The sequence below is a fragment of the Hyalella azteca genome, unplaced genomic scaffold (assembly GCF_000764305.2).
Source record: "Hyalella azteca isolate HAZT.00-mixed unplaced genomic scaffold, Hazt_2.0.2 contig13501, whole genome shotgun sequence".
Taxonomy (NCBI): domain Eukaryota; kingdom Metazoa; phylum Arthropoda; class Malacostraca; order Amphipoda; family Hyalellidae; genus Hyalella; species Hyalella azteca.
The window spans coordinates 1-261,056 of record NW_025943421.1 but is presented as its reverse complement, the minus strand read 5'-3'; the positions used below and the strand labels follow the sequence as shown (position 1 = coordinate 261,056).

Below are 261,056 nucleotides of genomic sequence, written 5' to 3'. Positions count from 1 at the left end.
CACATATGAGTCGACCGATGACCTGGTAAGGAATTCCATAGAATTTCTCTAATTAGCGATACCAAGTATTTTGAAATTGCGAACGTGATTTAAAAAAATTTGTGCTTGTAGATTTAATCACTTGATTGCGAATTTTTAGTTTGCCTAATTGAAATTTCAGGTTTCGTTTACGTTTTCAATATCGATATGGTGAATTTTCTTGGCGTTTTCTTTGCTTTTAAATTCCTTGTAAATTTCAGGTTCGACAATCGACATGTGTTCATTATTTTACCAAAGGCGATGCTAAAATATCTTTATGCCGTCGGCACTTATAAACCAAAGATAAACACTAAGTTTTTTCCTCCTTGCGATTTCAATTTCGACGTATTTTGTAACTTCAAATACGCAGATGAAAGAATAAGCTCAGGAATAAACTGTTAATGAGCACAAAGCACATTTCATTTGCTAATTCTAAAGTACGTAAATATGCACTGGCCAGTGTAAAGAATCACAACTACAGGGACAATCAGAATAACGACAAGAATTAACGATCGAGAGCCACAACAAACTAAACCAAATATAAGTCATCGATTGCACAAACTTAAGCAGACAACACAGAAACTTGTAGAGAAGAAAATTTGTCAGTTTTTCACTAGTGTTGGTAATCATGTACGTAGTACTTTATAGCCTACATAATAATGCTTGAAAATGCCTTTAATTAGAGAATTTTCTTTGTAAAGAGTCCTAAAGAATTGTGAATTTTTACAATATTCAGCGAAAATTCAATGTGAAAAGTTTAAAACATTTCTATGAAAAGAAAGAACTTTGTAATTGAATTAGACAGTCAACATCGATATTTCAGATATGCCATCACATAAAATAAGGTATCGGAAATATTAACACATTTCCCATAGATCCCACATATTATATTATTTTATCCATGAATCTTTCTTTCAGTAATCGCGCCACATGCCATCAAATGCTAGTCTAGAATCGCGTACAGTAAAAAAAAAATCGGCAGATGGAGGATGTCGGTGCAGTTCATGATCATTGTCTGTCATTATCGGATTTCATTATTGGAGTTATGAGGCTCATATTTACTCATAATGGTCGCTTGTCGCAATCAGACACGCAGAACGTGTTAGATGGCGAGGATTATTGACCGTACGCAATTGACCTCTCATGATGTCAGGCGTAGATGTGTTTGATTAAACCACATTAGGTACACGTCAATAAAAACATTATATCTTGAAAATAACAGCATTTAAATAGCTGCAGAAACTATGGATGATTGAATTTATATTTTCATGATAAGTTTTAGAACATAGTAAAGAGATTTGAGCTCAGGTGAAAGAAGATATTAGTATGCAAAAACATTTTGTCGCCAAGAATTGTTGAAATGAGCATCTATAAGCGGACGACTGCTACGGTTTACGAAGCAAGCGTGACAGCTTGCCTCCATGATCACAGTCCAATTGTAAATACCTGCACAAAATGAAGCATAAAATAAAATAAAGTCGAATAGAAGATTGTACTAAAAATATCGTGTTTAACACGGCAATTCACGTCGTCAACGTGCATCAGGTCTTTTTGAATGAACGTATTTTGTCAGACAAGCTTTATCAGAAAGTTGGGAAGTTCTCACAAAACGAACCCAAATTCTTGTTTGCAATAATTATTTGCATGCAACAATGGCGCTTGGTGCGTGGGTTGCCATGCGTTTTTGACATAATTATTTGTAAAGAAAAGATCGAATGTAAAATTAAATTAAATGTTAATTATTATAGCCGATTTATTTACTGTTCAGTCAGGATAGAAATTTTGTACGCGCTCTCAAATTTAAAAAATTAATAAATATAAAGCACTTCAATTCCGCACCAAATTAAACCAACTGTTTGCTTTAAACTTTCAATTCTGAATATTTAAAGCTCTATTCCTTCTCCTGTCATATTATAATATTAAAACTATCAGTCTATGTTTAAACAAATATACTGAACTTCTTCAGAAATCAAGACAGCTTTGGTTGTTGGGAACTAATAACCATGGTGTCCCCATTCAACTTAGACATTTCGAATTAACGCAATGTTTTCAGCAAAGAAAGATAGTACGGCAATCAAGTACAGGTAGCAATAGCACAGCGCGTCTCAGGAGGCTGAAGTTGGCGGATGGCGAGCAGACGAGCAGGTGCGGGAAAAGCCCAGACAAAACTCTTCTTGAGCACAAACTGACGCAATGCCGCTTTAAAATGGTAAAAAAACTCGAAATGTGATACAAACACATGTTGCGGCTCCAATATATTATTTGGGAAGAACTAATTAAAGTACTGCTCCAATACCTTTATTTATTCCTTTATTTATTCCTTTATTTATTTATTTATTATTTATTTATTTATGTACTATATTAGTTAGGAAGAGCCTAAAATTATGAATGTAACCAAAAATTATTGTTAGAAGTTTTTTAATTGTTTAAAGAGAGCAGCGATATGAATAACTGTATACAAAGATCGTCAAAATTAGAAGACTTAACTGACATATTTGATAAAAAACTGAAATCAAGTAAATTTTTCAGCAAGCATTAAATTTTATTGCAGACAAAAATTTAAGAAATTATTATCTAGCTTTCATGATGGAGCTAATTTATATAAAATTTGCAAAAATTCAGCATAAATTGTAGCGAATCGTAATCTCAATCGAAATATAATTTCTCAAACACACTTCAATAGTGTTGGACTGCATGAGGCGATAAGAAAACGGCAAAGCAAACTAAATTACCGTATGCAAAGAATATTATAGCGTCTAAACTCAGTAAACTGCGAACAAAAAATTCATCTGGGAATGTTTATAACGAGCCCCAGAAGGGAATCCACTAGCATCAAACGATGGTTATTTTAGGCTCAAGTATTGCAGCCAGACTTGAAGGATAGATCATTGCAGCACGACCAGGCGGTAGACCACTCACTTTACGCAATTGTTTGGCCCGTGGATTTCTTTCATGGCATGGACCTTGGGCATAGAGAACTTACGCAAGCAAGGAAAGCCTATTACGAAGTTCTAACACGCATTGTACAAATGCGAGAAAAATGTCAAAATTATGAATGAGTTTTTGTCATTTTTTAACATCATGAACGATGACGGTATTAGAAAAAAAACAAATTTGCTTGATGAAGCTTTATGTACCTAACGCGGTTGATGAGCATGATGTTCTACAGAACACATAAAGTAACTATGATATTTAAAAAGGAGTGCAAAATTTACTTGCGTACTCTTTTAATCCCAAATCGAAGGCATTTTCCTTGGTCCCAGCATAGGAGGGCCATGTTTCGAAATTCAAGTCGGCAAGAAGTATAAAGTCTATGCACAAACCATTTCTCGCATATGACATTGTTATATCGAAGTCGGTTTTGAAGGCTGGTTGAGACCGTACTCGTCTCGAATTGATCACTACCAAGAACGTGGAATGAATATTATGAACATAACATTCAACGTAAAGAAACATTTTACTAACAAATTTGGAGACTAATCCATCGAAACTCAGTTCTGCACGCATTTTTAGTTACTATATTCGACAAGGTCGTCATATATATAGTCGAGTTTGAACGTGAAGGACTCAGGACTCGTTACTACTTTCGAGTTTGGGACAGTAGATGAAAAAAGGCGGGCTCGTAATGAAATCTCATTTCAACCATTACTCGTGATGAAATCTCAATGGCGCCATTACAGGTATCAGTAACATTATAAAAACATCTAAAATGAATCTGAGTATTAACACAATTAACACACCAGAAAAACTAATATTTACTCTTGTTCCTTGCAAATAATGAGTCATTAGTCCAAGAAAATTAATACCAGGCATCAGCCTTGCAGATTCTACGAGCTCTCAACAAAAATAAGTCGCAACGGTAGTCAAGGTGAGCAATCAACTCGCTTATTCAGCGACAACGATCGAACACTGAGGGCACTGTCAAGCAGGTCGATGTTAGGGCAAAACCTCTAAGCGCGGCACAAGTTCATCTTCCAAAGGTCGACCTAAACCAATGTTGATCACAACTTAGAACTAATTCTTCAACTTGTGTCAGCTTCAACACAGTCTAAGCAAAATGCATGACATGGCGTTACTCTGGACAGGTAATCACTGCTGTTCGAGAATCCCGTTACCTCAAATCATGTAAATAGTTTTAAAATTAAAGTAATATTGGCGAGGGAAAGACCCGATTAAACCCACATTAATTTAATACAGAATTTCGAATCAACTCTCGTTTTGAAGCTTGAAGGAAAGTTATTTTTTCACTTTTGTACAAAATAAAATTTGAGTCATTTGAAATGTCCCTAAATCAATTCCTAAATTTATTACATTCCCCCTCAAACCTTTTGTAATGCCTCATGATTTTTCCAGTGAAAATTTACGAAATAGGTAATCTCACGCCAGACGATAGATATTGTGGATAGGCTCTCCCAATCCAGCACGCCCCTGATACATTTCCGGCGTCAGGCTTCAAATAAACACACAAACAAACTACCAAAAATCTAAAATCAATCTACCAAGATCTAACGGAAAAACTATCCAAATATGAAATTTTGGATTGTAACAGTTACTAAGACCTATATACATGTACCTCGCAAATTGCAGAACACAATTTGTGCATCGATACTAATTATATTTCGAAATTGTTTCCAGATCGAAATGATGCCATTTTTTTAGGAAAACCAATTTTCTTTCTTACCTTAAATTTCCGACTATTTAACATTAGAGAAATTAAGAGATTCGACGTGCTGTTGAAAACACCCTGTAAAAGAGTGGACGTTTAACACATGTTGGACCGTATTATTAAAATTACTTGCGTTGCTTCAAAATTTTGACTCCAAATTATACACCGTCTATATAGCAGCAATAATGCAAAGAACTTTACTGCGATAATAATGAGACTGCAATAGCATCAGGAACAAAAAATACTTCAGAATTTTACATTGCAGTTTCAGCACATACCATTGCTGCAACTTTGGTTTGTATAGCATGAAAATGATATAAGTGAGGACTAGCGCAAAAATTTACATGTGTGACTGCTTACATTTAAGAGAACATTTCAAAAACCCTTATTGCGTCCATAGCGCCTGCAGGTAATTTTCAGATAACAACGTGGATTGCTCATAAATAAGTAATTACAAGACACAATTTAATGGTGAATTGGGTGGCAGTGCCAGATGGTTAAAAATACGAGTGATAATCTTAAAAAAATACAAGTATTCCTGCCTTGTCATTTGCTTCATTTTTAAGACAGTTCTGGTAGATAAATCGTTCGTTATATATCCATAAATAACAATGTTCGATGCTTCCTTTATTATGTAAACTCTAATTACGCTATCAAAGAATCAAAGCCAGATAATAGTTACCAACCAGCGCTCTTGTTTTAATAGCGGCGGTTGCGTGTTAAAGAAGACAAGATGTCGATACATGATGACTTTTTACTGCGCTAACCCGCGGTGCCTTATATATATAAACTTATCACATAAATCACTCTTAGAAGCAGACTGGTCATCCCATTTTATCAGCCAACATGTCTGGAATCAGTAATTTTTTCATTAGCAAAGTTAACTTCCTATGGAATTAACAAAGTAGCCAGACAAATAATTCGTTGAATAGGAATTGAATTCTTAATTTCGGTGCGTTTCCGCCAGCGGCACGCCATACTATATGTACATAAATGAATATGGAATATTAATTTCAACTTCGATGAATTTAATACATATGCAGTAAGTAATTACTAATAGTGATGCGATGCATTAAGACTGATGCAGTAAGGTACAGTGATGTTATAAGACGTGATGCGTTTATAGTACTGATGTCAGTAAGATGTTATGTGATTGATGGATCGATCGGTACGTTTCTAGCAATGACAATCCTGACGATTTCTTTTACGAAAACGGGAAAACCATTCAAAGCTGCAGTTAGACATAATCAATGTATTAAAAGCAGAACAAATTTCCTAATAGAACCAGTGGTTAACATACGATCAAAACTCTTAAATCAAATGTGGAAAATTAACTAATTCATCGGAAGCTACAATGTAATACAAATCAGCGTCCAGTGCTATAGGTTAACTGCTGAGGCATATCCTGCCAGCTACGTTATCCTTGCTACCATATCTGTATCCGCCTCACACAATCCCCGCTTATGTAAGACGCGCTTGTTTCTCACGAGTCAATTCGTTCAACTTAACGAGACAGCTCTTCAAACAGCGAGGCAATTTTTCCTAAGTTGTTCACGCTCTTCTGGGCGTGGATGGAAGAGGCAGAGAAAATTCGCACGTGTACGGATTCGCATCGCGTTATGACGCGATGTTAGAGAAAATATAGCAAATATCTAATCCAAGTAAAAACCAGAGACAGCGAGGATGTATCAACACGATTTATTCAGAATTCACATAATGACTAAGTTATACAAATTTCAGGCTCATAACGTAATTATAGCAGATAATGCATAAGCGCATATATAAACGATACATTTCATCACGAATCCACTTCTCATCCGCACTAATGAATTATTGATATTGTTAAATGTCATTACTAATGAAATGCCGTAGTCTCTGATGTCCAAAAAAAAATCGCAGTTACCTTCAGTATGACTAGGTCGTCATTAAATTATTTGTGTGGAATTCAAATCATAAGTATTCCATTTTTAAACGCAAAATTTATAAATACGTTTCATAATGAAAAACCTATTCGAAAACCACATGCACAATTGATGAACCACCTCTGATAACACAATAGCCAATAAGGTCGTGAATCCTTTTAGCGGTGAACGTCGCGAATAACCCAACACACTCTCCTCTAGCCCCATTATTTTCCGCACAGCGTGGCTCACGAGTGACAGGATTGTAACAAATCTGATATTTCACTTTAGCGCGACGCGGCACCTGCGCGTCAAGAGCAGCACGAGCGCCACACCCTCCTCCCACGCCAGCTGGTGCATCACTGATTAGTATCGGGGCACTGAGGCCCAGGCTCGCCGGTGTGAGGCGCACAGTTCAGTGGCACCGCCGCTTTGGGGCGCTGAGGCACCAGTAACCTTCAGTAAACAGTGAGGCACATACGGCGACGTGTAGCACAAGCTTATAAATACCAAAACATATAAATACAGTATACGTTCACTCAGCTTAGGTAAACTCAGCTGTATATTCAAAACGATTAACTATTTCTTCATGTGATGCATGAGTGAGACACGTGCTGCCACGTGAATTGGATGAGTGCCATGGGACGGACGTTAAGCCTTGCATCAACTTCTTGTCAAGGATAGAGATGCATCTTACACGGGCATTGCGGGTGAGAAAATATATAAAAAAAATGTTTTTATGGTCAAAGCAAGATAAAAAAATGGCTAAGAACCTTGAAATTTGAGAATTATTACAGAGTAAAGAGCGGAATTCAAATCACACATTTACATGAATCACAGGAGTATTCAACAGTGAAATTTTGGCAACCTTTCCTGCTATGTAGTTCAGTTCAAATACAATGCCCTCCAAAAATGTTGAACGCAAAGCACCATCTCATTTATTAGATACACTTATTCATTGCAAGTGTCAATTCAAATACATTCAAACAAAATCATCGCAGTGGTGCCAACCCTTGCTCAAACCTATTCATTGTTGTCTCAACAACAACATTTTATCCTGCAGAAGAGTTTCCCACAATACAGGCTGATGACTGCGAAGGCTAAATTCCTTGATTAAATATTAAAAATCTCATTCAGACTTGCGTGCCAGTAAATATTTGTGCATATACCAAATAGTTGAGTCTTAGTACATCGAAATCGAAAATATAAAAATTTAAGCTATGTATCTATTTAACTTTCACATAAATGGTGGGTCACTGCAAGGCAGAATCTAAAAAAAAATTGTGGAAGTTAAGAAACTAACTATTAAAGAATTATTCTTGTATCCGATACTTCTTCCTTGGTATCCTTAGTATTTATTTCGGACGTAGCAGTCCCAGGCCACGATGGATCGCCGCCTCTCGACGCGATGTTAGGAAAATATGGCGAATATCTAACCCAAGTAAAAATCAGAGACAGTGAGGATGTACCAACACCTTCTTGCTTGACTTGGATCAATATATTCATGGAGGTAGGAGATATGTGTTAAAAATTTACCGTCAAATATAAACAAGCGGAATGTGTGTGTGAAAGAAAAGTAAAAATGCAGAGGCACAGTCTAGAAATAGGCGGGCCGAAGTTGACGTTTGTGTGACAGACGAGCAGCTGTCGCTGGGTAACCGCCATGCACTACTAATGAATGCACCGCTGCCGTCAATGCTGAAGCATTTCAGTGATCAAACTCATGTCAATGTCACTACCTTCGCCATAACATTTCCGTCACCGACCTTCAAGAAAAAAAAGATCTATTTGTTTAACTTTCTAGCGCGATTGAAAGAGCTTCTTAGTTATTATTTGGCTATTGAACTTTATAAATCATAATTCTGACCTGTGTTATACGGTTTTAGTTATTGACGAGCTGCGAGTTCAGTGCAGTAAAAAGAAATGTAAATAAGAATTAGGCCATATACATTTCAGCACAAGTTTTTGAAAGTCAAATGCATATATGGTGAAAAAATGTATGTAGGAAATGCACCTTAGTATATAGCTATAAGGGCGGCGACTTGTCCTTGTCGGTAGGTGACTTTCATGCTAGTTTGAAGGGAATGAAATACGAGTGAAATCCAGCTGAGAAATAATTCATTGAGTTACTTTATAGAAAGCTTTCATAATTAGTAACGGCGCACTGGAAAATTGCAGGACTTGCTTTTTTAACATAGGAGTCGTAAGGAAATTTGATTCTCACTAAAAATCATACCGAGGTTAAATGTGTCTTGAAGAATTGAAACGATGAAAATGTATAAAACAATTTAAACGATGAAAATAGATAAAATGACGAGTAAAATTGATATTGCAAAAATGTAACGTAGTCCAATAAAGTTTACATCTGCACGTACGTACTATAGGGAAGTTCAGAACAAGATTTAGTAGCTAATGAGACAAGGTAGCTTATTTGGCGCAAACGAAGCATCCGCACCCAGCGGATAATTAGATAAATTTTTCTTCAGCTGATGAACTCCTGCAGGGACGAGCTCCGAGAGACTAAGCCACTTTTATTCCCCATGGTGTGTATAGTGGCGTCTCTTTACCCGCATGTTGAGGCGCGAGCCATGCAATAATTAGGCGTTAGGAGGGAGCTGCAAGCTATGAGCAGAAATATAAACATTCGCAGAGGAAAATTAAAATTGAGTATCTTCGGCATATTTTAGGGGTAAAGAAAAAAAACTTTAAATTTTTACCTAAACTTCATTGTTTGATATGCTACCCCTCCTATGTTTACATTTAAAATTCTGAAAAATCACCGGGCAAATTTTACTGCCTGCATCAAAAGGACTCATCCATATGGAATGCAAATGATTTTTGAATCAACATTCATGAACTCCAGCTAAAATTTTCGATTATTTGGGCCTGTTATTTTGTTTCGGAACTCATTTGATTACCGGATTCCGATAAAAATTGTATTTTGCAGATGATAAGCAACACAAGATACTTCCACCCTAGCTTGCCACGTTTATGACGGAGGTAAACAAGGGTGCGCTGAGCTGTATATATAGGACGGTCCCAGCACAGAGCCGTGATGTAATCGCGCAAGCCTAGGATGATGTAAAACTGAAGATTGTCCAAAAAAATTAACACAATAGTTGCTTTTTGGTGACAAAACAAGAGTTGTGAAATATAAAGATGACAATTTTTCAACCTTCAGAGCGACAGACATTAATACTTATTGTTGGACGGAGCATAAAATCGGCCATGATCATGATCTGGTGTTTTATGAAAATTTATTAGTGATATAATTATTATTGGAATATTAGTACTATAACTATTATTGGAGTATTAGTGTAATTATTATTGGAATATTAGTGTTATAATTATTATTAGAATATTAGTGCTTTAATTATTATTGTAATATTAGCGCAATTATTATTAATGAAATGCTCACTGCAAAAAGTACGGTACTAAAGTTATCGTTAGGTGATATGTATAATTAATTGTACAAAAATTAAGCTGAAATAAACTAATGCTTTATTTCAACAAAAATAAAAGAGTATTTTTTCGCGATATTTATTTTCCATCATCTTAATTCATCAGGTAATTAAGTAAAGGCACTAATCTAATTTTGAACCGATTGCCATGCGTGGGATAACTCGATTTAAAAAATCGACACAATTTGAAAACATAATACTTTATCTTTCAGCTGTACAAATTTTTGTTGCAGCTACATTAATTTAGATATAAAACAGCAATTGTAGGATTTTCCTGAGAATTGAAGGAAAATCTAGCTATCTCTGGTCGCTTATCATTTCAGATGAAACCTGCAGTCTTCATGTTCATCGAAGTACCAAGACAAACTAATATCATGTTATCAGCTCTTTATGAAACGCACCCAATGCAAGGGAAAAAAGTTGTATTACGCTAGCAGCGGTCTACCGCAAGCGAAGGAGAGACATGAAGGCGGCATAAGTGGCTCTTCACCTGAGAATTTATCGAAAGACTTCAGAAAGATTACGACTAAATTGGACAGTTAACTTCCATATATTAGGTGCCAATAAAAACTTGAAATGACTCATAAAACTTTCTTTTAATAAAATTTGCAATGCTCTTCCTTACCAGCGCCAAGGAGGCGTGTACGTAGCACAGAAATAGCGACCAAGTGGCCTCCGCTTCGACCAGATTACGTGTATAAGCAACAGCAAGGTGTGAGGGAGATCACAAATATCAACGCTAACTGAAATCTATATTAAGTAAATTCAGCCGATATTGGATTTTTTTATATATTTTACTTGCAGGTGTTGATAGAAATGAATTCACAAAATTGAACGCATGAGAATCTTAATAAAAATAGCACCAAACATTTTGCCTGAAGTAAATTATTAGACGGTTGGTCCATCCAAGTAATATCACGAGTTGTCTTTCCCACTCGACAGAATTAAATATAATTCATATTTTATCAAATATCTACATAAACAATATACACATATTGGGCACTATTGATGAATACATTTAATATGTCATTTTCGGTAAAGTATACTTGGAGATTGCCACGCTTCCGTTCCATATTACCGACGAGAGTAAACGACGTGGACGACTTGGCTTGATTCCATCAACACATCGCCAACTCATGCATTCAGTAAATCGGCGCCATTAAAAAGAGAGTTGTCGAAAAAATTGGCGAAAAAATTTTTTTAGGCAATGATTTCGTACATGAAGTGCATTCAGAGACTATATATCGAGGTCACTTACACCTAGTCATTAGATAATCTGGAACTGATCGACGTTTGCTAGGACTCGCCTAAACTTATTATATGATGGTCGTAAATTGAAGAAAGAATTGAGTCCCGTGTGGACATTTACCTTTTGAGTATTTTTCATGAATGCAATTCATGTTGAACCTATGTTGTTTCAGGCAACTAATTTTTTTTTTGCTACGAAAAATAATGCTACATGCATAGAGTAAGAGCAAATATAGTTATAAAAAATATGCTGATGTTCACCTTACTAAGCCACTAATTTATTGAGTCAATGTTTTAGGAAGTTGAGATAGATAGTCAACCAAAAGTTGGATATGTCGCCCTCGATTCAAAATATCAACATAACAGTTTACAAATAGAATCACCTGTACAGCAAGATCGATATATCAATATTAATATGCACAATATTAATACTGACGAGTTCTACTTAATACATCAGGATTCAATAATGAAGCATATTTTGTATATGTTAATATTCGTCTACCCATGATAGACGAATATTAACATATTCAAACTGCACATATGCGGGACGAATGACGGACGAATTAACTGCACAACTGCACATATGCGGGACGAATGACGGACGAATTAACTGCACAACTGCACATATGCGGGACGAATGATGGCGAGGGCTGTAAGCAGATGCATGGAAGAACAGCGATAGATTTCAGCTTAAATAGAAATATTATCAAAAGTTTGACTAAATATATACTGCCTCAATTGTAATTGGCAGGAATAGAAGATTGCAAGAAATCGAGCAGAAAATATCCCTACTTGATGAAGGATCTACATCTTCATTACTATTCTTATTCCTGAAATCCATATCAAAAATCCATGTATATAATGCATTAATTTTGTTCCCGTAAAGCGTGCGGGGTATACTTCGGCTCAGCTCAAATTGTAATTTCAATACGAAAATTTCGGATTGTTAATGCTCCTCGCGATAACACGAAAAATAATAGACTATTTTATTGGACGTTGAAAGTAACTTCAAGGCTGGTAGATAAATCAATTGCGTTCCGTGATATCGCACCTCGAAGTGAGTGTTATGGGCTTAACACACAGAACAAATTAGTAAATCATATTGCCCAAATAACGTCGCACACTTAGCTTTGATACGCTCTTATCCTGTTCAAGCTAGGTGAGGATGACTCATACAAGCGCAACAATCAAATGCATCGCTCGTCGGACAAATTTTCAAAGGTTAAACTCTGACTTGTATCTTAATCAGCTACGCTCAAGTCCCCGCCATGGAAATGAACATATTCACAGCAAACGCTGAGACGCTACATCGGAAAAGAACAAAGATTGCGATAAGACCGATAGTAAGTAGAATTTCTGGCGTAAAATGATGCCTCTTATCTTTAGCCAACTTATCATGAAGTGATACCTGGGTAATGAAGCGCGCCGTTTCAAGTTATTTAAACTAGAAATGATCGCATCCGAATAAATATTATCAATATAGATTGACATATTCATGTTGATAGGAACTCGAGTTTGTATCACTATTCGCCAACAATAAATTTGTTTGCCTCTCTAAAGACAAGCCTAAGTCTTGCTGAATAGTTCTATTGAACTGCTTTACTGTTACTAATTTATTATTTTGAAAAAGAAACCAATAAATCTTTCCAATTTAATACGAATATATAATGAGTACGACGGGGGCTTCAAACAGTTAGTGGAAAATGAACATAAATTAAAATTATATTATCAATGCACCAGAACAATCGTGTACTAACGTTTTATACCGTGTTCTCATATGAACCCTTAAATTAATGTTATAAATGGAGGTCTCTGTTTTAGAAGCAACAACCGTTCATGCAGCATGGCATCTGTCGAAATAGAGGCCAGGTCGAACATCAAATTCATGGTGAAGCTTGAGTGGGAGAATATCCAAATCATTGACTCTATGGAATAAGTTTACTGTGACTGTGCCTCAAATAAATCAGCAACCTACACATGGATCAGTTGTTTCAGAAGCGAAAGAAATGAGAGCAAAGATGACCCTCGAAGAGGCCGGCCATGCACATCAGTTTGTGAGGAAAACATTGATGCTGTTCGTGATCTCATTGAATAAGATAGACGAATTTAACACCGAATCAGTAGCCAGAGACACACCATATATATCCATGGGTTCCGCCAACACAATTCTGACGGACAGCTTGCGTCTTATCAATCTCTCGGCTCGATGGGTTTGAAGGTTGTTACGCACAGAGATTTTGTGAAAATTTAGCAAGAAAATCGCTAAAACGCTCTGCAAGCAGCGTCGGCGCGTTCTCTTCCCCCACGGCGCTCGGCAAACTATAGGGCTGTGCTGCGTGAATTTCGTCGGCAAATAATTCGACACCCACCTCATAGACACGATTCAGCTCAATCGGACTTATTTTCATTTCCAAAACATAAAAATTCATTGAGAATTACCAGTTTTTCATCAGTTGAAGCAGTAAAAAGTGCTGCCATAACATGGTTTAATTGACTCATTTTTACACAGATAGACTTATAGCTCGGATTAGTGTTTTCAGATAAGTATTGGCCTAGATAGAGAATACGTTGAAAAATAAACCTTCTGACTTAGACCGTTTTTGAAACTTTTTTTCGCCAACTTTTTGAAGCCCTTGTATAAGCACATTGTTTGCACAAAAATTTCATCCCTAATCAAGCACTTTGTTTTCTATCTTCACAAACAAGAGAAACGTAGGATCAAAGGTGCACGTCGTACAATAATGCACAAAAGAAAATATTTGGGATATACATGAAAGCTAGCGAGACGGGAAGCAGTGCAGATTCTAAACATCCATTGTTAATTACAAAATAACCAGAGCGGCCCTATGGGCTACCGTGTTCTGATACAAGAATGGCTTGCTCACGGTCGATTTCCTTCAGCGTAACGAAAACAATCGCAGTCGTCGCAGTCTGGTTAATTCTTAGAGAAACTTTCGTCTTGTGCGAGTTATAATGGAGAGGAGAAACGTGAGTGGCCTTGAAATATGTCAGCCTGGTCTATTGACCGATCATTACAGGTCAGCTCACAATGAAGCCAGTAAATTGCTGGACCAAAGAACCACACACGTAAATTTTATTTTACCATTCAAGCTTTTCCAAAGGATCAGAAGAACAATGCCTACGTGAGCATTTTACACTGGCGTAACATTAAAGAAATTACTCCTATTACATACGTTCTAGTCATGCATATTGTACAAAACGTTGTAAATCAACAAATTATTATTTTAAACTCAATTAAAATTTTGAGCATAGTGTTTAGATGGTCAAGATTGTGGAACCTAGCACTGTAGTGCGTATATAGGACGAAGTGTAAAGAGACCGTGAGAGCGAGTTTGTTGACATTGAACGCTGCTAAACTTACCGAGTGGAAGATGGGGCATAGGCAAAACTGTAGGCGACGGCAACGTACAGGGTGATTCACTGAAACTTCCTATTTTTTATTTCGCGCCAAGTAGCCAGATGTTGTAGGAAAATGGCAAAGAGTATTCCATATGAAAGGCAAGGTCTTAAGAGTTTTGTGTCCCGCCTAGTTAGTTGCAACTATGCATTGGACAAATGAGCAGCGTACGTATGCTGTCGAGGCGTTCTTTACTAATTGCCGTTCCATTATCGTTACTAAACGAGCATTCCGTACTCGGTTACCTATACGCCCTTCAGGTGGGGTTCTCGTTATACGCCCTTCAAGTGGATTGTTACGTGGGTGTTACGATTTAGAAAAAGTGGAAGTGTGAATGCAAGAGGGTCTGAAGGTCAGCGGATTGCCACAACACCCGAAAACGTAGAGAGAAATAGAGAGGCGTTTCTGCGTTCTTTCGTTCAGTACGTAAATACGCTATACTATTCTGGGGATTTCGAATAGTAGTGTGTAGTGTGGTACGAACACTAAACAAAGAACTACAATTTCATCCCTACAAATTGTTTGTGGCACAAGAACTCAGCAAAGGCGATTTTCTTGCTCACCGAAATGCGTGTGAAGCATTTCTTGAGAACTTGCCTCACGATGCAGTCGTTTTATTTAGTGATGAGGCTCACTTCCACATTTCCGGCCGCGTAAACAAGCAAAACGTGCGTTATTGGAGTGGGTTCGAACTCGAACACAAACGCAAAACATGGGTTTATGGGCTTATCTTAAATCAATTGTTTGCAGTTACTATCCAAGGACCCTACCTCATTTGAAGAATAACATACGCCAAGCCATCGCCAACATACCCGTCAATATGCTTCAACGAGTTCAAAAATCGACAAACTGAATGCATTGAAAATGAGAGACGTCGTTTGTCCGATGTCATTTTTATAACGAAGTGATGTAGAAATTCAGGTAATATCTTTTTCAAAAAAAATTACATTGCAGCGAAATTTTTACTAGTTCTTCTTTTGTTTAGCTATTAAATCAGGAAGTTTCCGCGAATCACTTTGTATACAATTAATTTTTTGGCCGTTTTCGATGAATATCACGTTTTCTATCAATTTTTTCGAAAAATTCATAGGGGCAAAATGTTACTTTTTTACATTTTACGTGTGTATGTGAAGTTTCACGATGATCGGATAATAACTATAGAAGTTTTTACGGAGGGGAGCCGGTCCCCTTAACGCGATATTTGTGTGCAACCAACATCAACACTACAGCTGCGTCAGCCGTGACTCAGCTGCGCGACTACACAAGAAACAACAAGACATGTCAATAACATCAGTAAGGTAACGAACACCACCAATTCAGAGTACGATCTTTAAAAACTTTACTTCGATGTCGACAGTGAGTTATCTTTAAGAGCGTCGAGATAAAATGTCAAGAAGAAGACAGAACGAATACTTAAAGGTTGGTACCTGGACTTAAAGTCTTCTATGCAGGGCTACATACGTGGATACGTGGAATGTACGGCTACATACGCGGAATATGCGGCTAGCTGTCACTACGGCTCGAAGCGTTCGTGACAGATACGGTCGGGCACATGTGGCAGCAGTCAGACCACTCGACGAGATCGGAATACGGATCAAAGTTTTTCGATAAAATAGTGAAGATTAAATATGTATTAGAGAATTTAATTGTGAAGTGATATGATCAACTATTTACTTCAAAATTAGGATTAATATTCAAAGAGATATGTAAATCTAGTTTTAATTCTATTTACGTGTTAATGATGTTTACCATCAATTTACTTCCTGTTAGAATAGCTCATGATTATTACCCAGCACAATTTCCAACGTAAGTAGTGTTTAATTTTGTTCCTAGTGTACTTTAGTCACGGTGATAAATTCATAGAGAGCCATAGCTTAAACGCGCCTATTGACCGTTTCGAGCCACATAACCTGCGTTATTTAATGGTTGTTTTGTTGCACTGGAAGTGCAGAAGAATTCTAAGTAAAGAGATGAAAGAAGAAAATGACATATCCGACATATCCGAAAATGACATATTAATAAAATCCGACATATTCTAATAATAAATGAGTAAATTCATAGAAATTAACTGAAATTAATGGATAATTGGTATCCTAAAAGTCAATAAATGAAATTAGAGTAGCTAAAACTAATCAAATGACCAGAACGAAGAAAGCACTATTTGAACGTTGATTTTCATTAGTCAAATTATTTCTCTCAGACATGATATATTAATCTCACGTCAGCACAATCTTATATAACCGACCACTCTAAGTTTGGAATTGATTTAACTTACAGTGAATGCAAAATTATTGCATAAAGCCTAAACATCTTGTTAACTGAACGCACGCAACATTAACGTTTTGCAAATAAGTGCTAACAGGAAATGTGTAATACAACATCATTTGGCTTGCTTTAAAGCTATGTTTTGCAAACCAATTTTCTTTCAAGGTTATACGCTACAAATTCACAACACGGATTCTGTAATAGAACAAAGAATGTGGCATGAAGATTAAGAAAAATCGCCTATTCACTAGGAAAGCAAAATTGTCGGAGATACGTAACGGACTTACACATCAAATGCAAATGCTTTGATAATATGTACGAGTCCCAACACTCAAGTTAAAATAATAGCAGCAAGAAAAGCACCATGCGCATTAAAAAGAATAGTTTTGAACCAAAAGTACAAGAATGAACAGTTCTGAATAATAAGTAATCGTCACTGGACGATGAACACTGGAAAACTGCATGTGGTATATTGAATCCGAAATTGAGGACATTTTGATTGTAGATTGGTTCTGCAGAATGATAGAGGAATGTTATGTGCAAATTATCTCAGCAATTATAACACTGACTTGCACAAAAAAATACGGTGCATTTAATAGGATGAGAGGAGGAAAAAATGTACACCTCTGAAGTAAATCTTAGTAAAAACTACTCGGAAATTAAATTAGAATGATGAAAGTTTTTCTACCATGAACCATCACTTCCATAACAGCCAGTTCATTCAAAAAGCCTGAAATGCTTTTATAAAAATTATTATCGATATTTAAGTAAATGGAGAAACGTTCCATCAGAATTGTTATACTGGGCATACTAAATCGATATACGGTACTAAAGTAAAGCCTGACATTAATATTCATGATTGCTTTTGGTGGTAAAACCCGTAACCGACCCTAACTAAACGAGAGCGGACTTGAGTGCACCATACATAACTTTTCCAATTCTAATTAAGAGCTCAGTTTAGTACGTTTTAATTATGGAGTTACAGTTTGAGCCCAAGCTGTACGTAAAAACATCGTTGTTCAGTATGCAATGCATGGCAGTAGCACCAAACTCAAACAAATGAGCTTTACTCGTAAAATTTTTGTCGGTACTCGGAAGAGTCACTGCACGATCTTGGACATAGATTTATCAGCGCTGCTAATGTAATCCATCTGCAATATTTGAATAGTATGGAAATAAGCTCGTCTGCATAAATCACAGCTTAAAATATTTCCGAAACGATACAAACCTCAAGAATCACAATAATTGTATATAAATATCAAAACGTTGTTTGTTTCAAACGCTTACGTATACTTTGAAAACTGCTGCTTTAATATTATGTTTTTAATCTTTTAAAAACGAGAAATCAGAGCACGAGATAACAGGAGAAAAAGTAACGCTTAATTATAGGGAATCTAAAGAATCTAAGCTAATTATATTGGAATCTTTATTAACGTGCAAACTACAAAAAAATTAATCGACATGCGACAAATGCATGGCGATCAAGCGATTTTAAATTTACCGTCCGTTGAAAAGATTTGATCAAAAGGCCAGTCTAGTCAAGAAAAGTACAAGAATCGGCGACTGGCCTATCCTGACCTATTCTTCAATGCCGAAGATACTATACTATACTATACTAATACTGTAACCCTACTCCTGAATTTACTCGAGTTAGTGCAGTCATTTAATATCAATTTAAGGGTTCGAGCCGCTCCATATACACGCAGAGCAATTTCTTCACTTTTTGACCAATTGCAATCTTGGGATTTTCGGCCCAAATTCACACCTAGCGTAATTTTCTAACTTCAACTATATGCGCTGCAGTCTGCAGGTGAGTCAAAATTATTGTTTACTTCCCTTTATCTCGGAAAGAAACTGTTCCATCTTTCGAACTGTTGGCATAGCTAGTTTGTATCAAGGTACCGGTATAGTTGTTGTATCTTGGGTTGCAATAAAGAATCTACCCGATCTTACTTCGCAATCCCGGTTTTCGAACGAATTCAACTTATCTAACTCCAACAGATCTTAATATAACAATTAGTCACTAGTCCAGGCAACAAAACCGATTAACACTAATTTGTTTCCACTAATGAATCCTTTGATTACTTCAGTTTCTGAGGTACCCCACAAGTTAAACATCGAATTCATTGTCGTCATCAGATTCTCCAATAATGTCATCATGAAAATTTATTCTAAATCGCAAGAAGAGCTCCTGGCGGTATACTTGCTAGGAAACTCGAAAATATATAATCCATAAAGAAATTATTGGACGGCCAAAAAACTGAAAAACTGAAACTATAATCTGACTGAAAATATGTAGATCTTGCAAACTCCAAAAATGCAAACTAATAAAATCTCACAGTAGTCTAGGCGAACAACTAATGTAGCTTTGCCGACTAGACAAGCCTTCTATGGACTCGATAACAACATACACTATAATCATTCAATAGCAACCGTCGTAAGTAGTCGTTCAGCATTCTATTATAGCTAGCCATTGCTTTGTGGGCAGAAAATTACGGCAATCTTTTGTCGTCTCCACTATTTGACCTATAGCTTTCCTATTTATGTCACTTGCTAAAAGAATCCCGGATAATCTCAAAAATAATAATAATCCAATAGGAGCAGCAACTTTGACATTTTAGTTATATACTAATAAAATTGTTCAAGTATCCACACAAAATTGATGAAGTATAATTGCCTAAGTGTTGTTCCGGCTTTCGCTCTGATCGAAGTCCCATCTGAATATCTATGTCACAGTGAGGTAGGAAAAGTTCATAAAGTTTTAATGAAGCTGCGGCAAAGTTTGAGGAGGTTCACGAGTAAATTTACTCTTTACCAAAACAGGTAAGGATATCGAGTTTTCTTTCCGAGTTTTAATCATGCATAAATAACAATACACAACTTAAGCACTTGAAAGTAATTAAAATTTAAGGGCAGTTAATTTACGAATATAATAGCCAGATAGCAGTAATTGTGCTACCAAAAAATTGATTTAAGGCCTGACTAACAATAATGAACTCGGGAAATTTTTGAACAGGCAGCCTAGGAAATAATCGTCTCTAAAAAACATTCCGGCATTGTTACTTCAATAAATTAATAATTGAACACTGCCTCATCCATCAAGCTGACCTTGACACCACGCATGACAAAGAAAGGTAATGCATCATAATTGACGTACATTAGTCATTAACGATCGGCAAATAGCGACCAAAAGGTTTCAGTTACAATCCAAGGTAAAGATTGCAGCAGTACATGCTAGCCAGCACGCGCCTGCAGCCATAGCTTTTAGCGTTGGTTACAGCAGCGGCTGCACTGTGGTAATTCCAAGAGCGAGATCGATGTTGTCTGCTTGACCTCAAACAGCAACAAGAATGAGTGACCTCATCAATACGGATAACATTGATTCGTCACAGCAGCCAGCATTCCTGCTCTCTTAGGCAATATTGCACTAGTTTGTCAACAAAGCATCTCGGGTTTCCATGACAGTGCTTTAGGCTACTCGAGAAATGATGTAAGTTGTTGGAAAAAAGACTGGTATTCTGGATAATAACTGATCACCGGCCGGCTTGGATTTCCATCAACGTACAAATTACAAAAAAAATTAATCGACATGCGACAAATGCATGACAATCAAAGTATTGCAGACGGTTCAACCAAACAGCTTTTCCAAACGCGTTGTCGACGAACTTCCATTCCGAAAGTACGAATAAAAGTTTTCATAATTGGTAAAAATTTTACATTTCTACGAGACTCCAACAGCCGAAACGCTAGCAGAATGCTTTTCTTGACAGTTCTATTTGAAGTTTTCGAAGTTTCATTTCTAGAGCGGAATGTGAGAATGAGATAGCGATATTCCGTTACTTCTATGCAACGGATATAGTAACCGGGGATGATCAGGCGAGTAGCGGGATAACCTGGTATTTTTTGTCGTATGGTAAGTGCGATAATATTTTTAATGTTCCATTTGCAATTAAATCATATATTTAAAGTTTTACTTTAATTACCTGGAAGGTTGAGTTATTTTTAGGTGAAAAAATTGCCAATCAATAATAACTAAATGTCATTACGAAAAATTTTTTGAAAATCATGACACCTAAACTGAGTAAAAATTTACCTCGATGCGCAAAAAAAATATTTTAATGTTCAACATACGTGGGACCATCGACGGATAGACGTGTTCAAATCTACTTAAAACTAAAACAATCGTAAATCAACTCACCTGGTTCAACAGAAGATAAAAAATTAACAAATGACTTGAAAGAGTAAATATTATCTGATGAAGAAAAGGTAGGTGAAGCCTAATTAAAATCCATAAGTCATTTTGAGTTCAAATATCATGACATTTGATCATTTTGCTATTATAGGTATGAAGTTAAACAGAAGCTGCAGTGGATCATGAGAACAGTCTGCCCTCAGACCTAAAATTAAGACTAATAAAATTAGAATAAATAACCTAATTGCTCAGCCTTCATAGCGGCCATAAGCACTCGTAAGAGACTGTGTTAGCCAAACTCTCGGCAAAAGCCAATACGGTTAATTAAGTTAGTAGAACATATAAATAAATAGAAATTACCTGCGATGTCGTATGTTCAAGTTGTTCTTGTAGATCAAACCGCTGTTGTTGCTGTTGTTTCAGATCGTTCCGCTGCAGTTCCAGCCGTCGTTGATGTTCTTCTAGGTATCGCTGCTGCTGTTCTTGTTGTTCATAATGTTGATGTTGAACATCTTCGTTGAAAATGTTCCCTAGATGGCGAGGAGAAAGCACCACCTCCGCCATTGCGTATTATTTTCCTTTCCAAGGCGATGTGCTTGCGCATTAATTCGCTAGCTGTCTTACACCAGCTCGATTAAACTACAGATCTTGCACAATCAGAATTCATATCACAGCTCAGTCAACACTGCATGCTGCAGGACTCGACACGAATACAAACAATCCGGAATGTTTATAAAAAATGAAAATGTCTTGAATGGCGACTTCACGTCTGAATGGCGACTTCACGTCTACATCCGTTGGATTCTCTAAGAAAACTCAATATAAATCAAATTACACACCATTTATCACTTAAATTACTGATATTACAAACACAATCATCTAATAAAAGACATTCAGAACAGGGTTTAAAGAATAATCTGCAAGGAGATGAGTGATGAGCATAATTAATTATTTCGATCAATGAAGAGACACATTAATTCTAAGGCCAATATAATCTTGCAGTGGATCGTAACTCGTTAAGTGACGACACCGACACGAGCCAATCGAAAACTCTTGCTTCACAAATGCAGCACGCGAATAATGAGACATGCGTGCGTGATCAGCAATTTGGCAGAGCAGAAAAGAAGAGCCACGAAATTAATTACTTATTTGATATTCCCAGCAGAGTAACTATTGAATAGAAATAATGGCAGTATTGTATAAGAAAAAACAAATAACACGATAATTTCTGTTATTTGATTTGAAAGGCAAACTCGTTTCAACTCATTCGATATTAGGTACCAGCTGGTACCTACGATATTAGATACCAGCGGCCAACATATTACTGGCTGTGGACGCATTTGGCCGCCTATTAAGCGGTCAACATATTACTGGCTGTGGACGCGTTTGGCCTCCTATTAAGCGGCCAACATATTACTGGCCGTGGACGCGTTTGGCCGCCTATTAAGCGGCCAATACATATTACTGGCCGTGGACGCATTTTGGCCGCCTATTAAGCGACCAACATATTACTGGCCGTGGACGCATTTTGGCCGCCTATTAAGCGGCCAATATTTACATTTTGCTGAAGGATATTTTCGCCATAACCTCCTCCACGACGCAGGAGGCGTGGGGGCGGACCCCTGCTGTGGTCTGCCTTTAAGACCTTTGCACAGACCATGTGCAGACCATGTACAGACGGTAAGTAGACCATGTGCAGACCATTTACAGACTATGTGCAAACTTGAGCAGACCATGTGCAGACCATGTGCAGACCATGTGCAGACCATGAGCAGACCATGTGCAGACCATGTGCAGACCATGTGCAAATCATGGGCAGACCATGTGCAGACCATGTGCAGACCATTTGCAAATCATGTGCAGACCATGTGCAGACGGTAAGTAGACCATGTGCAGATCATGCGCAAATCATGGGCAGATCATGTGCAGACCATGTGCAGACCATGAGCAGACCATGTGCAGACCATGCGCAGACCATGTACAGGCTATGTGCAGACTGTGAGTGGACCATGTGCAGACCATGTGCAGACCATGTTAAGGTCATGTGCTAACCTGCGTAGACCAGGCATAGACCATTTATTAGACTTGTACGCCCCCTCATCAGACATCGTATGCCTCAGACCCCCTAGTCCCCAGCACACCTCATCAGACCCCGCACCTCAGACCCCCTAGACCCAGCACGCCTTATCAGACCCCGCACCTCAGACCCCCTAAACCCCAGCACGCCTCATCANAAAAAATGCACTATTGCGCTCGCCATGTCCGTCTGTCTGTCCGTCCGTCTGTCCGTGACTTCACGTTTTCGTCGACGAGAAAATGCGCTCTCTGTCACTCGCTGCAGTGAGTACTGAGTTATATTTTTTATGACTTTTATGTTCTTTTGCAAATAGTTTACGAGGTGACCAGCATCGGATAAATAATCTTATATTTAATCTCCAAATTTACAACAGAATTTTACTCAGCGAATCCTCTTATTATAGAAAATATAAATTTCAATACATTATATTATAAAGGATATATAAATATATTGCCCAACATTCAGCTAACTTAAAATAAATGTACAACGTATAATTATTTCTGCGTAGGCGGGTAAGATTAATATGTCATTTTTTTAATGTTGGGTTTGATATTTTATAAATTACATAGGTATTACCTTTGCTAGGAATTTTGATATTTTAAAATTAATTTAAATATGAATCGAGACTCATTTCCGTTATTTAAATGATCATCTAAACTTGCTAGTTAAGTCATGTAAATATTGAAGGAGCATCAGTAGCATGATCAAATTTATTACAAACACAATATAAAATATACATTTAAACTTAGAATACTGTTCATCGCTATACAACAGCTAGATACACGAGTCATGAATATTCGATTTATAACTTAGAATATTTCAATATCCTTTTTGTTTACATTTAATTAATTTCGGCCAAAACTGAAAGTATGGAAAACCATTTAGGTGTGAGGGTTAATTCTTCAAGTTTTGGAGCATTGCTTCTACATTTGGAGTTCAACCTGATAGGATCAACTCCATCCAATAGATAGTTCCTCCACGTTATGCTCCATCCAATTGATAGTACCTCCACGTTATGCTCCATCCAATTGATAGTTCCTCCATGTTATGCTCCATCCAACTGATATTTCCTCCATGTTATGCTCCATCCAACTGATATTTCCTCCATGTTATGCTCCATCGTATGGAGCGCATCTGTGGTCGCCATCATCGTCACTCCTCCAGAATAATGTGATCATGCAACAGAAGCAAGTAGAAAATATCACAAACATTTGTTAACATTGATTTACTTATTAATTTTATTTCATTTTTGAGATGGATTTAAAAGTCTTAAAAAAATCATACGGAATTTATGCGCCGCGCGGGTTGACTTAATCTTGATTTTTCTTTTCAACGTAAATTCTTCCAAAAATCCTAAACGATGAGAAGTGTTGAATCCATCAGTTTCTTCCGCCTCAGTTTCAACAGCCACGGCAGCAGTCTTGGCAGTTGCACGCAAATTCAAGGCCAGTGCATTGATTATAACAAGGTGAGCCGGATCTTGATTAGAACACGAAGCCAGGGCATTGATTATAACAAGGTACAGTGGAGCCTGATTGCAACCCAAAACCCGGACATTGGCTGTAGCAAGGCAGCCTAGGACATGATTATAACCCGCGGACAGGGCGTTGATTGGGGCAAAGTGGACCAGGCATTGATTATAACCCGAGGGCAAATTTTCGATAATAAGGAGGTATATCGGAACTTGATTATATTTCGGAGGCAGGAACTTGATCATAATCAGGTGGAATGGACCTTGATTATATCTCGGAGGCAGGAACTTGATCATAATCAGGTGGGATGGACCTTGATTATATCTCGGAGGCAGGAACTTGATCATAATCAGGTGGAATGGACCTTGATTATATCTCGGGTGCAGGATCTTGATCATAACTTAGTGGACGTGACCACAGTTAAGGCTAATCAGATTATACAGTAGCAGTTATATCTTGATTTCCAGTTCGTGGTGAAGAATAATCTGGTAGTGGTGAAGTCACTGGTGAAGAGTGACTGGTAGGTGAAGGTCCCTCTTATTTAGGACTTTGTTCAAAAATCTTTTGTACATGTGAAGGTTTGACGCCTTTCTTAGAGTGATTTCGCGTCGAGGGCTTCTTGTAAGGTCCATATTTTTTAGGAAAAATCTTCTTTTCGTTTTAAGGTTTGACGCCTTTCTTAGAGTGAATTTGCTTCGAGGGCTTTTTGTAAAGTCCATCTTTTTTAGGAAAAATCTTCTGTTCCATTTAAGGTTTGGCGCTTTTCTCAGGGTGATTTCGAGTCGAGGGCTTTTTGTAAGGTCCGTATTTTCTAGGAAAAAGCTTCTTTTCATTTTAAGGTTTGGTACCTTTCTTAGAGGGATTTCGCGTGGAGGGCTTCTTGTAAGGTCCATATTTCTTAGGAAAAACCTTCTTTTCGTTTTAAGGTTTGACGCCTTTCTTAGAGTGAATTTGCCTCGAGGGCTTTTTGTAAAGTCCATCTTTTTTAGAAAAAATATTCTGTTCCTTTTAAGGTTTGGCGCCTTTCTCAGGGTGATTTCGCGTCGAGGGCTTTTTGTAAGGTCCATATTTTTTAGGAAAAATCTTCTTTTCATTTTAAGGTTTGACGCCTTTCTTAGAGTGAATTTGCCTCGAGGGCTTTTTGTAAAGTCCTTTTTTTTTAGGAAAAATATTCTGTTCATTTTAAGGTTTGGCGCCTTTCTTAGAGGGACTTCGCATCGTGGGCTTTTTGTAAGGTCCATATTTTTTAGGAATCATTTCTTCATTTGAATGTTCGGCCTTGAGGTCATCATCAAACAGGTCAGTAACCTCAACTGAAGTTTTCCATAGAAATGAAGCGTAGTGGTCACTGCCGTCACTCTCATTTGTGTAAGAAGATTCTTTGCAAACTTCATCATCAGATTGAGACGCCTCAGTTTCACTCTCGTACTCTGAGCTGGACGATTCTTCTTCACTCTCGTACTCTGAGCTGGACGATTCTTTTCTCCAGCAAGCAACTCGTAATTTGGTGACGACTGACCACGAAAATCCCACCACTAAACAGTTTTTTTTCTCCTCATGCAGCAGTCGGCATCTCACTTGCCACGAACAATGAATTTCGCGGAGAACACTTCATTTCCTATGTACAATATTTTTAATCGTTGATTCAACTCAGACTTTATATACCATTACTAGCAATGCGTTCGTAAGGGGAATCCTGGATACGCTTCCACGAGTATCCTTGATAAAAAAATTCAGATTTCTTGGAAAACCACGGATACATTTTCGTGAAAATCAGGTTAGCCGAGACCGTGCGGTTCTGATAATTCTTACAGCGTTGAAATCCCAATTCCGTCATCTGCATTGTTCCAAATGAGGTAAATAATAAAAAGCTTGTAAATTATGATAAAATAAAGACATTTCATTATAACCATTTTCATTCTTCAAATCAATGTTTTAGGTAGAAGATAAGAATTTCATATATTCTATTCAAAATTAGAAGAACTATTTTGTGGCTTTTAAATAAAATTTATGGCTCCCAATTTGCAAAATCAAATATCAATTTTTAATTTGATCCGTTAAGGTTTAACAATATTAAAATGAACTCCCAAAATTCCTGAAATGAATCAGGAATGAATTTTCAGGTCCAGGCAATATCCCGACACGATAAGTATCCTGGATACGCGCCTCAACAGCCCCTATATATTTGCGGTGCACGGCTTCAAACACACACATGGAAACCTAAAAAATTCAAAAATATTATTATGGAAAAAATGCACTATAGTGCTCGTCATGTCCGTCCGTCTGTCTGTCCGTCCGTGACTTCGCGTTTTCGTCTACGAGAAAATGTGCTCTCTGTCACTCACTACCGTGAGTACTGAGTTACATTTTTTGTCCTTTCCGCGACTGCTGTGAATTCTGGTATTTACGTTACGTTAAATCTAAAGCCAGCCGAGTTCTCTTTTATGGTAGCGATCAATCAATAACATTTAATAGTAGTTATTAATTTATGTTATTTCAATCCAACTCATAAGAAACAAGCTCGGTTGAAAATAGGTACCTACCTACGCTCGGGTCTTGTCAAGCTCCGGTAAGTAAGCGAGTCTCTAAACGAGTACTAAAGCGTTGGTTCTTTAAACTTTTTCCACTAAATTTGACATGCAACAATGAGCATGATACCACTTTAACTACATCATATTATTGATATATATAACAAAGTTCAAACACTCACACCTCCATCACCTCGAAAAATTGCTAATTTAACCACTGATTATGAACTACTAATTACTGATATTACAAACACAATCATCTAATAAAAAGATATTCAGAACACGGTTTAAAGAATTATCTGCAAGAAGATGAGTGATGAGCATAATTAGTTATTTCGATCAATGAAGAGACACGTTAATATAATTCTAAGGCCAATATAATCTTGCAGTGGAGTACGTAGCTCGTTAAGTGACGACACCGACACGAGCCAATCGAAGCCTCTTGCTTCACAAGTGAGGCACGAGAACAATGAGAAAAGCGTGCGTGATCAGCAATTTGGCAGAGCAGAAGTGATGAGCCACTAAATTAATTACATATTTGGTATTCGTAGCAGTGCACACAAACTCGTCAAAAAATAACAATCGTAATTTTTGTCCTTTCCACGTCTGCTGTGAACTCTGGTATTTATACGTTACGTTAATTCTATAAAGCCAGTCAAGTTCTCTTTTATGGTGGCGATCAATAATTCTACTAACATTTAATAGTAGAGAGATTGCAATTTTGATAAATCTCATAATTAAGTTATTTCAATCCACTCATAATAAACACGCTCCGTTGAAAATAGGTACGCTCGGGTTTTTTCACGCTTAAGTTAGTCTCAATAATAGAACGTTGGTTCTCTAACATTTCCCCTGGTCACCCAATTTGACGTGCAACAATGAGCATGATACCACATTCACTACATCATATTATTGATATATATAACAAAGTTCAAACACTCACACCTCCATCACCTCGAAAAATTGCTAATTTAACCACTGATTATGAACTACCCTACTGTAGGCAGGCTTCGCACACCAGAGATATGCAGGACCGGCCGGCGTTGCACGCTGCGGCCAGCAGGCATCTAAGTTCGCTGTTTTGCCGGATGTGCGAGAGTGTTGTGTATGCTAACAAGATAACATGCCTCGAGTAAACCAGACTAGAACAGTAATATCTAATTCATTCTAAAACAATATTCTAATCTGGGTTTTTTCATCTACGATCGCTCGAAGCCTCAGTCACAAAATATTGCTGACGTAAAAATGCCCCAGTTCTAAATTTTGGGTTCGAGCGTTATCTTTAATGAGACGACGTGGTCATAACTATATAATAACAATGATGTACTATTTAATGAACGGATATCATAAAAAAGCAACTCAATTTATTTGTTACGACATATAATGGCACTCGATAACATCTATCGAAGTCCGGCTACCGGTGTTGAAATACGGAAATGCTTCACATAAATATTATCTAAAATCTAAACACTTAACTTTGAATGTGCTGCGACGAGGAAATCAGATGAATAATTCAATAAAGACCCACCATTCAGTCATATGACGTTAAAACAGCGCTCTATACGAGTTAATTTCGTTTAAACAGCGTTTTTTCAACGTCATATTCCAGCTGGGCTGCAGTTAATTGAGAGCAAAATCGAAGTGGATCGTTTTGACCGTTCGTTACACGAACACACGGCATGCGGGCTTCTCTTGCTTCGTCAAGAACACGACGAATAAGGTTTATGCTCGTCAAGAACACGACGACTGAAGTTCATGCAGGTGACCTACTACATTATGAAGATGCTTCTTCGTGACCACCATCGTGTACCAACAAAAGCTTGGTAAAGTTTTGATTGACGAAGGTTAATTGCATCACACGCAGCAGCGGCGCGTTGCCGAGCAAACAACACATTCCGAGGTAGTCGACCTTACGACGTTACGAGAAGATGTTTGATAACATCTTACTTCTGTTGTGGACTTCCATGCGAGGTTTTCTTTTAGTGTTAGACGCTAAGAAAACGAGTTCAAGGTGAAACAGTAACGCCTGTTACACCTTGATTGTGAGCACTGTTAGATTTTTGAGCACTTATTATTTTGAGCATCCTTATTGAGCACTGTTAGAGTTTTTTTAAGATAGGTAGCCTTTTTAATTATTGATGGGTTTCAAACGTTCAAAATAAAAATTTTGCTCATTGCCCTTCAAATATTTAAACCATTTATATGAGAAAAATAGAAACGAAAACATTTTACTAGAAAAATAAGTCAATATAATCATACACAATTATTATCAATTATTCAAGGAAAACATCAGCAGGCAAGATGTACGTAAAAAACGCGTTCATGAAGACAAAGTTGAGCGAATAGGGGAAGCCAGGGAGAAGAAAAAAAGTTGTTCAGCGAGCAGAAGAAGAGAGGAGGCGTCGCCAGTAAAAACTGCAAGGAAACGCATCTCAAAATTTATTGAGGAGCGAGTTCAGTTGAAGGACATCCAGCATCCTGCGAGTGTTGAGTTAACGCGTAACACTGTAGACAAGATGTGGAAAATTACGACGTAAGCAAAGCATATATACAGATTGCGTATGCATGATGACAATTCGTAAATCCTTTTATCAGTGAGCAAGGCTGAACGGGGAGGAACAGTTGACAAATTTTGACCATACAAATGATACAATCGATATCAGACTCGAAGCGGAGGAAAAAACGTCGAGAAATCTGACAGAAGTGATCATGACTTTAGATCATTAGCGCTTTGCGCTGATACATGAACAATACGACATTCTACCTATTAGAAGAAAATCAAAACGGGGACAACACTTAACAATTCTGTATCCCCAAAAATAACTGGGAGAGAAGAAGCATAGCATCAAATACCGATACCATCAAACATATAAAATTCAATTAAGTAAATAATTAGTACAATAACAAATTTATAGATTATTCCCCAGATTTTAAACGTTAGGTTGCAGGTCTGTAGAATCTTCGGGAGATTTGCCTTACATGTACACAAGCTGCGATCGTTAGGAAGCGTCATGAGAGGAGAAATGAAATAAAATTGGGTAATGTAACGCAGCTGTCTTCGATCAGATTTCGTTTCGAATCCAGCATAAAACTTGGATTTTATTTAACCTAAGCATAAATATCTCGATACATTAATGTTATTTTTAATCTAACGAAATTTTCGGACAGACAGAAATAGAATATTTACTTTAACGCTGAATAGCGAAAAAGCTACCATGCCCAAAAAAGGTTGGGCAGTAAGTCCAGCAGCTATCTCAATCAATGGTCAGTTATGGAAAGATCGGGTTCCAAAGGCCGGATCCCTTGTGAATCAAGTCACGAAAAATTCATGAATCGGCAACAGGCCATGGGCCTATTTCTTCAGTATACCGACACTTCAATTCTATTCTATTCTAGAACAGTTGGACATGAACTTCCTTCACAGCTTGCGCACCTCAAGGCGAGTATATATTACCGCCTTTGCCAAACTCGCCTTCGTCACGCTTACTCTCAGTTCCGATATCCAGCCTTCGTAAAGATGATGTCACACATGGCTGCTTCGTTCTAATGGACTATGTATTTGCTTGTCATCGTGTGATAACTTCCTGATCCTTGAGGAGTTGAAATAATTCATACTGCAACAAATTTGAATGTAATATGCCGGTCCCCTTATGTGCTGGAAGAGAATCAAGCAACAAGTTTCAATCGATCCTCTCATTTCTTCACACTTTACAGGACATGTAAATATTCATGACAACCAATTAAATTCCAAAAGCATTCGCTTGAATTTTTTCTCTGTAATTAAAACAAGTTAACTATTGTCCGAACACGAAATTAAAGAAATAATATATTCATCGGGTTATTATCTCATCCAATTCTAGTTAATTTTCGAGATTATAATTCCTTTTACGGCTGCTATCGTACAAAATCACGTAACAATTCATTAGCTAACAGAGAATATTTTAAGGTATTTATATTTTACATGCAGGAAACTACTCATAGAGACGCTAAACTGGGCAGCATCTCAGGCTGCGTAGACAGCATTGCAAAATTAATTTATTGTTATTGTCTATACTACAGTCATTACTGCCGAATAAAAAATACCTACGGTGATGAGGACAGAATAAAAGAAGCATACCCTTTTTCAAAAAAATATAAGTCAGTACTCACTGCAGGAGTGACAGAGAGCGCATTTCCTCGTCGACGAAAACGTGAAGTCACGGACGGACGGACAGACAGACGGACGGACATGGTGAGCACAATAGTGCATTTGTTCCATAAATGATAAAATGCGCTAAAAAAATTGATGCTCACCTACGGCAAACATTTAAAACATCAATGAGATGGGAGAGCAAGCACCGTAATGTTAAGCGTTTTATTCCACAATATCGTCTCATGATGAGACCATGACCTCCATCGCAATGAAAATAAGCTGTAATCATGCAAGGTCCAGCGAAGAAGCCAGCTCCCATATTTAGCACGTCATACAAACGTGGCTTCGTTCCGCGTAGCTACTTCCGCAAAGAACGAACTAGGACGACATATGGTTAGCCCAGCCGGCACCATCATTGCACGAGTTCCATTAGTTGACTTTTTTTAGCGGATTTCCTGCATACCGGTACTAATAATAATCCTCCATATTTTAAGCTTTTTCAAAATTTAAATAAAACACGTTAGAAGATTTTTAAGGAAAGACACAACTTAAGAGGAATGAGAATGTGAAACATCGTTCAACTTGCAATGGCATAAACACGTGCATTGAAATGCAGAAAGATGATGTTCCTTCCTTGTGTGCAGTAAAGGCCACGTCAGTAAATAACTTAAGCAATATAAACTCTCCCTTTGTTGGGCGCGGCGACGCACGCCTCATTCCTTACAGGATCCGTATAAGAACCTCGACAAGAACCTGTCCATACCGCCGGGCCTGATTAGGTCGGCGGCTTCTCTGGTGCAACTGCAGCCGGCAATGCCTAAGGGATTAAACCAACAGTTAACTAAATTTATTTGTTTTGAAAATGCACTCGATGCTAATTGACTCAAAAAATGGTCGTACAAGATATAGTAAAGTTTTGGTAAAGGTTGCAATCGAATTATTTGGCTTGGTCAACTTTGAAACAATTGTCGGAAACGTGCAACTTCCCGGCAAACATCCTGCTAACCACACCATTTCCGGTGCACTATTGATGCCCACCGGTCATGTGCATGTACAAAAGTAAGCAATTCTAACTAAATCCTTCGTTTCCATAAATCAAGACCGTGAGAAGTAACAGTGTTCGACGCGTTAGTTTGCTATTCCTTATTTGCGACACAACTTTGCGCACAACAGCTTAACTAAGCTTTTTTTTACGGTGACTCGACAGAAAGCGGAAAACAATTCCAGATTTAGATGAAACCTCACTCGACCTACGATCGTCAACTGAGTTTAAAGCCAAGTTCAAAGAAGTTTGCAGTTCAAAGTTTAGAAGTTCCTCGGACGTATAAGCATAAATTAAAACAATTAAAATCAACTACAATTGTTTCATTAATATGGGTAGAAATATTTCAAGCCTATAAGTAGTAATTAAATCCGAGTTGCGAAAAATCGCGATTTAAAAAAAAATCTCCAGGAAGAAAAAAAATTAATAAGAAAGTCGAATGAAAGTACTAGCATCTCAAAATATGTTCTTTGTTGGTACAATCAAGACCACCGACCTTAAATTCTCAGGTCAAAGTAGTTTATTATAGTTAAAGACGCAGCAAGAAAAATATCACTTCGCTATATAAATTCGTACGGGTACAAATGACTATTATATTAGGCTATTATATTATATATTTGGTGACAATTACACGACTCTTCCGAAAAATAATCTTAATAATTTTGAAATTTATTTTTAATTATTTTTGATATAATTTCATAAATTTATTAAATAATTATTATAGTTGAACTGTTGTGTAACTTTCAACGCTCTAACAAAATTGCTGCAATGGCAAATCTCAGTGAGATTAGGCACACGGTAAAAAAAATCTGGATTAAACTCTAATTTTTACCGATTTAAAAATTAGAATTGGAGATAAATTTCCGAATATTCAGCAAAACCCCACACAGTGTTCAACAAAGAATCAATTTTCTAAGAGTTATGATTTCTTGCACGCGCAGTTGCGTTCAACCAGGCATTTTGTGGTCAAAGGCTATATATATAGGGGGAGTCGCGCTCCTGAACCTCAAGGTCTCGAAGGCACACGATGAAGCGTCACTTCAAGGGCAACATTTTGAAGCATACATTTTGAAGCAACATACATTTTGAAGCAACATACATTTTGAAGTAACATACACTTTGAAGCAACATACATTTTGAAGCAACATACATACATTTTGAAGCAACATTTGAAGCTTCACGATGAAGCGTCACTTCAAGGGCAACATTTTGGAGACTCGTGAACAGCGACTTTACAATATCTAGACAGAGCATTAGCAATAACCCGCCCGGCAAATGACGTTTAAACAATTGCTAATTTCGACGTGAATTTGATGTTTAATTAATGTTTATCCAACGTGAGAAGCACGGTGGGAAGGGATGCCCGGCGCAGAGGTCACTCAAAGGCAGACCGAAGTCCTGGCAAGTCGGCGACGTCGTCTCGCGCGCAGGTTAAAGCAATAATTCTCGGCACAACAATAAAAATATGGAAGCGATGATCCGTTTTTAGGCTTTATTTTGTGCCAAACGTTTACATAAAGGGTATCAAGTACGCTGGAATGTGTGCACAGCATAGGGCGATTGTTTGTTCAACTACGTATATGCTATGTTATAGGCGATTTGCTTGTTTAAATCTAATGTGGACTGTAGTTTTATGCATGTTGAAAATGTTCTTAAAACTTATTAATCAATGAGTATCCCCGAAAATCCTTCACCTTTGATGAATGGTTCGAAATAGATCAATGACATATATAGACGTCTAATGATTTTTGAGTGGGATATAACCATTTAATTCAACACTTTTATCGTAGGAGTTATTGATGGAATTTCAAGCAAAATCCGTATTATCGGATACAAAATCCTCTCTAAAATGTTCGAAGAATAATGTTCCGTTTTAAGAATATTAACATAACATATCCTACAAAGGAAATATAACTATAACATAATAACTCGAAAATAAGAGAGTTTCTAAGGGACAGGGCGAACATACACCGTTATCAGAAAGGAAACCTACGATGTAAATAATTAAAAGAGTATTAGCCTGCTAAACTGATCATCCTGCTTTCGGGCTTCACTACACAACCGACAGGTGACCGATGCAGAGAAAGCAAGAGAGATTCCAGCTCTCTGGGCCGACGTAAGCATCAAAGAAGCGCAGGGTTTCCCTATGACTTGGCGATTGCATCACTGCCCGGAATATCGCAGGGCCCGGCTGCAGGGGCTTTAAGTCGTGCGCGGGTGTGAGAGACGCGAGCCAAAACTCGTAGCCAGGATGAGGTTCGCTGGTGTCTGGTGAAGTGTCATACTTCCTGAATAATGCGGGCGATTACGGGACGCTGTTTTCTTAAAGTTGAAACGCTGTTGCTGGCGTCTGACCCTGAATAATGCGGGCGATTACGGGACGCTATTTTCTTAAAGTTGAAAGATAGATACACTGCTGGCGTCTGACCCTGAATAATGCGGGCGATTACGGGGCGCTGTTTTCTTAAAGGTGAAATAAAGATACACTACTAGCGTCTGAAAATGAACCCGTAAACTTGTAGAATTAATATACACTGGAATATAATTGAACACTGAGGAGTTGGCTATTCTAGTGAAATAATATCTAAACAGCTAAGACGTAATATTAGGGGTTAATTACAACTATTTAAAATACTTCTCTTTGACTTCACTTCTTGTTGTCTGCTACAAATTTTGTAATCGATATTTAACACAGTTATAATTGTCCAATCGATCTGGAATTTTGCACAATTGCGTACAGTTGAAGACAATACTTGAATCAAGTGACAGCATAAATAATTTAAAAATCGAGAAAAAATCTTTTAAACATAATTTTTTCAATATTTACAAATAAGAAATTCATTGTACATGTGTAACATCGGAGACAATGGCCTCCTTGGAAGTGTTGTCTTTAAAAATTAATTTATAAACGCATACGTATTATTTTATAGTAGACTCACAAGAAAATTCACTGCTAAATCGTACTGAGTGCGAGTTCATCAATCAACAGGACACCCAGTGTCATTTTGATATTATTTTCGTCCGTTTTCGAAGTAAATATGATCTCGGGCTGTTAGAATGCAGCCTTGAGAGTATGAAATCTTACTCTTCATCGATATCATTGGAATGGTTGATTAACTTCGATCTTCATTTCACGCCATCTCCAATAAAAAAAAAAAACAACTAGCATCGGTACAGAGTAGACACACGAGATTATTTCTCGTTACAGATCCACGTGAGATCCAAACCAGCTAAGAACAGTTTTAACTGCTGAGAAGAGCGCGTGAGAAGTAAGACTACATTCCCAACGTTGTGATGCGTGAGCCCGCAAAACTTTACTTCACTTCCCTGAAGAAGATATGAGAGGCCACGACCGCCACGTACGATCTAGATTCCAATATGTGGCGTAAACAACATACGGGGAAGTAAACAACTCATTCACAATGGTCAACGAAGGGCGAATGCTTACTGCTTAGTGCTTAGCCATCATATGTAGGAAACTAATCTTACACAAAACGGAATTCAAACCTAATTAACGATGATGAGTACAGTATAGTAAAAATTCAGCTCGTTTCTTTGAGTCAGCCAGGGAAATTTCCTTTTCTCAAGATTCGAGTTAAAAAACAAAATTTCATTCAACCAATTCCAAGTCTGAAAATTAATCAAATGCATTTCTTAGAGAATTGAATTGTAGTATGAGGTTGTTTTCATTTTCGGTACCTAGTAAATTTGCATGATAGGCAATCATAAGCTTCCTATTTAGAAGCTACAAGTCTAAGCCTGTAAGGTTTACAAAAAACCTACAAAGAAAAACATACACGAACAAAAATTACTTGTGTAAATATGAATTGAACAAAAATTTTGTTTCCTTCATTCTAAGCAGTTAAAGCTAGAAACGAAAATGTGACATTCAAATTTGTCTGACGTTCTAAAGCAAATTTCATCTTTTGCAAATCATACGGTTCAATTTAAGCAAGTATATATAGATGAATGTTCTTTCATTTAAAGCCATCAATCGCGCATCAAAAACAAAACTTGATTCGTTAATTGTAATTGCTTGAAAGAGCGCAGGTGCCGCAAGACTGGTTAGGTCAACAAGGATATAACTGTTCACTATTCATCCCACGCTGCTGGAAGTTAAGTTAATACAACGAACTAAGAACAATGACATCCGACTGTGTACCTCATCGACCTTAAGTCGTTCCGATAAAATGGTAATAATCCCTTACGTGACGATGCATAAAATTACGAGAGTGAGGAGGTTTGATGATGAAGTACAGAATGCATAAATTGCAACGACATGACAAATATTTCAGCAGCATGTTATCGCTACTATTACATAGTTTTTTTATTTTGCAGGGATATCGCAACAGTTAAAGTGATTCCATATAATCGCGCAAGTTCACTGGGAGGAAAAGGTAAGAAAAGTTCAATAAATTCCGTATATATTCACTAAAAAATAAAAATGTTTCGGATACAAGCTCAATCATTACAATCTGTTCCGCGAAAGGCTCGAAATGAAAATATGGTGAATTTAATTAGTGTTTCATCTTTTTATCTGATTTTAAATTCATGGTTCAATTCAGCTTACGCTTGACATGAGGCATTTGAAGAAGATCATAGCAACATCGCTGCTGTTCATCTATAAAATTTGCTAGGTTGGCGTCACCGATAATAAAGAGGCGGCCCTCCAGCGCGGCCTGGGACTGCTACGTCCGGAACACATATACTTGGGACTTAAGGATAATATGGAGTAAACTTCTCATTGGAGATCAAATTCTGAGCTTTACGTCGGTATACTATATTGAGGAAAATATTAATGAACATCAATGTTCATTGTAGAAGTTTAAAATTTCACAAATAAGGATCAAACAATGATGTACTTTGCAACATGGCCGTTGAAATTTGATTCCTCTTGTTACTAAGCCAGAAATGGATATACTTTTTTTGGGAGGAGGAGGGGCACAAACAATTTTTTCTTCGTAAAATATTCAGGTAATGAAATTTATTTTGCTAAAAAATAACCAAAGGTTACCGTTAGTAGATAAATGGTTTAGAGTTTGAGACTGTAACCATCAACAAATCAGCCAAAGCTAAAGAATTTCTCCTACAAATTCAGGAATTATACTAGAATTTTTCCTAAATATCTTTTGCAACACAGAATAAAAAACGAAAAGCGAGATTATTGGAGGACCCGAGAACACACTTACTCATTTTAAGTTGCGTACCTTACCACAAAATATACATCTATATATCTATACACACTGAAGCAACCCTTCAATCCGTAGCAAAGCATCAACATTCTTGGACATACAGTGATTTAGTAAAACTCTTATACTTGTATGATCGAAAACCTTCAGCTTTTTTAACAATATACAACAAAATTTGATGCAAAAATATGGTGAAAACGCATTTTTTACAAGTAAAAACATCTAAATTCATCGAAGAACGACTCAAGACCTATCAAAAAATGAATAATTCTTATTTATACATAGATTTCAATCATTTGAAACATGAATGAACTTGTTTGAAACACGAATGAATAATACAAGCGTATAATTAAAAACGTACTTTTGGTGCTGATATGACCATGCAGCAATACCAAAACCACACGGAGTCACCACGCAAGAGTTGAATACAATACGTCGTCGCTTGATGCGAACGCACGACAAGCGAGCAAGACACACAGCACCATTTGAACGAGCACGAAAGCAAAGCGATGTCGACCACAAGTAAGCCAGGCAATAGTTTGGCCTTCTTTGTAGCTCACGCTCGCACGTCGAGGAAACTCCAGACTCGACAAGGCCTCTGGGAACGTACGCCTGCTTCTCTCTTCTTTCTCTGACATTGAGACTCCATGCACGACGTAGAGGCCAACCAAGCTCAGCGCCACAACATAGAAGACAATAAAGCGCTGCGCTATCTTGCATACAAATCCGCATTATACGCCTTTGTTATCCTAATCCGAAAAACCCAAACCACTTTTTCCAAGAGGTTAAAAGAAAATTTTGCAAGCCACAGATCACGAAATGTACAATGAAACTGCGTTTAGGCTACAATGAGAAGTAATGATTCAAGAGTCAGGCACTCACGGCGCATGAGAGAATGGAGCCTCAAATATTCAGCTGCCTCTTGCACCAAGCAAGCTTAGCCTGGCAAATGAAAATTAATACCAGATCTAAAGGAAATCTGTGGTGTATTGTTAGTGATTTCAGTGGTATGCTAACAATTAAGGAAAAATAAACTATTGTATTAAATAAAATAATAATTAAAATTAAATATAATTAAATAATATAATAATCAAATATGAGTTAAATGACCTCCGTTTATATTCATCAGGAGGAAAAGTATTATAAGCTTTTTTCAGAAGGTCTCGGTGGCGGAAAAGGCTGAGGGTCAGTGAAGCACTAAACGTCTGTAAACAAACTCCACGCGTACGAGGCGCACACACCGTGACGACGGTAGATAGGATCAGAGACGTGAAGACGATAAGTCAACCTAAGCAAGTAAGTTTACGGCGTCATGCAGATAGACAAACGATAAAGGAATGACATATAAGGAAATAATATAATTATCGTTAACTAACTTAAAATGAACAAATGAACGGAAATAAACAAAACACGGATACTATCAACTACTATTTTATCATCAACAAAATGCTTTTGCATCTTCAGTATAGTATAGATGCAGTAACCCACGTTCAATCGTTGTTTAAAAAAAGATCATAGTCCGTGAACAGTTATACCACTCCGATTAGAAAGTTGAACAACGATAGGCTTGTTTAAAAGTGACCGTTCCAGAACTCACGCACCGAGACTAGACGCATGAAGTATTTCATGATCACATCGCCTCCTCCATTCTCGTGCGCTTCTGTTAACCTAACAGTGGCTTTTAAGATCACGCCTGCGTGAGCCAGCACGCTCTGACGCTCACGACCGCTCATGTAATGAAGTTTCGACATAGAATGTCTCGTGAGGCTAAAAGAATTATATGTAACTAACTATACACGCTATAAACAATTTACGTTATAAACAATTTACGCTATAAACGATATACGCAAGAAACTGTATACGCTATTAACTATGGTACGCTATAAACTATAAACGCAAGAAACTGTATACGCTGTAAATTACCTATATATGTAGGCTATAAACTATAACGTAAAATAAGTTTGGTTCTTTAGAAAAATGAAATTAAATGCTATCAATAGTTATTCGAATTCGACGTCAAATAAGACTTTAGAATGTTAGATAAACGAGTTAGGTATCTAGCAAAAGACTATCGATTTAAATGGTATTGAAAATTGGGTTTTGAGCCGCAATATAAAAGCTAAGTAGCTACACGATTTCAATAACAGTAGAATATTTAGCCTAAATGAATACGTGATTTAGAACTTTTCATAATTCGTAAAATTTTGAGTCATTTTGATTTTGTGTCTTAAAGCTGACAATTCTAGAAACTCGTTCTTAACCGTGCATGAAATGGATTTTTACACGGTCATATATCCCAACTTTTATTCAGAGGTGACAATCGGAAACAATTCTGATCGAAATCGAAGACTTGTATACATTGGATTCATTATCAACCATTCAATATTCGCAACAAACGAATATTTTACTGACCCAAATCACCTCTGATACTCGTTGTGACCTTGGAAAGTGATCAAGGTGCTGTAATTAACCCCAAACAGTTAGTGTAATTTTCGATGTCACCACTGAATGACAGCTCGCGTATACAACGAGCACTCAATCGTGCAGCATCGCATAATTATCTTTAATCGAAGGTAATTTGTGACCTTTTTGATTGGCATACGGGCCTGTGAAATCTGTCATTGTCATATGAAAGAGCTCCCGATAGGATACATTGTGTTCCACAATCACTCGTTAATTGTGTTCCACAGCTGTATCGGGACTTGTAAAACGTAGTGCCAACTGGAGTAAAGGCACTTACACCAGCCGGTCAGACTAAAGACTATCTTCAGAATGTATCGGAATTATGCTTATTTGATGTAAAAATATTGACATGAAAGACTTTAAAAATCTACGAAAGTAAACGCATTTTTTAATCACGAAAGTAATGCAAAAATAGGTACTTTCCCCTTACGTATCTGGATAATTTTGAAAATTCCAAAAATCATAAAAAAATACAATTTGCAGTAAAAATTCAGAAAATGTTGTCGTCTTAATCTATGGACCAGTAATTTAATACTAATTATCATTATTAAATAATGAGTTTAAGGTGCAGAATAAAAATTTACAGAAAAAATTATTCCCAGTTTTCACCTTCGTTTCATATTGTATTCTTGTACGTTCTACAATAAAATCTTCAACAGCACGAGTTAATCTAACGAGTAGCTATACGCCACTCATGACACTCCTCCAGCGATTGTTGACTGAGCTTCAGCCAGGCCCACAGGCCCGGTGCAATCAATACCATCTTATTATCGAGACCAACTTATCGCCACGATCAGTACACAAGCTTGACCCAAAATCGTAAAAGCCGCACAATAAATCGCTCACCCAAGATCCCATCATCCAGATTCCACGCATGAAACTATGCGAAACCACGTACGTTCATTGACTTGCCTAATGAGGTTATTTAACTTATAATACAACCTGTTTTTTGTCTAGAAAATGAGCGAGTATTAAATTACTTAATTGTATCAAATTAATTACCTAACAAGGAAAGTCGTCTTTATTTTTCAATAACTATTTCACGGATAAATTGTAATTTATTTTCTGCATGAAATTGATTTGATACAACGAACAAAATAGAACCGATTGATTTTAGTTTGCATTGGATTTATAATAATCATGTACCGATTCCATCAGTCGAACATCAAATAGCTTATTACGGCTTGAGCGTGATCATGCAGCCGTAAGGTGATTGATAGTTTACTGCAAAATTATTATCACTAAACCAGCCAGTGATTACTCAATTGAATTACTCAAAGTTCTGGGCAGGCCTTACTGGACACGTAATTTTTATTCATTTTTGACCATCTGAATACAGTAAGCACACTGTACAGACAGATCACTGTATAGTTCGAGATATGTAGTTCAAAATGATACGCATGTTTTAAACCTCACGACACATTTGTTGTGAAAATCTCAAATGCATGTAGAACATTTCGAGACTTGATATTAAAGCACGAAGCTATTGACATTAAAAACAGTGAGTGGGATTGAAATTCAAGAATAGTATTCGGGATACGTACCTGCAATGCTGGAGAATTTTGATCACATTTTCCGGCTAACGTGGCACTATCGATCGTAACTTTGAGGAATCCGACTGGGATGTGGAAACGTGTCCCGACTTGAGCGATATAACAAAAAATAATTGCAGGGGCAAATGATAGCAGCATCAGCAATCGTCGTTAACATCAATTTCATGGACACGCATAGTATAGCAAATAATTAACACGGTTTAATTAAGAATGGATTTTTCATGTTACTTAATCGCCGTTTGCCGACATGAAGCAATGATGAAGTGTTGAACGTACTTGAATTCTTACTTCCTAGTTTTTTACTGGCTCGAGTTTTAGCATAAAAAGTTCAGTCTGTTTATTGACGGAACTAAATGAAATGGCCTAATAAAAAATGAATCCAATTAAGTACACTCTTCAGAAATAATATTTTTTGTGTTTAAAGGCGTGTATGACGGCAGAAATACTTAGGATGAGCAATAAGAAAACGCGCAACAATAAAAAACATGTAACAAGTGCCTTACAATTCTTCTTCATCGCTCGTACAAAGAGGCACAAGTTCACTTAACACAAGAAAGTATGAAGTGTACCAATCTTCCTCTTGTGTCAGGGATAAATAGCGTTCTATGCTCAGTTTTCTTGGTTAGGCTAACATTTTGTTTGACAGCTAATCACTCATGACCAACATGTTAGTTTTACGTTGAACTGAGCCAGATATTGTCTTTCAAAACAAATTATCTTTCAAAAAATTGTGTAACAGCCTCCCCGATTACATCGTTGGCGCTCCAAGTATGAACGCTTTCAAGAACAGACTAGATAAAGCTATGGAAAAATATATGTTCAGACTTGAAGTTGAAATGCCTAGCACCATATCGAATACGGTGGAAGTCTAGTAGCTATTTCAAACTATCGTCAGTCCTGAAAAGATCCGGTCAAATGACACAATTTTAGATCTTCTGTGAAGAAGGCACGAAAAGTAAAAGAATCGGCGATAGGCCACATCAGGCCTATCACTTCAGCACCGACATCGCTATGTTATGTTATGAAGGATCTTATTCAAATTATAACACGGAAGTAACGTTTTTTTTAAAGAGCTAATGGGTGTGATTTAGGGTCAATCTTACAGTACGATTTGTTGCTTGTCAATCGTCAAAATTGTTGTAGGGCTAATTACAATTATAGAGATTTTATTGCGCAACACTCGAACAATACTTAGAAGAGGCAATGCTTCGTATCGGAAAAACCTAACGCTAAATCGTTTCGTGGCAGATAAAAACATGATTGTAAGGCTATGGAGACATGGTCTTTGAAATAATGGGTCACCTAAATCGTTAAGCGGCATCTGATTGCAGGACCGAAAGGGCTTTTAACTGGTCAATCATCTATCCGACTTCGGCTAAACGATCAAACGGCTTGATCAAACCTTTGAGTCAATCTATTGACTCAAACGTTACTGAATGGGTAGAAATCCAATTGACGCCTAGAGGAGGCTTGATGGTGATTGATAGAAAGTTTAGTTGCTTGAATAATTTATTACTGGAAAGATACAAACATTTTTAGGAAGAGGGAGGCCAAATCTTACTCAAAACTATATTGCTCACTACCAAAATCAACAAATCAGCTAAAAAAACGACCACTAGGAAAGGAACAACAATTGTGAACCGTTACCATTTCTGACGAGAGGAAGGTTTTGATCAAAACATTGGAGGCCTGATTGAAATTGATTGAAGCGCGCTTGATCGTTTGGAGATTTATTGAATAAAAACCTATTTCAATTCTTCTTTCAACGTCATTTCGACTCCATTTTCCTTTTCACGATTCCCATGCTCCCGATACGTAACAATTTCCTATATAAACCATGTTAGCTTGTGAGAGGGAACGTTTTTTTCGATCCTAGAAGTAACATGAAACCTGAATACTGCAGTAAAATTAAAATAAATTAGCCTATAATTGAACTGGTACGACGCAACTCTCAGCCGTTGCAGCGGCGAACAAAGTTTGAGAGCGTACCACCTGAGACCTCAACGCGAGGCAAGTAACTATCTTAACACAGCGGAGGTAGACACACGCAAAATGATTTATTGAGCAAGAAATTTACGTTACAGTCCAAAGCCGCTCGGGTAAAAGATGATGCTTCAGTGTGCTAGATGAAATAAAACGCAATACAAATCAGAACATGTATACATTGTGCAGCTTGATGAACATAAATCGAAATATTAAATCCCAAAATTTTATCTCCATTGTTAAAGGCTTTGATAAATGATAAATGAAAAAATAGATAAAAATAAATTTCCCATTTCCCTAGATATTTTAAAATAAATTTTCATTGATGCAAGATCCACCGTAATGGACCATAGAAGCTCATGCGAAAATCACTCAAATGGAACGCTAAGATACTTGCTTACACATTCGTTGTAAAATAAGCCAATAAATAACGTTTTTTTTTTCAAGTAGTTCGTGAACGAAAATACTCGTGTGCTTGAGGATGACTAGAATGACGGACGCGTCGTACGCAGTTCGTGAACGAAAATACTAGTGTACGTGACTACGTGAGAATGACTAGATTGACTGACACGTCTCTACGCAGTTCGTGAACAGCAATATTCCTGTGCGTGAGGATGACTAGAATGGCGAGACCTGAAAGTGCTGCCGGCTTTCTCATTGCGTACGAATTCTCTCATGACCATGGAAGCAGAAAGAGCGAGTCGTGATCGAACGCATACCGCTGAGCCACGCTATATCAAGTGGATGGATCATGGATTCTCTTAGGTAAGGTGTTTTACGTGCATTGATAAGCTTAACCACGGTATTATTGCCACATTGATTCGCTTAGCCACAATATTATAGATGCATTAACTCGTTCACTCTAAATTTCATGATTTCATTAGCTTAGTCTCGATAATTTAGAGGTATTGATTCGCTTATCAACAATATTTTAGCTACATTGATTCGCCTAACAGCGGTATTTTCGGTGCATTGATTCTCGTGGCCGCGATAGTTTAGCTGCATTGATTCGATTAACCATGGTATTTTTGGTGCAATGATTCGCTTTGGCACGATATCTCAGGCTCGTTAATAAGTTGGATGAGCAGGGTTATTTTCCAGCAGTTAAGCTAAAACAGGCATGAGTTAAGAGAGTTAAAACAGGCATGAGTTAAGAGAGTTAAAACAGGCATGAGTTAAGGGAGTTAAAACAGGCAGGAGTTAAGGGAGTTAAAACAGGCAGGAGTTAAGGGAGTTAAACTGGCTGGAGTTAAACTAGCAGGAGTTGAGCTGAAACTGGTCAGCAGTTAAGCTGAAACAGGCAAGACAATTTTGAATTCAATCGCTCAAATAATGATTAAACTTCAAATTTATATTATCCCATGTCAGTAGGAGATGTTCGCGGCTTGTCGCAATTGTTTGTTCACAGAATAATTATGAATTAAATACAAATTTAAAAATAGTTCAGCGCCACGAAAAAAAATTACCGGTACCATGAATCGGTGCTACATTAGAGTTGAAAATATTTAACAGTGCCGCGTAATGTTGAATCGAAGAACATTTTCCACAACTGCAATTAATAGAATAGACCAGTTACCATTCAATTATGAATTGACTAAAATTTAATCTAGCATATTAATGTTTTTTTTTTGGTTCGATTTCTCTGGGTGGGAAAACTCGAATACTACAATGGATTTAAAGGCATTGAGACTTTTTCAAGATTGGGTTTCATCGATGCATTTGGTTTAAAGATGTAAATATAAGACACCGTCAAACTTATCGAGGTTTATTATTAGAAATATGACACTCCTAAATCGCGCCAATCGCGTTTTGTGATGTCTGTTTTAAATTCATTAAATTTAAACCCGATTAACATGCTCCGATGTACCGTGTCCGTGGACTGTATTAGTGTATAGACTATAGACTATAGAGTGCGTAGCTACGTCTGCTTACCTCTAGTAGAAACACTTCGGAAAGAAAGCCGTACCCACATAATAGGTTTAAAAACACGCATTAAATTCATGCTGCACAAATTTTTGTGTCAACTTGTCTGAAACCATCAAATTCCATACATACATGAGAATACTTATAACGGTAATTCTGCTCCGGTTGTACAGTTACTTCGACTATGGTAGCAATAAACCCAGGCGTTCAGATTCGAAAACGTCTTGCATTCTATGATATCCACGGCACTAATCTCCTATTCTACACTCGCCACAGTAAGCTCATGTTTATCTTAATCATAAAGCTTCCTTCGAAACTGATGAAAATGTTTAATAATAAAACTTTCGATATTCCCGAGTAGTTGGACAACACGATTTCACTTGGAGCTCGGACACTCAACCACTCACACTGACAGCTAATGCAGCACTGCCAAAAACTTGCGGGATGAGTCCTCTAGTCCGGACTTGGACTTACCCGCTGAGGAACCATGAGCTGCATGCGAGACAACCTGGAAAGATAAGGGACAAGCCATGGCATGAACGCCAGTGTTTAGCATCACCAATTTATTATTGCAGAGTACTGACAAATTAAATTAAAATTATCCTCATATTCAGTATGACTTGATATCAAACAGGAGTATCAAAAAAGTTATCGTGGATGGTACCATGGTTGAATTAATACTGTATTATTAATTCAACCATGGATGGTACACTTTCAACCAAAAATTATCATTTCGAGATAGTCAATAAATTATTTAGATTATGATATGTTTAATGCGATAACTTTTGAGCGCTGGCGTGAAGTTATGCCATCTCGCATAAAGTTATCGAATTAAGCCTATTTATTCATTTGAAATGTTTTTTACTCAGCGTATGTAAATTTAATATGCCGTATCGGGCATATCGGGTATAAACACAATGTGCATAAATGAGTAGAAGATATTCCGTTGCCGTTGCGTAATCATCAGGAATATATGTATAACTATTTTCTTCCCTCAAAGAAATTTAACCACATGAGATGAAAAAAGTTTGTGCGTCCATCGACCCGTAAGCGTAAAATAGCTGTCTACCCCATTAGGAAAACATGGCAGGTTCTAGGTGCCAGATGGTATCAGCCTCTATCAGGTGGATAGCCGTTGGCCAGCAGCCGGTTCGAGGCGGCAAAAGTTTAAACGCTTCTCTCTCCACAGTGAAAGAGTAGAATTCGTAAGAGAAAGGAAAGCCTACGTTAATAAACGACCAAATGAGTTTCGTTTGGATGCAAAGATTGTGTTTCCATATCGCATCAGTAACTCGCAATCATTATAAATGTTGTAATCTTTAATCTGTTAACAAAACGAGCATGGAACTAGGTAGAATACTGCTCATTGAACACTGTGCATTTTTTTATCTTGACTTTGAACATCAGCAATATTATCGACGAAATAAGTCAAATAAGTGATCCATGAGCTATATAATCACCTTATAAAAGTAAAAAGACTATTAACGATGAAATTCCGTCTTTCTTTCTTCTTGGTCTTGTGGTTACCCTACTGACTATATAAATATAATGCGGTTCCCCGTTGTTAATATTAGCCGAAAATGTGAACTGAACAAATGTCGCATTCAATGCAAATTCAACGCGAAATCGAAAACAGCCAAGTAAGCCACAAAATTCTTTCAAGGCTTTCAATTTCAATAAATTGTTCATCAATATCTTTTTGTATATTTATGTGCTCTCAAATTGTGACAGTTAATTCATAATTGTCAAATTTCATGCGGACCAAATTGCATGCTTTGGCCTTGCAACATAAACTTGTAACCCATAGAAAGTTTTCTATAGGATCTATTTTCTTTGGTAACATAACTGTAGACTAAACTAAAATACTCATAGAATGTACTCTGTGTAATCATTTGTTCAACAACCTCTACGTAGTGCCCAAGTATTTACGCGGGTTAATCCCGCTAATTGATCTCATTGACTTTTTATTGAGGTAATCAAAATTCTAACAAGAAAATTGTTGATAAGATCATGTCCTTCCAATTGTTTTAAACAGGTAATTTACGAAAGAGCCATTAATTATTATACAGCCGTTTCCTTTCATAACAAGTGTGTATAAACTTTTGAAGCTGCGAGAAGAACAATGCACATCATGAACAGATATTAAGGATAATTTTTAAGAGCTGAATAAATACAAATACCAAACAAAATAATTTTTGGTAATTCCTAAATGTAGTTGAACCCCCTAAATCACTTGGATGAAAGACAGCAAGAGCACTACTTCAAAGTATTTCTTCAGAAAAACTTTATTAGTTTATACGGATTCGGGAAAAACATCCTTATCAGCAGTGGGGAAGAGATGAAAACTATAAATAATTCTATAATGATTCGACCGGCTTCTCCTGTTATCGACTTAACCATAGTCCATTTACAATTATCACTAATCGACATCAATTATTTTTTACTCCGTTGCAAGGAATTTTTTAAAATAGATTCAATTTAAGCAATACTTTTACCACAATATAAATTAATGAAAATAAATTCTTGCCATTAATAAATTACGTGTTATTGAAGGATGCTGGTCGAGTTTTTCTTGTGTATTTAGAGTCTGTTTTCGACAGCGCTGTAGCACTGTGTAATAGTGAAAAACATTTGAAGAAACTCTCTCCGACCTCGACAGTGACTTAGTTCTCCTTTACTTCCGCAAGCTCAAAGTTTTCTACAAGCTTATCTATATTCAGTGGTAGAGTCACAAAAAATAACCTAATTTCCTCCTACTGTTTGAGAGGCGCCTTAGTTTAATGNTTTTATACTTACGGAGAAGTAAGATAACTCTATCAACAAAATTAACTCAAAGTGAAGCCATGTAAAATAAAAAATCGTGCATGTTCTGCCACTCCCTCGTTCCAAAAATGTTGGTATATGCGAAAAACAGGAGCTCTTCTTAGCCTCAAAGTACAACTTTTTCTTCAGTTGCTTTAATAGTGCTCAGTGCAAAGACGTTCAATAATTTTTGAATTGATTTAGGAAATTTTATTCAATTTAAATTGACAATAAAATTTGAAGTTTTTGCAGATTTGGGTTCAAGTTGAAGCCAATCACCGGAATTGATAAGCCTCTTTTCTAATTGAAGTTTAAATGTGAAGACAATTTAGCGCAGTTAGTCATTTATGGAAAAAAATGCGCTATTGTGCTCGTCATGTCCGTCTGTCTGTCCGTGTCCGTGACATCACGTTTTCGTCGATGAGAAAATTCGCTGTCATTCACTGCAGTGAGTTCTGAAATATATATATTTTTAATGTATGCTAATTCATAGCTCATCATTCCGTCTGTTTGTCTCGCGCACCATTGTTAGTGTTTAACGAGGCAAAGGGTGTCTCGTTTTAATTAAACACAGACAAAGAATGATACGTTGATATTTTCATTCTTTGTCTGTATTTAATTAAAACGAGACACCCTTTGCCTCGTTAAACACTAACAATGGTGCGCGAGACAAACAGACCGAATGATGAGCTTTGAATTAGCATAAATTAAAAATATATATATCTCAGTACTCACTGAGATATACTCACTGCAGTACTATACTGCAACTTCTGTAGTGCTCTCTGGACTTAAGAAGGGAATCTACAAGAAGTTTGGAGGATAAGTCGATATAATCTCCGTAACCTTCCTGGTGTTCCTTGTCTGGTTTGCCTTGAATTTGTAACGTTCAGCTGCAGTGAGTTCGACCCGTTAGATCAACGCTTCCAAAACTTTTTCTCAATGTAACCAGTTTGAAATGCGTATAGGCTACAAGTCACAAATAATGTCATCATTGGCATATATGAGCGAAAAAATGTTAATCCTTCAATTACTAATTAAATTTTTGCAACACTATGCCTCGAGACGAGAATGAACGACGCTCGTCTGACTATTGCTACCCACAGTGCAGCCCTGAGCTGCCCAGGCGATGGATGGTGTGAGATGTCGCTGCGTTCGTGATGTGAGAGTTGCTGTTGATGTAGCTGTTGCAGTTGTATTGAGTCTATGGAACTTGTCTCTGAATTCGGAGAAAGAAGATGTGCTTGATATTTCGTTCGAATAAAAAGCTATCTATCCTATAACGCAATAAGGAACGACGAGAGTATTTAATAATATGGACTGTTTTTTGTAAATATACAATGGGTGCCGGAAACAATGCTGAGCCTACTAATTCAGAGTCCCCCTGGTCTCCAGTAAATTTGGTATGTATCATGATAAACATTTTATAGAATGCGATTAAATTAAACTGAAGAATTTATCATGTCAGTAAGGAATTTCTCTTAATTAACTACAATTAAACCTGCGCATATCACCATCTTACTGCGTACTGATTGAAAAATCAGACCTCGGATGCCAAAGTAATACTCTACAGAGACTTCATTCGTTAAGTCCTAACTTATCTTTAATTTATATATTAATAATATTTGAGGTTAAATTTTGTACATAGATGTTAATAGTATTATGGCTTTTGAATTTCTCTTAATAGAATAATATTCGGTTCTAAGCATAAGGGTGAATAGTGCTATGTGTAAGAATTCATTCCTTGAACAGATAACGAATCGACAGCGCGAAGTCGTCTTGTGTTTTTAAGTTATTTTCGCGGAAGATTGTGTGGGTAAAACCCAACCTATGGCAGGAAAAACTAGTGTAACTTGCGCGCGCACTGCGGTAGCCGAGGATAACGTCCTAATTCCTTTTGGAATGAAAAATTAAATGAATGAAATATTACTCAGTTAACTAATGACGCTCAGTTAACTAGTTTGTAAGCATTGATTATTACATATTTGACTAATAAATTTTCTTCTAAATTAGACCTTTAATCTAGATAACTGGATAATGCGCACATAGTGATGAATATATATTTTTTTGCAAAGCCAGAACCACGTCGAACAACAGGCAGGATTAAAATTGTTGAGCCAATTAAATAAACTTGAGTTTATAAGAGGAGACGAAAATGTATATTTCGCGAAGATTGTCGTGTAAATATTCTCAATCAAGCTAGGTCTTACGGTTTTTGCCAACGTCTTGCTATTTTGGAAGCAGGAACGCAAAAAAAATCAAACTGTGAGTGTTTGAAAAATAAACAACATAAAAAATAAAACAACACAAAAATTTCGACATGTATTTGTATTGCTTACCCGTATCAAAATATTTTAAAGCTATTCTTTGTGTTCTAGGAAGTATAAACAGGCGTAATTGCTTTCATTGTCAGACCAAGGAGATGAGATTTGCGATACGAAGGGGTATGAATATCTTATGTCATATTTACGTTATGGCAACCATGAGTATTAATCACTTTCTTAAAAATTTAGAACTTGACGCTGAATGTCATTATTTTGTCTGGCCGTGCTCATCGAATGTAAGATCTCAGTTGACGAGGTTGACGAGACGTTTCCTATTTAATTTTAGAAGAAAATATTTCATTCTATTAACTGAAAATCGAATCCATTCAACTTCTATATTAAAAAAGTTTTAATCGAATCTTTTAGCCTGTGCGATTCCCAAACCACAAACGTGGAAGGTTCGGATGGCTGAGCTTCAGACCCGACTGCTTGCAGTGGGCCAACAACCCGCTCTGTCTTCTGATTGTTCTCTCGCTTGCATCCATCATACTTGGTACGTAAATAACTAGAGTTAACTTCTAACTAGAACAATGGTTTCCAAAATTTATTAATATTTAAAAAATCATCTTGGCCCTTCTACGAAAGCTGCTAATATTCATTTCGATGAAAGTGTTGTTTATCATAATTACAAATCGGCTCGCAATAATTTATTAACTAACCGTACGCTAGTGTAATTTATCCCACTTTGGGTATCACTGGTCTCATGGTTATTACGTCATTTGACTAGTTTAGATTTCCTAGTTTTATAAGATGATTTCTATTCTAGCTGTTAGAATTTTCAAAGATCAGCTACCGTCAAGATCAAGAGCGACCACGATCACCGCCGTAACGGTGATCGTGCCCCAGGGTGTTACTTGTCAGCTCCTTATTTAATTCATGAGGTTCTCTCAAGAATTAAATTTCTTTTAGTTTCGTAGGTAGAATATAAGAATTTCAGTTATTAGAAAAGCATTTTTTAAGGATACGTTCATATATTCAGGTATGGTGCACATGGGCTTCGTAAACGTCACACTCTCGACCATCGAAAAGCGATATCACCTGAAATCTGGTGACACTGGTGAGTGGCACCTTCTGATGAAAGATATTTCCTAATATATGTCATGTTCTTGTCAGTTACTTCGTGCATTGAATATTATTAACGACCGTGCTTTGGAAATACTGAATTAAGAGGCTGCTCTCGTGGTGTGCTAGCACTCAAAAAATCACTCAGAAACAAAAAGTTTTTATTATCGATTGTTTTAATATGCAGCATATGCGTTTCTTTCAATCGTTTTTATTTTAAACTAAAAGGAAGATAAACTGTACGTGAATAAAATAATTTTAAATTTGCAGATGAACTTTTTGATTGAAAATGAATTCCTAATTTTTCGAATGTAGTTATCAATGAATATTGTTGAATAATAATAATGTTTTATTGCAAACATTCCAAAGACTTTTCATGTATTTCAATAACATATAAAAAAAATTACAGTCCAAATATACGCTTTTAACACGTGCAAAAAATGAACTGTTTCACATTTTTTGTCACAAATATGGGTACAGTACAATGCAAAATCGTATTTTGCTTTGATAATTATTTCTTCGATGATAATATTCATTCAATGAATATTCATTCAATAATATTCAATTTAATATAATAATATTCAATATATAATAATATTCAATATATAATAATATTCAATATAAATAATATATTCAATAATATTCATTCAATGAATAGGTATTAACCGTGACAAGTAGATGAATAAAATTAATATATAATTATACAGAAAACTTTCAAGTTAGAGCAAGAATTAGAAATTCTGGGATTTAATCAAAATAATGTCGTCTGATACTCTCTTGTTTTTTTTTTTCAGCACAAAAAATTCAAGTAGGTCTCTTAACTTCATAATGAACTATATATAGCAGCCTCATAATGAGAGTATGAGAATAGGTCTCTCATCTTCATAATGAACTAGCAGCGTCATAATGAGAGTAGGTCTCTCATCTTCATTATGAACTAGCAGCCTCATAAAGAGAGTAGGTCTCTCATCTTCATAATAAAACAGCAGCGTCATAATGAGAAAATTTGTAGATATGTGCAGTTACTAGAACGAGTCCAGTAGATGAAAGAAAATACTTTCTGCCGTAGATCGGCGGACTCGGTTTGAAAAATACATTTACTTGAAGAAATTTCGTCAAAAAGATCATGATGAAATATTATTTTTCTTAATTTTCATGTCTATTGAGTGTTCACGGCTCTCAATTTCTAATTTTGAGCATACAAATTAATGAGAGTACGTTAGATTTTACTGCTTAGTAGCAATAGAGTCAAACTTTCAAAGCTTAGTAGATTATCCATGTTTACAAATGAATTTCCCTGCAGATGTAATCGTCGTACTAGCTGTAATCATACGATTAAGGGGTAAATTAGATAAAATTGTCCAGGAGCAACCAAGATCAACACCAAAGCTAAGTAGATCATCCAAGTTTATCAGTGAATATCCCTGCAGATGTCATCGTCGTACTAGTTGTAATCATACGAGGAAGGGGTACATTGCATATGATTGTCCAGGAGCAACCAAGTACAACTTCCAAAGCTAAGTAGATCATCCAAGTTAATCAGTAAATTTCCCTGCAGGTGTAATCGCCGGGACCTTCAACGTAGCATTCTGCGTGATGTGTCTCCCCATCGCCTACCTCGCCTCGAGGCCGGGGGCGTCCCGGTCTCGATGGATCGGCGGCGGGATGGTCATGGTGGCCGCGGGGTCTCTGGTGTACGCAACACCACATTTTTTCGGACCCACATACGATGTCAGGGGCCTCGTCAATAGCAACAGTACACGCAGTCTTTGTGCCTCTGAGGTTTGAAAATTAAAGTTATTAGTATTAGTGCAAATGAAATTATTATTTCAGAAACATCAGTCTGCTGTCTGAAGGCGACTAAAGTTAAACACTGCGATCTGCGGCTGTGTTAATATGAGACTATAAATTTGTCGTAAAGAAATAAAAATAACTGTGGGTAAGGAAAGAAATTTTTTCGTATTTAAATTCCTAGAAAACGTATTACTATAAAGCGGCTGTTACTTCAGCACCAACACTATTTGAAGCCCAGTCCAAGCATAGCAGTAGATAGTCCCGTTCCGTAAAAACTGTTCACTGATCGGAAAATAAACTGTGTTAGAAGTAATTTTTTCCGTAATAACTGTCGCAATCTTTAGTGGCTCCTAACGATCAATAGTCTAAGATTGAATTGGTTATATTCCTAATGTCTGGTATTTTTCTTATTCTGGTATTTGCGGCACTTTCAACCGAAGCGCAGAGTGTTGGGAAGGATTTATCAACTTGAATTTCTTCCCATTCCACAGAACATTATTCTGAGTGAGCCAATAATCCCGCCTGACTGGAGCTTCAGTGTTTTCTACGTGTTCCTGGTCGCCCAAGTCCTGATGGGCACAGGATGCGTTCCCTTGGTCGTGCTGGGGGTGGCTTTCATCGACTCGTCGGTGTCGAGACGTCGCTCGTCTCTCTTCATCGGTGAGTTCCATCATCGTCTCTATCGACTTGTCAGAGTCGAGACGTCGCTCATCTCTCTTCATCGGTGAGTTCCATCATCGTCTCTATAGACTTGTCGGGGTCGAGACGTCGCTCGTCTCTCTTCATCGGTGAGTTCCTTCGTCGGTATCGAGGTGTCGCTAGTTACTCTTCATCGATTCCCACCAAATCGTTGATCCAATTTTGCTGTTTATGACGACTCGATTATCACGTCAATATACAATTGATTTTCATAATTAGCTTCAATTAACCCTCAACTCACTGCTGTAATCTCCGTGCTCTTAAATTTTACCATTCGACTAGCCTGCAGCCGTGGTGCACGACTTCTTCAATAAGATTTTTACAGCATTGCACCAATACTGCCAGTCAACTGGCTTTTTTAACTGTTCTAAAAACTGTCTCAAAATTTATTTAAATGTAAAAATTTATCCTGCAGGAATATTTGGGGCCATGATTGTGACGGGTGCGGCTATCGGGTTCGCTTTGGGCAGCTTTCTGCTCACCTACTACATCGACTGGCCATCGGCTGATCTCGAAGTGTAGGTGCCGTAGGCTGTTTTCGCGATTTTTATGAGAAAACAGACCTCTGTTCTTATTATAAATGCTATCATCGTCTTTAATGGTATTTGAAAAAGATGAAAACCTTATTGCTGGCGCTCGCAAAATATCGTGATTATATCAAAATTTTTAATAGCCATGCAACCATTTGTATTGTTTTTAAATGTATTTTCATAACCAAATGTAATGAGCGTCATTGTCTTGGGTGATAAAAATTTTATTATAGAATTAGACACCTTCTAGTCGTGTTTAACATTATTTTATTTTCATTCCCGTTTTATCGTCTATCACAATAATTAACAGTTTCTTCCAGTTAAACTAATATCTGAGTTCATGTCCTTTAAATTTCAATGTAGTCTATTTAATGTGGCCAGAATTGGCTTGACGCCTGCCAACGACCTCTGGCTGGGCTGCTGGTGGCTGGGCTTCTTAATCACGGCCGTGGCCTCTGCTGTGATTGCAGGGCCTCTTCTGGCCTTCCCAGCCAACATTCAGAGTAAGATCTCAATTTTTATTTCGTTTGTTACGAAAAAATAAATAATACATTTTTCTGTCATTTGTAACGAAAAAATAATAATAAAAAATAAATAATTTCCGTGTAGTTATTAGTAATTTATAATTTGTGCAGTTCAAATTGGTTTTCACTTCCAACAAGTGAATATTCTTTGTATAAATCGTGTATGATAATTTAAGCACATTTGTGAAATTCGTGAGCTACTGGACAACTTGAATAGAGTAAACTAAGGCTTCACTAATATCAGGTGATTTATTGTATCCTTAGTACACAATTCAAACGCTTAATGAGTGCATATAAAGTGGAGCATTCCACTCTCGTGTTGTGTTCTGACTCTGCCGCTTTCGATTCGAAAGAAAATACTAAAAATTTGTCTGTGAATAAGTTTAGCTTTAAGCTCCCCTTGAACAATGGATTATACTAATCCCCTTAAGATTTTATTCGTATTTAATCTATAGCAATATCCAATTGATATTTATCGCTCTCCGGGATAATGAAAAATTTTTCACAATTCTAAAATAACCGTAAAATGCCATAATGGAACTAACTCATTTTTAATTGCATCTGAATTTTTTTCAGAGAGCAAGAAAGACATTATAGCCGATGGTCCAAAGTTACCGTCGTGCATTGACGACAGTCCGCCTAAGATGAGTGACATTCTCGGCAACGTCACCTTCATGAGCCTCGCTATTGGGGAAATATCCCCGAGCATGCTAGGGGCCGGCCTCGGTGCGTTTCTGCCCAAAGTTGTCGAGAGTCAATTCAGTTTATCGGCTAGCACGGCTGCGCTCCTTGTCGGTGAGTGTGTTTTGTTTTCAGCTGATTATTCTTCTTCTTCTTTGATTTATTTGGGAATGATTTTAGCTATCCGGTTTCAATATAGTTTGAAACTAGATAGGGTAGGTAATTGTTTCATTACTGAACATCAATTTACGTGTGGGTTAGTGTTGATAATTAATGGCTTTGAGGAACAAATCGCTCCAACAAATGAGGCATTTGTCAAGAGTATTTCTAAATTCATTTTATTTCATTAAAAAAGGTTTAGAGAGAATGATGGTTTTGTCATAAATTTTGTAGCTTAATACGTACCTTGTCAACCGCTCATCATTTTGAATGCAAGATTAACGCTGTCAGAGAATAAGCATAATATCTTTGAGTATTTGAAAAAGCACTGAGCATCTATTGTTAAATATATACCAGACGTCCATCAATTCGACAATTATAATTCACTATGATTATCGGTTATAAAGTTAGTTCCTGATATGAAGACCAGAATTGGTTTTTTACTCTTCTAGTATTTTCTTTTATGTATTGACAGATGAATAAAAAACTTCATCGATTAATCGATATTTAGTATAAATTTGTACATGAACTTATGTTATGTGAAATAATCCTTCTGCCTTAACTCATTACTTATACATATTTTCCTTGGAACTCTAACCTGAATCATTTGTTAGAAATAATTCAATATGAAGTTTGGGAACAGGCGTGACAGGCGTACCGTCAGGGCTGCTGGGGTGTGTGTTCGGGGGCTGGACACTGAAGAAGCTTAACGTGAAAATAATAATTTAAATAATTATTACTTAAATAATTCAGTTGAACTTTACTTACTTAAACAATTCAGTATGCATTTTGGGAACAGGCGTGACAGGCGTGCCGTCAGGGCTGCTGGGGTGTGTGTTCGGGGGCTGGATACTGAAGAAGCTTAACGTGAACACCCACCAGACACTTCAGATCTGCTTCTGGGGCTCAGCGGTGCTGGTCTTGTCCAGCTTCTCCTTCCTCATCTATTGCCCCAACGCACCGTTTGCTGGTGTCACTGAGCCTTACTTCCAAGAGTGAGGAACACTTTAATGTTCACCTATTTTACTTTTGCATGGAATTCGAAGCGCTTTATTTGTCAGATTTCATATTTTTAAATGTCGAGTGATTCAGTTTTTTAACAAATTCGGATATGCAGGGGTTGATTAAAAATAACTAAGCACAACGAGATAGCTTTTCGTTTTTGAATGGAAAATTTCTTTTTTGTGTTGCAGTGAGAATTGGTACAAGTTTCCTATCGATAGTACTCAGTTATAATCAGTAAATATTGTGCAATCAAATGTTTGTACAGTAGCACAGATACCCTAACCTGAGAGTGTATCTGAGTATCACAAATTTTGACGAGCAAATGTTACTGTTTTCTATATTTTACATACATAATACATTCCATTGCTGATGAAAAAGTTGTCCGTAGGTGAACAGCTTAATCACCACCCATTGTTTAATGCATTATGCTCCAGTAAAGCTCATTCACTTTAAATGACTGGGTTGAAAAAATACGTCAATATACATTTTGAAAAGTAAGAAAATTGTCTTACATATTTGAGTTATGCAGAATTTTAAAGCTTAGGATTTAATCCTTATATCAACGTCTTTAGGATTTACGTTGATACATATATCTTATATATATATATATTTAAGTTGATATATCTTCTTGGCGTTTAGAAACTTGAGCGACAACTTATGGACTCTGACGTCATCGTGCAACAGCGCTTGCGGTTGCCAGAGCGTCGCCTACAACCCCGTGTGTGGCTCCGACAACCTCGTCTACTACTCGCCCTGCCACGCTGGCTGCTCACTGGCCCATGGAGCCATTAACTCCCACCAAAAAGTAAGACAAAACACAAGTTATAATTTTTAATAATTTAAAATGCCGTTAAAACGTCTAACGCTGTTCAAAATTTTTACCCTAGATCAGAAAAATGCTGAAAGAATGGCAAACAAAGGTTTGAACATGGGTTACCTATATATGAAATGATTTTTCCTTGCATCAAAATTAAGAGCTGAACGTCTTGTGCTATTCATATTTTTCATTCTAGATGATAATAAAGCTTAGAGTAAGGACAAACACAGGTTCTATTTTGAACAATTCTTCTCGCGTGGAAATTAAAAGAAGCTAAAACATGCTGCGTTGTTCATACTAAATTTCGTGCCAGATCGGAAAACCGATGACAGACTTTTTGTCAAGCCTAATTATAGAGTTGGCATAGAACCAATCTATAAAATACTATTATTAATCTCTATAGTGTTATTTGATATTCATATTTGCCTTAATATTTAGAATTTGACTTTCACGACACAGAGTTGTTAACAGTTGTCCACAACGCAGGTTTTTAGCGACTGTAGCTGTGTACATTACGACTCGGACAAGTTACAGTCTTCGCATCGCTTGGAGCTCTTCTCAAAATATTTTCCGGAATTGAAGACAGAAGACTTCCAAAGAACAGAAAGCTTGATTAGTAATTCATCAGAAAATTCCTTGCATCCGAGAAGTTTGACTTCTACTATGGGTTTTGCCTCTCAAGACAAGTGCCCAGCTCCCTGCTATGGGTTGCTCATTCTCTTCTTCATGTTATTCTTCATTGGAATATTTTCAACTTTTGCACTCAACATCGCTTCTCAAAGTGCTGCTTTGAGGTGAGTTCACTCATTTGTATCTAATTTAAAATTGGATGTCAGAAGCTAAACAATCCTTCAGCGGCTCTGAAGGATTTTTTGTACTATATCCAACTACAAAAAGAAATGTGTCACTGTCTAACTTAATGTACTTTCAATTAAAGGAGAAAAACGCGTGAAAATTGTGCAGTCACTGAACAAATTCAACTTTGTTTTCTAATAGGTAAGTTGATTTGTTATTCTTCTAACCGTTTCTAAGTTACACTTTTGCTAACATGGTGTGCATTCTTTCTCGTCTCCATTCTGACACTGGCATGTTTGTTTGGGCGAAGAATAGTGTTATACTCTCCGCGTTAAAATTTAATTTACCACTGACTTTGTACTTATTCTCACAGTCCCATAAGCTTAGGAATTTTTCTGGACTTTTCGTTAGAACTTATTAGTTGAATTCAAATAAACTAACTAATATCTAAATTTCTCTGGCAATATATAACTTACTCGTGTGACGGAGAGAATTTAGGCTCTAGTAAATTTTTTCTAATGTGATTCATTAGATGAAATCATACTATAGGGATCGTATGAAAGCGTTATTACTAATTGGTTTTATAACTGTTTGGTTCACTGCAGGTGCGTGCGTGAAAACGAACGCGACTTGGCTTTTGCGCTGAGGTCTCAGTTGACCCGAGCCCTGGGCGGTATCACGGGCCCTGTAATATTCGGCTTGTTTCTTGACAAGACCTGCTTGTTGTGGGAGCAACTTGACGACCACGAACAAGGTTCCTGTGCCATCTATGAGCACTTCTCAATGGACAGGTCGGTGGTCATTTACGTAGTTAAACAACAAACACCTATCCCGGAACAGGTTATTCCTCTGGGTAGGTGGTTACAACGAGCACTTATCCATTGAATACTCAGTCTTTCAATGTAGGATGAGGGAGAACGGAGACTTCTGGTATACGTAAGTTACTAATGATGAAAGCCTGTATTTTTACGTCTAAAAATACAGGTTAGTTCTTCAGTTAGAAAGAATATCCAAGTGCGTTCCAGCTGCTGCAACAATGGTTTTGTACCATATACGCATCGTTAATTCATTTCACGAGTTGAATTCATCGATCCTCGCTCGGCACTCAGTATAGACAACAAGAGTAACCTAATATTCTGCCATTCGGAATGAAAGTATGCAAGCGATTAAGAAGCAAAAAATGGGCGCATAATCATTTGGTCAGTAAGCTCAAACGACCATCTGAATATAATAATTATGAAATATATGTTTTTAAAAGGATTCTTCTCCGGGGTAGTTGGGACAACAGTTCAAACTGATACTAGATTCGTACTTTGTTCCGTTCAAGAATAAAAAAAAATGCAGCTTAAAACACCGCTTCTATCTGTGCAGGTCGTTGCTGTACATCTCGCTGGCAGCAAGAGTACCGGCCGTCTTTTTCTACGCCATCGCTGTTTGGTCACATCGTCGGTGATACGAAAATTCGTGTTACCATCTAGTTATCTGTTGAAAAAAGTATATAAACTTATTCATTATTAAGCCTTCAACTACGGAAGTTTACCGATTTTTTAAACCGTTGGTTTGGAGTCCTGAGAAATTTAATTACAGAAACGTGAAAATCATTTTAAAATTTGAATTACAATTATGATTAAAATATGTCGGTCCTTAACCTGCGATTTTATCTTCTTCAAATTATTAGTTCTCGTAAAAAGACAGAGTGATATTTTATTGCGTGCTCATCATGGAATGGAACATTTTTTCATCCCTGCTTTCAGCAAATTAGAAGAAGCTCATTGTGATTGTTCCATATTTAATGGCAGCTATATAAGGTGAGAGTGTGTACAAGTTCGGCGACTTCAAATGCGCTGAAATTTTTCTAAATTCTCAAGAAGCTACTTAAATTAAATTTTCTATGTTTGCTTCAACCGATCGTTAGCATTGTGCTTGTGTAACATAGAAATCAAAGACGCTAAGTATGTGGACGACGAGTATGAAGTTCTCGAACGCGTTCTTCGACAGCATACCTCTGCCCCGCTGTATAGTTGTTACAAGTGTGAAGGACCAAGAGCTTGACCAAGATGTGGGTAGGCCGTGAATATTAATTTAAGATGACCTATTATAAAGCGAAAATAAATTATCAGCGATATATAAAGTATTTCTGTGTGAAGGCGAAATGCCCCATCGAGCCTTCATCGATTAATTAGACCTGAAAAAAAGGAGACTTGGAGGATATATTGTTATATATTTCCGGGCATTAAGACAATGTTGATATTAATTTTATAATTTAGAGTAAGATGGACTTCAGTCCATTTTGATGTCATTACATATACAGGGGTTGGATAAAATAAGGGAAACACCTGCCATTTTGATGTCATAATTTGTAAACATGTTTTAAACAATGAAAACGTGAGAAAGCCTACTTTTATGTTTTGTTGTTTATTGTTGCTGCTAATTGATATTTTAACCTTGCCCAGATACTTTTAGTAATTTTTGTTTTTACAACTTTGTTGGAAAGTCATTTCCCATTTTTTAGTTGCACTTATTCCTTTTGGTCGAACTATTAAACGAGAGTTTTAGAGTTTCGGGAGAGGTATCTAGCACATTTTGAGTTGAAAGGAGACACGTGGTGAGATACATGATAGTACCTCTAATGCGATGTCTGTTGCTGTTTATGAACGCTATAACTATCAACGTGCATTAATTTTCATCAATATATATCAGACATTGTCATACCACTTCCTAAATAAAATCGTCAAAAAAGAGACAGTCAATCGAGTCATTTAATCCAGACTGCCTCCTCCCAACCGTAAAACATGGGGGGGGATCTTTGATGATCTGGGATGCCATTTCTTAGAAGTCTGGCGGACACATGATTTCTCTTCATAGAAGAAAGAACAGCCGTGGCTATCTTGGAATTTTGGAGGACCAAGTTCATCAAATGGTTCAAGCACTGTTTCTGGAGGGGAACGCCATATTCCAAGACGATAATGATCCATACATCTGGAATTGGCAAAAACTGGCGCGAAGAATATTCTAATGAAGTTGAGCTTCTCATTTGGCCACCAAAATCACAAGACCTGAATATTATCGAGCATTTATTGTCGATTTTAGAGATGTAAGTCAGAAGTCGATTCCCGCCGCGATCGTCTTTATATATGAGCTGGAGGGAGTTTTAACTGAAGAATGGGTTAAAATTAGTTTGAAAACAATTCGCAATTTGTATGAATTAATACCTCGGAAAATTGTGGAGGATTGAGGCTGAACGAGTTAGATCGTTACAAGACAGCTTTGTGAATATTGCAACGAACGAACTCGGGTAACTTCAGCATACGACTAAATTACAATCACAACTTAAACTTCTGTCTCCCACTCACTTTAACTTCTGTCTGCCATGTTAGTCCCTGAGTACAAATAAGCACCTCATTAATTGGAATCACAAAGATCATGCAGAATGAATATATAGAAAAGCATTGGATGGGCGACGAGAAAAATAATATAAGTGGACCATATGTGAGCAACACAATGAGTGGGCCGTGTGAACAATACTATACATCATGTACCTAGTTCATAAGGTTTATGAGTCTCTTTTTTTCTTGATCGATGATTCGAAAGCTTTTTTGATTGAAAGCTTCGAAAGCTTTTTTCGCTCATATAAAAAGTATTCCACAAATTCTAATTAATAATACAGCATCATAAATTTTGTTAGTGTTAAAATGTTCATCTACCATTCTAAGAAACAAATTTGAAAAGGTTGTCTAAGGAAAAAAATTTGCTTCGATTTGGTAGATATCGATAAGAATTTTACAAATTGAACATCGCTTAAAGGCACAGGCCAATGCCAAATAATAATAGACGTTTCAACAAACTATGCCCACTATAATAATACATATTATATATTAATGAACGAGGCCGTGCAGCACTGTAAGAAATTTAGTCTATGAATCCTGGCGAACACAAGATAATTAATGTGTGACTTAATATGATTTCACTTGGAAAAATTCTTATTTCGTCGAATGCAAAGTGATGCAATTCATTGTTACAACAACGATAAGATAAAACATATTATTGAAAAATTTCAATGCTGTGCTATAAAGCAAGAATTTGACAGCATTATGTATATAGTGTCACTGACCTGTGACACTACATAATGTCACCTTCTTTTCACCTGTAAAATAATACGAAAGAAAAGATAAGTTGTGCGATGGATTGAACAGTAGATAAGATATGAGGTGTGATAGATAAAACATAGCTTGTTGTGATACGTACACAGTATTTGTTTGAGGTATACTTCAAGATTCTTGACTCAGTTATGAAAGGTTTCGTTCGAAGTTATATGTTTTGAACCGAATAAGTCATGAACCTAATTCTAAATTAGACGTTAATAAGAGAATAATTGCAACTCGCTGTTTTAAAATAAAAACTTTATTTAAATATTATGTGGTTATTTTAATACCAGGACGCAAGTATTCATTAAACAGTGCAATGGCTGCTATATCTTGTTTTCAAATTGGGTAAAAAGAAGTCAACCATTTCAGCAATGCAGTCTAGTTTAATTAAATTAAATAATTAAATGTGAAAATAAATTACGTTAACCTTTTGAAGCGAGGAGAAAGTTTGAGGCTCTGAAGGACAAAAATGAGCAGGATCATGAATCATTCAATGCCACTGTTCGGAGGATGCATCAATTAACTGTACAAATTAGGAAATATTGCTATTGCGGTAAAAAAATCATTATCATTGTAATAAAGTTTATAAATGATTCTATATGCACATGAAGAATTTCATGCAGCAGCTGAGAAATAATTTTGTTCCCAACAATGTTCCTTGAATTCGTTTAACATAATAATTATTCATTATTCATGGTCGTACGTAGATTGTTTTGTGGCTTACCTTACCTTACTTTAACTTTTCACCTTACTTTTAGTTGTTGCTACTTTTAGACTTGAGACTTTCTAGCTCAATGCGCATTGTAACGTTACTTTCAACGTAAAACATGTATAATTTCCTCTTCATAAACTCGTCAATTCCTAATTTAGCTTAGATAAAAAGACGATTGGAGGAGTAAAGACAATGTGTGTCATGATGCCTGTGCAGAAGTTGGCACAGTTTAGGCTAAACAAAATAGAATGATAAATAATCAGCTTACCAGCATGACTTAGGCTACGCCTCACTCTAAATCGGCTAGAAAACCTGATGATTTATTTTTGAAGAGCAGAAATCTCCTTTTTTATTGATATCGATGAATTACTAACTTACAACATGCCCAGTTTCAGCCATTTCTCTTGCTATAAACCAGACGCCTTAATTGTGCCCCGAAGACACTCAATGCAACACTCAATGCCAGTTGCCAAGTTGCCAACGTCCGGAGCCTCCAGTATCTCTGCAGCACTGGTCGCGAATGGTTACGCTTTTGGAAAAAAATTAATTTTAATTTTTTTAGAACAGCGTGCGTTCACAACAATCATGTTTTAAACAATTTTATAAGAAGTGATCGTAAGAATGGTGAATAGAGAACGTCTATCTTCTATGTTATAGACGTTGAGCTTGATTGAAAAATATTATGTGAACATAGAATTATTTGAAGTTTAAAATTCGAGAAGTTGAGATGAAACTACAACTCAGTTTGAAACTACAACTCAGGCATAATACAGAACAATTCTTGATACTATTATGATACCATTTTTATCTTGAACCCAGGTTCCGCTGTCCCAATTCGAGACTTTGCTGGTCACTGGCTGCTTAAAGATCTTGGAGTCAAAGCATCTAAAACATTTTTCTAAGTAATGCAAAAACTCTGGCAATTGGTTGCAAGGGCACGCGTCCTGCGCGATAGTCTAACCTGTGTTTGGCTTGTGGATCAAACTTTCAGCAAATTTATTGTTCAACGTGTCCCTAGATTTCCTGTTCAACACGTCCCGAGATTTCCTGTTCAACACGGCCCAAGATTTCCTGTTCAACACGTGCCTATAGATTACTTGTTGAACGCGCCCTCAGATCTCATTATTCAACATGTCTTCTGCCAAATGCCTAATCTCGTTCTTCGTTACAGGTTCATCGGCGAATTTTCATAACATTTAAATTAAAGAATTTAAATCATTTTGATTTCATTGTTCGATTATAGCACTAAGGCAATGATCCGGAGATGATATTTTTTCGTTATATTCATTGCTGCGTTGAAGTGCAAATGATGTAATTTGATACGTTTTATATTGGAAGTAGATTTACGAATATCAGATCCCTTCTACTCCTGTATTCGTGGAATGGTAATTCTGCTCTAATCATGGATGTATCAGCAAGGAAGAACTTGGTTTATTAATCCATAAGTGGCTCATGCCAACAAAATTGAAATAACGAATTTACAGGATTGAATGTAAAAAATATTTTAAATTAAGTACGGTTTGCGCAGAATAGAAATCCGTAATATGAAAGTAAAGCATGACTCTTACCGAACCATCGGAGAAATAAGGTTGCTTCAAGATAATGCAAATAAGGAATACGCAGTTCGACTTCGATGTCCTGCTGTGAACGTTATTAAACTGATCTAACTAACTGAGGAAATAGGCAGATCAACTACCAGCGCATCGAGTATTAAGTGCCGGACCCGTTTGTTATTGAGAGACCTCAACAAAATGCACTAAGCATTTGTCACTGAATATATGCGCATTGCTTAGGATCTGGAAAATTAGATATTGTTATGTTATGGAATGTAAAGACTTGGGAAGAACCGAACCAGTTTTAACCGGAGAGCGAGAGGTGCTTGTGTGAATGCAGAATCCGATTCTGGTACGATGCGCGTTACTGCACCGGACAAACAAGTTTTTCGGTCTCGCTAGCACAAGACGAGGTCGGCCAACTGCACCTAGTTAGTAAGGAGCTATCAGGTCCATTGATGTTCTCCAAATGAGACAAAAGACAATCTGTACCGAAATTGTAATTAAATTATTTTCGATTTTCTCATAGCGCTTATTTAAAATCGAAAGTGACCGTCTACAGATGACTCTGGATGCTATCTATTTGTCAAAAATTAACGATTAATTCTTACCGAAACTTGTTTGGCGCTACTTCTGACTCCTAAAATCCACAATTTTCTCCATTCCGGTTGGAAAAAAGTGGCATTTGTTAAAATAAGACAGTATTCTCGTGTGAAGAAATTATTATTTATGGCTTTGTGTTGAAATAAAAACGACAGGCTGTAGAGCGGCCGACCAGAGCCTCCAGCTGACACAGCGTGTTGCTTTTCAACAGTTTTACTATGATTTTTATTGTTGGAATGATCACAATTTCGACTATGAGCTCCAATTGAGCAACGACTATGAGCTCCAATGAGCAACGACTATGAGCTCCAATGAGCAACGACTATGAGCTCCAATGAGCAACGACTATGAGCTCCAATGATCGAAATTCGCGTCTCGCTAAGTCAGAGGATAAAACCTCATTTTCTTCAAGCTAGAAAAAAACTAATCTATGTTCCATACAAATTGAAAGCCCTTTTTGCCCGAATAGTTTTTTTAATGACACCAGAATTTCAACTCGGGTTGTTTCATGGCAATTATAATTGCCGCAATTTAATTATCTAATAATTTGAAGTCGGTCATGGACGAAAATTGCGTCGCCCCGCAAAAGCCCGCGGCCGGCGCAGCAGACGACGAGCAGCCCGCCCCCGGTGACGGGTGTGGCTGGCACTTCTGCTTCAGCGGGCGCTGCGTCCAGCATTCTAGGACTGCCAAGTGGCTCCTCTTCTGGATGTGCTGGGCTGCAGCCGTACAGGGTCAGTTTTTAATTCTCGTGATTCAGGACTTCCTACCAGCCGTTTAAATGATGACGTTTAAATGACGTTATTTAAGCGTTTTATTGACGTTTAAATAACTGATTGAACTTTGTTTCAATGAAATCAACTCGTAATAAGCGTCGTTTCAAGAATTTAAAAGAAAATGTTGTATACAAATATACAAAACATCCGTAGTATAAAATACATGTAAAATATATAAAGATCAAATATTCAAATAAATTAACCATCAGTAGTAGTTGCACGGCACATCTTCAGAATAAACTTGTCGAGTAGTTTCTAAGCGTTTCTTGAAATAGATAAAATTCATCACGATGTATCATCTCAAATTATTCCACATTCAGTGCAGAACGAAACCAAACAAAAGAACTTTTTATTATATCTGTAACTTCTTCCGAATTTCTTCCGATGCTTTCTCTATAATGATTCCGGTTGGTTTCGCGAGCTAATTAAATAAGCGCGGCAACGGTTGTGTCGGCAACCTGCTTATTCCCAACAATAAAATACGGGATCGTCCCGTAACGATCCCGTATTTTATGAATGTCAAGTTATATCAACTAATCTCGATCCACCCTGCCTGGCTCCCGGATTCATTCATTAGACAGGAAACTCAGATGCCACAACCCAATTAAAATCGCCTTTTTTACTCATGTTTTGCCTGTATCTGCACATTTTCTCTTAAATTCTATGTATGAATAAAACATTCATTGCTAGCGTTGACTTTATTTAATCAATCTCCTCTGATCATCTGCCTCATGTTTTATGTCAGGTATGGTCGTCAATGGCTTCGTCAACGTCAACATTACGACCATCGAGAAGAGGTTCAACCTCATGTCTGGGAGCACGGGTGAGATTGTTTTTGATGAATATTTTCTCATTAAATTCAAGACTCAATATATGCATCTGCAAATTTAGTGTAAAGTATCTTCTTTTCCACGTTGTCTCGAAATTATTCAGATTTGTAATTGGATTATGAAATGATCAGTAGAAGTAATTAGCGCGCATATATCATATGATATGATTATATGCATATTACACTTGGCGCAAGTTGAGCGGAAACCTGAAGAATGCAAGTCATCCTGTAAGTAATGACTTTATACATATACAAACGTCCTCAACATATTGTATAGATAGGTAGCATCTAGTTAATTATCCTGTCAGAATTATCATCTGGTTAATTATCGTGTGAGAATTATGATCATGTTAGGTATCATATAAGAAGCATTATACATAGTCGAGATATTCACCAGACTTCGGTATGGAATTCATAGAATTTTTATTTACTAAAAATATTGACTGCGCACGATAAGAAACTTAACTTGCTTCCAGAGTGAACCTTTTGTTTCACTTCCATCGCAAAATATTGTCGGGAGCTATGTAAACGTACACACCTCGTCACATGACCAAATAATATAAGATATTTTGTTTGGACACAATTGAGATGCTGCACTTGCAAACACCGAGTTTTGATCTATTGTCTACACCTACAACACATGATAGAATACCAGATCCAATGCACGATTCATATAATTAAAATGTAGTCGATTCACAGCACGTTGTCTCCAAAACGTCGCCTGCACTTAGAGCTTATATATTATAAACTATGTTTTTTAAGTAATATTATTTTATGATGAATCTCGTGACATGATAATAGGACAAAGGTTTCATGATGATCATAGGAATTGATATTTTCGGTGACATTTTGTGTACCTGTGCTGAATCTAAAAACCGACGCCAAAAATTTTGTCATGACCATGGAAAATTATATTTGACCATTCCGTCCATCCTACACTCGTTACAAATAAGTTACTGACTTGATTTTAAAGACGATTTTCCTTCCAAGTAATGTTTTCAAAGTTTTAAAATATTTTCGGCCCATACAATATCTATATATACATACATAGTAGACTGCAAATTTGAACGTTCATGCTGTCGGCTTAGCCTTCCTTCGTGAGTTAGCGTTCTGCATTCCAAGTAATTCTTTTAAGTCTTGAAATATTTTCATCTGGTAGACTGTACATTTACATGTTCATGTGAACACTTAAGCAATGAGTGCGGCTGTTGCAGGTATGTTTAATTAATACATATATTAATTCAACCATGGTTGCAGGTATTATCTCCGGGTCGTACGACGTGGCCTCAGTTCTGGTGTCTGTACCGGTCTCGTATCTTGGATCCAGACCTGGGTCTTCGAAGCCTCGATGGTTGGGGGCGGGATTGATCATCTTGGGCTTGGGGTCTTACATGTTCATGCTTCCCCATCTGCTTGTTCCTCCCTACGAAGTCAGAGTCGACAATGATACGCTCGGTACCCAAACCAGCAGTCTCTGTCACGAACAAGTTAGTTCGAAACTTACGACAGACTTCTTCGTTACGGATATTTTTACGAGGACTATAAATTTCAACTTGCATGTATGATTAAAGTTTTTTATTTCTTTATGATGGTTCCAAAATATTATAGAGTAAGATTATTTCAGCCATTTTAAATAAATGAAAAGCACCAGCGCCCATTCATTAATGTTATTTGTTGTTTAATTGAATGCACAAAGACGTGCAAAGCACACTATCAGTCAGCACCGCACGTTTGAAATTTTAGCATTGGCGTCATTGCGCGCACATTTACAATTTTAATTAGCAAACCTTGCCAACTCTGCATCAGCTGAGGGCGGTGTTTAGTGAACCGTTCCAACAAATGATGTCATTTTCAAAGCAATAGCAAGGCTATAAAAGTTTACCTATGTTTAGAAAGGAGGAGACGAATACGGTGGAACCCAGCCATACAAACTTTATTTGTGCCCGAACTTAATTGATAAATAAAATTATTAATTGGGAAAATATGGTAAAGTGAAATAAAACATAGAGGAGTCTTTTCTTTCAATTTCAGTAAATTAAGGGTAATAAGGGTAAAAACTCCTATCCATGTCGGGCCTCAACAAAAGTCACCTCTTTTATGCATATATTGTATATGCAATTACGTGAAAAATAATTTAATTTATTTGAGGTGGCTAACAAGGCATTTTTCTGACAGGAGTTAGTCAAGATCATACTTTTATTTCAGCCATACGCTGAACTTTCAGCCATACTTTTATTTCAGCCATTCAACCCGCTATGCTGGTCGATCGCTTGCATCTTGATAATGTACAATTTATCATCAATCGATATCGACACTATTTTGCCGATCTACTGCATTTCTGCAGTGATCGGGTTTGTACAGCGAAACACTTTTGTGTAGCGGAGCACAGTTTTTCCAATCTGACGGTTCGTAAGGCGGTTTTATTTTAAAGCAGGACGCTCGTAAGTCGGGGTTCCAATATAGATGAATAACAACATAAGTACAGGTACCCATACCTGATTAAATCTAGAAAATTATACCTGGAGGCCCACTGAGTTGGCCTCCTACTTGGAACTTAACGTTCACGTTAAAGCGTCCAGTCGTTAAAGTGTCAAGCTAATTTTGTTCTATTCCGTCCGAGTTTATTTGATAAAGAATGTCCATATATTTGCCATACGGATGGATGTGGATGTAATTTGGCGATCAAATAAAGAGGAAAAACCTCTTTTACAACGTTTTGATCTCCCAACTATTTGCAGTGACCTACTGTTATTAATTAAGGTACACTGCTGTATGACTTTATTGAAGGAGTTTCATCTAAAATTATTTTACGATGCCGCGTATAAGAACGGATCGACGTCGTCAGTCAAGGTTTAACTTACTTAGATTTCACGACGATCTTCATGTAACTTAGGTTTAGGCTCTTCAATATATATTGGTTCATATAATTTTGGTTTAATGTGGTTTGTAAATGATCATCAATATTAGAAATGCTTCATAATTTTCAACCCTCCAGTTACGGACCAGCGATACGTGCAACTCTACTTCTGAGGAGGAAGGGCTACCAAACTTCATTTGGTTCTTTATTACCGGACAATATTTGATGGGGTTCGGGGCAGCGCCGATCTACACGTTGGGGATGGCCTTCATAGACGAGTCTGTGTCACCCACTCAGTCTGCGTTCTACCTGGGTGAGCTAAGAAGACTGAGGTGTACACAAATAAAATTTGGAACTGTTTCTCGAATCAAAACCTGAGGCACATCTAAATATTTTTTGGAGGGCATAACGTGTGTCAAAATATTGATACATCGGAAACGAGACGCCTTTTAATGAGCCGTTCTGACCGACTCACGTTTATAAACGGTTATGTTACATACACTAAAATACAGTGAAGTTGGATCGTTACTGAAATTTCAAATATCATATAGTTTGTACCGTGAGATGTCGAGTTACATCACATTGCTGAAGCCATATAGTTCTGATAAATATTCAATTCTGAAATATTTTTTCTAGGTATTTTCAGTACCATGGCAATGGTTGGCCCAGCCTTGGGATATGCCATAGGAGGTCAGCTGCTCAGTGTTTACATTGACGCTCCTGTGGTCAACGCTGCCGAGTGAGTCACCAATACAATGCATACAACATTAAAATATATGTTAGAATAAGATTATATCGTGAGTATTTTTACTACGAACATGAGGAGCCGTGTAATGAAAACGGGCTGAAGTACTCGTAGTGGCCCATGGACGCGTAGAGGCTGATTTTGCGTCTGTTATTGCGGGGTTCACTACCGAAGATTGTTTCTGATCAATAACATCTGAAAATAAAGTTAACCCTGAAAAATCAAGGGAACATGGTGGGATTGGACTTGCTTAATTTTTATAAAACTCCTAATTGGGTTCGAAAATTAAGAACTAAGAATTAATACCAGAACAATAATTGTAAAAATAAAATTAGCTTTTTCAACGGTTGAAAATGTATCTTATTTCATGCTGGGTAATGAAATAATTTTATTTAGTTGGTTTTGGGATTTAGATTCTAGCTGTATTTACACTATATGAATGACACACTTCAGTAACAGGCAAGGAGTATTTACTTCTGCATAAAGTCAACACAACTCGCTTAAACAAAATTACAGAAATAATAAATAATATGTATATGAACGAGAAAGTTCAGATATATATTTTAGTTTTTTATTATCAGGTTTGGACTGACGCCATCATGCAAGCACTCACTCGCAACAAAGTAAAGAAAAAACAAAGTAAAGAAAAAAAATAAATAATTTGTAAATAAATGAGTACAGAAATGAAATATAGTTTCTTATTATCAGGTTAGGACTGACGCCATCAAGCACTCACTCACTTAAAACAAAGTAAAGAAACTAATAAATAATGTGTTTCTGAACGATAAAGTACAGAAATGAAATATATTTTCTTTTAATCAGGTTAGGACTGACGCCAGCAAGCAACCGCTGGCTAGGAGCCTGGTGGATCAGCTTCCTTATCACCGGGTCCTTATCTCTGCTCGTGGCCATACCCATCCTCATGATCCCTGCCGAGGTCGACAGTGAGTTATTCTTCAGGACACTATTTGTGACGTCGTACTTATTTAAGCAATCACTGCAAGACACTATGTTTCATTCTTGTCAGGGAACGACACAAGTAAAAAGTCTACGTTGTCTGAACTAGATGAGAGATTTAAAAGGTTGATGGACGGTGTACCAAAGGGAGGAACAAGGTGATGGACGGCTTGGTAATTGCAATGGACAGCTTACGTATAGTGACACTCTAAGCTCTGCTCAAAATTATCAATGTTCAGGCTTCAATGATTAGTTTTTTCGAATGGAAACCATATCTTCACTTGATTTTGAGGAAAAGTGTAGTAAAAAAGTTTTTATTTCTCGTATCTTCAATCTTAATTACGTGGGCAACTATTGTGCACGCAGGTTAACAACTCTGTTGTCAATACTTTTTTATCCAGTTGAAAAGCGCATAAGTTTGCATTTTATTTAGAATAATTCGTATTTTGTCTCGTTTCAGAGATGAAACTGTTCAGAATGGATGGCACTTTAAATATATTATTTTTCATATAACATACGTATATTCCATAACATTCTCTAACCCCACCCGTACATGCCATGCTATTAAAGTTTATATCAAACATTTTGCTCTCTTACGATATATTATAAATCTTTTATTTAAATGGTTATTATTCTTACACACATAGTATTTGGGTGCTACAGAAATACGATTCTATTTTGAATACCTCTAAAAGCTCCATAATTACAGAAACGGCTGCATTCAAACGCTCAGATCGCAAATCGTTGCCCTCAAACGAAGACGAGGGCTCAAGCAGAGACTTCGATACGTCTTCCGTAGACGCCATACCGGCCTCAGGCGTCACCGCTTTCCGGCAGCTGGACGGGCTTTGGACTGCATCCAAATCCCTCTTATCTTGCCTACCATTTATCTTTCTCTCTATTGCCAAGTCTTGTGAGGGCTTCGTGCTCTCCGGTATGGCGACATTCTTGCCCAAAGTCTTGGAAACCCAGTTCTCTTTACCGGCCGGACTGGCAGCCACTGTTGTCGGTGAGTGCGCCAATGAAAAATCAGTTAACTCTATTAGCAAACCTTTCCTAGATACTGATGATAATATTTGGAAGCTCACTACTAATTCACCAACTGCAGCCAAAAAAACTAGCATGAGTTTTTCTAAAATTACAGGAGCTTTAGCGATATCGGGTGGAGGTAGCGGCATTCTGGCGGGAGGCTTGTTGATCAAACGGCTGAAGATGACCTGTGAGAACGTCATCCGATTGTGCTTCGTGGTCTCTTCGTTCTGCATGTTCTCCGCTTTTATTTTCTTCATCCGTTGCCCCAATGCAAAATTTGCGGGACTCAACATTGCATACAACAGGCAAGGGGCGCGTTACAAATATTAAGTTATTGATCCTGGAGCATGTCGGATAAGAGATACGAGTTGATGTATGGTTTGTACTGCCTTACAGAAGATATGAGACTTATCCTAGCTCCCCGTTAGGATCGGTAAGGTTAGGTTAGGAATAAATATCACCAAATGAATTGTTGCTCCAAATTTTCTCCACCAATTTAAAATGAATTCATTATTTTTTTTTTATTTCATGAATCCAAATTTTAAGCCTAATATTTTGATTTAATACTGGATATATAATTTTACTCTCAGATTTAAAAAATAGCTGAATATTTTTACCTTTTCTTCATAGATGTAATAGCCGCATTATTTATCCCTATTTATTCAATTAAGCCTTCTTCATTTCAATGCGTAATTATGTACAACCTGACCAAACCTAACATGTAATATAATCTAATGCTAGCTGGCCGGACTACTCAGTTTGCTTAAAATAAATCGATCTTACATATGTGTTATTAAATCTTTATTATTAGTAAGCTTCCGTTGCGGAAAATTTATATGGGAAACATCATACGGTACTTTGTATCAGTATAAAGTGGACTATTTTTATCACAAGGTGTATTTTTCAAGATTTCAATGCCTTGAGATATTGTACGCAAGTTTTCATCTTGAAACTTCCGTCTCTTGGACAGATGTTGTAAACCGTGCATCATATTCCATTGATTTCACCTATCTTTTTTGCCTCTAAATTGGCTTAAGCTCTTAGCCATCTATATATTGTTCTGGAAAATATTTGCAATCGCCTTTCCACAATTCTGCTCATTAATATTTAAGCCATAAATTCTTCGTTTGCTGACCAGGTTTGGCTATAATTCGAATATTTGACAACCCGCTTTTTCGTAATATTTTTGGCTAATTTGCCGTGTGCTTCGGTTTTAACGCTATCTCACAATGACTCCCTTCCCTATTTGTATGCAATACGCTATTTTGGCATACTTTCATCATGTCGTTCTCTTCTAATTCGTTTATGTGCTCCAGGTTGAATACTATTCCCCCTAATTTGACTCTATGCTCCATGTTGAATACTAATCCCTCTAATATACAGTAACTCCATGCTCCAGTTTGAATACTATTCCCCCTAATTTGACTGCATGCCTCAGTTTAAGCTCCATGTCGACGCCGGAGATGGAGTCAAGCTGTAACCTGGACTGCGGGTGTATAGACGTGGCCTTCAGCCCGGTGTGTGGTGCCAACAACGTCATCTATTACTCGCCCTGCCACGCCGGCTGCACGCACGCCTCTACGGGCGACCAAAAACAAGTGCAGACAAGTACAATATGTGCATAGATAGAATAATCTCGGTTCAAACATTTGAACTTGCAAGAATAACAAATTAAATAAATTTTAGACTAATAGATCATTAGATGATATCCAATCCAAAAAAAGGAGAATCGTGTACAAATCCATCCTGGGAACTATTTTAATGATAAAGAATGTTCTTAAAATGGTTGTTGTTAATTGATGAATTTTAAGTAAAATTATTATCATGTGAATTTGAGGGCCTTTCTAAAAGAAAGCATAAAAATATGTTCCTGAGAGTAATAACAATAACTGGTAACGCCTGCAAGAAACGTATTTTTTACTATACACGCGCGGTTGACTACATCTGGAACTGCACAACATGAGTAATGATGATCGCAAGGTTAAAAAAACAGCTTCCTATACTGTTGCCACAAACAGTCTGGCCTGACATCATGCGTGCTACTGAAGGCTAATTGTAGAGCTGCATTAAATGTTTTATGATTGGCGTGACCGCGCCTATTGTAAGCAGGATTGTTTCTGCTAAACATTGTTTGATTATCACTAACTAATTGTCGTACAGTTTTATTCCGATTGTCATCATCATTATAACAGGTTTTTTAGTGATTTAGTAAGGAAAAAATAGACACTTACTGACGAATCGTTTTTCAATAGTGTTTGAAATCAGTTCTCGCATGGCACGTAGGTTATGACAATTTTCAAACACTTATTATTACACCTGAACTGAAGTCCGCCTCCAGCAACATTTGCATATGAAATAATAATTTTTTGAAGAACACCTTTTGTAACATACGAATGTGTAATTCTTCCAGTTAGTCATTTTATGACCTGTTTTTTATATAATTTTATCAGTTTCAAGTTATAGTTTTTATTTAAATTTCATTTTTATAATCAACCGCGCAGATTTTCAGCCGCTGTGTCTGCGTGGCTGAACTTCCGCAGCCGTTGAATTCTCCTCAGTTGGACGGGCATCCCGAGCTTGAGATCGACCAAGCGGTGATGAACGCGTGTCCCAGCAGCTGTGGCCTCCTAGGCCTCTTCCTCTTCTTGTGCCTCATCCTAATGTTCTTGTCCTTCCTCATGGCCATGCCGGTTGTCAACAGCACCATGAGGTGTGTTAGGTTATCATGATACAAAACTAATAATGTAAATCCAATAGAACCGTTAATTAATATCAAATTGCTAACATCAAATTTAATGCAAGATAATACAAAGTTTTTGAGATCAAATAAAACACGTATATTTGGTTCAATGTGGTTTCAACTGGTTTGTAAATGATCATCAACATTAGAAATGCTTCCTAATTTCATTCCTGGTGCCGTTGAAATTAAATATAACAAGAGACAATATATATTAAGCTGTTGACCTACAATTTATATTAAAATTCGCTTGACTAATTGGGATCCAACAGTGAAATGATCCTGAAGTATGACATAATTTTACCCTAGATGATAATTTTGAACTACTTATACGAGTAGCCAAATTAATCAAAATTTAATACAAATTCATACACCTTTGGAAAGTCTCGGGTATCATTTTCGTTACTCCGCACAACTCGTAATAAGTGAAAATTCTAAATTTCACGCCTTCAATCGCGATAATAATGACCAAGCGTGTGAGCTGCGCAGGCGGACGTGCGGCGCTGCCGGGGCCTGCGTGGCGTACGACAACTTGGCCCTCGGCAGGTGAATTGAAACGGCTATTGAACATGACATTCCAGAGACTTAAAATCAATTTAGATATACATATTGACTGTGGAAATATGATTGTATTTATTGAAAATGTAAGCTAGTAGTGTGTGTATGCAGACTATTCTTCCTGTGTTGCTATTTAGACCGAATTAGTTATGCAGTGAGAACCCACAATATTTATCTATACAAGTTGTATAAAATACTATACATTTAAAATAATTGAAAAAATACTAATATTATCAGTCTGCTTACATCGCAAGTTCACAAGGAATTTTCAATGTCGAAATGGTGAATTTTCTTGGCGTTTTCTTTGCTTTTAAACTCCTAATAGAAAAAAATATTGCGTGCTTCAATCAAATATTTCGGAACAATTTAAAGACGATGTTTTTTCGAGCACGGCTACGTACGTAGTCGGCACATGCTTGCCTAAAGTTAAGCTTAGTTGAGGCACAATATGCAATGGACGAAATGTGATATTTTAGACCAATTTAGGACCTATAATCACGCCACGAGTATATGCGGACGATGGCGACATGACGTGTAAGCGATCAGAGTGCGAGTGTTGTTTCGTGCAATGCTTGTCGGTTTGGAGCTTCGTGCTTGGGTATAATTAATGTTCAGTGAAAAAAATTCTCTCATACCGCCTATTTGGGTAACGTAGCGCGCATTAATTCATTCGTTTCTGCACTATCATCTTTGATTATTATTTAATTAATTTAATCTTGATCAGTCCATGCGTTGCATAGGAATTTATGATTAGAATTGGTTTATTTTTATTGCACTTGCCACTCTTAGATGGACGACTCCTGTTTGCAGATAGCGGAGGATAAATAAGAAAGCATTTCATCAAACTGTTACATTAATGCATTACATATATGATATACAGGAGTTAGACAAAATAAGGGAAACGCCTGAGAAATCCATAAATATATTTTAGTCTGGTGTAGGTCCACCTTTTGCTGCAATTACAGCCTCAATAATCCGAGGCATTGATTTATAGAAAGTGTGAATTGTTTCCAAAGGAATTTTAGCCGATTCCTCAGCTAAAACTCGCTCTAGCTCTTTTTAAGACAAAGATGGCGCGGGAATCGACTTCCGACTTGCATCTCTAAAATCGACCATGAATGCTCGATTATATTCAGGTCTTTTGATTGACACCCAAAATTCGATTTATGTACCGACGGTCTCTCTTAGACAACCTCGACTTTCGGCCAGACCTGTGCTGTGCTGAGGACGTTTTTCCTTCTCTTTCAAAAGAGTAATTATTTTTGAAACAGTACCTTTAGAAACGTCAAGCATTCGGATAGTTTCTGTCACACTAGCACCTACCAAACGGGCACCAAAAATTTGTCTTTTTTTGAAGGTCAGAGAGGTTTGCCAAGTATTTAGGTTACATAGGTTAACTTATTGACACAAAAATTTACTAATTATATCTGTGCAAAGATATAATATCAATTAGCAGCAACAATAAAACATAAAAATATGTTACGTTTTCATTGTTAGTAACATATATTAATAACATCAAAAATTACGATATCAAAATGTGAGGTATTTCCCCTATTTTGACCAACCCCTGCATTTGTGCATATAGACTTCACTACTACATGATGATCTCGAAGTAGCCTAGAGGTCAAGGTCACACAGATTGTCGCAGAAAGTTGCGGTTCGAAACGCGCAACTAATCTGAAATTTCTGGTCGAAATCGGCAAGGTTACTGGGTGGTTAAGAATCGACGACCTGCCAAGATGTGTTAATCAAACCTGGCGTTATTATACCTGTATTATAGTATACATTTACTTCTGCAATTCCATGAGAACTTGAGTCCTTTTATCACAGGTACTTATTCGGCCTGACTTTCATCGTGAAGATCATGACTACGTCGAGTCTGTTCCTCGCCTGGCGCACCTACGGAGGACGGTTGGAATCGAGCGCAAGAATAAATGATGCACGAACAAACAATGCAAGAACAAACAATGCAAGAACAAACGACGGAAATACAAACAGCTGAAAGGAACACAACTCTGAATTTTCCACAGCAAACGGGCGTTCAAACTGCGCGATGTTGCGCAATACAGAAGCCAGTTTCGTGGACTCTGAACATTCTTCAGCAAACAGTTCTGTACCTGCTATAAGAATTCGGTTGAACTATCTTAGCTAAGAGTAAATGCTAGTCCCTGGTTCACGAGAAAATGTTTCATTGTTGGCATGCTTACGATGTTTGAGAGACATTATTGATGAGTAATTGTTATCTATGAGATTGGTGCTCTCGATATGTATTGAGGAGGATACGAATTTAATTATATTTTATATATGTTAAGAGATACATATGCTCGCTGTGATATTGATGAATTAGACTAATAATTAGATTTAAAAAGCAAACGTATCATATATAACCCAGATTTTTACTCTAATTTACATAGTACAAGTAATAGGTGATTATTTGAACATTCCTAGTGCCGCACACTTGTGGTGGATGGTTACATGAACATTCCTGGTGCTGCACACTTGTGGTGGATGGTTATTTGAACATTCCTGGTGTCGCACACTTGTGGTGGATGGTTACTTGGACATTCATTGATCCGCACTTGTCGTGGATGGTTTCTTTAACATTCCTTGTGTTGCAAGCTTGTGGTGAATGGTTAATGGAACATTCCTGTAGCTGCGAACTTGTAATGGTAAGTTGCAAGTTGGTTACGTACATGCAGTGAAGGTGTCTTTCTTAATTTGATTGACTAATTAAGGTCAAGCTTGTTGAACATCGGTCCAACCTTGGTCTGGCCACAAAGCGTAATCGATTTGTACCAAACAGAAAGTAGTTTCTTCTCGGAACAAACATTTGTCGAGACTTGAAGTTTAACCAAAGCAAGTTTTTCTCGATGAATTATACTGCAGCAATTGCATCCCAACTTCTTTTTCTCTCAAACTGCTGGTATGACCTGCAGTTCACCTAATGCAAAATAGTTCGTTCCTCCTGACTGGAAGTGAAGGTATCGGCCCCAGACTGGTGGGTTCAAGAGTATCTTCACATACCCGAGAGGGGGAACTTCGGTTGGCAGCTGCGCTATTATCGCATTATCTGTTTCTGTAGATGAAAGTCCAAGACGCACGGTTACGGATTCAAAGTAATACGGAGTTAAATGATGAGCAACTCGAATCTCCGCGACTAGAAAATTTTTCCCTAAGTCAACTTGAAGGTAGTTCCTGAAACCAGTCTTTCCGTCGGATCGCCGGGCTTCGTATCCGTCAGTGTGACAGAAATAACCGTCTACGAATAATTCACTAGTTCGGTAATTAGCCGTCGCAGGACTTGATGTAGTGACCATCGTATTCCTGATGATGCTATCTGGTGATGTCCATGATGAGTAGCACACGTCGTAGGTCGCTGTGATGTTGGCTTGTGGTGGTATGCCAGGGAACCAGTGGGATGGGAAAACCGTCGTTGTGGCGCACAGGGATTTGTCTGTGGACAAAAATAAAAATATACTTGTAATACTCGGTAATATCGGGTCAGGCAAAGTTATTATGCATTACACAGTAAAAATAATGTAATTAATAGGATAATGTTGCATATACCGTAGTTGAAGCAGTACGTGACGCATTTTGTGTCAAGTAGGCATCGTCTGGCACACTGCTGGAGCGTGAGAGTAACCGTCTCTTGCAGGAGGTTATTCGCTGATAACTGGCATACCCTGAATATCGTCTTCATCGCCACCTGAAATATTTGAAATAAATATTATTTGGAAGAAAATTTTTGAGCACACGTGTTATCAACTGGATACATAACTTTCTATGCCGATTCAATTCGTAAATATATTATCAAGTTATTACTTTATAATTTAGTAAATTTATTCGTATTTCAAATGTATAGTGTAAAATTTAAATATATTAAATGTGCCAAAAATTACGTCTTAAAATTAGAAATCATAATTGGTGGAGTGACTTTTTAAATACTTAGTATTCGGGTACCGAAATATTTTTATTGTGAAAGAATTAACCTCATTCAGAATTGGATTTTACCTACATTTTTGCATGTTGCATTCATTCGAAACTGAATTGTGTCATGCTGCTATGGTTCTCGAGATCGAACAATTTATGTATTTTTTCGAATTATTTAGCATTAATCGCCTCGGGCACAAGTTACACGCTACATGAAACCTCGTGTGGAACGATGTTCGAAATTTTAAATAAGGGATTTTTAGGATGCATTTGCCTTACGATTTATGCAATCTTTTTGCTAGGCAACACAATAAATTTAATTCCATTAAACTCTGTTTTCGAACTCACAATTGATCTCAGAAAAACGTCCCCAACAAGTAAATAAAACCAAGTTATTGTGATCTCCATGCAACCAGCAAACAAGAAACTAATTAAGGAGGCTAATCGACTAAACGAATTCAGCTAAAACATTATTGATCAGAAATCAGAGATAGACTTCATTGAAGAGTCGGCAGACTGTGAGATCAGACGTTATTTTTTTTAAAGTTATAAGAAGTGAAGCCAATTTTAGTCACAACCGAATAGATTAGGGCCATACAAGCACTAATATGATGAACGTACTAACCTTCATGAACCTTTTCTGCACAACTATCCCGTTGACATCAATAAGCAGCACAGTCGCTGCAACCGTGAGTGAAAAATAAAGAAATTTGGAAATCATTTTCGGTTGAATGTTTTTTGGGGATGTCGGTTCTCTTTCGTTGAAAATTATTACCTTTACGAGCTCGCTTCTTTCACTCTTGAGTAAAAATGATTATGTTATCCGTGTTCAAATTCATTAGCGCAAAATGAAATAATATTAATCATGAGAGCGAAATAGGCCTGAAAATTCGAAAGTGCAAAACAGTAATTCAGGAGGGCGAAAATATTATTTAACTTATTGGTACGAAATAGTCATATTAGCAAAATATTATCGTATGACTCAGGAGGGCAAAATATTCCGACAAATTCGCGAGCGCTAGATATACGTCATTAAATTCGAGAGTTCGAATAACTGCATTAAATTCATGACTGTGAAATAGGTCATCGTACTTTTTTTAGTTGAAAATATTATTAACAAAGTAATTTTAGTGAGTAGTGAGACTTCGCTGGAAAGTCCTGAAATTTCAATAATAATATAAAGACGTATGTCAAACCAAAAATCGTTGAATCTATAATTTTATTCATAAGGATTTGTTCTTGGGGGGAGAGAGAGAGAGAGAAATATTAACTAATAGGCTATTGAAGGAGTTTTATGTAAAAGGTTGGGAGCTACAAAACATCTTCGACACTCCAAAGAAAACGACCGATAGTTGAAGTCAAGGTTAGTATAAATATCTGAATTCACACAGTCTAAAAATTGCAATCTTATTTAGGGGCTGAAATGTTCTATATGATTGTTCACAACAAGTAACAGATTTAACCGCACTGCACGACAGCCTGCAGCAGAGTGGTCCAATTTTCACGAAGCTGCACTTTTTCTTCCAATTCGACAGCAAGTGGACTTGTCGAATAGACTAAATTATTTCTTAGACCATTTCCAGAATGTCCAGCCACTTATGATAATTTGAAGAGTCGCATTTTCCCGAGAATTTCACTGTCATCATAAAATTCAGCAAAGAAAGCCATCAGTCATCATTATTGCAACAAAGGGATTACCTTTATCCTTTCAAAATACTGAACAAAGCACACCCGGAAAAATGAATGGATCATCTTGTCGTCATACTGACGCACTCTCTGCACGTAACGCTTATACGCCCTTTTGCCGGCTAAAATTTAATCTGAATGGCCCACATCAGGGCAAGAAGTGAATCGCTTTTTGGACAAGGTTGCATCCAGTTCTATGAGTGCACACTAATTCCGCAGTAGCCAGTAGAGCTACAGCCGAGTACTCTATTATCTACTCCACATTAAGAGCGTTGGCTAAAATATATTCAGGCTACATTAAGGCATTGGTGCCCTAGAGTGAAGACTGGCTGTGAGCACTCAATATCTTCAACAATTTACCCTAGAAAAGCCCAGAAAGCTTTACTCGACTCTCATGTCAGTAGATAATAATTTTCACTACATCACATTTCATGGCATTTCCACGTAAGACGAATTCACGTCAAAGATTGCCACCTGATTCACATTTCGTGTAAAGATTCGGTTATAGTTTGAGAATATTGACTATGCAATGAAATTTTTTGATTTATTTCACTGATTTGTTTATTTTACCAATACCTTCAGCTAACACTTGAAATAAAAAGACACAAAAAATGAATAATCTGAAAGAAAATGAAAATCACACAAGTGTACGTGCCTTTTAATGATTTTCCAAATTGATTTTTTCGACGAAATTTATTTCCAGTAAGAGAAATAGTAGCCTAGCTTAAATTGTGAGTTATATTAGCGTGTATGAAATTGCAATTCCTAAAAATTTTTCTTGAAATGAAAGCCCGTCTAATTGTCAAGATGCTTATTAGTTATTGAACGTGTCCTTGGCAGTTCGAGACGTCAGGAGCTAAAACGTACAAGTGCTTCATACTTACAGCTCAAGTCCCACTCACAATTACCCTTTCGTACTAAGTGCTGTGCAAGTTGCACCCTCATTTCTCTTTTTTTACAGAGAGCTCTAAATGGGCTACCCTCATTTCTCCTTTGTTACAAAGTGCTCTACGTACTAGTTAAAGCCTAATTTATTCCTATGTACTTAATTATCTTCTAAGTTCTGCCGTCATTTCTTCTTTAGTCTACATGTTCCATTCAAATATACGATAATTTCTTCCTTTGTAAGTAGTACTTTATTAAGTTCTACGTTCTCCCTTTGCACCAAATACCCTACAAGTTCTGTCATCATTTCTCCTTTGTTATCAAGTGCTCTACAACATCTACCCTAATTTCATCGGAAGTGCTCTACCAAGTTCTACACTTATTTCGGTTTGTATATCGAGTGCATAAAAAGTTGTACACTCAAATTAAGTTGTGCTTTGTTTACCAGTAGATGATCAAATACTTCACTTTTACGTATATCTATTAGGTTATGAGTTAAAGTTTTAGGGTCTTGTGATTCGCAGGCATCGAGTTCATTACTTCGGTAACACATCTTCATCTACTTTAGTAAACTCTGAGGCAAGGAAACGTTCAATTACACCGCTCAATTTGTTGGGTAGGAATTTGTTTGTTGTTTGGAAGAAAGTTTGATCCTGGATCTTGCCCATCATTTGTTTTGTATAAGTCTAAGCTTTAATATTTACGCTTGTATTTGAACTGTGACTTGACTTTTGCCAAAGAAATGATCATTTATCTTATCTGGCGTGATTGTCTTTTACGCTAATAAAAATTGGCCTTATTTTGCCATTTATAGCAGTTATGAAAAAATACATAATTGTCGTCCTCATAATACAAGCGTATTCCAGCCAACAGAAAAAAAGTATAACTCAGTACTCACTGCAGTGATTGACAGAGAGTGCATTTTCTCGTCGACGAAAACGCGAAGTCACTGACGGACAGACGGACGGACGGATGGACGGACGGACGGACGGACATGGCGAGCACAATAGTGCATTTTTTCCATAAATGAGAAAATGTGCTAATAATTCTAGCTCCATCAAGTTATTTCCAAATATGGTTATCATAATATCTACAGCTAAACAATTTCACATTGTTAATTTTGTGGTCGGATCGCTAGCTGCCGCCACTTAGTCTAGACTACAGTGCCAGCTTGTGACATTAAACAGGTGCATAATTAATTCAATATGAAATCACTCTCATTCATATTGGTCGTTGGCGATCCTCATCACGAATTTTTTATCTACTTCAACTAGTGTTTTATCGAGTCAGTGAAACGTAAAATTTTCCCTTGTGGCTAGCGTACATCTTAAGGCTATTCCGAAACCCATAAGATGTATGTATAATCAAATGCACATGCTCACATTATTATTAAACGTTATATAGCAGCCTCAAATTATTAACATTTTTTTGTCAAGTGAAACGGTAAACAGTATATTTACTTCTGGTCTGCGAAGAACAGATTATTAAGCATCGATTCTAATATTGAACATAAAATACTCATATCCGTAATTGCATTCCCTGATATCATGTTGGATTAGTGGTCTATTTGTTCATGTAATTAAAATTCAATGCCAAACAAATTCCAATAATTCATCAAATTTTAAATAAAAACGTTCCACTGAATATTTTATTGGAATACTGCGGATTTTACTGAGAAGCATTGATTTTACTGTTGATTTTCATTTTTGGTGTTAAATTTCATGTTTCGACTCCATACTTGCAAAAATTAATCTCATTGGACTTTGAAAGATTATCGCATGTTTTCGAGTTGAGAGTTACTTGATGCTTCTGAAATAGGTGAAATTTTCCTCTCTTTAAGGAAAAAATAAATATTTATTTCACTGCATACTTTTAATAGTACGGATGAAAAAAAATTGTATAACCATAATTTTTTAACAAGTTTTTCGAAGTGGCGTTTGCTAGTTTTGAAAGTTAGGGCATAAAATAAGAAGTTTGTGTTAAAATCTGAAAAATGTTCAATATGTAAACAGAAGCTCGAAACAAGACCCTGATTTTTGTCTAAAGTTAACAGGCTCTGTTTAATTCTTAAGCCAAAAGCAGGAGCTTGAACTTTAAAATCTCTAAATCGGTCACATATAGGCATGTCACAATACATGACGATAAAGTGTAACGCAATATGTGAGCAAGCATATATACAATAGGTACGCAAGAGCGATGACATCTGCCAGGAGGCTCAGCTATTTTAGTTCAGAAATGTGTCTTTTCATACCAGATGAAGGAAACAATCTTAATTTTATTTATTACTAGCTGATTAGCTCGGCGTTGCCCGGGCTGGATAATTCCTGGAATTTTAGAATGCTGTCAACCAGAATCCGATATCAACTTTAAATGATGACAATTTGAACTTAAAAATCCGATATCAACTTTAGTAAAATCCTTCCTTCCCAAATTTTCATTGCTTACGATACTCAAACTACTATTAAATTTTCAGGTCCACGTAGTATGCCAACACGATAAGTTACCGGGATAGTGGATATGGCTCCATCAGCCGCTGTATATTTGAAGCGCCAGCAGCAGGCACACATCCAACCCCCTATAGTAACTTCAAAAACCTAACATAGAGCAAATTTTGCACATAGCCCCTTTTCATCTCTCAATGTCTTTTTAGTGCATTGTCTCATTTATGAACACAACCTTTGACAAATTTTTAGAAGGTTGAAGCACGGAGGTTGACGTTGGGATCATTCATTCACAAATTAGGACATTCATTCATTCAGCAATAAAACGTTTGGTTCTCCATTATATAGGCATGGTTAAAAGATGATAGGGAACTTTAAATAATTTTACTGCTACCCCTTTCTGTCAGGAATAATTTCAGAATTTTTCTTCGAGCTGTAAATCTCAATTTAAGTAAAAACAGACAGGACAAAAGCCCTCTCTGACGAGAAATTAAAAGGTAAATATTCTAATTCAGTGTGACTTGCTCAAAATATGTAAGCGATTTTAAAGCCTCTGTATAATAATGGTTCAATTACTTTCAATTTAAAATGACAGGTACAAAACCTCGTGGAACTGGAGCACAATCTAGTCGAAGTAAACGTACAAAATAATGATACGTGAATTGGTTATAGATTTATATATAATGTTATCAGAAAACGACAGACAATTATCGACTGCGAGCTTTATTTGAATTTCGACCAACTTTTCTTCAGGCTTAAATTATTGAAGAAAATACCATCCTTATTTTAAATGATTATAGTCAAAATAGCGTCGTCGTCACACCGATAAAAAAGATGGACTTAAAAGCTATGCGTGCAAGCAGCATTCATATCTTGTCTAAAATAGAATGACAATGCCGAATATTGGGAGGCAAGACGCCGTGACTGATAAAATTTTCGAGAATTGTTATTGAAAAATTATTTTTATAGTGATAGTGCAATTTAGAATTTTTGTAAAATTTTTGTCATCGTTTATGAATCCCGTCATACTCAATAACTTTCAACGTATTATATTTGGGTTCACGCACACGTAATTAGCTAGAATAATATGCGTTTAAAAATTACTTTTTAAAGACAACACTTTTAAAGAATCCTGTGTCTCCGATGTTACATATGTATAATGAATTTCTAATTTTATTTCCAGATGTTTATCTAAAAATTTTTATTCAATATAACATTTTATTTTCAAATTTATTTATGCTGTCAATTGATTCATGAATTGTCTCTAAATTACGTAAGTGTGCACAATTTCAGATCGATTGGACAGGTATAAGCTGAGAAAATTATTTTTTCAATTTATTTAATATTAAAATTTTTAAAATTTTTAAAATTATTTATTCTGTCAATTGATTCCTGTATTGTCTCCAACTTTACGCAGGTGTGCAAAATTTCTGATCGATTGGAGAGGTAGAATTGTGTTAAATATTGATTATTTGATTTGTGGCAGACAAATAAACAACAAGAAGTGAAGTTTGTAAAAAAAAATGATGTTGGATGTCTGCTCAACTTTATTTGATAGATTTGAGCTTCCTATTGAAAACCGTGTCCTGTTTTTTTTTCTTAACGTTGAAACTGCTAAAAAATGCCTTTCTCGACCTTTCAATCAAAAAATGACTTTTTAGATGAAAAAATTTTGGCATGCACAACAGCCAACGACGCAAAATTTCGTGGGATTTGAGAAAAGAATGATTTTTCTCCAACTAATGTCATACAATGTTTCTCAATGTCATAATTTATACATGAGGAAGATACTGTGAAAGATACATGTGTGAGGAAGATACTGCGTGAAAAAGCAAGTGATTTAAACGTCCGCCAGCCCTGCAATGGTAATCCGCTGCAGGTTCCTTGACAGGTGTGAGCCGTGGCCGCAGCTGACATGCTGGAAGCCGAACTGTGCCGTTGGTTAAACTTGGTTTCATCACCAGTGGTCTAGTCGCTGTGTAAGGAGTAGGTGATGGCGTTTGCAACTACGCGCACAATAACCGTTCCATGGAAAAGTGTTAACCGTTGCTATTCACTTTTTAATTATTGAGATTTACGAAGACTTAGTCCCACTATTCGAGAGTTGATGTAATGAAAGGTCAGTAAATCCTGGGCTTCGACTAGTTCGACAAATGTTGCTTCACCTTCAGTCGCTATCTTCATCCGTGATCATGATGACAGCACATTGGTCATGGTGTAGTAATTATTATAGTATAGATGCGCCGTGCTCGTGTCGAGTCCACAGGTTGTTTATCCTTATCTGGATATGACAATTACTGGATATAAAAATGGACTGGCCTTTGTAGTGAGTGGGTTAAACACAGAAAAAACGCAGTTCATTTTGAGTCCTCTAAGCCACATAGACTAAACTCGATTGCTCCGATAATGAGTGTGTTTTTGTGTGTTGAATTCTACCTTATCAAGTTATCAACTTGTGCAGCTACTTAACTGAGTTAAATAAGCTTTTATTGCGTCGAAACAATTTTTGTTAGGGGACAATCTCTGCACCAGTCAGCAAATCATTAAATTTATTCGTATTACTGATTCTGTGGAAGACTGATAGATTTCAACCGAATAAATATTATAGTACGGCTTTAATTAATAAAATTCTACGATATCTTATTGTTCAGGACATTGAATGTAACCTAACTAATGTTGAGCAACATTTGGCTCGCGTTTAGTCAGCAAAAGAGAAGTAACGTGAAGCCAATACAGTTGTAAAACACAATCGCTGCCCGCTATTCCACAGAAACCGGCTTGATTTCTCTATGTGTAGACCTACATTCTGATAAACGTGCTCGACGTTCTCGGTTATTTCTCCCGAGAGAAAGCGGAAACATTTTTGACGTTCTCATCCATGCTGGTTTGGCTGCTTGTGCAGCTTCGTAAAATTTTTGGCTTTCGCGGTGCTTCTGGGAGTGTGAAACTATCATCTCGAAGTGGCGAGAAGCATGTACCGCTACCGGCGCTACGTACGATCAAAAATGTTGCTACGTTCTGCATGCGTTGTCAGCTACTAATGATAGAAGGAAATAGAAGGTTCCCGTTAATAAATCATATTTCCGTCATCGTAAAAATCGTATTACCGTCATTATTCGTATAATTCGTTCACAAGCTAGGTATTAGGTGCAGTTTATGTAGACCGGTTCCAAAATGATTGTCGATTTATCAAAATGTTACCTCAAAGGCTCAAATGGCCGTTAGAAGCACAAGCATCGCAGGTACATAATTTGCTCCGTGTTTATTGGAGCCTATTTAATTAATAACTGTGAGAACGTTGTATAATATTTCCAACTTTGGAATTTATTCAGTAATTGAACCCATGGGACAACCTGTAATGTAGTTTAATTCAGCTACGTTCTCCATTCAAGCGATAGCAAAAGCCGTTCGAATTTACGAAAATTATTCCCGACCAAACAACTCATTCTCGTAATCAGGTTGAGACCGACAAGATTTTAAAAGTTTTAAAATTTATGAAAATTTAATTACAGTGGCCATACTTAGTGTAGGGAAGTAATTATTATTAAAGCTTCTAACGGCGCAGTTTATTTTTTTAATGTTTTAACTTTTAAAATTTAAAGTAATAAAACTATAACGTTATTTATAAACTTTAATCTAAGTCAGTAGTTCCCAAACTTTTTCAGGCTGGCGCCCTCTTTGGCTCCCTAGTGAACTTCTAGCGCCCCCCACAGACATGCGCCTAGGTATTTCTTGAAATTTAATACGCTGCAATTTTAAAAGAGAAAGGTTAAACACAAATGTGTATTTCACAAATATAGATTTGAACGAAATTTTGAATATACACTCCTAACTACCAAACGGTGATTTTGTTTTCTGTTCAACTTGTAAAAATTTTTTCAATTTTGCCTTCGTTTGCGAGTTTTTTTTTTCATTTCACCGTCATTCTTGATTTCACACCTTCTATTCGGCCCGTATCGCAAGGTAATTTGTCGCTTAAATTCACGGCGATCAAGAAATTTCTTCTAAACTACTGAATAGATTTCAACAAAACTTTGTATATAAATACCTAACCTCCTTCCAACGGTGATTTTTAGCTCGTGACAATTTTTATATTTCGTTTTCGTTATTGAGTTATACAGATATAGGAGAAACGGCCGGCTTTTCTACCGGCCGGTTTAACCAAGAGCCGTTTACGTATAGCCGCATAAATCGCAAACAAAGGCAAAATCGACAAAATTGTAGCGAGCTAAACATCACCGTTGATGAGGTTAGGTATCCAAATACTAAGTTTCGTTCAAATATGTTCAGTAGTTTGGAAGAAATTTCTTGATTACTGCGAATTTAAGCACGTATTGCTGTTTATATCACGAAAGGAGAAATGAAAAAAAAAAAAAACTCGCGAACCAGGGCAAAAATAAAAAAAAAATCACGAGCTAAACATTACCGTTAGGTATGTTTAGCTAACTAACTAACTAGCTAATTACAGTCCTAACAACCATTAGGTAGTTAGGACTGTAAATTTAAAATTTCGTTCGCATCTGTTCAGTAGTTTGGAAGAAATTCCTTGATCACTGTGAATTTCGGCCCGTATTGCCATATAACTCACAAATGAAGGCAAACGTCGAAAAAATTTACGCGAGCTAAACATTACCGTTATGTCCTAATGAATACGTGTACCAGGTTTCATCGAGTTAAGTTCATTAGTTAGAGAGATATTCCTTGATCGTTGAATTTGGAAATTGGCCGTGAGACCGGCCGCGAGTCCGGCCGCGAGTCCGGCCGTTAATTTGTCCGAGAGGTAAACCCATGAGAGGTTAAAAAGCAGATTTGGGCCAAAAAAACATCACTGGGAGTCATGTGCTGCACGTGTTGTGTACAAATCGTCAAACAAACGTTCGAACTTCTGACTTCGACTTCGGACTACCGCCTTCCTATCGCCCCTCTACCGCCCTCTGATTCCTTACCGCCCCCCAAAATCTTTCCACCGCCCCCAGGGAGGCGATATCGCCCACTTTGGGAACCACTGATCTAAGTGATTATGTACATGCTCACCAAGATGGGCATCTTGGCATCAGTGCTGTTAAGTGCGGAACGTCTTCAATGTATTATATTGATCTTTCTAAACCTCAAGAGGGATCACACATTTAATGTGAACAATGTTGGAATGTAGTTGATATAGGTAACCTAATTGATGCCCTTGTCTACCCTATACCTATAACCTATACGGCAGCGTCTGGGAACTGAAATCTGACTGTATTAGGGAACCTCTAGCTGAGTCTAACGAGGAGCTACTGTAGCTAAGTTGAGATTGGAGTGTTTGGTTAAGTTTCTGTTCATGTCTAAAATTTTTACGTTAATTAGGGTAGATCCGTGGTTCGTGCTTTGAATACATTTTCATATTTTAAGGTACCTATCTGATTCCGGATCGATTGTTATTAATTCATTAAGGAGGCAATTAGTATATTTTTTTTATTTACTTATCATTACAGTAATCAAACCTCTGTAGTCAGTATCAAAGCAAGAATAATTTTATTTAGCTTAATTATATTGTTTGAAACGTCTACCATATGCGTTTCACAAAGAAACCGAGCCAAACACGACAACGGAAATCAGGTGAAAAATTTGTAAACATTTATCTAATTTGAACGAGTTTTCAAAATTGCATAAGTCACGAAGCTATCTTGAATTGCTCGTGCTTAGCGTGACCGCGGAAATTCTGGGCTACATTGATCAGCATTTTACCTCTGACTCGAATTTTTTAATACTGACTACGGTACGCGGAGGAAAATCATGTGTAGCTTCATGTTTTTACCGAAGGGAAAGAGGTTGATTGACGTGCGTAAAACGTGAGTATGACGTTTTAATGCGTTCAGACTGCTTGTATTAAATTAGCCTTTCTTAGAATAGAGCGGTGATGGTTACGGCTTGATAAAAAAATGTTAGTGAGGGTATTCCTTATATAGGTTATATCCCTACTTAATAACTATTGCTTCCGTGTTGGATTTTAATTATTTCTGGAATAATATATAGTATACGGATAATGAAAATATTTCTTCACGTGTGAATTAAACTACTATTTATGTATTATACTGAATTTCCGTCACTTTAAATAACTGCAGCAAAGTATTTATGCAAATAATTCATAAATAAATTTGACCTGTCTCTGCTGCAGCTCCTCATAGCGCGAGAAATCGTATAACCCAATGCATGACCTTCGAATATCCCTTGTCTTATATTCCATAGCATTATGTGTCTCCCTACATATATATCCCCTTTTATATAACGGCTCTTCCAACGGCTCTTCTTAAAAATTTTAAATGAAGGTAGAGACTTGGAAGGTAGAGCGATGTACTCCTAGACTGTTTTATTAAATGCAAAATTTAATTATTAAAATTATATCTCCTATGAAGTCAAACTTACAACTTGAATTGTTGAAGCGATTAACGAAAAGGATGATCCAAGCTTGATAGAAATCAATTACTTAGAAAGTTCGCCAAGCTTCTTAATTTTACTCTGCAATTCTCACATCTCGTTGAGAAAGGCACGTGAATGTTTTTTGCGGCTTGGTTTACTGAAGTCACCGCAGCGTGTCCAGTCGGTGCACAATTACACGAAATATTATTTATAATGAAAACCAATGAAGAAGAAAACCCATGGTGTTAATGGAGTTTTTCTCAAATATATTAATTTTACAACTCATAACCTCGCCTGTCGACAAGTCAAATATTTTCTTTTGGACTTTACAGGTTTGGGACGCCTTATACCCTCGTTATAATGATAATGAATGAGAGATAACATTAAATGAGTGTAAGCGTTTCTCGCGAGTTGTGAAGATTCGTGAAAAGCGCCATTTCAGAAGTACAGAAGTGAGTTTTTATTGTGCATCATGTCGGCGATCTCGGGAAATCAGGCCACAAAGAACGTCCATCATTATGCTGCTGCGCAGGAGGCATTGACTGAGGTCAGTTTTTAAAATAACGAATCTCTATAGCATTTATTCAAGTAAAATTCTCCAAATTTTGTATTGTATTTTTACTAAAAAATCAGCTAAAAACTAATTTACCTGCAGCTAATCTTGACTCAATGTGGAATGTGTCACAACATTCTTTTCCTTCTTGTTTATTAAATCCTTTTTTGCAGCTTAACACTGTTTACATTTTCAATCTATACCTACATATTTTGTAACAACAATTTTTTTTTCGACGTTACTTGGTGCTGTTCATTAAAAACCGCTATTTTACTAGTTAAGTTTATAGTTACTTTATGTCTATAAAGCACACGTGTTTATTCACTGACGTGTGGGGGTGACTGCACAGATTCCCCTGGGCTCCCCGGTGGTGCCCAAGCGGGCGCGGCAGCCCCAGGACCTGAGTGTTGGGGACGACGAGCAGCCCGCCCCTGGCGACGGTTGTGGCTGGCACTTCTGCTTCAGCGGGCGCTGCGTCCAGCATTCCAGGACTGCCAAGTGGCTCCTCTTCTGGATGTGCTGGGCTGCAGCCGTACAGGGTCAGTTTTTTAATTATATAAGTTTTAAACGGCTCAGTTCGCGGTCACGCTGGTGCACAGCCTTGAAAGCACTCTCAAATACCAGAGACATAATTTTGTGCGAATCTTATTGTATATAAACAAGATGTGCGCATTGGCATCGCTGTCGAAGGCAGCTGTCATTAGGCGCCCCGCTTGGTATTGTGTATTTGTGCCAATCATGCTAAACCTGGCTACTACTACCTAGTCTCGCCGACAATTTTCTCTTATGAAAGCATTCGTTAAGCAGTTCAGGATCTATCTTTATCGTATTTCCGGCCCGTCTCTAACTTTCTTGGTCTGGTTTTCCCCTTGTGATTATTACTCGTTGACTGAACATCTGATATCCTGTAAGTTCAATTAATGAAATTATATACAAGGTCTTATTGTGCTTTCTATCGATATTCGAATTTCTGCCATCTAATCCACAATTTTACTGCATGGAAATAATGTTCATTCGCATGTTAATAATTTGGTGCACGGACTGTTTGTTTATCTATTTCCGTTGTAGAACAAACTCTGTAGCTCTTCTCTATTTACGATATAGATGAGAATGTCAATTTGTTTAGTAAACACCTTCACGTAATTGTTCTGGCTGCTTTCAACATGGTCCTATATAATTGGCCAAAATAGAAACGAGCCTAATCAATAAGAATAGTTTTAAAATGGTCCTTGAATTAAGAATTCAGAAGTGAATGAAAGGCCAAGCGAATTAAAAATTTGCTATATAATTGTTTTGCAATTTGAATCAACTTAGGGCTGAATTATTTTAAGATAAAATTGGACTGCCTTTGTTAATTTTTGGTTCATTCATGATTCGTACTATAAAATAATTAAAATAATTAGACACTTGAATAATTTCAGTTTCCACATTATTTGTAGATATATTTATATAAACACGCCCCTATTTTTGGACTTGAGCGCTGCTATTTTTTCCATTTGTTGATTTTACACTTCCAAGCTGCGGTTATCATATTGAACTGACAACACTGCTTCTCTTTCGTAAGGCAAAAAGTTAATAATAATATTATATACGCATTGTACGAGCCCGTCGTGTCTCAAAAAAAATTTGTATTCGTTTTTTTGTTTGGCGCTTGGAGCGATTTTTACTGGAAAGTTGCTGTTCTTATTTCCTACTGTCATGAGTTCTCAAGAAAGCTTGTTCTCTTATGTGTATTGTAGTGAACGACGTGTTTGACAAATATTCGCGAGTAGTTTTGTAATCTCTGGAAAATATCAACTGGCGGCTTGCGCTGTGTACTGCATGTGTGTAAGACACGCAAGCATTCATCATGTTTGTAGGAGAAATGGAACGAAAACAACATGATTTCACGCTTCTAGATAAGAAATGCTATGTAACGGGAATTTCGTAAGCTTTATGCCTCAACTAATCCTCAGATAAGTTGCAATATTTAAGGTAAGGAGATTTACAGGTACTTGCTTAGAATGTAATGGGAAACAACGCTCTGATTATTCTGATAGTCATTCACAATTTCCATTGAATCATTGAATAAGGATTTAACTTCCGCCTATATAGCCTCATGGTCGCATGAGGCGTCAGCCATCCTTGCCCGCCCCCTTCCCTCATGAACGCAGCATCGGTCGTATTTGCCCCCTCCTCCCCATAATCCCAAGAAGCGTCGGTCATATTTGCCCCTGTCATCCTTGCCCCCTCCTCCCCCATAGTCGCAAGAAGCTTCGGTCATCCATGTCATGCTGCAATGTGGCTGCACAATCAACCACGCATCCTTGCGCGCTTCCGGTGCTGGTTTGCTGGTTGCCGTGAAAAAGTTTCCTTCTTTAGTTCGAGGCCTTGAAACTGATAGCCTCGTCGCAGCAGCCACGTACGAGTAGTTCTTGGTTCTCTCCGCACATGTATTATATGAGCATTACATGTGTCAGTTATGAACAAGAGATGCTCGTTTTGTTGGCTCCTATAGGTGCTTTTTGACCAAGAGCTTCAGTTGCTAATTTCAAGGAATGGATCGTATGTAGGAAGTATTCCATTTATTCTCTCAGTTTGCTCATTAAAGCGGAAAGTGTCGAATTAAGTGGTTTATTTAATTTTTTTCATTGGAGAGAAATGAGTAAATAGGTGCTTAACTGTTCATTGCTTGAGCAGTACGTGTTGAAATGAGCTAACCCCGCGTGTCTTACCACGACTCATACCATCGCACATTTTCTATTCATATACCTGCTAACGCGTCTAAAATGCTTTTAATCAATAGCCAAAGTTTTAGCATAAACTCTTATCATTTCTTCTGTTGTTACAATAATTTCTGCCCTTAGGTGTTTTAAATCCTCGAATAATTTACGTTATTTCAATTTGTTAACCGATTTTTAACGACTCGAGGCAGTGCTTGATCTACACTGGAGTCGCCGTTGCATTTGTTCGATGTTGCGGTTGCTCCAAGAAATCACGCTGTGATCGTGTTAGAGAATAAAAATTTGCATATGGAATCAAAGAAAGAATACAAATTTAGATGCGACTTCCGTAATGGCTTGCGACCGCATCACCTATCCTGCGTAGAGTTTGTGTCCTTTACTTTTTAATAATAATGTTATGATCTTTTTAAGTATAACATTACTTAGGAATATACTAAGAATTGATTTCAGTTTGGACGAATGGCAAAGCATCGTGGTGTGTTTTCCCCAAATATTCGAATTAATAACATCCTAAATAATGAGAACATTTTTCTCGAGATTTTTATATTGATCATTTGTAGCTATCAATTGAGAAAATATAAATGTACGCCCTGCTATTCTTCATAAGTCATTCTACTCAGCAATATTTTATGTTCTAGTACAGGTATGGTTGTGAACGGCTTCATTAACGTGAGCATTACCACCATCGAAAAGCGGTTCAACCTGATGTCTCGAAGCACAGGTAAAATCAATCTATACTACATACTATAAAAGATCAAGTTTAGAAATACTTTCTATTCCAATATTCCACGTCTATTGAGTAGAACTTAAATCACTGTTAAGTATTTGAGTGTTCAGTGATTAAGCTTAATTTCGAATGTGCGGTCGACTCTACTATCCTCTATGCTAAGATTATTGGCTCTTGAGATATTGCTCGTATTAAATTGCACGTATTACTGAGTTGTTTGAAATGAAAACGAGTAAAAATGCAAATATATCCGGTCCAATTGTGTGAGCGAAACTCTTGGAAAAACTCAACGCCATGTAATTTATTTGCTTGCAGGAATCATTGCGAGTTCGTACGATATTGCCTCGCTTCTCGTGGTCATCCCGATATCATACCTTGGCTCTAGACCTGGCGCCTCCAAGCCCCGGTGGCTGGGGATTGGACTTATCGTCATGGGGCTCGGATCTTTCGTATTTCTTCTCCCCCATTTTGCTGTCCCCGCGTACGAAGGGAAGATTAACAGCGGCACCGATGGACAAGCACCTCAGAATCTCTGTATTGGACCCGTATGTGAATTGTCTTGCACTAATTTGGCAAATAATAAAATATGAAGTATCCTTAGCTGTGGCTTGAGAATTTTGTCACTCCTCCAGCTCGATTCTTGTATATTTCACTTTTAAACCGACACTGTTGCTGTCGTTAGAATATTAGTAAAGTATATTGGTATAGCATATTAGTATCGGCGCTGAAGAATAGGCCTGGTTTGGCCTATTCATGGTCGTTGAAACGTCTATCGTGGGTGTTTCTCCGATATTTCATTGCCAAACTTGCGATGCATCAAAAACTTGAATAACTTAATTTTTAATAGAATGTGAAGGTATTTTTCCACTATTTTAATTAATAGCTATAAAAAACTGATGCCTGGAACTGGTGATGCAAAACCGTACAAATATTGAGAATTCCTTACCTCACACGCATCGGTCCACAATGCTTAGTGAACGACGATACGAAAATAGAGAATTCCTTATTTTCTTCGCACCGGCGTAAATTGCTTAGTGATTGCCCCCTTCCTCCCAGGACTCGAAGAGAGATAACTGCGGCTCGACATCAGACGGCTCGTGGCTCTCTGATTTCTTCTACGTGTTCGTGGCGGGCCAGATGCTGCACGGCTTCGGAGCGACGCCCATCTACACGCTGGGCATGGTCTTCATAGACGAGTCTGTGCCTCTCATACAGTCTTCCTATTATCTCGGTGAGAAAATTCGCGTTTTTTTTCGTTGATCCAAGTTTTTAATTTTTAGTTGTTCCAAGTTTGACGTTTATGCATGCAGTTAGTGTCGTGGGGGAACGCTGGTGGCCAAATGATGTTACAGATGAAGCAAATTGTTCGGGTTGGGAGAATGGATTTCTTTGATGGTCACATTGTTTTTATTCCATCCGTTCTGATTATTCTGCATATTCATAGTGAACTAAGTGTATATTAGTTTAGTATATATATGTGTTATTGGCTGTGGATACATTCGATGTAAGAGTAAGGTGTCCGTATTTCAAACTTTCCATTCTTCAATTCTGTGTGCTTTCAGTCTACTTGGATTTTACTCGTTTGTTTGTGTCAGAAAAGTGTAAACTATAATATACTAACCCTTTTGCTATCACAACCCTTATGAAAGGTTTCAAAATTTTGAGGTATTAATTAGTAGCGAAAATTTTCATGCCACCCTGGATGAAGCTTCTTAATAAGCTTGGCGTTTACAACCTCATGGTAGGTAATTTCTCTCTTTATTTCATCTGGGAGTAGGTGTTTGATAATTTATTCCATTTTTATTTGAAAATACATCTATATTTCTAGTATATCTTACTAAACACGAGCTTATTAAATTTTTTTTGGTCCGCTACGATGACAGGAATATTCAGCGCGATGTCGGTGGTGGGGCCAGCGGTGGGGTACGGGCTCGGGGGGCAGCTCATCAAAATCTACATCGACGCGCCTGCCGTCGACCCTGTTGAGTGAGACGCCTGGCAAGCTCCCTATTTGTTCAGTTACAGCATACGGTTCGGGGGAATGAGCGGATAAATCATTAGGAGACTGCGGAATATATAATACAATCAAGATACACAATACTTATTTAGAGGTGTGGTGTGTGCGCCATTGATTTGTCTGCTCTCAAACATTTATAAGTTTTCCCTGATATATACCGGCACAAAGATCAGAAGAATCAAAATTACTTCCGACTGACTTGATTATTCTTAATAGTAATCAGTAATAATAGTTTACAGTTAAGTTTTTATTATTGCGACAGTTTAGGCTTGACGTCCTCGAGCGCACGGTGGCTGGGCGCCTGGTGGGTCGGCTTCTTCATTGCTGGTTCGCTGTCGCTGCTCGTGGCCATCCCGGTGCTCCTCATCCCGGCCGTCGTTGTCCGTACGTGCGGACCAGCGGCTGGAATTATTGAAAAAATTATCTCAGTTTTATTTGCTATGTTGTCACTGAGCGGTTGAACTGTCAAATTAACGCATTAAAGATGGTTAATACATCCGTGAAATTAATGTATCCGTATGGTGTAATTCTTTTCGCAGATTCAATTAGTCTTTTATTTCAACTACGTAGATCATTCGTTTGCATTCTGTACAGAAAAGATTTTCAAAAAGTTTTCCTTTAGTCTAAACATTCAGCAAATCAACAATCAGCAAATCATTTGTTTAATTTTAAATTACCTATAACCGGGAAAATGGCTAACTATATAATTGTTTTGATAATACCGAAACGAAAACGTGAAGACTAGATTTGAATATTCTATTGATAATTTGAACTTTAATTAATTCTCTTATAATTTTCCCAGGTAACATTAATTCGATAAATCATTTTTTTGCAACACAAGCCATATGTATTAGAATTTGAAATGATGTATAACGAAACCTTGGGCAGGAAAATGATTTCTCACAGCCGGTGTTATTTAGACGACGCTTTAATTAAGAGTATTGAATTTACATGAAAAGCCAGGGTTTAGAATACCAAATATTGTGCTCGTATACCAGTAATTCAAAAAGTTCCGGCATTGATTTTTAGTTTAAAGATGGCAGAATGTCCATCATAATAGCAATTGTTAAATAAAGATTTTACGTCGTCAGGCAAAGATGTGCCGCCAGCCACTCGCCCCACGCCAGATCCTGACGCCATAGACGCCGTGACAGCGTCTGGAGTGACAGGCTTCCAGCACCTGGACGGGTTCTGCAGGTCCTCAAAAGAACTCCTCACGAACATCACCTTCATCTTCTTGTCCGTTGCTGAGGCCACGGAAGGCTTCATCATCTCTGGCATGGCTGCCTTCATGCCGAAACTCCTGGAACGACAGTTCGGTATAGCGGCCAGCTCAGCTCTTGTTGACGAGAAGATATTACATGCTTGTTGACGAGAAGATATTACATGCTTGTTGACAAGAAGATATTACATGCTTGTTGACGAGAAGATATTGCATGCTTGTTGACGAAAAGATATTACATGCTTGTTGACAAAAAATGTGAGTTGGTGCTAATTTAAAGATAGACGAATCACTCCCTGTCGTTTGAGTTCATGGGGAGGATTGTGAACAGTGAAATTATAAGTCAGGGCGTGACGAACGTGATGTGATTCAATTTAAGGAATTAAATTAATTTACGTTTTTTATCTATTTAATTATAATGAAAAAATTAATCCTATATGAGTAAAAGAGTTTCCTCTTGCAATTCCATCTCTGATCAAGGTCGCCGAGTATGACAGTTTTTTTTTCGTTTTAAGAGGTAACACTGTAATTTCTTATCAGCATGATCTTTTTTGAAGGAGTAGTTCGAAGATTTGAGTTCCCGATCATTTCACATGAGATTTTATGTATGCATGTATGTTTTATATACGTTTGTGTCAGGTGCCATCGCAGTGCCTGCTGGAGGAGGAGGCACGTTCTTGGGTGGCTGGGTGATCAAGAAGTTGCGGATGGGCTGCTCGAGCGTCTTAAGACTCTGCTTCGTAGTTTCTATATTCGTCACCCTCACGTGCTTTGCTTTCTTCATCCACTGTCCTGACAACGTTTTTGCAGGCATCAATACTCACTATGACGGGTGAGGACAACTCGTTGGTTGACAATATTTAATTTATTAAGATCACTTGATTGTTTGAGCCGTGAGGTAACTAAAACTAAGCAATGTAAGGGTCGCTAAAATTGACCAAAGCTCCTTTGAAAACGTTTTGGAGTTCGGCTCCATCGTTAGTTCTGAAATCCAAGCGTCCAATTACAAAAAAAAAATTGAACAAATGAAAGCATAAAAATTTATCTCATTCCCCTTTAAGTGGGTATCAGCTAAAGGCCGTATTCGAACTATTTCTCTTTTGAAAATTTACAGGGATTGTATTTTCGCTAGCCAGAAAACGGTAGACGAAGACGACGTTACATGTGTTGATTCGTTATGGGATACATTGACGTTACACTGCTTGTGTGAATGCATACGGCTGAAAAAGATGGATGTGTCTGTAAGTCTCTAGTTATGTAACTCACCTCTTAAGGCTGCCAGTCCAGAATATAAGTTACCTGACGCCATACCGATATGTACGCATTGCTCGCAACTCTGAGAGACAGACGATCGATTATAGACAGGGTAAATATCCTGATTTTAAAAATTGACGGAAATGAAATTTTTTAATTATTCACCAACAATTCATGTCTCCATGTTCCTGTTTGAATACTATTCCCCCTAATTTGACTCGATGCTCCAGTTTAAGCTCCATGTCGACGCCAGAGATGGAGTCAAGCTGTAACCTGGACTGCGGGTGTACAGACGTGGCCTTCAGCCCGGTGTGTGGTGCCAACAACGTCATCTATTACTCGCCCTGCCACGCCGGCTGCACGCACGCCTCTACGGGCGACCAGAAACAGGTATGCCTTACCATTACTCGCCCTGCCACGCAGGCTGCACACGCGCCTCTACGGGCGACCAGAAACAGGTATGCCTTACCATATGTAACCTTTGAATTCCATCTACTGCTTCTCTAAGTTCTGAAGAACTTCAGAAGATATGAAGTTCAGAGACGTTTGTACATTTTTTTGACTGAATTTTGATGTAATTCTTGGAAGATCAAACGATAATGTCGAAAGCTTCAGCAGTATAAGGATTTTAAAAAGCGCCCCAATGTAGAAAGTGTGAACTGTGCCCTCATCATAAATGCCATAGATGACTTCCAAGCACTCGAACAATAACTTACATTGCTCTCTATTGTATTTAGCGTTTAATTTTTCATATTTATTTCCATTTTGTGGCCATTATTTCCATTTAAGTAAAGTTGCACGATTCCTCTTGGTGTTTCCAGCATTATCTCCAGGCTATGTAACTCCTTAACTAATATGCAAATAATTTCCATGGCCAATCAACACCATGTTTAATTAAAGTTGCATGATTTGCCTTGGTGTTTCCAGTATTATCTCTAGCCTCGTAACGTCTTAACTAATATGCATATAATTTCCTGGCAGATGTTCAGCGAGTGTCGATGCCTAGCTGAGCTCCCAGGCAACGCGTCTGGCGAGGCAGGAGCTCATCTGCTCCCCCACCAGGCCACGCCGAACCTCTGCCCCAACGACTGCGGCTTCCTGGGTCTCTTCATCGCCGCCGTGGCCGTGGTCATGTCAGCCACCTTCTTCATTTCCATGCCTAGCGTCAACGGCACCCTCAGGTGCGCCGACATTATGTGATATTGATTTTTTTAATGGAAATATCACATTTATGTGAATGACAATGCATTAGGTACGAGGTGGCACTGATATATTTTCGCAATATTTTATATAACTGTAGCAGTTATTAAGTAGTGAGCGGAGAACGTGTAGTGGAAATGATTTTTTAATGGACATGTCACATTATGTGAATGATGAAGCTTTAGGTACGATGTGGCACTGATATATTTTCGAAATATTTTATATAGCTGTAGCAGTTATTGAGCAGTGAGCGGAGAACGTGTTGTGGAAATAGTTTTTTAATGGACATATCACAATTATGTGATTCATGATGCATTAGGTACGTAGTGGCACTGATATATTTTCGCAATATTTGATATAGCTGTAACAATTATCTTGTAATGAGTGGTGAATGTGTATTGGAAATAGTTTTGTTCAAAATTATGCAGAATTAAGTTGCACCTTGAGGTATCTATTTATATGTTACCCTAACTGGACAACATAGCAGAACAAATCATGCCTTGCTGTTCAAATAACGACTATACATAGCAGTTGATAAGTTCCGTATCGAAATTTCACAGATGCAAACTTCTTCTTTATTTAGATGCGTGGAGACAGAAAATCGCGGGCTTGCGCTGGGCTTGCAGGCGATATCGTTCCGTGTGCTCGGCAGCATCCCAGGGCCGCTGCTTTTCGGCATAGCCATCGACCAGGCGTGCGTGCTGTGGGGGGAGGCGTGTGGTGTTGCCGGCGCTTGTGTCGCCTACGACAACTTGCACCTCAGCAGGTTGTGTCGTTGAAAAGTTCATATAATGATACCGAAACATTTATTGCATACAAATTATTCCTCCGTACCTGCAGCCATGAAAAAAAGTTCATATAATGATGCTGTCATCTTAATTATAAAGTACAATTTGGGACTCAACTGGTACAGCTGATTAAAAGTTTTTATAGATATCCGTCACCTTTATTACGTACAAGTTTCTCTTCAACAGCTATTGCCGTTGAAAAGTCCTTATCGTAACGTCGGCACCTGTATTATATAATATAACTTGAACCTCAGCTGGCATATAATTAGACTCGAAACGCCCATTCAATTACTTGATGTTCAAGCACGCATCCAACACACTCGACAACTCTCAATTGTGTGCCTTACTGCCTGACAGCTATAGAATAGAAGTAAATTTGAGCGACGTTATTTCGAAAATTTTATTCGGAAATATCGAGTTCGTTGAAGGATGCTAGAAGAATTGGTCGTTCGACTCCTTGTTAGAATATAGAACATGAAGAACAAACGTATTCAAGTCTAATGTCTTGATTCATATTAGTTATTGTTAATTTTTCCTCAATTTTCCCAGCCCGTTGAAACTTTTCGTTCTAGACTAGTCTGAATTCGAATCTAACTTACCATAATCTTATTGCTGTTGATAGCCAAATTTAGAAGAGAATGGTCTCTTTCTTTTGTCTCTGTTTTGTCGTTACGATTAATTTCCACGATCAATGCTTCCTCTTTGGGACGATGAACTCACGTTATTTTGACGTCTGCAGGTACATGTTTGCTCTTTGCTTCGTGGTCAAAATGATCTCGACGATTGGCTTCTTCATCGCCTGGCGGTCGAGCGTCGCCGTCGAGGCCTCCAAAACTCCACTTGCGTCGCCGACCATCGACGCAACGACGGCAAGAGCGTACGACAACCCTGCTCTTGACTCAACGTGATTTTTAATTATAGTCTACCTAGGATATATTTTTCTAATTTCAAGAATATTTGTTACTTATTCTGACTGAGATCGTTATTTCCAATGAGTTTATGACCATATGCTGACCACTACATTGGAAAATGTGAAAAATACTTTAAATTAAACGTATTCTCATCTGAATTATTTCGAAGAATACTGGAGTATATTCATTCTGGTGATGATTGTGATTCAGAAAAATAAGTTATCCCTCTCATGAATTCGTTCATGTTCGGCCTTGTTCACTATAACTTGCGATTTAATACTTGTTAGATGCCGACGTTATTTTTTTCAATACCTTTTCTGGGCGTTTAGGAATGAGATGGTTTCTCGAATAGGAATAATTTAGATTAAAATAAGCGACGGTGGCTGTGATAAATACGTGAAGCAGGTTTTTTGACCGATCCAAGTACTTCTTCCGTAACTTCATTTTGCTCTCGCATTTAATTATATTTAAATTTCTATTAAGCTTTAAAGACATCGTGCGTTAATTTCAAGTTGAAATAAATTTTTATTATTTACATTTTCAGCTATTTATAAACTTGTTGATTTTCTGACAACGCAGGTCAAGTTGGCTGAAAAAATTAATAAAATCAACTTGCCTCCACAACTCTCGGGTACAAATTGCTTGTGAGACGAGATTGCATTTTATTATGCTACATGAAATAAAAAACATAGAAAAAATAAAATACGTTGTTTCTATAATATGAAGAAGAAATCTGTACCTTTCGTGCGATACATTTTTTGATCTTTGTTAACTTGAATAATTGCATGCAGTTGTTTTGGGAACTTTCGGTACCCAAGGTTTTACAAGGTCCCAGAAGGAAGGATTACTAGAATTAGAAACAATAACCAACACCTGGGGGCCACGGCTATAAACTAAAATAATATGCGTTTAAAAATTACTTTTCAAATACAACGCTTCTGAAGTATCCAGTGTCTCCGATATTAAACATATATTATTAATTTTTTAATATATAAAAAAATTAAAAGTTCAAAATTATTTATTCTGCCAATTGATTCAAGCATTGTTTCCGATTTTACGCAAGTGTGAAAAATTTCAGATCGATTGGACAGGTAGAAGTGTGTTAAATATCGATTATAAGATTTATAGCAGACAAGCAAACAAGAACTGAAGTTAATAGAGAGGAGTGTTGTAAAAACTGTGTGGTATGACATCCATGGGACAAAATTTCTTCTCGCTTCGAGTCAGCGACATGTGGAACAGCCTCTTTGATAATATCGTTGACGCTCCGAGTATGAACGTCTTCAATAACAGACTAGACGAAGCTATGCAGGAGCATATGTTCAGTATTGAAATGTCTAGCACCTTACGGACCAGGCAATAAGTCCAGCAGCTATCTCAATCAATCGTCAGTTATGGAAAGATCGGGTTCCAAAGGCCGGGCGGGTCCCTTGTGAATCAAGTCACGAAAAGTTCAAAAATCGGCAACAGGCCATGGGCCTATTTCTTCAACGCCGACACTTCTATTCTTTACTAGAAGTACAAGAATTGGCAAGAGGCCCATTTCTTCAGTGGTGACACTTCTATTCTATTCTATGAGAAATAACATCATTATCATTATGCTACTATTGCTCACCGAAAATAAATGCGCTTGAAAAATAGTTTTCATATTTCAAAACATCCTTTATCTGTTTCAGATTAGACTAATCTGCCGGGTCAACATTTTAAATTGTTAATTTTATCCATTTAATGATGGCAAAAAAGTAAATTTTCAGTGCATAATTTATGAAATAATATGTTAACAATAAAATAAAGCATAATTTATGAAAGCGAGAGTATTGCTAGTAACAAATGCTGCAATAACTGGACTTCAGACATGAGTTGAACTGTTTAAAAAAAAAATATGATGAACTGTCGTAGAATGCTGAAGAAAATCGGGTTCGCCAAGCTCCCGCGTTTCCACGTAAGCGGCGTTGCTATACGCTGCCATCTTTGTAGCACGAATGCGCTTTAGCCTACTCTTTCGTTCCTACATGTTTGGATGTTTTGGTGGCAATATTGATATTGTCAAAAACTCCTTCATTGAGCGAGATACCGGTATGTAAAAAAATTATTCGACATTAACGATGTTGATCCCTACGAAGTACCGGCAAAGCAGTGGTGTGCAGATTTTACAAGCCTGCTTTCCGTTTCACACGATGATTTTCTAAACTATTTGATGTGGGCCAATGCACCTTGCAAGAATTCAAGGCATTCAAGACGCTGAAGCTTTCAAGCAATTTATGGACGGATAATGCAAAAGATATACAGTTATACACTCACAAAGCAGCCTACTGCAACATCACTCATTGCTGCCAAGGTGATTATAATGGATCATGAAAATGTAATGTGATCTGACAATATTATTGTTTTTTATTCATACTTATGCAGCTAATTAGTGGCAAGTAACAGATTTTCCCGCTGGGAAATATACAGTATCATATATAATAAATATTCACGACTGGTAAACTTATATACAATACGTATATCAGTATGAAACGGAAACTCATACGATATTCACAGCATTCACGGCTAGTAAACCGAAGAAGCTCATTCCATTGTCCAGTTTTCTGTTTAAATTGTCGTGTGAACGAATGATAGATCCAGCAACGGCACAGGAGCAGCCCATCTTCAAGCAAAAACTTCAGAAGGAGACAACTGCAGTAGATTGAACAGCTAGACCATGCTACAAATATGGCGGCTAATCTCACTATGCTGATCTCGCGATTCGGCGCCGTGACGTCATCCTTTCTAGCCCGGGTTGACTAATAAAGCACAACATAGGCGTCGAAGAACACGGTAAATTTGGCATGTCACAGTTTCTTACAATGTTTTTGATTTGTCTCTTAGATATCTAAGAACCTGGAGTTTTGACCAGTTCTATCCAAATTCTAAAACTGACATTGAAGCTACTAAGTAGATGATGAATATCCTCCAATTTGTGAGGTTTGAGGCAGTTCCAGTCGAAATATATGCTTTTGCATAGCTTCATCTGGTCAATCTATACCGGATCGACACTTCAGCGAACTCGCGTGCGAATTGGCCTGTGCACTCAAATGCAAAACCTAACTTCATTTTCAACTCAACCAGCCATAAATCCATCAATAATGAACGGATTTCATTCAAATTTGAAAATTATGTAAATAATATCAGTAATTTGTGGACGGAATTATTTCAGATTTTTACCTCAATAACTTTTTTATTAATACGGGAAACCTAACTTCATTTTCAACTCAACCAGCCATAAATCCATCAATAATGAACGGATTTCATTCAAATTTGAAAATTAAGTAGATATCAATAATTTGTAATCTAGTGCGCAGGCCAGTTCGCTGAAGTGTCGATTCGGTTCAATCTATTCAATTTTTACGAACAAAAATCCATGAATAAGACCAATAAATAAGAATAACGACATTTTCAAGGTTTTTTTTTTCATGCAAAATATACAACAGAGTGAGAAATTATGAATAGATTTCACGCGTTGAACACATTTATATCAGAAAGAGTAAATTTGGCATATACTGTGATTAATATTTCGTCTTCTCAACGGTCAAATTAATTAGAACTTTCAAATTTACATTAGTAACAAAATACTGCAACCAAATCACTTCTTGCTGTAAAAAGATTCTGTAAAGACATTTATTGCCGTTCGATCTCAAACTTTCCGCAATTCTTAAAGCAGACTTGAAAGCTTGTTAATCCTAATTTTAGTTAATTGTGAACAGATAACTGGATAGAATGGCAAAAACATATGATTATCTATTCAAATTATTATTGATAGGAGACTCGGGTGTCGGAAAAACTTGTGTTCTCTTCAGATTTTCAGAAGATGCTTTCAATTCAACGTTCATATCGACGATAGGTGAGTGATGAGCAATGAGCATCGTTGATCGTTAGGTACCTATACCTACTGTTATAGCCTAGGCTGCCAACATAAACTATAGCAGTAGCTAGCTACTGCCTACTGGTACTAGTCTAAAGCAATCTAACTACTGTACTTTCTGCTTCTCTGGATTATTGATTTAAAATAGTTGCAGACTTCAGCAGCAAATTGAGTGCTGGTGATTGAAAATTTATCTTGAAGTTGTAGCTAACTTGGATTGGAAAACTTCTTCTAAATTTCTGGTGACAATGTGACATTATTGGCAACTTGACACCTAACAATTTTCCATTGTATGCAATTCTGGAAAATTGGGCATTAGACTGATTAAATATGGAATTTTCCCACTTAGTAGCCTACTGACTGATGTCCTGCTGAATAGACATGTTAAGTACTGTAAAATGGGGTAACTTTGACCACTTTTTTTTCAAAATGATGCAATTTTTTTACTAGGGTAAATGCGGTATATTCCGACATCGTAGGTAATTCCGTCACCTCTCCAGCTTTTCCTTTATATTAAGCTTTGTTTTAGTTCCATGCATTTGTTGATGGTTGTTATTGGTTGAAATGGTGACGTCATGCATTTGCGAGTCAAAATACTGCCAAAACACTAGGTCTTGGCCATCTAGTGGGAAAATATTGAGATCCAAAGAGAGACAATGCATGCCACGTGGTGAGATCATCGAAAAATGTGTCAAATTTGACAGTGGACATGGCTTTACCAAATAGTGAATAACTGTTTTTATAGGAAGAACATTATGGTTTGAGACTTTTAAATACGTCTGTGAATATATTAGGAATCCTTTAAGCATAGTGGCAAACCAGATATTTTTTTAGAATCAGTTCATTTTTAATTTCCTCATTTACCCAGATTTTAATAGATTTCTTATGTATGATAACTCTGGTAACCAAGATACTTTACTGGTCTACTTATAGGACTCAAAAATGAACTTGAGAAAGAGTCTAAAAAACTTTCTGCTTTGCCACTATGCCTTTAAGTATACTTGTATTCGCTGATTTCAAGTCGTAAATAAATTAATAGATGATTAAGTTGAGATGTTGGATTGTGTCTGTGCTCGTCAGAAGTCCTATGGGATTTCGCGTTCCTAGAGGGATTGTTCCTGAACGCCCCACCGTTGAGCTCGCAGTGTCTGACTGTAGGTCTCAGTTGTGGGGTTAAGTTATTATGTAGGTAGGATTCCTTACATTAAGTCACTATGTAGGTAGGATTCCTTACATTTCCCTTCTCTGTCTCTCTCGTGCGGGCGGCCGACATCCCGTGTAAGTGACCTCTTGTTCGAGTGTCTTCATTTCTGTTGCTTTTCACCTGTCACTTTGTCTCTTTGAGATGCTAACGCTGCTTCTCTCGAGCCAGCTTCAGCGGGCTGGACAATTGAGACCTTCCGCCCCTTGTGGGTGATGAATAATTGAGACCTTCCACCTCTATGGTGATGTTCATCTTGACTTTCGGTGCGAGATAGCTAAATAGCTGAAGCGCTAGTAAACATTTGGCCACTAAACTAACTAACTAAGGTTAATTTTTTATAGTTTTTCATTTCTCGATGCGTCCTTAATGTGTTGGAATATACCGCGTTTACCCTAGACATGTTAAGTACAATCTAAATTCTAACCTAGTTTTCCTATATTTGAAATCTTGTGGCATGAGCACCGAGCATGCACTTTTGTTAATGATCATATAGTAGGGTAAAGGCACCATATTCCAACATCGTGGGTAATGCATAGCTCTCAACTAATTTCTGCTCCTGAATGTCTACCGTATTAGTCTTTCTTGCTGAGTAATCAACATAGTTGAGTGTTAACCAATATTTTTCTACAGGTATTGACTTCAAAATTCGCACAATCGAGCTAGATGGCAAGAAAATCAAGTTGCAGATTTGGGACACTGCTGGCCAGGAGAGATTTCGCACCATCACAACAGCTTATTACCGAGGTGCAATGGGCATCCTCCTTGTCTATGACATCACAAATGATAAAAGTTTTGATAACATCAAGAACTGGTGAGTTATGGAGGAAGGTAGAACTGGTGAGAGGTAGATTTCCTTTAGAAATCTACCTCTCTTTTTAAATCTTAATTACCTACTCCAATATATTCTATGTTAATTTTAGTTTGAAATATTAGTTGTGGCACTTTATTGCCAAGTAATATTTATTTTGATTTATTTAAAATTTATACCAAATCTTAAATAATAAATTTTGAATCATAAATTTTGGAAATTGATTGGAAATTGGAATGGATCATGAACATCTTACATCAATTAGGTAAATGAGTCTTAACAATATATTTTATTTCCTTTACTTATAAAATTCCAATTGCACTCTCTTTACCATGTCTTTCTTTTGATAATTATGCTTACAATTGCTTCCCAGTGTATTAATTATCCTGAAAAAGCATTGCCATAATTTTGCTGGTCTTCAAATGCCTGAACTAATTTTTTTTAATGTGATGTTTTAAATTTACTGTGATAATTTTACTTGTTGATTTTTAAAGCCAACTAAATGGATATTACTGACATTTTCTCCTACAATGTTGTAGCCACTAGCTGATTTTATTATTAATTAGGCAAATGCAACAGTGTAAGCAAATGTCATCCTGAGGTGCTGTTGTAATTAACCTCATCTTTTTTTTCAGGATCCGGAATATTGAAGAGCATGCTTCTGCTGATGTTGAAAAGATGATTCTTGGCAACAAGTGTGATATGAATGACAAAAGACAGGTATGTATGTCATGTGTTGGTGCTCTCTATGTAACTTTATACAGCAAGAAAAATCAATGTACGGATTGGAATTTTTAGTTTGCTGAAAGAAAAAGGTGACTACTGCTTATTCTGTTATAAATTTTTGCTTTGTATCAATGCAAGTGGATTATTTAAATTTGTATATAGTTTAATACTTTTTTACTTTTCTTTATATTTATTTCTTGTTTTGTGAATATTACTTTTCTGGGGGTTCTTAGCCAAAGTGGGTGATGAAAGATTTAAAAATAATTATTTATAGAGCTTTTGCTATAGATGGTTGATTATTTCAAATGTGATGATGAATTCATTCCTTCATCTGAATTAAAATTTGATGTACAACTTTTCAAAGCTTGCCTAAATTTTCCAACTTTTTAATGCAGTTGTAATTTTCAAATTCTAAATAATGTTTATTTTTCAAAATAAACTACACAAAAAATAAAAATTCATGATATTATGCAAAATATAGTATATATATGTAATATATCATGATAGTCACGAGTGTTTTACGTCAGGTGTCAAGAGAGCGAGGAGAGCAGCTGGCCATAGAGTACGGCATCAAGTTCATGGAGACCTCAGCCAAGGCGTCCATCAATGTCGAGGAAGCTTTCTTCACTTTAGCCAGGGACATCAAAACTAAGATGGAGAAGAAAGTTGTAAGCAATGCATGCGATAAAAATTGAATATTATGACCGTCACTTATTGTTGTTTTCAGTGGTAACTTTTTATTCAAGGTCAGCAATTATTTTGTCAGGAATACCTACTAGATTAACTAGATTATAGATAATTTTCGAACATTTCACACTGAATTTTTGTATTGTGATTGTTTGAGAATTTGTTAATTGGACTGCAGCTGCCTTCATCAACTAAATTTCAAAAATTTCTAGAATGCAGTTAATTTGGTTTTGTCAATGTTCTTTCAGTGAAGTTAATTTGAATGTCACCATTCTTGAAAGTTGCTTGTCATTGATTGGTGTTGACTGCTACGTGAGCAACTCCGTCCGATTAATTTTCATTGTTCTGCAAAAACGAGTTTTTTGGCCAGTCTCAAAAACCAATGAACAATTATCCAAAACACCAGTTTTTTTTGTACAGCAAACGCATTTTGTTATAGATAACAGATTTGAAGAAAAACTTGAATATAAGGTCCACTTATTTATGAAGTAAAAAATTTTATTGCGCTTGATGTAAATTTTTTTTATCTCAGGAGGCAAGCGGAGGTGGCGGAGCCGGAGGTGGAGCATCTAAAGGAGGCGGTCACAACATCAAAGCCAGCGACACACCTAGCAAAGCCTCCTTCAGCAGTTGGCTTAGCAAATGCTCCATACTCTGATACTCCTCTGACAATTACTTCGGCCAACCCAACTGTCAATTATATTTTTACTCCACTGCTTCTCATGAGAAAATATCTTTTCTATGTGACTGCCTCCAAATCCAGTGTCTAGAATGTTGTGCTATTCTTTTGCGGTCTAATTCACGCCCAGCCATTTCGGCTGTCTTTATTGAAGCACGTAGTTCCAAGTATGATATGATTATTATTGTCGTCAAAGACTGCCTTGCCGTTGCAACTAAATGTGTAGTCAGTTTGTAGCAATCATTTTTGACCTAAATTTTGAGGAAAACTGATGAGATTTTCTATCATGATATTATGCTCTGCTTGATTGTCACATTATCATGTCGGTAAACTGGTCTGAAAAAGAACAGCTCTAACTGTAGTTGAGTTTGGTCTTCTTTCACTAAGCTCAGTAGTTCCAGAAAATTACATCGACTCTATGTTGTGTTCTGTATGGCCAGAGTCATGTGTGTAATGTGTATACGTTCTCATTGAATTGGTACATATTTGTTCCATAGAGTAATTTCAGCATCACGAAACAATTTCTTTTAGTCCTTTTATAAGAATCAACTGAAATTTAAATTATTGCACTTCTCATCACGGCTGCAACGAAAACAGTCGGATTTTTTTCTGTTCTTTTTTAGTCGTTGCCGAGTACAAAAACGGCCTCTCTTTACCTGTTTTGTGACTCAAATATTCATTTGTCATGCGGTTGGCTGCTCACAAATATTTGTGTTGTCACGTTGAAAAGTTCTTTTGTTATTTTACGATGTCAATCGGATTGTTCATAACCTGACTCAGAAGCCTTATGTATAAAAATTGTTGAGTATGTAAGTCTTCGTTTGTTATAATTACATGGGCGCAACATTGTTGGCTGAGCATCCTCATTAAAGGCATTATCAGCCTCTGCAATTTGATAATATGGTCAGAGGATGAGAGAATTCTTCTTATACTGCCTGTTGATTTTAAAGTTTTCACATTTCATTGGTGATGCGCGAGTTCCTGTGCAGTTAATGTTGATAATTTACACTTGGAAAAATTGCCATGGTCCTTACTTGTTACGCTGCCTGCTGATTTCATGCGGCGGGGCTGCTATATTCTACCAGTTTGATCGTTTCATTTTCTACCAATTGTACAGTAGCCCCATGGCAATGCTGATGGTTGTTTGTTTCTTGTGTTCTGCGACATTAGCTATTGTTCCTCGATTTCTAAGTTATTTTGTTGATTATTAAATTGCAATCGTTTAATATTTGATGTGAATTAAATTTGAATAATTCAAAGTAGAATAATTTTTCAGTGCAAGACATATCCTGTTATAACATCACTGTTTACTAACTCCATGTCACCTCTATTCTTAACGAAACTAATCCACATCGATCGAGTATGCATTTTTAAAACTTCATCCAATATTGTGAACAATTAATAAGTCACCTTGGCAGTTTTTCAAATCAAATCAGCATAAATTGTATTTGCAATGTTACCGTTGCAGAAATACGTGTTTTCAAGATACTCATTGTTACGTCTTGTGAGAGTAAGTTCGGTTAGGGTAGTGGAGTTTTGGCTGAAGCAGAGAACGGTCGTCACTACATTATTCTAGTAGATGGTTGGCCTAGTAACTGCTACTATTATGCCATGGACATTAGAGAATTTATACTTTTCTATCATAAGGATAAATTATTTATCTACTTGCTTGTATATTTGATAAGTAAAGAACTCCCACAACTTTTCAGATATTCTAGTACGAACTCAATTCTATCTATTCGAAGATAATGCTCAGACTGGGCTCTCGGACTAGAGGTTAATTGGCAAGCAAACAATTTGCTGGAATGTTATGCGAGGTTCCCATGATATTTTATAAAGATATTTAAACAATCGTCTTTCTCACACACACATAATTTCCACATCTCTGCTCTTCGCTTCAAATAAATTTCAATACATATAATCAACCGTAAATCTCGCAAAAATTTCTCAAAATACTATTCGCTTGTCTCCGTTATCGCTTCAATAGAATTCTTGCCATTCAATTGTCTAATTGGGTTTGCGTTTTGTTGAAGGAGCTTGAATTTTTCAGCTGTGAACGAAATTTTGCCGGTCACACGCGCAGCAACTCCTGCTGTGCTGGATAAAAAATATACATTTACACTTTTCAACTCCGGAGAGGGCGGACGAATCGTTGACAATTCTTGTCGTCAACGGCACTCGTCAACGAGTGCCTTGTCGTCATTCGACATCGTCGAATGACGACAAGGGCATTCTTGTCGTCAACGGCACCACCATAAAATTCAAGTCTTTAAAAGCGCAGTTTTATTAGACGTCTCTGTATATCGTAGTGCTTCAGCATAGAGTTAAATAACTTTTTTCTCATTTGTTTAGTGAAGTAAACAATAGTATTTTGGAATGTTTGAAAACAATCTGCATAAATTCTTAGTTATGTCATCACTACGTTAATATTATTGAAAATATTTCGAGTGTTGTGTTTGCATTAGGGACAATATTTCCTCTGATGCGAGGTGGTGACGTGTTACGAGCACCTAAGTTGATTAAAATTATTGCAGAAATGCACCAAATTAAGTCTACAATCTGAGAGTGATTAGGTTAGCAGCACTTAAATATATTCGTCATCTGTATCTTGACTTGCTTAGTGTGCGGCAGGATTTTGTTTCTACGCTAATATTGTTTATGCATCTTATTCGGTAAAATTATCATTTTATCATTGGTGGGCCGTGAATTGATGTTATTTTTTGTACGGCTATATATTGTGTTTCTGTAAACCGGGTTAATATCTGTTTATAACTCAGAGCTATGCACTGATTTTGCCACTTAGTTGAACTCGAGCCTTGCTTACCTACTGGAGCTATTACAACCGTACTGATTGGATATTATGATGACATTGAAAGTTAGTCTATGCGTTACTACCGTCTGAAGAAGCATGTAACGAGATTTATACTGTATTTAAATGTTATTAAAACTTTATTACGCCTGTGGACCTTATGGATGTCTTATTATATAATTTATACTTTATTTTAAATTAATTGGGCATTGAATTTGAGTTATTAATTCAATAAAGAACTCGCCAGTTATGACCTACGGAACCGACCTGAGCCAGTTTTCAAGAGGACCTTCAAAAAAATGCTCGCTCGCTGGTTTCATTCAGTTTATTAGAAAATTTCCTCTGTGTTCATTTGTTTATCTGTGAGGTTTCCGTACTCTCAACTTGGACTCGTGTGCCTTTGGTCACTTCCACTGGAGAACGGATCACTGGAGGTTATATTATCGACTCAGTTTTCGTGCGTCGTGTTTTTCGGCTGACGTTAGCGAACCATTTGCTTGCTTGCAAGGATTCCTGTTGCAAGCATATCCATCACGCCGCTGGGCCAAATTATGTCTACAAGGAAGTTTTACGCAGAGTTGCGATGGTTACTCATTCACGTGGAGTTAATTGTATTTTAAATATTCGGGTTGTCTATACGATTAGCCTATGTTTTTAGGCTAAGAAAATTGTGCGATGTTTTCGGTCAAATCATCTATTGAATTACACACTTATTATTTCAAACATCATTAGTCACAATTTAGTCTAGTGTTAGTTTCATCTTTTTTCACGATGAGGGTGATTTTTCATTTTTGATCACTGGCCGTTCTGACTTGGTTCGTTGCTGGTCCTCTAACATTCCTTCTTTCTATTAACGTGGTTAAGCTTCCGGTCATGCAGGACAAGTTATCGTCTTGTGTCGATTTGTTTCGTCCATGTCACTGGACCCCACCTAGTAACGCAGTAATTAGAGTTTTATTTTAGCCTTGCATAGTGATTGTGACCACATTGACGTTGGGGTTAACATTATAATTGTGCATGTAAAATTGGGTGACAAAGTAGCAAAAGTTTATGAAGCTCAGTCATGCTTCTGCAGCATTGCTGATGATTCGAAGTTGATATTAGGTGGTGAGAGGGCTTACATCAGCTGTTATCAGGTTGCATCTATACTGATTATTTTCAAAATCGCGCTGAAGCAAAAACTTTAAACACGGCTTCACTCACAAAATTTATATCGCTGCTGGTGTCAGATGTGCCTCTGAAATGATGGCTCCATTTTTCAAATCCAATGGAAATCGTATTGTTGCGTATGGATAAGCTTGGTTCTTCTTAGAACATTGAGCAATAATTGGATGTGCTAGTGCTGAGAAGCATGCCCTGTATTATTGTCCATCTTGACATGCTGTTGCGGTTGGATTAGGCCTTGTAGAATATTTATAATGAACAATTTAGGGTCGTATTTGTCCTAACTACATCAAGAATGTGCTTCTGTTATTCTTCTCGTTGGGAGATTTTTTCCAGCATAATAAAATTCTTAGGGAAAATTTCTCCTCTTGCAGCCTCCACGAACTTTTGACCATTGGTAGTTATCAATGAATGTTCCATTAGAAATCATTACTTCATTTTACAGCGGTCTGCGAAACGATGCCACAACCTAAGTCATTAAATTGAACGCTTTTTCGCATCTTAATCGAGTTTCCCATTGTACTGCCTGCTTTATTTGGTAGCTTTGATTTTATTCAAGTGACGTTTCACAAGTTCGTGAATTCCTACTGAGAATTCAATTTTTAATTTATTTGCATTTGAATGCTAAATTTCAAATGCATATTCAAAAGATCTTTATCACAAACGGATGCTTCTCAAGCAGTTCTGGTTAAGGTTCACTGCTATTTCATTAATAAAATTGCATCTTTTGCTCTCGTCTCTATGAGACGTTATTGGTGTCGCGGCTATAGGTCCCATGTATAATTTTCAGGAAATATACGATTGATGTCCTACGAGAGGAATACGTCTGCGTAATTCGCTCATGTTCTAAAAATTTTGAATATTTACCTCTGCATTATTTTGGAAAACTCTCAACTTCATCGAAATTCGTCATGGTTTCTATACAATCACTTGAGTGGAAATAGAATGTTTAATGAATATTGTGATTCTCTTGTGATTCATTAAGCCTTTGATGTCTAGTAGATTTACAACGTCTAAATTATCGAGTGTTTATACCGGCTCGTAGATCATTCTGACTCGAGAGAGCTTAAGCAAGTCTCCTTCTGTTTTCTGCTTATTGAACCCTTCGTCTTCTTAAAAAGCTAGTGTATCAAAAGGTGTGAATTTTAGTAATTCATTTATATGATCAACAGTTGTAGGGTAGCTTCGTTTATTGGTTGCGCGTACGTCTCAAGTTTTTCCTCACTCGCCGTGCTAAGATTATTTGAAATAAATGCTCTATACTTCCTATTCTCACAAAATATACTGAAAGTTAATGATATACTGGTACTGTTGACTTTCATTGTCCTGCTGCCAAAAGTGATATTTGATGCGTTTTCTTATGTTGTTATCCGGTCACATCAGAATGCGCTGGGAGACCGCCACCCGCGTCGGCTTGGACTGCTGTTGCTCTGGGCAGTGCGAAAATAAGTTCGAGTATGTGTTGCCTAAGCGGTGTGTGTAGGTGCTGAGTAAATGAGGATGGCCGCGGCGAAGCTTGTACTGTCTGTTCTGTTTAATTCCGTTTCATTAATGCAGAGTTCATGTACAAGTTTCATATGAAACACAGACCATCTTTGTAAGGGAATGTGAAATGTTGCTAGGTTTTATTTGCTGAAATAGAGTTTATTAAATTATGATGTTGCGAATGAAGTCTTGTGCATCCAAGTCTTCTGATTTAATCGATTGCGCACATGCAGAGTTAAGCGTTGACGACAAGTGCACACATATGAGCTCTTGACGTTGTACGCGTTATGGGCATTCATTATCTTCGCTTTATATTATGTACATACAGCTATACGAAAAATGTGGTTTTAGTATTGTTCATATATAGAACAAAAAATTGTTAGTTAATATTGTAGTTCAGAAGCGGATGTTTTCAGAATTTAATATAGTTGTTACAGCGGCGTGACTGCTGCAAGTTGTTTTCAGGTTACTTGAGTCTTGTAGCCTCAGCTACGCTTCTATTAGCGCCTCTACGTTTCAGCGCCCTTGGTGGCAAGTCACTGAGTAAATTGGCACCTTTTAGAAGGAGAGCTGCTCGTGTACAGTCCAGGACCCAAATATTCAAGCTCTTAGTTTTAGAGTGTGCTGAAGTCCGGTTATGATCTTCTAGATTGTACGTATACGTACAGGTTCCAGCATTATTACCTTAATAAAAAATTAATAATGCATTATTACATTATTAACCAGAATTTCTAGTGTATATGCAGGCGTACAGCCAGCATTTTAATCTGCAAAAGTTGATTTTCCATGTCACGCGTCTTCGGGAGCCCGTAAGTGATCAAGCGGCTTAGTCAAATACTTGAGTCAAGCGTTTAACTCAAGCGTACGCCTATACGCCTATGCGGTGTATAGGCGTGATTATAGGTATATAGTTTGATGCCTGAAGCGAGGCTTGGTGATGATCGATCAATAGTTTTCACTGTGACTACGGAATATTGGTACGTAATTTAATGAAATTATATTTCGGCTATGTACGAACCTATCATTCTTATATAGCTGAATAACTGTAATTACTTTCCAGCCGCGTTATTAACGTGGAAATTACCGAAGGTTGTCTTTGGTTAAGATTTAAAATTGTGCATTTATCGCTCGCTTTCTGGCATTGACTGACTGCCTTACTCGTCGGCTGCATGTGGGACTGTGAAGATTGACATTGCATGTGTATGTCGGCTGCATGTGTATGTGGGAATGTTGTCGTTGTTCCGTAAGCCGTGCTTTTTAGCGCATTTTCTCATTTATTGAAAAAATGCACTATTGTGCTCGCCATGTCCGACTGTCTGTCTGTCCTAAACATTCTACCCTAGAAGTTACAAAAAAGTTTTCCACGATCAGCCATTCCGTCAAGAATTATCAATTTTCCTATTTATGTATTCCAAAACCAAACAAACAAATCGTCTACACGATGAGGGTAATCAACATTGTAATTATTATCAGAGATTTGCACTGTTAATTTTATAATTGGATCCACTCATAGCTAGGAGTGCCATGAAATTACATCAGTATTATCATGTTAGCTAGTATAGGCTCCTATAGGGGGATTGTTCCTGAGCGTCTCACCGCTGAGCTCGCGGTGTGTGACTGCAGGTCTCAGTTGTGGGGTTAAGTTTTTATGTAGGCAGGATTCCTTCCATTTCCCTTCTCTGTCTCTCTCGTGCGGGCGGCCGACGTCCCGTGTAAGCGACCTCTTGTTCGAGTGTCTTACTTTCTGTTGCTCATCATCTGTCTCTCATTGTCACTTGTTTCTCCATATCACTTTTCTCTCCTTGTCACGTGTCCCTCCTTGTTACCTGTCCCTCTTTGTTATTTGTCCCTCCTTGTCACTTCGTCTCCTTGAGATTATAACGCTGCTTCCTTCAAGCCAGCAAGCCAGCTTCAGCGGGCTGGACAATTGAGACCTTCCGCCCCTTGTGGGTGATAACCAATTTTTGATTTGAGAATCTTTCGATAACTGAGATCTTCCACCTCTTTGGTGTTGTCCCTCCTTGTCACTTCGTCTCTTTGAGATGCTAACGCTGCTTCCTTCGAGCCAGCTTCAGCGGTCTGGACAATTGAGACCTTCCGCCCCTTGTGGGTGATAACCAATTTTTGATTTGAGAATCTTTCGATAACTGAGATCTTCCACCTCTTTGGTGGTGTTCATCTTGACTTTCGGTACGAGATAGCTAGATAGCTGAAGCGTTAGTACACATTTAGCCACTAAACTTACTAACTGTTAGCTTGTTATTTTTTTTGTTTTCCTTACAAAATATGTCGAAATGAATCGTTTGAGATGATAAATATACTACAAGCTGTTCATGTGGATAGATGTGTTTCTAGAAATCTAAACGAAGTTCCTCTAATTCATAAATTAAAAACAAAGATTTGCTTCAACTGCAACGCACAATTATTTGGATATGGACCATTCTGATTTCGTATTGAAAATGTAATAGCTACGAGATAATGATAATTGTCAAAAGTTTTGATTAGAAATTAGGTCAAAAATAAGTAAAAAATTCATTTATTGTCAATTATTTTAATAAATGTGGAAAAAAAGAATAAAATTGTTAGAATAATCGAGATAGATTCAGTTGTTTACTTTTCAATAGGTTAATACTGTAGTGACTCGGTCATAACTCGCACATCATTTCTTGTGAATTTCGTAATTATTTTATTAACTATTCAAACTCGTTAATCACCCATTTCTATAGCTATTCGCAACTTAATTAACTAGAAACTTGCCAATTACTTCCTATGTCGTCAATTTAACTTTTGAACAATCATGCAAACATTCTGTGAAGAGATATTCTCAATTTTCTAGCACCAATAATATTCGTATGATTTTTGAGTTACAATATAGTTCGATATACGACAAAAATACTTTTTATATTTAATTCGATCACTCGAAAGTGTGATTTTCGTTTAGAACGGGCTAGCGGACAGAGCTAGAACCATACGGTAGAATCACTTTGCTTTTTTCACGTCGACGTGTTAACATCTATACTAAGGGGTGTTGGTCGGTCGGTGTCTTCGTTCTTCAACCCCAATAAACTATCTGAACTTCACAGTCTTTACTACAACCCCACTGGACGTGACCATTAATTAGTTAGGGAAGCGCGAAGGTTGCTGTAAAATCTTACTCAAAAACCCAAGTTACCCAAACCACCCTCTTCGTCAATACATTGTTTGAAAATTATAGACGAATTAGAATAAGTGATTGGACCTTGNTCCTTAGCGGTGAAAAAACACCTATGAGGACAGTTTGAAAATCTTCAGTTATTGGTTGACGCATCTACGATGTTGTCAAGAATTTTTCGCCATAATCATGTAGAAGAGAGAGCGATGTCAGCCCTGTTGGTACTGATGATGTTAACCCAAAAATGATGGTAGCTCCGCACCACCGTTGCCCTGCACAGGGGTATTGAAAAAGTGACGCATGAAAATTAAACATAGAAAGATATTTCGGGGATACATTGCAAAACTTGTGAAATAATAGGTTAAAGTTCGTCTAGGTTTTTTGAATGTGTGCAATAGAATTTAATTTAGTTTTGACTATTGGAAACTAATAGATAGAGAATGCCAACCTCAACAACCTTTGATTATATATGTGATCAAATCAATTCATTCAAAGAAGGAACTTCTTCGCTAAACTGATACTAAAATGCTCGGTGATGCTTTTAAGTCAAAATATCTTTAAAATGTTCAAGTATCTTATTTTTTCACTATTGTCTATTTACCGGAATAGAAAACTTGCTATTTGTAATAATTTATCCGCAGAGTTCGATGAAATTTACGTGTCATGTAACTCATGTTACATGTGGACAGAGTTTTCTCATTTCTTAAAGCCATATCATGCAGATTCAATACTTATCCACGTTCCCATTTAAATGCTATTCTACTAGTGCGTCAGCCGTCACATAGGCCCATGGCTAGAGTATTCCTGCAAAATATTAGCCTTTTTATGCAATAATTAACAATGATCTTTTTTGCCTTCGTATATATTCAAATACAAATGCATATAGTGTTCAGCCACTCCACGTCTCAGTTTTGCGAAATAATTTGAATTGATCTAACGACTGAACTAATGCTGTTTTCTGACGTATTCATCGTATGTGCCTGATTATGTGGAACTGTTAATGTAGAATTTATGAATTCATATAGCCTACTACATACGTTAGCGTACTGGTGGGCGTATTTGTCGCCACAAGTCTTAACCACAACTATAAAAAAATACGTTAGCGGTTAGGCGAATACAAGACAGCTTCTGACTAATTTTATATTCTAATTGTTTTTTCAATGATCCTATTTGATATGAGTTTGCTAGGAAATGTCGTAAAGGACGTCACTTACTTGAATATAACGGCGCCAGTAGTTGGAGCGCCCTCTGTCGGAGGTCTCCAGAAAAGCGTCACCAGCTTCTTGCTGTGTGCGTTATTCTGTTTGTCGCAGTGAGGAATCTGTAATTAAAAAGTACGTAATGATGAATAGTCTCGAGCTTGGAAAAATTAGCTTTTATAATAAATTCGTATCGATGGTAGGCTACATGAAGTTTAAATGTTGCTCTATGCACTTGCACGTACGTAGCTTCTATCAACTTTATGTTTTATCAACTTCATAAATGATATTCAATAAAGGATGTTTGACTTGGAGTTATGGACCCAAATTTTCAAAAAGTTATTTCGAACAGTTCATACAGTCATTAAAATGCCGAAATTCAGTGGCCTTACTGTAAAAATATCAGTTAATACAAGTTAATATATGAAATTAATAAGACTTATTTAGTCTTATGCTTCCGTCGTCAATAAGTGGAACGACCATTGTAATATGTTATGCAATTTACCTGATGCGCGTGATGACTCGGCAAAAAATATCCAAAAGGCTGCTGGTCTTCATCGTACGCTGCCACCACGAAGCCTTTGAATTCTTCTTTTCCAGACAAGCTTGTCACGTTCACTGTGTTGCACGATTGAACGAATTACACGTGAATATAATATATAAAGTTCGTAGACAAACGGAATAAGCTTTGTTCCAGCTAATGATTAGTCTTATTTGAACTTTAAATATTATTTTCGAAGAATAAGAATGCAATTTTTGGGCTTAATAAATTTTCATTATGGATAAATTTGAATAAGTCTATGAGTCAAAGCTAAATTACTTTTGTTTGCAACCTTTGTTTTATAGTGTTCAGCCACTCCACGTCTCAGTTTTGCGAAATAATTTGAATTGATCTAACGACTGAACTAATGCTGTTTTCTGACGTATTCATCGTATGGGCCTGATTATGTGGAACCGTTTATGTAGAATTTATGAATTCATATACTACATACGTTAGCGGTTAGTCGAATACAAGACAGCTTCTGACACACTTCGGGTGAGGTCACTTGTTGGTTCGAGGAATGTGTTTAATGTATTGTATTTTATCTTTTAATTGTTTTTCCAATGATCCTATGACCTATATCAGTGTTTTATCTTTTAATTGTTTTTCCAATGATCCTATGACCTATATATCATCAATGATCCTATGACCTATATATCGCCCCCCTAGGGGCGGTGGAAAGATTTAGGGGGGCGATAAGGAAGAAGATGGCGTTTGGGGGGCGATAGGGGGGCGGTAGTCCGAAGTCGAAGTCAGAAGNCTAGGAAATGTCGTAAAGGACGTCACTTACTTGAATATAACGGCGCCAGTAGTTGGAGCGCCCTCTGTCGGAGGTCTCCAGAAAAGCGTCACCAGCTTCTTGCTGTGTGCGTTATTCTGTTTGTCGCAGTGAGGAATCTGTAATTAAAAAGTACGTAATGATGAATAGTCTCGAGCTTGGAAAAATTAGCTTTTATAATAAATTCGTATCGATGGTAGGCTACATGAAGTTTAAATGTTGCTCTATGCACTTGCACGTACGTAGCTTCTATCAACTTTATGTTTTATCAACTTCATAAATGATATTCAATAAAGGATGTTTGACTTGGAGTTATGGACCCAAATTTTCAAAAAGTTATTTCGAACAGTTCATACAGTCATTAAAATGCCGAAATTCAGTGGCCTTACTGTAAAAATATCAGTTAATACAAGTTAATATATGAAATTAATAAGACTTATTTAGTCTTATGCTTCCGTCGTCAATAAGTGGAACGACCATTGTAATATGTTATGCAATTTACCTGATGCGCGTGATGACTCGGCAAAAAATATCCAAAAGGCTGCTGGTCTTCATCGTACGCTGCCACCACGAAGCCTTTGAATTCTTCTTTTCCAGACAAGCTTGTCACGTTCACTGTGTTGCACGATTGAACGAATTACACGTGAATATAATATATAAAGTTCGTAGACAAACGGAATAAGCTTTGTTCCAGCTAATGATTAGTCTTATTTGAACTTTAAATATTATTTTCGAAGAATAAGAATGCAATTTTTGGGCTTAATAAATTTTCATTATGGATAAATTTGAATAAGTCTATGAGTCAAAGCTAAATTACTTTTGTTTGCAACCTTTGTTTCAAATTCTTTTGCTATCAGCATATATTTATAGAAAACTCTTCCGTTAAAGTTTTCGAATCCACTTCCATGTAACGATGCAGTAGCAAGTATTTTTTCTGAAATTATTTGTTAGGCAGACTCACCCTCGATCTGTCCTCCATTTTCTTCGATGTTGTAGCGTCTGCTGGAGGCCACAACCGCGTAGGGATTAGAGCTGGGGGGTTGGGGAGCAGCCCCGTGGTGGGGCATGTAAATCCCACATGTGATGCTGGGGGCTCCGGAAGGAAAGCAGAGCGACTTTCCATTAAGCTGCGCATGAAAGCGTTAGCAAAATTAATGCATGTTGAATATGTTTTTCCAAGCGATATTTGCCATAGCTCATTGAACTACAAATTCTAAGCAAAAAACTGAGTCGCGTATTTGAAATTAATGCATGTACATAATTAAGAATTGTGACGTTTGGAAAGATTAAAGAATGGATCTAAATCTGAAGGAAGCTGAATCGAAAAACAACAATTAGAAGTTCACAAAACGTAAAAAACCTAAATTTCCTCATCAGTCTCACCATGAGGACCGCCAGGACAACACTCCACACGTGAGCACTCATGATCGCAACTGAGGTCTGGGGCAGCGTACCGTAACACCTGCTTCAGTTTTCCGGTCGTGACGGCTTGACGTTTAACTGTGATACCGTCCATAAACATATATACATCGGGAGCGCGTGACATACTTTATCTATCAAGGAAAACCGGTTGAATAAGACGTGTACGGATATGATATCTGTTAATCAGACTTTTGATTATATGGTATCTAAAAGGAACATTTTGTAGAACGTTTGATATTGAAGGCAAACAAGCCCACCTTGTTATAACAGTAATTATTTGGTATAATTTGTAAGAAGTCACTAAAATATTCATCAGAGTATCATAACAATGCTGAAGCGTAATTAAAGTACGAGATTATTTAATATGATGAATTTTGTTAAACAAAAAGCATTTCATTACAATTATATAAACGAAAAGATCATAATTAATCTAAATAAAATAAAACCTGTCATTATTTAGGATTAAAAAATTCAATAAAGAAAAATGAAAAAACGTTTATTCGAGTACCTATATACTGCGCTTATGCTGACATGTACGAATCGACTGAACTCGTGCTTGAAGTTCAGTGGGCGAAAGAACGTGCACAAAATCACAACATCTGTCCGAGAATCTATAATTGTCATTGGACAAAAAGAAATAACTATAATTTTGCAGCTTAAATTTAAATACCATAAATCATTATTCTGACTAAAGCCATAGAAAACGCAACAACTTTTTCAGATTCGAATATTCGTTTCTTTCATTGTTTCTAAACGTGAAAATAAATACCATCAAGTGATACAATTAATCAAAACAAATGCAAAAATAAAAATAAATATTGAAGCTTTGGACATTTGTAAGGAGTAAGGAAGACGAAGAAAATGATACACAGAGAAGCATATTAATCACCAAACTAGTAGTACAATATCCGTTAAATGCTACCTGTGAGTCGACTAAGTCGTTCATGAACAACATTTTTCGAAGACAATAGTCCTTCTTAGAAGAATAAAAATGGGTAATGTATTCAGAAAAGTCTTAAAATTAATATTAAGTAAGAATTATTTATGAATTAAATAGAAAAATAGAACAAATAAATATAGAATTCCAATAAGGTGATATGAATATCAAATATGAGTGCTTAAATCTGTGAATTGATGGCGATGCGTCGACGACGCACACGAACACAAGCTATGCGAACACATTGTCGTTAGTTTACGGTGTATTTGGCTATAATTCTACAGTGACAATAATTCTACATACCAATCATTAGCATATTAGTATCTAATATGTTACAACATCAGTCCAGTAAATTTAAGTTAGTGTTATATATATACAGTTTAATGAAAAGATTGTTAAAGACGGAAATCTCTTGTATTGTCACATTTGAACGTGACGCGCATTGAATTGGCAAAATTCGTGTCAATTGATATCACTATGACACAGGAGTGAAGAGGAATGAGATCCATATGATCACCTTGGAAACTAACCAACAAACTGTTCATTCCAACTTGGAATAAAGCATAAAATTCACGTCTTTTGGCATTAGTACCTCTAAAGTTACTCGTCGATTTACTGATTTTGTACCAAAACCCTGCGGTTTTGGCGACATTGTCCACGCAAGGAAGTCGAGTATTGTCAATGAAAAAGAATCAATGCAAAGTCTGCCCTGTATTTTTGGCGACTGATTGCGAAAGTTGTGGTTATAACGTACCAAAGTTTGAGGAGCTTCATGATAAAATTGCTACTCAATACATGACAAAGAGTCAGTCCTGTAGCTAGAGAATCAGTAGCCCGGACGATAAAATAATAGAGGCAGTGGTACGTGTATCACGCAAGCGCTGCCTAACATTCGCTCATGATGTGAAATTTTCTGTACTACACAGACTAAGCGGCAGAAAGTTTCGCAAAAATCAGCCTTGTCGGCTGCTTTTACTCTGAATTACTATGACGACAAAGTGTTGTTAGTGATGTTAGTGCTGTTAGGCGTTGGTTACGGTGCATTTCTGGCACTCAGAATTTCAGTTGTACTTCCACTTCTTTGTACGACGGTTCATCTACTTACCATGAGGTATGTACAGTATACCGTCTTTACGTATACCTAATGCTTATTACTCTTGCATATGTGTGAGCGGTCATAGTGACTTAAGGTTTGTTATCATCTGTAATACAAACCGTCTGGTTCATAATACGTTTATAATAATACGTGCTATGAACCGTCTACAAACGGTTTTTTTATGTAAGGTTAAACTATGCTAAAAATTAACCCTTAAATGCGCGCATTTAATGTAGAAATTACGCCTTGTCGTTCACTGGCGTTTATGTTTACCGCGCCACAAAACAGCGATATGGCACGTGTCGTTATCGTCTGGCTTATAGTATGTATCGCAATTGATACAAGGAGTACTGCACGCAAGTAGCTTGATTGCCTTAGCATTTATAGGGAAAAATTTGGTTTGTATAATCTGTGATACGCGGTGCATATGAGCGTTAAGTGCTGGAAAAATAGTGAATACGATAATTTTATGATTATTTATGTATGCTACAGGCATGGTAGAGAAATTTACATAAATAAATTTGAAAACTTAGCTCCATTTGTGTTTATTGCTGTCGCCAATTTTATCCTGCTAGTATATTCAGCTTCATACCTACTCAAAGCTAAAGGTGGGTAGTCTGGGTAGCGGTGCAAAGCATTAAAATGCTTCGTTGTAAAGGTGCTGATCAACGTTCTTTTTCGTAGCTCTGAGTCGAATTTACGAAAAACTTGAGCAGAATGTCGATGTATGTCTTTGACTCATACTAAAAATTTAGTCTGGAGGGTGATGATAATGTTTTTTTTTTCTTTTGACTAGCACTATTCGAAAATTTATCCTTTCGTTTTGGAAGAATTGAGCTAAATGCAATTTCTTGAAAGTCTAAATTTCAATACTTTTTAAATAGAATAACGTAGAAAACATGTCATCTATCTCACTATGTAGTAAACATTACGTATAGACTCAGTCAACTGAATGAAAAATGATCATTAATATTGTAAATGATTATAAATTGGTCATACATATTGTATCAAATGATCATATATATTTGAAATGATCATAAATCGGTCGATAGGCCAAGTCGGTGTTGAATTAGACAACTTGGAATTTTTCCCTTGGTTGTGAGTTTTGTTGATTTATCGATGTTAATCCAATAATAAGTCAAAAACTGAAAATTATTTGAAAATAATATGTAATGGAACGCGATGGCGGGAATTTCGTCTCTATTCCAGGAAATTTTACCAGTTTCATAAAATTCAACTCAAGCTTTAAATGCTACTTTGAAGAAAAAATTATAAAATCATTGGAGAGCCTTGAACCCTTTAGTGAAATTGCAAAAAGCCTTCTTATGAAATAACTTCCCATTGCATTCTAAGAATATGTAAAGAATAAGATCATTGTTATTGACATTTGTCCATTGAAGCTCGCGATACAATTTCCAGACCATGGAAAAGAACGGCTCTGCTTCTGGCACTCCTGTTGTCCTTTTCTCGGAGCCATGCTCAGTGGACGTCAACCCTCACTAACCAAGCCATACTCTCACCTGTGCAGAGCATCGTTCCCGTCGTCTCTGAATGTAAGTTAAAATCTGAAAAATTTTTAATCCTAATTTGAAGGTTAGTATAGTAACGAACCAATAAAAAATTTGCCCCAATGAAAAAATTATTTTCCAAATCATTGGGAAAATTTATTTTCCAAAGACATAGAAAATAAATTTGAAGTTACAAAAATATCTGCTAAAAACTGCAGTGATGTGTTTTCGATGAGTGAATGCGTGACAGTTTGACACCATCCACCGGCATCCACACCAGTGACACTGTTTGAACAAACTAAACATTGGCCTCGATGGCTGCTTAAACTGTGTGCTCAACTCGTCAAATTATAGCAGCACATGGGCGGACAGCATTTGAGATCAATGGAATAGCAACGTTATTAAAGTAGCTCTATGTCATGAATACAGGACCTTTGAGGCGTCGAATAACGCCATAATTTACACCGAGTTGAACGCACAGTAATTTCAGCATCTGACCCCCAGCCAATATGGCATGCCAATTATAGTTCACGCAGGATGTATGGCTCCAGTAATTTTTACAGTTTGTTCTAGTTTGTCAAGAAACCTATGAAGTTAGTCGATAAACCTATGAGATTTTTAATGCACGACCAGCATTAAGGCTTGTAGTCAAAATGCAGCGAAGTCTGAGAGGGAGGTTTTCGCGACCATCGTGTAAAATCCTTGATCTGCCCAAAGCTCGGCCAGTCGCTACCCTCGAGCTTGTACTCTTTGTAATATGATATCCTAGCCAGCCCCTTTCTCGCGGCAATCTATAACAAGGAAGCTGATCAAGGAATGCCGAATATACCATCCAATTGACAATAAAAATTACAACCCGTTTATATCTCGAAAAAAGTGTAAAAGTCGCAGACAAGATGAACAATAATATTCAAAGTTTCTTGAAATTTCCTCTCATTAAAACTCTTTTAATAGAAAGTTTACGTATTTTTTATTACTGGTTGACGCTTATAAATAAATAGCTGGGTAAGTATGGAAAAATTCATATCGTCATCTCATTTGCGAGTGGAGTAAAGTCTATCCTAATTAGTGAAGAAACGCTTAGGGAAGAGCCGAGCCTGTTCGAAGCCTCTCAGTTTTCAATCAGGGGGCCTCTCTTCTGCCGGGCCTCTCTTCTCGCAGCAACACCACTGTGGCTTTGTCCCAGCCCAGAGAATACGGACTTTTTGAGTCTTTCACTCAGAGTCAGAATTTTCTGCCGGGCCTCTCTTCTCGCAGCAACACCACTGTGGCTTTGTCCCAGCCCAGAGAATACGGACTTAATTTTTGAGTCTTTCACTCAGAGTCAGAATTGAAAGCAGAATAGGAGCTGCGCCGTTGCCTAATAAGAGCCAGTTAAACGCAAAAGGTGCAGGCAATGTGAAAAAATGATCCCTTAATAGCTCATACTACGTCATGAAAACGCTTAATTAAGACATAGCAGCCACGCGCTAATATTGCCTTGCTCCGGCTGCCCCACAATTGATAAGAAAAATGAATTATCTGCTCAGTCAACTTCTACTTTATTAGCATTCGTGAAAATTTGCCTTCAAAGTTCAGTAAATTTTCACATATTAATTGTCATGCTCCTGAGTCTGGACGACTCGTTCTTTAAAGCAATTTAATTTTTGATCGCTTCTGCGGTTTCGAGTCTATCCGCTCAAACAGTCTTTTTTCAATCGACGCAGACTACTCTAAATTCTGACGAAGCAAAGAGAAATGGCCTTCAGAATGGAACGAGAGTGTTATTCAGAGCTATTTTCAAAGTTTCCTACGATGGTGGCAGTGACGATTGTTTCGATGCGTTGGTATGATGGTGCATGGGAAGTTGCCGCTGGCAAGTTGCACACGATAAAGGTTCACTGCACGGGTTTTGACTTGTGTCCTTTCGAACGGCATCAAAATCATAGCCTATAGGTATCCTCATAAAGGCCGAACTATCTACGAAGATTTTCCTTTTGAAAAAGAAATGGTAGAAAAGGTCTATGTAATTCTTATTATAGAAATTACCGTATATTTCTTTGTTGAAGGTGGTTTCCACCATCGGCGCGGTGACGTAAGCCTTGTATTTCATGGTTGGCTGAAATTCACATCATTGCGTAAACGTTGAAGAAATTGCTTCATTTTGAATTTGCTTAAAAAATAATGTTGTGATATATTAGTTTATTATATTTTAGCATAGTTTATCAATTTTATTGATTTGTTTATTTTTTTCACTCCACAGGCGATTGCAAAGCGCTATGCAGCGAGGACAACAGTTGCATGGCCATTTCGTATGATGCTGTGGGCGACACGTGCACCATCAGTGAAGGGACTCAGAGTTCGTTGAGAACGCAAAATCAACTTGAGACCGTCACCTATACCAAGTTCTGTGAGTAAATCTGATTTTTTTCATAGGGTTCGTGGGCTAAATTCAGCTCATACAGATGCATCATTGTGACTGGACATATGGCAGCATCCTCTTTACTTGACGATCCCACAATACACAGTCAACTTTCTCTTGGACGTTTATCGATCTAACTCATCGAATCTTATAAGTTGTAATTAAAAAAAGTTTTTAGTTACAGGTTTCTAACCACAAGCTTTGTTTCAGTCATGTCATAAGATTAACAGGAATATTAAAGCAAAGAAAATGACACCAGAAATTCACCACATCTTTGAACGAAAGAAATGTTTTGGATTCCACCTCCAAATATTAATATTAGTTGAAGATTAATAATTAATAAACCAAAATTTGCATTGCAGTCATCAAAACCGAAATTGACGGATAAAAGACAAATCAATTCAAAATAACCACAAACTGGCATACCTATTTATTTACAATTTCAAAAGGATAATAACTGACATCGGTATTTAAAGTAATCTTCTATTTGAGGAATTATAGGGATTCTAAAAATTGCCAGAAATTCGAAACACCGGTTGTAGAAGCTAAAATTTCAAGTCGCTATTTGATACCGGGATTTTGCATTGCTCGGCATGAACTCGTACAGCTGAAAGAGGAGGATGTGCAAGGTAATTTATTCTTGTTCGATGGCTAACAAACACTATTGCATCGGCAATAATACTTCACAGCTTTCGTATTTGCTATGCCTTCCATTCTATGCACTCTGAATTTAAGTTTTTTAAATACATTTCTGGTAAATAGGTATGATGATATTGATGTTGTTTACTGTGCATTTTCATACTTTTGCCCTGTAATCTGAAACGATGTCAAAAGAATTGAAAGTTTTACTCACGAAATGCCTGCCGAATGTCAGCTAGTCTTCGTGTTTTTTAGTGAATAATTTTAATCTCAGCTTAGCTCTTTCTTCCGGTATAAAGAAACTTTCACTGCTATTCTGCTATCGTCTTTCTTTATAAATACTGTCTGGCGCAATGCGCATCAGCGTACGTCGATGTGACGTCGTGCATTTTTTTTATTCTGGAATGGTTGGGCAAAAACTGGGGAGTTTTCGAACAATAAATCTGCTTGCACATTCCCCTCATTCAACTTTATGAGTTCGAGTTCATGCCGAGCAGTGCATAATGTCCCGGTATCTGATAGCTACTTAACACTCTGGCTGCGACGAGTGCCATAATTAAGTGGTACACGCTATAGAAAATTCAACTTTTTAAAAAAGTCCTGTAAAACATTAAACAGATCATAAACTTGTAAAAAAATTGATAGAATATTGACAAAAGGGTCATCAAAAATATATAACAATGTCGGAAAATTGGATTAGAAAAATATTAGTTGATCAAATCAAGCACGAAGATGCCTTTTGTTGATGTGTTGTTTTGTGCCTTTTGCCTTTGTTTTTTTATGTCTTTTCAGTATTAACACGCCATGTCCAGAAAGGCTCTATGACATCAAGAGCTAGCTCGAAATTAATTTTACGACAATTTCAGTTGAAAATTGATACTCAATAAGATTTGAGTTCGAAATGACACCGTCTTACAAGCATTTTTAATTTTTGAGCTTGAATAAAATCTCAGCGACGGCGTTCTACTCTCATCACTAATTTAATGTGCAGCATACACGCCTCCTGCTCCAATCCTCTTCATGTCGGCTCAAATTACATCGAACTTTTCTCGGACACTTTTGACTGAGATGTGTGCTGCTGAGAATGGGTTCCCATTCATCATCCGGACCGTAGATCAACGCGAAGAAGCTAAGCACCTGGTTTGGAGTAAGTTTAAATTTTTAATGATGACTATACTCTCATCAGCTTGTAGGAAACTGCATGAAAACATTACAGTTCCAAACCATGCTTGTTACACGAGTGACCAGATTCATGGCTAACGTGTATGAATACTTTATAGATGTCATTTATATGTATTATCTTCAATGTATTTCCATTTACCTATAAGTCAATTACACTTAATGTTAGTAGCAGCATTAGGCCTATTCAATGGGTCTACAACCCTCATGAAATATTGTTAATAAATTAAGCCCCTTAAATAACTTTATGTTCATACATTAAAACAATAAAATGCCGAAAATTTCCATATAATCTGGCTTGAATATATGTATTATGAATATATTTATTTCTGTGTAAATCCCGTTCCTTAAATGCTTGACAACCTGCTTATAACTACATGGTGTTCCCATAAAGAATCATGACCCATTTGTTTTACTATAAAGTTATACATTGAAATTGATTTAATACAAGAAAATATTATAATTTATGTAATTTTTCTCATTTTGTTGCAATATTTGCAAATCTAAATTTAGATTGCCTTTTTATCACGGGCTTGGCCGTTTTTAGGCCATCTGCCAGCGCTGGTGGGCCGTGCCGCACTCACGTGTTAATTTATTTCACAACACAATCGGTGTCTTTAAATAATCTGTGCATGAGCACGAATTGATCATTTTCAACGCACGTTGAGAGTGTTTTAAAACCTTTTGCTCTGTTTTTCCTTGTCCTGATGACTGCGCATTTTAAAGATTAAAAGAAGAATATTCGGCCAGTTGTGTTAAACGCTCTTATATAATTTTCGTGTTCATATATAGACAGCATCCTTTAAACTCAAACAACCGTGTGAGAAGACTGTGAGTGAAACAAAGATATTGTCAAAAGGATAATAAATAGCATTGAAGACTGGAAAATAGTTGAAAATAGAAAATCCCTAAACAATGTTGCATGGATTATTATTTAAAATAATTGTGGTTGAAAATGGGTCTTGGGATAATAGGCAACCTGCCACGCCTTTGGTTGGTATGGATCAGGGGTCGGCAACGAGGTCGATATTGACCCCCCTGCGTATCGTGGATAAAATTCAGGGATTGATAAATTGATAGCAGTCGAGAGAGGGTCGATGATGGAAAATTAAAATAATTTGTCAAGATCTTCGATACAAATATATATTTGTTTGAAAATGTAAGAAATGAAAAGAGCATTAATTTGAACATGTTTTACATAAAATTAAATGACTAAATTACCCAATTGATTTAAATGCATTAACCGCAGTCAAGACAGCGTCCAATATAGTGACGCCTTTTCGAACTCTCACCTCTAGCACAGAATATATGTGCATATCGGGCTCGGGCAGATAATGCATGCATAGGCAGCACAGAACCGAGTATATTCTTACTTCCTGCACGTGATACTCTTACGGAATAGGTACTAATTTGAATCTTTAGGAATGATTAACGAGGTTAAATTTTATTCTTTTCGCTAACCACTAGATCGACACGCTCGTTTGCGGATGCATTATATATTTTCATTTATTATGTTGCCCTCCATCTCTCATGTGATCTGTGCTTCTTTATATGATCTGTGCTGCTTTTGCTGCTTATGTTATTGTTGTTTCACTGCTTTTCGTAAAAAGAGACATTACCAATACTCAAAGTCCTCAATGACAATGCTAAAAAAATCTATTCCATAGACTGCCGGTAGTAAGAAATTGCCTTTGCACCATCACTTGTTGAGGGTGCTGAGCCCATTGCTACTGTGGAACCTAACATGATAAATCATTTAGAAAAGATCCATTCTGATTAGTAGAAAAACAAAAATATTGGTTACTTCAAAATGTTGAAAGAAAATAAAAATTAAAAGATCAGTTGAATTTGAATGCATTTTTGAGGTCAACTACAATTCCGCTCATTTTGTGTTGGTGGTTTGATATCATCGTAGAACTTATATTTCGTTGGGGCGCAGAAGTGCCCTTTTTGTGGGATGTCATTTTAATTGCTATAAAAATGAAATCAAAAATTGAGATTTCACTCATTGCGATTCTGCATTCATGGTTCGGCAGCTACAGGGTACAGGATAACTGTGAGACAGATAGCTGAACTAATTCCGAGAAAAATCATAAAAAAATCAACAGTGAACTCAAAAATATTAAATTTGAAGACTCGGATAACAATTTCGAACTGTCTTAAATTATTCCAATCCAACAACTTCAACTCAAGATCTTGACGTAGAGATGTACTCATTGACCTCCTGATGATGTAGAGATGTACTCATTGACCTCCTGCTGACGTAGAGATGCACTCATTGACCTCCTGCTGACGTAGAGATGTACTCATTGACCTCCTGCTGACGTAGAGATGTACTCATTGACCTCCTGATGACGTAGAGATGTACTCATTGACCTCCTGATGACGTAGATATGTACTCATTGACCTCCTGATGACGTAGACATGTACTCATTGACCTCCTGATGACGTAGACATGTACTCATTGACCTCCTGATGACACAGAGATGTACTCATTGACCTCCTGATGACACAGAGATGTACTCATTGACCTCCTGATGGTGTAGAGATGTACTCATTGACCTGATGACGTAGATATGTACTCATTGACCTCTGGTGCGGCAGCTGAACGAGATCACGCCCTACCTGGACGGAGGGCTGGTGTACGGCACCGCCAAGGGCTGGGCCGACGCCCTACGCACCTTCAGCAACGGCAGCCTCGCCCCCCACGGCCTGCTGGCCTGGCACGACCAGGTGCTGCTCTGTCTCTAGCACTGTTATTAGTGCTGCTGCTTGAGTTATTTTTGTGTTATTCTTTATTAACCCTCCCCCACATTCTTATTTATTAGTGCTGCTGTTTAAGACATTTTTGTGTTATTCTTTATTAACCCTCCACCACATTCTTATTTATTAGTGCTGCTGTTCAACATATTTTTGTGTTATTCTTTATTAACCCATCCCCACATTCTTATTTATTAGTGCTGCTGTTTAAGACATTTTTGTGTTATTCTTTATTAACCCTCCACCACATTCTTATTTATTAGTGCTGCTGTTCAACATATTTTTGTGTTATTCTTTATTAACCCATCCCCACATTCTTATTTATTAGTGCTACTGTTTAAGACATTTTTGTGTTATTCTTTATTAACCCTCCACCACATTCTTATTTATTAGTGCTGCTGTTCAACATATTTTTGTGTTATTCTTTATTAACCCATCCCCACATTCTTATTTATTAGTGCTACTGTTTAAGACATTTTTGTGTTATTCTTTATTAACCCTCCACCACATTCTTATTTATTAGTGCTGCTGTTCAACATATTTTTGTGTTATTCTTTATTAACCCATCCCCACATTCTTATTTATTAGTGCTACTGTTTAAGACATTTTTGTGTTATTCTTTATTAACCCTCCACCACATTCTTATTTATTAGTGCTGCTGTTCAACATATTTTTGTGTTATTCTTTATTAACCCATCCCCACATTCTTATTTATTAGTGCTACTGTTTAAGACATTTTTGTGTTATTCTTTATTAACCCTCCACCACATTCTTATTTATTAGTGCTGCTGTTCAACATATTTTTGTGTTATTCTTTATTAACCCATCCCCACATTCTTATTTATTAGTGCTACTGTTTAAGACATTTTTGTGTTATTCTTTATTAACCCTCCACCACATTCTTATTTATTAGTGCTGCTGTTCAACATATTTTTGTGTTATTCTTTATTAACCCATCCCCACATTCTTATTTATTAGTGCTACTGTTTAAGACATTTTTGTGTTATTCTTTATTAACCCTCCACCACATNCCTCCAGGGTCTTCAGTGAGTACCTCCAGGTTCTTCAGTGAATACCTCCAGGGTCTTCAGTGAGTACCTCCAGGTTCTTCAGTGAGTACCTCCAGGGTCTTCAGTGAGTACCTCCCTCCAGGGTCTTCAGTGAGTACCTCCTTCCAGGGTCTTCAGTGAGTACCTCCCTCCAGGTTCTTCAGTGAGTACCTCCCTCCAGGGTCTTCAGTGAGTACCTCCAGGTTCTTTAGTGAGTACCTCCAGGGTCTTCAGTGAGTACCTCCCTGCTGGGCCCTGGTCTTCAGTGCAGTAGTGGGCCCTGGTCTTCAGTGCAGTGGTGGGCCCTGGTCTTCAGAGCAGAGGTGGGCCCTGGTCTTCAGAGCAGAGGTGGGCCCTGGTCTTCAGTGCAGTGGTGGGCCCTGGTCTTCAGTGCAGTGGTGGGCCCTGGTCTTCTATGTAGCGATGGGTCCCCGGCCTCATTCTCTGGCTGGGCTTTGGGACCGTGGCCTCCTGGGCCCTAGTCCACCCAACAGCTTCGATGCTGGTTTGCATCTCGGAAAAGTAGTTTTTCAGTTGTCACGATTAGACCATTTATTTGTGCATACATTTTTTGCATTGCAACAACACGCTCGCTAAACTAAGAATGAATTTAATGTTAGAGTTTGGTTTGGTTAGATGTGTATAAGAGACAGGAGTATAGGATTTCAGCTTTTGAATTATTCCAGAATTATTAAGTATTTACTTGAAGATTATAATCATAGTTTAGGTAGCCGAGTGAGGTACGACTTGCCTCCCCTGGGTGCGAGTATAGGATTTCAGCGATGCTGACGAAGGCGCTGCAGCGTGTGGCGTGTGCAGCGTTGCTGGTGGTGCTGCTGGTGGGGGTGACAAGCTCTCAGAGCACCGCGCCGCTCCCGGCCACCTGGACCAACAACAAGCGCATGTTCCTTGACTGGCTCATCACGGGCTGTGCTAACTACCAAACAAGTCCATCCGGGTGCGCAAATTATTATTTCAATTTATATTATTATTATTTCAATTTATATTATTATTATTATTAATTATCAAATTGTTATTGATTGATTATTCATTTTTATAATTGTTAGAATTTGTATTCTTATAATTCATAATCATAACCTACATTTTTTTTAATTTTACGCGATAATATATCATCGGACTCATCTTTAAGGTACTGTGTACTTGTAGTCATGTTCAGTCATGTGCGGAATTACCATCATTCATTAACAAAGCCTGTTATAAAATAACGAGTACANTGATTGGCGGGTATTACTGCTGTCTCTTATACACATCTAGATGTGTATAAGAGACAGCATTAATGTAATGCGTTTGAAATATATATTATTTCTATACTCCTCTCAATTCCCGATAAATTGGTAAATTTAGTTTACTGCCTGGAAATGATGTAATAATAAAATAATTCACATTTAAACTGTCATGTGACTCATTTATCCGAGCTGCTTTGCTGCATTAAATGACTTGACACAATCACAGAACGAAAACAACAATCTTACAATCAAGGGAGGGGCATTTTGCATCGTGGTGATAGACCTGGCTTTCCATTTATTATCAATTTGCCTCAGCCTTGGGTAAATTGAACCTCCTCACATGGCCCAGTTTTCTCCCCATATGGAATATATAATTTTTTTATGTATAAATATCTAAATATCTAATGTTCGGTTTGCCGAATATTTGTTCAAAATTTGACAATATGGTCATATATGATAATGTATATGACCTGTCTCTTATACACATCTAGATGTGTATAAGAGACAGATCTTAATGGATGATGGCAAAGGCTTGGATGCTTATTAATATATTGATATTTTTATGCACTGAGTGCGATCAATTCATTTATTTACCGATTACATTGATGAATGACACAAACTAAACATGCCTTTGATAAAGTTAGATTAAAGTATTAAAATATATGAGAACTGATCAAGCAAGCTGGAACTATTTCCTATTCTCTCATATCAAATTCTATGACTCACAATAACCGTATCTTCTAAATAATTCACTTTTTACCTCTATTGAATTATTCTAGAAATATAGCATTTACTTGAACATTATATTCATAGTTTAGGTAGCTGAGTGAGGTACGACTTGCCTCCTCTGGGTGCGAGTATAGGATTTCAGCTTTTGAATTATTCCAGAATTATTAAGTATTTACTTGAAGATTATAATCATAGTTTAGGTAGCCGAGTGAGGTACGACTTGCCTCCCCTGGGTGCGAGTATAGGATTTCAGCGATGCTGACGAAGGCGCTGCAGCGTGTGGCGTGTGCAGCGTTGCTGGTGGTGCTGCTGGTGGGGGTGACAAGCTCTCAGAGCACCGCGCCGCTCCCTCACACCTGGCACAACAACAAGCGCATGTTCCTTGACTGGCTCATCACGGGCTGTGCTAACTACCAAACAAGTCCATCCGGGTGCGCAAATTATTATTTCAATTTATATTATTATTATTTCAATTTATATAATTATATCAATTTATATTATTATTATTGAATTGTTATTAATTAATTATTCATTTTAATAATTGTTAGAATTTGTTCATTTTTGTAGAATTTTTATTGTTATAATTCATAATCGTAACCTAATTTTTTTGCAATTTTACGCGATAACATATCGTCGGATGTGCGTAATGTGCGGAATTATTAACGAGTCTAATCGCTTCTGATGACGAGTGATAACAAAAAATAATAGTAATAAAGTTATTGTATCCTGAATTATTCGATTGCTATAATTTTTTTATGAGCGTTCAGCTGGGATCGAGTTCTAAGGGCTAAATGAAGATGCATGAACAATGAACAGATTTGTATCATCTCTTGATGACTTTTTGGTAGTTCGAATTCCGATCAAGCGAGGTTTAGGATTAAAAGACAAGCAAGTGTGCGATTAATTTAATAGTTGCAGGTATAGTAATATCATTTTCAATTAGCGATCCATGTTAACATACCACGCATATTGGTTGCTCGTCGAAACCTTGCCTACCAAATCGCTGGAGTACGGAGATTATATGAAGAAGTGCGTAACATGAACGGTCTAAGAAATAATATTTTATGAGAAGTTTAACATAAAGTAGCTAACTCATGAGAATTCAGACATAAAGAAACGAACTTATAAGAATTCAGACGTACGGTACCTAACTCTAAAAATTTCAGACATGAAGTACCTGATCAATGCAAGATGAACCCAGATTCATTAAAAAAATTAATTTGACTTGAAAAAATATTGTTTGCTCTGCATATTTTCGTTTTCTCTAACGTGTTCATGATGAGTCATGAGTTCATGATCAGTCATGTGTTCGTGATCAGTCATGTGCTCATATTTGATCTGTACATGATCATTCATATCCACATCGATGTTCACTGCAGCCAAATGCGGTGGGGCAGAACAGCTCGCCATAGCAACCCATCAACAAGAACTGTAAGCACCTCGATCTATCGATCTATTTGCCCACATTTCCAGTTCGATCTATCAGAATATGGAGAAAGAACCTCTGTTGTTACCTCACAAATTATCATATTTTTACTCCTATAACCGCGAAAAAGTTTATAGGGAAAATCTGTCTCAGAATTACTCCACGGATATTGAAACAAGAATTCAACTTTGCTGAATTTGCGGATAAATTGTTACGTTACAATGTCTAATGTTTTCGAATTTAAAAGTTTGAAAGAACCAGCTACATAAATGGTTCTGTGTATAAGTTCAAATTTTAAATTGTACGAATTTGAACATCGAGTATTGTTAGATAAACAGATCAATCCTTAACTGTGCTGCAGGTATATACCGTATGTATATGTCGTCGTACTTCTCGTCGGACATCGAAATGAAATGAACAACTGAAAAACTGCGCACGGCCTTCGAACTTTATTCGAAATGGGACAAAATAATGCTTCGCATTTTCAAAATATATCCATCCATGCTAAAAAAATTCGTCCGTTACAAAAGAATATCTGGAACCTACCAATGTCAAGAGAGTCTTATAAACACCGTCAATGAATGTCCAGAGCGCTAAAAAAAATAGCGCCCTCTTCCAAAAAGCTCTCGAGACCTGCTCAGGTGAAAGTGACTTAAACAACGAGGTGAAAATTGCAATTAAATTTTAGTCAATAATGAGAATATGACTAAAAAATTAATAAAAAAATTATTTACTCTATAATATGAGTCAAAACGATATACTATTAGCTGTTTCACGTACCAAATTGACATTAACAAGAAATATGTACCCTGTACATAAGCGTCAAAATAATTAATAAGTCGCTGGCGGGATTTGCAAAGATCATCTTATTTTCTGCCGTAAGCTGGCAGTCGCTACCACAGCAATTAGCCTGCTGAGGCTCCTTGCTACATAATAAATGGACTATAAATCCTCATTAACTTAACTGTTGAACGAATTATTCACCAACATTGATAACGCTTATACAAGAATATTGCAGTGAAATAAAGGTACACAATATCATCGTTGAAATGTATTTTTTGTTCACAATCTCACGACCTTGATGCCAACGATGTACTCTTAAATTAGGGATAGAAAGAAAGACAAATAAAAATATATTACATAAACAATGTCGTACAATAAAACAATGTCTTCGAACATTACTGCAACCCCAATAACGTGAACATGAAATTTCACGTTTTAGTGTTGCAGTTCAAAACGGCCAAAGGAGTTATGCTTTCGCACAATCGACAAAATTGTAGGTAAAATAAATAAGAATTCCTGGGTTGCATTTTTTTCAACACCACATTTCAAAATTAATTCAAGGGGTTATAATTTTCTTGAAAAAAGATCAAATAACAATCAAATGTCTGAAAGGTTCTCTCTGCAGCGGGATAGCGGTATACTGTACAAGAAATGGATTTAAATTTATCACAGTCAAAATTATATAGCGGGTTGAATTATCAATATGAGTCGCAAAATATGCTCGACAAACTTACTTAAAAAACTACCAACTTGCAGGCGAGTTCGCTGAAGTGTCGATTCGGTCAACTTGCACTTTGTTGCTTAGTGTGGTGAACACTTTTACTAGGAAGAATAATTTTAATAAATTAGTGCAAATTAGTTGAAAGGGTGAGAAGTTGAATGAGAAAAATAGTCAGAATAGTTGGAAGTTTTACTGCTTGAGATTGTTAGAAATAAACTTAAGATCACGATTTAATTGGAATGAACTATGGGGCTCCAGTATTAATTACATTACCGCGCTTCTAGAGCAAAGAACGCTTCTAAAAATTGGTCGAATTGAGGTATCTATTATTTTAATTTAATCTTTAAATTTGAAATTAATTACTTAGGGAGTTGTAAGCCATAAGCTAAGCCCAACTTTCCAACAGGTTATATGGATGAATTTAATACAGCCAAAAAATAAACTGAACGAAATTTCAACGATATTCATACAAACTTATGAATAGAGAAAAAAGGTTTATTGCTTACGTACCATTAGATTTGAAATTGCGTTTAGAATTTAAATGGAGTTTTCTTCACTTGCAGCAATTATGGATTAAACCATTTGAAAAAAAAAATTGAATGTATTGCCTACAAATGTTCCAAGGATGATCGAGAATATCAGTTAGTAAACCTTAAACTCTTTTTTCGGAAGACTGAAATGAAATTTTTTGTAGTTTTGGATTCAATTTATTTCTAGGTTTATGAAAAGTATTCATTCTCACGCTTGAGGAAACATTTGCATCCATCATCTTACACGACATACTCACAACTTGTCGTAATGAACCTATTATTCATAGGGGACATTCCGTGGGACTTCTGCACCTTCAACCCGCAACCAATCAAACCGCGTTGTTTTTTGCTAACTTACTCGGTGCCTGTTGCCACCATGCGTTGCGTACGTGCTGGCTGTCGCGGCGTTGCCTTAGGTTAGTTAGGTATGTATTCCTCTTCCTATCATCCTATGTTTTGTTAGAAAAATTTAAAACATGTAGAACTCGAATGGCCCCCTCTTGCAGAGTCTTGCTATCAATTTGACAAGTTTAAATGAGTAGAACTCGAATGGAAAAGTCTACGGGTAGACGGGGTACCTAGGTAGTTGGATTGTCGTTGTGCCATCCCCATTGTCACGTGATACTGTCATAGTGGTGACCGTGAAATAGGTACGAGAACGGGGTGGGCCCCTTGGGGACTTAGGAGGGATTGAATGAATGTCAGTCAAACCAGAATTTTTTTAGAATCATTATATTCTAAATTTCTTCATTTATTTAAGATGTAAACCAATATCTTATGTATGATAATGCTGGTATCGTGGTATGCGTTTCAGTTATTCAGTATTGCTAATTTACTACTACCTATATTAGGAGTCTTGACTCTTGAGTGAGTGGTAGCCTATGCAAGTCCAGCTATCCATGAAGGCATGATAATTTAATGGACTACTAATAGTAATAAATGAGTGTCAATGACCATTATTTTTTATCAACTGCAACAGTGTTCTGCAGTCTGCACTTCTGTCACTCATAAGTCGTAACTAGGTTAGCTATCCATTCCATGGCATGGATGATGGAGCCATGGACTGATGGACCATATGCCAACATGAATTCCATGACCATCTCTAAAATACCTTCTAAAACTATTGTTTATGACATGACATTAGTTATCAAGAAAGAAGTTGAGAACACACATGTGACATGTGATACCGTACCTACATATACAATTCAACATTGCATGTATTATACTATTATTGTATATTGATTAGCCTAGATTAGGTATTGTATTGAACCTGTCCAGTGTCCAACAGTCCAAGCATCAATTGGCAGAACTTATGAAAAAAAAATCAATTGGCACCTACTGCCACCTAGCTTAGCAAATAATTTAGGAATAATGTAGGCTGGGGTGGCTGAGGGCACTCATCATGGTCTACCAATGCAATGAACACATGAAATAATTTTTTGCTAGTCAAACAGACAGACACAGTTCCAGAATCCAGCATTCATTCGTGCAGACTGCGCAGTCGTATTATCTATAATTATAATATATATATGCAGCTTGTCAAATGTCAATATTATTATATATATGCAGCCTGGCTAAATGACACTGAACCAATGACACTGACTTGACCTGAAGTTGACCAATGACACTGAAACTCATACTCATAGTGTGTGCAATGCATTTAATTTTACAATTCATTGGTTTGTTTTTGAAATGTCTAGTATTCTGTTGAACATTTTCTCCATTATTTTTTCAGAACAATGAAGAAAAAGGAAATCTGTGCTGTCCTCAAAATGATAATGGTTAGTACCGTAGGTACCTTAGTAGTAGGCTTTGACGCTACGTACCACTGTACTATGTAGCTGTACTAGGCTACGTAGTAGGCTACATACCACTGTACTACGTAGCTGTACTTTAACTGGAAGCAAAGCCAACTTTGGGTACCAGTACCACATCAAAGTTGTGCCCCTGGTTAGCATCTCTGGCAAAGTTTTTTGGCCAACAGCCTAGCCCAGTCAATAATTTTCTTTTTTTAATGTAATAAAATTCATAAGTAGGACAAAAAAAATCTACATGAAATCACACCACATAGATTTTGTCAATGCACAAGTAAGAAATCTTATTTTCTGTGATATTATTGAAGATTTGATACCAGTTTAAAAGTTGAAACTACTTGATGTAAAATAAGGATCATTGTCATTTGTGAAACATAATTGAAGCAAAAATTTTAGTTGGCTGCTCAGTCAAATAAATATTAAGATTTAACTAGGTTTTTCATTTTAAATACCTCATCTTGATGATACAAGTTAAAGTAAAAATTTTTCTTTAGTTTATTAGGTTCTAATAAATTACCTTATCTAGATAATTTGTAATTGATGATGCATTCAAATTCAATCATGCTTTCATTGAAAGCAATTTATTTAGTGCATTTCGTATTTTTCAGTTTTTCTCGTTTTCCTCCTCTTCTCTTCTTTATTCGTCTTCTTCTTGGTGTTTTCTTTTTTTTTTTCCTTGATTTTTTGCCTTTCTTTTTAGGGGCTTTTTTCTTTTTAACTTCTTTTTATTATTTAATATCATTAACAGATTGTTCAAGATATAAAATGACTTTGGGTTTCTGAATTGTTACAGACATTAAATAAAGCAACCACTTTCTAGAGCAAGTTCATTCAATTTAATTTGATTTGATGTCTGACTAAAAACAAGTGATTATTTACTAGAATTTAGTGATTATTTTCTTTGAAAAACTTTGCGATGCCTTGTGTTCTTCTCAAGTTTAAAAAATATATACCAAAATAACAATACTTTCATGTATGAATGTAATTCAATTTTTAATAATGATGTAGTTGAATGGTTGAAACAACCATACAGCAACAACCACACATCTTGAATGAAAATTGGCCCATGCAAGGCAGCAAGGTAGTTTTGTTGAATGAGAAGTTTCTAAAAAAGACGCAATATTCAATTAAATGATCTTATTGAGTTGAAGAAGTGGTCTCTGTTGTGTAGTCACATTAAATAATATTTAATGTGCTTGGGAGTTGAATACATTGCTTATATAATGGACCTAAACAATCAGCACATGGGTGAAGTCCATGCTTTAATATGCAAGGAAATTGTTGAAGTAAGTCTATATGTGTGTAAAAATATATGTATATATTGTTAAGATGTGCTAATTTGAGTAATATAAAGTGTTAATGAGCATTTTGAGTTAGCTTTTTGACTAGATTTTTCATCATTAAGGTTGAAATGAGATGAACTAAAGAACTACATGATCTTGTGTAGATATGTGTTCTTATGTTCTTGCAACTTAGTAACAATTTTGTTTGGCCTTTTGGCTAGGCCATCAAACAAAAATAGGAGTTTGTTTTATACTATGCATACTTCCACTGATTATTCAGACAATGAGCTTTAGGTCAGACACTAATGTAGGTAGAGGGCTGAAAAATTCTTTGCTCTTAGTTCAACACCCAACAGTTTGATTGTAATAATTCGCAAAGAAAACTTAGTAAAGGCTGCCTCGCTCTACGTATGACGATGTGTAGCGTTTCATCGTCACGCTGGCTCTTGTGTTCTAATGTTCGCAATTTTCGTATCATTTGGAGTGAGCTGTACATCAGAGTGCATGGAAATATTGGGATAATGGTTGAAGACTCAGCTCTTTTCTTAATCGGATTGAAAACTTCTTGTATCGAAAGGAATAAACAGCATTGGCACTATTATTATCTTGAATTGAATAAAAACACGAGATTTAAATCGCTGGGCAGGTTCGTCATTCTCTGATCATGTATGAGAAACTGACCTCTCTCTAAACTATGGTATGAGCGCTCTCTGCATGGATGTTTTCATCAACAATCAGGCGATTGTGTGCCTTTCTGCAACTTATTATACAGCCGAAACCCCGATTTTTGTTTGAATATAGTTTGGTATTCTGCAAAACACAAAAGGGCATGGAGGACTTCGGTAGTCGTATCATCTGCTCTCGTAGTGTAGTGGTTATCACGTCTGCTTTACACGCAGAAGGTCCCAGGTTCGAGCCCTGGCGGGAGCATCTTTTGTACTGATATTACTCGGCTACACGCATCCGACAGTTTACTAAATACCTCATAAACTCTACTTGGAGGGTTTTCGAACTAATATATGTGTGCCAACTCGTTGTTTTAATATAACGTGGTGTATCGTAGAAATTCAGAGTTTATGCACAAACAGACGGGAATGACTAATCAATATTAATCTTTGATGGAAAATAGTTCTAATCTACAATTGAAAGCAGCTACAATTATCTAATTTCATTTAAATTTGGCCTCGAACCTTGCTTTTCTTTGATCGTGTCAAATCAACTTAATAGTTAAGTAGTTAAATGATTATATTCTTAATTTATTTATCTTAATAAATTTTATGTGTCTGTCTCTCTCAGATTATGGTCTGTCAGCGTTCCATTTCATTCAGGTTATTCCAAGTAATCTTTTATTGTGTATAGATTTGATTATCCAGTCTATCCAAAATCTTTCAAGGCAAAATATGTAGTTGATAGAAATTTCTTTTAATATCCTAATTTTTTTCATGTCTAGAGTCGGCGATAATTTTATTTAGTTGGCTGTCGTTCGCCCGGTGTGGATATATTTGATTCTAATTTTCAGAGCTAATTAGCAGAAAATTTGAGAACGATCTTCGCATTAAGGAGAAGATTAGGTATTTAATTCCAACTTAATCCGTTTCACCACTCTTTTATCGGAATGATGACAAATAATTAACTGGAATACAAAATGCTAAGAAGGTAAATGCACAAGAATGCTGATCACAGATCGGGCCAACAGTTTTATCTAGCCACCAACTTCAATAGCATAGAATGAGAAATATTTTCAGTAGAGTTTGAAAAATGACTGTGCTTACCTGGGCTCGAACCAGGGACCTTCTGTGTGTTAGACAGACGTGATAACCACTACACCATAAGCACTTGTTTCTGCTGGAAGAGATAAAGCGTCTGGCTCTCGTTAAAGCAACCCAAGATTTTTATATACTGTATATGTATCTATAAAATTTCATTTTGTTTTATTGCCTAATTACAAGGGTTTTCAGGATTATCAGTTCTCAAGCGAGAATAAACCATACCGAACTTCATTTAGATTACGGTACGTAGTCACTAGTCAGGCCTGCCGTTATAGAACATCTGAACCTTTTAAATGCCATCTTGTAAGTATATAGAGGTCTTGTATGCTTTTTACTTCTATACGTTACTGCAACTCCTTTCAGTATGCTTGGGTTATCAACTCCATATCTAATGTCCATATCTAAAATAGATTCATAAGTTTTTTTTTCAGGCCAAATTTCATCTATAACGTTCACTATTTCTGGCATTTAAGTGAAGACGGTCTCGAAATTTCCTAAACGCAGGCGCTAATTTCTAGGAGCTTTATCACGGCTGATATAAATTTTTATGGAAAATTCCTAGATTTGTTTTTTCAGTTTATTTCGTGGGCATTTGAAGTTTCATCAGCGTCGTTTCCCTCACGTTCCATCATGCATAGAGTTTTAATGGAATGTATTTTCGCTTGTATTTCTATATGTTAATATATTCTAAGATTTCCATCAAAGCGAGAGACTAAATTTAAGTAAGAGACAGCGTAAGAAATGAATTTCATATGCTTGAATAATTATTTTGTGACTAACAATTTTTGATTTTGAATTTGATAGGCAACGGAAGTTTGTTCCAATCGATGAGTGTTCTTCGGGTAATGTTTTCAGTGTGAGGGGTTAGTGAGGGAACGATGCATGAATTTTGCCCCGAAAAGAGTACCGTCTCGACTAAAAATCTTTATACAGAGTTTTGTAGATGTGGCTGGAGCTTCAGAAATGAGCTTCACTCGTTGATAGCGTTCATTTTATGTTTTTTGACAGCCCGATTATTGGGCTGATTTTTTCTTCATAGGCAATAAAGATTATCAATAAGCGGTTATTAGCAATTGAAAGCGCACTACACACGAGTCGGACTCAGGTCGGTGCATCGATAGACGTGGTTGAGATAGGTGCACATATACTTTACTCTTTTATAGAATAATTGACGTATCCCACAGTCCTTCATGTACTACTGTTTTTCACATTCACTTAATACTGATTTCATTGCGCTCTGTTCGTATGTAGGGATTCCATACGTAAAATCATATTTTCTGCCGCGAATAATTAGTTTTAAAGAGAACGTTAAAAGCACTCCTGTTATGTAAAAGCATGCAACATCCTATTTACTCGTTGAAAATTTCGATTTATCTCTCCACGAGTCCGGCCCCCGATACTTCGCTAAGGATATCTCGTTACGAGTTATCTCACCTACCACTGCATCCTGCTTACCGAAAGCTTCTACGAATTGCTCGCTTCCAAGATATTATATTTTTTGCGCAGGGCTTTGCATCATAAGTTCCCCAGTTATGTCTAATTTTTCTTGATAAGGAAAAGATAGCCTAATTTTTCTTGATTGTGAACAGTTAATAAGTACGCATGATACTACGTGTAACTTATAAATTTGGCGCTTAAACAAACATTAAATTCGGGCTCGATCTGTATTTAAAACTGCCTCTCACTTTGAATAGAGCAAATATGAAGAGTGCCCAAGATTCGGAACAAAGCGTTTCTTGAAGCAAGTATGTGAACTTCGAAGCCAAAAACCCGTTAGTCTAAGCAACGTCGCCAACCGTGCCATTATATCAGCGGAAACAAGATTATTTCAACGTGAGCTTTCCGCTCAACGATGATAGGCTTCGTATGTGATCATGTGACCTCCCGAGTCGTCAGTTTCGCTATATACGTTCCCACCGTTAGGCAGCGCACGTTTTGCGTCGCCGAGTGAAAATTGCTGTGGACAATATAGTAGTTTGATGAAATTAATTTTAGTATGTGCTAGATTATGTTTCGTCGGCTTATAAAATATTTAGCAATTATGAAATAATTTTAATTTACAAGCAATACGCCATTTACTCTGTCATTCGTGCGGCAGTCGGCGCTTAATTGCGCCTTCATAATAGATTATCCATCCATTCATCAAGTTTCATTTGCTTGCTTGAAACATGGTCTACTCCCGTTTATTCTCTGAATTTGCTTGGTAAGGTTTTTTAAATAATGAAATTGCTTTGTCGCTTTACGCGTATTACCTACATATAGCGTTTCTCGGTCAGCTTGACCATCGCGATCTCTTGGAAATTTGCGTTAAGTAAAGGCGCCAAGCTTTATCTTAAAACAGAAATTGTTTCGCTCGGGACTTGCTCCTTATTGAAGGTTTTCATTAACGGAAATTCCGTTACTATTTAGTCATATGAGGCAAGAATCTCACAAATATATATACGTCGATTGAGGAGGAATCGATTATCTTAATAGATGATGCAAAGGCTTGGATGCTTACTAATATATTGATATTTTTATGCACTGAGTGCGATCAATTCAATAACTTACCGATTATATTGATGAATGACATAAACTAAACCTGCCTTTCATAAAATTAAATTAAAATCTATGAGAACAGATCAAGCAAGCTAGAACTATTTCCTATTCTCTCATATCAAATTCTACGACCCGCAATAATCGTAAATTCTATTTAATTCCCTTTTTACCATTATTGAATCATTCTAGAAATATAGCTTTTACTTGAAGATTAGAATTATAGTTTAGGTAGCCGAGTGAGGTACGACTTGCCTCCTCTGGGTGCGAGTATAGGATTGCAGCGATGCTGACGAAGGCGCTGCAGCGTGTGGCGTGTGCAGCGTTGCTGGTGGTGCTGCTGGTGGGGGTGACAAGCTCTCAGAGCACCGCGCCGCTCCCGGCCACCTGGACCAACAACAAGCGCATGTTCCTTGACTGGCTCATCACGGGCTGTGCTAACTACCAAACAAGTCCATCCGGGTGCGCAAATTATTATTTCAATTTATATTATTATTATTTCAATTTATATTATTATTATTATTAATTATCAAATTGTTATTGATTGATTATTCATTTTTATAATTGTTAGAATTTGTATTCTTATAATTCATAATCATAACCTACATTTTTTTTAATTTTACGCGATAATATATCATCGGACTCATCTTTAAGGTACTGTGTACTTGTAGTCATGTTCAGTCATGTGCGGAATTACCATCATTCATTAACAAAGCCTGTTATAAAATAACGAGTACAATCTCTTCTGATGACGGTGATAACAAAATATAATAATAATAAAGTCATTAGATACTGAACTAAATTCCATTGCTGTCAATTTTTTTATGAGCGTTCAGCTGGGATCGAGTTCTAAGGGCTAAATGAAGATGCATGAACAATGAACAGATTTGTATCATCTCTTGATGACTTTTTGGTAGTTAGAATTCCGATCAAGCGAGGTTTAGGATTAAAAGACAAGCAAGTGTGCGATTAATTTAATAGTTGCAGGTATAGTAATATCATTTTCAATTAGCGATCCATGTTAACATACCAGGCATATTGGTTGCTCGTCGAAACCTTGCCTACCAAATCGCCAGAGTACGGAGATTATATGAAGAAGTGCGTAACATGAACGGTCTAAGAAATAATATTTTATGAGAAGTTAACAACTTTCGCCTTTAATTTCGAAATATATTCTTCGTGATAGTACATTAAGTACATTAGAAGATAGATAGTACATTATAGATAGATAGTACATTAGAAGTGTGTTACCGTTCAGCCATGCTTTAGGAAAAAATATGGATGTATTTTCAATGATCTAAGAAGCCGTCATTATTCCTAGCCTATCGAAGGTTGCAGCTCCTGATAAAAGCTGCTGCTCTGTAAATAAATAAACTCTGCTGCTCACCCTATTTTATTTTTTATCTGCACTTCTAGCTGCTCGATCTCAGACCACCACAGCGAGTACGAGGGATACGATGGCTTCTACAACAACCTGGCCAAGCCTGACTTGGGCGCCGTGGGTGAGTGACGATTGTGTCCCATGAATATGCACTTGACCGGCGTCATGTGACTATAATACACGTTACTGATCCTCACTAAAATAAATCTCTATGAATAATTTGTTCAGCGAATGGAGTGAAGTAAAGTTGTGCTTTTTTGCGTTTTTCGCTCCCGCAACACTGGCAGTTTTCTGACCTGCCACTTAGGGAGCTTCTCCAAAGAAGATCACGCTTGACCGGCGTCATGTGACTGTTAATACACATTACTGATTCTCAGTAAAACAAATATCTATATGAATAATTTGTTCAACGAATGAAATGAAACAAAGTTGTGCTTGTTTTACATTTTCGCTGCCGCAACACTGAAAGTTTTCTGGCCTGCCACTTAGGGAGCTTTCTCAAAGAAGATCTGTAATAAATAGCATTATGGAGCTCTGTATGTTTGTTTGCCATACTGGGAAATCGCATTATTATATTTGCTGAAACAAAGACCCTTTTCTTCATCCTCGTACAATTCCATCTTTTTCAATTCTAGAACTGTAATTCTTTCCTGAAATGTCGCATGCTTGCATTTTACAATACCTTACTTTTTAAACTATAGTTTTTAATAAAAGTTCTAGAATGTTTTCTAACGCCGAAAAATGTACTTGTGTTACACCTAAAAAAGTAACCTGTTGTCTTCATGCACTGAAGGCATTCTGAAATACTTTATAGCTCATGAAATGTCATTATATACAACGAATATTATTATATAGGTGCTAGGAATATTATTATATACAAGTAATATCATTATATACACAAGGAATATCATTGTATACCAGAAATATCATTATATACAAGGAATATCATCATATACTATACAATCATTCACTGACTATCCCTGTCGATGTCTCTACAACACCGCACAGACACGCCGCTGCTGCGTCTGCTGCCCCCAGCGTATAGTGACGGTGTCTACCGTCCTGCCTGGCGCCCCGTCAACCCCATCACCGCCAGCGTGACCACCATGACCGGTCCTAGCGGCCAGCTCAGCAACGGCGGCAAGACTGCGCTTCTTGTCTTCTTCGGTGGGTCTTTTGTCTACAGTCGGGAAATGAATGTGTCGTATTGTCATGCATAATACACATGAATGTGACATAATGCATGAATGTGACGTTATGCTTGAATGTGTCGTACGTATTGTCATGCATAGTATACATGAATGTGTCGTATAGTGGCACGCTTTCTTACCCACTCCAAAGAGGAGAGAGTGGATATAGCGCTGATACACCTTTCTGCCGTGACAAACTGGGTCAGGGTGACCAATACTGGCCAATACGAAAAGTGCATCACTATTTGGGCAAAGTCTCGTTTATTTTTCTGATAGCAATAATGGTTGGGAAATATCTTATCAATTCTATTACTACCGCAGAGATTTTCCTGTCGCTGTTTCAAGCGCTCACAAATTTTCTTTGTTCGTGTTCTGGTGATGAATTTAAGTCTAAATTTCGTAAACTAAAGCCATTTGACCTAAAGCCATTTCGTTAAAGTCTGCTTATCGCCATTATTCAGAGTCTTTCTCAGCACAGATGCGTGAATTTTGGAATATCGTCTTTTCACTGTGTCAGCTTTTGGGGTTATCTGCAGAAGTTATACTGTGTTTGTTTCTATTAAGATATGCAATTATAATCATCATTTTTGAATAATCAATATATCGTATAACTCTCACTAGACATCGTGCGTTCAATTAAACGTTGTTTTCTTTAATCAACGTTAATTTAACTTTTTTTTCTACGTCATGTGCCTGTTGGGCTGGAGTATGAAGTCCATGGCATGCTGATACGAACCTATTTGAGAACTGAAAATTAGCTTAGCTTCTCATTCACCTTTTGCGACTCGTGAAAATTTTCCGTTGAACGCCGCTTACCCCCAATTTGTAATTAACCAGAAATTATTCCACATTCTCTCGTTATCATAACTGTCAATTATTATATTTATTACTATGAATTATTCCCTTACAAACGTACACTGCCGACAGGCCAGCAAGTTGTGGAGGAGCTGCTGGACGCCCAGCGACCAGGCTGTCCTCCTGAGTACTTCAACATCAAGATTCCTGCGAACCATTCCTTCCGTACCCACGCACCCAAGCTCGAGGAACTCCCCCTGCTCAGGACCAGATATGCTGGCAACACCGGCTACTCTCCCGGCAACCCCAGGCAACAGGTGACACTGTAAAGCCATCATTAGCACTGACTGCAGGCATAATAATGATGAGGTGGAACAATGATGTTATGAATTTGTTTAATGACGTATTGTAATGGCGGGGATTACGTTGAATATGTCCTGCAATAATTCCCTCTTCCATATGTTGAAGCAGAGGGTTAAATTGTTTATACGAGCCAGACACCCATAGCTAGTTGATATTTGTGAGTTTGAAACTGCTTGACCGTGTTTGTATTTCTTGTGTATTGTGTGCATTAGTCTACCTTGACGATGTACACATTGACCTCCTGCTGACGTAGAGATGTACTCATTGACCTCCTGATGATGTAGAGATGTACTCATTGACCTCNACCTTACTTACTCATCTAAGTTCGAGAAGGTTTAAATATTTTTTTCGTCTGAATTTCTGAAGGTCTAAATGTTTTACTACTTGATGTTTCTAATACATGTAATTGCTCTAAATGTGTTAAGTACTAAACCTGTTTACTTTCGCAGCTTGGCAAAGGTTTCCCAGCCGGCAACGACCAGCGGTTGCCGATGGCGAACCCTCCGGCACCCACGAACCATTCCGAGTACCTGCAGCACCAGAGCACCGCCAGAGTGAACAGGTTCTTCAGTGAGTACCTCCAGGTTGTTCAGTGAGTACTTCCAGGTTCTTCAGTGAGTACCTCCAGGTTCTTCAGTGAGTACCTCCAGGGTCTTCAGTGAGTACCTCCAGGTTCTTCAGTGAGTACCTCCAGGGTCTTCAGTGAGTACCTCCCTCCAGGGTCTTCAGTGAGTACCTCCTTCCAGGGTCTTCAGTGAGTACCTCCCTCCAGGTTCTTCAGTGAGTACCTCCCTCCAGGGTCTTCAGTGAGTACCTCCAGGTTCTTTAGTGAGTACCTCCAGGGTCTTCAGTGAGTACCTCCCTGCTGGGCCCTGGTCTTCAGTGCAGTAGTGGGCCCTGGTCTTCAGTGCAGTGGTGGGCCCTGGTCTTCAGAGCAGAGGTGGGCCCTGGTCTTCAGAGCAGAGGTGGGCCCTGGTCTTCAGTGCAGTGGTGGGCCCTGGTCTTCAGTGCAGTGGTGGGCCCTGGTCTTCTATGTAGCGATGGGTCCCCGGCCTCATTCTCTGGCTGGGCTTTGGGACCGTGGCCTCCTGGGCCCTAGTCCACCCAACAGCTTCGATGCTGGTTTGCATCTCGGAAAAGTAGTTTTTCAGTTGTTACGATTAGACCATATATTTGTGCATAAATTTTTTGCATTGCAACAACACGCTCGCTAAACTAAGAATGAATTTAATGTTTGAGTTTGGTTTTAATTGCTATTAGTCCTCGTACAAAATCATTCATTTTGCGTCAATGTTTTTACAAATCCTTCACCATATGTCAGCTCATTCCTTACTTCCGAAATCCAATCTAGTCTTTGCTGAAATTCAGTTATGGTCTTATCTAAATTAGTGCCAACCGTTGAACTCGTACATCTTTTAGTGATTTTAAAATACTTCAACACCATGAAGCCAGTCAAATCCAGGACTAATTTCTTAAGTATCTGTCAAGGTTGACGTTAACGAGCATTTCAGAGCTGGGCAACCCTCGTGGCAACGAGAATCCTTTTCTGCTGACGTTTGGGATTGTGCTGTTCCGCTGGCACAACGCCATCGCCAGCCGCCTGCACGACCTCAAGCCTTCGTGGTCCGGTGAGACCTTCATGGACTTCAGTAGCAATTAGCAAACATTCGTATGTTTAAATTATGTATATGGACAAAGTTTATGGACTGATTGGAAACACGAATATGATGAGCCTTTGTTAGTATACGAACGCGTGTTGGTGTGTATTCGTATGTTCAAATTATGTATGTGGACAAAACTTATGGACTATGTTGGAAACACGAATAATAGCCTTCGTTAGTATACGAACACATGTTGGTGTGTACTGTATGCTGGGCATGCATCGCGTGGTAATTCATCACTCGTTATCATCACGAATACGTCACTTGTTATCGTCACGAATATGCTGCGCGTGCGAATGACTTTTTTGTTAGTAAACGAAGGCGTGTTGGCGTGTAGTGTGTGCTGGGTATGCATCGCATGTTAATACATCACACGTTATCATCACGAATATGGCGCGCGTGTGTTGACAGACGAGCGCGTGTTCAACGAGGCCCGGAAGTGGGTCATCGCGACTCACCAGAGCGTCGTCATGTACGACTGGTTCCCTAAGTGGATCAGGCAAGACCTGCCGCCTTATGCAGGTTAGTTGTTCATAGTTAGTTATTTACCAGACGGATAATTAATTTAATGATATTAAATAGTATTACCTTCTGTAATGCTTGGAGTTAATTATGCGGAGAAGTTAGCTAGGAATTATATTTAATCGTATTTTTATACCAGGGGCAAATGCCAAGATTGATACGTGCATCCAATAAGATAAAGTGGGAGTTGAAACGATTAGTATCGAATTATCGATCATATAAACACCTAAATTGGTATTAGTGTCGATCATAAAAATACCTAAATTGGTACTATTAGTATCGATAATATAAACACTTAGATGATCGCTGTATTGATCATCTAAACACCTACAATCCAGCGGATGTCCTCACGCTCGCGCCTTTGTCCTGCGTCACACACCTGTATACCAAGTCTCAAGTACCAGGCTTTACTACTAGGATGTACAGTCAACCTTCTGTGTACTGTTATTCTAAGGATATACAGTCAACCTTCTGTATACTGGCACTGTAAGGATATACAGTCAACCTTCTGTATACTGGCACTGTAAGGATATACAGTCAACCTACGCTGCACGCCATACTCAGAGATGGCTGAGATAAATAGCGATGCTCTCTCCACCTTTGCATGGGTTATCCCTACTCACTTAAGCCCCGTAAAGAGAACGTATCAGTAATTCGTGCAAAAAGTGCGTCCGTATTTGTACATCATAACGGTTCATAGCCCATTAATTTTTCTGAGTGCATGCCCCCTCATGCCACACGCCCCCTCATGTCACACGCCCCCTCATGCCACACGCCCCCTCCTGCTACACGCCCCCTTATGCTTCATACCCCGCAGGTTACCGCCCCACGGTAGACCCACAAGTGAGTCACGTGTTCCAGTCGGCGGCGATGAGGTTCGGTCACACGCTCGTCACGTCAGGCGTCTACCTGCGGAACAAGGCTAGTGAGGGCTGCCTCACCGTGCCTTACGACCTCTCCTTCAGCAGGACGCTTAATGACGGAGGTCCTAAACACTCGGCCGGCGTCAGGACCTGTAACTCCTTCTGGAGGTCCCCGGTGAGCGACGGGTTGCGTCTTAATTTTTTGTGTGATTTTTATACAAGAAAATTTATTGTGAAAGTTCGACTTAAAAGTCCGAATTAGTTGGTTGTTAATTAAATTAATAGCATTATTAATATTTATTGTGAGTACGTAAAACAATAATATAAGGACACGTGTGTTCTTGTATAGGACACATGTGAAATTTTCAAACAGATTATTGATGAAGTAGTGCTAAATAAAACAATAGGTCCTGTTTGTCAGCTGTATATTATTCAAAGAAATTTTGTCTTCAAAGCTTGACAAAAAAGAAAGAACGATGTCCAAATTTCTTAAAGTAATAGCGATATTTATAGGTGGATAAATAGGAAAATAACGTAATAGGTTATTATTAATAGCGATATTTATCTTTTGCTTGTGTGGTGTTGTCCTTAAGTGTGACAGATTTAGTTTACTCTAATACAATAGATTAGATTTAGTTTACTCTAATACCCGAATTCGTACTGTTCGTATGCGTCATAATCATTTGCAATACGCACACGAACTAATAACTATTATTAATAGTTATTACCAATAGTTAAATAGGTCGCTATAATAAGCTGTTAGAATAATTTAGGTATTTCAAGTCTTTTATTAGTATATTGATTTAGGTCGCTATTATTATAATTTAATTCGCATATAAACTTTGTCCAGGAACTCTTCCTGAAAGACATGGTACCACAGGGACCTCAGAGGTACGGGGTACCACAGGGACCTTAGAGGTGCGGGTACCACAGGGACCTCAGAGGTACTTGTACCACAGGGACCTCAGAAGTACGGGGTACCACAGGGACCTCAGAGGTGCGGGTACCACAGGGACCTCAGAGGTACTGGTACCACAGGGACCTCAGAGGTGCGGGTACCACAGGGACCTCAAAAGTACTGGTACCACAGGGACCTCAGATGTACGGGGTACCACATGGACCTCAGAGGTGTGGGTACCACAGGGACCTCAGAGGTGCGGGGCACCTCAGGGACCTCAGAGGTACGGTACCACAGGGACCTCAGAGGTGCGGAGCACCACAGAGGCCTCAGAGGTGCGGGGTACCACAGGGGCCTCAGAGGTGCGGGGTACCACAGGGACCTCAGAGGTGCAGGGCACCACAGGGACCTCAGAGGTGCGGGCACCACAGGGACCTCAAAGGTTTAGCATCACTTCTAAGACCTCGTAGTTCTGCTGAATTTTTCGATCTTTCTCGTATGATAACAAATTATGAAGCAGATTGATAATATGTATTAAAGCCTAAACCGTGATGTAGGAAATGCGTTTGGGCACGTTTGAATGTGGTACGGGTCACGTGGACCTATATTTTCTATATCATGTATCGTAAAAAGTCTAAATAAAAATATTTACTGATTAAAAAAATCCATTTTAGTGTATAAACAAAATATGTATTGTAGTGAGAAACCAGTATTATGCACGAGTGTAATATGTATTGTTGCAGGAAATGTGTTTGGCCCGCTGGAGTTCTCGCGCCGTGACCTCATGGCCATCAACATACAGCGGGGCCGTGACCACGGTCTGCCGGACTACAACACTGCGCGCAAACACTTCGGTCTGCAGACACTCTCCTCCTTAGACCCCGGAGAGTACAAACGCGTCACGCAGACTAACGTCAGTGATGAGGTCAGTAGGCAGACCGAAGTCTGCAATGAAGTGGACGATCAGAAAATATAGAAGTGACTCTGTCAATAAATAGATTACGCAATAGGATGTAAAATGCCGAAATGAAATACTAATGTAAATTGAATGACGGATTTCGTTCGTGCGGCCCAAATTTGCTCTTGACACTAAGCCCGTTAGGCTGGTATGTATTGATAGAAATTCTTAAGCGATGATGGCGTCTGCCATGCGTTGCCATGAGGATGTATAGCACTGACCACATGACGCTGCTGGTGCTGATGGCATCTGCCATGTGTTGCCATGAGGATGTATAACACTGACCACATGACGCTGCAGGTGCTGGTGGCATCTGCCATGCGTTGCCATGAGGATATATAGCACTGACCACATGACGCTGCAGGTGCTGATGGCATCTGCCATGTGTTGCCATGAGGATGTATAACACTGACCACATGACGCTGCAGGTGCTGGTGGCATCTGCCATGCGTTGCCATTGAAGTGACTCTGTCAATAAATAGATTACGCAATAGGATGTAAAATGCCGAAATGAAATGTTAGTGTAAGTTGAATGACGGATTTCGTTCGTGCGGACCAAATTAGCTCTTGACCCGAAGCTCGTTAGGCTGGTACGTATTGATAGAAATTCTTAAGCGCTGATGCCATCTGCCAAGCGTTGCCATGAGGATGTATAACACTGACCACATGACGCTGCAGGTGCTGCGGCGCCTGCAGGAGGTTTACGGAGACCCCAACATGACGGACATCTGGCCAGGGGGGCTGCTGGAGACTCGCTTGTACGGACCTGGACAGCTCTTCACCAAGTGAGCCTTTTCAACCTTTTAGCTCAGTTCCCAATGCATCTTGTTTTTCTTACGAGTGCAAAATACCTCATTTTATCTATACAGAATTGATGAAATTTATTCATTAAAAACATTTCACTGGTGACATACTCTTATGTTTTCCAGGTATTATCTCTGAGTTATATTATTGTTATAGTTAACTTTTCGCTTTGATGAGTACCTAAACTCCACATAATATGTACTCTAACATGATCCTAATGACGCGCAGCATTATCAAGGATCAGTTCGAACGCATCCGTGACGGTGACAGGTTCTGGTTCGAGAACACCAACAACGGGTGAGTTAGATCCTGCTACCAAACCTACCCGATAGTTCCTTGATCTATTTTGGTGTATTTTTTGCTGATATATTGGCGGATCCAGTTTAATTTCGTCTAAGATGAATAATGTTGCATTTATGTTATGATCATTCACTTTTATTTCGAAACTAGGGAAGATCTAATTACTTCTATACCAAATAGTGTGCCTTTGGATGAACTTTTTCACTTGAGCTTGTCTTTGATCCCTCTTGAAATCTTGCAGGCAGTTCACTGATGCAGAGCGTCAGCGCATCAGACAAGTAAATCTCATCGATATTCTGCTGACGGTCGCCGATATCACGCTGTCCGACATCCAGCCCGATCCGCTCACGGCTGTGAGCGACCTCAACGGTTGGTCCTTTTCGCGTGAACAGCGGTTGTTCGTTGTTGCATCAAAACTGTTGGGCATTTAAACGGAAAATCGGTTGTTCAGTTCAAATGGTTGGTTACTTAACTGTAAGACTGGTTATCTATTTAAAATTGTTGGACTTTTCGAAGGAAAATCGGTTGTTCAAATATAACAGATGATCACTTCACTGAAAGATCGGTTATGTAGTCAAAGCGTTTGAAAATTTTACAGGCAAATCGGTTTTTCGGTCAAAATCTTGGTAAATTTACTGAAAGATCGATTCTTCAGTCAAAAACGCTTGGTTACTCGACCGAAGTTTTGGCTAATTTGATCTAAATATTCAGTCATTTGGCTTAAATGTTTGTTAGTTTGATCGAAGTTATTGGTCAATTGATCTGCATGGCCAGTCTTTTGATCGAAATGGCATGGTCATTAAATTCCAGTTAATTTTACGTAGTTTAGAAGAAATATGCTGATTTTGCAAAGTATTTCTGCACGCCCCAAATTACTTTATAACTAATTTTTCATCTTGCATCATATTTTGAAGTGTCAGTTTCCTCGTACAGACTTGCCACAATGCCGACGACAGCTCGTAGCCAACACCTCGTGCGTCGTGTTCTTCCCCAACAACTCCCGCACCCCACTACCACCACCGGTAACCCACCCTCCTGGTTGGGCTGGTCCTCCTCCCGAGGTGCTGCCCCGGAACAGCGTGCGGACGACGTGTCACTACCTGCCTCCCTTGGGCGCCTCGAACCTGGAGCCCTGCAGCCCCGCGAGCACCTTCGACTACTTCACGGGCTCTGCCGCGAGCTTCATCGTCACCTTCGTCGCCGTGGCTGCTGCTGGCGTCGGTAATGACACGTGATTCGTCTATTGCAATACGAATATTAATAAAGTGCAATGCATAACCAACATTGAATAAAGTTAATAGAATAACCAACATGAATAAAGTGCAATGCATAAGCAACATTGAATAAAGTTAATAGAATAGGAACATGGATAAAGTGCAATGCACAACCAACATTGAATAAAGGTAATAGAATAACCAACTTGAAAAAAGTGCGATGCATAACCAACTTGAAAAAAGTGCAATGCTTAACCAACATTAATAAAGTGCAACGCATGACCAACATGAATAGAGTGCAATGCATAACATGCATGAATGAAGCGTTATGTGAATAACTAATATCATAATAATCCGACAGCATTATAAACTCTTTATTGGCCTATAAGAAGTTTTCAAACCTCCATATAAAGTATTTGCTTTGGAAGATAAGTTTGATATTTTATTATTGCGTGAATTCTCACCTCATCTATTTTTCCCTCTCATCTAAAACGTTTATAAAAATTCAATTCCTATCTCAAAGCTAGGAAGATAGTTCAATGTTACGAATGTATTTTTTCAGTGCCTTTGTCTTGTCCTTTAATTGATACAAAGTTGTCTTCACTACGATTTATTTCCAGCATTACTGACGACGATGATCTTGCTGTCGCGCTGGAAACAAGCAGAGCGAGCCAGGACTGTCACGTCAACCATTAAAGTCAACGAGAACGGCATCGCTGCTAAGGGTGAGCTCCCTGAGACAAAAGTGATCTTTTTCAAGCTTTATATTTATATGCATCTTCTAATGAGCATTTGCATTTATATGCGCATCTTCCAATAAGCATTTGCATTTATAAATGCATTTATATGCATCTTCTTATGAGCATTTGCATTTATATGTGCATCTTCCAATAAGCATTTGCATTTATAAATGCATTTATATGCAGCTCCTAATGACCATTTGCATTTATATATGCATTTATAAGCATTTTCTAACAAGTAATATTTACTAGGCTATATGTTCCAGTAGCGTCTTCGAATTTGCAATGCATGTTTCGTGTGTATAGAATGTATACTATTTCTGATGTATAAATAATGTTTCAGTATTAAGCCGAATTGGTCGCGAACTCGGTACTGGATGACGTCTGCGTACAATATAAGAAGCTGATGTACATTAGAGTAAAACAATAAAATCTTAGTACTATGTACAGTAAGAAACTGCTATACGGACAATAATACAGTTGAACGAAGTAAGGCGGTAAGAACGGACAAGCTTCTTTGTACAATAAGACGCCGCTATACATTGAGACGCAGCAAGACATTAAGACGCTTATGCTCAGAACGCGGATTGTGTCTTACTGTAAAAAACATATGGTAAGTAGTATGTTGATATAAGTAAAGATGCAGTAAGACGCTTATGCTCAGAACGCGGATTGCGTCTTTCTGTAAAAAACAAATAGTAAGTAGTATGTTGATATAAGTAAAGATGCAATAATATTCGTCATGCTCAGAGCGCGTGTCGCACATCGAGAGCCGCTTCGTGGTGGTTGAGTTCCATACAGGCGACCGGCGCATAAACGTACGCGCCCCGAGCGGCAGCCTCCTGCGCACCGTGGACCTGCAGCACCTCGAGGTGCTCACCGTCAGACACCTCGCTGACTGCCGCAGCATCATCATCTCTGCGCAACATCACTACGACCTCGTCAGTGATGACGTGACCAGTGTGCTGTCTTACTCGTGTGTTAAGTGTTTTGTGTGAAGTGTTGTGTTTGGAGTGTGTCGTGTGGAGTGTGGTGTATAGTTTGCAGTGTGCGGCGTTTGCAGTGTGATTTATGTCGTGTGGAGTGCGCTGTGTTAAGTGTAGTGTCTGTAGCTCGAAGTGTGGTGTGTTAGCGTCGTGTGTGTAGTGTGGTATGTGCTATTGTTGTGCTAAGTGTCGCGTATGTGTGCCGTTTATTCCATGTTAATATCACGAATGCTGCGGTGCGAACTAACGTGATGTGTCGTGCATGTGTCGCGTGTATGTCGCGTAAGTGTGCCGTTTATTCCATATTAATATCACGAATGCTGCGGTGCGTACTAACGTGATGTACGTCGTGCAGTACCTGAAGTTCTCTGACAACGTGCAAGGCCACAAGCTGGTGTCGGTGCTGAAGAAGTTCTGCGAGGACACGAACATCACACCCGAGTTCCGGGAGGAGTCTGTTCTCACCATCAACAAGGGCGTGACCACCAACAAGCAGCGCGCTCAGGAGCTCGCCGCCTTCTCCAGACTCGTTCTCTCCGAGGTCTGGTCCCAAAATTTTAGTCCGGCGATACTTTGCTTTATTTAAGTTGATTTAATTTATTGCAATTAAGGTAATAATGAAATTCATTTTTGGACCAGACTCGTACTCTCCGAGGTCTGGTCCGAAAATTTTACTCCGGCGATACTTCGCTTTATTTAAGTTGATTTAATTTATTGTACTTAAGGTAATAATGAAATTAATTTTTTTTAATCTAGTCATTTACAGTCACTTGCGCCATAAGGCATTTTTTTCTTTAAAATTTATGTCATTGCAGGGTTTCAATTATATTTACCGGTACATCTAAATTACCGGTACATTTTTTAAATGACGGCTCAATCAGGAATAAAACAAAAACATTTCAAAGGAACTTTTTTCAAACATCTAAATGGATTTCTTAACTCCAAATATTTACTGGTTGCTTCGGCGGATTACGTGAAATTGAATTTTTTATATAATTACACGTTGGCAAGACCGTTAATTAGTAAATTTTTCATTAGATTCTGCTAAAAATAAACTTGAAAAATGAACGATTCAATTGAATATATTTCTACCACAGGCTTGGAAAATGTAAAAAAATACAAAGCCCGTTGCCAAAAGCGTTCATCCAGACTTACAATAAAAAATGTTTAGGTACCGGTACTTCATTAAAGGTTGTTTTTCCAGTTTCTCGCTGTATGCACTCGTTACTTCACCGATATTTGTTGGTATTTTTTTCGGTGCCTGACAATTTTTGTTGAACTCAACAGTCGTTCGAGGAGAAGAATTATTTCCTGTCTAATACTGCATGCATTCTTTGTTGCTATTTCATGGCACTTCCGTCGCACAATTACTATTAGAAAATCCTCGGTTCTGAATAACATAAGTAGATCACTTTGCTAAACTTCTGCCGGAGTTAAGTATGAAGCCATCGTGCCATTCAGTGACCCGTAATGGAATGGATAATTCAAAGAATGGAACTAATGGATTGAATGTCAGTGTGGACCCTTCTATCAATGTACCTATACTTTATATCGTGAAATGGATTCATTGAACCGACATTCGACATGGCGATACTCATCCGCAAGTATGAGAACTTATTTAGCCGTTCTCTATTCCGAGTATAGACGCGTTCAAGAACAGACTAGATAAAGCTATGGAAAAATATTTGTTCAGACTTGTAATGCGATATCGAACCCGGTGGAAGCCTAGTAGCTATTTCAAACTATCGTTAGTCTTGAAAAAGATCCGGTCAAAGGACACGATTTTAGATCTTCTGTGAACAAGTCACGAAAAGTACAAGAATCGGCCACAGGCTACATCAGGCCTACTCTTCAGCGCCGACATCATCATGTTATGTCATGCTATTTAATATTGTACATTTTTAATCGTAAGCCTACTTATTTACCTGATCTATTTCATGCCACGACACGTTGCAGATGTTCCGCCTCATGGACAAGGACCAGAACGGCTTCATCCTCCTGAAGGAGTTCTGGGACGTGATGGTTCTCTTCGCTCGAGGCTCTCTTGAGGAGAAGGCGAGGCTCATCTTCAACATCTACGACGTGTCCCAGACGGGACTTTTGCGGGACACGGACCTGGAAGCGGTTGTCGAGTATGTGTTTCTTTTGGAAAGTAAATAAATAAGTAATATTGGTAGATCTTTTCTTAATTATTTAGGAATAGACTATCTCATGTGGAAATGTGAAGACCGGCCACACCTAACTAGAACTGTGGTGGCCGAGCAGAAAAAACACTCAATACGAATGGGCTAATATCCCTAGCTGTTTGGAGGGTTAATATTTTTTAAGATTTAAAATCAATTAATTTTCCGCTTACGTCATGAAATTTATTACAACGTCATTTATTTTTTTCAGAAGTGGTGCCATGATAGAATTTTCATATTTTCATGCCATTGCATGGCGCGCTGTTCGTTGTACGTCACCAGCATCATTACTTTATTATCATAATCATCAACGCATCTCCAGGTCGATGTTGGGGTCGGAAGGGAAGAGTCGCGACATCCAGATGATCGTAAACAATATTTTGGAGTCCGTGAACCTGACGCGTGGGGAGGCCATCACCTTCCAGAAATTCTTCGAGCTCTTCAGTGGCAACGAAGGCGTTCTTAAGAACATCAACCTGCAGGCCGCCAGAGAGTCCAACGTCCGGTATTTTTTAGACGAAATCCTGCGAGTTCATATGCACTGTAGCTGCAGCAGCTTGTGCAGAAATTGAATTCCATGTTTTCTTCAAAATTCACGTTTCCAATGATAACTCGTCACGAATATTTTAAGCTTATCTGTATAAAAAAGTTTTACAGAGTTTCTCAGTCATAGCAGTTTTGAAATTATAGTTGACGCAGTGACATTGTGCGAGTAAAAATTGTATTATTTCTGTGCAAATTATGTTGTCAGGAAACGGCCTGAGCGGTTCTCCATCTACGGCCTGATGAGAGAGGACGGGGCAAACTCGAAGCAACAACCTCGGCAGAAGACAGGCCGAGCTTTGGACGACCCAGCCTTCGACCGCGTCAACGAAGTCGCTGCCAAGGAAGAGGCTAAAGTGAGATTAACTAATTGTTCATGATGCGAGTTCCCTTAAAGTCAAGATATGTGACTCTGTGTTCAAGATAAGGTCGATTTTTACTCTCTAGGTTTGCTTTTAATAAGCGTTGCAACTAATCGAGGAACATTTTTATTGTTAAAAAGAGTAAAGTATGGACTAATAAGCGCGAATTCTTGTATGAGTGCTGGGGAGATTTTTTCTGAAAGAGGGCCAATTCGGACCAGGTATGTGAATTTTATTTTTTATTTTATTTGGGAAATAGAAAAGATTATTTGGAGTTATAATTGGGCTAGGAAAATATTAGTCCAGTGCTCTGCGTATTTTATTGGTTTGTTTTTGATGTGAAGATAACACTTCTTGCCCTATGGAGTGTTACCCACTGTGCTGATTAAGAATAACAATGATTGTATTAATAAATTTGGTATTTAAAAAAGCGTTAGTAGCCTTGGCCCAGTTCATCTCATTCCATTTGTATCTTTATAAATTTATGCAATTTACAGACGGAAGAGCCTGATTCGTCCTGGCGTGGTTTCCTGAAGGCGATGGCGCGGCGGTTGTACAACCATCAGGTCTACGTGTGGTGGGTCGTCATTTACACCTTCGTCATGCTCCTCATCTTCGCCGAAAGGGCTTACCACTACAGGCAAGACTATTTACCCATAAAGGCGAGCTTATTTATCCCTACAGCCTAGTCTATTTACCATTACAGCCAAGTCTATTCACTACTACAGGCAAGCTTATATGATCCGTCTAAAGTGGACGAGGCTATGGGCCACTGAGTTTACGAGGGTCGACCCAAAAAAATACGGACTGCCTGTGTGGTGGGTGTAGTTTTGTTAGTACCGCATTCTCCAAGTTGTGCTAATGGTACTGACATTCAAAAGTTAGTGTGCCAAACATTGCTGCCCTAGAAGGTCGTATATCGTTATCAAAAAATTGTTGTGACACTTCTTCATAGCGATCGTCGTTTTGTGATGATGTCTGATTTCCGTGAGCAACGTGCTGCCATCAAATTTGGCTTTTTTTTCTGTGAAAAACGGGAAGATCTTGGCTTGCTACAGAAAGCCTACAAAGATGTTGCTATAGGCCGGAGAACGAAAGCTTTACCAGACAGTTCGCAGGCGAGTTCGTTAAAGTGTCGATTCGGTGAAAGCTTTTGAAAAGTTTTCGCGCTTCAAAAAAAAATGAGAAATTAACTTCGCTCAGTTCGTCCTTCCACTTACCGCACTGAAGAAAATGTTGTGAAAATTAGGGACCATATTCCCGGAGATCGATGTAGAACTATTAACAAACTTGTGAAACTGTCCTAAGTGAATTTGAGTTACTCTAGCTAATGTTAAGAGAAGATTTTGGATAGATAACTAAATTTTAATAGAACCAGCCCGGTTTTTTGGGTGCACCCTCTTATATGCCCATTGGAAATTTGTTTTGAGTAGTATCTCTTTGTATCGTCTTGGACTATCTTTCATGTATCTTTTATATCTTTTCACTGATAGATAAATAGCTGAAAAAATCTAATGAAACCTAATGTCTTCCCTAGACATTGAGTACTCAGACCGCCGAGTGTATATACAGATTTAGTACCAACTTGAAGGCCTCTATCCCTGCCTCCAATAAAGCGCTGATTTACACCACGATTTAAAGGCTTCATGCAAATGTAACATGTGTTATGCAAGTATAACATGTGTTACATTTTATCTGGCACATGTATCACATGTATCAACCAATGACCAATTTGTAGGGTTCGATTGCCACGTAAAAAGGGAAAAGTTTTTCCGCTAGCGCTAGAAAGTTGAGGCTCAGTTTTGTTTACAAATTAAATCTTTCTATTGAAGGCTGACGACATTAGTGCTGTGGCGAAATAAGTGGCCTTGACTGTAGTTTGTACTACTTTATAATTAAATTTAGTTGAAAATGACGTCAAAAAATATATTAAAAATACATATAATAGAAATATAATTGATAATTTTTTTTTGTTTGCTGCAGCGTGGAACGTGAACACGGCGGGCTGCGGCGCATCGCAGGCTACGGAGTTACGGTGACGCGGGGCGCCGCCTCTGCCATGATGTTCACCTACTCCAGCCTGCTGGTGACCATGTGCCGTAACCTGCTCAACGCCATCAGGTGTGTTGTGACCTGCTGGTGACCATGTGCCGTAACCTGCTCAACGCCATCATGTGTATTGCGACCTGCTGAACGTTGATCAAACCGCTTCGTTAATTCTTTAGATCTGTAAAGACTGCTCAGCATTATTTAATTCCAGCCACAGCAAACTTTTGGCGCCTTAAATTCCAGTATTAATTTGTCATCTGATGTTCAGGTCGAGCTTCTTGCACCGCTTCTTCCCCATCGACTACATGGTGTCTCTGCATCGCTACATCGGCAACTGGGCGCTCGTGTGGACCATCATCCACATCGTCGGACACTCCATCAACTTCTACCACATCGCGACGCAGACTCCCCCGGACCTCTCCTGCCTCTTCAGGGACTATTTCCGATCGTGAGATTTGTATTTGTTACTTATTGTAGTTCGACAGGAAGTTTTTAAGTTATTTATACCTAAATCTTCATAAATTCAACTGGCGATTATGATTAGGACGGCATATACCTAAAATGAGCGATATCAATTCCAATTAAAATGTGCAGCATTAAGAGAAACTTGTCAACAAAGATGGATGGGTCTCACTGTAATGATTTTATTTCATGATAATAATGATTCATGAGTCTAATTGTAATTTGTCGCCCACGAGTTCACGGCTCCTAGCGTAACAGTCCTAGATGACGCGATCGATCCTGTGTTAATTAACCCACTCATGTCTTTTCATTATAGTGGTGCTTGAGTTCATTTAAAACCTAATGATACATTATTTCATGACCGACTTTTGCACTCATCGCAACGCGTACATCTAGTATCAATTTGTTAACACTTGTGTACTGACAGTACTTCTCGGTCAGGCCTTAGTGTACGATTATAGATGATGGTTACCGTATCCGTAGACAAAGAGTTTAGCTAACAACATGATTAACTAAAGATATATATATATAAAACCGTACATAAATAGATATACTGCGTGTGGGTGTTCAAAGCATAAATGTGTAAATGATTCATTTGAATTTCTCCATGAGCAGGACTCACGTGCTGCCAAAGTTCCATTACTGGTGCTGGCAGACCATCACAGGCTTCACGGGAGTTCTGCTGACGCTGCAGTGCGCGGTCATCTTCGTCTTCGCGTACTTCGCGCGCCGCTATTACTTCAAGCTCTTTTGGTTCACGCACAACACCTACCCTATCTTCTACCTCCTCACCATCCTACACGGTTCTGGGAACCTGGTTCAGGTACGTGTGGCTGGTATGTACCTGGTTCAGGTACGTGTGGCTGCTATGTACCTGAAGAATCGACTGTAGTTTACAAGACTACCATTTTAGCTAAACTATAAAGACTCGCTAAGTGAACGTAAGGTACTTACGCTCTATTTTCTTGTCTATGATTGGTGGATTTTGCTTGAAAGGCCGTCAACGATTGGCTGATGAACTTAACGATTTCTTAAATTTTTTTGAAAGTACCTATAGGTCCTGGTTCAGATACGTGTGGCTGGTATGTACCGTATTATTTCCTATAAGAACTGGATCAGGTACGAATATGACTTGTGAGGTGCGTGGTTGGTGACTTTTTTTTTGCGCTGCCACGTACGTGCGACTTCTGCTTGTTTTATTTATTAAATTGGCAATTGTATCAGATTCACTGCCTGAATCGGTTTGGCTAATAATCCATTATTCAATTAGTAAAGTCTGGGAACCTGGTTCAGGCACGAAAACGGATTCGATTTCAATTAACATTGTTTTTTTTTTGTGAGAGTGTATTCTCCCACCTGTTCTTGGTCCAATAGGCTAAGAGCTAGTGTCTGGGACACAGCTTTTTCGGTTAATGAAATTGTTTGATGAAATCAATCAGTTGTTTAACTTTATTACGTTTGATTGTATGTTGCAATGAGCGTGTGTTTACACCATGGAGAAGGCATTTAATAAGAGCACTCTATTCATCAATGCCTCTAATTTAAGAAGGTCATGCAGGAATTAATGGTATCAACTTGAGCCTTGCTGCTACAGTAATAATCATAGAAGGATTTACGCTTCTCATGAAAACATTCATTTTCTGAAGCCTTATAATATGTAAATTCAATTAACAATATTAAATATTTATATGTTGTATACATCTTTGGAATACCTATGCTCGTGTTATTCGACAATGATCGCACTTATAGAAACGAATAACAATACATTTTTGCCCATATGTGGGTCATCGTGATGCGGTTTGGACCTAATCAGCACTGCATCCACTCGTTGCTTGTGCTGTGGGTAAAAATAATCGGTCACTATTACTACGATATAACCCGTGAATTTTAATTTAATTATTAATTATTTAATTCAAGTTCATTATCCATGTCCCAACAGCCTCCTTTTTTCCACTACTTCTTCCTCGGCCCGGCCATCCTCTTCACTCTGGACAAGCTCGTCTCCACCTCCGTCAACACCGTCAAGATCGACGTCATCGAGGCTCAACATCTCCCGTCCAGTGAGCTCAAATCTAATAGATAGATAAATTTCATAATTCAGATATATTCTGTATGGAGTAAATGAAGTGGAATTAGTGCATGAAGACTGTACGCATTCAACATCTCCTGTCTCGTGAGCCCAAATCTACTAATAGATATATTTCATAATTTAAGTATGATAATTGTAGGGAATAAATACAGTGGAATTAGTGCATAAATACTGTAGTTAGTATATGTCTGTTGAGCCTATGCCCGCATCTTCTTTGTCTTGTTTGAGTTTTATTAGGGCGTGTGAACTGGGCTTGACGACGCCGTCCGGACCAAGCTTCTTGTCGCGCGGCAAAAGTGTTTTCATATTCTAATGGTTCAGGTTCTCTATGTACAGATTCTTGTGTACCTTTTTTTGTTAACTTTCCCAGAACTGCAAAGTAGCTTGTTGAAAATTCCGTTTACTGTGTTTTTTTCTTGGCAAAATATGTGAAGAAAATCTAGAAACGTATACCGCGATGATCACTTTAGTTTAATTTGTACAGTTCCTAATGATTTTATTTAAAAGTTGCAGCTATCAGAGTAGCATTGCTGCTCAGCAGCATATATTTGAATGTGACGTACCGGTAGTATTTTCCACACCTTCATCTTGTCCCATAACAATGTGCTATGAAATCGAAAAGACAATTTGTACCGATTCCTTACGTTTCCTTCTGCTGGCTTCATGGCTGACGTTGTTTGCCTCTTATTAATAAATTTACATCTGTTTGGATAGTTTATATTCTGATTATTCCTATAAAGATTTGTTTTTTTTAATTTAAATTTCATAACTCCATCTCATGCTCGTTATCTGAATTTTCAGACGTGACGCTGTTGAAAATTCGGCGGCCTCCGAACTTTAGTTACCAGGCGGGCCAGTGGATCAGGATCGCTTCGTTGGCCATCAGCGAACAGGTAACACGTTCACTAAATGAGCTTAATTTCTCGTAGAAGATTTGTTGTTCGTAATTAGTTCTGTTGAAATACCATGCTCCAGTAGCGCCACTAACTGCAAGGTTTTCATCGATTACATGTCCCAAATAAATTATGCAATTTTGCACTTTAAGGAGATCAATCAAATGGTGTTTGATCAAGTAATGGGGCTACGTTTTGCTTTGATCCTCGTTGAATAGAAAAATTTTACACCGTTATAATTGTACCAGTGTTGGTACAGATGTAGCTATGTAGTCCAACAAGGTTCAATTAAACCATTGACATGTAAACATCCGTAAAGCAAGTGATTTTTTTTTATTCTAAAAAATATTTGAAGGTCAATTCAATCGTGAAATAAATTCAATCATAAGTGCTATTAAGTTAAAAGCATAAATTAGATCACATTGAAATTTAATTACAGGTCTTGAAGCTTAAGGCTTAGGCAGCAGATTCTTTGTTCAGTAAAACCCGTTCAAGCTTCAAATTTATTTTGATATATGTATAAAAGTCAGGAAATATATCAACTTAAATAATTATTAGCCCAATTGTAATCGGCCAGTTGTACTACGCGTGGAAACTGCAAGTTTATTTTGATATTAGTATGAATGCAATTAAAGATATTAATGCGTTAGAATGCATTGCTATCACTAAATGTATTGGTAGCTCAATTGTAATCTGCCAGTTGTACCACTCGTTATAGCTGCAAGTTTATGTTAATATTAGTATGAATGCAAATGTAGATAATAGTGCGTTAGAATGCATTGCCATCACTAAATGTATTAGTAGCTTAACTGTAATCGTGCACAGGAGTACCACCCGTTCACGCTGTCGTCCGCACCGCACGAGGAGCACCTGACGCTGCACGTGCGCGCCGTGGGGCCCTGGACGTCGCGCCTCAGGAAGGAGTATCCCGACAAGGCCACGGTCTCCCTCAAGAAAGGCTTCCGTTACCCAAAGGTCAGGGGCCATACTTTCAAAATTCGCTAAGTGAACGTAAGCACTTCCGCTCTATTTTCTTGTCTATGATTGGTGGATTTTGCTTGAAAGGCCGTCAACGATTGGCTGATGAACTTATGATCTCTTAACTTTTTTGAAAGTATAGGCCCAGAGCTCCAACTTCTGTTGAGGTTACGTAAATGCTACTCCTTCGACCATATCATGAGAATCTAAACTTATTATTAGCACGAGGCTACACCCTAATCCTAACCACGAAATTAGGACCTTAATTCTACCTCGAAGGATTAAGGTTAGTAATAGCTTAACACTACCTCAAAGCTAAAAGCATATCTCTACTACTAGTCTAGAACTTTTAACACGAAATATTCAAATTCCCATAAATCAGCAGATCTGTGTAGACCCTTTCAAATGCATAATTCACAAACTATATATCTGAAAATACCTCGCATAATTTCTTAATTAATTTAAATTCACTTTGCGCTTAACGAAGGATTTTTGTTATTAGATCTACATTGATGGACCATTCGGAGAAGGTCACCAGACGTGGTGGGACTACGAGATCGCAATTCTGGTGGGAGGAGGCATCGGTGTTACGCCCTTCGCGTCCATCCTCAAGCATATCGCTCACTGCTCCCAACAACCTACCTTCCAAATAAAAACCAAGAGGGTGAGGCTGTATTTTGTATGGAACTTGAAACCTACGAATTGGAGCTTATGACCATCTTAGTATGGAACAGTATATGGTTTTGCAAAATGTTTGCCTTCCTGAAGTAGGTACTTGACAGGATGATAATCCTATGATTTTACTTCCATGGTGCCATTTCCATTCGCATGTTTTCGGTTCGTTTGTGTTCCTCGTTTGTAACCGACAAGATTATCTAAGTTATGTCTTCACCGGTGAGTTCTCAGTTTAATGTTGACGGAATGCAGTATTGTGACACAAATCCGCTTTTCTCGCTCTAATCATTATTCGTGAATTTATAGCCTATCTTAAGGTACAAATATATGTAAGATGTTGCTTCTAAAGATCTTCCTATTGACTTCAAGCACTCATAACCTGGGGCATAATATCAAAAATATTTATGAATTTGCAACTCTGTCAGCTTATTACTGACAGCTTTTCAAGCTAAAACCACCAATTATAGACGAGAAATCGGCCGCTTCGTGTACTTAAACAGGTTTTCATATTACAGGACCCTGAGCGTGACCTAAATTTATCAAGATTATCATTTATTCTTCTCATCTTCGTCATGTACAAATTGGGAAGGAATATTTGCGCGACCGCTACGTTTTTATTCCAATTTTCGTCATGAAAAGTTTATGTTCATAATTATTATTAAGAATTATTAAGAACAATTTCTGCTATTATTTGACGTTGCAGGTGATGTTCCTTTGGGTGACCAACAGCCAGCGTCAATTTGAGTGGCTCACGGAGATCCTCAACGAAGTCGAAGAGCAAGACAACCGAGGCCTCATTAGGAACCACATCTTCATCACACAGTTCAAAAACAAGTTCGACCTCCGGACCATCTTCTTGGTAATTTTTTTCCGCCAGAATCGTGGCTTTAAGAGTTTATTTAATCTGCAGAAATTCATCAATTTTGGAAAGGGAACGGTTAATTTCGATATTAGTTTACGGCGTAGCGGTTGATTGAGGTTCTGGACTCTTCAGTATAAAGCTTTAGGCCGTAAAGTCAATCAAGTACATTTTAAATGTAGAATTATTCTCTAAACTCGAAGCACTTCGAAGTTACCGCAATAAATTCATTGTTAACTCGATTACTGCGGTAACTTCGAAGTGCATCGTAACGTTTTGCCAAATGATTAATTAACCGTCTTAAATGTTATTCTTAGCTAAATGACTGGTAATCTGGATTAATTAACCGTATCCAATGGTCAAGTATGACACTAGGTTCTTTGCTTTGTTACACCAACCGGTTACAGTGATGGAAAATATGTTGATATCTCGTTGAATTCATGATTCAACACGTTCAGGAACAGACTAAATAAAGCTTCGCAGAGGTTAATATACTGTATATTTCGACTAAAAGTGTCTCAAACCTAACCGACCTGGTCAATGTTCAACAACTAAGTACTTAGCTTCAACGTCTAACTTGGATAGATATGATCATGCAAAATATCGTTTTTTTCGAATCCGCAAATCAAGTCAAGAACATCACAATAATCGGCGACTGATCCTATTCTTCAACGGCTACTATATAAATAATTTAACTATGTTGTTTGCAGTACTTGGCAGAGCGCCACTTCCAGCGAGTTTCGGGCACTTCCCTCTTCACGGGACTGAAAGCCATCACGCATTTCTCGAGACCTTCTTTCCCGGCCATCTTCCGAGCTGTAAAGGAGCAGTACAGCTTCGTGAGTTTTTCGTGCTCGCTGTTGATGGGATCAATTACAGTTTTTTAGGTTACTGGTCTACGGAACTTTGCAATGCTGCATAGGGTTGTAAAATTTAACTATGCCTTCAACGCTTTTTTAACAGACTTCATTGCTAGTGGATGTGGTCAAAATTCGTGTTTGTGTGTCTCATCTACTTTATCTGTTTTTAACTGTTGATATTAATTGGTAGATAGCAAATTGCTTTTCAAATAAGTTTTCGTTTGCATGCAACTTCTGCACTAATTAGGGAACTGCTTAATGCAATATATACGTGTTGCACAATATGCCTAAGAATAATTTTTGTCTTTGAAGCTGTTCCATGTTGCTATGTTAATTTTGATACTTTATTCTGACATGTTTGCATGGATAATTAAATTATTTACATTATTTTTCTATTATTTAGCAATATTATTCTCATCGTCATCTTGCCAGGTTTCCTTCAGCTCACACATAGCATTTACTGTAACCTTTGGCATCTTTTTCTTCATTAGCATAGCGACGAACGAGTGATTTATAATAGCCAAAATATATTTCGTTCCGTCGGCTACTTCAATCCATTAAATTTCTTATATTTAATAATTATTTAGGCATCCACAATGCTTCACTCATGTATTCAAGGGACTCAAATCGGTCTTTTAAAAATTTTTGATTACCTATGCATTAAATCGCCTTTCGCTGCCCAGGCCAGCAAAATCGGCGTGTTCACGTGCGGTAATCCGTCGCTGAGCGCCGACGTCGAAACCGCCTGCCGCGACGTCAACGGAGACGACGGTGACGTCATCTTCAAGCACTACTACGAGAACTTCTGAGCTCCTACTTACAGGACCTCAGCACTGACCTAACTTGAGAAGAATTTCAACTACAACTTGACTCGTTATGCCTCAATTCGAACCTAACTCATAGTACTTCAACTCGAACCTCGAACCTAACTCATGGTACTTCAACAACAATTTGTCTCACAAAAACTTGAACGTTATCTGTTTAACAGCATCTCACCTTGTAGTTTAGTATTCTTGTTCTGCTTTTATGTTACTATGTATCTTAATCAAGTTCTTTTATTTTTTGCTTCTCTTAAGTAATTTCTTAAGACAGTTTCTTATCTTACCTGATGGCATATACTAGTAAGCCCAATGCAAGTAGTTGAACTTAATTCTATTTTCTACCACTTCTTAACGAGACAACACGCATTTCCATGCTCATTTGTTAATTAATTTTTTACGAGTTACGATAGGTTGAACTTGACGGCTTCTGATCACGCAAAAGAAAAGCAGTTCTCCCGAGGAATTGAAACATGAAGGCTCTATGGATCTACTGTGGAGCGATATAGAAAATTTATTTCGCTTGACAGACTCGCCTAAACATGCACGGCACTAACATTTTTTTTTTCTTCTCACAGCGTACAAGTTATTAGAAAAGTAGTATAGTATATTCGGTATTGAAGAATAGGCCTGGATAGGCCCGTCGCCGATTTTTGTTTTTCTCTTGACTTTTGATCAAAAAATTTCAACGGACGGTAGGTTTAAAATCATTTCTAGATTTCAGATTAATTTTAAGTTGTTCATATCCTTAGCTTAATATAATGAATCATAAGAGGAATAGCGCAAAATCAATGCAGGCAATAGCTTATGATAATTAAAAAATAGCCCATGTGAAATTTCCTACAGATATCTATTAGTTAAGTTATGACATTGATATTATCTACCAGGGTTTATCAACGAAAACGTTCGATATGAAGCTTTTTCACATGATGAATTAACCTCACGCCAACCTGAGGCAGTCAACTATATTACAGTAAAGCAGTGCACAACTATTAACATTGAAGGCATCATTATTATAAGGCAATTCACTCTAACTTCTAGCTGCTCCATCGTTCAAAATAACGTAACATAAGATTACACGTTTAACTAACATAATAATCGTATTGTCAAATACATTTAAAACCCTCTTCATGTTGCTCTTTAAACTACACGTTTCCGTCATATTTGGTGCTTCTGCCAGTTTAAAGCACGATATAATTGGATGAAAATCCCGTCAATGCTTTGTGAAACTGATTTTATCAAATTCACTTTGTCGAGAGGTTAAAGTATATAATTGCGATTAACAAAAACTAAAATACAATTCTGACAATTTAAATCTGCCTCTTACGGCAATGGCCTGTTAGCTCAGTTGGTTAGAGCGCCGTGCTAATAACGCGGATGTCGTGGGTTCGATCCCCATATGGGCCAGAATTATTTTTTCCTGGGGTTGGCTACTGCACATTTTTACCATACGCAGAAATTTAGGTTATAACCATCCTACATTAACATAGTCGCTTCCGTCTCTGATTTCAAATTTTTTCACTGTTGGAATAGATTCCGAATATCGATCAACTTACTTTCATGCCACTATTACTAATTAACTAAAAAAACTTGGAATTTATATTTGAGAATTTACTTCTAATATATTCGTGTTGGAAAAATTACATTCTAAGGAAATATTGCACACCAAAATGCTCTACTTCATCGTGGACATAAGCAGAGTAGGAAAATTCAATTCAATTTATTCACGCAACGAGGAAATTTCATTGTTATCCTAAGCATTTTACATGAAGGTTCTGCATGCAAAATTCTGTTATTTTCTATGACAATAATATACTATGAATTTCAAACTTATGATTCAACATTGGGAAAGAGGATGATGATTATTTTCTTTCCTTAATACTTTCTATTCTTAGCCATCATGCTTAATCATTCAAGTGCGAAGATATGATTGTATTTAAAAACGGCAAATATGGACGCCATATTTTACTCTAGGACAGTACTTTCACCCAACCATTTCTGCCTTTCTTACGCACGCAAATACAAATAAGCTTCTGTACATATGCTGTCTTACATTTCAATAAAGAACACTTCATTTTAATTAAATTCTCTCGAGTGCAACTCTTTTTTTCCTTACATTCCAACAAATAATGATGATCTCTGTTAAACTTAACCTAGCTTCTCCTTGCATTGCAACAAATAATAATTACTAACTAATTAGAAAACAATAAATTGAGTAATAGTAGAGATAAGGTGGGGTTATCTGCACACGAGGCGCTTGTGTAGGAGCAGCAGACAGCGAGCCATCGCGAGGGAGACGAGTAGCGGCGACAACCGAGTACCTTCTCCTGACGACGCTGCCGGTGCTGCTGCAGCGCGCTTCAAAGATATCTGCAGGCAGATGACATGTTTATGATTTGTAAGCTTACATGATGTTATCGTACCGTGTACCAATGTTTGTAAGCTTACATGATACTATCGTGCCGTGTACCAAGTTTTGTAAGCTTACATGATGCTATCGTACCGTGTACCAAGATTTGTAAGCTTACATGATGCTATAGTACCGTGTACCAATGTTTCATACCGTCAACATGTAGCACCAGTTTAGTGGTTACATGGTTTACTAGCGCTTCAACTAATAAGCTGTTTTGCACCGGAAGTATAGTATGATATCAACACGGTGGAAGCTATCAATTATTGCAAATAACTAAACACGGAAATATTCATTTGTTGAATCAAATTGCCACACGGAGCGGCAAGAAAGGAATTAATAGCATATCACAACTTGGGTTCTCAGCACAAGCGGAAACATGTTCGGAACGAACTGATGCTACGATGTTCGGTTATCTTATAACCACGAATAGAGATTTATCTAAAGGATAATTTCTAACAACGGAATATATTAATGCCTAATTATCTTTTCAAGCCATGGGCTCAAATGAAATGCATCATCTAAATTAAAAAAAATATATTCGATATTTCAGTATCAATCAACAATCATTTTCGTGCTTGTATTATATTGTATTGAGTCGCTGTGCTTGAGATTTCAAGTTCAATTTAAGAAATACAGAGAACAATACCACGTATCACGCTCAAGTTGAGGTAACCTGAGATGAAATTCTTCAAAATCAATGCAATTCTGCTTCACATATAAATTAGTCGGTTGAAGGCATGGAAACAAATGTTCTGACATTTCTTACTGTTGCACCACTCTGAGATCTGAAGATTTATTTCTACAGTTGCAAGTAACGCACCACGGCGCAGACCAGTTAGCTCGATCTGGTCACAGAACTCACCGTGATGGGAGGCGCAGTTCTTAGCTCGGTCTGGTCACAGAACTCACCGTGATGGGAGGCGCAGTTCTTAGCTCGGTCTGGTCACAAAACTCACCGTGATGGGAGGCGCAGTTCTTAGCTCGGTCTGGTTGCTGCTCACGGGCACTTGACACTGGTAGCGGCCTGCGTCTGCCGCTGACACTTCACGTATCTGCTCACAAGCACGTCGTTCAAACACGCCAAGCTCTCAACGACAATCATAATACAACATTTATATAAGCCTTAAATTTATCAATAATTACAATTAATTGTATGTTAAGTTTATAATCACATGATTTTGATTAAAAGACCGTGAAAAAGAAAGGCCGGCTGAAACGCTGGAGGCAGGGATGATGAGGCTGTGAGCTGTCTCCTTCTTAAGATCGAAATAGTATTATTACAGTAGATTTATTCAGTCATTATGCTCAGGTTATTAACGAACGAAAATGCTCAACAAAAAGAATGAAAACAAATAGGTAAATTATCACAGTTTTTTTATTTAACATCAAGGCGATTCGTCACTGACACGATAACTCGACATTTTTGCTCGAAATACCATACATAGATGATAATAATAACATAATAATTAACTGTTAATATCTAGAAATATCGTCTCAGAAAAATCGTGCTCGTGTGTGAAGTAAAACGGAAGAAAACTAATGCCTTCGTGATCGAATCAAAACCTTTACACTTTCTTGTTCCTTAAAACCTTAAGATCTCGAGAGATCTTAAGATCCCCCCGGGTATTCCCCGGAGTGTTTAGGGTCTGTCTCTTATACACATCTTTTATTACGTTTGATTGTATGTTGCAATGAGCGTGTGTTTACACCATGGAGAAGGCATTTAATAAGAGCACTCTATTCNCGGCGTTGAACTAGGATTACCTTGTGTGGACAGTTCTACTTACTAAGCTCTTGTGGATCTAAAATAAATATGTGTACTCAAATTTGATGTCTTATCTAGACATGACAAACCTTGTCAACGTACGGCTCTGAAGCGTTTAGAAGGGATTCAGAAATCACTGTTGAAATACCAAAATGTAGTGATTTCAATTTCATGATGTAAATCATGATGATTGTTGATAAAGATGTATATTATCATAAATGAATATATATTCACAAACTAACATAAATGCTTCCTTCAACGACCCGGTAATATTGCAACCCGTCAATCCTATAACATATGGCATTCGATTCTTTTATGTCGCGCATCGATTCGATTCCGGTTGGAACGATGGAGGCAGGGATGATGGGTCTGTATGCTTCTCAAGATCGAAATAAGAGTATTATAGTACATTTGTTCAGTCATTATGCTCAGGTTATAAACGAACGAAAATGCTCGACAAAAAGAATGAAAACATATAGGTAAATTATTACACAAAGTTTTTATTTAACATTCTCGTGATTCGTCACTTACACGAGAACTCTACATTTTTACTCGAAATACCGTACATACATAACATTAACATAATTAACTGTTAATACTTAATATCTAGAAATATCGTCTCAGAAAAATCGTGCTCGTGTGTGCAGTAAAACGGTAGAAAACTAATGCCTTCGTGATCGGCTTAAAATATTTATACTTTCTTCGATCCTTAAAAATGTAAGGTCTCGAGAGACCTTGATATCACCCGGGAATTATCCCTGAGTGCCTATACGACGGCGCCGTCGTGGACGGCGACTGTTTCAGTTCACCGTCCATTTACGGCACCGAGAAATGAACTGAGCTTACCGGGGCTCGAACCCACGCCTGGCTCATCCATCTCGGTGCCGCCGCCACATGCGCATACAGGGAAGCGACTTTGCCGTCAACCACTGCGCTACAGTGACGCACTTCAAGATAAGTTTGGTGTACATGCAATGCCTCTATGTTGGTTCTCATCTTTACAAATAAAACTAGGGTTATTTTGTGAGTACAGTTCTATTTACCAAGCCATTGTGGATAAAAAAATATATATATATCTATGAACTCAAATTTGAAGTCTTATCTAGACATGACAAAACTAGACAACGGACGGCTCTGAAACGCGAAGAAGGCATTCAGAAATCACCGTTGAAATACCAAAAAGTAGTTATTTCAATTTCATGATGTAAATCATGATGATTGTTGATAAAGATGTATATTATCATAAATATATATTCGCAAACTAACATAAATGCTTCCTTCAAAGACCCGGTAATATTGCAGCCCGTCAATCCTATAACCTATGGCATTCGATTCTTTTATGACGCGCGTCTATCAAATAATTTCATAGCAAATAGTAAAGCTGCTACTCTATTCTCAATTTCTGTCTAAGAGATAAATAGCCGCTCAGAGCTACCCGATACACACACAATACGCGAGACCGGGACAAATCAGCTATTTCAATTTCATGATGTAAATCATGATGATTGTTGATAAAGATGTATATTATCATAAATAAATATATATTCGCAAACTAACATAAATGCTTCCTTCAACGACCCGGTAATATTGCAGTCCGTCAATCCTATAACATATGACATTCTATTCTTTTATTGAATAGGAGTATTATAGGAGTATTATAGTACATTTGTTCAGTCATTATGCCCAGGTTATAAACGAACGAAAATGCTCGACAAAAAGAATGAAAACATATAGGTAAATTATTACACAGAGTTTTTATTTAACATTCTCGTGATTCGTCACTTACACGAGAACTCTACATTTTTACTCGAAAAACCGTACATACATAACATTAACATAATTAACTGTTAAAATCGAGAAACGTCGTCTCAGAAAAATCGTGCTTGTGTGTGCAGTAAAACGGTAGAAAACTAATGCCTTCGTGATCGGATCAAAACATTTACACTTTCTTCGATCCTAAAAAATGTAAGGTCTCGAGAGACCTTGATATCACCCGGGTATTCCACCCTGAGTGATAGGCAAAGGGTATTCACCCTGGTTAGAGGGTCATGCTGAAAGCACTACCTATACCGACGGCGACAAGCGCCGTCGTGGACGGGACTGTTCAGTCGCCGCCCGGGTGACACCGAGAAATTAACTGAGCTTGACAGGGCTCGAACCCACGCCCAGCTCGCCCATCTCGGTGCCGTGCGCCACATGCGCATACAGTGGAGACGGCCGCTAACCACTGCGCTACAGGCGGCGCACTTCATAGTAAGTTTGGTTTACATGCAATGCCTCTATGTTGGTTCTCATCTTAACAAATAAAACTAGAATAGAATAGAAGTGTCGGCGTTGAACTAGGATTACCTTGTGTGGACAGTTCTACTTACTAAGCTCTTGTGGATCTAAAATAAATATCTGTGTACTCAAATTTGATGTCTTATCTAGACATGACAAACCTTGTCAACGTACGGCTCTGAAGCGTTTAGAAGGGATTCAGAAATCACTGTTGAAATACCATAAAGTAGTGATTTCAATTTCATTATGTAAATCATGACATCATTGATAAAGATGTAAATTATCAAAAATAAATTCATATTCACAAACTACCATAAATGCTTTCTTCAACGACACGGTAATATTGCAACCTGCTACCTGGCAATCCTATAACCTATTTCATTCGATTATTTCACGTCGCACGTCTATGAAATAATTTCATAGCAAAATGTAGAGCTGCTACTCTAATATGAACTTCTGCCTAAGAGATAAATAGCCGCGCAGAGCTACCCGATACACAAACGGCGAGACCGAGACAAATCGGCGAGTTCAATAGCACACGCGAGGCTACGACTAAAGGCACCAATACCATCCAGTTTATCGCTAAGAAAGAAGAAGCTATCAAGTTTCTGACCAAGTACCGAGATACGACGTGGCCCAATAGGGCAGGTTGCACCGTCTGGCCAGTCCCTAATTAGGAGGTGTTAAATTTCTTTCGACCGCTCTCACGATTGTAATCTTGAGCACGAGAAAGAAAGTCTTTATTATACCCGCATAAATGATCGGTAAACGTACATCTACGCCCGGTCGAAATTCAAGCTGGACTATCCTAATAACTTAATAAGGATAGCCATAAAACTAGCAAAACGGTAGAAAACTAATGACTTCGTGATCGAATCAAAACCTTTACACTTTCGTCGTTCTTTAAAACCTTAAGATCTCGAGAGACCTTAAGATCCCCCCGGGTAATCACCCAGAGTGTTTAGGGACACACACCCAAGGCCATGCTGAAAGCACCACCTCCCGACGGCGACTATGCGCCGTCCAAGCGACACAGAGAACTTAACTGAGCTTCCCGGGGCTCGAACCCACGCCTAGCTCCTCCATCTCTGTGCCGCCGTCACGTCGTCACATGCGCATACAGTGGAGCCCTAGCCGCTAACCACTGCGCTACAGTGACGCCCGTCGAGCTATAAGTTTTAGCCCGACGTTTAGTTTAGCCCGACGTTTTTAGTTTTTATAAGTTTAGTTTTAGGTGTACATGCAATGTTTCTAGGTTGGTTCTCATCTTCACAAATAAAACTAGGGTTATTTTGTACGTACAGTTCTACTTATTAAGTCCTTGTGGATCTAAAATAAATATCTATGTACTCAAATTTGAGGCCTTATCTAGAAATGACAAACCTAGACAACGTACGGCTCTGAAACGCGGAGAAGGCATTCAGAAATCACTGTTGAAATACCATAAAGTAGTGATTTCAATTTCATTATGTAAATCATGACATCATTGATAAAGATGTAAATTATCAAAAATAAATTCATATTCACAAACTACCATAAATGCTTTCTTCAACGACACGGTAATATTGCAACCTGCTACCTGGCAATCCTATAACCTATTTCATTCGATTATTTCACGTCGCACGTCTATGAAATAATTTCATAGCAAAATGTAGAGCTGCTACTCTAATATGAACTTCTGCCTAAGAGATAAATAGCCGCGCAGAGCTACCCGATACACAAACGGCGAGACCGAGACAAATCGGCGAGTTCAATAGCACACGCGAGGCTACGACTAAAGGCACCAATACCATCCAGTTTATCGCTAAGAAAGAAGAAGCTATCAAGTTTTATATATATATATCTATGAACTCAAATTTGAAGTCTTATCTAGACATGACAAAACTAGACAACGGACGGCTCTGAAACGCGAAGAAGGCATTCAGAAATCACCGTTGAAATACCAAAAAGTAGTGATTTCAATTCCATTATGTACGGTAATTCATGATGACCATCGATAAAGATGTAAATCATCAAAAATAAATATATATTCACAAACTAACATAAATGCTTCATTCAACGACCCGGCAATATTGCAACCTGTCAATCCTATAACCTATGGCATTCGATTCTTTTATGACGCGCGTCTATCAAATAATTTCATAGCAAATAGTAGAGCTGCTACTCTATTCTCAATTTCTGTCTAAGAGATAAATAGCCGCTCAGAGCTACCCGATACACACACAATACGCGAGACCGGGACAAATCAGCGAGTTCAATAGCACACGCGAAGATAGTCAAGATACGACCACAGGCACCAATACCATCCAGTTTATCGCTAAGAAATAATTAAGAAGCTATCAAGTTTCTGACCAAGTACCGAGATACGACGTGGCCCAGTAGGGCAGGTTGCACCGTCTGGCCAGTCCCTAATTAGGAGGTGTTAAATTTCTTTCGACCGCTCTCACGATTGTAATCTTGAGCACGAGAAAGAAAGTCTTTATTATACCCGCATAAATGATCGGTAAACGTACATCTACGCCCGGTCGAAATTCAAGCTGGACTATCCTAATAGGGAGAGCCCTAAAACGAGGTTCTAATTAGACGTTGTGCGCGATCGCAACAACAAAACAAGAAATATTTGCCAGGCGCGTCTTGCTACGATTTCGTCAACAGGTTTATGAAGTGATGTAAATAATGGTCAAGTTACCATAAATGGATTACTGGTACAGTTGAAAACAGGGGGCTTCAGAGAACAGCTGGCGTTCATCATACGATACAAAAATTGCCGTACATATACATGGAAAATGGCATTAAAAACTCACGTACGCCCAATAGAAACGCGCTCATTTTTTCAGGACATATTGAAAAGACAGATTTTCGAAAATCTTTCGAAATTTTTGAACGAAAGATTTCGTTCAAAATCTTTTTTAAACAGATCATGCACCCTTCAGTTTAGGGTAGAGCAAAGAGGTTCAGCTTTATTCTTCCCTTGCTGATCTATAGGGGACGAATTACTCAATTCATTACAACAATAAATTCATGCATCATCAGGTTGCATGAAACTTCAGACTGCAAGTTTCAGGCACGAAGCAGAAACCACATCAACACACGCGCGTTGAACTTCTCTAGACTTTTTACAGTAGGATTGAGCGAAACGAAATGCTACACAATTGTCTTACCAAGCTGTAAATTAAATGATACTAGGTTTGCGCCCGTTCAAAATGAAAAAAAAAAAGTGATCGTTTCCGAAATCGTTTCAAATTTGTATTCGCTAATCAAGAGATACAAATAAAAAAAACTTTCAGCCTAGGATTCGTTCAGAAAGGTTCCACAACTTCGACGAATTTTTTTTTTAATTTATGAAAACGTAATATTTTTGAAAGTTTATATCAATTTACTTTTCTAAATTGGAACGCATATTAACGAAAAGATAAATTTTCAGGAAGTAATTGAGCATGCCTGCAACTAAAATGAGCCCCTATATAGGTATATTAGTAGCCGACTTGTAACGAGACTGCATCACAAACGTTCCTTAAGACGCCTGTTCACGGACGCTCCAACTCCAAGCTCGGCACACTGGGCGAACTGAGGGTAAATTTTGGCAGCAGCGTCTTGCAGGGTAGTGACGTGGCCGAGTCTGTCGAATTCATAGTTAAGAATCTCCATAGACGACTACCGCGGCTGAGCGCGTTGAACGGGCCTCTTAATTGTGTCGTTATAGTGGCAAATTCTGCATTGAATTTTAGCAATAGCCTTACAACATTAATATCGTTCCTACACAAGGTACGCTCCACAAATAATATATGATAAATCATTATTTTGGCTGTACACGTGCTTTCTTATTAAGCAAATCATAAATAAAAATTTTGTCAAAATAAACTATTTAACTATCAAATCGGCCATTAATAACGAATTTTTCATACAAGCTTGACCGGATAACTGAAATTGGCAAAGGTTTGCTAATCATTTTATGTCAATTTCAGCTTTTGTACGTCACAAGAAGACCGCAAATGAATTAAACGTATTGCAAGAAGACGAAGAACAGAACAATGGGTCATAGAATATCAAATGAGATACAAACAATTTTATTACAGCATTTAATCTGCAAGAGTTCATTGATTGATTGTTAAAAGTTAATAGGCTCGATCTATATAACCAATCACAAGGGGTAACTGGGCAAAACAGAGAATTCTAAGAATAGTCGAATAAAGCCTTCAAAAACAGCAATGAGAATGTACAGTTGACACTACACTGTCCATAAAAGAACTCAATGCAGCGTAAAAAATGCAACAATAACCCCAGGGGTGGTCTTTCTATAACTGGAAATCCTCCAGCCATTAAGTAAAAGCAAGCAAAAATATACACAAAGATTCTTTCATACTTCATTTCTGAAATATTTTCCATATCATCTGATAGTTTAAAAATTGCAAAAAATAAGATCAGAACGTTCAGAGAACGTCCAGCTTGAGGTCGTGAGGATCTGACAGGATCAGAGAAGCTTTTTTTTCTGTCGTCCTATGAAGTTTTCATGCAGTCTTACGCTCCGGCAAACTAGACAAAAACTCTCGATTGAAGAACTGCGTACTTCGGCTTGATTGAATTTCCAACACGATTAATGTTCTATTTTTTTCAATGACAAAAGAGAGCTGCACATTCAAAGTTACACGATGGCTTATAAAGTTGACTAATATTTTTCGGATTTAATACATTATTTGAGTCATTTTGGCACTCATACAACATTAAACCAATACGCTGGTTCCCCCACTGTAAATACCATAACAGTCATAATAATAATATAATAAAAATAAAATACAATGCGCAAATTTTACTCGCTTCAGCTCTTTGATATTCAATTAAATCCTTTAAGTTCACCTTCTTCTCTCAATATTAGGCGCCAAATTGTTCACTATTAACTGTTCATCATTATCAAAAATGGCATGGAAATAACACGTGCTCGCTTAGTTTCCATCTACTAAATGGATTCGTTTTGTGAGGATAGAGAACACTCGCCTCATCATTCGTATATCCTTAGAATCGTAAGCCTAGTAGATGAACAAGTTTCACTGACCGCGAGCACGAAGGTGTTGGAGTCGCTCAGTCGTTCAACAGACAGCCTCGGGTCCTCAGCGATGAGGAGGACCCCGTGGGAGATTATCTCGTCGCTGTTGGGTCTCAGAGGGTCAAGTTTCACCCAAATTGCGGGGGCTTCAACTTCCAAGCCCACCTGAGATGGCACAATTAATTAAAACCCACCTGATATATTAAAAAACAAAACCCACCAGTGTCGTGAGTGTAATGAATAACTGCGATATTGAGGTATCTCACATAGGGGTTATATTTTTTATTCGAGGGCTGGATGACTAGAACTAAGACGAATGTTCATCAGATAATAATCTTTCAATACAAGTGAGCACATACGTTTAAGCAAGACTAATCATGGAATGCTGTGGCCGTAGTTGCGTGACCTCCTGAGATATCTGAACGTAATCCTAGTAAACAATGTACGTCATAAAAAATTGGTAATTATCTCTGAATAATTTTAATAGTGGATAACGCTATGAAAATAAAAAAAAAACATTCGGTTAAATTACTTGCATCAATGAAACAAATCGAGTTTTTCACATTAAAAATCGAATAAGCGTGTCTAAGAACATCTAGCACATCAAAAGAAATCAACAAATAGGTTGCTTAAAGACCCTTATAGTAGTCACAATATCAAAGGGAACTGAATCTGTCATCTGTCGTGATAAAACTCGGTGGAAGACTGACGCTTAACATTGTTTTTATACACCACGAACAACGGCCCGGCAAATCATGAAAACTGAGAAGATCGACCATCAGCAGGCGAGAGCGCTTGCTTATATTTTCGGGCGAAAAACGATTAGAGAAACAGGCTTGTCACGCGTCATAAAACTGCAAGTGTCAGAGTTCGTTTAGCTCTCGTGGCACTTATTATCACATACTTTTTACTGTAAATACTATGAAAATCTTCCTCTTTGAAATATAAATTTTTAGCAAGTTGTGGATTAGTGTTTATTAGTATTATTATTAGTGTTCACCTGGCACTCGAGTTGAATGGTGTCGCCCTCGTACACGTCACGCCCGGGGGCCCACGCCACGCTGGGCATCGATGACTCCGGTGCCACACCTGCAAATAAGAAAAATCAAATTATTGAAAATCTGTCGGATTTCAAACTACATAATTACCGTTTAAGAATCAATGAAATTAGAAGCGAGGAATGAACAAAATTTTATTTCAACGCAAGGACATTCTAGACTGACTTTAAGTCGCAGTACTTGTTTTGCATATGTGCGTTTTTTAGATACACGACTTTTCGTCGCGAAAAAAAAGTTCCGTCGGGTTAAATCGTACGCGTTTCTACCTGCACATATGCTATAATGAGAGCTAATTGTCAAATGCCGATCGATAAGTTCTTCAAAATGATATGTAACTAAATTTATTTTTAGTTATTTATCTAAACTAATACAATTTAATTTTTAATCAGATCTCGACCAAGGTTTGAAAAACACACAAGTTTAGTTGTTAACTAATTAGATTTCTTTTGACAACTAATGATTTCAAAGTGAAGCCACGACTTACATTAATACTGATTAATTTCTCTCCAACCCCGATTTGCAGGATCACAAAAACATCAATACAAAATGGCCTTCAACCACCGATCAACCGTTTATTAAAAATTTATGAAAATGATAGTGTTGTTTTCTCGTGGTAACGTGAACGATTTTTTAATTAGTAATGTGAGAAGTCAACCATGGAAACTTGAGCTTCAGTCTTGAAGCCACACACTATTTTAAATAACACTCGGACGTTATTCACCATGCAGACGCTGAACAAAGAAATAGTGTCGTATGTTATAGAATGAGCGGCGCATTAAATCCGTACATGGGCTTCTTAGCGCAATAAAAAGCTCAATGATACCCAACCTATTAGAATGTACCCAAGTCACAAATCACGGATGAAGTTAAAGTTATTTCAATGCGTGTGGCAATAAATTCGTTCTAAAAAAGCCGGGGAGCCGAAGAAGGTAATAAAAAAAGGCAAATAAATAAATTCAGGTTTATCTAAGTCTTAGAGACTTGGATAAACCTGAACAAAAACTTAGCCTTCATAAATTGAAATATTAGGAACGATACCTACATTAGACGGGCACCAACAGAGGCTGATGAAATGTAAAACTCGCACAACAGAGTAGATTTAAATTAACACGATGAAGTTAAGCAAGAATTAGAAATAATTTTTGAATGCAAGAATTAAAATTTGTAGATTCATCTCATTGTGCACCGCCTCGAATTGCGACATAAAGGTATTATTTTCGCAACGTAAATAGATGAAATCGAGTTTCATTAGGGTATGTTAATATGTTAATTAGCTCTGACCATTCTTCCCAGTTCAGAGAAGTTCAAATCGAATGCCATACAAACCTCGCTAATTCAACTTCAGCCAGCTCTTGAAGATGCCTTTTAGTTATTTTAAATAAGGTTTGCTTAGCAGAAGTGGGCACCTTGGCTTAGCTGACTATATTTATAATACCTATCGGTATAGATATGATCCAATTTACGCATCTGTTATGCTTCTCATAATCAATTAAGATTACGCCGTGCGAATAATTGATCATAGATATATTTTTGATTGATGACTTTGATAGCAAATAGCAAGGGCAATAGCATACAACTAAAAAATTTCCGTCGAGATCGTAATAGATTTATCTGATACACAGCACAGAGTGATGAGTGCCGACTAGCCTCAATAATGCAATTAGTATACTATTATACATAATAATCAATTGCAATAGCAGATTTCACGCCTTCTAACTTTAAAAGAAAAAAATGCGTTTTAAATGAATAAATGATAAGCTTATAGATAATGGAGCCGAAGAAGGTAATAAAAAAAGACGAATAATCCCCAGAAGTATCTGAGACTTAGATAAACTTGAACAAAAACATAGCCTTCATAAATTGAAATATTATTAGGAACGATACCTACATTAGACGGGCACCAATAGACGCTGATGAAAAGCAAACTCGTGCAACAGAGTAGACTTGAATTAATACAATGAAGTTAAGCAAGAAAAAAAATAATTTTTGAATGCAAGAATTCAAATTTGTAGATTCATCTCATAGTACAGTCTTGAATTGCGAGATAAATGTACTTCAAGATTCATTTTAGTTAGTTAGTTTTAGGTACTTTAGTAGATTTTCTCAGCAGAAGTGGGTATCAATTGGCTGTATAGCTGACTATATGTATAATAGCTATAGGTAATAGATACGCTCCACTCCACGCATGTGTTCAGCTTTTCAGAATCAATTAAGATTACGCCGTGCGAATAATTGATCATAGATATATATTTGATTGATGAATTAGATAGCAGACAAAATACAACTCAAATAACAGTTTGAGCATGCAATGTGATGCCATCATTGCCAGGACAATAACATACAGCCAAAAAAATTTAAAATTCACATCGAGATCGTAAATAATAAATAGATTCAACTGACACATAAACACAAACGGTATATAGGAGTGATGAGAGCCGTCGAGCCTCAATGCAATTAGTATGTTCTACATAATAATCAATTGCAATAGCAGATTTCACGCCTTCTAACTTTAAAAGAAAAAAATGCGTTTTAAATGAATAAATGATAAGCTTATAGATAATAATGAAGAAAACTTTATGAACGTACTTTAGTTCAGTCGTGCTCTAACTACAACAAAACGTACATATTTATGCTGCATAAAATTGTTGCACGACAAACATGAAAATATATTGAGACCAGATGGCAGAAAAAGCATCAACATCAAGACTAATGTCTGCTAGCAGTACGATTATCCCATAAGGTTGATGCGCCTATTGAAGATAATACCTCAAGGTGCTATACAATATACAGCCAGTCATGGCGTCACAAGATGGTATCACTGAAGTTGACTAAGATGGATGAACAAGTCACAGGTCGAAATTAGAAGTATGGCTGGACTGGACATCGCTAAATGTTCGTAGTGAGCATAAGACGTTGCAATATCTATCAGTCTTAAGCACCTGATAGCAGAAAATCCCCTGAGAATTGATGACCCCCGCAATCATAGACCTCATCGTTTTTCTTAACATTAGGCGCTCTCTGAATGTGTAACTCTTGTATCCTTCAAAAGATCTTCGTTGTTTTAAAGCTTTGAGTCTTCCTAAGCAGCTCAAGTAATCAAATCAGTACACCGACAAGCAAGTTCAACAAACAAAAATTCAGACATATCACTATAAATCGCTATGAGTAGTGACTTAAAGGCTATTTAATGAAGACGAATGAATGACCATCTCAGCTGATGTATTAGACGAATGAATGACCATCTCAGCTGATGTATTCAAGTTGCGGGCAAGGCAAATGCAGCTTATCCTTCTATCCTGAACTTATGCTCACGAATTGCTTAGTTGGATCAAGTGCGAAAGTTTGCTACGGCATTCTTTTTATTTGTTTGATTTTTACCACATTTGCATTCTAATTAAAGAGAGAAATTTCAGAGAAAACTCTTGTTCCTAAACTAAACGATAAGCAATCGCGAGCGCAAATACATTTAAACCAATGACACTCCCAATACACATTCTTGATAAATATGTTTTATTACAAATTAAAGAAAAACGGCTAATTTAAGATGAGGAAAACAATTGAAATCGAATAAACGACGAATCATGAAAATTCGCAAAACACACTTCTTTACGTACTTCTGACTTAACGAGTTAATTGCGACGCATACGTGAGTACGACGTAGCTGCCAATTTCTCGTCTGTGATTGCTGGGTTTACATTGATAAGTCGTCCCTTATTTATTGGCTAACGAGCTATGAACTCATAACTACTTTTGATAGTACAGCCATTGAATTGATATCGAAGGAAAAGGCTCAAATGCCGTTAACTGACATTTTTCTTTGAGTTTACAAGAAAATGGTCTCAAGTCGTGCCGAAAATGCGAATTATTTAAGAAGCGTATAATTTATATTCATCATTTCTGCATACGTAAGTGGCATATAATAATAGTATTAAATACACTTTAGGCAATTCGCTCAAAATGCTTATAAATGATCAGTCAAAATTTTCCCCAACGATATGGTTTCCTACATAAATAAAAACGGACACTTAAAAGTGCAACACTTATTTGTAACAGATAAAGACAAACTTTAAATCATCAATGTTTCGAGAATTTTTTCTATTCAATTTATTACACGTAAACGCCATGTACAAATAACAGAAGAACTTCTTAATTTGTTCGAATTTCACTTAATTATAATGCGTTATACCCGTAGATATTCACAACTTATTGAAAATACGATTAATTTGTGGACACAGACGTGGCTTTTGGCCGCGGGTAAGTCGCGGCAGTGAATCTTTTTTTATTAAGAAAGTCTATAAGACTTTCTTAATAAAATTTATTGAATGTAATAAATTTATTAATTAGAACGAATGCCACTAGATGCGTTTATTAGGCCGTAGGCCTGTCGCCGATTCTTAACATCGCAGAACATTCACAGCATTTTGCGGTCTTGAACTCGCAACTCACTGCTACAATTTTCTGGCCTCCTTGCCGATTCTGACCAGAAACTGGCGCACAGAGCTGGGATCGAACCCACGCCTTTCTGCGCCAATCTTGGTACTCTGAACTTTAACCACTGGGCCACCCTGTAAATCATAGTAAATAATCAAAAGTGTGAAATGGCACGCCGTTTCTTTGCCAAATCTTTCCTGCGCTTTTCCCATTTTATTGAGCATTCGAAAAAGCGTAATGCGTTAGATCATGATATTTACAAGTCAAAATAATAGAAACCTGAAGACGAGCTCACTAAAAACGCATAAAGTGTAACACTCTTTTGTTGTAACCACCGTACACTTGAGATACTGACGGAGAAATGATGATACGTCATAGCACGAGATGGTTCTGTGTATAAATATTTGCTTTGCGCCTGCCACGGCCGCAATAACAGAGCAGTGCTTGGCACTCCCACGAAGAGATACACACGAGGCGGGAGGGTATCTTTTCTGGGCAGCAATGATGCATCATTGTTGGTAAATGCGGCGCGTCTTGAACTTGATGAATTGCAGAGACAGTTGCGCGAGACACAGACGTGGAGAACACTAAAGCAGACATCACGACTGACACTGACAGAAACAACGTATCAATTTCCGTGACATGAAACGAAGAAGAAACGCTTTGAGTGACGGAGATAGAAACGTCGGCTCATTGGAAACCTAATCCAAAGCTACGTCTTATATACCACCTCATCGCTGATGCGGCGTCACGAACTGCTGATGAGCAGAGAATCATTTAAACTTTTTTAAATGTGAGTTTGGCGGCTCAAGCTCAATTGAAGTTAATCGAACTTGCATTACGGCATCTCCACGTTTGATCTGCGTAGTGTGCAGTGCACATCATGAAAATGACGGTATTTGATAAAGACAGCACATGACGTCATCAAAGAGGAAAAATCACAGCATAAATATTTAAAAATTGACAAGATCAATCTCATACTGGCAAAAAAATGCGATTAGCTTTTGCACAAACAGGTGATTGTAAATTATATTTTACAACATTCTTTTTTTATTATACTGCATTGACCTGTGGACATGACGGTGCGATATATGGCCAGATCTCTTTCTCAGTGAATAATAAATTAACGAACTAACAAGCAACGAGACGATTCAAGCATGAATTAGCCCGCTCAATGTGGCACTTTGGAGCACTGACGAATGAATAATACGCATACATCAACAGTTGAATGTAATTTCGAAAATCCAGGCAGGTAGCAAACAACCCACATGCCTGCATACTTGAGTTGGTTCATTGCTAAATCTATGCACCAAGTCTGCTTGCCTAAGGCCTGCAAACCGCCTTCATCAGCTAGACACACTTGCATGATGTGCTAAATACCCCTATGAAGGAAGTTATACAGCGGGGGAAAATTTTTCGGATGTTAGGTAATTCATTGACACTTTATAGGTACTAGAGAAAAAAAATTAATTCCATTGATAAGGTCGGGAATTGAAGCCGTTTCTAGATATTAATCACAATAAATTAGCATACCTTTATTAAACGAACTTATGCAAATATAGGTATTAATGAACATCTGAGCCAACTAACTTTCAACTTCGACAGCTTATCGCGTGTAGCCTTAATTGAAAGCTAATTAAGCTTTAAACTCTGCGATCGAATAATAATTTAAGAACTAACAGTCATAATCCTCGGCAGTCCCTGATGAAGCAGCAAGCAAAAGTAGAGGCCACGCAAAAGGTGAGAATGGTAAGGCGGCAGCCAGGCGGGCGTATCAGACGAACGTGAAGCGCCCAAAGAAGCACCGCAAAGGAGAACCTCTTATCAAGCGGCAAGGCCGGCCATATTGGAGGCTCGACACCTCCAGTGGATAAGGGCTTATCGGAGGCCATCAACCAGTGGCGGAACCTATTGCTCTTTATCTGGCATGTATCTCAAGCAACACCTAATTTGTGGCAGCACGAACGTTCCTAACCCATAGATACGCAGAGTGCATAAAAGCTACATTAAGAACTGATAATGTGATAACGATATTTTGCATCCACGCTCCGTAAAAGGAGGCTGAAGACTGGCGAGTTTAGCTTAAGACAGATGGTAGAGAATAGATGAATGTTCGGTTCTATAGTGAGGTTTCTTCATGGTATTGGTTGCTCGACAGGCTACAACCATAACACTGTACACCTGCAACTTCTCTTACTCGTAGCTCGTTAACACAACTGCAGGGTCGATACCAGTTCTCGAAAAAAATTCAAATGGAGTCGTTACTAAAAAAATCCGTTAATCTAAGCTTGCAAATTTTTATCAACGGATCCTGTTATGCGGTATTTTATTTGCGATTCTAGAGACCCAGAGACCCAAAAACATTACTGAATAGATCTAGCTTCGAACATGACTCATGGCAAAAGTGAGATAAACCTGAAAATAGTTGTCACTAGGAGTTACTACTCTGTAATCTGTATTTTACTCCAAAATAATCCGCTGATCACGATGAATATCATTCGGGTGCTGTGCTACATAACATTAGCCACGCACTGCATTAATTAATCAATTAATTAATTATAATACTGCAGTACACGCGTAGCATGGCATTATTTTGAGCTATACGGGCCAGTCTTGTCTTACTGCAATATAAAATCAGTAGGACGCTTTACTACGGTAGTCTCAGAGCAATCCATCACAATTCAATAGCTAATCAATGTCATAATATATAGCAATATTTTCGCCGGTGAAGATCTCATGAATAATTTAAGTAGGCCGCTTGATCCTTCATCTTCATTAGGGATCCTTCATCTTCAGGATAACCACAACTATTGAAATCTTGAACGCAAGATATTTTTGCCCAGTATATAGTATTAACTCATTTCTCATCCACAGACGTATACAATTCGCGTTCATTTAGACATTTTGGTCAAGACAGCTAAATATTTTTCCTCAGTACCTATGAGAGTTGCAAGTTGTATTGGCCCCATTAATAAAAATATGATTAGCTTCAACACCTATATACATATACTATATAATATTAGCCGAAATGATACATTACTTATATTGTACTTGTACTTTATCATACACAATTACTAATAGGCGCGGACATTATAGAAAAATTTACAAGGAGTTGAAGTCAAAAGATCATTACATTAAAAAACGGTTATCCATTGGGGGATCAGGATGTAACGCGTTCTGGAACACGACCTGCACATGTGTACTGGGTGCACGACCTGCACATGTGTACTGGGTGCACGAAATGCACATGTGAACTGGGTGCACGACCTACACATGTGTACTGGGTGCACGACCTGCACATGTGTACTGGGTGCACGACCTGCACATGTGTACTGGGTGCACGACCTGCACATGTGTACTGGGTGCACGACCTGCACATGTGTACTGGGTGCACAACTTATGTTCGCGATTTGGAAGCGTGCGCAATCGTGCTCAAGGTGTCATGGCATCACCACGGCCATTATCTCCATGCCTTAAACAGGTTCCACAATTAACGACCAGCAATATTTCTGGTGATGTTTTCATCCTTTGGAGTGATGTTCACAGAGAGTTAGGAGTCCCGGAGAGACCGTGGCTAACCTGCGACAGATGAAGTTGAGATGTTGCACCCCCCAAGGTCGTAAAATAGCGCGAGTAGACATGAGGCTGATGTTCAGACTCTGTAATTAATGACACAATCACAGGCCCGCTCGTGTGTCTTGTGAGTCGCGCTCGTCGCGTCGAGCCTTATTAGGTGACGAAAGAAGGTACTCACTGAATATTTTTGTATTCTACAATATTAAATCGAGCAGTTAGTATTACTTATAGTTAATTACATCGGTTGATGAGAGGTCAAAACAGATCAACCATATGTAATAAAAAAACGATAATGTAATACAAATAATATTTCATAAGATTTGAAACAAGACTAAATATGAAACGAATACATTTCTTGAGGCACTACACAGTATTGGCTTTCAGTAAAAACTAAAAGTTGTAGGGATTTTACTGCGTTGAAAAGAAACTCGAATCGCTTCATTCACTGTGAACATGTGAAGTCCACTGTAGTACCTATTAAAGCTTCGGAATTATTATAATTGGCATTTGAAAAAGAAATGATTTCAGTAAAAATACTGCAATACATAAAAATTGCAAAGAATTCACAAAATCTATTGATGGAAATAAGGGTGAAATTAAATACGTTGGAGCATTATACATCATCGAATGAGAGTCAACACTAATTAAATAAGATAATATTGTATAAAAGCAACGGAACTGTTAGTTTCAGCACAATTTATAGGCAGTTGAAAGATCATTAATTAAAGAGCTGTCTTTGACACCCCTAACGTCGACAGCGATTTACGACCTCCACAACACGTCAATCAGTGGATAAATTATGGCCAAACGTCGGCCTGTAACGACTTCCCTAATTGCTGACTTACTGAGCACTTACAGGCAGCTAGTGTTTTCTCAGCACTAGAATCACTATAACTTATTAAACTGAACTCGAGGTTATGACCCTTGCATTTCATCAATCACCAAACGTCATCGTTTATCGTATACACTCGTTTGCCAGGCATTCAATTATGAGGCATTGCTAACTAAGTTGAGCTCAGTGAAACAAAGAAACATGGATTGTTTTGTAAAGATCCATCATGAAGATTACTTAGATACTATATGATGTATTTTTCAACATCACAAGGGCACATTTCACATCCCACTTGCTGGGGGTAATCATTCCTCAAACAAGCACAGCGCGCAAGAACTGTAAGGTCGACGTAGATAAATGCAAGCGCTTCGTGCTTGTCAAATGAAGCGTCTGCCCAAAGCTTGCAGTGAGCATTGGAAATGAAAAAAATATAACTCAGTACTCACTGCAGCGAGTGACAGAGAGCGCATTTTCTCGTCGACGAAAACGTGGTCACGGACGGACGGACAAACAGACAGACGGACGGACATGACGAGCACGCTAGCGCCTTTTTTCCATAAATGAAAAAATTTAAAAAATGCGCTAAAAACGCGAACTTGCAGATAACACGACATGCCACTTTATGTCTGTGATGCAGCAGTTACAGAGAGAGGCGCTAATAGTTCAGCTATATACTATGTTCTAGAAAATTTGTCCTGTTTCTTAATTTTTAAGAATGGTATCTTTATACACTATCAGTAATTTGTGATCGTAAGAGGAGCAGATACAGTTGCACATTAATTCGAATGTCAATGATTCGAATTAATTTTTTTTTTCGATGCATTTGCTCGAGCCGTCACTAAAGAATACGAAAAAACCGTTCAGCATAAGCAATTAAAGCCAAGTTTTCATGTCATGCTTGGTTATCTCGGCTTACCTTGAGCACCCATACTTAACCCATCTATCACACAAAACATCCGAGCAACCCCGGTTTGACTCGCTAAGGAAAATATAAAGATGAAAAGAGCTATGAAAAATAATAATAAAGCGATTACAATCCCCATGTGCAATAAGGAAGCTGGGATCCAAAGAAGAAATAATTACTTAGGCCAACTTTGACGATACTAATATTACAACAAACGGTTTCAAATTCATGATACGCAAGTAGCGCGTATGAGGCTATAGGTGCATGAAACGGATAGGTGCAGTAACGGCTAGGTGCATGTAAGTAACGGCTAGGCGCATGCATGTAACGGCTATAGGTGCATGTAGCGGCTATAGGTGCATGAATGAGAACACTAAATTGTCGTCATGATAAGACAGTAAATAGTAGGCGAGCTTTCTCTCACCTAAGCGAGTGCCACTGCACCTGACAAGTGCCTGCCACGGCCTGATAAAGCTGGCAGATCTTGAGCCCTTGAGTGGTGTTTTGCTGAGGATGATGCAGGACAAGAGGAGTCCCTCATGAGTAACGAGTGCATGAATGTGCCAGAGGAGCTGATGCCGTGTTGTGTTCACGCTCAAGGAGAGTATCACATGAAGAGATACTCTTAATTCAGTGTACGTGTCTAGAGACTAGACAAATAAGGAGGGGAGAAGTCGGCGACCTGCCTGAGTGCGATCATTGCACTTGAGCAGTCAACCCAATCAGTAATTAATATCTTCTATAAGTATGTGCATGAGATTATTTATGTGCAGATTGAGTGTCTCAAAAATGGCGTGTATTCGATTTCTCATCTTAATTTATTGAGCCATAGAATAGCGGTGAATAGGTATAATAAAATAAGCATTTGAGTAAGTTCCGTGCCTACTCGACAATCGAGTCAGAAGGGGCTTCAAGAACTTATTTAAGCGCAATTTATCTAAGAAGTTTAAGTTTGATTTCGAACTAATTATTACGAAAAAAACCACACGTGATCATTCAACAGCTTTAATAAAAAACTAAAACATCGAAATGCGTTTTATTAATTTAAAATACTAAAAAATCTAAAAAGACCGCCCAATCTTAAACCGTTCTGGCCTAGCACCGGCCGCCGCCCGCCGGGCGCCAAGGTTCACGGGAATCGACCCAGAGGCGTCGAATTTTTTTCCTCATTGCTGCGCCGAGTAAACTTGGCGGAGCTGCGGTTGAAGGATGTGTGTCCCATTCTGGAGTGAGTTTGCCGAGTCCACAAGAGTTAGAACCGCAGAATTGGTCAAGAGTTGACACGAGTTTTTCAGGTTCGAGGTTAATATCCTGGCTGGACATTGCGGAGTGACCAGGTAAAATTGAAGGCGGATTTAGTGCTGAATATAAGATGGAGTTTAACTAAATAAATTTTGGACTCTCAAAGGCGAATAAATAAATTGAGTTGGGTGGAAAAACTATTAATAAGACAGAAATAAGCTCTTTGTCATACGTATTATAGCATGTATACGCGCAACTTTGAGTAAAGAAGGGTAAAAAATTAGATAAAAGACATATTACGGTACGCAAAATAACAGCTAAAACTTCTGCATCGAGTCTGACAATTAATCTCACAGCATTCTTCAGTCGAAGTCATGGTAAAAACATTCAATAAATCAATGCAGCAAATTTTTCAGCTTTATGGCATAACTCGCCAATGTTTCTCACATTCATGCCAGATGCAATACAATGTACAGAAGTGCAATGTATTTCTTCGCAGAAGAATTGAGCAAAATCGACGAAGAAGTGATTTTAAAAAATGTAATCGGCAATTGTAACATTTTTTCTCAAGGTGATTCCACACATTTTACAATGTTTATTAGCCGAATAAGTTGAAAGGCAAAAAGTCCAACAAAAATGCATCAAAATTTGCGTTGACGCATTTGCACACAAAATTTGGCTCAATGCACGCTTCCGGATCGTAGTCGACATGTCGACGACGATCAGCCAGTAGATAAGTTGAATACTACAATTGCGAAGTGTTATGTAGCGTGTAAAATAAAGTAACAACGAACTAACCTGAAAGTCTGAGCAAAAAAGTGCATTTACCATCCACCTTATAATTTGACTCAACTGAAAAATTTTTCAGGAGATATATATTTAGATCCATTCCGTAGTGCGGTGTTTAGAATGGTAAGGTACTCTCACTGTGGGGTCTCTCGAACTCAGGCATGTCGAAGTCGCATAGAAACAATCAAGAGTACGAGAGTGTGGCAAGTAACGGCCTGAGTGCAGCAAATCACGGCATGCCGTTACACGCTTTAATCGTCGCAGCGGGGCGAGTAAACAGCACACCACAGTGACAACACACCACAACACCAAACCTCTGTGTGTAGACGCGCGATAAACACAAGGCGATAAACGCTAGCCACCAGTCATGCTCTCATCAGATATACTATATCACAAGCCAGCCTCGTTGTGCCGCTCGATGATGCGATTGTTACGCCTATTCAAATTTTAATTCGGTTGTATTGGCATTTGGCAATGCGCGGAACATTTGTGTGTTTTTCTCTGAAGTTCTGGAGCGTTCTTCTTGTTAACGAAGTTTCAACAATAACGACTAATAACTTTGTTGGGAAACCTTCACCAGAGAAATAATTAATTGATCAGAGATATTTTTATAATTGAAAAAATGTATAAGCATTGCGAATCTGATTTCAACAATTGGTATTGAGATACTCAACAAATGAGGTATATCATCGAATTTTTTAAACGCCAAGTTGTAAATATAGCGCTGCAGTTTAATGCAGACGATGAGAGACGGCCGTTGGATTTACTTCACCTGCCGTCAGCACTCAACAATGTAGTACTCGCCTCTCGACCAGATGTACTGATAGGTAAAAACGACAAGAACTTCACCAATAATAATCACTGAACGAATACCAATAAATCACGTGGTAATTAAATCACCCAATTAATCTATAAACAAACGATGATTATAAATGGGATAGACAGCGGCAATGAACGCAAAATGTCTTGAGCGTGATCGAGTTGCTAATCGATACTTATGGGCAATTCAATGGTAGACAAATAATAAATAATTCAGTGATTCAAACTACTCACGTGTTCAATAGGACTTGCAACAATTAAGTTAGTCGACTCACCTGGCAGAAACGCTGAGACGGAGGCCAACAATGAGATAAGCTTCGCGATAAACATGTTGCAAACTCTCGTCGATATCGTACATTTAATTTTCAATTGCACTTTCACATAAGTACATCGTATTCCACGTCATATTACACGTAACACGAGTATAATGGCTAATACTTTGATGAAATCCGGTTATTAGTGCTTTGTTTGATACTTTATGAAAAAGTATTCTAAAATTATGCATATATTAAATATTTAATAAAGCTACAGTGAGGAATCCTCAACAATATGGAAAAAAGTTGACGTGCACTAAAATTGATAGCAAAAATGATATAGTTCTCTGCAAAAATATAGGTACATTAATAGGATATTTAGAGCCCCCGCAGAAAAAAATACAATTTTGTCGCACATTATACTGTGCCACATCATGCTTCACGCATACTTTTTATTCGATGACATTAAATTGAGAGTATTTATCGTTAGTAAATAAATTAATTTTCACTCGCATACACATACGTAACAGAATTATCAATGTTTGTGATTTGGCATCATTAGTACACATTCAAAGTTGAAAATAATTTGGCTGCCCGTGGGCCACTCAATTTAGTCCAAGGATCGTCAGACAATCCCTACGAGGTCAATCATGTTTTTATTGTTCATTATGTGCAAGCGAGAAATAATACCTCCCGTTTCACTATTTCAATATATAAATTCTCTTACCCCAAGTAATAATTTCCGTTAGTACGCAATTACAGCAGGCCTATTATTGAGCAAACAAAAACCTATCATTTAGCTCTAACTTCTGTAACCTAATTTCTTATAATAAACTTTGCTGATGACTTCAAGATATTACCGTACCTCTATGATAATGCATGATGATTCCATGATACTGCCACTATGATAATGCATGATGAGTCCACGATACTGCCTCCATAAATAGTCATGATACAGCCGGTTGTCAATGAGACCGTCTTTTTTATACATGTGTATAAGTCCATGATACTCCGACTATGGGAGACAGCTTGCCCGCTGCTCTGCCGATGCACAAACGAACCCGCGTGTTCTTGCATCATAAAATTTTGCTGGTGTGGTTTTCCTTCTCGATGCTAACTAATTAATTCTTCATGAAGAAACAGGAAGGTATGAGACAAGACGAGCTTGTTTTTATCGCAAGCAATATGGGGCACACTCGATCGAGTGATGAAAGCTACACGACGTAAATAGTTTCCCTTCAAATGGGGTGTGGAAAGAAAGGTTCTCGGTTATCTCGGTTGCAGCTTCAGGCTTGACTTCATTTATTCAATGGTCGAGAGCCATATTAATGTCGAGCAGGTTCATAAAATAGTGAACATTGATATAATCAGAGTCAACTACAGCTAATCGCGATTATATGCAGGGTAGTTCTGAACCAAAGCAGAGCATTTCAATAAACTATTGATACGAGTTTTGCGCAAGACTTGAACGAGTAGCTCAATTCAAATAATAGTAGTTCAAGCTCAAATTTTATGCAATTCCCACTAGATACGCATAAAAATTACTCAAATAAAATTGAAACAATTGAAAAATATAATCATGCAAGTCTGCATGCGCGAGCAAATTATTCAAGAATACACGTGCAGGTGAAGCAGTTAATTCTTGGTACACCAACTCGCTTGATTCGGGAATGAACAGTGCCATTGATATTGACAAGAACAAGTGAAGCGTATTCTACTTTTTTCGCTAGTTGAAACAGCGGCTTGATGAGTCATATGTACGTCATTGGTATATTATGCGTAAAAAACCTCCAATGAAGAGCGATTTTCTTCGCAAGTAATATATACACGTATTACTTTGTAATTATAACAGGACATTCCCTGACCACTCTTGTACAGTACCCCCCACGAGCGCGGAGTAGTTGAAAAGTTTCGAGTGTCGCACGTTGAAAGCAGCAGAGATTCACTAGACGCTTCGTTGTTCACTCAACTGCTCGGCAAACCAAGTGTTGACTGCACAGGCTGAGTAATGAGCGCTGCTGAGGCTACGAAAGGCCATTTCTCCCGCAACCTCACCAAAGCGAGTCCGCGCCATGAGCGAGAACCCGATGAAACCTAGCAACGTTGTAATGTAAGGAGACTCCTTGTAATGAAACGCGACCTTAATACACTCGACGACACCAAAACATCAGTTGAAATACGCAATTCGGCTGTGTGAGTTTCATGCTAGCTGCAGACAGTCTTTCCATTAGCGTACTAATGGTAATTTCAGAAAGCAATCAAGAGTTCTTCAATAACAGTTATTAATTTCGTGTATTTTTTTGGCCTTTGAGCCTGATCTGATTGTCATAATTACGTATATATACAATAATTTCATTAGACAGGTTCTTTGAATTCGATACCAGGATTATATAATTTGAAGACCACCGTGTAAGACTTTATAAAAGAATAATGTACTGTTTTATATCATTAAATATTATTAAGGTACCTATGCACTCACTCCCATAAAATTATTGAAATAAAAATAAAGGTTCCATCAAAATATCATGTAATTTGCAGCGAAAATACTATAGAGCAAATGCGTTGCCGGACGACTAAAATAATAACATTGAGATTTTTAACTTAATTCAGCAACCCAAGAGCTCAAGACAGAGAAAAAATTCATGTTCCATAGCATCATGAATAACAATGTATGATTAATTTAGGTACAAGGTGTTAAACCATAAATTATGATGTACCCAAACTAAATTAGAAGATTGTTGGAGCCAAACTGAACGAGAAGATTGCTGACGCCAAACTGAACGAGAAAATTGTTGGAGCCAAACTAAACGAGAAGATTGTTGGAGCCAAACTAAACGAGAAGATTTTTGTCGCCAAACTGAACGAGAAGATTGTTGGACCCAAACTGAACGAGAAGATTGTTGGAGCCAAACTGAACGAGAAGATTGTTGGAGCCAAACTGAACGAGAAGATTGTTGGAACCAAACTGAACGAGAAGATTGTTGGAGCCAAACTGAACGTGAAGATTGTTGGAGCAGAACTGAACGAGAAGATTGTTGTCGCCATAATAAATGAGATGATTTTTGGTGCTGACATCAACAAGGCGATTGTCTGCGCTGAATCGTATGCGACTATCTGCACTAAACCAAACAAATAGATCGATGTGGAACAGAACGAGAATATTGTCGGCGCCGAGCCGCACAAAATTTCTGGTGTCAAACCGTACGAGTAGGTACCGAACAGAGGGAAAACTTGGAATAAATCTCCACAGAAATGACGGATTCTATGAATTTATTGAATAATCATCGAATTATTGAACGGGCTTGAAACTTGCAATGGCTGCCTGAACATTTTGCCATGTTAAGTTCCATTTATGCAAAATTCCACGCAAAATACTGTGTCGAGGACGAGCCATAGGCCTCCTCATGGGCGCGCGTGCAGCAACAGCGTGAGGCGCACTGCATGATGCTCGTAACATTAACTTTAATGGCGCCTCCAAACGAGCAAGGGATTACGAGAGCAGCAACCGGTTTGCAGTGGGCGCGTGAGGGCGTCTAACCTCCACCCTCTCATTACCCACACTTAATCAGGACCGACTTAGAAGGATAAAATCATGCCCCGTAATGAAGAGTCAGCATATAAAAATAATCAATACGCGTCGGTGCTTAGTCTGCACAGAATTTGACGGAACGATAAAGATATAGATCAGCAACTCGGTGCAACGTTGAAACTTGTTTAACGTCTTATATCAGAGAAGCTTCAATTCACTAATATCCATATGGCTCGAAAATATTCAATTCATAAAATTCAAATAGAATTTCTGACAAATTGAACACGTCGTGATAATCTCTCAACTAAAGCTCACAGACATCTTGATAAGAAAATACAATGAATAAACCACTTGATAGACCAATTGATAAATTTGCGACATTTATAAGTACCAAGAGTTGGTAAACGCAGGTTTGTCCGTTCTAATGGGACGAATAAAATAGGACAAAATAAAACCGTCAAATTGTAATAAACGGAGCGCAGACGGTAACGATTACATTATCCGCGCTTCCGGACGATGAATTTTCTGACCAGCGCGCTGAATTCAGAGTCAATTTGTAGGGGAGTCGGTACAACGAGATGATCCGCAACTCGCAACGAAGAGAGCCGCAACGCGCAACGAAGTGAGCCGCAACGCGCAACGAAGTGAGCCGCAACGCGGAGTACGGATAAGTGGTCTGTAACGGAAATGTGCACACCTGCTAAGTGTGCAACGTCTCTCACACAGACGTATGGACTTGGACGTCCTTACGTATGAGACACATCAAAGATTGTATTACTTCTAAAACCAGGACTGATGTGTTTCTAATTCTACTGAACTTGAAAATAGTTGCAATATAAAACTTTAAATAACACATTTCTATAGGATATTAATAACAGAACAAAATCACTCATTATAATCGATAACGAGGGAGACTGATTTATGTTATCAAGGAGGAATAAATTATTTGAGATTTGCACGAGATGAGTGACGACCTCGTCTAAACGTATCAAAATCACTACAATACAACACCGTAATCATTATCCCATTATTTGCGTTTCGTGCGAGCATTATTCAAATTTTTTCTCAATAAAATTTGTCATGATTTAGACACGGGATTAATTACGCATCCTCTGAAAATACGCGGCANCTGCGTTTCGTGCGAGCATTATTCAAATTTATTCTCAATAAAATTTGTTAAGATTTAGACAGGGGATTAATTACGCATCCTCTGAAAATATGCGGCAACGAAGTGATGCAAACAAGGCCCACTGTCTTGCAAATCAAGTTTTGCGTCTAATAAATTTATGGTGGAACGAGACAAGGTGGCGTTAAAACTATGACGCATGATCCCCGATTTTTTTTTCTTCATTGCAAATCTCAAAAATTGCTCGTGATGTTCACGCTGAGTCTGTGATGAAAAAATCATAAAAACGCCAGTTTATTTCAGTGAGCCTTCATATTTTCTACACTAAATGGTAATCAAATTTATTACAATATTACCTGTTGCGTCCATTTAAAGTGAAAGCAAATTCGCCCCGTTGATTGCAAGTGTAACTTTTCGACGAGTTAGACTTATTTTATGCTAAGATATCTTCAATGAATAACAAACTCCTAACAGTAACATGATAGAAACAAAGATATTGGGCAATATAACCTTAAAATATGGACAAGAATTCAAATATTCATGAGTTACGTCGACGCTCTGGAGAATTATTTATGTGAACTCCGCGTACGAGGTACCTAATAGAGATGCGCGAATTTTGGCCTGCGTTTGGACGGATTGGTTAGGAAAACGAATATAAAATTATTCATTCATATTATATATTCATATATATATATAATATTCATATATATATAATATTCATATATATATTATATATTTATATACCTATTCATATTATTGAATAGAATGAAGTTATTGGCTGGAATAAATTTATTGACAGGACGATTCACTTCACTAAACGGCACTCAACTGTGAGTATTCGATTCCAAACTGAACGTTTCAATTAATTACGGTGAAATTTGTGCGTGTTGAATTGATGTTGACAGAGGAAAAAAATTATAATAAATCAACAGCTGAAACAGCCCTCATTGTCAGAGAAATCGATAGGCTTCGATTAAGCACTAAAAGCGTGTCAATTACGGTAGCCACACTAATTAACTAAAAATATAACTCGGTACTCACTGCAGTGAGTGCATGACAGCGCGAATTTTCTCGTCGACAGACGAGACAGACAAAATGCGGACAGACAGACGGACATGAGCACAATTGCGCCCTGTTTTCCATAAATGAGAAAATGCGCTAAAAACGGCCAAATAGTTAAAACCAAAGAATTGTTTACACACCAAATAAAGATAAGCTAAACGTACGCCTAAACCTCAAGCGTTACCGAAGAACCGAAATGATATATACAAACCACGGAAATTCAATAAGTACTGTATATATGCAGAGCTGGGCAGCGCTACTTTGAAATGTAGCGGCCGCTATCGCTACCGCTACATGCTCTAAATGTAGCGGGCGCTACCGCTACAATTGTTTAAATGTAGCGACGCTACCGCTACTGAAAATGTAGCGGCCGCTACATGTAGCGCGCTAAATACTCAACTGCCCGCCTCTGGCAACAACTAACATGTTGACGCTAGTATATCACGCTGAGGTTGACAACATTACACCAAAATCTTTCGTACAGTTTTATTCTGTAATTTATATTATGTATGTATTATGCTGGTTTTTAAATAATATTTAATACTATTAAGTAAATCTAGAGGCTTTATCTATAAATGTAGCGGTAGCGCTGTAGCGGCAAATCCTCATATCGCTACTTAAATATGTAGCGGGCGCCACCGCTACCGCTACAATTGCTTAAATGTAGCGCCGCTACCGCTACTGAAAATGTAGCGGCCGCTGCATGTGGCGCGCTACTGCCCACCTCTGTTAATACATGTGACATACGAGAACGAATTCTTAATCCCATACTCAATGACTATAAGAAGACATGCACATGGTATTATGATTATTATGATTGTCGTCACTAAATAACTGCATTGAAAGTTATATAATGAGCCAATAAATAGACTCGTATTGTGGTTAAGAACCACAAAACCACCGATACGGTCCATGGTTTACCACTCTTGTGACCAACGGCACGCAGCATATAGCATTGAGAATCTCGACGAGTTAGACTTATTTTATGCTAAGATATCTTCAACGAATAACAAACTCCTAACAGTAACATGCTAGAAACAAAGATATTGGGCAATATAACTTTAAAATATGGACAGGCATTCAAATATTCATGAGTTGCGTCGATGCACTGGAGAATTATTTATGTGAACTCTGCGTTACGAGGTAATCGAGATGCGGGAGCTTTGGCCTGCGTTAGGTCAGATTTGTTACGAAAACGAATAAGCAGTTTTTCATTAGAATAAAGTTATGGACTAGAATGAAGTTATTGACAGGAAAGAAGATATTGACAGGAATGAAGTTATTGACTAGAATAGATTTAATGACTAGATGATTCACAAGAAACGGCTCTCAAGTTTGAGTATTCGATTCCTAACTGAACGTTTCAATTATTTACAGTGAAATTTTTGAGTGTTGAATTGATGTTGACAGAGGAAAAAATTTCCAGAAATCAACAGTTGAACCTGCCTTTATTGTCAGCGAAAACAATCGGCTTCGATTAAGCATCTAATTGCGAGTCAATTACGGTAGTCCCACTATATATACATTGGAGGTTTTGTCACGAGAAAACTTTGTTGACATTAAATGCAGCCATATAATTAACTAAAAACGGTCGAATAGTTCAAATCAAAGAATTATTTACACACAAAATAAAATATACAAGGTCATCGTACGCTTACACCTCACGAGTTACCGAAGAGCCGAAGTGATATATACAAACCACGGAAATTCAATAAATACTGTATATTTGGGATGAACAAGAACGAATTCTTAATCCCATAATCAATGACTATATGAACACATGCAGATGGTATTATGATATGATGATTGTCGCCAGTGAATAACTTCATTGAAAGTAACAATGAGCCAATATACTCGTATTGTGGTTAAGAACCACAAAACCACCGATGCGGTCGATGGTTTACCACTCTTGTGACCAACGGCACGCAGCATATAGCATTGAGAATCGCCACTATATTGACACAATCGAGGAGTTATGGCCTCGAGAAGCTTCGTTTAGACTTCACCAGCCATATCTTCAATTTGAAAGGGAGACCTCGTGCGATAAGGTTAACTCCACCCGCCATTGAGAGCGATGTGGTACAGCTGGTCGAGATAAACTCGTTCGCAAGAAAACGCCGCCGGTATTGTGCCTTTTGCACGTGGAGATATTGCGACTAATATCTGACTGAATATCTGAGCATATAAATACGTTATATATGAAACAAGGTGGGAGCATCAGTTTCTTTACTAATAGACGAGTTGTCATTCCCTGGAAATGTTTAAAAATGAGAGGAATCAAGTTGTATTACTGCCGGAAAAGTAAACAATAATGTCGGTGCATCGTGAAAGAATTTTTCTTTCTAGATGGCATCGAACAGAATATCATCACAGAACATAATTATGTAACGTCCGGGGGTTTGATTAATATATAAATTCTACTTTTTCTAACAAACGACTAGCCATGTAAACTGTAATGAAGTCATCCAGTCATACCAGGCAAGTGCTACATTCAAATACGATAACTACCTATAAGCAAGTGAAAAATCTCAACTACTTATCGGCTTTACGAATTGGCAGTGCACTGCATTCATTTCGGTAACTGATAAGTTTTTTCAATGGTTGTCGTGATTAAGCGGATATCACGATCAATAACAACATACTGAAAAATTAGGTCGAAAGATCTTCGATCACAGAGAAACCTGACAACTCATTTAAATCAACCATGCAGATGGGTCTACCGCACCGTCATTGTAAGGTATCATGACCTGAGATGCTAAAACTTAGAATCAACAATACTTGCATACTACAAAAAAAAGAAGGGCTTAGAACCAGCATCATTTCGATGTTAGAGAGTGTGGCAGGCTATAGGAATAAAATCATTGGATGCTATATAGTACCTACTGTAGGCTTAGAACCAACATAACTTTGCCAACATAAATGGTATAGGCTGCCTTGGAATTAACAGCAATAGGATGCAATATATGGTACAGTAGGCTTAGAACCAACATCACCGAAGCTGCACGGGCTAGCTGGCCCTGTATATCTAGGGCGCAGAAAGGAAGCATTCGCTCAAACAGTTTAAAGATCCTGCCACAACCACCGTCCATTACTGCTGCGAGCTTTGCCAAGCCACACCATGGGATACCACCGAGCTTCTCTTCTTTACAGGTCGCGAAACTGAAGTTATTGAGGAGGATATTTAATGTTGGTGCGCAGGCGAACAAATTTGATGCGCATGCAGTAGTAGAGATGGCCATGTAGTATGTACCAAAAATACAAGAATTGTATAAAATTTTCAAGACAAATGTTACTCTAATGTACCCACAAGGGTATTAAGGAAATCAATAATTTTCCCATACAATTTTTTAACTAACAATTAAGTTCTCATACTGATTCGTCAAACACAGCGTAGATTTTTCCATTCCATTTATAGAGATTCTCACAGAAACATAGTTGCAAATAAAAACTTATGCCAAATTAAATGTATAATCAAATTTCATGTGAGCTAACTGAAACCAAATTTTATGTTAATGCCTCCAAAATGTAATCAGAATAATAAAAAATGGTGAAACAGATGAAGTGAAATTTGTTTTTGATAAATCAAGAAAACTGTTTGCTCTTAAAATGTGCCCGCATTGCCGATTTATAAGAAATTCTCATAGCGCAGCAAAGAAATAGATATTATATTCATGAATACAAGCCATCTGCATGTGAAACCTCGTATCTCATATTTTTCACTGAAGATTTCAACAGAAATTGACAATGAGACATACCGTTTGACGAAGCACGCCTCTATATCTCTTTTTTTTTAAATCAAGTTGCTGCAGAGTCCTAAGTTTTATGTAAAATATGGGTTTTAATGGATCTTTATTAATAAGAAAATGTACATAAGCTCATAACCATTAACGGGATAACAGGAATGGTCGGATTTAAATTCCTAAATAGCAGGAACTATCGAGCCCGAGCAGCGCTGTGCTAAACTCTACTAAATAAAAAGCAAATAGAACAACCCCTTTAATATGATTCCTATCTATCAATTCAGAAGAGAACATCCAAAACATAAGTATTTTATTTTAATAATTAACAAACAAACAAACAGGCAGACTTTTTTTGTGACTTTCATAACCTTTGTACGCTTCAGCTCAAAGTTCGAAGCGCAACTGAATTGAACCATATTTCAACAAAAAAAAAGGAACAGGCATACCGCGAAAAGTTCCATCAAGTCAAAATACATGGGAGTTCTACACAGGAGCAACAGCGTCACCGCCTAGCCAAGGCAGGGCAATGTCAGCAAGCATGACAAGACACATTTGGCCAAGAAATTCGGATGCAAATTAAAGCTACGTCTCAAATACCAAGGTAGAAAAGCGCTGTTGATTACGCTTAGCTTGGCAACACACGAACAGCAAGAAACGAAGAAGTACAAGTAGTACAAGTTTTCGGTAATTATGAAACTGACGCAAATAATGAGCTAAGGAATTCGCTTAAAAATTAAGAGACCATATAACCAAGCCGGATATCTCTAGTGTTAATGAACTATTTTAACACGAATATTTTCAACACCTTTTTTCGTTTTAACAACACATATTTGACACCAAATATTAAGTTAAGCATTGCAAGTTCATTAAATACGCTTGCAGTCTGGGGCTTTATAGCAAAAACACACACGGTTGACATGCGCCTTCGACGCCGCCTATCGCGAGACGCAAGTGACTCAGATAAGCCAGACCCAGCAACTCTCGTCAACTTCGCGTCTTTATGTCACTCGTCCGATTACGAACATGAGCAACGCTTGCGAGGGGAATTTTTTCGTTTCCTAACCCTTCAGCGAACATTTCATTGTGATTGCAAAATACCACATTTCATCCATTCTAAATTAATCAAATTTATTCAATGAATGAATATTTAAAGGCGTTGTGTACCATATGTCCATCTGGAAATAGCGCAGCCTGAAACGAAATGCAATAGGTAGGTATATTTTTCCGATTGGGAGAGTGGAGTGAGCTTCATACATTATTAGAACAAGATTTTGATAGGCGACATATGCGTATAACTGGACACTAAAGGGTCATGAGTACTAAAATAAGTAAATGTTTCAACAGTTATGAAAAGTTTCTACATCTATGAACTCAAAATAAATATAAACTAATAAAGGCGCTAATTTTGCGTAGATAAGGACTTCTCTTCCACCACTCATGAAGGGAATCTATGTATTCTTTTTCTTCAATTAAAAGAATTTATTTTCAGCATTAAGACGTACAGATCCAAATCTTTGCTTTTAACACAATAAAAAACGAAATGTTTAGAAATTTTTTAACAAAACAGACATTCACTGAACGTGGTTATCCTCCAATAAGGGCTCGGGGCTCATGAGAGTGAGAGAATGCGGCGGCGGCGGCGGCTAACATTTTATACGATACAACTCATACAAGTGATTCTGGCTAATCTACACATGCCAAACTTATTAGATTTAAAGTTGCTCAGCTTCTGTGAAAACTTAAAAGATTCTCCGGCCTTTCTTTATTCAACACATTATAGCATTTATTTCTTACCACGGTTCTGCTTGAACATTTTTTAAAAGAAGAAATGCAGGGACACGTAGACCGCAGTCGAGATTCATTTCGACATTCTATAAGAGATTGACAGTTTTGTGTAACATAACATTAAAAAGAATAAAACTCAAATTACAGCGACCTTGTTACTGTTGTTAGAGTGAAGTTTAAATTAGCCGATGTAATTTTCTGCCAAATTTGAAGTCCTGTAATAATCGCCCGCAGCAATACTGCCAATACACACTGAAATGTTAAAGGCAAATATGGCTACCTACTGTCAATGATACCCAATTTGCTACTCAGCAGCTGCTACACTTAATTAACTCTCCGCTCGTCGATAAAATCGTTCAATTAGCAAACAATACCGGGCAGAATAACTTTTCGTAGGGTTCGATTCCCAGTTTTTTCGATCGAGCTAGAAAGTTGTGGTTCAGTGACTATTTAACAAAATAGATCGTTTCTCTTGAATGCCGGTGACTTAAGTGCTGTGGTGAAGTTAGCAGCTTGTCGGTCTAAGCCAAATGAAAGTGCCACTCAAAGTGTCCCTGTAATTCCGCATACCTAACTGAGAAGTTGTCTAATGGGCAATAGTACAACATATCTCATGAAAATTTTTGATCTTCTATGCGAAAAATAGTCCAGACTGAGTTACAAACTTTGCTTCCCGTAATGCGTACTGGAAGGGCCTTGTGGAAGTAGTAACCACTAACCAATGTTTGCAAGTAGTAGCCAATTAAGCAAGAATTAGCTGTAACTGAAACCTAATTTCTAACTAAAAATGTCCCCCGCCCAATCATTTTTATAGCACAATGCAAGCACGCAATGAACGAAAATATTTGCTTAAATTATATGAACATATATCGACTTAAATTATATGAACATATTAAAAGAAATTAAGATAAAAACATGAGTTTACCGTCAACTTTAGCACCAACTATAGCGTTAATCAGTAGTTCAGTCCGCAGTGGTGAAGTTATTTGTTCTAATTAACCATTTTACTAAGCACGTGACACTTGAGTTTGGATACAATCGAATAAGTTAGACTAGTTGAATGTTTATATTGCAGTTTTATCATTACTCGTTTAACATATAATAATAAAAAAACTTAATCGTTCAAGTTGATCAACAAATCAAAGTAACAATACAAATACAGTGAGTCGCTGACTACGAGGCACCGCAGAAATTTCCGCAAGGCTACGGCCAAGTCACGCTAAATTAAGACCGCTGTTCTCACAACTACCACCTCCTGGCAAAGGCAGCGAGCAACTGACAAGATTTTCAGAATTCAGATCATATCATCATCATAGACTAATACTGTTAATATTATTATTTATTTCATTCACTTTTCGGCTTGGGTGTGCCAGTAATGTTCCATTTAATTTATTTTTGTACTTGATATTTACGTATTAATTTTTACGCTGATTTCAGAAAATACCTAAATTCATCTTGATCGTGCGCTACACGACTGATTTTTTTCTACGGTTGCAACAGTAAACACGTCGGAAGAAGTTGTTAATCGTTAATGTCACTGCCGGAGTAGTTCTTCCTCAAAATTATCGCTCATAAATTTCACCCCAAATTTGCAAAACCTTCCAGCAGGGTCGAATCACTATTATTAGCACTTCAACGCTTTTATCATAGATATGCTCCGAATTTATTTAACATTTAGCTCAAGTTCAGGCAGCTTGGTTGCAGTCGTAGTACCATTATTTTTCTCTACCATTTCAAATAATATAAATAATCAATTAAATCACTTTTCGAGCGCTCAGAGGAGGAGCAACCGGATCGACACTTGTCCAAGCTCGCCGGCTCAACTGCCCAGCTGGTCATGACTTTTTACAACACTTCTCTTTAACTTCACTTCTTGTCTGTTTGTTTGTTGAGACACTGTATTCTGTAGAAGTGTTGTCTTTAATAAGTAATTTTTACACGCATATTATTCAGTTATGAACGGATCTGCCTGAAATTTAAAATGTAACATGTTATTAGTAATACGGAGAGGGATTGTTTGTCAAATATCTTTACGTCATTTCGTTTTCGATTAAAACACAAGAACGCAACTGCGCTGTTGCCGACGGCAGAGCTTCTTCAATTATGAACAGATCATCGTGAAATTCAGAATATAATTATATTTATTAGCAATGCAGAGAAGGAGGATATGAAAGATTTTTACTTACTTCCGTTTTATACTTGTGACTGTTTTTAAATTTGAAGTCTTTTCGACTAAAAAAATTGTTGCAGTGAATTCAATTGGCGTCTATATATCATATATTAGCAAACAGAAAATTTAAATTAACTATTGAATGCTCTTTAGTGTCTAATACAGAAAAAAATCACTAATCCTCAGCACAATACTAATTTCTTAACGAAACATTTAATACACATGTTCCGAAGGGAAAATTTTTCAAAGATTTTCTGAAGGTTCTCATAATAATTACTGTCAATGAGTGACCACGATTTCACGAAGATAGTTTGAGTTGCTGTTGCCTCTCGAACCAACGAACAAGTGACGGATCATGACAAGCCAAACGTGCAACCCGACAAGGTGGATGCCAGTCAAACAAATTTCTTTGCTCGTATAGTTCGTTGTAGCAACGAAGAGCAATACGATGTAGACCACACCATCCAACTATCGAACAACGCCTAGTCACCGAGCAAAGAACAAGCCATTCGTATTCCCGTGTCCAATAGTTTATTTGAACACCTCTTTCAAACTGCTTCTATCAGAGGAAATGAAAGGCAAACATGTCATGTGGAGTTGACTTGAGTGCTGAGATTGGTTGTGCTATGATAGTCAGTCGTCTCGAGGGAGCTTCGAGGATCAAGGTGAATGAGTTAGCCAGCATAAGCAAGGCTGCCTAACCTCACACGCAGCGATTTAGTTGTGATTTTCAAAGTTTTGGTCAACATAATTAACAGCTGGCAAATTGCCGTGGCATAACATGTTGGTTTTTACACTCACAATTGTGCGTTGACATGAATGCGATTGGAAATAATTTCCTTATCTTGCATCTTATGACGATGAAAAGGAAAACAATTCTGTATGTTCCAAATTGCTTGTAATATAGAACTTAGAAGGCATGTTTTTAAAACTGTTCTAACTATTAAGCTCCTAATTACTAACAATGGGGACTAACAATTAATTTTCAATCATAAAAATTACTGGAACGCATTTGTCATTTCAATTTTATAGATGGATTTTTTTTGCAATTCTTAAAATGAGCACAATGTCAATGGATACAGGATTTGAATTCTAAGCTATGCTACTTTGTAAAAAAATATCTCACTTGATCGTGAAGTCAAGCGTACGAGCCTTAATTTTATAATTGAAGTTCCTCTGAATGATTCCTTAAATTCGAGAGCTATCCATGGCTGAGATCTACCTATCTTAGTACTGTAGCTGGTCTCCCGATAAAATCAGCTACAGGAATTTTTCTCAAACATATTTTTAAAACATGAATTTTTTATTAATAAATAATAAAAAATATATACATTAAATCGTGACAGATATAAATTATTAAAAATATTTTTATATTAAATAAGTTTTATATATACAGTAATCTTTTATATATTGGAGTAAATTATAAATATCTCGATGACATTAACCTTTGATAAGCAATAAATTAGTTATTACGTGATGAACTTATTTACAATAAAAGAGGGTTGAATTAAATCGACAAGAATAATGGCAGGAAATCTGAGTTTTACTGCCAGTTTATGCTTGGATTATCAGGCAAGAAAATTATCTTAAAATCATATTATTATTCTTTTAAATGATAATATAATGTAGAAATAATAAAATATATGAAAATTAAAACAAATAAAATAAAAAAGCGAAACCTCCTTTGCCAGACTTTTATTTGAACCCTCTTTTGCTTCAACGTAGACCGTTTAATGAAAAAAATTATATTCATGGTACTTTCTAGTTATCAACGAGCTAGCCCTGTATTTGGGAGGGTCACATGATAGCAGACCTTGCACTATCTGACTAGCCTCTTGCACGCATGAGCGAGCACCTTACATTTTGAAGAACAGAAGGCGATCAAAATTAAAAACTACTTCATCACAGATTCACAGTAGTTCAATGGTGTCTTTATCATGCCAACAATTGTCGAAAATTCCGCTAAACTTTAAATATTATTCATTAAAATTTATCCCAAAGATATGAATTAATGATTTTAAGGCAGAAGATACACGTATTAGGAACAGGGTTCGAAAGACATTCGATGATTCGCAAATTCACCGACGCGATGAAACAGGAGAATTAAGTTTGAAAAGTATAATTTCTTCATCATATGTTCTTATATAAAACACCGAAACTTGAACATTTTCTCAGACCAGGGACTGTTCGTTCGGTGGACAGAGTGTTTGATAAACTCACATTTTCTAACTGAGTGTTGTCGAATGCATTCTGTGAGAGAGCAACCTTGAAGCTACACGAGACACTCGGAGTCTATTTACGTGAGTTTCTGAAAGGGAAATGTTTATGCATGACGATCCGAGTTGATCCGGATTTCTATTAAAACGTTCGGTTAAATTTGTTGTGAATCTTCAGTAAAACCTAATTAAGATCGCTCAAGTAGAACCTAATAATTATTGGACATGATTTAATTTAAACCACATTTTAATTTACGATACAATAATACAGCAGGAAAATGGAACAGCTAATGATAACCAGCATTTAAATTTCTAATTCTGCAAATTATAATTGAATAGTCTGTGATGAATTTGAATCATCCTCATAAATCCTGATTATGCGATGCTTTATTCCCCTTTTATGTAATTTAATTCTGAAGTTGTGAACAATAATTTTGCGGTATTTTATTTGCACATTAGGATTTTACAGACATGGAATGATTGCTCTATTTAAGGTGTCATTCGATCCCAAATAAAAATTTGTTACAAACTGTCTCATTCTGAATTATTTAGTTTCCATTACATCTAATTAAAGAATTTAATGGGACACGCAAAATTAAATTATCAACGCTTATACTTTCTCCGAATGTTTCACTTCTAATGAGCGTAAGATAAATTTTTATAAATGAACAAATACAATTTAATATATCTAAAAGTTACTCTATTTATCATTAAACATTTATCTTTTGATTTCAATTCAAATAGTATTGAACGATTACTAAAAAACTGCGGTCAAATGCAAGTCTGCTGTTGAGTTAGTAAAACCTTTTTTATGTCATGGCTTTCCTATACTTTGAAATTAATTGGCAAAATGAAATTGCGTATTATAATAAATGAATGTAAGGTTAAATTTCCAAGTTGATACGAAAACTACACATAAATATCACACTGTGCATGACTTTATTCGATACTTTGGTGATTATTTAATCACTAGATAAAGCTACGGAAAAATATATGTTCAGATTTGAAATGCCTAGCACCATATCGAACCCGGTGGAAGTCTGGTAGCTATTTCAAACTATCGTCAGTCTTGAAAATATCCGATCATATGACAAGATATAGATCTTCCATGAACAAGCCACGAAAAGTTCAAGATTCGGCGACAGGCCCCATCAGGCCTACTCTCTTGCGCCGACATCACCATGTTATGTTATGTTGAAATAATTCATGCGGAAGCATTTAGAATACTAAATTGCTCTTAATACTCAAACTCTTCTACAAACTAGTTCGCTACTAATGATTAATGTTTAGTAAAATTAATGATGATAGCAAATATCGCCATTTTTGTGGATGACACGTCGTCCTTGATACAGAAGACCTTCTGTTACTGTGAATTTTAGCTTCACATTATCATACAAAAGAAGGCGAAAATAAACGAATAGGATTTAAATATTTCATCAACATTATACCTCATAGGCTTTTAAACCTGGTCACACCTAGAACGATGAGAACCTTACTTATGTGACTAACTAGGTACTGTATTTGCTTTAAAAATATCCTAGTCAAGTAGTGGTCTGCTGCGGAATATCTTCCTTATGTTAATTAAAATTGGATCATTATTTCTACTTCTTGCCGGCACGTCATTGCAGTAAAACATTTTAAATTCAGTCTATTTCTACCTAGTACCGAGCGGAAGACTTTCTACTTTCTTTCAGGACGAAGTAATGTCTACATTAATTTTTTTTCGTCGTCAAATATTATTAACAAAATACTCATTTACCTGGGTTCAGCTCATATAGAACTGAACAGGACGTTAGATCATCATGTTGACCAGCACAAGTGTTGTGATCAATTACATAAACTGCTTTGCTCATGGGCTTTGCTCACCTGTGTCCGAACCCATGTTGGCAGACAAGAGAAAAATACTAATTGGTAACTGTCTCAAAATGGTAGGGAAAGTCTGAAATCTATCAAAACTGTTTTTAAAATCTCCTAATCGTGCTTCTATGTACTCAGCATACATTTAAGATCATAAAAATTATGAAGCTTCTTAAGAAAATACCACATAAATCACTGGATTTTCTTTTTCTAGGGACTTTACCAGCTGATGTGTTTATTGGTGAAAATATCGTAATGTAATAAATCGCTGGGAACGACAGCGAACGCACTTGATTGTCTTCGAAACGTACCATTTTTACACAGCACTTTTCTAAACAGGAGGTTGTACGTATCTACGCATATGCGTGTTTATACGAAAAGAATAAATTAAGGCATAAGTCTGAAATCCTAAATATAGGCAAGAAATTTATTTCCATGAAACTGAATTTTCCGAAAATAACTATAAGCAACCGGTTAATGTCGTAAAGAAGCCATGTGAAAATGCTCATAAAAATTCAACATTTTGCATGTATCAATATTTTTTGGTATATCAATTAAACAGGCTACATTACATACCACTACAATAATCTAATCAGTGGATTGAAACAATTGTAGCGTGATATTCCCTCATGTAATTTTCTTTGCATATATGCTGCGTGAATGACGCAGTAAGAACTTACACACAATAAACGGCATAGGTCACGTGCATTCAGAGAACTTTCTGATCTCGTGTCTGAGACTCTGAGTGATGATTCCGCAACATAATATGCATGTTTTTGAAGAGACGCGTCTGTTTATACTTTTTCGGTGTGTCTTGTACGCCATTTACGTTTACTTTTCTTTCTTAGGTCTCTGACAGACAGGGAACTATTTCATGCCAGAAATCTGCGCTGAGCTGAGCGACCTTGCTTGGAGCACAAGTGTGCCTGCCAAAGGCTCGAGAGTTATGTACTAAGATCAATAATTCAAATCGCCAACACGCTTATTTGGTGAATACAGATTTAAGAGTCGATGGCTTGGAATTTTAATCTAGGTAGTTATTTGAAACTTCATGCATCTCTCATAAATCGAACAGGTGCGTCAGCAGGTAGTAATTATGAAAAAATTATTTAAAATTTACCATTAATAGACAAAACGTAAATTGGAAACAATATAGATCAACATATTATAATCAAGGCAAACGTACACCATTGTTACCCTTTATCACGTCAGAATGGCATAGATTCTTCTTGCGATCAACAAAAAAATTGTTTGAAGCCCAACACGTCGATCGGAAGGAATGACAGATTTCATCGAAAATTAAGAATGATATATTTAAAAATGCAAACATTGTTGGAGAAATTTACATTTAGAAGATCAATGAAGGTTATAGAAACTAATTACTTAAAAGATACAAGAACACAGTATTACGGAAAAGCTCTATAAAAGAACAACCGTTGAAGAATATCATAAGTTCAAAATTAATGCCCATGCCATCGATTGTTTGGAGCTTTGGAGACAAATCACGAATCGACTGATGAAAACCACCGCAAGAACGAAACACTGACAAAAAATTCTTAATCCCGAGTAATCCAACAGGTTCTTCTCAAATTACCTCCCCAAAGAGTATTGAAGCCTTAATGTGTCCATGGGATACAGCTCCCTATACAATAAAAGTGAAATTGGAAAATATTACAATTCTACTAATGATCGATTGATATGTGAACTTATTCAACTATTAGTACACTTCAAAATTAAAACCTAAGTTGATAGGCGTTAGGGAAAAAAGCGCACAGATCCGAAAAAATTAATTCTTAAATGAAATCCGACGAAGAAAGTAGATAACACAAGCGACTGGAAACGTTATTGAGGGACTACATGCAACTACGTAAAAATGATTCGTTCAGCTGCAAGTGGGTATACGCGTCGTCATGCTCGTGTTCGGAATACGCCATTAAGTAGCAAAGAATTATCGATACAGGAAAAATGCATCTATGTTTCTCTATGCGCTCATACGCGTCTAATACTGGAACAAAGACTGAATACAGGAAAACTAAATAAGAATACAAAAACAAAAAGTTAAATTAGGCGCAGACAGCACATCAGAGCATTGTACGGTTTCCAGTCACAATACCAGCGGTGAATACACAAATGAGGTTAGGGTTTTCGAGTTTTATTTTTTTCGTTCAGTATGAATGACCTAATCATAATACCAACAGAATATATATATAACATGCTTCACTTGTTCAGCATCTAGTCAACTAGTGTAAATAAGTCTACTGAAAACTTATACGCTTTATTATGAACACATTAAATAATACGATTTCATTAAACACCATGTCTACTGACGGAACTATATAACACGATTTTGTGTTCGAATAAGATAGGTACTAGTGATGGTTAAATTTCTTGTTGAAAAATGTAAAGCTTGATAAATTGGGAATGAACCGTGGTGGCATATTCAATTCAATTCTGAATTGCTGAGTTTAATTGAAGTCCGATAAGCCCATTAAGAATTAACTTAAGGCACGCTCGGGTCAGACAGTGATTCTGCAAAGCATATGATTCAACAAAGCTAGTAACGTGTGTTCGGGGCGAATCTGGCTTACGTTTAAATGTTGCTTGTCCAAAATTTCCTAAAAATGGTAATGTATTCCATAAGATAACGGCTACAATCATTCAAGACTACAAGAATCCATGTAGGATGTAGGAGAACATCGAGGATGAAAATCAGTCTACAGTAAAGCGAATGAATGTACAAGATGCGAGATATTTGTGGGTACAGTGTACGGTAAGAAGAAGTGGCGCCCAACTGCTAGATCATAAAAGAGAAGAATACGAGTACGATGAGGCTAAATACGCCAATATAATTCCACTAACATATATACATTTTTACTAAGGAATATTACCCGAATATATTCACTGCTCAACTTAATCTTAGGAAACAATAAGTATGAACGTTGTAAGAATCATTTGAATTTGAAAGCAGTAAAATAAAATCGAAATAAACATGGGTGCAGCCTATAACAAGGAAATAACAATTATACGTATATTGCATGCAAACATACTTTGAATGAGTCTAAAAAATCTAGTTTACATATCCCACCAAGCCTGAGTCGTGGCGGGACAATATAGCAACCAAACAAAAATTGATGGAATACTTTGAACGCATAGTGAGGCAGCAATGCCAACTAATGATTCTACATTCCGCAAAGCACATTATTAAATTCAAATTCTTACAGAGGGTCAGACTGGCACTTATTGGATACGTTCTGCACGCGTCATGAACTATATATACTCACAGACTGATTAAAAACAATGAACATAGTTATGAGTGAAAGTAATTAGATTGAGACATATATATTCAATATTGTGGCACACAATATCAAGCATGCTAGCAATCTCAGCGTACTGGAAAAGTAATTCGCAGAACCCTTGCATATACGATATACTCTGTTCAACTTTCCACCAAATGTTCTGTGTTCGAACACATTTGGCCAAACTATTCGTCATCCAATGTTGATTCTACTTGAAAATATCAAAACATACGTAAAAATTGTGAGAAGAGTAAAGCAAGCCAGGACGAATCAAATGAACTAACATGACAGCAGCTCGTTTGCAAAATGCAAAAAAATACGAGATAGAATATTATTGATCTCCTGCATTTCAACTGGCGTATTTGCAATAAACACAGACAAATGTGCTATTTGACAGCTGGCCATATGGAAATGAAGGCATGATATCGCCCAATAATAATAATAGTAGAGATAATTGTAACTTCAAACTTCATAGGGAAGCGGACTTCACATCATTAGCGCCATTCCAGAGCAAAAGGTTACCTGGAAATTCAAAAGATTTGAATCACTCCATAACTCAAGATATCAGGGCGATAATATTACAATTAATTACCAACGTATCGAGGTTGTATTTAGTTACATCGCATTCATCCGCGTTAAATTTAATTAAATCAATCCAAGGAAGCAAATATCGATTATTGTCACCGCACCAGCAGACTCTTATGATAAATGAGCTAGAAAGAATCAGCAAATCCGTCGCATCATTGAAAATGGACGCCCATGTTGAGCGGTTGTGAGGCAGCCGATACGCCCTTAAAGCGCTGGGATCATCTCTCATAACCTACACCAATACTGAACTGCTCACGACATACTTCGAATAACTCACAACCGGTGTTGTGAGATTTTAAATTTATGGAATAGATTTACACGTATTAGATCTCACAACAGTAGAGCTCGGCATTCAAAAATCATAATTATGTAGCATACGCATCGATAAGACGAGTCTACGAATTGCCACACTTGTCCCAGGCAAAGCCACATATGGCGGCACTGAGCAAATAAATGCTTATGAGTACGAAGATGACGATAGGCACAGCGAACTTGACGTTGGTCCACCAAGCGCGGCGCGCTACCTCCCGCGACTGTACGCGGAATGTGACGCTCGCCGAGTTCAGGTTGTTGGTCTTGTCCACGAGCAGCTCCAGTCGCTCGCCACGGCTCGTCAGCTCCTCTGCGGCACATGGTAATAAATGTTTTAATTTTGATAAGCTACTTTACAAAAGAGGGTATTTAATTCATTATTTAGCCGCAATTCCTCTGAAATTTATGTTTTCAAGTAAATAATGAAATTATTTTGAGACAATATTAGCTGTTTAACACTATGTTTAAAAGAGAGGTGGATGGAATACTTTCGTTTAAAAATGGCCACCATGGGTTTGCAGCTAATTGGTAACATAGCCAATTATATTGCAATCAAACTTAGAATTGCGAACAGAGTTTCATATTAGTTCGCTATTTCAATCTCTGTTGATTAGTTGTAAAAAACAAACGGTTAAATAATGTAAAAATTCATGTTGTGTGGGAAATATTTCCTCAAATTATACTGCTTGGAGAGAGTAGAAAATGTACACAATTCAACATCAGTAAGTTGATGTAAAAATTTCAGTCTATGCTAGAGTTGTTGCAATTAAGGGAATTAAGAAATAAACATGTTTAAAGGCTTGACCAGAGACATGAACAAAATAAATTCAGTGTAAAGCAAATTATTGAAAAAACAGTGAAGAATAACAGTAGCAAGTGATACCGTAGTATAAATAAAATTGGTTTGAAGGGTAATATGATGAATTTTCAATTCACAGTCACTTATTTCAAACTCATAGACTGTGGCAGGGAGGCCAGAGAATAATTTACGACACGACGACCATGTGCAGTCTAGCATCGTATAAGTGTAACAAGCTAGGGACTAATGTATTAAAAAAAGAAAAAATTACAATGCTCAATTAATTATAAAGAAAAATTATAAATTGATGAAAACTATGTCGGGCAAGGAAAAATGTGACAGGTTCCCACCAATGTTGCGGTCGAGGGTTTGCTGGACATCTTCAAGCTGCAGCTTCATGGTCCTGACGGCGTCCGTGTTAGGGTTGTTGTTGTGGGACTCCATCCTCTGCTCTAGGATCTGTCACCAACATCCTCATCATTATCTTCTCTCTTTGGTAATGTATCACTAGTAGCATTCATTTTCTTTATAGGACAATTTTGCTACAGGTGAAGATTTAATAATGCTGTTTTATTATCAGTTAAGTAAAAAAATTACAAATGCATTTGCTTTAACTGAAGAATCTAAATTATTAAAAGTAATTATCAAAGTATTTATTCTCAAGTTCAGTTGAAATGAACTGCTGTAGTCTTCTATCAAGGAAAAAGTGAACATTGTGGTTGAGAGTAGCGAGAATGACCACTTTAGATGTACCTACACTGAAAATTTCAGAGCATCAGTATTGAATGTTAGCTTTTAATTCAGAACATGAAGATGAAACAAAAATTCATTGAACAAATGATAACAAACCATGCACCTTATAATTGTTTAGAAGAAGCATTTGGTGCAATTGACTTGATACACACCTGCATGAAAATCTAACAAAATCATAATTATGGCAAAAAAAAACAGAGGACAGCTTATTTATGATGCAGGTTTCGATAATTTGATGTTGGCATCCTTTAACAACAATCAACACGTGGCTGTTGATGACATTGGAGCAGGATTTTCTTTATAACAGCAAAATTAAGGCCAGCTATGAAGATGACAATAAAAAAAGTAATGTAAATGAAGCAAAGTCTCACACATTCTCAAACTATTCATTTGGCAATGTTGAAGTACATCATGACATCTTACCTCACAAAAAGAATCATTCCAGGCATAAGGAGTAGCATCTTTTGGACTGGCTTGATAGGCTTCTAGGAACCGAGACTTGATGTCTTCCAGGAATAAGAAGGATCTGTACCGGTCAAATGACTGGGGGCAGATAAAATGAGAGACAGATAAAAAAAAGATATTATTATCAGAACACTCTAGCAAATGATGACCCATGTTCTGCATATGACAGAAGTAAATGGGAGAAATGCAGAGAACTAGAACAATATTTAATACACTTGGAACTGTGGAACTTGGCACTCATCCCTTAGCAAAAAATTAATTTGCAATAAGTTAAAATGCATTCAGACTGTATTCTTCACAAGCTGAACCCAGCAAAAAGCAAAAAATCATGCATACATTATAATTTTATCTAATCAATTACAGAATAAAACCAACAGATGCAGGTGATGCAAAATTCCTTGCAGATACACATAATTAGTAACAACTTTCTCAATTGGTCTTCTTATTCTTCTGAGGCAAACTTGCTTTTCCAGCACATGTATGATTAGGTAAATACCTATAGTATTTCATCTATCTGAATAAGCTATATAGGTACCGTACATCCGCAAATGACAAAAATGTAATCAATTCCATTTTATTATAATTAACCTTCTATACATAGTTAATACTTTGCAGCACTGGTGGCTATGTCATCATTCTTCGCATGAAACTAGATGAAAGCTACTCACGCTATCTGTGATGCAGAGGAAGTTGACACCCGAGCTAATGATGTAATGTATGAGGTATTGGGCATGTGTAAAAGTCATGCGTGGGGCAGAAGCAGGATCACTTGCAACACGGGACAGAACCTGCTCAGCCACATCTTGAAAGTTGCCAGCACATGATGCATATCTGTCACAAGACATCACATGATTAACACTTTCTTAATAATGATCTTTCCATTTAATTGTGTGGAATGATTCAAAATTTAACAAGAAATGTACAAGTACCATGCTAATATCTTGGCTCGTGAATGATTAAACTTACAAAAAAAAAACATAGTAATACAGGCCTAGGGGAAGGTTATATGAACATCATAATTGCAATGTTAAGGATATATCATAATTACAATGTAAGGGATACAATTGAGGTGAGTTCTCAGCCCATAGCAAATACAATGCTTTATTATAAAGACAAATGCAATAGATAACGGTACAGATCCAAAACTGAATGATAATGGAAAACAATGATAGCAGGGTATTAAAGTTGATGATAATGGACATTCTAATTGTTCTGGCATCCACCACAATTAGTTCTAGAGTAAAAAAAAAACATATTTGATCCCATACAAAAAAAATGATTAGGGTTTCATTATGTAACATTAGAAATATTATAATTTACATTATAATGAGAAAATTTACATTACAGGTAACATTGCTAGTATAAATATTAGATTTTGGAGTATTTTCAGTACCTACAAATGTTTACAAGAAATACAAATTTTGGGTTTTGCCTGTCTGAGCTAAAGTTGTAATAGACATTTTAACTAAGTGCAGTATAAATATCTGCTATTGAAAATTTAACACTAACTTTCATTCAGATGCTTAAAACAGGGAAACTTATAATGCAAGCTATCTGACAAACTAAATTTAATGTGGTATATTTACAGGGACAATCCGACAGAAATTACTAGGTTTAAATTATCTTATAAAGCACTCAGGTGAATGCATCTTAACTGACAAAAAATGCTTACCTGGCAAGAACAACTGGGCCCTGAGCTATGGCAGCAAACAAGATGGACATGATTTAAAAGTAGAAGCTACTTTATTCAATATAATTATGTGTCTGCAAAAGGTTAATACATTAAACAATTTTCTGGAATACCTTTATAAGTTTATCAGAGGAATTTTGACAGATGACTTAAAAATACCGTATCTAGACAGATACTAATCTGGGTAACTTTTTTTGAAGGCTTTAGAACTTAAAACTAAATCTGGACTATCTGACAGATGTTTACAAAAAATGCATGTAAAAATGATCATCCAACATCTGATTTTTGAAGGTCGAGGTGAAAAAATGTTACCGGTATATCAACCAATTCATTTGATGACAGCTACAATCATGTCATTGGTGAAATTATTGAAACATGGGTACAGGGCATTTACAGACAAAATGACATATGAAGATCTTGTAATTGACTACAAATTTGCATTAAAATGCATCTCACTGGTATTCTTGGAAACAATTCATTACAGGTAAGTTTGATTTGATGCCAAAGCATCAATAACTATCACAATCAGTAATGCCTGCTACAAAAATTCAATGGTTTGTGGATGTGTCATTCCATGAAATTTTGAACTTCTGCAATTCAGTTCCACTCTTTTGTTAAGACATCCTGAAAGGTGGGTAGGTGGCTATACCAAAAATGTGCTGCCAGAAAAAAAAATGATCTCACAGTTGTGGTCATGCCATTATGTTGCCTTAAGACTATTATATTGCCAAAATATCAAAGAGTAGCTTTGTAAAGATTGTTACTCATGATATTCCCAATTCCTATGGCCCTTACCTACATTTTTTCAGTGAAAATTATATAAATTGGCAAACTTTGGCCAGCAATTTTTGAAAATGAAAATATCAAAGATATAATAATAATAATAGCGGTTTCAGCGTTTATTAGGCTGTAGGCCTGTTGCCAATTCTTAACATCGCAGAACATTCACAGCATTTTGCGGTCTTGAACTTGCAAGTCGCAACTCACTGCTACAATTCTGCTATGCTTAACCGCCGGCGCCCGGCCTCCTTGCCCATTCTGACCAGAAACTGGCGCACAGAGCTGGGATCAAACCCGCGCCTCTCTGCGTCAATCTTGGTACTCTGAACTTTAACCACTGGCCACCCTGCCCAGTGGTTAAAGCCTATGATTATTTTTGCCTAATAATATTAGAAAATTTTGCCCACTATTTCAGATTAGAGACTGAATCACTCACAGCTAGGTGTGGAATGTATCTACCTCATGGGCATTGGGCCATGACTACCATCAAGCATCAATGCATCAAGCTTTGCCACAGCACTTACTGTATGTTGCTGACTCAACTCTCAAGTGGCTTTCAAGAGAAATGACCCATTTCATTAACCAAGCCTTTTCAGCACAATTAAAATAGCATTTTAGCTATAATACCATATGGCAATCAAACCCTACAAATTTTAATTTTAACCCCTGAACAGAGTTATAAAGTTTTTAGCAACAAGCAGCAAGATGAGTGCCATGGTCAGGAAGATGTGCCAGGTGCGCGGAAATTTATTTTGTCATTTTAACGAACTGCGCGGTGTGCCGCATTATGTTGGTAAAAAAATGCGCCGTGCGCCGTACTTTAGAGAGCTAAAATAGTTCTACTATTCTACTATTTTAGTCGACAATATACGCAAGTATATTGACTACGCGAGTCGAACTGACAATAATAAAATGTAAGACATGTCCGGGTTACTTCTGACTCTTCCGGTTGTCCGCCTTGTCAGATACGGAACGTACGGTAATCGTAAACTGCGGCTGTTATACATACGAAATGTAAACAGACGGTGTTCAGTGTTGCCATATGACTTTGGAGAAAATTTCTTCTAAAATAAAGATGGCCGGGATTGCGCGAACACGTGCGCGAAGATAATCAATTTTCATTACATTGCGCCAACTGTGCACAGCAATAGCTTAAAAAATGTGAAAATGCGTGGGAAAATTCACCGAAAACATACATCATCCTGAGTGTGGGATGAGTGCAGTATTGGCCAAGTTGTAGAGTAGCACTTTATGTATGTGTATGTTCTCAACTTCTCATTGATGGTAGAGCTGTCTCAAAATTGTTGGAGCCACAAGATTCCCACTATCATCAATGAGTCATATTAGTCTCATAAGTTGCCAATTAGGAGAAACTGCACATACTAATCTGCTCAATACTGAAAACTGTATAATGATGGTCAGAAATATAACTTTGACTGCAGACAGCAAGAGAAAGAGTAGGCCATTGTTGTGTGTGAGATAGATTCAATAAACTGTCTTCTCACTCTTCTGTAGGTTGGCTTATGCTGACAGATGCAGTATCTTGCTAAGGCATACTTTTTACTTTTTTAGATTCTGTAAGCATTGCTCGGGACCTGAAGGGATGTCATGGCAAGCTTCACAGTGCTCTCCAAGACTCCAGCAGACCTTGCTTTCCTCCCTACATTCATCATCCCACCATGGTGTAGAACTGGTAATGAGTGAGAAATGTAAGGCTTGTGAGAAGTATGTACGTGAATACTAGAGAAAAAATTAAGACAGGGATGTGGAGATGGACTGGGTGAGGAGCTGGATGGGCATACAACAAGGATGCATCCTGTCACCACTTCTCTTCAACATTTACACTTCAGAGATGGATACAAAGGTGAGCTGCCATTGCTGAGGTTTACCAATGGCCAACAACAGTAGCTGAGGTTTACTAGTCACTGTGAGCAGAAATGCAGAATAGATGTTGGTGTGCATGTGGCTGGGCTGAGAACAGGTTAAAAAGGCTTCTGTATGCTGAAAATGCTGTGATTATGAGTGGAAATAGAGGAGAACTACAAAGCATGCTGGACTATGTGACTGAGTATAGGAGTGACTTCAATGTGCAATTCAGTGCAGAGAAGAGCCAATGACTTCCTGCAAATCCATCAGCTGAAGATATGGGCAGAGTCGCCAGAGTGTGGCTGTTGGAACTTGGGATGGAATGAGATTGTTAGGACAAACCATAGTGGCAAAGCAGAGAGTTTTTTAGACTCTCCCTCAAGTTCATTTTTGAGTACTATAAGTAGACCAGTAAAGTATCCTGGATACCAGCATCATCATACATAAGAAATTGGTTTAAATCTTGGATAAATGAGGAAATTAAAAATGAACTGATTCTAAAAAATCTCTGGTTTGTCACTATGGGACAAACAAGTATAGATGCTTAGCCTTGCTTAGGGTCGTTTGTGGACCAGTAGGTGAGGATGTGAAATACGAGGATGTGAAAGAACAAACGACAAGGCCACAAATCTAAGTAAGTCCAATCAATGGTTGGGTACTGGGTAGTGTCATAATAATATGGTATTTTCAATTTTTTTCTTATCCTCCCTCTAATTCTCATTAGGAATCAAGAGGAAATAATTTTTTTTGTGCAAATTCCTACAATTCTGATGTAAGCAGACAGAAACAAAATCCAGGTACGAGGTTAGAGCCTTAGAGGTACCTCCTTGCTCCACACAGTTCACATCTGCTGATATATCATATATGTATAGAAGTCTGTTTACTGGCTTTAAAGAGCTTAGTTTACCACTATCACAGATTCACAGTTCATAGGAGTTTAAGAGACTCAACACTGTAGGGTGTACCATGAAATCAGCACCTCAGCTGTTATAGATCAAACTTACACCACGATTGACGCATTTCCGGTGGTTTCAGGAAAGTGCCTAAAAAATCGGAATAAAAAAATCCAGCCTCTTGATACCAAGATGGACTGCTGTTTTTATGATGAATATTAACTTGAAACGTTTCCCAATCATTAAATAACGATTTCTCACTATTTCATTAAAGATTCTACACTTTTTGCAGCGTACATCATTTCATTGTAATGAGAAGTGGCTCACTCAAATGCGACGTAACCAAAAATGGAATATCATTTGAAATAGATATAATTAGTTTCCGTACCCAATTATCCAAAATTACAATTATCCAAAATTATGTTAGCAAAGATCTAATGTAAATAACTACTATGATCTTTGTTAATGGTACGCGTTACGTTAACCCTAGATTGTAGATGAAATCATAAAAAAGTAAAAAATGGTAGGTTAAAGAGAAGACACTCAACAAGATAATTTAATGGAAAAAATACCAATATTAGCTCATTTGTATTCATCATAAAAAACAGCAAGGTTGTCGTACTGTCAAATATTTTCAGTGTAAGGAATCAGACCAGAGGAATGATCAGAAAATTCATACGATCACGTAACATAGATCATCAATCTATACTTCGGAACGAAAGACAATTCAGATTATAATTTTAGAAAACACGCATAGGAAACCCCATGCTGGCCAGCCATGAATGAAAGTCAGCTGACGAGTAAACATAGCCAAAAACAGACGGTAAACAATTTCCTTAACACAGTAGTTTTTTCATTACTAAGTATTCAATGATTTAGTATCTCACACGTTTTAGTGTCTCCATCTCACTTTTTATGACAAAAAGAAAAGCACAATTTGACTAATGGTGAAAGTATGCGTGATTTAGTTGTAGGTCATATAGCGAGGAGTGGCAGAGAACTTGGCGTAAGCTTTGATGACTTTGTTGACTGCGTCTAGGAAGTCTTTCTCAGTAGCCACCTTCCTCCTCGCCCTGATCGCGTACATACCAGCCTCTGTGCACACCGACCGGATCTCGGCTCCTGTGACACCCGTTCAATCATTGATTACTGCCTCAATTTAAATCTTACTTCCTACTCCGGTTGTAGAACAAAAATATACTAGAGAACGTTTTCAATTACAATAATTCCCAGTGATTTCAAAGACTTACATTATACCCATTAAATTTGGTATGCTTAAAAACATAAAAATGCTGGTAATATTTACCAAATGACATTAGTCGAATTCCGAAGCAGATGTAAAAATTTTGGTTGATCTTGTCAATAACTACAGAATGATAGCGATAAATTTGCTGTTAAATAACATTGATTTGAAGCAATTTTAGGAGTTAGTGGCAGGAAGAGGACTAAAACATTGTGAATTGAAAACTAAAATTCTCGCAGTATTGACCGTAACCTGCGTAAACCTGGTTCCAGAAACTAAATGTTTTTATTTGTATTTCGAGCACAGTTACAAAATAACAGATTTATAAACTAAAGCAAAGTTCAATCAGGGAAGAAAAAAATAAAAAGAGGTTAAACATAAGGTTTTCAAATGAAATTCACTAGCCGATGTCTTACCGGTGCTGTTAGGGCAGAGGCGGGCAAGCAGATCAAAACGGATGTCTCTCTCTACGCTCATGCTTTTGGCGTGGATGCGGAAGATGTGAGCGCGGCCTTCCAAATCGGGTAAGCCAAACTCTACTTTGCGATCAAGACGTCCAGGCCTCATCAGCGCAGGATCCAAAGTGTCCGGCCTGTTCGTGGCCATCAAGACCTGCTCGTGCAAATTGAGCTAGTGAATGCACCTCCGTTGTTACTTTCATTTCAAAACTGTAAGTTGAAATATTTCCCATCGATTTGAATGTTATATTTTTAGATAGATGGGTTTAGGCACATTATATATATGGAAAATACGTTCTCACAACAATGCCTAACGGCATAAGGTGGAGGTTCCAACTAGGTGAGAAGGGTGATATATAACCGACGTGGTGAGCTGAACTAAATTTACACTACTGACATCGATTAGTGAATTAATGAAGCTTAACAAATAATCAGATGCACTGTAACAAGGAACACTGGTATTCCGCTAAATCGGATCAGTGCTGAACATATTCTTGTGAAAGCATTACAAACACGAAACAGTTATATACCTTGATGTTGCCCCTAGGGTCGAAGCCGTCCAGCTGGTTGATGAGCTCCAACATAGTCCTCTGGACTTCATTGTCGCCACCGGCACCGTCATCGAAGCGAGCGCCGCCGATGGCGTCGATCTCATCGAAGAATATGAGGCAAGCTTTCTTGGTGCGCGCCATCTCGAACAGCTCCCTTACCATGCGCGCCCCCTGAACGCGAGGGAGAGTTGCGTCAGTGGGGGGATGCGTTAGTAGGGGATAATTTTGTGCACTATCCCTTATCTCTCGAATTATCTTTTGACTTTTTACCTCAAGCACGTATGCCTTTATACAATTTTATAACTGCGGAATCATCTCATCACACACTCATCTTGGCGCCCACACAACTTTTTGCATATGTTACTTCACACCCATTAATTTTCAATTGCCCGAATTCTCATCTCGACCATATTCGTAGACACCATTATTTGTTCGACATCTTACATCAAACACGCTCGACCACAAATTTTTTTTCTGGTCAACGTATCCTTCGCACATCCACACTCTCATTCTCACGTCTCACTTCCCCACGCTCACCTACATTACCTACTAGGGCCTCACGTCTCACCCCGCCGAAGAATATCTACACTATTAGTGACAGGTGCCTCACCTCGCCTACGTATTTCTGCACTACTAGTGACAGGCGCCTCACCTCGCCTACGTATTTCTGCACTACTAGTGACTGGCGGCTCACCTCGCCCACGTATTTCTGCACCAACTCTGAGCCAATGACCCGGATGAAGCACGCATCGGTTCTGTTAGCAACAGCGCGAGCGCACAAGGTTTTGCCCGTGCCTGGAGGCCCGAACAGCAGCACACCTTTGGGCGGCTCAATACCCAGGTTCACGAAGCGCTCAGGCTGCGGTTAGATAGAGAAATTTAAGAGAATTTTGGATGCAACTGATCTGTAGTTACTCAAATGATCATTGAAAATTAAATGAAACCTCGAGGAAAATAGATTAGAGGAAACTCAGAAGGTAAATGTACTGAATATAATAATAACTTGTGAATGCAGATGGACATATGGAATAACTTGTGAATGCAGGTTCAAGATGGCAGACAAAAGGAAAATATGATGAAAATAGTGAGAATTAAATACAATTTGATATCCGTTTTTGTTTTATAACTCTTCGAGGATTTGAGAGAATACTTAAAACATAGTTTCAACTAGACATCTACAGTGTTGATTCATTTAGATCACAAATAAAGATGTAAAAATGAGAAGCCAGTCGGAATTATTGAGAGAACTCATTAATCAGTAAAAACTAACTGATTAACTGGGCAGAATCTAGATTAGCATTCACTAAAGACAACTCAAACTCCGATTGATTTAGTAATAGCGTCACAAGTTAATGTGATCGAATTCCATTCAAGGAGTTAATATGATCATCTTGAGTGAAGTGAATGCAAATGTGAATGACTCAAGTCATAAAACTTACAAGAAGTATGAGCAACTGGCGGAAAACGATCTCTGTAGCTAAATAATCTTGTCAACGACAGTCATCTAAACCTAGGTATGATTTGCTGTGTCATACAAGCTTTATAGTTGAAAGAAGTTAGAGTTTTGAAATGTAAAAATAACAAAAAAAAAATATAACATGCTACAACAAATAATGCAGGATAGTAAGGAGCACTGACATGCAGCAAGGGAGTTTCGACGACCTCCCTGAGCTTCTCAATTTGCTCCTTACAGCCGCCGACGTCTGAGTACGTGACATCAGGCTTCTCCTCCACCTGCATCATCGTCACAGAGGGATCGATCTTCGGGGGCAGGGGGATGTGAATCTGGTACTTGTTTCGATCCACCCTGGCAGGTGGAGGAGAAATATTCATTACTTTCAGAGCTTACATGTGATATAAGAGTACATCTTAGGGGTCAGGGTGGGGGAAATCCTGCAATTGTTTCAATCTAACCTGGCACATGGAATTTATTTATTTTTTTATTTTTAATTTTATATGAATACCAGATTCTATGAACTGACAATGGAGTTGGACTCCAAAACATTTTCCATAAAGATATGAATTTTCGTGGAATTTTCTTTGCTTTTAAATTTTTAGTAAACTTGCAATTTAAGCAAATAAGTGACATAAATTCTTTAATGAAAGCTTTAATATGGTAGGTACATACAGACAGATTTATTTTTGGAGGCCAGAATGGGGAGAGTAGAAAAGCTATTTTGGTTTACCCCAACAGTGGCATGAAGAACACTTACCAGTACCTACCAAGAGCATCCATACTTAATGGTTAGATCCACTATAAATTTTATTAAAAATTTTCTTCATATTCCAGATTTGCCTTGAATGCACTTGCTAATTTAATTCATGCAAATTTTTGCTTGTGAAGAAACTTGAAGACTATCATGTGAGTAAGGCTGAGTGTCGATAATGGAATCATTCCAAATAATATGAAAAAGCTTTGAAATTATTTAAATGAAAATCTTAAACAATCATCCTAAATAGCGTTGATGGTAGACTAATACTAAGTAATCTCCGTCAGCAAAATTATTGATGACTCTCAAAATGAACCAAAACAATTACAATGTTATTGCTGCACACAAAATGCTTACTATTGCTTTGCCCAAAATCATTGCGGAAGTTGAAATGATCATCAATTTTCAAGAACTGGATAGCAAAATACCAAACAAAATTTAAATGATTAACAAAAATTATACTTTGTAAATAAAGCTTGGCTCATTTCTCTCAACATAAATAAATAATGTCCTAAATGATGTCTCACCCCACTCTCATGCCTTCTTCTATGTCGGTGGGAGCAACATTGTCAGCCAAGTCAACCACAAACTTGGCAAACTGTTTCACATTGATGATGTACTTAGGATCATCAGAATCAGCATTGATAATCTTGGTGCATCTGGCAACCTGAAAAACAATGCTGAAGTTGTTACCAAGAACTTGATAAAATGAACATTATACTCAGGCCACAACCAATACTCCAATATGAATTGTAAAATAAAGTATTAGGGATTGGACAAAGAAGAAATGTCTTTCATAATAAAAAACACCACAAAATAAGAATTCTTTGAATTTTGATTTATATAATCAGAATGTTATGAAGTATGTTGTTTTTCTATTTATTAATGCAGCACAATTGAGGGTATAAACTTAGATAGTTTTTATCTTTGGAATTGCCCAGTTAGGGCATCAAGCAGGAGATTTTCTAGAGGCCTAAATAACCAAAAAGTACATACCAGAAAATTGTATTCATTCACAACATAATAAAATGTATCTAAGCAGTATTTGTATTAATCAATAGTTATTACAGAGATCTTACCTGTAGAGGTTGATCATTTTGTAATGTTTGTTTGTCAGCAGCTAAATCCCAAAGAGCTGGAGGGGCCAGCCCAGTATCAGATTCTTTGATGCCTGTGAGCTCATTGACTCGCTGCACTGTCTTTGTGATATCCTCTTCCACAGTCTTGATCTGCTTTGTATATGGCCCTTGCCCCTATAAAGTAACATCAAACATAAGTTGAGTTAATGTAGGTAATTCAACTCTTGGGAACAGTTTAACAGACACTTTCAAGCAAGATGATAATAAAAAATCGAATGAATTACAGCAATCATGGCTTGTGGCAATACTGGTTTCCTCTCAATGCACAGTATTTTTTTACACAAGACAAGAGAAAAAAAAACTAATTAAATATATAGAGACATCACTCTGCAAGCAGATGAAAATTTTAATAATCTTGGAATGTTTAAATGAATTCAGGGTATAGAATTGATATAGATATATAGTCAATGAGAATACCAGTTCTTTGCCCAGCATGAAAATATTTATTGGAAAACATCTAGCTTCATGCTTGTAGTTGACCATTTGTTTTTTAAAATAATTCAAGAAATTAGTTGGAACAATTGCCGAGTAAGCCATTAAATGTCGTGACATAAGCAAGATTGTCTCATAAGGAATTTTGAGCCATAATTGATTTGGTCCCATAGAAGAAGAAAAAGTTTCTAATACATAAAAATATGCTATTTACTACATAAGATAACTATGAAAAAATAAAAAATGCTATATATGTGAAAACAAGCTTCAAAGGTTAATTAAATTTATGAACTATAGATGGTAAATTTTGTAATAGTTGTATCTTCAAAAGCAAGTCTACCTTGAGCCATGAACTCAAGTACAATATCAAGACATTGACACACACAGAAAATGAGTTTTTAAAAGGAGATTTTGGGCTTTTTTTTTTATATGTATACATAAATAAGCTGTATGCCACACCCCTATAAAAATTTTATGCCTTTGTGCCTGAAGAAAATGTAGCTTTGAAGTAGTTGTATATTCTTTTTCAAGAAGCAATGTTGAAATTACTGGACATCCAAGTTTAATGCTAATATTGCTTTTATTTGGCCCATGGAAAAGACCTTACACAGTGACATGGCTGCAACAAATGTATCTACACTCCCCCTATAATTTTCTTCAGTGACATGGCTGCAACAAATGTATCTACACTCCCCCTATAATTTTCTTCAGTGATATGGCTGCAACAAATGTATCTACACTCCCCCTATAATTTTCTTCATTAGATTTATAAACCTTAAACTCAGTAGAGCCTAGTTTGAAAGGAATATGGAGTATATGGCTCTTAAATGCAATCAAAATCAGAAACAACACTTGTTCACTTGATGCTGAATCAGCCAGACATTACAAGCCAAGAGAAATACTCACATATGATTTTAAGAGAGAAATGTCAGCTTCATCCAATGCTGCACAAGATAGAAAATAAGTTGTTAAAAATAGTGTTATATAATAAAATTTTCATAGAAAAGACAGTGAATTCAATTTTTGATACTTGAATAAGAAAAAAAAATCACACAACATAAAAGATTGCCTAATTTTGCATGTCACTGTCAACAAGAAAAACCTATATCAATTTGAGGATAAAGAAGGTAAAGTAGGGCTTTTTTACCCTTTTGGCAGGCAAATTACTATTTATGATTACTTAAAATTGCCTCCCAAGAAGACCAGCCAACAGTATCTACTTTTAGTTTGTGGCAACATTATTATTATTGCTATTTCAGCAATAATCTTACCATTGTTTCATAAATAACATTTACTATGGCCAAAAATTATAAGATTTATACAAATTCTGAATGGGAGATAGGAAAAATGAAACTGAAGCTCTTTTAGTATTATTTTCTAAAGATAGAAGTAGCAATATCTATTCCATAAATTGAACTAACTTGACAAAATTAAATGAAATTGAGCATAAATAGTTGTTCTTTACTTTTAAATGTTTTAATTTGTATTAAAATTTTTTTTTAGCATAGTAATTTTCTTTAAAAAAAAAAATTTAGAATAATCAATATATTTAAACCTGAGGCTTAGGTCAATTGTAATCCATAGATTCATTAGATTGCATGTTACGATTGATATGACTAATGACAGATGGTGAGAAATAAATCAGGACAGTCATCCAACATTTCATAGGAATATTGCAGCAACTAAACTAACTTGAATATTGCAAAACTAAAAATAGTGACAAAGTTCAAAATTTCTCCCATCTATGTAGCATATATAAAGAAAGTCAAGAGATCATACATTTACTACCTCTAAAAAATCCCAGAAAAAAGTTTGGAAGACGAGATTCTGGGTGAGTATCTCTGCTAAGGTCTGTAGCAAGAAAATATTTACCATTTTAACACGTTGACTCCGAGTGCTGCATCTTGTACTGTTATTTCATTTTTTTGTACCGTTTTTAAACAGGGTTGCCAGACGTTAATTTTTTCCAGACAAATTCTGTGATTTATTTTTTCTCAATTGCATTGGCTGGCTAAAATTTACAATAGGGGTACTTCCTAATTAAATTCTAAATACTGCAAAAAGAAAATAGATGGAAATTTTATAGCGGAACCTACAAATAAACTTGTACCGGTATATATTGAGTTATTGGCCTTTTTATTGCATTTCCCCATTTATGAAAAAAATGCATTATTGTGCTCGCCATGTCCATCTGTCCGTCTGTGACTTCACGTTTTTGTTGACGAGAAAATGCCCTCTCTGTCACTCACTGCAGTGAGTACCATGTTATATTTTTTGTTCTCTGATTTGACCAATTTTATGCTACCTGAATTATGTACCACTTCGGAGTCAACATGTTAAACATTTTAACTTATATGAAAGTGGCACACAGGTGTTGGCTTAAAAACATGAAATTGAAAGAATTTGTGCAACTCATTCCAAAAAATGGAGGCCTTTTTCGCATGATGGAGCAATAAGGGATTCCACAGTAATAAGGGACACCCCTAAAATGCATTTACAGTGGGGGGAAATAAATATTCGTACACTTGAAAAATCGTATTTTAATGTATGTAAGTACACAAAGTTAACAGGAAAAGTGATTTAAATTATGTATAGAGACGCATAGTATTCAAAAATACTATCAAAAGAAATTAAATCTCAATGCAACAAAAAACAATGCAACATGTTCACTTTTCGTGTGAAAAAAGTATTCGTACAAAACAATAAATCCGCATTATTTTAATTTAATACTTGGTTGAATACCCTTTATTCAGCTCAACAGACACCAGTCCATTTCTATACGTCTTGACCAATGATTTGCAGATGCTGACTGGTATTTTATACCATTCTTCTTGGCACACCACCTTAAGATTCTCAATGTTTGTTGGGGACCTTTTCTTAATTTGAATCTTCAAATACCGCCACACAAACAACTAATTCTATCGCGTTGGAAGGAAGGATAAAGTTATAGGAAGATTGCTAGCCACTTGAATGTTCCTTTTAGTACAGTTGCTTCGTTCATTGGACGCTTCAAGACCCGTGACAGCGTTGAAAACCAAAGACGATCAGGTGCTCCTAGGAAGATTTCTGCACGATTTGCTAGATTATTGGGACGAAAAATCCAAGAAAATCCACAGATTACTCGAGGAGAGTTGCAAAGTCACCTGAGTGCCTCAGGAATTCAAGTAATCAAACGAACGATAAGCAATGAACTTCACAGAAACGAATTAAAATCACGCACCCCAAGAAAGACCCCACTCCTAATGAAACGACATAGAGATGCCATGCTGAAATTCGTCAAGGAGCATAAGGACAAAGACTATGCTTTTTGGGAAAAGGTTCTTTGGACAGACGAAACAAAAATTGAGCTTTTTGGTCGAAATTATTGTCACCATGTGTGGAGGAAAGACGGTGAGTTTGGTGTAAGTGAGTGAGTTTGGTGTGTAAAGTTTGGTGGTGGCAACATCATGATCTGGGGCTGTTTCTCTCATGTTGCATTGTTTTTTGTTGCATTGAGATTTAATTTCTTTTGATAGTATTTTTGAATACTATGCGTCTCTATACATAATGTAAATCACTTTTCCTGTTAAGTTTGTGTACTTACATACATTAAAATACGATTTTTCAAGTGTATGAATATTTATTTCCCCCCACTGTATATAACCTCACAGTTAGCAAAAGCTTCAGTTAACAAAGAAATCAATTAACAAGGAATTTTGATTACATTTACCTCTCTCAGCAAAAAAATGTCAGTTAATGAAAAATTAATGCATCACCGGTCATTACAAAATTGTGCATAGAATGGCATAGATAGAATTGTGCACTGGGCTATATAAAATTAAAAGTAATCAACCTAAACTATTATTTATTTCTCCAAAAAATATGATAGTTGTCACTAAAATATTTCTTTTTGTTTCACATATGTTTTTCACAATTTTCTTTTGTTATAGTGAATTCACTTGACCCAATTAAAATGGTGCAAAGTTACAAGCTGTCCTGCAAGTTTACAGATACAGAAGAAATGCCATACAGCTGCTGATATAAAGCTTGCAGTGGACAAGGTCATTGTAAATGCTCAATGGCATGTCCATGGATACGATAAATCGGTAATATCACATCAATAATATGGTAATGTATGGATATGGTAATAACATATCAATTATAGAAAAACAAATAAAAATCACAGAAAATGTCATTTATCCTACATCTACATCATCTACAAAGAGAGAGGAGGACTTCAGAGTACTGTTAGTAATGGATGAGTACACTCAGTATGCTTCAAACTTTTTAAAATCAAGTTTTATTTCAAGTGTCTGTCATTGCCCCATTTCTAAGTTTGCCCCCCAGTTCAGGGGCAGCCTTTGGTTGGCCCCATATAGTCACATATTCATGTTTGCCCCCAAGTTGGGGGGAAAAGTCCTATTTATCAGTTATCACAGCTCTAATATCATATAATTTTAGTACGTATGAAATCTTGCGGCTCTGATGTCAAGTATTTTTGTTTGATTGATGAAATCGTGGTTTGCACTTTGAAAACATGTCATTACATGAAATTTTCAACTTCCGCAATCCACAGTACTCCGCAATCCACAGTACATACACAGTACACGCTCCTGCTAAAATATCCTGCATAACGTCATGAAAAGGAGTCAACCCAAAACGTTTAGTTGAAGATCCCATAGTTGCGGGCACATCAGAGTGGTCAGACTGCAGTATCACATGTTCATGCAGATCGTAAATGGCTCTCAAGATTGCAGATCGTACATGGCTCTCCATGGCCAATGATGGCCATGATTAGAATTTAGGGCTTGATGAAATGGAATCACCACTGGTGAATCCATAAAACCATGGCTTAAGCATGGAAAGGCCAGGAACTTTCCATTTTCAGTCCATTATTTAATATATGTTAATGGATATCCCCTTCCACCAGTGATTGGTTGATGGGATTGTGATGTCTTCCTATCCATATGTGATTCATTGTGTCCAAATATGGTATGTGTACTGGTTATGGTTACTGTCAACTGGGGTGACTTTGGCCACCACTACAACAGAAACAAATGGCAGCAAAACAAACTGATAAACATTGGCCAAAATGACTGGGAGTGGGGTGACATTGGCCACTGGGTTGACTATGCCCAATGTTTATTATTTTGTTTTGCTGCCTAAGTTTCTGTTGTAGTGGTGGCTGGAGTCACCCCTGGTGGCCAAAGTCACCACGATGATGGTAACTTGATACTTAAACTAACTCAACTTAATCATTAAAGGCCCTGGAAAATTTTCAAAAATTCAATAAACAGAAGAGAGATAAAAAAATGTCAATCAAACAAGAGAGAACTAAAGAATTCTATAACAAATATACACAATTGTTTCAGTCTGTCCACAAGGTACTACATAATTGAAACAGTCTGTCCACACCTAGCAGAGTACTGTATCTAAGGAAAGCTTTCCACCCAAGGTGGAAAGCTTTATCAGAAGTCAACTTCTATTCCTACAATTCCTCACTGCCAAATAGGTATATTCCATATCTGTTGGTGCCTGGTCCCTTACAAATAGCATATGGAATTTTTTCGGAGATGCCATGCAATAGCCCTCATAAAGACCTTTAAAATGAGCCTAACTAATCTTGTTTATGAAAGGTTTCATAATAAGATGTTATTAACAAGAAAAAAAGCTCAAAACTGTCTCTTAGGGTAAATACACCATATTCTGACACCTTAAGGACGCCGCAAGAAATAAATGGCTATAAATAAATAAATAGATCACCGTATGCGCAACTCGAGTTCTGATTGGTTTATGTCACTCTCACAAAACACCACACTATGCGCCAGCAATGATGAAATGTCACAAACTGTTGCCATATTCATTTAAAAGCCTTTAGAATTAAAATCTACAAAATTGCTGAATTCCGACACTGTGTGTGACTAAATGCAGCACATTGTGAGACTAATTCCGACACCGCTTCAAAATCGTAATTCCTAATTTTGACACCCTGTGTTGGAATTCTGACACACTGTGTGAGCTGTGTCAGAATATGATACCCTGTGTCACGGCTCTGACGGCTGTTTGTGTGTCGTAATTCCAGCACTGGGTCAGAATTAGTTTTTATGTGTCTAAAACTGTCTCTTAAATCAATCATCTATTAATTTATTTACCACTTAAAATCAGCAAATATACAAGTATACTTGAAGGATTCCTAATATATTTACAGACTTATTTAAAAGTCTCAAACCATAATATTCTTTCTACACAAACAGTTTATCGCTATTTAGTAAAGCAAGGTTGACTATCAACTTTCATACGTGTTTTCGATGTTCTCACTAGTTGACTTGGACTTTCACTCTGCAGATCTTAACATTTTCCTGCTAGACCCTAGTGTTTTGCAGGAATCTGGCACGCAATAGTATGATGTCACTATTTCAACCATCTAGGGTAAACGCGGTATATTCCGACATCGTAGGTAATTCAGTCACCTCTCCAGCTTTTCCTTTATATTAAGCTTTGTTTTAGTTCCATGCGTTTGTTGATGGTTGAAATGGTGACGTCATGCATTTGCGAGTCAAAATACTGCCAAAACACTAGGTCTTGGCCATCTAGTGGGAAAATATTGAGATCCAAAGAGAGACAATATATGCCACGTGGTGAGATCATCGAAAAATGTGTCAAATTTGACAGTTGACATGGCTCTACCAAATAGTGAATAACTGTTTTTATAGGAAGAATATTATGGTTTGATAATACAGCTCACACAGCAAACGGAATTCAAACACGTGGATGTCGGCAATACGTATCAGTTAAATTTGAAGCGCTGACGCAATACGACTAACCACGTGTTGAATATTGCCACACAAAGTGACGGAATATAGGGATTTGGTAGGTTTCCATTCTAAAGGCTTTTTAATAAATATGGCAACATTTTGTGACGTTTCATCATTGCTGACGCATAGTGAAGTGTTTTGAGAGTCATGTGAAGGCAACAGAACTTGCGTAACGCATACGGTTTTTTTTTATAGTTTTTCATTTCTTGATGCGTCCTTAATGTGTTGGAATATACCGCGTTTACCCTACGCATGCGTGGAACTAAGACCAAGCTTAATATAAAGGAAAAAGTTGAGGGGTGTCAGAATTACCTACAGTGTCGGAATATGGTGCGTTTACCCATAGTGACAAACCACAGATTTTTTAGAATCTGTTCATTTTTAATTTCCTCATTTACTCAAGATTTAGACCAATTTCTTATGTATGATAATGCAGGTATCCAGGATACTTTACTGGTCTACATATAGGACTCAAAAATGAACTTGAGGGACTGAGGGAGTCTAAAAAAACTCTCTGCTTTGCTACTATGCACCCTATCGCCCCTTTTGATGCTATAACTGGATTAACTGCAATTAAAAAAAAAAATTCTGCCAAATATTTTAAATAGGTCCTATAGATAGGGCCTACCGGCCCATTACTGGCAAATTTTGAGGCATATAAAGTTATAAACAGTATCTTGCTTTAGTTGCTTACAAATTTGCTAAAGTCTGCATCCTGAAAGTGAAATAATACCTAATGGCACCATAGTGGCAAAGCAGAGATTTTTAGAATCAGTTCATTTTTAATTTCCTCATTCATTCAAGATCTAAACCAATTTCTTATGTATGATGATGCTGGTATCCATGATACTTTACTGGTCTACTTACAGGACTCAAAAATGAACTTAAGGGAGAGTCTAAAAAACTCTCTGCTTTGCCACTATGAATGGCACTGCATTTTATTGAGTGCAGCACCAGCACAGCACTAAAGGGCTAAGATACTAATCTTAGCCTCTTAGGATTTAAGAACACGATTGCTTGCAACTTAATTCCAGATTTCCGGCTCTGCCTAATTTTCCAGAAAGGCTCAGCCACAACCACTACCTTTCTCTTCATTTTTGGACTGCACAATTTTAGCTAGATCTACCATGAAAAATATCTATTCCTGAGTCAAAATTGTGACTGGATTTTTCAAACCATGAGTTATAGTATTTTTTATCTGTTTTTTTTTTAAATTATTTTTGAGCAGTTAATTCTTTTTTCCAGACCGTGTAGCCTACAGCAATTATTGAGCCGCTAAGTTAAAGTTAGTAACTTATTTGCCAAACGCAAAACTGCAAGTTCAATAGGTAGCCAAGCCATTTATTTACATAATTATATTGCACACATAGTCACATACTATGCCCACTCAGGAGAAAATTCCAAGAATTGTAGTTCATAGAATCAAGCTAAATCCAGTCTAGTTTCTCAATTGGTTTTAATAAATGAGTTAGAGAAGAAAAGTCTAGTTTCAAGTTTTCTAATGCAACATGGAATGAGCACCCATTCATAGGCTATTTTGCCTCGCTAAATAATACTTATCAAAACTATTACAGACCTGTAATTTTTTCTTCTTCTTCATTTTCAGGTTTTACTTTTCTCATATCAGAACCTAAATGGTCAGGCATTGCGAAGTGAAATAAATTATTGCCTGCTAACAAATATCAATGACAGGAGCAATATCACACTAAACTTTTTCTTCCGAGTCAGCAAGTATAAATGTAAACAAAATTCACAAACTTGCCAGAGCTTCTAGATTTTTATTCAAAATGTAGAAATTAAACAATAAAAACGTCAATTTTACCGTTTTAATAATTTATTCATTGATTCGAAGCAAATCATGAATTCAAAGTTCGTAAAAAATTCATATTTTGCCCACGCTCATATATATATAAGGGGGAAGGGGAAACACTCAAACGAAAAAGTAGGGAGTAATCTCAATGGAATATTTCACAGAGGATTCCAACGCCGATATGTTTATTGATAGATCTTTTTGCAAGCTCAAAAACTGGAAAGGGTAGAAATCTATAACAATTGCTACTATATTTCTTTAAACTACCAGAGAATACTCATAGAAGTGTCGGCGTTGAAGAAATAGGCCCATGGCCTGTTGCCGATTCTTGAACTTTTCGTGACTTGATTCACAAGGGATCCGGCCTTTGGAACCCGATCTTTCCATAGCTGAAGATTGATTGAGATAGCTGCTAGACTTATTGCCTGGTGCGTAATTTGCCAGGCATTTTAAGACTGAACATATGCTCCTGCATAGCTTCGTCTAGTCTGTTCTTGAAGGCGTTCATGCTCGTAGCGTCAACGATGCTATCAGGGAGGCTGTTCCACATGTCGGTGACTCGAAGCGAGAAGAAATGTTGTCGCATGGATGTGTTCCAACGCTGCTTTTTTAGTTTATAGCCGTGGCCCCTGGTGTTGGTTCTTGTTTCAAATTCTAGTAATCCTTCTATAAGCCATGCGTATACTTGTATACATACTTCAATGAGGTCCCCACGCAGACGTCGATAACGGAGGCTTGGAAGCTTTATAATCTTTCCTCATAAGACTTGCCTTTCAAGCCCGGAACTATCCTTGTTGCGCGTCTTTGAACACTCTCTACTAAATTTTTGTCCTTTTCAAATTTCGGTGACCACACGACGTTTCCAAACTCTAGGTTCGGGCGCACGACAGCAATAAACAACTGCTTCATCGTTTCTACATCTAGGAACTCGAAAGAAAATGAAATCAGAGCGAAATTCCGAATTCCTATTACTATAACTGATGCCAGTGGTCGCAACCAATGAAAACAATGTCATCAACAGTCATGCAAACGACTACAAGAAATGCGCTGTCCTAAGATTGAAATTAGGCCACAATTTTGCTTTAAATTCAGGTAGTTAAATGGAGCGACGCACATATTAGCTTCGCTCGATCTAATTCGACGAAGGCGTTATGCCACCGATAATAGCTTATTCAGTTTCTGATGTCATGCTCACCCCTAAGAGAGTTTTACAAGAATAAAGAATAGCACAGGAAAGATTATGTAACATGATTCAAAGATTAGACCAACAAAAATGCCGATTATTAACGTTACTATACGGTAATGCTTTTGTTTCCATTGGCATTAAAACCTACGAACCCTGCAGCTTTGTGCCCTCGGTGTGCCGGGATCATTCTACAGGCAATTCGAAACGCCAGAATTAATTAGCATTTAACATATTTTTATTAAACTAATATGATAGAAAGCAAAAAATGTCATTTTTAAAGAGAAGGCAGGTACAAAAGGCGCAGGATGTCCAGTTTCAAGACTCGTCTTCTGGTGTCATAGAGATGGGCGTGAGGGTGTCTTTGAGTCTCGTAACGGCAGTCTCGACGATACGACATAACTTGGCGTTGTCAGATGTTACACTCTGAAATTAAGAGAATTTTTTATTAAAATTCGATTGAAATTCTTGAATTGTGATCAAATTATCAACATTGAATTCTGGACCGAAAGTTATAAAGATTAGAATATCGCTGTTAAATCAACCAAATCCTGAACTTGCAGATTTGCGCCCCATCACATGACAAGTTCATACATTTCCTGAGCTAAATGATATCACCGATGCCAATGAAGTTGCTTTGGATATCCAATACTCCTTTTAATCTATTTTCACATTGACATAGTGCACCTTGGGTATCTTGAAAGCCATGGCCGGCACCGACTGGAGGCTTCTCAAATTAGGAAATCGTTGTCACCTACAGGATAATCACGTGCCCAATACTTTACTACGCATAACGCAATTCAACTCCTCGCGCACCGCAGTAGCAGGCCTTCAGAACTTGGCCTCGAGGTTAGCTAACGGATGCCTCATAATTAATTCAATCTATCACCTTCATATCAGAACAGGAGTATTTCCGCAGTTCACCCCCTGAACCTCGCTTGTTCACAATTGAGCAAGTACCTAATGCATGCAACAACGGCTTTAACTACCTACGCCAAAGTAAGCCCTCAGATACTCAAGTTGGAGCATCTCAGATCTGGTAATCGAATAGCTAAGGCTTGGCCGACGCTCATCAGTAAATAAACTGAACGTATCAAAGTATTGTTGCAAACGCTAAAGTTAGAAAGCTTGCAGAATACGACAGAGATAATTGGTATAAGTGAACAATGCATATAATCGGCGGATGTTAACCTCACCAGATTGCTAAGATCGATGTGCGCCTTTTCTCCATTGACGGTCACCGTGAAATTATCGCCTTTAAGCAGCGGAGGAACGCAACCTTCGCCGAACATTTCCTGCAGCAGTTCGATGAGACATTCCTGAATAAGAGAAGATATCATGCATGCGATAAAAATTATAAATCAGAATAATTTGACTTATATGTGAAAGATCTATTATTTGTGAATTATTTTAAAACAAATACATGCAGCTGAGTGTCGAAAATTCGCATAGTCTAAAATGAACTCTTGGGGAACAAAGCACACGCTTCTATGTCCCTAAGTGGCTGTAGATACATATCATAAAATGTTCTAAGGCAGTCAGAAGCAAGAACAATGAATTATTTTAGAGTAAAATTTCAGGGGGACCACGTGAAACAAAATTCCATCATGTGTTCAAGTTTACTTTCTTGGGCCACCAAATTGAAAATTTTCGACTGAGATGGAGAATGAATACATAGGTAGATATATGTGATTGAATTTCTTTTGAAATTATGAAAATAACCGATAAAGATTCCCAATGACCAGATAGAAAAAGATAGTTCAAGGAACTGAAAGCAGCAGAGACTCAAGATAATACACCAGATCAACATGCCCGATATAAGTGAAAAGCTACGACCGCAATCAAGATCTGAGATGACAGAAAGACATGTTAACATGAAACTACGGCTTCAATTAACGTGTATACCCATGATGATAATTAATGTCGAATCAAACGCACCTTGAAGTGCCGATGATCGAAGTCTTTGGAGGGCGGAGGCGGTACGTCGCTGCTGGGGATGTCAAGCTCCTGGGCCCTCAGGACAAGCTTCATTATTGCGTCCGCGTACATGTCGTTGCGGGGATTTGCTGCCCACTAAACTAATCATTAACGCTGTGTTTGACTATTTGCAGACACTATCATTAGTTATCAGCTCACGAGAAAGCAAAAAATTTTATTCGTTACCAGTCAAATAACGTCTCCGTAGTGAATCTAAAGGATGCTTGAAATTCCGCAGTATAGCACCTTTCAAACTTCATGATGCTTATCATACACAAAACTATGCCCTAATTTCTAACAGAATTAAAGAAATCTACGCTCAATGCAACCCCTGTGCCATTAGCCTCGGTGCTTGCAATTCCGCAGCATACCACCTTTCGAACTTGACAAGGCGTATCGTAAACAAAACTAAACTCTGATGTCTAACAGAACTAAACCGATCTACACATACAGGACATCGAAACAAAATGCAGACCTGGGCTGGACACACTCGGAGCACTCACAGGAACAACATTCGGACAGAACAAAGAAACCCTCACACTAGTGTACAAGCAATACATGCGCTCAGTGCTGGACTATGCAAGTCCAGCCTGGGCACCCATAATTTCACCCGCACTTCACAAGCACCTACAAACCATACAAAACACAGCCCTCAGAATCGCAATTGGCAGCACCCAAACCACACCATCCAGTCGCGTCCATGCAGAAACCAAAGTCCTCTCTATGAAAGAACACCTAGACATGAGAGGCGCCCAATTCCTTGCATCAGCGCTCCACAATCCCCTCAGTCCCTGCCATTACTTTCAGTACCTGCCCCCCACACCCAGACATATTGCCAACACTCCATACAACTACTATCTCACAATAATTAATTACATACCTCCGCCCACAGACCCAGCCACCTTCATTAAACACATACACAAACACCTAACCCGGAACGCACTCTTAAATCCACCAATCAACAGCATCATTGATGACATACCACCAGACATCAGCCATACAGAACAGCAGTTGAGCCGTGCAGACAGGGTGCACCTCAGCAGACTCCGCTGCAGTCACCATGCCTCGCTAAACTCTTACAAACACCGCCTGGACAGCACTCAAACGGACCTGTGCCCCCAATGTCAAGCACTCCCCCACACCGTCAAGCATCTTCTGCTGGAGTGCCCGGAGCTGGCAGCACTGGCTCGGGTGGCGGCTTTCCTCCGCGGCGCGGGCTTCCTGGCGTGACCGGGGCTCGGGGAACATCAACAACAACACACAACACAGACCTCGCGAGCCATTAGCCTGGACGCTTGCCACTCCGCAAGAAAGACAAAACGAACAGGGCACGGCGCATCAAAATTAAAACTAAACTCTAACTTCCACCACAATTGCAGCGATCTGCATTCATAACAACCCTCACGAGCCATTAGTCTCGACGAGGCATATCACCTCGAGCACGACGAGTGGCGGCTCATGCAGGACGGTGACGGTGTCGATGACTCTAAGGACGTCAGTGGGCACGAGGGCGTCCTTGTCGGATCGGTCGTCCTGCTCGGCCATGTACTGCTGGGGGGAGAGCACCTCGATGTCGGCGAACATGCAGGCCAGCAGGTAGTGGAGCAAGGGGAAGCCTCCCGTGTATGCCACGCTCATGCGCTGACTGATGCGTGACGACGAGAGTTGCGTGTATTCTGCACACCGTGTAAACTGTTTAGGGGAGAGTATTCTGCACACCGTGTAAACTGTTTAGGTGAGAGTATTCTGTACACCGTGTAAACTGTTTAGGGGAGAGTATTCTTTACTTCACATTGACTGTTCAGCTAGAGAATTTGCTTGTCATGTAAGAGGATCATTGTAAAATACAGAAAATTTGGTCCGTCTTGGCCTGTGGTTCATCATCTTTTTCCCTATACTGCCAATATAACATGCCACAATAACATGTAACCCGTTTCTTACTCCCAACAAAACGTATATATTAGTGGAATATTGTCACAACGAATACTTGAAATATTATGGTACAAATCCTGAGCATTCAATTTATGATACAAATAAATTTATTTACGTTGAAACGCACCGGAATTAACCATGAATTTAATAAGACCCCAGGAATCTAGTGCAATATGGCGAAGGAATCAAGGCAGTTACGGGCCAAAGAGAATCATAGTTCAACTACGAAAGGCAGGAAGGTGGTGCTGAATGCAATGAAAACATCATCATTTAAGTTCATTGACACAGATTGTGGCAATGAACTTGAACACAGCTATGCCACTTTCATTACTTCGATCGTAATAATACTTGAAGTACATAAATTATTACATGAAGTACATAAAAATGAAGTACATAAATTATTTGTACTCAAGTTGTAAGCAAGAGAATAATTATCAAACACCGACAACGTGGTTATTAACTCACTGTTCAGTTCAGCAGGAGACACGATATGGCAGTTGAAGTTCTTCTTTATCAATATTCCTGAAATGATCTGGTCTTCCTTTGGCTTCTCGATAACGAGCTCGCCCATCATCTGCAACCAATATCACTTACTGAATACATAATTTTACTTTTACTACTTTACATTAACCTATACTTACTTAAGGTTATAACAGTGCTATTGTTGACATAATGTAAAAAAAATTACGATGCAGGAAAGAATCAAGCGAAAATAATCCGGAACTCTTGTGATCAAGAACAAACCGTTTTCTGACTTATATGGATCTTTAAAATGAAGTTGCTTTGGATAGCTAATACGTACTCCTTTTCATTATATGAAAGTGCACCTTGGGTATCGTAGGTGCACCGTAGTGCACCTTGGGTATCTTGAAAGTCCTGGCCGGCACCAACTGAGGCTTCTTAGATGGGCAATTGAATATACAAAGGAGCGAGTGTTCACCACGGCATACACCAAATCAATTCAAACGTTGGTACTTGCTAACCTGCTAAGCTCGTGTTCTCCCATATCCTTCGACTATATATGTTTACATTGAGAGAATTTAAAGAAACAGTTGGAAGAGCACCAGCATAAAGATGAACCTACACAGACGTATACCTTAACCTAGTTTTATTGGTGTCGATAAAAGTCGAGCAGGTGACTTTACCAGCCAAGAGAACTAGGAGGCGAGCAGCAAACAAAATCGATAAAGTCGAGAAAATTCATGAGCTCGGATTTGATCAGTGATTCAAAAATTATTAAATCATTCAAGCCCGATGATGTAATTTGAAATTAAATAAGTCGTGAATTCATCTACGAATGATTCCATGAATGTGATCAAGATAAATGAGCATCAAAGAACCCCTTACCTTTGCCATCTTCTCGCCTTTGAAGTGGAAGGACAAAGTGTGAAGATTTTTTGGATTGAATACTTTGAGTGGATTTTCTTTGTCTTCATACTCGCGCTCCAGCGCGCTCTTGAGGCGACCCATCTCGTGCATCTCGCCGTGAACCAAAACCTGCCAGAACAACATGTTCAAGAATACCGTGACGCCTTCGTTCCTCAAATTCTTCAAATAATCTGAGTTTTTAAGTCCCAGGCTACGCTGGTGCACCGCCTGAGCTAGACACCAACTCTGCATGACAGATTTGGCAAAGACCATATCCATCGTGCAGCTAAAGTCGAGGATAAGTTTGGTCAGCCACACAAAACTATAATAATTTACTGCCAAGACAGAGTACCCTGAAATGTAACAGAACATATTTAGTTAATTGTTCTCATAGGAAAAACGTGGCTTTATAATTTTTCAAGAAATTTATGCTTCGTTGTCCCTTTTATTGTTTTGAAGAATCAGATATTTTTTGTCTAAATAAATAAAAAATATTCCTATCGTTTTGATTTAAGAGCCAATGTATACACAGAAATGTAAACAGACTAAGACTATTTGAAATGCACACAATTTGGGTTGTTGTGATCCGTGTAAGCAGGAAAGACAGAAATCAAATGAGTGATTTGCATGCACGATATTGGGCGGGCTTTGCACATGCCGAAAACACGGTAAAAAATCAAATAGTTAGTATATTGTACGCACGACATTGGGCGGGCGGACGGTCCTGACGAAGTGCGAGGTCTGCTCAAAGTCGGTGTGCGCCGAGAAGCTGATGTACTCAACCGTGCAGCGCAGAGGCAGTTTCTGACCAGACAGCGACGTGATATCCTCAGGCTCCTGTAAGATCTCTTTTGCTAACGTTCCTTCCACGCAGTAGCCTGTAACAAAGTTCCAAGCTCAGAAGTAATCTCTATTTGTGTTTTACATTAGCAATCCAAAAAGTTATTTTAAAATTTAGTCTGATACTCTAGTCCTGGATTCAATGAACAAGAAGTTAGTTAGTTCAGTGGCCGTAGTTGCTAGCGCTTCAGGTTGAGCTACAATGAACAAGAAATGACCTGCGATGATGACGCCGTTGTTGGGGTCGGTGCACCACATCTCGAAGAGCTCCCTGGAGAGGCCGCTCTGCATCATACCTGGCGAAGCCATGATCACGCACGGCCCTACGTCTTCGAACTGATCCATGCCCTGCACAACACGGCAGACATCATTCGCATTAAAATATTCGTTGTGTCAGAACTGACATGACAATCTACTTTAGATGCGTTAAACTAGCTAGGCAATGGTGTGTTTGAAATGGCAAGACAAGCTTACCCTGACGTGTCTTAACTGGCAAGGCAAGCTTACCTTGATCTGCTTGAACTGGCAAGACAAACTTACCCTGATATGTCTTAACTGGCAAGGCAAGCTTACCTTGATCTGCTTGAACTGGCAAGACAAGCTTACCCTGATATGTCTTAACTGGCAAGTGATGTGTTTGAACTGGTAAACAACAGATAACTTGCTAACCTTGAGGTTGGCGGTGTGTTTGAACTGGTACACAACAGATAACTTGCTAACCTTGAGGTTGGCGATGTGTTTGAACTGGTAAACAACAGATAACTTGCTAACCTTGAGGTTGGCGGTGTGTTTGAACTGGTACACAACAGATAACTTGCTAGCCTTGAGGTTGGCGGTGTGTTTGAACTGGTACACAACAGAGATAATTTGCTAACCTTGAGGTTGGCGATGTGCTTGAACTGGAAGGGATTGTCAAGGGCGATCTGGTTCCTGATCTTATCGTTCATTGCGTGCGTGTAGGTCTGGTAGACGCTCATGCACTTCTTGGCCAGCGACGACGCGTAGTAAATTGGGACGTCGTGCAGCTCAGGGTGGTTCTGCCAGAACTCATCTGTACGGCGTGGCAATGTTTATAATAAACTCTATATTAATGATTCATAAGTATTTATCACAGAAATGAATAATCATACAGCTATATAATTTAAGAGATACAAACGAAGATACTTTTTGTTGCAAAACGTCCCAAATATGGCATTGATAATACTATATGAATGTTGAAAATAGTGTCCTCATCGTGCCGTATGATGCAAGTGTTTAACAAGAATGAGGCGAGTGTTCACCAAGTATGAGGCGAGTGTTCACCAAGTATGAGGCGAGTGTTCACCAAGTATGAGGCGAGTGTTCACCAAGTATGAGCAGCAGTTCCTGGGCGCGGCCGAGAGCAAAGACTGGGATAAGGCAGCGGCCGCCGCGCGTCACGATCTCCTTGACGGTTTTAGTGAAGCGCGACTCGCGGCTCTCGCGGGGCTCGTGGATGCTCACGCCGTACGTCGACTCGATCATCAGGATGTCAGGTCTTATTTGTGGGATCTCGGCCATCATGAGGTGACGGTCTTCTTGTCGTGAGAAGTCCCCAGTGTATAAAACCTGCAACCAAACAGAATATGTTGGTAGTTGTCATTGCTGTCATATGCAATTTATTTATAAATAAAAGATGCATTAAACTTCAAAACGAATTTTATTTGTTCTGGGAACAAACCAGACTAGACCTTTAGATGCAAATTACATTGAAGACAATTAAACAATCTGCACTAAACTAACTACCCTAATTATCCATCCCACAATTAATTTAACGTTGAAATAACGATGACTGAACGATTTCTTCCAAGTAATAAACTCGTAAGCAACGTTCTTCCAACGTCATTTGTCTAGATGATGTCCACAGACCTTGACGCCGGCAATCTGTATCATGAACATGGCTGCCCCCAGCACATGGCCAGCGTGGTAGCACCAGAACTTGATGCCGGAGACCTCACGCTCCTCGTGGAAGTTCACGCAGTTGATGCGCGATAAAGACGCCTCCAAGTCGCTCTCTGAGTACAGCATCTGCTCCGATGACAGGTTACTGTCAAGTTATACAAGAACAGAATTATACATCACGCAGTCTGAGTATAGCACCTGCTCTGATGACAGGTTACTGTGCCTTATCTGGTTACGCTGCCTTATCTGGTTACTACAAGAACAAAATTATGCATCACGCAGCTAGTGCAGGGCCGCGATGTCAGCAAGCCACCTATTGGTTTTCTGACAGGTTACTGCAGATTGTTGTAAATGAATAACTTCAAACACTTGGAAAAATTGTTTTCAATTATTCATCATAACAAAAACATTCGAAAAAGATACATCCTACAAGAAAATTGTTTGAAGTATTCCTCATAGCCATAAAAAACGGTTAGGCAGTATTACCTTAACATGATAAAAACGATGGTGTTCAAATCAGGCAAACGTTACCCTTTTCACCAACTGAATTATTTGTGGGATATTTGTATTTACATTGAACAATTTTCATATCTATGCTGGATAATAATATTTGGTAGTGGTCCAACTGCAAAAGTTAACATTTTAGAAATCCACCATGAAATTTTTTTAGAAATCTACTATGAGGAAATTTTAGAAATCAATCACGAGGAAATTTTAGAAATCTATCATAAAGATGTTATAAAGAAAGAAAAGTGTATAGCTCAAAAAAAAAAAAAAAAGTTGACGAGTGGAGTGAGCATCAAAGAAAGTACCTAATGCGTCAAACAAGAAACTTACATGATGCATGGAACTCATGACATGATGAAGCATGCATATGAATCATTGACATTATTAGAAAACTCAAAGAAAAATATATTGAAATGTACATAATATATATAGGTACATTGAACAGTAGGTATACTATATGTACTACCTACTTATACAGATGTATAAGTGGAAAATTTTCATTAATAACCGTTTGTGCATTATCGGCAATTGTTTATTTCTATGTTTACTTTAATTCACCACATGTTTTGATAAAAAATGTGCATTGGCATTTGTGGATTAAGATTAGACCAAATTTCAGAATTCTAAATAAATTAGAATGGGACCAAATATTTTGAAGAAGCAAATTGACTTTTATACTACCTTCTGACCACAAATTTGGGATCAAACCTCTTGAGTTCTGGTTAACTGTCTGAGACCTAAAGGAGTCAAAATAAACAAATTTCCCCACCCTTGACATAAAAGTTGAAATTTATCAATTAAATTTGGAGCAAAACCTCTGAGCTAAATAATGTATAAAAATAATGGTAGAGAATAGAGAATTTCATCATCAGCATCAGCCACAGAAACTACTTTTGATGAAACAAAGCAGATCAAGGGATTAATGTACTAAATTAGTTTCAAACTTTAATGCCGTCATGGATAATCTAGGGCAAACCTAGGTTTTGAAATTTATTTAATTTTTTTTTCAGGATAGCTTAATGCTTTTCTGAGCAAAATTTTAATTAGCTCCAAGCCTCTAGCAAAATTTAACTTATTAGAATTATAATATATCTCAAATCAGTCAATTGTTGATGAAGGATATATGATCAGTGTTTTTTCCCTTGAGTGTCCAAGATGCAAGCATTAAAGAACATTAGTTGAATGGTGGAAAATATCAACAAGGTATGCTCAATGCATTCAAACAAAATTGTTTATAGAAATATCTTCCATCCAAATTTACATAACCTGCAGCAGTATTTGTACCTGACTTTGATGTAATCAGCAAGGAGCCATTTGTAAATAGCTTTTGTAGGGTGAGTCATGTAACATCTGCCTTTGAACTTTGTCCTCATGAGGAACCAAGGGAGGCCACCAGCATGGTCGAGGTGGAAGTGTGACACCAGCAGCAAGTCAATGGAGGCCGGGTCAATGTGATCACTGAAGGGTAGAGCTGACAGTCCACTCAGGGCAGGGTGAATGCCAAAGTCCAACTGAAAACATCAATATTTTAGAAAGCTACCATGAAGAAACTTCAGAAATCTTTCATAAAAACGTTAAAAATAAAGAAAAATGTATAGCTCAAATAAAAGTTAACAAGTGAGCATCAAAAAAAGTAATGCATCAAACAATAGGCTTACATGATGCTTGGAACTCATGACATGATGAAGCATGTATACAAATCTTAGACATCATTAAAGAGCTCAAAGAAAAATATATAGAAAGAAATATTAACACTTACAATAGAATAACAAAGAATATTTTTACCAGAACTTTCTTTCCTTTGAATTCCAGAAGATGGCAAGATCTGCCAACTTCTTGACCAGAGCCCCTGCAAGAAAGAGAGAATAGATTTCAAAATAAAAATATCACTCAGGACTTATTGGGTTCAATGTGTGCAAGTTATTTAACATGTATAGCATCTCCTGCATATTTATATACCTACCTACCTAGTATGTTTCTATGAAATATTTTCAAAGAATACCTATTCATAAAGTAATTCAATGCCAAATAAAATTTCTTTCAGATATCATAAAGAGACTAAAGTTAATTTATGATGCACCAATAATCAATTCCTGGATATCAAAAGAGCATAAAACCTTGTTTCCGTTTGCTTAAGGGGAGCATCTTGGCCAAAATAAAAAATTCTAACTTTTCCGCTTCTTAGGATCATTTTAAATCTCCAGCAACTGCGCATTTAAGGAGCCCAAAGTCATGTTTGTGTGTTCATTTGTTTGTTCACAACAGCTGTCTAAGCACACGCATGAGCTATACCTTCAATGATCACAAATTTCAGTTATTTTATATCTCCACAAAAGTAGAAATTTTCATCTTAAAAATCTGTCTTATCCCAAGATTTTCAACATACAGCAATGAGAGCTATACCATACCATTTGATTTGTAAAAAAATCTATCAATTCTCTAGTCATTTTTTTTTTTGTTTTAGTTTGGATTATACATATATTGAAAAGAGGGGTGGGGGTAGCAAAAACTAAAAAAACAAAAATTCCCATACCCAAAAAAATTTGAATTTGAAAAAAGTGGTTGGGGTATTGCTAGATATGGTCTTTACAAATCAAATGATATATCATGCAATGTTGTAGCATGTTAATTGAATGAGGTACAGTACAGATTTTTACAGTACCCCCTCTTTTGCCCTTTTCTAAGAATTTCATGTTTCTTCAATTTTTTTACAAAAAATTTAAATGAACAAAAAATCTCAGATTTATGTTTTACACATGTGTAGCAAGTTTTAAAATGATTTGTGCATAAATAAAAAAAGTTACTTTTTTGCCAAGACGTTCCTCCTAACTCAATATAATCATGACATCACCAGAAAGATCATAACTATATATTTATATACCTGTGTGTAGTACAAATAGAGTCATATTTTATCATTTCTAAAACTGAATCCATCAAAAAAGGTCAAAACTGATATATGTATACATATTAAATTTTGGCATGTCAATTTTTTTTAATTTAATTGTAGGTATATCAAAAGTACATAGGTTTGTATTGTTGGCCTAGGATATAGTATGAACAAAACTATAATTTCTTATTTCTATCTTTTTTTTTATTCAATAGCAACCTAAGACAAAAAAAAAGAAAAAAAAGTGAACAACAAAAATTTGAAAATAAACACTCTGATCAACATTTAAAACTACCTAAATATCAAACATGAAAGATCACTTAAAAAATTATTTTAAAGAAATTAGGAAAATTCATTTTGAATTGATTTCATTGGGCAATTAAAAGGTAAAATAAATGCATATAAATAATTACAATCAATGTTACATATTACCATTGTTATACAAGATTTTAATATTTGTACAAGTCTACTTACAGAGGTGTGATACGTAGTTCATCACTGTCATCTTCCAGTGGCAATAAACTTTGTATAGGAGTCCCCATTGCAAGAAATTATTCAACAAACTTACTATTATTACCTATGATTCTGAAAACAGGTAAAAAGATTCAAATATGAGGGAACTGGTTCATCAACAACTATAAAGTAGTACCTATCTACTTCCCAAACCACAAATTAGGCTTTTACACCTTTTTTGGTCAAAGGAATTCTGATAGGCAATTTTTATTATAAATAATTCTTAATGCAACTGGGCAATTCAGCCACAAGCCTAAAACAGGCTTGAAACATATCCACTTCCAAATTCATTGAAAATAACTTGAAAGTTTGAAGCAAGCAAGCAGCCAAATTTTAGCATTAAGCATAGGAACCCCAATTGTGAGCCACAAATCACAATAATTATTATCCATCCTGAAATATTGCACATAATTTTCCTATATTAGTTGGTAAAAACAATTGTTCTTTTGGGCAACTCTCAATTATTAATAGCAAAAAGCCAAGAATGGCAAGATAGAATTAAGTCAAGGGCCATAAGAAAGGTGAAATTTAATGAAAGCATGGATGTTTTTATCTCATTCATGGGTTGCTTTGTTATGATCACAATACTGTATAATAATTATTTGTTTATTTGAATCTGTATTTATCTTTGTCATTCTGAAATTTTCTGAGCTCATCTTTTATTTTCTTTATCTTTCTCAACATATTTTTTCAATTGTTAGTTAGACTTGGGAACTGAATAAATGGTTCTCTGGAGAACGACATGTCCCTCATTGGGGAGAATATTTTGATAGGGGTTAGTCAGTTAGCGGAGGTTGAATGTGGAGCCTTGGAGGTCATATGGACACAGTGTAATTAAGTTCATGAATTCAACGTCAGTAATTGTGTCTTGTTTATTATCCTCCAAAGACAGTGTACTACCAAAACTATACGATCGTAAGGCTTTTATAAAGTGGTAGCCACATGTAGACTGTGGCGGCGTGTGCGCGACGATAGCTTCATCCCAATTTCCCAGAAGCCATAATGGCAGAATGGCTCCCAATTAAAAATGGGCATGGAATATATCTCCATTTTGACTACAAGCCAGTAGCCACACCCTAGTTGGGAGTGGGGAAAAGTCCTACTTTTTTCTGAAATACCAGTATATAATTTCAATAGGTATGAAATCTTGTGGTTCTATTGTCATGTATTTGTGTTTGATTGAAAAAATTGCAGTTTGCGCTTTGCAAACATGTCATTTCATAAAATTTTCAACTTCCGCAGTAGTACTGCTCCATCACGTCTTTGTTGTATGGGTATCCTGGCCCACATGTGGCCAGGTGCACCTGGCAAACTGGTGAGACAAGCCAAATGGCAGAAGCCCCCTCTGCCCGGTTCACTCACAGATGAAGACACTTCCTGCTTCATTTTTTTGCTCAAGGGTCAGGGAACCACGGCCTCCTCTACCCCTACCCAAATCTTTGGCAGCTTACCTTCCTTGGGTTACCCTATGCCCAGATAATGCCCTGCCCCCTTCTCACCTCTTCTCCCTGCTCGTCCTTCTTATCCTAACCCAGGGTATCCATCCCAACGGCCCAACCCTGGCCTGCACCCTTGTTCAGTCTGCACTCTCCCGGTTATACGTCAAGGATACTCGTTCCTATGCTCCAGATGTAACACCTGGACTCACAAGTGGTGCTATGGTCTGCACTCCACCCATCTCTACTCAGCAGACTGGCTCTGCCCTATGTGCAGATCATAGTGACAAACCAGAGATTTTTTAGAATTAGTTCATTTCTAATTTCCTCATTTACCTAAGATTTAAACCAATTTCTTATATATGATAATGCTGGTAGCCAGAATACTTTACTGGTCTACTTATGGGACTAAAAAATGAGCTTGAGGAAGAGTCTAAAAACTCTCTGCTTTGCCACTATGGTGCAGATGGTCTGACTTGATACCGTAATAGCTACAATTACTCTCCACATCACGCACCTCTATTGGTGCACGGGGATCATGACCCCATAAAGCGCACATTGCACAAAATGAACACAGCGTTTATTGTCCACATCATGTACCCCACACTCAGGATGATGTATGTTTTCGGTGAATTTTCCTGCGCATTTTCACTTTTTTTAAGCTATTGCTGATTTGCTGTGCACAGTTGGCGCAATGTAATGAAAATTGATTATCTTTGCGCACGTGTTCGCGCAATCCCGGCCATCAATTCTACGTCGCGCTGCCCTGCACGAGCAGTTTGTGGAGGAGCAGACGTAATACTCACATTACTCAGTACAGTATGCCTTTAATTATCTTTCAATAATATATGATTTTTCTTGATACGGAAATTTGGTGAATGAGAAATCTAGAACTTTATTTTAGAAGAAATTTTCTCCAAAGTCATATGGCAACACTGAACACTGTCTGTTTACATTTCGTATGTATAACAGCCGCAGTTTACGATTACCGTACGTTCCGTATCCGACAAGGCGGACAAGAGGAAGAGTCAGAAGTAACCCAGACATGTCTTACATTTTATTATTGTCAGTTTGACTCGCGTAGTCAATATACTCGCGTATATTGTCGACTAAAATAGTAGAACTATTTTAGCTTTCTAAAGTACGGCGCACGGCGCATTTTTTTACCAGCATAGTACGGCACACCGCGCAGGTTGTAAAAATGACAAAATAAATTCCCGCGCACCTGGCACATCTTCCTGACCATGGCATGTACCACATTTGTCCCACGGATTTTATAACACCAAATGTTTGTACTTACGTTCATAGAGCAACACACAACACAACCTCTCTTCCTGGCTCAATGACAATGGTGAGTGGTGACTGAAGCAATCGTAGTTTGAACGAGGTCGAGATGCAGGCTGAGGCAGGGCATAATGGCGATTCTCGGAGATGCGGTTAAAGTGTTAACTACTAATTTTTTGGGCTCCTCTAAATATTTGGTATTATTTTGTAAAAGACCCACTGGTGGGTCATTTTGCAGCAGAGCCAGATCCATGGTCAGGAAGATGTGCCAGGTGCGCGGGAATTTATTTTGTCAATCTAACAACCTGCGCGGTGCGCCATACTATGCTGGTAAAAAAATGTGCCATGCGCCGTACTTTAGAAAGCTAAAATAGTTTAAATATGGATGTGCGGCAACGCAAATTACGCAATCGCACTTCGCACTGACCGTGCACACAAACGTGTAGGTATCTGCCTTGTGTTGTGGTTGGATATGAGTTAACTAGATTGCTAATGCGTCAACTCAGTTTCTAAGAGTCAGCACAGTTATGAATATTCATTCATAGATCACAATTCAATCGGACACGAATTACAAAACTAAAGAAGGCAACATGGCTCTAGATGTGCCATCGGTGCCTTCTAATGAATGACTGGAGTCTGGACTGGTTGCGGCAAGTAGGGTATGAGTCAACAGTACGAACCTGCATGCCAATGTTGGGACTACATTCCCAACATCCTCCCGGCCGGCAAAATTGACACGATCAATACCTAATAACAATGCGCGTATATGGACTATACAAATTAGGACAATACGCCATAATTACAGAGCGTTATTAAACTATGCAATAAAAAATATGAATATATATATTTGCAAGATAAGTCAATGGTCTGTCGTTTATTTCTGCTTCATTTAAGCAATTATGGTTTCCAAATCTGGGTGCGTTATGTTATGTCATGTGTACTTTGAATGTGCAAAAATTATAACTATCATATGAAAATTGTTACGCAGGTTATCATAGCACGAATCGCCATAGAGTATTATGATTGCAGTTCTGCTACCACCCTTCATTGAATTATCCCGCCTTTTTTCTAAAATTCAATATTATTATTATTCCACAAAGAGATTGTCGTGGCGTCTCGTTCAGATCGAACTTTGAGGGCACGTTATAAGCGGCTAAAAAAGACACGAGAGGAATAAAAACCGATGATGTCTATGCTAAAACAAAGGACATATGCCAAGACTGACGACGTCTATGCTAGAACAAACAACACCTATGCTAAACCAGTAATATCCATGATAGATTAGATGACGGCTAGATCTAAGATTCAAAGGCGTCGATTCTGTTTTTAGGCGTCGACGAAACAACGGCAGCGAAGAAGCAGATGTCACCGATGCTGGCAGACCATTCCATGTTCTGGCCGCAGCGACCGGGAACGCTCTGTTGCCGACAGTGGACAGACGTGAGGATGGGACAACGAGGTCAGCCTTCAACGAGGAACGCAGTCGCCTTCTAGAAGGCAGATCCGACACGCGCCGTAGGGCATCAGCAAGATAAGGTGGTGCTAAACCATGGAGGCAGCGAAACGTCAGAACAGCGACTTTAAACTGTGTGCGCTGCTGGATGCGCAGCCAGTGAAGATCACGCAAAATCGGTTTTGTGGTCGAATTTCCGCCAGGCACAAACGAGTCGCGTGGCAGCGTTCATTACGAATTGCAGTTTGTTAAGTGCCGTGATGGGAAGTCCGTAAAGTGTGGCATTGCCATAGTCCAGCCTGGTCAGCACAAGCGCCACCATGAGGACCGGCCTCGAGAGACAGCGACTGATGCTACAAATTTGCTGCAGGATGCCAAAACAAGCAGCGGTTACTTTGGCAATGTGGTTGTTCATAGATAGTTCTGAGTCCAGCTGAATGCCAAGGCTGCTTACAGGTGCGATGAACTCGTCGCCCACGCGCACAAGGTTGACTGGAAGCTGATATTGGCGATGAGCGGTCGCGAACCAAATAAATTCGGTTTTCGATGCATTGAGCTGGAGCTGGTTGGAACGCATCCAGTCTGAAACGGCGTCCATGCAGGCAGACATCCGGTCTTGCAGCGCTGCAGCGTCCGCCGCCGCACAGTAGCCATAGATTTGGGTATCGTCGGCAAACATGTGCGGATTCAAGCTGTGTGAATCAATTATGTGCAACACGTCGGCAGTATACAGCAGAAAGAGGATTGGGCCGAGGACCGACTCCTGTGGTATGCCGCAGGTGACCGTCGATGGTGCAGAAGAGGAGAGCCTCTGACAAACACATTGGAGTCTATTGTTGAGGTAAGACTCGAATCACCGCAGCACCGTATCGCGCAGGCCATACGATACGTCTAGCCGACGCAACAAGGTGGCGTGGTTGACCGTGTCAAATGCAGCGGAAAGATCGAGTAAAGCCAGCACCGCAATATTGCTGCAGTCGACCGCCTGCAGAATACCCGAACGAACCTTCAGCGTGGCGGTCTCCGTCGAGTGGCAACGACGGTATGCAGACTGGAGGCGAGGCATCAGGCATGACACCTGACTAATGAAGGTAGTTATTTAGCTGCCGGGCCACAACGTGCTCGAGAAGTTTTGATAAAATCGACAGGTTGGAGATGGGTCGATACAAATTTGGGTCTGAGGCGTTGAGGTCCGGTTTTTTGAGAAGCGGCGTGATGTAAGCAGATTTGAAATTCTCAGGGACAACGCCCTCAGCGAGGAAGCGGTTGAACAGTTCAACCATAAAAGGAGCTAGGCTGGCAACATTCTCCCTAAGTAGATGTGATGGCAACAGGTCGCTGGCGCACTGCTTGTTAGGTAGCGCCCGCACGGCAGTGGTGACTTCATCCATAATCTCATAACCTCATCAATAATCTTGCTTCCAG

The 261,056-nt window shown here is 37.6% G+C and overlaps 12 protein-coding genes and 3 non-coding genes across 15 annotated transcripts; 9 read left to right on the top strand and 6 right to left on the bottom strand.

The window, feature by feature from the left end:
- The first annotated feature begins 49,448 nt into the window (after positions 1–49,448).
- LOC108674376 (solute carrier organic anion transporter family member 4C1) lies at positions 49,449–61,141 on the top strand. Its single transcript, XM_018162318.2, has 13 exons — positions 49,449–49,733; positions 51,021–51,147; positions 51,634–51,711; positions 53,275–53,498; positions 54,002–54,170; positions 54,625–54,727; positions 55,121–55,242; positions 55,840–56,058; positions 56,903–57,098; positions 57,748–57,913; positions 58,412–58,719; positions 59,326–59,511; positions 60,092–61,141. Exons 1-13 carry the CDS (start codon positions 49,671–49,673, stop codon positions 60,171–60,173), a joined length of 2,043 nt encoding a protein of 680 aa, XP_018017807.1. The 5' UTR covers positions 49,449–49,670; the 3' UTR covers positions 60,174–61,141.
- Positions 61,142–66,100: 4,959 nt separating this feature from the next.
- LOC108674365 (solute carrier organic anion transporter family member 4A1) lies at positions 66,101–79,118 on the top strand. The gene is made up of 12 exons (XM_018162307.2): positions 66,101–66,467; positions 67,255–67,332; positions 68,596–68,825; positions 70,334–70,508; positions 70,832–70,934; positions 71,763–71,884; positions 72,607–72,906; positions 73,042–73,234; positions 74,368–74,527; positions 75,431–75,639; positions 76,093–76,212; positions 78,055–79,118. The coding sequence occupies exons 1-12, from the start codon at positions 66,293–66,295 to the stop codon at positions 78,224–78,226; spliced, it is 2,037 nt and encodes a 678-aa protein (XP_018017796.2). The 5' UTR covers positions 66,101–66,292; the 3' UTR covers positions 78,227–79,118.
- Positions 79,119–87,144: 8,026 nt separating this feature from the next.
- Positions 87,145–103,829, top strand: LOC108674364 (solute carrier organic anion transporter family member 4A1). Its single transcript, XM_018162306.2, has 14 exons — positions 87,145–87,285; positions 91,895–92,109; positions 92,465–92,654; positions 95,482–95,559; positions 95,881–96,110; positions 96,622–96,796; positions 97,449–97,551; positions 97,845–97,966; positions 98,674–98,949; positions 99,444–99,636; positions 100,289–100,448; positions 101,040–101,239; positions 101,842–102,024; positions 102,786–103,829. Exons 2-14 carry the CDS (start codon positions 92,035–92,037, stop codon positions 102,952–102,954), a joined length of 2,154 nt encoding a protein of 717 aa, XP_018017795.1. The 5' UTR covers positions 87,145–87,285; positions 91,895–92,034; the 3' UTR covers positions 102,955–103,829.
- Positions 103,830–106,636: 2,807 nt separating this feature from the next.
- On the top strand, positions 106,637–116,243 carry LOC108674370 (ras-related protein Rab-8A). The gene is made up of 5 exons (XM_018162313.2): positions 106,637–106,837; positions 108,693–108,873; positions 109,506–109,590; positions 110,124–110,264; positions 110,816–116,243. Exons 1-5 carry the CDS (start codon positions 106,714–106,716, stop codon positions 110,939–110,941), a joined length of 657 nt encoding a protein of 218 aa, XP_018017802.1. The 5' UTR covers positions 106,637–106,713; the 3' UTR covers positions 110,942–116,243.
- A 3,426-nt stretch (positions 116,244–119,669) lies between these two features.
- LOC108674362 (putative defense protein 2) lies at positions 119,670–123,578 on the bottom strand. The gene is made up of 5 exons (XM_018162305.2): positions 123,473–123,578; positions 123,051–123,216; positions 122,592–122,704; positions 122,102–122,208; positions 119,670–119,843 (listed from the first exon to the last, which is right to left on the bottom strand). Exons 1-5 carry the CDS (start codon positions 123,512–123,514, stop codon positions 119,759–119,761), a joined length of 513 nt encoding a protein of 170 aa, XP_018017794.2. The 5' UTR covers positions 123,515–123,578; the 3' UTR covers positions 119,670–119,758.
- Positions 123,579–125,502: 1,924 nt separating this feature from the next.
- LOC108674361 lies at positions 125,503–134,022 on the top strand. Its single transcript, XM_018162304.2, has 6 exons — positions 125,503–125,559; positions 126,964–127,097; positions 129,295–129,441; positions 131,084–131,239; positions 133,308–133,327; positions 133,876–134,022. Exons 1-6 carry the CDS (start codon positions 125,555–125,557, stop codon positions 134,020–134,022), a joined length of 609 nt encoding a protein of 202 aa, XP_018017793.1. The 5' UTR covers positions 125,503–125,554.
- Positions 134,023–144,470: 10,448 nt separating this feature from the next.
- Positions 144,471–144,543, top strand: Trnav-uac. Its single transcript has one exon. It is a non-coding gene; the product is annotated as a tRNA-Val (tRNA).
- Positions 144,544–145,376: 833 nt separating this feature from the next.
- On the bottom strand, positions 145,377–145,449 carry Trnav-aac. The gene has a single exon. It is a non-coding gene; the product is annotated as a tRNA-Val (tRNA).
- A 2,665-nt stretch (positions 145,450–148,114) lies between these two features.
- Positions 148,115–173,552, top strand: LOC108674360 (dual oxidase 2). Its single transcript, XM_047883709.1, is given in 33 exon segments — positions 148,115–148,379; positions 149,334–149,419; positions 150,307–150,465; positions 151,416–151,600; positions 152,096–152,216; positions 153,158–153,274; positions 153,719–153,829; positions 154,647–154,867; positions 155,543–155,566; positions 155,568–155,583; positions 156,334–156,515; positions 157,227–157,333; positions 157,581–157,649; positions 157,894–158,021; positions 158,586–158,873; positions 159,487–159,591; positions 160,357–160,547; positions 160,948–161,133; positions 161,880–161,915; positions 162,549–162,724; positions 163,098–163,280; positions 163,527–163,674; positions 164,178–164,320; positions 165,664–165,801; positions 165,998–166,177; positions 166,807–167,014; positions 168,131–168,251; positions 169,082–169,173; positions 169,999–170,148; positions 170,654–170,815; positions 171,530–171,685; positions 172,396–172,524; positions 173,229–173,552. Coding segments are annotated over 33 exon segments (4,620 nt in total). The 5' UTR covers positions 148,115–148,203; the 3' UTR covers positions 173,355–173,552.
- Positions 173,553–174,157: 605 nt separating this feature from the next.
- On the bottom strand, positions 174,158–199,116 carry LOC108674373 (lachesin). Its single transcript, XM_018162316.2, has 5 exons — positions 198,789–199,116; positions 185,863–185,951; positions 184,872–185,027; positions 176,733–176,828; positions 174,158–175,733 (listed from the first exon to the last, which is right to left on the bottom strand). Exons 1-5 carry the CDS (start codon positions 198,841–198,843, stop codon positions 175,602–175,604), a joined length of 528 nt encoding a protein of 175 aa, XP_018017805.1. The 5' UTR covers positions 198,844–199,116; the 3' UTR covers positions 174,158–175,601.
- Positions 174,697–174,770, top strand: Trnai-aau. The gene has a single exon. It is a non-coding gene; the product is annotated as a tRNA-Ile (tRNA).
- Positions 199,117–199,784: 668 nt separating the features above from the next.
- LOC108674359 lies at positions 199,785–201,903 on the top strand. Its single transcript, XM_018162302.1, has 2 exons — positions 199,785–199,859; positions 201,499–201,903. The coding sequence occupies exons 1-2, from the start codon at positions 199,785–199,787 to the stop codon at positions 201,901–201,903; spliced, it is 480 nt and encodes a 159-aa protein (XP_018017791.1).
- A 15,643-nt stretch (positions 201,904–217,546) lies between these two features.
- Positions 217,547–224,237, bottom strand: LOC108674375 (vesicle-associated membrane protein 7). Its single transcript, XM_018162317.2, has 5 exons — positions 224,138–224,237; positions 223,134–223,296; positions 222,424–222,543; positions 221,598–221,706; positions 217,547–220,758 (listed from the first exon to the last, which is right to left on the bottom strand). The coding sequence occupies exons 1-5, from the start codon at positions 224,185–224,187 to the stop codon at positions 220,532–220,534; spliced, it is 669 nt and encodes a 222-aa protein (XP_018017806.1). The 5' UTR covers positions 224,188–224,237; the 3' UTR covers positions 217,547–220,531.
- A 4,046-nt stretch (positions 224,238–228,283) lies between these two features.
- LOC108674372 (26S proteasome regulatory subunit 7) lies at positions 228,284–242,260 on the bottom strand. Its single transcript, XM_018162315.2, has 9 exons — positions 242,098–242,260; positions 234,634–234,671; positions 233,236–233,409; positions 232,684–232,823; positions 231,585–231,753; positions 230,641–230,805; positions 229,926–230,117; positions 229,354–229,549; positions 228,284–228,816 (listed from the first exon to the last, which is right to left on the bottom strand). The coding sequence occupies exons 1-9, from the start codon at positions 242,165–242,167 to the stop codon at positions 228,659–228,661; spliced, it is 1,302 nt and encodes a 433-aa protein (XP_018017804.1). The 5' UTR covers positions 242,168–242,260; the 3' UTR covers positions 228,284–228,658.
- A 1,037-nt stretch (positions 242,261–243,297) lies between these two features.
- LOC108674371 (cleavage and polyadenylation specificity factor subunit 3) lies at positions 243,298–255,557 on the bottom strand. Its single transcript, XM_018162314.2, has 14 exons — positions 255,420–255,557; positions 253,844–253,907; positions 253,343–253,569; positions 251,519–251,696; positions 250,978–251,218; positions 250,507–250,682; positions 249,850–249,979; positions 249,494–249,669; positions 248,771–248,920; positions 247,889–247,997; positions 246,926–247,167; positions 245,453–245,587; positions 244,711–244,833; positions 243,298–243,940 (listed from the first exon to the last, which is right to left on the bottom strand). The coding sequence occupies exons 1-14, from the start codon at positions 255,485–255,487 to the stop codon at positions 243,833–243,835; spliced, it is 2,127 nt and encodes a 708-aa protein (XP_018017803.1). The 5' UTR covers positions 255,488–255,557; the 3' UTR covers positions 243,298–243,832.
- Positions 255,558–261,056: the final 5,499 nt, after the last annotated feature.

What these genes read in the sequence shown, in the direction of transcription:
- LOC108674376 (XM_018162318.2), top strand. Translation starts at nt 49,671, where the DNA reads ATGGGTGCCGGAAACAATGCTGAGCCTACTAATTCAGAGTCCCCCTGG. An exon ending in CCATCGGCTGATCTCGAAGT is followed by an intron (nt 54,728 to 55,120) that starts GTAGGTGCCGTA and finishes TAATGTGGCCAG; the next exon opens with AATTGGCTTGACGCCTGCCA. An exon ending in TCTCAAAGTGCTGCTTTGAG is followed by an intron (nt 58,720 to 59,325) that starts GTGAGTTCACTC and finishes GGTTCACTGCAG; the next exon opens with GTGCGTGCGTGAAAACGAAC.
- LOC108674365 (XM_018162307.2), top strand. Translation starts at nt 66,293, where the DNA reads ATGGACGAAAATTGCGTCGCCCCGCAAAAGCCCGCGGCCGGCGCAGCA. An exon ending in CTCAACATTGCATACAACAG is followed by an intron (nt 73,235 to 74,367) that starts GCAAGGGGCGCG and finishes TGCATGCCTCAG; the next exon opens with TTTAAGCTCCATGTCGACGC. An exon ending in GACAACTTGGCCCTCGGCAG is followed by an intron (nt 76,213 to 78,054) that starts GTGAATTGAAAC and finishes CTTTTATCACAG; the next exon opens with GTACTTATTCGGCCTGACTT.
- LOC108674364 (XM_018162306.2), top strand. Translation starts at nt 92,035, where the DNA reads ATGTCGGCGATCTCGGGAAATCAGGCCACAAAGAACGTCCATCATTAT. An exon ending in CCTGATGTCTCGAAGCACAG is followed by an intron (nt 95,560 to 95,880) that starts GTAAAATCAATC and finishes ATTTGCTTGCAG; the next exon opens with GAATCATTGCGAGTTCGTAC. An exon ending in CTACGGGCGACCAGAAACAG is followed by an intron (nt 100,449 to 101,039) that starts GTATGCCTTACC and finishes ATTTCCTGGCAG; the next exon opens with ATGTTCAGCGAGTGTCGATG.
- LOC108674370 (XM_018162313.2), top strand. Translation starts at nt 106,714, where the DNA reads ATGGCAAAAACATATGATTATCTATTCAAATTATTATTGATAGGAGAC. An exon ending in TTTGATAACATCAAGAACTG is followed by an intron (nt 108,874 to 109,505) that starts GTGAGTTATGGA and finishes CTTTTTTTTCAG; the next exon opens with GATCCGGAATATTGAAGAGC. An exon ending in CTAAGATGGAGAAGAAAGTT is followed by an intron (nt 110,265 to 110,815) that starts GTAAGCAATGCA and finishes TTTTTATCTCAG; the next exon opens with GAGGCAAGCGGAGGTGGCGG.
- LOC108674362 (XM_018162305.2), bottom strand. Translation starts at nt 123,514, where the DNA reads ATGAGTGCTCACGTGTGGAGTGTTGTCCTGGCGGTCCTCATG. An exon ending in TTGTCCTGGCGGTCCTCATG is followed by an intron (nt 123,217 to 123,472) that starts GTGAGACTGATG and finishes TTTCATGCGCAG; the next exon opens with CTTAATGGAAAGTCGCTCTG. An exon ending in AAATGGAGGACAGATCGAGG is followed by an intron (nt 122,705 to 123,050) that starts GTGAGTCTGCCT and finishes CGTGCAACACAG; the next exon opens with TGAACGTGACAAGCTTGTCT.
- LOC108674361 (XM_018162304.2), top strand. An exon ending in CGTCACCTATACCAAGTTCT is followed by an intron (nt 129,442 to 131,083) that starts GTGAGTAAATCT and finishes TTTAATGTGCAG; the next exon opens with CATACACGCCTCCTGCTCCA. An exon ending in AGCTAAGCACCTGGTTTGGA is followed by an intron (nt 131,240 to 133,307) that starts GTAAGTTTAAAT and finishes ATGGTTCGGCAG; the next exon opens with CTACAGGGTACAGGATAACT.
- LOC108674373 (XM_018162316.2), bottom strand. Translation starts at nt 198,843, where the DNA reads ATGTTTATCGCGAAGCTTATCTCATTGTTGGCCTCCGTCTCAGCGTTT. An exon ending in CGTCTCAGCGTTTCTGCCAG is followed by an intron (nt 185,952 to 198,788) that starts GTGAGTCGACTA and finishes TCTTATTTGCAG; the next exon opens with GTGTGGCACCGGAGTCATCG. An exon ending in CCATTCAACTCGAGTGCCAG is followed by an intron (nt 185,028 to 185,862) that starts GTGAACACTAAT and finishes GTGCCATCTCAG; the next exon opens with GTGGGCTTGGAAGTTGAAGC.
- LOC108674359 (XM_018162302.1), top strand. Translation starts at nt 199,785, where the DNA reads ATGGGAGACAGCTTGCCCGCTGCTCTGCCGATGCACAAACGAACCCGC. An exon ending in TGCATCATAAAATTTTGCTG is followed by an intron (nt 199,860 to 201,498) that starts GTGTGGTTTTCC and finishes AAACTAAATTAG; the next exon opens with AAGATTGTTGGAGCCAAACT.
- LOC108674375 (XM_018162317.2), bottom strand. Translation starts at nt 224,187, where the DNA reads ATGTCCATCTTGTTTGCTGCCATAGCTCAGGGCCCAGTTGTTCTTGCC. An exon ending in GGAATGATTCTTTTTGTGAG is followed by an intron (nt 221,707 to 222,423) that starts GTAAGATGTCAT and finishes TGTTGGTGACAG; the next exon opens with ATCCTAGAGCAGAGGATGGA. An exon ending in AACCCTCGACCGCAACATTG is followed by an intron (nt 220,759 to 221,597) that starts GTGGGAACCTGT and finishes CATGTGCCGCAG; the next exon opens with AGGAGCTGACGAGCCGTGGC.
- LOC108674372 (XM_018162315.2), bottom strand. Translation starts at nt 242,167, where the DNA reads ATGCCTGACCATTTAGGTTCTGATATGAGAAAAGTAAAACCTGAAAAT. An exon ending in AGAAGAAGAAAAAATTACAG is followed by an intron (nt 234,672 to 242,097) that starts GTCTGTAATAGT and finishes TATCTTGTGCAG; the next exon opens with CATTGGATGAAGCTGACATT. An exon ending in TTTCTCTCTTAAAATCATAT is followed by an intron (nt 233,410 to 234,633) that starts GTGAGTATTTCT and finishes GTTACTTTATAG; the next exon opens with GGGCAAGGGCCATATACAAA.
- LOC108674371 (XM_018162314.2), bottom strand. Translation starts at nt 255,487, where the DNA reads ATGGGGACTCCTATACAAAGTTTATTGCCACTGGAAGATGACAGTGAT. An exon ending in CAACGGCGTCATCATCGCAG is followed by an intron (nt 249,670 to 249,849) that starts GTCATTTCTTGT and finishes ACTTTGTTACAG; the next exon opens with GCTACTGCGTGGAAGGAACG. An exon ending in CCGTCCGCCCGCCCAATGTC is followed by an intron (nt 248,921 to 249,493) that starts GTGCGTACAATA and finishes TTGTTCTGGCAG; the next exon opens with GTTTTGGTTCACGGCGAGAT.